General features: G+C 40.1%; 4 protein-coding genes and 2 long non-coding RNA genes across 10 annotated transcripts in view; 2 read left to right on the forward strand and 4 right to left on the reverse strand.

The window, feature by feature from the left end:
- The window catches only part of zc3h3 (zinc finger CCCH-type containing 3), a 77,638-nt gene extending 25,374 nt beyond the window's left edge, over window positions 1-52,264 (reverse strand). Inside the window, exons 1-4 of the mRNA XM_082509883.1 lie at window positions 52,166-52,264; window positions 48,273-49,641; window positions 47,298-47,467; window positions 5,848-5,998 (exon numbers count right to left, since the gene is read on the reverse strand). Coding sequence (XP_082366009.1) covers window positions 5,848-5,998; window positions 47,298-47,467; window positions 48,273-49,641; window positions 52,166-52,211 — 1,736 coding nt within the window. The 5' untranslated portion in view covers window positions 52,212-52,264. The remainder of the gene's footprint in view (window positions 1-5,847; window positions 5,999-47,297; window positions 47,468-48,272; window positions 49,642-52,165) is intronic.
- A 768-nt stretch (window positions 52,265-53,032) lies between these two features.
- Window positions 53,033-63,286, forward strand: cyldl (cylindromatosis (turban tumor syndrome), like). 2 transcript variants are annotated; one of them, XM_082511267.1, is made up of 15 exons: window positions 53,034-53,348; window positions 53,617-54,087; window positions 55,304-55,561; window positions 56,534-56,612; window positions 56,689-56,864; window positions 56,981-57,143; window positions 57,982-58,123; window positions 58,554-58,664; window positions 58,744-58,835; window positions 58,926-58,989; window positions 59,099-59,231; window positions 59,581-59,689; window positions 59,762-59,880; window positions 62,049-62,262; window positions 62,339-63,286. In XM_082511267.1, exons 2-15 carry the CDS (start codon window positions 53,650-53,652, stop codon window positions 62,521-62,523), a joined length of 2,283 nt encoding a protein of 760 aa, XP_082367393.1. In that variant the 5' UTR covers window positions 53,034-53,348; window positions 53,617-53,649; the 3' UTR covers window positions 62,524-63,286. The 2 variants fall into 2 exon arrangements, with proteins under 2 accessions (XP_082367392.1, XP_082367393.1); XM_082511266.1 differs by having other exon boundaries at window positions 53,033-53,348; window positions 58,744-58,989.
- Window positions 63,287-86,773: 23,487 nt separating this feature from the next.
- On the forward strand, window positions 86,774-160,494 carry ghrhrb (growth hormone releasing hormone receptor b). Of its 2 annotated transcripts, XM_082509900.1 has the most exons (13): window positions 86,774-87,240; window positions 101,214-101,322; window positions 128,755-128,865; window positions 137,865-137,965; window positions 141,019-141,116; window positions 141,242-141,374; window positions 148,048-148,201; window positions 148,334-148,394; window positions 149,908-149,977; window positions 155,061-155,152; window positions 155,268-155,397; window positions 155,500-155,541; window positions 157,254-160,494. In XM_082509900.1, exons 1-13 carry the CDS (start codon window positions 87,139-87,141, stop codon window positions 157,458-157,460), a joined length of 1,410 nt encoding a protein of 469 aa, XP_082366026.1. In that variant the 5' UTR covers window positions 86,774-87,138; the 3' UTR covers window positions 157,461-160,494. The 2 variants fall into 2 exon arrangements, with proteins under 2 accessions (XP_082366026.1, XP_082366027.1); XM_082509901.1 differs by lacking the exon at window positions 157,254-160,494 and having other exon boundaries at window positions 155,268-155,429.
- A 1,374-nt stretch (window positions 160,495-161,868) lies between these two features.
- adcyap1r1b (adenylate cyclase activating polypeptide 1b (pituitary) receptor type I) lies at window positions 161,869-199,982 on the reverse strand. Of its 3 annotated transcripts, XM_082509894.1 has the most exons (15): window positions 199,612-199,982; window positions 197,195-197,263; window positions 180,442-180,577; window positions 174,275-174,371; window positions 171,335-171,448; window positions 171,120-171,223; window positions 170,922-171,019; window positions 170,034-170,166; window positions 169,762-169,915; window positions 169,620-169,680; window positions 169,464-169,533; window positions 169,289-169,380; window positions 168,214-168,343; window positions 167,482-167,523; window positions 161,869-166,445 (listed from the first exon to the last, which is right to left on the reverse strand). In XM_082509894.1, exons 3-15 carry the CDS (start codon window positions 180,496-180,498, stop codon window positions 166,053-166,055), a joined length of 1,545 nt encoding a protein of 514 aa, XP_082366020.1. In that variant the 5' UTR covers window positions 180,499-180,577; window positions 197,195-197,263; window positions 199,612-199,982; the 3' UTR covers window positions 161,869-166,052. The 3 variants fall into 3 exon arrangements, with proteins under 3 accessions (XP_082366020.1, XP_082366019.1, XP_082366021.1); XM_082509893.1 differs by lacking the exon at window positions 197,195-197,263; XM_082509895.1 differs by lacking the exon at window positions 197,195-197,263 and having other exon boundaries at window positions 166,154-166,432.
- Window positions 199,983-221,415: 21,433 nt separating this feature from the next.
- LOC309692786 lies at window positions 221,416-225,790 on the reverse strand. The gene is made up of 3 exons (XR_014272454.1): window positions 225,641-225,790; window positions 223,192-223,286; window positions 221,416-223,054 (listed from the first exon to the last, which is right to left on the reverse strand). It is a non-coding gene; the product is annotated as an uncharacterized lncRNA (long non-coding RNA).
- A 22,300-nt stretch (window positions 225,791-248,090) lies between these two features.
- Window positions 248,091-251,851, reverse strand: LOC309691892. The gene is made up of 3 exons (XR_014272145.1): window positions 250,720-251,851; window positions 248,749-248,840; window positions 248,091-248,547 (listed from the first exon to the last, which is right to left on the reverse strand). It is a non-coding gene; the product is annotated as an uncharacterized lncRNA (long non-coding RNA).
- Window positions 251,852-254,306: the final 2,455 nt, after the last annotated feature.

The raw sequence follows: 254,306 nt of genomic DNA on the forward strand, positions 1-254,306 counted from the left end.
TTTTTCTGCAATTTATTTCAGCACTGCTTGGTCTGAAGTTGGGGTGAAGACACTGGGATGTCCACTCCTGGGAATATTGTGTCATTGTGTTAACACACACACCTGAATATTCTATATGAGAAAACTACAAAAACTCTTTCCTTTTTAGATAAAGGTGCCATATTTACTGATACTTAACACACATGCCGCCTTTGATAACACAGCATATGGCTGCTATTTATCCTCTTTTTTTTCTTCTTTCTTTTAATTCCTATGAAAGCAGTCAGGCTACGCATATAGAATAGTTGCTACTGTAATAAAGTGCTTTTTGAATTTGAATAGTTTTTTCACAGGAGTCCATTTAAAAAGATTCAATTAATCTACAACATTGGAGGAGGAAAATGTTGCTGGTGCTGAAGTTCTGAAAAAGCAATACCATTTTCTTGTGATGAAAATATTAACTAATGAGTTACTTTTAAGTAGGCAGCACTGTGATGTAACAGATTCATTTTTGATGAGCGTAATCTTGTGTGGGTTTTATAATTCATCTTTAAGGACACTTGGGGGTAATGTAGTCCATTCTCAAAGCTGAAGACTGGGCTGGTAAACCGTCTGGCAACACCAAGACAAAACATCTCAAAAGAACGTCTTTTCTTAGACAAAATGAGAGCAGCTCTGAACTGCATGCACACACGGAAGTGCACATAATGAGTCACACTGGTTCACACATGGCTTGTTTATACACAAATAACATAATAGTAAGTTCCAGAGAACACAAAAAATGAAGCCAGCATTTAACTGCAGTTCTTTAAATGGCCACTTGAGGCTCTCAAGGCTTTGTCACAGGGCTGTCACTGGGGATGTTGCCGGTCCAGCACAGGGCCTGCTAGGTCTCACCTCTGGTAATTTGTGTTTGTGCTGTTGGTGCTTCTTGGAGCATTTTAATGACATATTCTGACAAATAATATGACTTGCTATGGTAAGGTGATAAAAAGAAGTTATGCTTCAGTTTTGGTGAGTGAAATTGTTTCTATTGGTCCTTCCTTCATAATAATTAGCAGCTATCTCCATCTGTACAATGCACTTATACAGCCAATTGATGCAGCTCACAGATCCGATGACAGCTTACAAGGCGGCTCAGATACTGTGACAATGAAATAATCCATGCCGGTCTTTGTTCACTTCACCATGTGTCAGCAGCAGCGCCCCTTTGTTAGTGGGAGAGCTTAGATAGAGATAAAAATCTGTACTTTGCAGTTTTTTTCCTGCCTGCAATACCAACAAGTTTTTTCTGTGACTAGTAAAAATTATTTCAAACTGTGGTTTGAGTTTACATTTCTTTTTCATCTCTCTCTCTGCACAGAACTGCTAAAATCTCAAAATATCATTTTCCGGGGTGCGTAAAAATGTGATAATCAATTTCTCAAACCAACTGAAAATAAAATTTTCTTTAAATATCTTATAACTAGCAGAACAATAACAGTCAAAACCACAAACAAATTTAAATTACACAGACATAAGAGGAGCTCAAAGAGAATGGGGAGGCGTTTTTGCTTGATTAATTTATAGGACAATTAAATTTACTTTTAGATTGAAGTTCTACAAATTAACAAATTTGTTCAGCCCTGAAGCACAGTTTATGTAATCTTTACACTTTTAAGTGTGCTAGAAAGCATAAAATAAAGATTGGAGGTCACAGACAGTAAAAGATCTTAAACTCATCAAAAAAAACCTGTAAAAAATATGGTGTGAAAAAACAAGAGAACTAGAGGACAGGGCAAGGCTACAAAGAAACTCTCTTGAGACCATCCAGTATGTCTGACTCTGTATATGTGTATGCAGGTGTGTGTATGTGCGGTGCTCTGACCATGCAATGCACAGATAAAGGAGAGCGCGATTCAGCACTACCGGTGCCGTTGATGAATGATCCGACTTTTGTTTTAGTGACAAGGAAGAATTTGGAGGGTCGCGCAACTGCTCAGAATAATGCTGCCCTTGTCTTATTTGTCTGCAACCCCAGCATTAGTAAGCTCATATTGGGAAACAGTTACCCTTGAAACAGAGCACAGCAAAAACAGTTGTCTGGCTAATTCTAACCGAGAGCATTGCTTCTTCACACTTTTAAAGGAAACCAAAGTAGCCGAGTTACGCATCAGGATCCTTTCAAATCCAACGTAAGGGGAACTGACTGTAGTGTAGAAAGTAACAATAAAACATATTTATTGAGAACTCAGCATTAAAAAGCAGCAGAAGAGAATCTTAACACACAACTGTATGGTGGGAGGTGGATGACTAATGTGATAAGTAATGAGCAAAGGAATGAATTGCGGTATAAAGCGGAATGAATGGGGTGGTGAATGCAGGAAAAGAAGAGAGAAGTGAAGAAGAGGGAGCGCTGCTTCACTTTATTGCCCAGTCTCTTACATCCTGTACTGATCAATACTGAAGCACTAAAGGAGATGAGCGCCGGACCAGATGTGTGTGTGTACATATTATATATATATATATATATACATACATATATACACAAAAGTATGTATGTATGTATGTATGTATGTATGTATATGCATGAGGGCCTTAACATTTATGCCAGAAATAAAGAAGAGAAAGATGGAGGCATTTGCAAGACTGACATGAAATTTTATCAAACAGAAAGACATAAAACACAAGAAAGAACAGCAACAGAGCAAACATAGGGGGACAGAAAATTAAAGAGTGGTTCGCGGGGAGAAAAATAGCAAGGGAGATGAAAGGAGGGTTGGGCTGTAATTTATCCTCCAGAGTGCATGCTTTACAGCTTTCTTAATTCAACTCCTGATACTATTAATGGAGTTAATGTTGAGATTATATCTATTTTCTGGTGGTGGAGCCTGAAATACTGCAGCCGATTCCCCCGCCCCTTCAAACTGTCACCCAGCTCTAAATCACACACCATGCCTGTTATGGCTAAAACTAGGAGAGAGAACGGTATGTTGGGCAGAGGCAACCTCACTTCCTGTGGGCCTGGGAGCAAGACATCTGTGCAACTAAATGGACGAGAAGGACAAGTTTAAAAAAATAAAATCAGTTTTACCAGTCACATATTTACAGATAAACTGTTTTTTAAAACCAAAAACTAAGTAAAACTAGTTAAATTAAACTCCTTAAGCACCCCCCCCCCCTTCTCAATAGAGGCACCATCATCAGCCTCAAAAAATCCTTAGGGGATGCAAGATGCCCATGAAGCAGAATATTCTCAGTGTTGCAGGTGCATGTTTCAGCTTTAACACTCTTAGTACCCATTCTAAAATGTGTCACCAAGAACAATTTTCAAAAGTTTAAACAAGTCAATGCTAGGATGGGTGATTGGAACAGAGGCCAGTGGGAACAATAATAGTATCCAGGACATCCCTGTGCTTTTAATTAAGGCAACCAAAACATTGCTCACAAATCTCGGCCTGGAACTCAGTGACACTTTGACTCTCAACATATATGATACACAAAGTTCACCTTTATTTTATTTTTGTTGGACAAGATAAGAAATGTTTCTCAATGACTTTTACCAAACCACAGATAAATGCGCCTACAAGTGCATGCTATTTAGGCAAGCTTTATGTTCAGTCCTTGAAATCATTTTTGTTGAATGCAGACAGAACTTTAGGGGAAAATGTGTTTAGATTTTTTTCTTAAAAAACAAAAAAATATATATATATATTTTTTAATATATGCATATCAGTGAATTAAGTCTTAACAAGAATGTCAAAAATGAATTAAATGGTACCACATCACTTTTAAATATCTAATCAATGGCTTTTCTCTACAGGTTATCTGAACACATTGGGATCCTATGTATGGTATGTTTTCTAAGATGCAGCTGTGGCAGGCAGAGATAAGAGTTGAGAAGGTATGAAGCGAGACCAACGGGTCTGATAGGCCAAAGATGAAGAGGAGTACTCAGTAGTTAAGAGCAAAGAATATGAGCTCATGCTGCACTCAATAGCTTCAAATTGATAAAAGTGGTGGTGGTCTTTGGAGTTAAACAGATAGATAAAGCATAAAAAAGGAGCAGGTATGAGGGTGGGGTGGGGGTACGAGTCTCCTTGGGGACCCGATGGGTCCCCCTCCCTCCCTATCTCTTTCCTCACTTCTACACATGTGGTGATATTTCACAGGATGTCAGGGGGCTCAAATTGAAAATCCCTTGATGAATCAATATTTACTGCAGCAGCTAAATGAATAGTAATAAGTCACCAGACGCTGAGTCCAGCCACAGTCCAGGGTCTTCTGTTTCACCAAATCTGGATTGCACAAATTAACTCTGCTCATCATCAACACACAAAACAAATACACAAAATTATTTCATTACAAGTGGCTACGCGAACAAATTACAAGATCGCACAATCTAAATGACAAAGACAGCACTGTTGAACTTACCAACAGTGACAGCTGTAGACATATCGAACTCCTTTCTAGCACTACAGAGCAGCATGAAATCTGTTCACTAAGGTCTGTGACACACTATGTAATTCAGAGGCATAAAGTTGAACTTGATTCTTTCTAAACTTTGTTATGTTAAACTGAAACTTTTTGCATGGGCCAAACCTTTATTCTTTCTATGTGTACAAAACAAGTTAATCTCATATACTGCAACAAAGAAATGAAGCAGATATGTCATCTCGGTTTCAAACCACCCCTAATCTAACTCTTAGGAAACCAGAGAATTGAATTATGGTTTATATTTAAACTGTTCTTCCAAGTCTTGGCAAACAAAAAACATAGGACATAATCTTACACACATAAAAAAAATATATCACATTCTTTATTCTTTAGATCTTAGTGTTAGGCGTCTTAAACATGCATTCTTGAAACTGGCCAGCAGGGGGGAACCCACTAATTTTAAAACGAGGTCTGACTGTGAAGAAGTCTATGAGAAAATGTTTCTTGATTTTTTTCTGAACTGCTAGTTTCACTTGTTCTTTAACATAACATGTTAATTTTGTAAATCCCAGTCGCATTTAGAATAAAATACACAACCTCACCCAACCACCATCGCCCTGGGAACCAAGGCAACAACATAATTGTGGAAAACCTTGGAACAACCATGTTTTCAGGGATTTCAGTGTTTAAGCTAAGCTTACAAGTCTCGGTTATGAAAAGATTATTCAAGAGTGAATTTTTCTCAGTGACAAAACCTTGGATATCACATCACATAAAGAGGAGTTTGACCTCCTCTTAGCACCATATCAAAAAGACACAAAACAACCTCCATTCTCTTTGTTAGAGGGCTTAAAATATGGGTGCTGCAATGACTAGCTGATTAACTGACATAGCTTTCTGGCTCCAACTTTTCAAATGTGGTATACAATGAATCTATTTGAAAACACCAATAAAGAGATCTCTTTGTGAATCTGGAAATGAAACAGTTTGCATTTTTAATGACAATTTTGATGGACAAAAAAAGATGAATGATAAAACCAGTGAGTCCAATTAACATGCATTCACTGTGAACTCAGAAGTACTAAGACAAAGATGAAAGATTGATGAATGAAGATAAAGAAAAAGTGAGAGATGAGGGCTGCAATGACATTAAAAAATAAATAAATAAATAAAAACACCCAACCACCCAGCTCCCTCTCTCTCTCTGTATCCGTCTTGGATTTGATGTGTTCCCTGCTGGTATAAATTAATGTGAGGAGCACACTATTGTAAATGGTTTATTCTCTGGGTTATCTACTGTGTAAAAATGAACACCATAAATTTTCGACCCCTACCACTCATGCTACACATGACTGTAACATAAAAGACAGGGATTCACTCTGCACTGAAAGATATTAGAGACTGAATCACATTAAAGCCAGACCTGAGGAAGTATCTGATAACGTGGATTACCTGGCAGACTGGAGCCTCTTGGCACGCCAGGAAAGGGCTGGGTTGTAATAGCGGGTCTGCATGGCACTGGAGCCCAGATGGGTCACCATCTTGTAGCGTGTCCTGAACACCCTTTGGGAGGCGGGGTTACGATGGGAGGAAGAGTTGGCATCTATGGGCAGGGATGATTAAGAAACAGAAGCCAGAGTTAAGCATCCAGGTAGTGAGTGTGAACAAATGCACATTGACATCATTCTGAATGCATAATGTGTGCATACACACACATAAGTTTGTCTGAGAACTCTGGCAGGTGTGCTCTTTAATAAGCTTCACATATAAAAATGAGAGGGAATAACAAAGGCAGAATTTTTATGAGTCTAATAAATCATATGCTCTGTCTCCTTCCTCGCTGCCATCATTTCTCCTACCCAGCCTCCCTCCTTCCTTCTCATTTTAAGTCTCATTCGTTATATCATTTTACAAATCCATCAGAGAAGAGGCATAAGAGCAGTGAGATCGGAAAGGGGGTTGGGGGGCTCTAGTGTTGTTATTTATTTATTTATTTATCTTGACTGTTTATCCATCAAGTTATTTTATGATGGCCTAAGCTGGCTGACGCACAGAGAACAGAATTTGCATTGAGGATCGCTGGAGTCCCTGTTCACATCAACATCAGCCACTACAAAGGCCTGTGCACTGAAGGTAAATTGCAAAGACATTGTGAATACCTCTAAAAGGTTTTTTTTTGTTGATCACACTTCTGTATTCTGTAGTTACTGGCAGTCGTTACTAATATGTCAGATAAAGTTATTTATTTCATATTCTGTATAGTTTTTCATATTTATATCCTGTTCATAGCCTGTACATAGCTTGTACTCACTACAGCCTGTACATACTTATAGTTATAGAATATTCACAACATACTTCATACCGTGTACATTATAACATACCATAATAGACCCATTTCTGTAATATACTCATATATCTATATTATTGCTAATATATATTGTAATATATCTATATCACTAAAGCACTTCTGGATGGATGCAAACTGCATTTCGTTGCACTGTACCTGTGCATGTGCAATGACAATAAAGTTGAATTCTATTCTATTCTATTCTATAAAATGTATTTTTCTGAAAAACTACTTACTTTTTACTTTCCTTTTATTATGAAAACCCAATAATGAATAATAACAGCAGGGGTTAGTGTCAAAAATGTAGTAGTGTATTCTAATTCATGGTTGTGCTGTAGTTGGTTCTTCATTTTAGCCTCTGCCACTGAGAAGAGAGAAAATACAACATAAAGAACTTCTTTGCAGAAGCCTGAAGCTGTGTTAAAATAATGCCACCTGCAGACTAAAACCACTGTTTGGGTTACTCGTCTGTACATTACGAGTGAGTCTTTGACGTGGTCAACGTGCTGGTGTTCACATTCCTTTTCAAGCCAACTTTTCAACCAGTCAGCATTGTCAATGGTCTCATCACAGTCTGCAGTCTAACTCTAACCCTACCCCCCACCACCACCCCGAGATCTGGTATTCATGATGAGAGAGTTGGACTGCTGCATAATGTCTTCTGCAGCATATCTCAAAGATTCTCAATGCCGTTGAAGTCTGGAGTCAATTGTGGCCAAGGATTGAGTGAAAATGATGTTTTATGGTCCCTGAACCATTCTTTCACAATAAATTCTGTCATTGTCGTCCTGGAATATGCAAGGGAAGAAAAAAGAAAAAGTAATCCACTGATGGAAAAATCTGTTCATTCAGTACAATTAGCTACACTGAATATAGACCTGAATCACTCTGTAATAGAGTTAATCTAATCAAATCACACTGGTTCAATTCTAGCAAGAGACACAGATCCCCCTTTGGCAATACGTCAGGAAGGGATAAAAGTCTGCCAGTTCAGACATGCAGAGCTACCCTTTGTGGTATCCCCTTGTAACTGGGAACAGCTAAAAGTGGCTTTATGTATTTATATGTTATGCAATTGTTTTTATTCAGAAGAGTGAATTCAAACAAGTTTGGCTATAATCTGGCTTGCTTTTTATGTTTGTCACTGTGTTATTTGTTGATCTGTTTTGCTTGTTAATGCTTTGTTCTTAACCTTTCATTCTCTTTTTGGATGATTATGAAGCACTTTCGACAACACTGATGTTGTTTTTAAAATGTGCTATAGAAATAAATCTTGATTTGATTTGATTTGAGAAGAAAAATAGATTGAACCTGGCTTTTGTTGCTGAATTCAATTTTAGCATTCATGTGAAATCTACTTTTCAAAATAAGTTTTTTTGAAATTCAGTGTTCAAACTGGTTGGATGACAGTGGCTTAAATACTGACCAAAATCACTGTGATAGCAATAAGCAGCATGAAGAAACTTTGTTTGACCTTCATCAAAAGTTCTTTGAGCCCATCATCTATCAGGCTACAAAAACACTTTAGTCACTTTTATTTATGACCACATGTGGTCATAAATAAAACTCAGTCAAACTGGTAAAACTCAGTTACCTACACCCATTTTCTTTACGTTTTAATCACTGAGTGCAGCCATGACTGCCTGTAGAAAATGAGGATTTTCTAACTTTAATGTTTTTTTAATCTGTTTCTTCTTCACAAATTATGTCAAGTAATTTGACAGCAAGCATGGATTTAATGGTGCTAATGTTAATGATATTTGAAGAAAAAGCAACAATCTCCCACTACCACAGACAAGAAAAAAAAAAGGTTTAATGCAACATGAGTCAGTTGCTCAGTGTATTCAATCAAACTATTAAAGAAAAAAGAAGTCATTATCTGCACTCTCTTCCCCCTTCTACCAATCATTCAATGCAGTGGTCAGCGACAGCACTCAGTCTTCCTAATGAGTAAAGAAAAGAGTGAAGAGAGGTGTTAGAGGGGGGAATTAGGAACGAGTTTATGCACTCAGTGCAGAACTCATTTCCCATCACCTCTTTTACAAGTCTTTAACTGCCAGTTGTTAGGATTGTTGCTGTTTTAATTAGCGCCCAATAACAAACCGTGACTGTCACAAGGTCTGTGGTGAAGAATAATGAAATGATTCCATTTCCACTTCTACTCATTCAACCTTCCCTCTCTCCCTCTCGCCACACCTCCCCCTCATTCTTCGTCCTGTTCGGAGATGCTGGTTTCATTTGTCAGCCATGATGCAGCTCTGGATCAGCTGGAGAATTTATCTCAGACACACATTTACTGTTCAACAAATCACAGGAAGGGGGGAGGCAGGGGGCTGAAATACTGACAACAGGTTTACAACACGATCATAGACACAAGCACACACCCTACATTAGTACACCAAGCAGTTTAAGTTTGTTATTTATTTATTTTTTTAAAAGGTAGAATTTTTTCACCATCCCTTTCCTTGCTAGAGGGTGCAACAGGACATGACTGGTGTGTTAAAAAGAAAAGAAAAAAGGCTTTCACACTGTATCAACAATCAAATTGTATCAATAATACATGTAAAGAATAAAAAAAAAAAGGTGATTCTGTTCAACTGGATGCAGGGTTTTCAGTGGGAAAAATATTTCATTACCCACTCTGTGCCAGCTGACTGCAATGGAAAAAAGATTTATCACGATATGAATTATTTTATATCACGATAACGATATATATCACGATATACCACCTGACCTGTGGTCATCTGGAAAGTACGCAGTCTGTAAACAGCGACAATAGAGGGTGCAGTCTTTGTTAATGAAATGGATGGTTGCGCTCATGTAGGGCGTATCTCTGCTCGTCCATAAGTCAGTCATCAAGGCATAATGCACGACACTGCAAACATCCATCTCTACTTTGGCCCGGCATGCGTCATATAAGCAAGGCAACTTGACTTTACTGAAGTGCTTATGTACCTCGGATCAAGGACTTTGACGAGGTCACGGAAGCTGTTGGGGAATGGAGCACGATCTTACTTTAAAGCTCAGACTTAAATCTTTCCTTTTTGGTAATGCTTATGGGCTAGTTACGGATGGCTGCTGGCGGCTTCCCCTGATGTACTGGGTGTGATTTTTTTTCACCGTCTTAAACCAGTATCAGTAATTATTAAACTATGTCTCTAATATAGTCTGTATTTTGTCTCATCTCCCTTTGCTGTCTCTCCTCTTTTCGCTTTTCACTCCCAATCAGTTGCAGCAGATAGCTGCCCCAGTGTGAACATTGCTCTCCTGGGGCTTTCTTCCTGTCAACAGGGAGTTTTTCCTTCCCACTGTCACCAAGTGGTTGCTCATAGGCTTTTTTTCTCCCCAATATTGTAGGGTCTTTAGTCTTTCAATATAAAGTGTTATGGGTATTATTATACTGTTAGCAATGCAATAAAAATATTCTTTTAACAGGTTTTCGACCATAATACATATATTTTTTTATTAAATGATTCAAGATGTTCAATAATTAAACAACACAGACCAATCATTTCTGTGTGTGTAGTTACTTCTCAGAGATCCATTCTGATTAGTGATTGCCCTGTTGTAAACAGGAATTAAATTTACTTTTGTCATATCAAAAAACTAAAATATCATGACAAAACTGAAATAAATTAAGTCAATTTAAAATAAGAGAGAGCGAGAGCGAGAAAGACCTAGCTTAAAAATAAGACAGTACAAAAGGTAGCCCTAGAGGGGGAATATGGGTGGGGGTAGTCATTTGTACAGGATTAGTTGCCTGGCTTCTAGTCACTTTTTCTCCCACAATCCATCTGTACTCCAGTCTGAGCTATTTGGGCATCCTGGGAGATGACAAATAGGGCTTGTCAAAGGTGCTGCCACGATTCCCACCCTGCAACCTCATGCACCCACTTTCACCTACCTTCCCTCCCAACTAACACCTCAATGTGTCTCTAAGCACTCATTGCAAACATCATGACATCAACCGTGTCCAAGATGCTGTCGCACAGCTGTTCCACTCCTGCTGTTGTTTAATGACATCTATAGTGAGTTGTGCTGTTGGTGTTTTCGTTTGTGTGCATGTCAGCAGGGATGGATGGACGGTGTTGCTCTGATTGTAAACCACTGCAGGTTGTGTTGGTTGAGTGGCTCTTGGAGCAATGGGGTTTCAATCTTCCACTATAGGACCATGACCAATGAGCATGTGAACACATACACGCACACACAAACACACACTTACTCACATACATACACCTGGGGTCTCCATCTTCCCTTAATAGACCTCTGACAGTGGCCTGCCTTGCAAGTGGCGCCCTACACTGTGAAGCCACCATTTGCAGACGCATGCAGCTCGTATCCATCCATCCATCCATCTCTCACTGACTCGCTGCTGTGAATCTACAGATAATCTACTCTCGTCACCTCACGCTGCACTCATCGCTCCTTTTGCACGTGGTTTGCCTTCTAGTCAGAGCCACATTAACTATATAACATAGTTTTCCACTTATCCCTTAGGATACTCTTGTTTAGTGCTTCTGGCCCAGTACAGAGGTGAAAGTTTGTTTAATGACAGTATATGTCTACCTAGTATAATAACAATGCTACTTCTATCCCTATTAAGTAGACCGAGCATCAGGCATGACATGACCAATTACTGTATTTATTTATTTTCTGTCAATCAGTTAAAGCAACCAAGCAAACGGTATCACAAAGTCTGTGGTTTTCAAGCAGCTTTAGTTATGGTTTTTAGACCATTACACTGAATTTGCAATCAATTCAGTTGTTCAGGTGAAATTCAGTCATTTATTGTCGCTAAATATGTTAATAAGTTTACATGTGGTTTTGTGCATTTCAGACATTAAGGTATTTTACGACCCTTTGACAACACTGATAACTCATTTAGACACATCCCAAAACGGATAATTGAAATGCTCGTAGTTGAACTATATACCATATTGAAAAAACTAAGAGTAAAAGCAGCCATCAGAGAGGAGGGCTAGTATTCAATATTAGAATAACACCAAACCTTGCTAAACAGACTTACTTTTAATTTTAAAAGCTCTTGCTTAGGTGTTTTGTGTTTCTTGCTCTTTGGGCATTTGGCTCGTTGTTGCAACGCAGTCATGAGAGAAACGGGATAAATCTTAAATAGACCCATAACAATTTGCATATCTACGGCATTAAAATTTGAAAATTTGAGTGAACCAACACCTCAAACCAGAAATCAAGGTTTTTTTCCCCTTCACTTCGTCCCTCTGATTATAACAGTCCAGCAGACAAATTCACTTTTTTCATTTTAGATCCCACTTCATCAACATGAAGAGACAGATCACTTAAGTGGATCTGAAAGTGTTGAGCTCAAGTTCTATCCTTAAGATGACTGAGCCCCGTATCATAGACTAGACTTTAAGAAAACTTGTCTTCCATGCTCTTTTTTACACTCTATCCTAAGCTCAGCATCCCGACAGTGCACCACTCTGAACCTCCAATCCTGCATCCTCTTAGGGATCACCCAGCAGTCTGCCTCTCCATACCTGACGGCTAATTCCAGAGAACAGCAGTCTCCTTCTGCCCCCTCCCTGGAACTAACCGATGGATAATAAATCTTATTATTGACAGTGCCTGTTCCCCTTGCCATCACATGTTCCCGTCCCCTGGGGCTCATCCTCTGACTCCCACAGCTCCATCTCTCTGAAAGAAGACAGCAGTGCCATGCTAACATCAGACTTAACAAGCAAGTTACCACAATTTAATAACCCACTGGAAGTCAACACAGTTATGATAATATGATCTCTGCGTGTTTGACACCCAGCGACACTCTCTGACAGATGAGCCAGAGACGTCAGAGTTTGATGTCCCGCCCTACCAAGAGAACTGCATTCCATGGTCTTGGAATTACAGCATCTCGTAACTCCCAAGACAGCAGTATCATCCGCTCACAAAGTATGAGCAGAATGTGAGCCCTGTAGGTCATGTTGCATGTGAACAAGTTTAGCATCTTGTTTTAGGAAAATCAAGAAGGATGGGGAAATGTGCCAACAGATGATAAAAAGTTCACATTTTTCCATGTAACACTTAATACTTGAAGCATTCTCTGTCAGGACAGGCAGAGTTTATCTTTATCCGTTTTTAAACCAAAATTATAAACAGGGTCTATTATGTCCACTGTTTCAGGACATGTGATCCGTGTGCTTGCGTCTGTTTAATGCTTTATATGGATTGAGTAGGCACATTATTAAAACCACTTACTGCTGAAGCAAGTAACACTGATCACCTTGGAGCAGCAAACTGCTAAGAAACCTCTGTTTTTGGCATTTGTGTGGATGGACACCCCTTAGAGCAGGGGCCTTATAGTGCGGCTCCGCGTGGTTTGGGAAAATAAATTAGAAGTATTTGGGCAGATTTATTTAAACCTTGCTGACAGGAGCTATTTCACTCTCTGCTGTGGGGACATCACCTTAATCATTTACAGTCTTTTTTTTAACTAAATTCAAAGATCAAAAAATATTTTAAGAATTCACGAGGATATGTGTGTATTTTTAATTATGTAAATTTATTCTCTTTATAACCCGGGATTGATTCCCATAGATTAAAATTTTTTTTTTTTTAAATTGGCAAAAAAAAAAAAACTAGATGAAGAATTAGTTCTACAATAAATGTGATGACAGACAGATGGTGTTAACAAATTGCTCTTCAGTTCATGACCAAATTAACACTTGTATCCAAGTGGTACAATGTTTTATCTACCAAAGTATTTCTGTATGATGGACCTACAATCTTTTTAGATGAATACTCATTAGTGGTGAGTGCCATTAGCAGATGCTGTCAACCAGCGTGTTGGTGATGTCACCACAAAGAGGGGTGTTCAAGGAGGAGAATGTGGTTTGTGGAGTAGGGAGTGTGGTGAGGGAGAGAAAGGGGAAGGCTACTGGCTTGTGGCCTCGTCCGTCATCATAGTGGTGCTATCAGCTGTAACATATCCAGCTGACCTGGGAAACAGGCTGCCCAGAGGAATGGCAATCCTCCCATTCAGCCAAGTGCAAGCACAAATGCATGAGATGGTATAAAACAAGAACAGCTACATTACACTGTTTCTGATACTGTTTTTGAAAGTGCATGTAAAAGTTTCAGTTATCTAGTTCCAGCATTTCAGCCCAAACCCAACAGAAAGGTACGAAGTGATATTTTTACACTTCTGAAGGGTTGTGCCCCTTCGGGGGGGGGGGGGGGTTCTGGGGACTGGGTCGCGGTGATGCGGTTGCCTCTCCAGTGGTCCTCCTTGTACAGTCGGACCCTGGGGGGCCTGTGGATGTCCGGTCCTGAGTCTCCTCCATGTCTGCTTCATGCTCTGGGGGGCAGGGCTATAGCTCCCCACACCCTCTAGCAGATCGTTACATGGACAAACCTTTTGAACTGTTCGCTTGTTGTTCGTTTCCTTTTTTCTTCTTTTAACAGGTGATCCAATGGATTCTGTCAGTGTCTTCTCTTACTGTCCCCCGTTCCGCTCTGTTTTTTTTCTTCCTTTCTTTCCTTCTCTTTCTCCCTTTCTGTCTAATTGTCTGTCCAATTTGTAATAACTTAAAATTAAAAAAAAAAATAATAATAATAATATAGATCAATCAAGTGGACCAATATGGCGTTGCCATATGTTCTCCACTTGAAAAAATAAATCAGTTGGGCATCTTTCCTGGCCTTCAGACAACAATTCTGATTGCTAAAGTACCAAAGGGGACAGGCAAGAAAGACGGAAAAAAAGAGAAGAAGCAGCTGAAGAAAGAAGACTTCATTCAAAGAGTTCAAGAAGGAGTTGAGACAAGCTCTGGGTGGTAGGGTGGAGTTACCAAATGACTGGAAAACTACAGCTGTAGTTCTGAGGGAAAATCCAAAGAATTTGTTTGGCGTATCCTTTGGATAGAGGAAGAGGATAAGGAGACTTGGTTATTGAATGAGAAGGAACATGAAAATATTCAGTATTCAAAGGAAGAATTTAGCAAAGAAAAAAGGGGATAGTCAGGAAGTTTCTGGGAGACTAGGCATACAGCTACGGTGGCAAAGACAAAGGAAACAGCTTACAGTAAATTGTATGTGAGGCTGGGGAGTAAAGATGGAGAAAAGGACTAGGGGCTGATGAATGCATAAAATGAAAGAGAGCGAGAGATGAGGACAGAGGATAGTTAGAGAGAGGACAGTGGAATTTTTAACAAGATTGTTCAAGACAATCTTGAAGAGAGAGAAGGTTCCTGAGTAATGAAGAAGATATGTGAATGAAAGTCAGAATACATGTGTGTGAATGAAAGGGAGACAGGTGGAAAAGTAAAGATGTAAGAGCAGACATATTGAAAAGAGAGAGGAAGAGAGAGGGGTCGAAAATCTAAAGATAGAACTGCCATTCAGAAGGAAAAGAGGAAGAATTCAGAGGTTTATGGATGTAGTGAAAGATCGGAGGGTTGGTGTGAAAGAAGAGGATGCTAGGGACAGAGTGACATGGAGGCCGATGACCTGCTGTGGCCACCCTTCAAGAAGAAGAAAACACAGCACAATCCTTAAGTATTTTTTCAAATGCTGAATAATATTTAAGTAGGCTTGACAACATCCTTGATGAATAATTAAATGTTAATAGCACCTGTGTGTGTTTTTCCAGTGTACATGTATGCCCTTGTGGCCATAAAGAACATTAATAATGTAAATACAACATGGTGAAAACATACATTTCCTGTGAACTCAACCTTGACCCTGACCCCAAACCCGTAAGCTGCCAAAATCTTTAGTGGTGATTGGGACTTGGTCAGGTTCACTTCAAACGCTTCATACGTGTCCCAAGGTACACACACCATGTTACGTTTGGTCAAAGGGTCAAAGTCTGGCTGTCAGTCAACATATCCCATTAGACACATCAAGAAGAAGTGCCTGGGGCTTAGTCCACTTAAGGACTGCTATTATACCATATCTTATATGTGCATGTCTTTGTGAGTATAGAGTAGGTGTGTTTGTGTGGGTACTAAGAGTGAGGTTAAAATGTACTGTATCTTATAAAACCCTTTTTGAAGTGCAAACGGAACACCTCTCAAGGGCAACCTAAGATTCAATGAGGCATGTGAGCAACACACATCAACAGCTGAAAAAGCCCACGGCACAGGAAGAAGAAAAAAAAAGTGATTGAGTTAAAGAAAAGAATGAGAATGGGAAAGCGAATGGGCTTTTAATCAAATGCTCTTCTGTTTTGGATTTTTATATTGCAGCATTAACCAAGATGTAGCCATCTCCAGGTGTCTGGAAATGAAATATTTTATATCAGTAATACTGAGCTGTCAACATGGTGACAAGATTATATGGTAAGATAACCCCAGGTTCTTCCTGAAGTGTGAGGAGTCGGATCCTGGATGCACAGAGAGTGACCACCAGGACAAAACCACTGTTAAGGTCCTGAGTGGTGAACCAACCCATATGGAAAAGAAATAGTGAAAACTTATATGATTTACTCATGAAAGTGGCCACTTTTTCATTACTTTCATATATTGTTTTAGTAAGTATCCAAAACATACAAGTTTCATTACATAATTTTTCAAGGGATCTTATATCTGTTTTCACTCTTGTATGCTTTTCATACAAGTTTCACACAAGACAGATACAAACTTTATAAGATTTATATACATCTTTTCCATATGGGAAGGCACCTTGGCAGTGGACAGGGACCCTGCAAAACCTTCCATACAAATCGATGGAGAAGCTTCTATAATATTTGAATTTTCATTAGATTACTTTAAAACAGTTTACTGAACCGGACTGTTTCTCTGCATTTTATATTATTATGTTTTTCAATTTTTTTTGGTTTCTTTCTTTGTTCTTTTAAACCAGAGACTGGCAGTGTTTCTCAATCAATATCTAACAGCATTCTTGCTTTAAATCCTAGTCCCTAACATCAAGTCTATTAGCTCTTGAAGAAGACTACCAGGAGTGTATCCCTTAGGTCATGGGTGACACAAACTAATGGGTGTTTTTGACCATGAAGGTCATCTGGCACGGGCAGACACTCTTTCCTGCCAACCTCAGACTCCCTGAGAGGGGCTCTGCACCTCCCTGGTGTCTAAAAAGTCTGAAAGGTCTTGCTGTTGTGCCCACAAATATCTTGTGCTTCTTATGATATCGCATCTGGAGAAGGACCGGCACTTGAATTGTAAGAGACACGAGCTTGTGTGTGTTGGTTTGACTTAGTTGATTCGTCTTACTGAATGATGGGTTAAAGACACATGCAGGGTCTTGCAGTTTGTCAGTCACTGCACACACAAGAAGCAGAGGTGACTCACTGGTAGAGATTTAAAGCAGTACTGAGGTTCTGGTTGCAGATGCCAGCGTGACGCACATCCATCATGCTGCCGATTCTTTTGGGCCAGTGAGTGATGGAACCCAGTCAGCCGGTTGGACACCGGCCCTCAACTTATGTTTCAGCCACAGAATGAAAGACAAGGAGGTGATGTACAAGCCCACGGCGAGACACACAAGCATCATGAATGTGTTAGAGTTAAAAGAGAAGGGGAGAGAGCTAAGGCTGTGGAAAAAGGTGGTCAGGCTGTCGAAAGGGACCCGGATAGGACAGATAATGCCAGTGCAAAAATGGAGCATTTACAGTAGATGTGCTTTACACTTTTCGCACTCATTCAAAGTCAGCAAACATCAATGCGGGCAAGAGTTTGAAACTTACGAAAGAACTAAATGATGCCTTTCTGCATGTTCCATGTATGGCTAAAAGAAAAAAAGATAATTGTACAGACACTAAACTTTTACATTTTGGGCTCTTTCATTAACTGAAACTTTTGCAGTTTGTGATTATTCTGTGGATATTACATTTAGTCCTTAGCTAAACTTCAGATATTTGTAGTACAGTTTGATTTTGTAATTAATGTATAGGCATTTTCTTAGGATGCCAATTACATTAACATCTGTAAGCACTCCTATATTAAAATCTTCCTCCTTCTTTTAGGACTTCTTCTCCCTCTATAATAATCAAAGTTGTTAATTTATTTATTTTTACTAAGGATGCTACATACATGAACAGAAAGTGTCCTTGTGTTACTGTAAATTTTTAAGTATCCAGTAATATACAGACTATAGATTTACAGATGGCCCTGGGCAATGACAGTGATATTCAACCTCTGACTGTCAAAGTCATGAAGACTGCCTGCTGGGATAATACACAACTTGCATTTGATAGTACAGTCTGGCCCCATGCCATGATCAGCTCAGTAAAGTAAAGGCACTGCATTACCAGGGTGAAAACTAAGGGTTTGTGGGGGTGGGTGATGAGACACAGCCAAGTCTCTTATTGGCTTGCCAATTTGGTGAGGGGAAGAGCCTGAGAGGATTCCACTACCCCATCCTATAGAGAAAACAACCATGTGTTCTATGGAAGACACCCCCCCCCCCCCCCCCCCCCGAAAAAAACAAAAAAAAAAAAAAAAAAAAAAAATTGGCCCTCTTGAATGCTTTCCACCTGTAATCATCACCAATCATCACTAAAATTTCCTTTCCTTAGTTTTAATGGATCATTCCTCGCCATGTCTGCGTAGGTGTCCGCAGCTCTATCTGTCCTTTTTGTGTGCAGCATCCTAACCCACCCATAGCCCCTGCTTCATTCCATGGTGGCATTCTGGGTGCAGCTGCCAGAATCTAATTGGTCCCTCTGGGCCAAGGGAGAGCTGGCATCAGCCTGCTAAAATGCTGATCACAACCAGAAGAAGTTGGCATCTGGTAGAAGCAGAGATTGCCACCAAACCACTGGCATGGTCCACTCACAAATACACAACACAGCAGCAAAAACACTGCTAAAGGTCCTTCAAAGTCACAGATAAATGCTTCAATTCTTGCGTCATGTTAAAATTGCTTACTGAGCACAGCACCAGAGAGTATGATCAGGACCAGCTGAAAAATAAACTACTTTATCCATGAGACATGCTTCACACCAAAAAACATAAAAAATAAATACTGCAACCATCACTATTTAGCAGGTTGTATAGAAACAGATTCCAGTCACTTGATCAGATTTTTAAGTTGTCATTAAGTCAAGTATTAATAATATCAGTAAATCTCAAGACAAGCTCAGTCAGTTATGTCTTTAACTAAAAAAAAAGAGAAAAAAACTCAGAAAAAAACAAGACTAGAAAAGTTCTCTGCAAACAGCATGTGTTGTTACGGATGATGCCTGCAGCAATTAGGTTAACTGTCCTCATCAGAATGCTGTATAAGCATTCTGATGCTCACATTCGGTGTGCGAGGTAGCATCAGCAAAAGCACTGCCAAGACTTACATGACTGTCGATTATGTTGCACTACAGCATTGTCCTGAGTATTTGGGATCAGTATACCATATTATGTACTCTATATTCTACCATATACCTAAATACCAGTGTCAACAAAGTTACAACATTATCATACAAAAGTTACTGCTAGCTGGCTAACCGTTTCTATCTTCCTTTAATTTTGTCGATTACACAAAATGCAATTCAGTTTTATTTGTACAGCGCCAAATCACAACAACAGTCGCCTCAAGGCGCTTTATATTGTAAGGTAGACCCTACAATAATACATACAGAAAAAAAACCCAACGATCATATGACCCCCTATGAGTAAGCACTTTGACAGTGGGAAGGAAAAACTCCCTTTTAACAGGAAGAAACCTCCAGCAGAACCAGGCTCAGGGAGGGGCGGCCATCAGCTGCAACCAGTTGGGGTGAGAGAAGGAAGACAGGATAAAAGGCATGCTGTGGAAGAGAGCCAGAGATTAATAACAGGTGTGATTCAATGCAGAGAGGTCTATTAACACATGTTGAGTGAGAAATGTGACTGAAGAGGATATACTCAATGCATCATGGGAATCCCCCAGCAGCCTACACCTATTGCAGCATAACTAAGAGAGAATTCAGGGTCACGTGATCCAGCCCTAACTATATGCTTTAGCAAAAAAAAAAAAAAAGTTTTAAGCCTAATCTTAAAAGTAGAGGTAGTGTCCGTCTCCCAAATCCACACTGGAAGCTGGTTCCATAGAAGAGGGGCCTGAAAACTGAAGGCTCTCCCTCCCATTCTACCTTTAAATATTGCTTAGTTATCTACATTTATGTTGTACTGCTAATTTATTGTTGGCTAAAGTCAATGTTTGACATCACAATAATTAGGGTAAGTTTTGGCTTTAGCATTTTTTAACAATGGTTAAGCCAGCTATCTGTAACATAAGAGCATCCACACAGAAAGCAATTTGCTCACTGCACACCACTTTGTTGCAGACAGTTCGTTGCTAGAGGACATTCCAGGTTTCAGTGGCCTGAAGCCTTGTGTCATGAAGCTCCATGCTGTAATAGCAAATCAGCATTATAAAAAAAAAAAAAAACATGCAATTTTGGGAATTGTTTTTTGTGAACATCATTACTGAGGTAAATCAACACAGGTTATTCCAAACTCTTCACTATATATACACAAACACGTTAAAACAGGAATGCAATAAAAGACATATTCCAGTGTGAGACAGACAAATGGAGGAACAGCAGTAGAATAACTGTCTCTAAAATAGATGTGGGGTCGTGAAATTTAAGTATACAAGCCTAACTGTAGAAGAGCAGCTATGCTATTATGTATCACATGCACAGAAGCAGGTGATACATGCACAACACAACTGATGGTCCCAACCCCATTAAGAAAGCAAGAAATTCCAAAAATGAACCCTGACAGGGCACAACTGTGAAGTGAACACCATTTCAGGTGACTACATGAAACTCATTGAGAGAAGGCCAAGGATTTGCAGCACTGTCAACAAAGCAAAGGCTGGCTACTTTCAGGAATCTAAAATATAAGACATATTTAGAGTTATTTATCTTTTTTTTCTTTGCTGTAAAATTCCATATATCTTGCTTCATATATTTGATATCTTCAGTATGCATCTACAATGTCGATAGTAATAAAAATAAAGAAAAAACTTCAATGAGAAGGTGTGTCTAAACTTTTGACGGGTAGTGTGTATCTTCATTCTGTTGCTCTGGAACAAACATCTGCTTTCTCCCTCTGCCAACATCTTCTTTTCAAAAACTTTTTTATATATTCTCATTTCTCATTTCACTGTTATGCAGATGATTCTACTTTCCTCTTAAAAATAATTCTACAGCCTCTTTAAAAGTTTTGCCAGACTGCCTTGATGACATTAAATCATGGTTGGCATTAAAATGTTTCAATGTAAATGATAAAAAACAAAAAAAAAAAAACTGAGGTTATACTATTTGGACCCTCGTTCTTCTCTTTAGGGGCTGAGAAGAACTGGACTTCTGGAAAAGTCCAGAACTCCCTTCGTAACAAATCTGGGGGTGTTCTTTGATTTATTCAAAAGTGAAGGCACACTGAGCCAGCATGTCTACTACAGCATTCTGCAGCAACATGTCATCCCATCTGGTTTGTGTTTAGTTGGTCCATCATTTATTTTTCAACAGAACAATGACCCGAAACACACCTCCAGGCTGTGTAAGGGCTATTTGATAAAGAAGGAGAATGATGGAGTGCTGCACCAGATGGTCTGGCGTCCACAATCACCTGACCTAAACCCAGTCAAGATAGTTTGGGATGAGATGGACCGCAGAGTGAGGCAAAAGGGTCAACAAGTACTCAGGATCTCTGGGAACTCCTTCAAGACTGTTGGAAAACCATTTCAGGTGACTAAGGCCTAGAGAACATATGGTGACTGTGACAAAGTGGAGAAGCAGTTGTAATTCTCTCCATTTGTCCCATATGTGTTTACCTTTTTTTTGCACATTGTACACATTATTCTGTTTCTATGTATTTGCTATGATTTGCTATTTGTCAAGTAACATTGCTTCACTCACTATCCCGGGTTTGTTTGTGTAAGCGTTTTGTTGCCGGCAAATCAAACATTCTGCAAATTAAGACAAATACTAAGTTATGTTTCTTTATACTTTATTATGTTACAGATTAAGTCATTTGTTCATACTTACTCTGTTTGTCTTTTCAGTCATCATGAGTGTCAGGTGTGGGGAAACGCCCGCTTGGCATTTCCTCATTTTAAAGTCCTGATCATGTCACACATGACATCAAGCTGTATTTACTTTCCGTGGGAGTTATGAGTAAACTGCCATATCAGGTTGTGTTGGGCCGTGATCTTCCCATTTTGCGAGATCTGATAGCCAGGGGAGAGGAAATCAACCCAAGTGTTACAGCTGAGTCTATGGTAGCAGTCACCAGGTCAAAATATAAGCATCACGCGGAAGAAGGTTTAGGTTGGGGTGAATTTCCTTTCGCTAACAGTGATGTTCCTGATTTTGAAGGATTAAGTCAGGGTCGCATAAGAAAGAGCAGAGCCCAGAGACGACAGGCTAAGGAGGGGGACAAAGTTCACTGAACCAGTTCCAGTGCCACAATGTGATGAATTACTAGTCGTACCTGATGAAATAGCTCAGCTTCAAAGAGAGGATCCATCTCTAGCTCCCCTGTTTTTAAAGAGTGTCACAAACGCAACAGAGGTCACTGAGAGAGGCAGAGAGCTATTTTTCCTAAAGGGCGAGCTATTATATCGCCGTAGTAGGGTTGGAGACCAGTTGGTTGTGCCTAAGAGTTTAAGATCCACAGTACTGCAGTTAGCTCACTCAGTCCCTTGGGCAGGACACCTGGGTCAAGCCAAAACCTTCTCTCGTATGTCAACTAGATTTTACTGGCCACAGCAGTTTACGGACACTGTGCAGTTTTGCAAGTCTTGTCCCGAGTGTCAGTTAACAGCACCCGGAAGGAAAGGTGACAGGGCTCCCCTGATCCCTATGCCAGTCATAGACACCCCGTTCTCTCGTGTTGCGATGGACATCATAGGCCCATTAGAGAGGAGCAGTGCAGGGCACAGGTATATTTTGGTAGTGTGTGACTACGCTACAAGATATCCCGAGGCTTTCCCCTTAAAAAAGGTTAAAGCTCGTCAGATTGCCAACTGCTTAATACAAATGTTCTCGAGGGTAGGCATCCCAAAAGAAATCATTACTGATCAAGGGTCCAACTTTACATCTAACTTCATGAGAGAAGTCTATAGATTGCTGGGGATCAAAGGTATTAAGACAACTCCCTACCACCCACAAACAGATGGCCTTGTTGAACGTTTCAACAAAACCCTTAAAGCTATGTTGAGGAAGTTTGTGAAAGATACAGGAGCGGATTGGGACCAGTGGCTTCCTTTCTTGCTCTTTGCCTACAGAGAGGTACCTCAAGCTTCCACAGGGTTTTCTCCTTTCCAGCTCTTGTATGGCCACGCTGTCCGGGGTCCCCTTGATGTGTTGAAAGAAGCTTGGGAGGCTCCAAATCCCAGAAAACAATGCAATGTTCTTTCATATGTACTGAAAATGAGAGATAAGCTTGAGGAGCTCCAAGAGCTGGCCAATACTCATCTGGTTGGTGTCCAACAACGTCAGAAGCAGAGTTATGACAAAGCAGCTCGTAGGAGGATTTTTCAAGAGGGACAAAAGGTTTTGCTGCTTCTTCCATCATCTGAGAACAGTCTCCTTGCCAAGTGGCAGGGACCGTATGTGATCAGTAGGAAAGTGGGTCCAGTTACCTATGAACTGTACATGCCTGAGCGTCGCAAGAAGCATCAGATATTTCATGTCAATTTGTTGAAAGAATGGTGTGATCGGCCAGCATCTTCACTAGAGTGTTGGGCTCGTGCCGTGGTCGAAGAGGAGGAACCACGGGAGCTGTTCTTTCCTTCTCCAGCAGGTCAACAACTAGTTCCTGATGTGAGTCATCTTACTTCCAAACAACAGACAGAGGTGAAAGCAATTATGCCTGCTGATCTTTTTAGCACCAAACCAGGTTGCACCAATCTCATCCAACATGAGATACGTCTCCACTGTCCCAATCAAAAACCTATTAGGGACACCACCTCACGGGTTCCTGCGAAGCTGATGCCAGCATTAAAACAAGAGGTGGAAGACATGCTTGACATGGGGGTCATTGAGCCATCTAGAGGTGAGTGGTGTAGTCCAGTGGTTCTAGTGCCGAAGAAAAATGACCCTAAACAGAGATTTTGTGTGGATTTCTCTAAACTCAATGCTGTTTCTGCTTTTGATGCTTATCCGATGCCAAGAGTAGAGGAACTGATTGAGCGTTTGGGGAACGCTAAGTATCTTACGACATTAGACCTTTGCAAGGGCTACTGGCAAGTACCTTTGACTGAGTCTTCGAAAGATTTGACAACTTTTAGAGTTCCCAGTGGACTTTATCGCTTCAGAACAATGCCTTTTGGTCTGCACGGTGCACCAGCCACATTTCAGAGGTTGGTGGACGAGGTTTTGAGAGGTGCAGATGGGTATGCTGCAGCATACATTGATGACATTGTGGTGTTTAGCGAGACCTGGGAGGATCATGTTCAGCATCTTTCTGATGTCTTTCAACGGATTAAGAGAGCCGGGCTTGTCATAAATGCACACAAATGTCACATTGCTAAGTCTGAGGTGGAGTACTTGGGTTACGTCATCGGGGGTGGGGTCATCCGCCCTCAGGTGTCAAAGATTGAAGCCCTGAGTGTCTACCCACCTCCTACGACCAAACGGAAAGTGAAATCGTTTTTGGGTCTGGCGGGGTGGTATCGCCGCTTCATTCCCAACTTCTCTGCTAGAGCAGCAGTCCTTAGTGACCTTACTCGCAAATCTAGCCCCACAAAGGTTAAATGGACTGCCGAGTGTGATGCAGCTTTTGTTGATCTTAAAAACTGTTTGTGTAGTGAACCTGTTTTGCAGTGCCCGGATTTTACCCGGCCATTCACTTTGCAGACGGACGCTTCCGGAGAAGGACTTGGAGCAGTGTTGCTGCAAGGTGAGGGTGAGGATAAACGACCAGTGGTGTATATAAGCCGTAAGCTCTTTCCTAGGGAAATGAAATATTCCACTATTGAGAAAGAGGCACTGGCAATAAAATGGGCTCTGGATACATTGAAGTACTATCTAATGGGTGATGAGTTTGTTTTGGAAACTGACCATCGTGCATTACAATGGATGAACAGAATGAAAGACTCTAATGCCAGAATCACTAGATGGTATCTGTCCCTACAGCCATTTCGCTTCAGGATCCAGTATAGACCAGGGCACAAGAATGTGGTGGCCGATTTTCTGTCCCGTTCCATGGAGGAGTGAGTGCCTTAAGGGGGGGGGAGTGTGACAAAGTGGAGAAGCAGTTGTAATTCTCTCCATTTGTCCCATATGTGTTTACCTTTTTTTTGCACATTGTACACATTATTCTGTTTCTATGTATTTGCTATGATTTGCTATTTGTCAAGTAACATTGCTTCACTCACTATCCCGGGTTTGTTTGTGTAAGCGTTTTGCTGCCGGCAAATCAAACATTCTGCAAATTAAGACAAATACTAAGTTATGTTTCTTTATACTTTATTATGTTACAGATTAAGTCATTTGTTCATACTTACTCTGTTTGTCTTTTCAGTCATCATGAGTGTCAGGTGTGGGGAAACGCCCGCTTGGCATTTCCTCATTTTAAAGTCCTGATCATGTCACACATGACATCATCAGGTCAAACCATGTGAAGGGGTTTCTTTTTCCAGAGAGATGCTTCCTTTTGTTTGTGTTAATGTTTAAAGGGATTTGTTGAATGTTTTTCCTTTTGTTAATACTGCCATTTAGTTGTGTAAATGTGCATATTAGAAGTGTGTAGAGGTTTTGTGTTTTTAGATAACCTGAGTAGAGTTTTAGATCCCTCAGTTGAGTGAGTGGTACTGGCTGGGCAATTGGAGGGAAATTGATGGCCCTATTTAAAGCCAGTCTCTACCAGATGCAGGAGAGAGGAGAGGTGAGCTGTGTCACCAGAGCCATGTTATGTTGAGTTTTGTTAAATGAATTGATTTGGGGAAAGTTTTGTTAAGTTATACATTAAATTAAGTTAACTGCAAATAAATTGCTCACCTTGGAAACCCAAAATGTCTGCATAGTCTGCTTCCCTACCACCTTCCTTGACGTTCGAGTGTGACTACTTCACAGTGACCCCCTGGCAACCTGTGGTTGTTAGGGAAAATTGTCTATTTCCTGACCGATTGGCCAATAGAGATTGAAAATGTGACGTCACTCAGGGGTAAAACCGCAAAGAATTCTGGGAACTCGTGGCAAGAGGTACTAGCGCACGCTGGCTTTCAATTGAAATCAGTTACACAGCGATAAAAAGAAACACAAAAAATGTCAAGAAGCTGTTGTATTATTAACTGCAATAGCCGGTCGCATGACAGCCACGGGAAGCCGACGGGTAAAGAGATCGGTTGTTATCGGATTACGTCGTTGAAGAGAAATTGTTCGAGCCATGTTTCCGAAGTAACAAAGAGGCAACGGGTGGCCTGGATTGCAGCCATTCAAAGACAAAATATAACGTCCCAGAACACTCCAGCTCACAGGTTAGTCTGCCAAAGGTCAGTCTGCTGTTGTAGTTAATGCGTCATTTTTCATAACATAATTGGTGATATAGGTTACAAGCAAGTCTGGCGCTGAACAGAAATTGTCGCGCTATGCTCCTTTATTTATTGTGCATAAATAGTGAATTGTCCTGACACAATATTGTGTTTCGCTTCTGTTATTACCATGGTACACTGACAAAAACATATACTTTTATTCACAGGATAAAACAGTTGTTTTGTATCACTAATTGCCCAGTACGATTACAGCATACAATATTATTGTCACTGCTACATTTCTGTAACGCGTACCAGAAATTATTTCCACTACTAATTAATTACCATTGAGCTCAAAGGTTATATTAATAAACGGTTAACGAATGTGTATTTATGAAGACGATTTGTGAGACTGGTAAACTTATATGTAGGATGGTCTTTACTTTCTACACGGTGCATTTCAAGGTCCTGTACCCATCCGTCGGTAAACTGTACCTGGGCTTGTTGCAGTGACCTGAAGTTACTAAACTTCACAAGTGTATGCACTCACTCCAAGAACCGTATAATTATAAATATGAGCGTGGTGAAAGTTGGGCAGCACGCTAACGTATTTTGTCCCTCTGTGTGCTCGTAAGGGTCTGACCCTTTCACTGGTTTGATTTTTTTCCTCGTATCTTTTCTTTGACTTTTCATCAAGTCTGTCTTTGTACGGACCGGCACTGTTCTCCTTCGTTTTGTACATACCTTTTTGGGGGGCAAAGAAAAAGCATTGGAACCGAAGAATAATAATAATAATAATAATAATGGATTGGATTTATATAGCGCTTTTCAAGGCACCCAAAGCGCTTTACAATGCCACTATTCATTCATTCACGCATTCACACACTGGTGGAGGCAAGCTACGGTTGTAGCCACAGCTGCCCTGGGGCAGACTGACAGAAGCGAGGCTGCCATATCGCGCCATCGGCCCCTCTGGCCAACACCAGTAGGTGGTAGGGTAAAGTGTCTTGCCCAAGGACACAACGACCAGGACAGAGAGCCCAAGGATCGAACCGGTGACCTTCCGGTTACAGATGCGCTTCCCAAACCCCTGAGCCACAGTCGCACCCAAGAATGAATGTTTTGCGGTGCTGCAAATGCTTGCATTTGATGCAGGTACTTGGATTGTTTTGCCACGAGTTCACGGCATGCAATGCGCGAAAGTCACGTGGTCTGTCAATCTCTATGGCTGGATATTGCTGGGTGTTGTCAGGTTAACTGGTCACAGTAAGAATTTTGAACTGAAATCTCCGTGTGATTGTTTTGGTCACTAGCAGACTGAAAACAGTCGCCCATACCTGAATGAGTTTTACAACCCTTAGATAATAGTGCAAATATTTGCAGTTAAGTCCACATCTTCCTTGCAAACTATTCTGGACTGAACCTCCAGCAACCATTAGCCAACCAGTTGGGGAATTTCCCTAGCGACCTGTGGATGTCAGGGGCATTGACTCTGTCTCTGTGTCAGCTTGACTGCGGTTTTAGCAACTAATTTAACAGCAACTGCATTCAACAACCAACTGGTCAGGGTAAACAGATTTTCTCTTATCAACTGGTTGTTGCCAGCTGGTTGCTAGGTTAGATACCCAATACAGGTTTATGGTAGCAACTGGGAGTTCTGCACTGCAAGTCAGTTCTGCACTTTGTGATTTTAAGGACAGTCATCACAGAGATTAATCTTTCTTACAGACAATTTAGGAATAATTCTTTCTTTACTTGGGTCTTTCTTTACTTTCTGTGTTTATGTCGGGGTTTATACTATTAATGGAGGCCATTTGGCCAGGATTACTGTCATTGAACAAGATGATCAATGATATCTGTGTGTTCTTCCACAGAGACAGAGTGAGGTATTTAACACCTAAGCCACCCAAAGACTGGACACAAATTAACCACACACACACACGCGGTGAGAAGAAGCCCTCTGGACACAAGGTAAATTAACCACTTCCCCCAGAGCAATTCACAAGGGAGCAGGGGACAGTTAATGGTAAACGATCAATACTGCCTTCTTCAGGAGAACCCACGCAATATTACCCCCACATCTAGATACATATACCATGTATCTACACAAAGTTACGAGGACATAATCCATATTTTCTCTGTGTAAACACAACATTTTAAGACTCAAATGAGGACAGTTTGATTTGTCTGTGGCAACGCTGGTCTATGAGGTCATGATGCTTGTCTCTCTTTTAGTCAAGTGGCTTTCTACCCCCAACTCCCTTTTTCTTTTTTCCTTCTTCACTCCTCTTTAACTCTGAAGCTATAATGACAGGAGACAAACTAGCCATTTCCCCCAGAGCAACTCACCAGGGACAGCAGAAAATGAACTGCCCCAGATCAATACTGCACTCTTTCACACAGTCACGCTTCTCTCCACCACAGACACTCAGCAAAGTGTCCCACTGTGAAAAAGACACTGCTTTAATTTGATTTCAGAATTGAAAATAAAATGACTCTCTTTGACTCTCTTTGCACTGACTAGAATAAGCCTAAGACAATAAAAGAAAAGAAAAAAGAAAAGACTGCATGTCTTTTCTTTTGAGACTTTCACAACAAGTGAATTGCATTATCTAATAAAGCCAATGTACAAATGTTTCTCTGTGTTAACATTCATGATCCAGCCTGGTAATTTATCATGCTCTGGGTTAGTCAGCCTGCTTTCATGCAGCTTCAATACAATAAAACTCAATACCTGCTTTCATAAATAAAACTATTTACTTGGATCATAAGGCCTGCAAATGAAATATACCCACAGTAGTACAGACTTACTTGAAATAAAGCCATTTTTGACCCAACTGAATTTACAATGCATTATACTCCTGCACATTTTTTTCTTCACACAGATAATCCTTAATAGTTGATTTCATCTTACCTGACAACTTCTGTTTGTTCAGACTGAAATGATCAACAGTTTGACAAACTTTGGGTCTAATTACACATCGTGATGGCATAAAGGAAAATCATGTCTTAAAAATGTAACTCCACCAACTGCATCATTCTGAAAAATCCTAAAAAGTTTAAGAAGTAGAGACAAAGGGAGGAGGTAATGTGGATATGGGATGGATGTATCTCAGTGATGCTCTTTTGAAAACATGTTTCCTGAAACACACTTTAGTGTGGTAACTAGAGGATCATGATGGTCACAAGTTGCATTAATTCAAGCCATTAACTCGAGCCCTAGTAATATAGAATTCGACAATCTAGCAACACATGATCTAGTGTACTAACTTTGAGGGCAATGGACAATTCTTGGGCCTCTTTCAGAGTGGCCAGTAGATATCTGGACAAGACCTTTGCTGATAATTTAGTTTTCCAAAGACAGAGTTTACATGGACAGGTTTCCAGAGGATATTCTAGGAACTTATTTTAACATTCATTCATTGAAATCATTCTGGGAGAACAACTGCAATGAAATTAACTTATACAAACAATGCCTCTGCTCTCATTTAGTCTCTTCAATCAGCCAGCCACAGCTGGCTTACATGTCCTCTGTAGTGGACTGAGCCAGCAGACCTCCTCCTGCTGTGCAATGCAGAGCAACTCAAATCAGACACTGCATGAAAGAACAGTCGCAGGTTTGTGTGCCAGAGACTCACTTGAGAGGCAGCTGATCATATTGCTCAGTTATTACTCACAATGGACATGATAAGTCATGTTTGCAGAAGAAAAAGCAATAAGCAGCAAAGGCCCTTTACAGAGCTCAGAAACATTTGCACAAATACTTGCAAGCGATGCAAGTGCGATAAGTGATTGTAGATGTGTGGGAAATACCATCACTGTTCAAGTGTGTGCTTAAAATAAAAGGTAATAAAATGACATGTTAACTGGTTATCTTTGAGATTTTATTTCAGAAAAAAGCAATACCTCTTGTTCTCCAGGTGATTGTTTACCTGCTTTTAATTAAATTATGCTCAAATGTGATGACTCAATAGCACACGGTCCAAAATAATAAACCAGGAAGCTTTGAGTACCAAAGATTTTGTCCCACAACATTGAAAAAGACTTGATATGGAGGTAGGGCTGACACGATTAGTCAACTAGTCACGATTACGTCGACGACTGATTTAATAGGCGACGTGTTGTTTGAAGCTTTGTAAGATCACAAAAGACGCAGGAATAAGTAGTAGGATTTAAGAGTGTAATAACGGACTGAAACAGAAGATGGCAGCACTGCATGTACAAGGATGCCAGCTGCCGTTAAACCCAGAAGAAGAAGAAGAAGCTGTGTCCCAGAATTCATAGCTCAGCCGAGGTCAGTTTCCAACAATGGCGGCAGCTAGTTAGTTTTAATGTTACTCTTATTATTCTTTCTGTGTCACAAAATAAACGTTTAACATATTTTCAGGTGAGAATGTAGCTGTGTAAACTTCAAATATCTGCTCAGTTTATCAAGACACCACATATTTTCAAAAGCGCTCCGACGTTTTCGGCGAGGTCTGTTACCCACCAGCTCGATAGCTAGCCGGGGGCACGGCTCACTAGAGCCTGTGAGAACACCGGACTCCCGGCAAATAGTTTTCAAACCCACCAACGTCTTTCGCTACTCCGGTTAAACATGTAATATAAGTCACTTAGATAACTTAAGAATGTTGTTGTTTGGCTTTTTTTAGTATTTTATTTGTTCCTGAGTAAATCGGTTTGGCTGAGATTAAAGTTATAGTTTTTATACAGCTGAATAAACTTCAAGCAGACAACTGATCATCAGAAGTGTGAGATGCTCGAGAATATACTCCAGTGTCCTGTTATATTTTAGATAGCAAGGAGTTTATTAAACTTCACCAAAACAATCTGCAAATTTCATTAAAATTTAATAAACTATCATCTTGTCTTTATTTTTAGTTAGCACATACCTGAAACACTTAAAGCTGTCAGCTAATGATAGTTATATAAGAGCAGATGCATGCTGGTGCAATAAGCTGTACGCTGTACGTCCAATGGATGATGATCTGATTAGTCGACTAATCGCAAAAATAATCGGTGACTAGTCAACTATCAAAATAATCGTTTGTGGCAGTCCTATATTGAGGTCAGATCTTAGCCTTTTATACACTGGCTCTGTGTTAATTCCACACCGCTAAAGGGCTGTTCGATATAACAACATATACCGGATGACGATATAAAAACATCTATCGTTTCCTGTTACGCTATCGTTTGTTTCGTGATGTCGTAAAATAAACTGTTTGCAGCAATATGTTTTCATCTTTTTGATGGTCACTGTAGTGCCTATATTAATTTCCGTAAGTTCTCTGCTTGTTTGTTTTTCAGTTAACACTTTCACAATAAAGCTCAAGATCCTGTTGAGACTTTTCAAAATAAACTGAATCACGTCACGTGCTAAAAAACTAAACCTTAGACTCAAACTTTCAAAGAAAATGGTGGCCGTTACTACTTATGTCTAAAAATGTATAGTTTCATGCATCGGTTAAAATACTCGACTCCAGGTAAAGGACGCCCAGCTGAAAACACTTCACGCAAGTCGAGTTGCCCGAGATTCACAGAATTTACAGAAAATGTTACATTTTTGTGATTCATATCGTTGTCAGGACGATAAATATCTTATATTGGGATATGAGATTTTGGTCATATCGCACAACCCTACACCACTACTATATTTTCTACATCCTTCCACGACACCCTAATGTTTACTAGCTGCAGTCATCCCCCACCATTCGCATGGAAGAGAACAGAAAGAGACTACTCTCTGGATTCTCATCTGCCAGTGAGAAACAAATGAGAGTGAGATAAATCTGTGACTAAATCACAACTGCTGGAAGCTGAACCAGAAGTATTGCAAGAATGAGTTTTACGTGTTGGCAAAAAAGTTAGAAAATTATTAAGAAATAATACTTTGGTCATGATCTTCTAAAAATTAATAAAGTTGAGTGTCAAGTTGGATCCTTATAATGGTTGCCATGGTTGCCAGTGATTTTAGATGTCAAACCATAAGCACATTTGCTGTGTAGTTAGAGGTTGTAGGTTCAGCTTGAGTGAGGGACAAGTTCATCAGCTGCTTAACATGCTGAGGCAGCAGCACACATGTGCAGAGCCCCCTCTGCAGCTCATTGGCAGCAGTGCAGAAGGAGGACACTCTGGTGAGCGTATGGGTGGTGCATACGAGTGAATCCTCAATCTGGCTGTACACTCTGATCCACTCACAGGTGAGTATAAATAGTACTGACCCCAAATTCTGCAGGTCCCTACTAATTCTGTGCTGGCCCAAAAAGACATGACAGAATCCATGCCAGCTGCCTTCCACTGACCAGTCAAACCAGCATCACTGCCAGCAGACTACAGCTGATAACCCACCACCGGCCGGATTTCATATTTGGAGCAGACCAACTAATCATCAACAGGTCATCAAATTATTATATTTATAGAGAATTTTATTTTTGTTCTGCTATGCAACAGTGAAATTAATTTATCAAATTACAAGTGCAGCATCAGTAGCTGTGTAACAATTAACCCTTTAAAGCCGGTCGGAGTGGGCACGCTCTGTTTTGCGTAACTATTTTTAAATCCCGGTAGCTCTGCAACCACGTAAGCTAGCGCAATAGTTTTTTTTGCATATGAAACCGGAGGAGTTGTACTTACATCTTATGCCATCAGCTTGTCATAGGTCACAGTTTCCTTCCACATATAGCTTTGCAAAAACTGCATAAAAAGCACTTGCAGCAACAAAAACATAATATTCCAGAAACACGCTTTGCCGATCCGATCAGCTGTTCATAACACTTCCTACGTTGGAATAGACGTCAGCGCAAACTTTTGCATGTCTGCCATTACCTGCCCGAAACAGGAAGTGACATCATTTTCGCGGAAATGTAGTTTTTTTTTTTTAACCATCAGGGCCTCAGGGCCTATACTGGTGTTTTTAAAAGTTATCTTTGACTTTATGACTTTCTGTATCGTTTCTGGGATGCTTAGGACTCATATTGCACTGCTGGAAATAGTTTATTTTGATGCATATGCAAATTTGCAGTATAATATTTATTTTCGTTTTTTCTGCAATATATAAAAATTGGTGTATTTCAAAAATAAAACTATGAAGACACTCAAAATAAATTTCCTGTGGTAGGAAACTATTTTGTGCAACTTTTTTGTATTTACAGTTTTGAGGGATAAGCCTCTTAAATTTCTCTAACTAGAAATATATGTTAAAAAAGCAAAAACGATTTTAAATTTTTTTGTAGTTTATTGCACTTTTTTGCAATTTATGTAATTACTATGCACTTAATGAATACATATTATTAAAATCTGGGCTATAATTGTTGTATTGATGTATAGCAACTTGAAATGCTCCCAAAAATGGCACCACACCATGTAAAAATATAATATAAGCTCTGGCGGACTTGGTTCTATGGTAGGTCTTAAAGGGCTAAATAAAAGATTAAATTAAAGAAATGATTGAAAAAATCTTTCAAGTTGAAAATGTTACAAAGATAAAAATAATACTAGAAATTGTACTGTAAAAATGAATGAGGCATTTTGTAGCATTTACCCATGATAGTCCTGGGAACTAATTTGGTAACCAGTTTAACATGAGGAAAACACAAAATTAAAACCAAATGTCTGACTAGTTGACAAGTATGAAATTAGACTGTTAAACATCCTTAACCACAACCTTAAGCTAAACACCGTCTGTACACACACTGTGTTAATCACATTGTTCAGTGCCCAAAATAAAATACCACACGTGTTGGTGTGTTAGTGGCAGCACAATACCTTAAACAACATCCCCTTATAAAGGTGACAAGGAAGAAAACATGCATGGTGAATAATGAAACATTTAGCATTAGAATGCAGGGTCAGAGTGCTGTCATTACTACACTAATGATGATTGACAAATCTTTCATCATTGTTCTGGCGTGTAGTGCCGGTTATTAATATCACACTCGGAGCTCATAGTCTTTCCACCCATTACAGCTACCAGAGTTGCCATACCAGAGCAGTTGCACGTTTACTACCATGAATGCCAACACAATGAGAGTCAAACCAAAGCTGAACACATACTGGAAATCATCTGAGATGTTTCAACAAGCAGGACATGATAAGTTATATTTTATTGTGTCTTCAGTTTGTATAGGGCAAGAAAAACAAATAAAACCAAATACATTTTCACTCCAGCCACACATAGAGTTGAAGACTTAATTACATTGCATCTGTTCAGAGCAAATCTCCCTAATTAAAGAGTTTAAGCATTAATTATTCAAACACACAGAGAGTAGGGGACTCTTGATGAGTTACTGAAGAAGTGTGTGAAGGTGGTGATGAGGGGAATGCAGTGTCTTCTCAGGCTATAAAAACAATCAACCCAGGCATAGCTAATCAATACATGCCTAGCAGTTATCTTAAAGGACTTTAACAAGAGTGTAGCAACTGACAAACACAAAACAATCATCTATTATTAAATACCAAACCACATCCTAGACTGTGGGAGGAGGACGGGAACAGCAATGGGTACACAGAAATTGATAGTACTGGTACCACAGACCATTGATCCCTTCCCTACCCATCCTGACTGATTTTTCTCTAGTTTCGGTTTAGTCTGGTAACATGAGATGGTACTGCCCCTTCAGCTTGCACAGGTAGTCCAACTCCTCAAACCCCTCACATGTTTGCAGTTCCTTCCAGCACACTCGCAAGAGTAAGGAGGAGATACCAGGAAGCAGGCTGTTAAACAAGCAAGATGACAGAAGGACCTCAACCCAGCAGAAGGACCTGTGTCTGCTACTTTATGCAAGGAGGAAAAGGGGGAGCACTGCCAGGAATTCAGTAGACTACTTCTGACCAAACTGATAGACTCAGACTCCATGATGGTGGCACAGAACCCAACATCCTTCACTTGCACCAGTGCTCAAGACTCACCATCATGCATATTGATTGGCCCCTGCCAGAAAAAGAAAAAGGAACAAACCTGCCAGGTCCACCACTGGCACCCTATTCCATTGAGACAGCAGGTTCACACTGACCATACATGACAGATGTGAAAGAATGTTAGCTAACACTGCCCTGACTGTTGTTAAGTACATGGCCAATATCCTCAAACCCATTGTCAGAACATATGCTGGTGCACTGGACCCTGGGTGCTCCAGGTGCAGGAGGATAAGTATGTAAATTGTTCCAGGATGACAGGCATTGATGCAACTGAGTGGCCATCACTTTCTCCAGACTTGAAATGAATTCAGAACCTTTGAAACATTGTGTGTGAGTGCACAGCTAAGCAGTGTTTAAGCACCTTGAGGTAACTGTTGTGATTTGGTCCTATATATTATAAATAAAACTGAACTGAATTGCCTCAAGGCTAACACTGAGAAATAGCACCACAGGCTGCCTATGAGCTTATTGATGCCCTGATAGGAGATCTTCTGGGACACCATCTGCCATCTCATCAGGAGCATACCCAGGTAGGAATGCATGAGCCACATTATGATTCAAGTTGGATCAGCCTGTGAGTTTAATGGTAAATTTTGACTTGCAGTGTCACTTTGAATCTAGCCATCAAAAGGGTTAATGTTTTTGGTGTGTAATGGCCATTAAGTAATTTTATTCTCCACACAAAGTTTATCAACAGTTTCAACTTTTATGATTCATTCATTACTATCTGATGTGTGATTCAAATGTTCCTCTAATTGTTTGAGCAGGGTTAGGGTTACATTTGGCAGATTACATCATTAGAACTGAGTTTCAGTTCAGCCCCTCAATCTATCCATCAGACAAAGCAGCACTGGTGAAATTAAAAAGACACCAAAAACTGATCAAAAGGTAGGTGAAGAGAGAGAGAGTAATGTGGATATTTAAATGGACAGAAAAAAAGCATTAGGGACTGGTGGGCTAGACAGTAGACGGCCAGTGAATACCTCACTCAGACCAGAATAGAGTTGCAGGGGTTCAGATGTCCAGGCCAGTAGGTGGATGGAAATGGAAAGTTGGAAAGCTTGGATGAAGGAGAAAAAAAAAAAACATCTTCAAGATGAGGGGTCAGGTTTCTCCTCAGCTTGGACCCTGAACTTGAGAACCTGATGCTTAGCTTTGAGTCTTGTATGGAGACTCAGGTAGAGCAGACAGATTTGAGAAGGGCATATGGATGAAATTGTAGAAGAAGTAGAAGTAGAAGAAGTAGAAGTAGAAGTAGAAGAAGTAGAAGAAGAACTAAATCTCTACTTAGCTCTACCAGCCTACTAAGACATACAGTCAAGCCCCATCAATATGGGAAACAGCTTTATTCCACTGTAGGGTAGAGAGAAGTAGAGAAATAGAAATAAGTAGATAAATGGAGTAAAGATGTGGTTAACCTCTGCAGTGATAGTGCCTATAAGAATTTAGATGGTAGTTGCAGTAACAGGTTCAACAGAAAATTTCACTGTTACTGGTCCAACACCTCTCCTAATGTTAAATGCCTAAAATATTTTGTAATTATTATGTCTGAATAAAAAGTCTAAAACTAGTAGACTATAATGTAAAGAAATAAAATGATACCAGGTTTTAGTACATTTGATACCCAGAGCTAACAATCTACTATATATGACATCCATCTATCCATTTCTTATGCTTATCCCTCTGTGACAGCGGAAGCTTATCCCAGTTGGCACAGGTCGAGAGGGGGGACACATGCTGGACAGGTTGTTGGTTTGTCACAGGGTAAACACAGAGACAGATTCTGTGTCCCATTCACACTTAGATTCACAACTCGCAAATTAGCCTAACCTTCCTTTGGACTGTGGGAGGAAGACAGCCGTAGAGAACCACAGAGCTCATGCAAGCACAAGTAGAACATGCAAACTCCACACAGAAATACTCCAGCCTTGATTAGGATTACCTCAGTTTTCATGTGCAAGCCTTTATGAGCTGAGACTCGGATATAGTTCCATCAAAGATTTGTAACTTAGAATGATACTATTGCACAGTACAACATTGCTGATTCACACAGTGTGGGAATCATGCATCTAGTTGGTAGTGAAAAGACTGGGGGCCGAACCAGAGCTGGGTGAAACAACACACTAAGAACAAAGCTGGACTTTCCTCAGGCATTGAAACAATACTACCAATCAACCAACATTTGGCATGTACTACAAGGAAAAGTAATGCACTCAGCCATGTTTATTCAAGCATTAAGCATTCCTACACAGTTGCCCCCCCCCGTCTTGATACCTGTCCCTGCTTACACCTCCCTCAGCACAAAAACAAGGCTGATCTTCAAGATCTTGTATGGTCTTTACCTTACAATATAGAGCGCCTTGAGGCGACTGTTGCTGTCATCTGGCACTACACAAAAAAAAAAAAAAAAAAAAAAAAATTAAATTAATTAAATTGACTATTAAAACCTGGGCCGAGGGAGCTCTCGCGACACTAAAACACTGCTTTGCACCAAATAATTAGATTTATTTGTACATTGGGACTTAGAGGAAGTCACACATATAGCCTTGTGCTACATCTTGACCTGTGCTGGTAATTTCACTGTGAGTAAATGGATCTGAGTCTCTTCTAATAAGAAAACCTGGGTGGCGAAAGAAGTCCCTACAGTCCCCAGAACTTGTGCCCCTGCTTCAAATCAGGGGACAAGGCCCTAACTAGTTCCTTGGATTTCAAAGCATCTTTTCTGTTGTTTTTATCCAGTGGAAACCCCATTTTAAGCTATCTCGTGTGGTCTACATCCTGATTAAATGAAAAGTTCTGCAGAGTACAAGATAAAATATAACTGCCAAGTTTGATCCAGTAGAGAATATCATGATAAAACAATTCAGAAAGTCTAAAATTAGCAACATAATGTTTGTTTAACATTGGGGTTTTTTTTTTTCCTGTCTTGTGCGCTTACATCTGCTAATACTGTGTCTGAGTTGGTGGACATAACGTGCCAAGCACACTTCAGAATCTTTTCTCGTCCTCCCAAGCAAACCTCCTGCACTTACTGAGGCAATGTGTCAGTGTGTGCAGACATATGGAGGGGAGCGGGGCCGGATAATGTTACTGTCATAGGGTCAGGGTACAGCAGGGCGAGTGGCCGGCCAACTTTACCAACTAACAAAAGGTGAAGATTTATGGAGCAGCTCTTAACAGCCCCAGACTTTCCCCTCCCTGTTACGATGACAAATACATCTTTATGTAACACAACAGCACCCCTAACTGCACAGGAATAACTCGGACTGATTAATCAGTTGAAGTTAAAGAATGAATGGAGACCTAGTTACTTCTGTCAGTTTGTTTTATTTAGTATTTGTTATATGAGTCTGCAAACTTTGTTGCAGTATTTCAGTATTCTGATAATAAACGGATTTTTCTTGCCGGAGTTCTAGTTTCACCCTTTGTTTTTGTTTTTAAGAATGGCATGACAAATTCAGATATTTTAAAGTATTAAAGTGAGAAGTACATCCAAATACTGATTTGTAATGATAGCTGTGAAACAATTAGCAGCCAGAACACAAACCCCTGAATGGTGGAGGAAATAACATTGATCTTTTCAATGTAAAGTTCTCCTGGAAAGGGCTCAAGGATTCTGATGCAGCGTCCACGGGATGCACTGGAACAAGTCTGATCCAAAGAACCTCTAACCTGCACCCAGCAGGAGCCAAAGCATTTTACCCAACATCCATGTGGCAGACACTAAAAGATCCTCCCAGAGGTCCATGTCAGGATGGTCAAAACTATTTTGGCAGGATGGGAACCTACACAATATTTGGATGGTGGTTTAAAGTTGTGGTTGGCCAGTTTGCTGGTTGGGAAATAAAAACAGTTTTCCAGGCCATTAATTTGAACAAAATGCATCCATGTGGGCTAATCAGGCCTCTTAGGTTTGTAGCATACTGGCTGAAACCCTCAAGTAGTCCCTTGAAAATTTTAAATGGTAAATAATAAAGAAAAAAAAATACTGCCAGTTCCAATTTCTGAAGTTTCACCAGTGCTGAAATTTTCCCTCTAAACCATCCAAGAAGAATATCTAGATCAGTTTGTGATATTTTCTTGACAGCATCGAGATGTTATCTCCTTATTTTTCTCATTTGAGTGTCAAATGTATTTGTGAAAATATAATGACAAATGTCTGATTTTAATCCTTCCAAAAGTACATGGATCCCAATCTATACACCGGACAATTTCAAAAATCTGTTTCTATTTTGCACATCTGGTAAAGTTTTCCTGAAAATCTGTCCTTACATTTAAATATTCCTGCTAATGTATCGACTATTTAGTTACTGCCACCATTGTTATAATTACATCAATATTATTATCATTGTCACAATTACTATTACTAGTACACATTACTATTGGCAGGATTTTAAGTCTATACTGTCATAGCTAAATATGGCAACACCCATTGGTCCAGCCAACCCATTTACCAATAAGCGACACCCATATAGCCTGCCACGTGTTCTCAAATAATTAGCAGTGCGCTGTGTGCCTCCTGTTGGGTTTGTGATTTATTCAGACAGCCCAGCACATGGGCCACTCCTCTGGATACCAAGAAAACATTTACCTCCTTAACTGGAAAGGAGTCACAATCATCTCAGGATAAAGTTTCTGGACTTGGTAGCATTGATGACACTTTTCAACACCCGCTGCGCCCCCACCACCCCACCCGACAAAAAATAAGACACCCCTTCACAACACCACACAAATAATCTTAGAACTTGTTATAAAAAATATAAATAATAACAGAATATTGATTCAATGATTGGATTATCTGGAGCACGCCTTAAGCAATTTGAATCTGTTGTCATTTAGCAGGTTTAGCAAAGACCAAGTATTCTCAACCATGTCAGTGTCCTCAAGAAGGCCAGAGAGGCATGTTAAACTCAAATGAGTGAAAATTTTAATTATTGCCAGCTGACAGTTTGATGAGAGTCCAAGAGAGGGGAGAAGGAGAGGCCTTACAGCAAAGTTAGGGTGAAGTTACTCATGTGGGCATACCGTACGTTCAGGGATCAGACAGATCATTGGCATGTACAGCTCTCTGGGCACTGGGAGGTTAATCAAAATGCCAAATGTTACAGTGCACCATGGTACAGAGCTATACTAAGCCAGTAATGTGCAGGATGCAATCTTACATGAGAAACTGGACCATTCATGCAATTGAATAGCTATACTACTTATATATATATATATATATATATATATATATATATATATATATATATATATATATATATATATATATATATATATATATATATATATATATATATATATATATATATATATATATGCATGCAGACGCAGATGTCAATTCTGCCTTTTATGTGTATGCACAGAAAAGTGTGAAGATTACAAAAGTCCACAAAGAGGTCTCATGGCACTACTTCTGTTTAGCCAGACGTAAAAAGTGGAAGTTACACTGACATTCTTGTTGGTTTATTCTTCTTTTCTGTCTGCAACAACTGCATGAGCCTGTGTCTAAATCATTAAGGCAACATTACAGTTGTGGACATGTGTTTTGTTTGTGTGTGTGGGCGCACATGTCTTACAGAGAATGTGTGTGAGTGAGACAAATGGTGACAGGCATTGAGAGAGAGAGAGAGAGAGAGAAGGCCACAGACAGTTCAGCACAGACAGAAAGAGGACAGAGGTCCACCTGTTTGACACAGAGAGCCTGAGAAAGTGAAGAGGAATGAGCAGAATGAGCGTGTGTGTGTGTGTGTGTGTGTGTGTGTGTGTGTGTGTGTGTGTGTGTGTGTGTGTGTGTGTGTGTGCACACATTAGTTTAATGTCCATACTTTGGACCAACTGATAATACTACGGGAGCACAGGGAAATGGCATTTAGAGAACGGTATGTAGGCAGCTGTTTGGGGGGACCTACACAACAATGCACACACATAAACACACACAAACTATTAAAATCATTTAAAGAATAGAGTTCAGAGAAACATCAGTGTGCAAAACACATGTTACTTTACATGTTATATGGAGTGACAGTGAGCACACAGCTTTCAGTTCCAAACAAGCGGTGATCTCTTGCCCTCTATAAGCTGCTGCTGTGTGTGCAAATGCAGGAAAGTGAGTCAGTGTGAGAAGACCGCAGGACAAGTGGCCATGGTGTGAAGGAAAAGTGGGAGAAACTGGAGCACGTGTGAACCAGAGAGTGATGCAAATAAACAAGCAAAAATAAACAAGGCTTAAAAAAAAAAAAAAAAAAGACAGGCAGATAGCGTGTACATGTGTCAGGACCCAAAAAGGTTTCTATATTTGTGTGATTACTGTGCAGTTTTAATCCAAAAGAAGTGGAGTACTTCAGCAACAGAAGATGGAGGGCTTGGTGATCATTAAATTTATTCTCTGCATATATTTTATTTGCTAATTACTTTGCTAAGTACATGATAAATAACTAAGCAGTACAAGCAGTCCCCGTATTGAATCTCCCAACTTGCCCATGAACCACATCTCTATCTGGTTAGGGTGGCCTTCTAGCTTGTTTGTAGCACAGCAAGAAAAACACCACACCAATCAAGTCTGGTGTTTTCCTTGCAGACTAGCTAGTTTCAACTTCGTTGAAATACATCACACAAATGGAAGAACCAATATCGTGTATACACATAACAGACAATTCTAAAAACAGAAGGAACAGAAAATGTCAAAGATAACGTATTTGAATAGCTATAAAATAGGAATTTTGCACCACCAAGGTGAATTTCAAAGACATTAACTGAAACCCAAACAAGCAGAGGCCTAAAGAACTATCTACAACATATTAACAGTATCTGGAAGTCATGTCCTTACGAAGAGAGACAGCCCTTTAACTTAATCTTAAGAAAGGGAAACAGGGAAAAATGGCGGAGGTGTGCTAAATTACACAAGAACTATGCTAAAGCTCAGTGGCAACAGGTCTTATGGAGCAAGGAGTTCAGATTTGATATTGTTGGTTTAAATCATTGTCAGTATGACAGTATGTCTGTATGACATACAGAACAGGTCTGGGGAGAGGCACAACAGTGACCATCTACGGCAGGGGTGTCAAACTCAAATACACAGTGGGCCAAAATTCAAAACTAGAACAAAGTCGCAGGCTAACGTTAATATTTATTGAAATATATTTATTGAAATATATTTATTCCTCCAGATATAAGAATGAATCTTTTCTTATGGACTCAAACACGTTTTGCTGAAAAACTGAATATGGAGCAAGCAAAGCTTAATACTAAACAATATATATATTAGCTGTATAATACCAGTAGGCTAGCTCTGATAGTATTTTTGGTATGGCTTCGCGGGCCAAATGTAATTAGGCTGCGGGCCAAACTTGGCCCGCGGGCCAGAGTTTGACACCTATGATCTACGGCCACCTGAAAAACATGGTGGAGGCTCTGTCACGGTCTGGGACTGTATTTTAGCTAACTAACTGATGAGTTATGAATACAGATATGTAGCACCCGATTTTTTATCCACCATGCAATACCACTTGGAAAGCATTTCCCACCCACATTTCCCCAAACACACTGCCAATGAAAAGATTATACCTGGATAGAATGGATCAGTCATGCTCTACTCTTCAAGGGCTGAGCATCTCTTTGAGGAACTTTAATACTTTCTGTTTGCATGTGTCCACATAAAGTAAATGGAATGAGATGTATGCATAAAGTAGAAAAGGTCCAAGAAAGCAGGGTCTCAATGCAGAGCTGTGCATGTTATTTATGGACAAAACAAATGGCATCAGTGTTGGCACAGTGACTGGATCTCTGCAGGAGCAGGGGGTGTGAAAAGAGGATTCTTTTGCGGCGATAATGGCCTCTATGTTGTGTGAGAGAGCAAAAGAGGCATGTAAGAGAGACATTCCAATTACAACACACAAACAGGTCACCAATCTGACAGCATGGGTCTGGAAATACTTAAGATTTAGCTCAAAATTGCGCTAACCAAGAAGAAATCATATGTGAAGAGAAGTGTGGAATTCTGTGTGTATTGTGAAATAACAACTAACTTGTTCAACCACTTGAAAATGCACCACAAACTGCAGGAAAACCATGAAGGCTAAGAAGAACCTTGTAACGTGAATCATTAAAAAAAAAAAAAAAAAATCCAGCTTAGTCATCCATGAGATCGAGGCTGGACAGCATGGCTGTATATCCATCCAGCTCACAAAGACACACTGAAATCATTAACCCAATCACATTCTGTTTGGCCAACATGTCCAATAAATACAGTGAGTAGGGAATGCTTCAAGAAAATAGTTGAGCGTTTTAATAAGAAAGCAGCAAAACCCGCTCTGTACACAAAAGCACCCAATTGTTGCATACAACAAAAACATTTGTGTCACTAAATGCACAGAGGTTAAACGCACACCTTTTCACTGGATGTGGCAGATTGCAACATTTTGGGAAGCGTTCACAGTGATGTAGAAAATTGCTTATTTTCTCATTAGAACTGAAGCAGTTTCTACTTAGTTTGTAACAGGATGAACAACTAAAATGAACATTAATGAACCTGCCCAAAAGTTAATGACCCCGTTTTGGAACAAAAAAAAAAAAGAAAGTTAGATCACAATCAGGCAAACCTCCGTTCAAACCTTCCACAAGGACAATTACCATTGAACATTTTGTATTTATGAAAATTTCTTTATGTGTTTGCTTGAAGTGAATTGTGTGTGGACTGGGAGGAACAGTCATTTTGTTTTTTGTTTTGAAAAAGTACAAGTATAAATATTATGTCAAAAATAGTTTCTATGCCAAATTGTTGATCTATAAGTGTCGTTTTATTTTTAGAAAATTAAAGTTCAAAAGTTTCTTTTACTCAAGGCTTTATTGGACAGTTCAGACCTAAAACGCCTGTAGTCTGCAAAAATGCTCCACTGCGCTGGGATTTAAAAAAATAAAATAAAATCACAAGGTATTTTAAAAGAGCAGTGAAGACAGCCAAAACGAGGGGAACGACTGAGCAAGACTGGATGAGAGATGGTGAGAGAGGGAAGAAACTGGAGTGAGATAGAGACCTAAAGCGCTCCAGAAGCCTGTCACATGGGGCCTGAAGACGCACGCCTCAGCACTCTTCCTCTCTGTGTTCTGTCCGCTCCTGACATTTATCTGCTTTATTAGATTATCTGGGCTACATGGCTGTCTCTGACTGCATGCAAGCACACACACACACACACACCTCTCAATTCATTACAGTCCTAACTGCTTACTTAGGTTTATGCCCTCTTTAAATTAAACCTCAGATAACCACGCACCTCAGAAAACACGGTCCCCTGAACGTGGACAGGAAGCTGAAACTAGCATACCGAGCAGGAAATTAAGAAACATTGTTTGTGAGTATATTATCATGCATGTGTGAGTGGTCATGAGGTCGGTTTTAAACAGGCTCATCTATAGGGAATGTGCTTCCCATCATTAGTAATTCAATTTGCGCTTTATTAGCAGCTCTTATCAGAAGCACAGACGGCTAAGAGCAGCATTCCTCACTCCATCTTCTTCCACACTCATCCACATTCCACCTTTCCTCAGTCTCTAATGTCCATCTTTAATTAGAGATGCATGTGTTCCTGTTGTTGTATCACATGATATAAAAAACTGAGGGCAAAGATGAAGATAAGGAAAAGACAAAATGATTTAGGAGGTGTGGGAAAAAGAGCATAAAGTTGTGTTAAAGCATCAGAAAAAGAGGAACAGAATTTAAGATGCAGAGCCATGGGGACGAATAAAGCCTAATGTTAATAGTGATGGTTTTTCTAATGTCTTCTGACTCCATTGAGTATGGGAGATTACACGAAGATGGCCATGAGCCGTGTAGGGTACACACAAAATGACCGGAGGGTTCGAGGGGCAAGTGGAAGCAGGAAGGGGGGAATGGAGGGAGAGCGGGGTTGGGGCTGTAAAAACAATGATTGCTTTCCATCAGGTTAGGCCTATATTCTACAGTTCGTTAAAACAATCCAATTTGCAAAAGGATAATTATGCATTAGCTCCTTTTTATCTACTGGAAGGAGAGTGGTGCCAGGGCTTGATAGCAGTGGTGCTGCCTGCCTCCACCTCTGCAAATTACCCGCTATCGGCACTTGTTCGCCATCACCGCTGAATTGGGCAATCAATTAACCCCCCCCCCCCCCCTCTTATAGTCTGCCTGTACACCTCCCTGTGACAGCTTGCAACACAAAGCCCCTACAAGGATGACATGGATGGAAACTGCTGCCCTCTGCTGGACATGGCTTCAATTAACTAGCAGCTTTGTACCAGTTCTACATACATTACAAAGCCGACACTGGCTGGTAGAGTATGTATTGTGTTCACACTGGATCAATTAGAAGCATGTTGAACAAAAACTAAAACAGCAAGCAGAAAGAAGCTTGGTTTTGCCCATTATTTCTATTATCCTACATATCAACGATGCAAACATGATAAACTGATGTTTTCCTCTTACTGTTAGAACCTCTGGAGCACCTGCTCTGTGGTTAGCTACTGACAGGTTCTCAAAATGAACCATGAAAAGACTGGCTATTAACAATAACTGTGAGATACTATATACAATTTATAGATGTAGCCACCACCATGATGTTGTGTTTTCGGAGACAGCAGTTACAAAGTTTAGACAGGAACATGGATTGCCAAGGTGATGAACTAAGTCATGAAGTGCACTGGTGCGAGGCACAGACACCTACCTTGATTGACTGATTAATCAGCCAATCAGTGGTGCTGCCTGCCTCCACATCTGTAAATTACCGCTGCTATTACTGCTATCAAGCCCTGGCTGATTAGTCAGTCAATCAACATAGAGCCTTAACAAAATGCTCCTCCCTGCTTCACAGGGGGTCATTACACCAAGTGTCTCTGCATATTTGATTTAGCAGATTTTTGAACCGGACACCCTTCCTGGCTCAGGCACTACTACATTGTAGAGTCACAAAGAGGTGAGTTGTAATAAAAATAAATAATTAAATCACCCTCTGTCTAACAGAAGGGCAAATTAGCTGTAGAGACCACAAACTTTTTTTTCCATCTTTTTCTTTTTCCAGCAGCAGCAGGGTGTAAACATGCTAATTTCACCTCACATGCTGGCCTTCAAGCATGGATGTCTGGGGACTGTCTGCAGTTTTTGGCACTTCTATGTTGATCAATATGTTGATTTTGTATCTCTGTGTATCATTAATGGGTGGAAGGGTGGATGCGTGGATGGCTGGGCCTGGGTCTGGGACTTGCTGATCCTTGGCCTTGTAGGACATGGTCATAGAGGGAGGGGATCAGCTCCCCCTTCCTGGGATGAGGGTACTAGTTGGTTCCAGGATGCTTGACAGGATGTTCTGGTATGGACCCACTCTCTTGGTGGTCTGGGGTGGCTTGGACTTCTTCCCTGTCTGAGGGGAGGTCTGCCATGTCCTGGGTGAGAATTCTAGCGGGGTCGACTGCCCATCGCCTCTTGTCCTCTGGGACTCCCACCTCTTGGCCGTGGGCACCCCATCTAGGGGCAGCTTCCTTCGCTAGCTGGGATGTGTGGCCTTAGGTCTTCAGTACTCTCGAGGGGGCAAATAGCCCAGTTCTCCAGGATCCATCTCTGCCTGCCTCTGACTCCTGGGAGACGTTATTGCGGCTTCCCACCCTCATTTTCAAGTACATTTTGTGGCAAAGACACATACACATTTACACTCCACACTCTCTTTCTCTCTCTCTCTCACATTCACACACCCCACAAGAAGATTACACAAATATATAAATCAGCATTTTCAAATTTTTGTGTTCGAGGTCGTGTATGTTTGTTTTTCTTGCAGGTGTGGTAGACAGCAGTACATAATGCATTTCTATTTGGACTCTATCCTGTTATTATATCTTCATATAAATTACATCTTTCCCTATTTTTCCATGTTTTTCTAAAACTAAGCATATGCCTAACCATGACCAAAGTGCACACAAAACATAAGCATAATGAATAACTCCAGGAAGCAAAACAGGTATGCTTGCTTGATATGCAGCTGGTGACTTTGCGGCTTGGAGTTGTTACAGCACCACCAAATGGCTGTAGAATATTACTGCTCTCAACCAAATAATGGGTGAGGACACGCACGTGTTTAAAAGAAGATTTATCACCCACAGCTATAGGATTTTCTGCGTAAACATCCATGTATGGTTGACACGTCAGCAATTAGTCAAAGCAAACTTTACAGCAGAGCAAAATAACAACTTTCTACTTTGGTCTGTAGTGTGTGCTTCTTACTTGTCTTTGATGAGACAGGGGAAAGCCGCCTCAACTTGTGTCTACCAAACGACACAAGCTCCCTGGTGGGTGTCCTCCTAACTCCTGTGGGAGTCCTGGCCAAAGTATAGATTCTGCCCTGGGGAGAGTGCTTCACAGCTGGTGGGCTCACCTTCTCTGATCCACTGCCACTGTGGTCACAATACAGCAGGCAGACACACAGGACAGTCAGGAGGAGTAAAAAACTATTAAACATAAGAAATCCTAAACTTTGAGTTAATGAACTCTGAGATGGGAAATTGAATGTTTAGTTCCAAAAAAAGCTGTTCAAAGTTCCTTATATCAACTCCGAGTATGTTCACTCTGAGACATGCATGTGCCCATTTACTGGGAACAAGAAAAACATCAGTGGAATATACCATGCAGGTCTAGATTCATATATTTAAACAGTGATTACTACAGTAACACAAAGTTTATCACAGAACCACCTCTTCTTGGGGCACATCACCACGGTCATTTCTAACAGCACACAATCAATAAGAGTTTTATGCCCTGCAACCCTCGAGGCATAATGTGAGGTCTTTCTGCATCTGCATCTGATACCCACCTTCAAGTGACTACCAAGTAGGATTAGCCGGTGTTAAGGTAAGTGAAGCTATCCTAAAGATATCCTAGTAACCATGAATCTGATTGATAATAAGATGAATGTCAGTTACCCCAATAACTGAACCAGAGTTTAAATGAATGCTCTAGAACAGAAATCTCATGTTGGACTTAACAAATCCAGAGCTTTCACTAAACCCTCCTTCTCAAACAGAAACCAGAGGTTAGTATTAGGTAAATCATTTTCACCTTATCGGTGTAAACATCCTCCAAACATGAGCAAAGACACACTGAACGCTTGGCTGATCCCTACTGACAAGGATGCAGTATATATTAGGGGGTAGGGCAGTAAAAAGCCTTAACAAGAGCCATCATGTCATGTGCATTATTCACCTGATAGTAGACCTTCTAATAATCTTCATCCTGCTGCGGAGCTTGAACCCTCCAGGCGAGGAGGATGACAACATGGAGGTGCGCTGAGGTAAACTTAGGGGCACAGAAATCCCTCCTTTCAATCCTTTGTTACTTTTCTCAGCTGTCCAGTGGAAAGCAGATCTACGGCGGTTTGCTGTTGCTCCTGCTGTCCCTGCCACAGATGTACTCTGGCCCCCTGCTTTCCAGCGATAGCGGCTACTCTGTGAGGTGCCAGCAGAGGACACTGCAATACCTTTTTTCAATTTTACAGAAGGAGAAGAACCTGGTTTAAGTTTCCTTGTGGCCTCTCCTTTGTCCAGACTTCTCTGTGTGAGAGTCAAGGGTTTGGGAGATGGAGGCTTACGAGATGTCTTAGCTTGGGCTCCTGCAGAGGACACCCAGCGGTACTTTGAGGTCTTGGCAGCTACAGTGGGCTGGCTAAGCTTTCGAGGTAACTTCTTAGCAGTGGTTCTCTTAGCAACTACAAATGAAGGGGGGCTTTCAATGGCAACTCCAGATTTCAAGACAGATGTTGGGGCAACAACTGCTGACGGTGTTGAAACAGAGCTCAGTGGTTTGAGCTCTGCTCCTGCAGCACTCTGACCCTTTACCCAAGTGAACTTTGATTTATTTGAATATGAAGTATTGACCTGGGCTTTGCTGCTTTGTAAAGATGAGTTAGAGGAAGCTTGTTGTAATGCAGTAGAGAGACCAGCAGTGAGAGTTACCTGAGATGTTTTAGCAACAATCTGTTGAGTGTCTGTACTGGTTATGCTTTTCAGGGAAGGTCCAATCTTTACTTGGGAGCTGCTCTTCTGAATGGCTGAGGTACTGGCTGTGGCTGAAGAGGCCACTTCAAAAGAAACACCAATTTTCTTTCCCTGCAGGCCTGTGTTCCTGCTGTCAACCCTCTGCGTAAACTCTGCTGCTGACCCCATTTTTCCAAGAGCATCACTGTTTTTTCTCTCTGTTGCTACAACTCTACTCTCCGTTGTGCTGCTTATATGTTCTTTTTTCTTCAGCTGAGATATCCCTGATGATAAAGTGGCAGTCCTGCTTCCCGTGCTGAGGCTGGGCAGTGACATGCTATGAGAGTGATGGACAGTGGAGGAGGCAGAAGCTGAGGGATGTCCAGCAGAGGATTCAGGGTTCTTGTTTCTCAGAGAGTACGTTTTCCTCCAACTTCCACAGCTCTGAGGAGCATAGAGTCTTCCTCTGGAGCTGGGAGGGTAGATCATAGATGCACTTTGACCTCGGCCCCTGGCTGGCACTGAAGATTGTGTGTGGCTCTGCTCAGTTCCTGTAAATGGTGTATCGCCATGGGTACTTTTATGTTTGTTGATGAGATCTGGAAATTTGAAAACAGGCAAAAGTATTTTAAAAAGTCCAACAAAAATATGCAAACAAATAATCGTTAAAATTAGCTCTACAACACAATTTATGCCCCATTTCTCAATTCTAAGTTATGTTTTTAAGAATTTAATTTGAATTTGATTTGTAGTTTTCACCATTTACTGTATAGGGCTACCATCAGGCTGCTTAGCCTACAGTGGCCAACATCTGAAAATGTAACACCTAAAGAAAATCTCTATATAATAAAACACATTTTATGACCTCCATATTCTTGATTTCATTGTTAAATGTTTGACAACTTTGTAAGAACCTGCTGGAACCCAGGTGCATTTTATTTAACCTAATGTATTGTATTACTCATTCTTTTCAAACTAAATCAAAAAGAAAAGAAAAAAAGCTAAATATCCACAACTGACAAACTTAATCAGGCCAATACCAATCAACTGGATCAATAACAGCAGATACTGATAATCCACCAACACAGCAGCAGCTATGGAGCACCACAAGTGTCACAGACATCAAAACAAAGCATTTTGTGATTTAATAATTAATTGTACAATCAAACATGAATTAGCAAATCTTAAAAAAAACAACAACGTGAACTTCTATTATGTAATTAGACATTAATAAAGTTCATGATATTGTTAACTTAATAGAATAAAATAGAAGGAGGAATTATAAATTAGTATTTCTGAATTAATTATCAATCCATTGATGAACGCTTTAAACGGAAAAAAATAATTTTCAATAAAAATCTCACTAAAAACATTTTTGAATTCAAAACAAATGTAAAAAATGACTTTCAAATAAAGTAAATGGATTAAAAAAAGCAAATTAGGAATACAAATGTGTTTTTTCTGACATTTAAATAATGACTCTGCTCCTCAATTTCAATTTCCATTTCTTACTAGCTGCTTAATTAACTATTACATTAACTACTTGATTAGCTTCTTCAATTAGCATTTCCATAACTCTTTTGGTCTCTGGTGAAAAAGCAATGTAAGTAAGGAACGCAGTCTGGAGCTCTCTGACTGGTTAGAGAGATACAGGCACTGATAAGGAGAAAGTATTTTTTATTTGTTTTTATGCTTTTAAAAAAAAATTTCCTCACTTTATTATTGTTTAGAACAATCACATATTAGTGACACTGAAGAAAAATAATAATGGGTGAGAGGCGAGTTAATGTTCTGAAAAATACAATTGACAATGTTAAAGTTGTAAATTTCCAAAAAATGAAAAACAGCCAATTTGTCAATAAAAACAAAACGAAATGAAACGAATTTAAGAGAAAATAACTGGGAAAAATATATATCTTCTTTAGTCAATGACATCACTTCACTTTTCCAGGTTAAGCTGGCAGGATTTCCACACACTGAATTCTTACAATGTATGCCCTCCAATCTGGACTGACAACAACGTCTGTCAGTCTATCTGCGGTTGACTGTGTCCTGAGACCATCTATCACTCTTAATCATCTTTAACTCAAAATACAAATACAGAGGTGGTCAGATAGTAACCATAACACAAAGAAAGCATACAAAAGGAACAAGGAACATGATATTTTGAGTGCTATACCTAAAATATCATGAATCGAAACCAGTCAGAAATTTCTACAGTACCAGAGCCGGTGATATTAGTATAATTATTTTAAGGGAGAAGAAATCTTTTGGGCTTTTTTTTTTCCCAAAACGTAATTTAAGGATTTAAGGAAATATCATAACACTTTTTACTCATTTAAGCTAAATATGACTGATGACTGGAAACATGACTGGAAACATTCAGATTTTAGGTCCTGGTGACCGTTTACTTCCCCAGTTAATTGTAATATAACAGTGGAACACTATGCAAATCAGCGTCAGAGCATACTGACAACGGAACAGGCTCATAATACTCCATCCTTTACTCGCTGAGTTTACTCTACAGATCCCTATAGGAAATCCTGGAGACTGACCAGTGTCAGGAAGGAAAGAACATCTTTCAAATAACTCTCATTACTTCCTTCGAGTAAGAGACTTGAAAAATCTGTAGCAGTGAGTTTTTTATGCTTTTCTGGAAGATTATACACTTGTTTTCCGCTCTGTCGCTATGCTATCTAGCAAATTTTTAATACCGGTAACTATTTTAGTACTTTATGTAAATAAATGTACGACTATGCCTTAAAGTTAAGTAATTAAAACCAGGTTTGTTATGGCGCTGTGCTGTCATCACTAGTGCGGGGGACTATAAACAGGACTGAACCTTTATGCTGTTACAGGGAGCTGACACCGACATAAACAGCCATTTACTTGCTTCCAAAGGCAAACAGGAAGCATTCTTCAAAGGACACTAACGGCTCTGTTAAGACACGTGAATATCGTTAAAAAAGTATGTTACTGCGTAGAGGTGGCACAACGCTAACTGTTATCCTTCAACAAAACGCGTACGACCGACAAGCTTCAAGCAGCCGTGTTGTGCAAAACAGCCTTTGTTAACCCGCCTGTAACAACTACAATTGTCAACATTTACCGGGAGAGACTTACTTTGTAAAAGGTCAATTTGTCTCTTAAGTGCTTCTCTCTCCTCCATGTTTACGACCACAACCTTTCGTCATTAAATGGCGACGCCCTTAAGAATGACGTATTTCATGTTGGCCAATCACAGTCTGAAGAAAGTCATCGATGTTTATCCTCAGTATTGACTTACAGGCTTGACATTTAACTCAAAGTGGGCCGTAAGAATGAGTAGAATTTTCTTATTTATTTATTTATTTATTTATTTATTTATTTATTTAATTTACTGTTGTGGTGAGCAGAGTTAATTTTATTGGAGACTTAAAATGTTACTAAAACACAATAAACAAAGATAAATGTCTTCAGCTTTATCAAGGCTGTGGTTTCTCTTTGCATGTATATGTAGATGTGTAAGGCCATATGTCTAAATGACTTTGCCTGGTTAAGGCAATGCATGATGCGTGCTTTGAGCAAGAAGAACCAGCTGCCTCCTTTCCAGAAACTACTTTCCGTGCAAAGGACTCCCATTACTGTGCCTGGATTAACCAGGCTTATTCAGACACGTTAATTGTAAGACATTTTTAAATACAATACAACTAAGAGACCACTTTTCTGTATTGATTCTTGTATGGAAATCACAGTGAGAACAAACACAATGACTGAACAAACTATGAACCGACTTTCAGCTACAAAAACAAACAACAATAAAAGGAAGCTCCAAAGGCAGATCACACACCACAAGGTAATTAATTGCCCAGAATTTATCTGATATGCACACATGTATAAAAAAAACAAGCTTCAATTTTCATGTACTACATGCAGTCAGCATTCTTGAGGCTGGATTGTCAGATTCAACTGACAAAGCCGTTAGCTGTCTGTAAGACAGTACTAAGGGCTTCATTTCGTAACCTCGCTATCGTTGATGCGCAGCTGGCTGACAACCGATTTGAAAACATCATTTCGTCATTTCGGGAAGCGTCTCTGTATTTGCGTTTTATAAAGTTTAGAATTCCCTTCGGGGAAGTAGTTTTGGGCCAAAAGTTTGTTCGTCTGGTCCAAAAATGTTTCTATGAACTGTCATGAACAAAGTACCAGTGACGCTGCTGCGAAATGAAATGAAAGAGGAAGTGAAAGTTAAGGCAGCTGATTGGACGTAAAACGAACAGAGAAGACAGAAAGGAAAGCAATCTCTAAAGTTGCTGAATAATTGAAGGTAAAGCTAACGGAGGTTTCTTTATAAATAAATACTCGCTGGAGAGACTGATGCAGACGGTCTGAAGGTTTAGAATTATAAACAATGTTGACTCCGTTTTCAGTTTGAACTCTGCTTATTTGTAGAGTTGACATTGTAGCTCGTTAGCCAGCTAGCTTGAGTGCTGGTGTCAAAATTGATAATAGGTATATTGTTTTTTTGTTTTGTTTTCACACCTGTCTGAACAACACATTTGTGCTGTGTGTGTTTTCTGTGTGTCTCTGTACAGTAGGTACCCCTTTACATCTCCTGGCTCGGCAACATGGCATCAACAGAAAATGTGTACTTCATCTTAACAAAAAAGCCAGAAAGGATCAGTTTTGAAAAAGCTGGAAGTATTGTTTACATGCCTGAAAATAAGTACATCTCAGAAATGAAAAAATCCCCCCCTCCATTAAAGCTACGAATATGTTTAATGAACTACTCTAGAATAGACTATGACTTGGAGGCCAACGACATGGAGCAGCTGTGTGTAGAGGAAGTTGAGCTGCTGCAGGCACTGCCTGATGAAGCTGAGAGGCTGAGGTGTTTCAGAGAGCGACATGATCTACAAGCAGCAATGCAACTTGCTATAGGTACTGAAGTGACTGTGGAGGAAGCTGGGAAGAAGCTCAGAGGCATCATTCACTACATTGGACCAATAAAAAAGGCATCTATTTCTTGTCCCATACCAGGATCCTTTTTTGGAATCGAACTACAGGTTTGATGTTTTTTTTCTTACTCCTTCTGGCATATCCAGAAGATATACACATATTATAGGTTTCATTTTGGTTTGAGATTTCTGCCTCCAAGCAAAGACAAGTGGTAGTGTTTCAAACTGGGTTTGTTAATATACACACCATACTACTCTACAATTAAATGGCAAGAGCAGGTTTTTGAAGTGATTTGAACATTTATAAACATAAGTAAATAAGACTGAATCATTACCAGATTCATAAATATTTAGACCCATTGCTCAGGACTGGATTAAAGTTCCTTTGAAAGGAGTAAGTCTTTTGAGAATAATCTTACAAGCTTGGCACATTTTCCTCAACTCTCCCTTGTATTTTTCTTTCAAGCTCAGCCCAGTTCTTCAGAAAGCATGAATGCACAGTCATTTAAAAATATATATATATTTTCTGAGAACCTCGTTTGGATTCAGATCGGAGAAGTTTTCATGGCAATGTGCATCAAGATCCTGAGCACCTAATGGGTGTTAACTCAAACGTACTATGGGTCAAGGTCACGATTGTCATCTCATGGGCAATAACCTGATGAATTGTGATAGATCATGAGCTGGATGAGCTACCACATTATTGATGTCCCGGTTTAGCTTGGCTGGTCAAGCAGAGCTACAAAGATTTTGAAATGTATCCAGCTGTGAGTAAGGGTGGTTGCCATCTTTTTGGGCACTTAAATTGCCACAGAGATTGTCAGATACAATCCTGTCTCACAGACAAATTTAAGTTGTGGAAACTATCAAGGACAACTGACAGAGCCAGTATGAACCATAAAAATGTCTGTATTGTAAAAATGTCTCTAAAGATGATACTTCAACCATTTATTTTTGAATAAATCATTAAAATACCCTCAAATTTGTTTTGGGAGTATTTTAACTTGCTTTGTCATTGTGGAGTGGTGTATGGAGACAACACAAGCAATCCAAAGTTGAAAGGGTGCACTGCTTCATGCTTGAAAAAGCATCAATTTCTTTGTAAGGTCACTATTTTGAATAAGTTTCAAAATGTCTTGTAAAACAGTACACTAATTGAAATCGTATAAATGTAAAAACCTCACAAGCTGAAGCCAGGTGGAGCCATTCAACTCCACAACTGCACAGCATGATTGCAGTTTGCAAAGCAGAACAACTGGTAGAGAAATTTAACTGAGGTCTTGTGTGACATCAGTTTTAATCTGCTCTGCTTCTTTTTCTCCAGGGACCAGACAGAGGAAAGGGCTACTGTGATGGGACCTATAGGGGTGAAAGATATTTCAAGTGTGACAAAAACTGTGGCGTTTTTACCCCATTCAACAGAGTCAGCTCTTTATTACCCCCTGTCCATAAGCCATCCCTACAGTCAGAAAGGCTAGAGTTGGGAGACAGAGTTACTTGCTTCATCGATGATAAATTTCGCTATGGAATGGTGCTGGACTTACTGGAAATAGGTGGACAATGTTTCGTTCAGATTTCCACGGTAAGTAATATTCCATTTTTTTAATTCCAAAATCATATCAAATGTAATTTTGTGCCATAAATCCACAAAGCTTATTCTACAAAATCAGATTTTTATGTTTTCAAAGAAATAATAACAAATAATAGGGACTAAATAATTACCTGTTTAAATTGTAAGCAAACTCTTTGTTATGAAACACACCTGAGATTTACAGCATCATCATTTCATCTAGTAAAAGTAATCACTTAATTACATTTCTGTTGACAATTTAGAGGAGCTAAAGCATTTACCTTTCCATCCTGGCATCAGCAGCTGTGTGTCTGAACATAAACCAGCATGAGCTACATGTATATGACTTTACTGCTTCAGTTGTGCCATACAGTATGATGTACTACTGGATTGGTGGATTTTGTTTTGTTTACAGATCTCGCTGTAAAATGGGTCTAACTGGCTGAAACCCAGCTTCACATTCTGTGCAGGTCACTCGACTGACAGCTGCTCTGTGTGTGAAAATGACTTTTATAAAATAATGCCTTATTTTTATAATGATTAATAAAAAAAAAAATCACATTTAGGATATTCACTCTACAAAATACATCCATGTGGCAGAACACAAATACAAAGACCACAGTCTTAAGTTACATTCATCAGACTGACTAGTGTTTACTAAATGCTAATGCTAACATTGTCATAGCTAGATTCATAATAGCTTAATGTTTGATCGGAGATGGGGATTCAGAATTCACTGGAGTGAGTAATTTAAATCATGCTATTGTCTCAGAATGGTCCTGTAAAAGTCTGGATCTGAATCCAATTGAAAATAGCAGTGCACTGATAATTATCCTGTCTGATGATATTCTGTCATTTACGTGCTCCTGCTTTTCTTTGAGTTTACAGTTACAACCAAACTTTGTTAAGACTCTCTAAAACTGCTTCAGCAGTAGTAGTGGAGTATAGGACAGTAATATTTCCTTTGTCTGTTGGTGTTTTCAGGACAAAGATGAATCTGGGAAGACGGGGGGTGAAGTTAGAGTTCCATTAGAAGCGGTTATCAAAGGAGAGCTGATTGCAGGTTTGAGGTCTTTTTACATTTGTTTGTTTGTTTTACATTTGCATCATGCCTCAGCCAAACACATTTTTCATTGCAGAGGGAGAGAGCATGGATGTCGACACACCCCCAGAAGCTGATACAGATTATCTCTATATGGGTCTGAGTTTGAACTCTATGGTAGAAGTGACTCTGGGTGAAGGCAACACATATGGAATTATTCGCTGGATAGGCAAGCTGCCTGATCGAAGTGAAACTATGGTTGGCTTGGAACTGGTAAGTCTTTACTCATCATCATTTAAAACTGTTTTGCATATTTATGTTTTAGTTTGCGTTTAATGTTGGGTTAAATTTCAGACATTGGTATAATCAGTCTGTATTCTGATCTGCAGGATGAGAACAAAGGAGTGAGTGATGGTACTTTTAAAGGTCAGCGTTATTTCAAATGTCCTGTGAAGAGAGCCCTGTTTGTGAAGCTGAGCTCATGCCGGCCTGACTCACGCTTTCAGAGCACATCATCCAATCACAATGAGAAAATGCAGCCTGAGGACACTGGTTAGTACAGGATGGACAAACCTACACTCTATGGAAAAATGTATTAGGCCACACCTCTTAAGCTTAATCCTTTGAATTCAAGAGGCCACAGGTATATAAGACTCGAGCACCTAGCCACGCAGTCCGTTTTTCCAAACATTTGTGAAATAATTTGTTGGTCTAAAGCTCTCACTGAACTTGAGTGTAGTACTATAATAGGATGCCACCACTCCAGCAAGTTTGTGAACTTCTTCCTCTCTCAGATGTTCCATGATCTACTAGAAGTGTTATTGTTGCAAAGAGCATGTGTTTAGGAACCACAGCAATGAAGTGGCTCTGTTGTTTCAAAGTTCTTCTGGCATTAACATCAGCACAAAAACTGTGCCAGGAGCTCCACAGCTGAGCTCCTGTAGATGTAATTAGTGTCCCGGTGCTTTCTTCAGTGTAGTTTACATCCAACTGGCCGTGAGTGACCCCTTGTCCACAAAGGATTATTTTATACTGAAAACAGCAAAAAACAAAACAAAACAAACTACATTTTGGTTGAGTTTGAACTTTTCTGGCAGCAGAGGGAGAATTAATTTGCAAAAATTAAGCTTTGTTTCCTTTTACTTACTTGAAACATGCATTTCTATTTTGTCTTTCTCTATACTTGTCTTTTTTTAATATAAAGTATCAGTAGTGTTTACTGTTTGTATTTTTGAAGCATTTTTAGCAGCAGCATCAAATGCAGTGCTCCAGTTGCACATTTGTCCAACAGCTGACTGTAGCATACACTTTACAACAGCCATTTGGACATCTATATCTGTTATCTGTTTATATACATAACCACATATTTGCTGTTTATGTTTTGATTTAGTGGATCAAACAGACCACAGTACAGCTGAGTTGCAGACTGTTCCGCCTATGAGCACAGAGCAGGTTAAGCAGCTTCTGACTGGACGAATGAAGGGGATTCAAGGACACTGTAACTCTTGCTACATGGACGCTGCCCTCTTCAGGTCAGCATAATAAATTATTATCCTGTGGTTTTACAGTTTTAAATAATGCACAGCTTCCCCAACAAACGAATTTACCTGTAATGGCTTTTAGCTAACTAGCTAGCTAGCATTGACATCATCATCAGTGCAGATGCCTTGTCCTGCTTCTACTGGTTAGAAATTGTTTGATGGTGTCTCCATTTCTACTATATTGTTGGTATACCAGCTACTGCAATTGAATGCTGTACTGTACATTCAATGTGTGGGTACAGAGATGAAACCAGTTGTGCATTTAACATAGCAAATCTAATATGAAAGCAGTTTCTTTAACTGCATTTTCAAAGCATACTGAAAGGATTCCAGTCTGACTTTTTATTATATTTTTAAAAATCCATAATGTTAGGGAATGTACAGTTCTTTATGTTAACTTAGTTTCTTTCTTTGCTTTCAGTTTGTTTTCCTGCTCTTCCGTGTTGGACTCCATGTTGTTCAAATCAACAACACCTCAAGATGCCCCAATTCAGAGAACACTGCTCAATGACATAGTCAACCCCCTCCGCAGGTCTGTGTTTTGATCAAATCATCACATGGATTGCATTTTATTTTTGCTGTTATGAAAGTTCTGTGTGTGCCGTTTGCAGTAACGGCTTTGTGGAAGGAAGACACATCATGAAGCTACGACAGCAGCTGCAGAAACATGGCTACAGCCAATCATTCACCACAGATGAGAAGGGTCTGCTTATTTGGGAAAGCTTTTCTGGAAGGCATTTGTTTTGTCTTAAGTGGTTGAGTTTGAAGTATTCATGTTACTTTTGTCTTTCAGATCCAGAGGAGTTCCTCAGTGTCATCATGCACCACATCCTCGCCCTGGATCCTCTGCTAAAACTGTACACTTACTATAGCTAAATTACTGTCTCCTGCTGTACTGTATAGTATAATGCATTTTGAGACTCATACCTGGAATGCAGACTATTCTTGTGTGTTCTCCCATTTTAGATCAGCTGCAGGTAAAGTGCAGGAGAGTTACTGCTATCAGATTTTCCTGGACCAGAACCACAGACTAGTTCTGCCAACAGTGCAGCAGCTACTAGAACATTCCTTCCACAGTGCAGGTCTTAAGCTGGCAGAGGTGAGAGCACTTCATTGTTAGGCACAAACTTTAAAGTCCCACTTTCACTTTTGTTTTATTGCTTAACAAATTAAAAATATAACGATATTTATCAGAATAGAAGGACAATCCTGTATTATAATATTTCAGTTACCAAAAAAATGGAAACTGTTTTTTTCCCCCCACAGATTAATCCAAAAATGATTTAGCTGTTTTCTCACAGACATGTAATAGACAGACTTGTAATGGTTGGTTCTCCAGTAGATGGCTCTGTGGGGAAGCTTTCTGAGCAGACCACCTGGAATCTGATCACTTGAGCGTATTCAGTCTGTGTGGTCTTTCATCTTATTTCATCGTACCATCACTCCAGGTGCCGTCCTGCCTCATCCTCCAGATGCCTCGCTTTGGGAAGAAATTCAAGATGTTTGACAAAATCATCCCCTCTCTGGAGCTGGATGTCACTGACCTCCTCTCTGAAGGTCAGATTAAGAATACAAACTCACAGCGACTAAATTTAACACAGTGAATACAACGCACGGTGTGTTTTTCAGGTCCCCAGCAGTGCATGCTGTGTGGAACCCTGGCACAGGTTGAGTGCGTCGACTGTTTTAAAGATCCCCTTTTCAGCCCGACAGGATTCAAAGTCTTCTGCGAGAAGTGTTCAAAACAGGTTTGTCACATTGTTTTAACACCTGAATCATTTTGTTTGTCTTTGGCTTAATTTGTCACGGTAGAGGGAATGTATTGACGTCATTTCTCCATGTGAAACCTCCCACCTCACCACAGTTTCATCAGATTTAGCTGCTATTAGGAGGTAGGACTCAGATATAGAGAGGAAACAAATTAAATCACAATCAAGGCTGATCTGTACTGCAAACAAGTGGTCTGTCAGTGTTGAACATGCACTAAAACTAGAACTTTGACTTAATATAGGTCATCAAATTTTAGACCGAAATCCCAGTTGGTTTGAGAGATATTTGTTAGCTACCTGTTCAGATTTTTTTTATTATTACTGTATAATTATTGTGTATAATATTGTGTATTTATCTGGCTTTGCAACACATGGTGTTGTTTTGCTTGTCTATATATAAAAATCTATGCTTGGCTGCTTTCTGAATCAGTTTGTGCACTGAATTGAACAGCAGCTAATTAACTCTGCTCTTGGTGCATTACATCACCTGCTCACCGTCTGCTGTTTAACTGTTGGTCCTAGTAAGTACTGCTGAAACACTATATCAGTTCAGTGGCATACTATCAAGCCTCTAAATGAAACACTGTGCGAAAATTTGAATATTTTATGAAATATTTAAATTAATTTTTGTCAGACATCAACTAGTGTAGGCTAGTGTATGTGAAGTCTTCCTCCTTTCCTCTTATACATACAGATAGCAAATGAAGGACGTACACAGATAACTAGGTCATCCACTTAAGTAGTGCGTGACTAGAGCTGTGCCTTGTCATGTTGTTGAATACATACATTTTTACATGATATAAAAATGTCACATCACAATATCTGTGATATAGCAACACCATGACTACAATGACTGAAGCCCAAACATATCTAACAGTGAGAGCTGAGTGTGAGGCTCTGATGATGATTTAGTAAAAAGCACAATGCTCTGCAAAATGTGCAAGAAAGCTCTTCTGGAGCACCTGCTAGCACTCCATTCAGGAAGAGCAAACTGGATGGTGGTAAACGAATGCTGTAAGCAGCTGATCAAGGAAAAATATTTCTCAATTTCAATTTTATTATTGAATTTATTTGTTGTATTTTCAATTAGCTCTGTAACATCAAGTGGATGATATTTGGTAAATGAGTTTTTGTGACTTCAGCAACATCGGTGTCATAGTTTTTGCCAGAAAAACCTAAATACATCTAACAATACACTTTTAAGCAATAAATTGCAAACATGTTATTTGAATCAAATTTGATACAAATTAAAACTCATAAATAAAAAATTATATATATTTTTTATTTGTTAGAAGTTTCGCTAAACACACCATTTTCAAAAATTTTGAATTTTTCAGCATATATTAGAAGGTTCAGGCTTTGCAGTCTTTCTCTTAAAACACTGCTTCAGCTCATGTTTTATCCATTTTCGCCGTCTTCTTCTTCTTCCCAGATGGTCTAATTTGTCTCTGCCAATAAACCATCAACATATATTTTTATTGAGACCAATTTAGCCCTCATGCTACATTTTTGCACAGGGCTGATGTGCTTTGGGACCTGTAATGCGTTTTTTTTTTTCCCAGTTGTTGTTAGTGGCCTCTCCAGTGTTTCTCTTTTCTGTCTTCTCTTTCCCCTGATCCTCCAGCCTAGGAAAATGTCCCACTGGGTATTTCATTGGAATTGAAAGAATCTGAGGCTTTAAACTTTTAATGGTGCCCCAGTGCTTGTTTGGTTTTGGGAACTAAAGGAGCATTTGGACGCAGAGATAGCTAATAATGTCATACTTTAGCTAGGCTAAAGCTGTTTGGGGAGATGTGTTTTGTCCTGTTTCGTGTTGGTAGTCTCTCTGTGCTCCTCTTTTCTCTCTTCTCATTCCTTCCATCATTCACCCTGGTTCTGGTGGAGGTCTCTTCCTGTTTTAACAAAAAACTTTATTTCCCTCATGTTGTCACCAAATGCTTGCTCATCGGTGATTGATTGTAGGGATTGTGTCTATACTATTATAGGATCTTTATTTACAACATTATAGAGTTGTCTCAAATATCTCCTTTGGTTTAGGGATCATTTATAGACAATGAACTAAAGTTACTAATGTGAAATTTAACAGTGGCTACATAGATATAAAATAGTGACTATTTACAGGTCTAATAGTGTGTATGTGTTTTCAGGTGCACTCCCATCCTCAGCGTCGCAGCCATAAACCAGCATCCCTGGAAATCCCAAAGGGTTATGTTGGACGTAAAAACCCTCACACTATGATCAGAGACAAAATGGAGCTGTTCGCTGTGCTCTGCATCGAGACAAGCCACTATGTGTCCTTCGTCAAATATGGACCAAACACTGAGGACTGGATCTTCTTCGACAGCATGGCAGACAGACAGGGTAAGCGGGATATTTAATATGCATACACAAGTTAGCTCTGAGTGCATTTTGGCTCACTTGTGTGTATTGCGTTCAGGAGAGATGGATGGCTACAACATTCCAGAGGTGCAGCCCTGCCCCGAGGTTGGTGAATACCTGGAAATGTCCCCCTCCGAGCTGGCCAACCAGGCACCTCGAGATATGAAAGGTGTAGCAAAGCGTCTCTTCTGTGATGCCTACATGTACCTGTACCAAAGCACCACTATGTGCCTCTATCGCTGATGGAACTTGAGCACACTGGACGTTTTGCTATTTGTGTAATTTCTTTTTGCTGCATTGTTTTTTTTTTCTTTTGTTAACATGCAAATATCTTAAATGTGTGTGTGGTGCTTGGGTGCTGGAAAAAAATTATAGCGACAATAATTTTCTAATATGGCATGAAGTAGAGGATAAACTGACATTGCTTTCTAAGTAATTTGCACTATAATCTGAAGAAAATAATTACTGGCTTGCAGCATGTGTTGGACATAAATTACATATTGCACTGTAAAAATAGTTTTACAGTTTACTGCTGATGTTTGTAATTACTTTAAATTTTATTTACAACTTGTATAGTGAAAGTAAATGAGTTTTGCTGATGAAAAACCCTTCAAAGTAGACAGTAGTGATGATTCAGTACGGTTCATTAAGAATACCATCTAACCAGCTCTATTTTAAAAGCTTATGTTATATGCTGCTGTTATTTTGGCATCAGATTTGGATGTTGGCTGGATTTCTTTATATATTTAGATATATTTTTTTTATCTTCTGGTATTTAAATTTCACACCTGAAAATGAAACAATGATTTTATTCTTGACAAAGATGTTTCTGTGAGCAACCTAAGAGACGAAAAGATGTTGGGAATAATATCACAGTGGAAAACTGTGCTTGACTGGCTGCTTGGGAGTCCTGGTTGAACTTGTGACCTTTTTCTATTTTTTACTATTACTACTTCTGATATTCAGTAAAATAGATGTCATAAATAAATAAATGCAATCAATAAAACCTTTCATCATCTGTCTTTACTAAAAGAGTTGGACATACAGTGTGCTGATACACATACAGCTTCACAACTATGCAAACTCCACCAACCACGCATCAACCATTTTACCTGAGTGACCGGTGATTTCCAGGCATTTGCTGACTAGTGTCTAGGCCTGTTCAACTGACACCGTATTCAGGAATTTTAACATGTGAGTCCATGAGGACTGATTTCCTTTTGGAACCAGCCTCAACTATCCATTAGAGGAGATTCACTTTTTGGTACTTCATTTTAAGCTTCAGTTGTTGCCACTTCGTGTATTTTCTGTTGTCATGTTTTGGTTTTCAAGAGTGCAGGGAAGTGTGTTCTTCCTTGATGAACAAACTGCTATGCCTCAAGAGTTGGCGGTTCGTCTTGTAATCGGAAGGTTGCCAGTTCGAGCCCTGGCTCTGACAGTCTCGGTCGTTGTGTCCTTGGGCAAGACACTTCACCCGTTGCCTACTGGTGGTGGTCAGAGGGCCCGGTGGCGCCAGTGTCCAGCAGCCTCGCCTCTGTCAGTGCGCCCCAGGGCAGCTGTGGCTACAATGTAGCTTGCCATCACCAGTGTGTGAATGTGTGTGTGAATGAGTGGATGATTGAATGTCGTGTAAAGCACTTTGTGGTCCTTAGGGACTAAGTAAAGCGCTATACAAATACAGGCCATTTACCATTTAAAAACATTTCCACCTCTGTTTCTTTCTCCCAAGAGTAAGCTTGCATGCATAAGTCTTGACACATTTTTGTTTCTTTTCTTTTTTTCCACTTTGAGCCTGAACATAGTCTCACAGGATGTAAAATATTTTTTTTAATATCACACAGCATGTTCAAAAGATTAACTTGTGTTGTCTCTTTAAATTATTCCTTTCATATTGTTCTTTTCACACAATAAATAGCCATACTGTTATTCACGTTTCCTTCACTGTCAGTGCTCTCATTAACAATGCTTTTCTTTCTGACTTCATTGATGTTAGTGTTTCTTTTAGTGAATAAAAAAAATAGTGGAACGCAGAACGAGCAGGGAAATAACACCTCAGAGTCTTACAGTCAGATCCTAGCTGGAATCTAAAATGCCTGTTGTAACTACATGGACAACAAAATACTGCTATTGTTGACCTTGAGGTGTACTTGGCAGTCCAACAACCGCCGCTTCACTCAGTTCATCAGTCCAACTCTGCGCGTACTACTACTTGCTGTGATGTGAATACACGCAAGTTTTCTTCCATTAAAGTGCAAGCGTCTCCTCAGCTCTGACTCCTATCTCATCTTTCTTTCAGTCGGTGCCTAACTGGATATTTGTCTTCGTTCCGGATGCTTTTGATCCTGCTGCCTACCGTGCTTCCCCTTCATCTTGCTGTGATCAGCTCTCTGAATGACCTTTACATTAGTTAGGAGTGCTGCGCTGAGCTGTGCTTTGTGATGAGTCGGATTCTTTGGTATACTCGAGGGCACGGATGGCTGCAGCAGTTAGGGCAGCCTTGAGTCCTAATACATGGCCCTGCAACTCAACAGCACAGGCTCCTTATAGTCAAACATACTCAGCATATTCAAGCATATTTGCTATTATGCAAAAAAAGTATAGATTCTGCAAGTGTGTGTTTACATAAAGGAGACAGTTGTGCTTGTCTGAGCAGCATAGTTGAACTGTTCCTAGGCTTTTTGAAAGAAGCTATTGACTGCATAATAAAACACACAGAACCTAAAGCAGCAGACCTTTTTCCTATCAAAGCCAGCATAACATTTCTAGTCAGGCTATGCTGGAGAAAAACAATGATCAGACAATCTCGAGTTATGCGCTTGCTAGGGATGGTAATTGATAGGGGTTTAATGATACTAATGCCATTATCGAATATGCTTATTGATTCAATTCTTTTTTTTATCAATTGCCATATGGTTTCTTGACCAAGTTTTATATAAGGAAACGAGTAAACGCCAGCTACTGGTAGACAGAGCAGTCAGCTGAGACTGCAAGACTAGTCTAACTAACCTGTGCACTGCCTGGATTGATTACAAGAAGGCCTATGACTCTATTGCCCCATACCTGGATCCTGGAATGCCTAGAATTGTACAAGGACCCAACATCAACAGGACCCTAAGAGCCTTCTTCAGGAACTCAATGAGGATGTGGCAGACAACACTAGAGGCCAACTTCAAGCCCATAGCACAAGCCAGTGCAGGATCTGCCAAGGAGATGTGCTGTCCCACTGATGTTCTGCCTGAAGCCCCTCAGTGAGATCATTGGCAAGACTGACTATGTATCCCTACTACGGAACAGAGTAATTGTCCTGAGGTCTAAATGGGAGACGCCCCCTAGGGTGGTCGAGAATGACCAAGCTAAGATCCTGTGGGACTTCCAGATACAGGTGGACAAAATGGTGATGGCTAATTAACTGGACATAGTAGTGGTGGACAAGCAGAGGAAAAGGTCTGTAATGATAGATGTAGTAATACCGAATGACAGCAACATCAGGAAAAAGGAACAGGAGAAGCTGGAGAAGAACCAAGGGCTCAGAGAAGAGCTGGAGAAGTTGTGCAGGCTGAAGTTAACAGTGTTCCAAGTTGTAATTGGAGCACTTGGTGCAGTGACCCCCAAGCTAGGTGATTGGCTCCAGCAGATCTTGGGAAAGATACTGCGCAAGAACCCTCCCAGGCCTCTGGTAGAGGACCCGAGCTTGAAGGATAAAGTCCGCCTGCAGGGGCGAAAGGGGAATTTACAGTGGGGCAAAAAAGTATTTAGTCAGCCACCGATTGTGCAAGTTCCCCCACTTAAAATGATGACAGAGGTCAGTAATTTGCACCAGAGGTACACTTCAACTGTGAGAGACAGAATGTGAAAAAAAAATCCATGAATCCACATGGTAGGATTTGTAAAGAATTTATTCGTAAATTAGGGTGGAAAATAAGTATTTGGTCACCTCAAACAAGGAAAATCTCTGGCTCTCACAGACCTGTAACGTCTTCTGTAAGAAGCTTTTCTGTCCCCCACTCGTTACCTGTATGAATGGCACCTGTTTGAACTCATCATCTGTATAAAAGACACCTGTCCACAGCCTCAAACAGTCAGACTCCAAACTCCGCCATGGCCAAGACCAAAGAGCTTTCGAAGGACACCAGGAAAAGTATTGTAGACCTGCACCAGACTGGGAAGATTGAATCTACAATAGGCAAGCAGCTTGGTGTGAAAAAATCAACTGTGGGAGCAATCATCAGAAAATGGAAGACATACAAGACCACTGATAATCTCCCTCGATCTGGGGCTCCACGCAAGATCTCATCCCGTGGGGTCAAAATGATCATGAGAACGGTGAGCAAAGATCCCAGAACCACACGGGGGGACCTGGTGAATGACCTGCAGAGAGCTGGGACCAAAGTAACAAAGGTCACCATCAGTAACACACTACAACGGCAGGGAATCAAATCCCGCAGTGCCAGACGTGTTCCGCTGCTGAAGCCAGTGCATGTCCAGGCCCGTCTGAAGTTTGCCAGAGAGCACATGGATGATACAGCAGAGGATTGGGAGAATGTCATGTGGTCAGATGAAACCAAAGTAGAACTTTTTGGTATAAACTCAACTCGTCGTGTTTGGAGGAAGAAGAATACTGAGTTGCATCCCAAGAACACCATACCTACTGTGAAGCATGGGGGTGGAAACATCATGCTATGGGGCTGTTTTTCTGCCAAGGGGACAGGACGACTGAGCCGTGTTAAGGACAGAATGAATGGGGCCATGTATCGTGAGATTTTGAGCCAAAACCTCCTTCCATCAGTGAGAACTTTGAAGATGAAACGAGGCTGGGTCTTCCAACGTGACAATGATCCAAAACACACCGCCCGGGCAACAAAGGAGTGGCTCCGTAAGAAGCATTTGAAAGTCCTGGAGTGGCCTAGCCAGTCTCCAGACCTCAACCCCATAGAAAATCTGTGGCGGGAGTTGAAAGTCCGTGTTGCTCGGCGACAGCCCCAAAACATCACTGCTCTCGAGAAGATCTGCATGGAGGAATGGGCCAAAATACCAGCTACTGTGTGTGCAAACCTGGTAAAGACCTATAGTAAACGTTTGACCTCTGTTATTGCCAACAAAGGTTATGTTACAAAGTATTGAGTTGTATTTTTGTTATTGACCAAATACTTATTTTCCACCCTGATTTACGAATAAATTCTTTACAAATCCTACCATGTGGATTCATGGATTTTTTTTTTCACATTCTGTCTCTCACAGTTGAAGTGTACCTCTGGTGCAAATTACTGACCTCTGTCATCATTTTAGGTGGGGGAACTTGCACAATCGGTGGCTGACTAAATACTTTTTTGCCCCACTGTATATATAGGTGGTGTGAATTATTAAGGGGGAAAAATCCAAACCTACATGGCCCTGTGTGAAAAAACAACGACTCAGCAACGACTGACAGAAAAGTGGAACAGTGGTGAACCTTCCTAGGAGTGGACTGCAGGACTCACTTGCCTCAGTTAAGGTCAGTGTTCATGACTCCACCATAAGATTAGGCAAAAATGGCCTGTATGGCAGAGTGCCAGAAAACATTTTGCTGATCCCAAGGATGTTTGGGAAAATACTCTGTGGATTGATGACGTTTGGAAGGTGTGTGTCCCATAACATGTGGCTAAAAGTAACATAGCATTTCAGCAAGGGAACATACCAACAGTAAAATATGGTGGTGATAGTGTGATGGGCTAGGGCTATTTTGCCCTAACCCATCACACTAAACCACACCAAACCTTTTGCTGAATGTTTGCTGTGGTAAATGAACCATGAATTCTGCTGTCTACCAAAACATCCTGAAGGAGAATGTCCAGCGATCTGTTTGTGACCTCAAGCTGAAGCACACCTCAGGTCTGCAGCAGGACAATGATCCCAAATACACATCAGAACGTCCACCTTTGAATGGCTTAAGAGAAACAAAATGAAGACTTTGGAGGGGCCAAGTCAAAGTCCTGACCTGAATCCAATTGAGATGCTGTGACATAACCTTAAAAAGGTGGTTTATGCTCAGAAACACTCCAATGTGGTTGAATTATAACAAATCTGCAAAGATGAGTGGGCCAAAATTCTTTCACAGGGCTGTAAACGACTCTTGCCAGTTATTGCAAATGCTTGATTACAGTTGTTGCTGCAAAAGGTGGCCCAACCTGTTATTAGGTTTAGGGGTCAATTTTTCACACAGAGTCATGTTTGTTTGGATTTTCCCCCCCTTAATAATAAACACCTTCATTTAGAAATTGCATTTTTTGTTTATTCGTGCTATGTTTGTCTAATATTTAAATTTGTTTGATGATCTGAAAGTGTGACAAACATACAAAAACAGGAAATCAGGAAGGGGGCAAACACTTTATTCACATCACTGTATGGACAAACAAGGACTACTGAAATTGATGCGTCCTTTTTGTTTTATTTTAATAAATGGTTTAAATTTATCAGCTGGATGACATTCTCTTCTTTGCTGATACCTAGAAAAGACAGGGCCAGATCTCACCTCGCGCTACATTCAGTGGTGGTTAAATGAGATTCTTCTTCAGTATTTTATCTATTGTACATATTAACCGGCATCTGTGTGTGGACAGCAGAGAAAGAATTTCATTGTACAGAGAAATGCTTTTTCTTGGTACACATGACAATAAACGCTTTGAATCTTCAGTGGCTGCCATGCAAGCCTGAGTAGACAAACACTGTCCACCATTACTAATATAGCACTACACTCTGTAAAACATGGTGTTTACTGGTTATCCTTTTCCGATCTGAACACATTCATCTTCTCTGTGTTTAGTCAGGAAGCTTCCAACAGGAAGAACACCAAATATCCTTCTTAATTGACTGGAAATCGCTGTGATGTCTTTCTCCTGAGCCTCTTGACAGCAGGATATGACGAATCAGCGAGAGTCACATCATGAAGGACTTACTGTGTCATTTCAGCTTCATTCTGTCTTAATGTATTTTATTTTTTATTAAACTGTAATATTTTTTATTTTATTTTATACATTAGAGTTTTTCAAATTCTGATTATGCCAGTTTTTGGCCACTTTTCTTTAAATAAATCACTTACTTAACACCTGCATTAAAGGCTTTTACGTACATCAGCATTCGGCTGTGAGTCCCACATTTAATACAAAAAGTTCCTCTTCACCCATGAGAAAAAGGCTTTTATTGCTCCCTGTCTCCATAGCACGTCAGTTATGGCTTTCATACCCATATGCTCTTCCAATTACTTATCAGTATTAACATTCATAAATGTGTCATTAGAGCACACATGCTGGCCTAATACAGTGTTCTTTATGGGTTGGGAAGGTTTTGGCTGTCATCCCAGCCTGACATTCATCCGCAACAGTGGATGTGATGATCTTTAGATAATTTTTTTAATTTGTATGTCAGCTCCTGTGGGACTCTGATCTGCATCCATCTATAAACACTATTGGCTGGCGATGTTACATCTGCATAATTTAACGATGGAAAGGTTAACTCTAGCCCTGTAATTTGCAGCTTCAATTTTTCTTTCCCCTGAGTGGTTTATATGTCTCTGTTCGCCTTTAGTCTTCAGCAAACACCCATGACAGCTGAGATTTGTGAGGGGAGTGAACTGTGTGTGATGCAGAAGATTGAAAACAGGCTATAGAAAGTTGGTGCGTGAAATCTGATAAAGGAAGCATGTTGTGTGTATATCATACTCAGGGAGAACCTTCCCAGTGGGGCTGTAGCTGATTTATCCATCACAATAAACCCAGAGATGAGTTTAACCATAATGGGACCAAGGGATGTGGCTTTTAGTGAGACACCAAAGATCGATCCCCCACAGACTGCAGATCCTCGATGCAACTGGTGGCTTACTGGTAATTTCCTACTTAATGTGTCATGCGAATAACGCAGCCACTGATTTGCAACCTTAATATTGCTGCTTTGAGGGACATGCATTTAGTCAAAGGTGCATTCTTGTTTCAAAGGCAGAACCATGAAAATCTCTGTGAATTAGGTCTGGAATGAAAAAGACTCTCCTGACTGATCTGTTACATCTGCCAAATGAAGAAATAAAATTGAAGAAAACAATCAGAAAGCACTAACCTCTACCAACACTGTAGAATCATCTCAAAATGTTATTGTACTTGAGTACATTTTGGGAGGCTTTTAGTCATTCTAGTGACATTAGTTTGCCCGTGGTAATGTTAGCTGGTGCACCGTTGTGGTGCAGGTGTATACACGATCTTCTGCTTTGCATTAAGGATCACCACCTGGGGACATTTGACTCTTTCTCTTGTCCTTGTCCCTCCAAATGGCCACGGCCTTCCTATATGTTCACTTCTAATTCGGTCCAGGCTTGGCACTCACAACACTAATCTCGGCATCTTTAACCGAGATACTTCCAGCTCTCACCAAACATTCCTTTCACTAATAATATTTTTCTTTTTCTTTTGTTTTCAATTTCAATTTCATTTTATATTTCTAATAAAACATTGCCCAGACTTTTCCCTAAATCGGGATCAATTTGCTACAGCCTTTCTAAAGTACTTTGGGCAACTGTAAAGAATAAAGTGTATTATTGCTTTCTTAAAACCAACACATCAAGATACAGCAAAAGTAAATTAGCTCTCTGAGAGCTAAACCATCATAGGTGGTAACCCAAACCCTAGCCCCTATGCATTTTTTCTATTTGTTTCAGTTAGAATTATTACTTTCTATATTGCTAGGACTTAGAAAAACATACATCCTTCCAATTTCTTACGCTTATCCAATTTAGGGTCGAAGGGGGGTCAAAGCCAGTCCCAGTTTACATGGGGTGAGGGGCAGGGTGTGCCCTGGACTTGTCACCAGTCTGTTGCAGGAATAACGCAGAACAACAGACAACCATTTGCACTTACATTCATTATGGGCTATATAGAATCACCAATTAGCCTAACCTCACTAATCTCCTGTCTTCAGACTCTGGGAGGAAGCCTGGAGAGAACCCATACAAACATAGGGAGAACATGTCAACCCCACACTGTATGTTTTTCTAGAGTTTGGCGTGGGGTGGTCAGCAATGGCTTAGAACTCAGATAAGGTATATACAAGGCCGATGAGCAGGTCACATCTGAATCAAGTCACTGGCTGACTGAAAAGTGGATCTTTAATTGAAACGAATCCACATTCACATGCTCACCATTCCTGCTCCCTGCTCTCTCTACAGAGTAAAATGTCATCTGCAGTCATCATCCACAGAGACACTCGCCTGATCTTTTCAGTCAGCCTGCCTATCACCAATGCAAACAGAAAAAGGGAAAGTTTCCTGCCAACTTCCTAATGCGACACTACTCCTCATCTCTAAGTACTAAGGCTGGACAGTCATTCTGACATCAGTCACTGGATTCTGCAATGTGAAATGGATTAAAAAAAAACCTTAAAGAAGTCCAGTTGCTGCTACCATGACCTGAATGACTGAGAACCTACAAAGATATAAAGTTGTGGGATTTTGTTGTTGTTGTTGTTGTTGTTGTTGTTGTTGTTGTTGTTGTTGTTGTTTTTAACTACAAGGGGTCATATTTGGATGAAAGGGTAGATTGCAAGCAGCATCTACACATGCAGTAGTGTACAACAGTCTTGAAACATGTCCAAACATATATGACAATACAGTGTATAATTAAAAAAAAAAAAGTTTGTAGAACTTTAGTGTGCATGAAAGTCAATATTTACTATGATATTATTCTGAACTGTATTATCAAAAACTTTCTTGCCTAAGGAACAGTTCCTGCTTCAAGAGGAGTTCTTCGTGCTTCTTGCACAAATTGGACCAATATCTCAATGAAATGCTCCAAATGGTACCAACAGCACTAGCAGGGATGAGGGGTATAGTGCAGTGACTGGACTTAGCTGAGATGAAGCTGTAGTTTTCAGAGTCAGCCTAAAGTGGGCACACTTTTAGGAGACAAAGCTTTTGTAACTGTGGCCCCCAGATTGTGTGCTATATAAATACGATTTTACTACATACGAAACTGCAATCTTTACAAACATTGTATTGCTTATTTGTGGCCAGAATCCATACTCTGCTCACTAATCTTTACCTCTCTTCATAACTTTCTACAACTTCACTGTAGTTCATCAGCTTCATTGCTCTATTGTTAATGCTGATGCGGTGAGCTTGTATGCACATGACAGACAATTCCAGGTAATGCTGCACCTTAAAGCAGTGGTAATTAATGGCAGCCATTCTAATGGAATGAATGTGTTTATCTCCTTCAGCGATAATGATGATGAATGCATGGCTTTGAGTGTTCAATTAAGAGACACCATTAGAAAGGGAGGAAATGTGTATGGTTTGACTCATTCATTTGATTAAACCAAGACCTCTGAAACTCTATAGCAACAGTGACAAAACAGAAAGCTCAATTCTTTAGAGAAACAACATCTAAACAGAGGAGCTCAGTGCATCCTCTCTAAAAGGTATATGAGTCAGACTTTGGATGAGACCACAATTGGGAGCCAACCTGATATCCTCATTAAGCCCAAAGAGGAGATGTAATGAGGTTTCTGAACTGTAACACGGTAGTGCCAAAAGGTACAACACAGCAGAAAGGTTTATGTTTATGACATCAGTCAGTCTGTGTTTAGAAAATAAACTGGCTTAAAATAAACTTCCTTATGGACAGTAGTGAAGTTTTGGGAACTTTTTGTAAACCTACTTTCAGAAACTGAACCTGTCATTTGTTTTTAAAATAATATTATATTTTAAAATAGCTCTTTCAGAAAGATCACAACACACTTCATGCTTAGCTGAGCTGGAAATAAATCCAAAGTACACATAAGAACAGACCTAGTAAAAGGACAGTGAAGGGACTTCAAACTTCATCAAAATATCATGTGAAAATGCAAAAACAAACATACTCAATTACTCATTGTTTACTGTCAGCCAAATGACAGCAAGGTGTCCAGGTCCTGTGGCTGCAATACAAGGCAGAATCACCATAAAAACCTCATTTGTGCTGCCATGTTTCTTTCTTTCTTCCTTTCTTTCTTTTTTTTAAATTTATTTTTAATAGAAGAAGCTTTATCCTGGAAACCCATCTAAACAAGCAGGGGTGATAAATTAATTTTCCAGAGCTTGTCTTTGTTAGTTTACTTTGAGCACTGCACAGTGTGACCTTGGGGTGACTTTGCACAAATGTCCACTCCTGAGAAGATTGTGGCCTTGTGTTCACACACAGCTGAATGGTCCAGACCAGAAAACTGCCAGAATTTGTGTTTTTATAGAGGCAGTCACACTTGCTGACATCATTTAATCAAGTACATTTGATCAGCAACACCTGGCTGTGTCATTGTCGTCTGAGTCCTCCTGTGGTGGCACCTGCTTTCTCTCGCTATCTCTCTCGCTCTCCCTCTACTTTTTGCTACTCCATCCCTTTTCCCCGTCTGAGCAAGTGTGACCATGAATGGTCATTAACCAATTTCTTCCATCAGTGGGCATGGTCTTTGGAAACTCTTGGTAGGCCCGTCTGTCGTCCATCAACAATCAAGCTCAGTATTTGAACTCTGGCTTTACCACTGTACACTGCCAAATTGTTAACCTGCTCTTGTGGTAGTGTTGTTCAGGTTTTCTGTGTTCAGGTCCGTTTTCTGTGAATAACTCACTCACCTTTAAAGCCCCGTTCAGTTCTGTTCACAACACCTCTGGAGAACCCTCCTGGAGCCCATTAAATTACACTCTCCCGTTTCCTTGAGGGAAAAGCGAAGTCCTGTCACAGTAATCCTGCACATAGATAGGGAAGTAGGGAGAACTAGCTGAGTAAACCTGCTTTTTGCTCAGGAAGTGGACCTAAAGCCATAATGAGCCCAGATCAGAGATTGTGAACCTTTTCCACTAAGTCCCCTGCACGCACAAGAAGAACATGCAAACTCTACATATAATAACACACAGCAACATAGGGACAGATGGACTTCTTCATGTCTTTTATTTATGAAACACCCCAAACAATCAGTTAAAGAGCAGGACAGTGGACAATTGCCTTTGCTTTAACTTCTTTTATCACTAACAACTCATATCAGATGTTTCCTAGTTGTTTATAAGACAATGTAACAACAGGGTGGAATTTTGGCTGCTTTCATGTACAAATCTCTTTCAGATAAGTAATGCTTCTTGGATGTAAATTTGAAGAAATTTCCTCTATGAATTCCTGTAATACAGTCATGTGAAAAAGACTACGCACAGGACTACACAAAGTCCTGTGGAAAACAGTACACCCTATGATTTAATAGGTTGTAAAATCACCTTTAGCAGCAATAACTTAAAGTAATGGTTTTCTATAGACTTTATTAGTTTTTCACATTGTTATGTGGAAATCTTGTCCAACTCTTCTCTGCCACATTTCTTCAGCTCAATGAAGTTTTTTCATGTACAGCTTTCTTTAAGTCCCACCACAGCAGTTTACTTGGGTTGAGGTCTGGACTTTGATGGGGCCATTGCAGTACCAAGACTTTTTCCTTTTCACCTTTGATGCTAGAATACTTTGTATAAAGAGGAGTTCACGGTCAACTCAATGACTTCAAGGTGTCTAGGTCCTGTGGCTGCAAAACAAGGCAGAATCATCACACCTCTCTTTGTCCCCAAACATGATGCTGTGTATTATGGCCAAACACTCGGCTCTTGTCTCATATGTCTGGGTGTCAGTACCCTAAAACTCTTGTCATTTCTTCATATGCAACTTACAAACCTAAGCTGTGCTGCCATGTTTCTTTCTTCCTTTCTTTCTTTTTTTATTTTATTTATTTTTAATAGAAGAAGCTTTATCCTGGAAACCCATCTAAACAAGCAGGGGTGATAAATTAATTTTCCAGAGCTTGTCTTTGTTAGTTTACTTTGAGCACTGCACAGTGTGACCTTGGGGTGACTTTGCACAAATGTCCACTCCTGAGAAGATTGTGGCCTTGTGTTCACACACAGCTGAATGGTCCAGACCAGAAAACTGCCAGAATTTGTGTTTTTATAGAGGCAGTCACACTTGCTGACATCATTTAATCAAGTACATTTGATCAGCAACACCTGGCTGTGTCATTGTCGTATGAGTCCTCCTGTGGTGGCACCTGCTTTCTCTCGCTATCTCTCTCGCTCTCCCTCTACTTTTTGCTACTCCATCCCTTTTCCCCGTCTGAGCAAGTGTGACCATGAATGGTCATTAACCAATTTCTTCCATCAGTGGGCATGGTCTTTGGAAACCCTTGGTAGGCCTGTCTGTCGTCCATCAACAATCAAGCTCAGTATTTGAACTCTGGCTTTACCACTGTACACTGCCAGATTGTTAACCCGCTCTTGTGGTAGTGTTGTTCAGGTTTTCTGTGTTCAGGTTCAGGTTCAGTTTTCTGTGAATAACTCACTCACCTTTAAAGGCCTGTTCAGTTCTGTTCACAACACCTCTGGAGAACCCTCCTGGAGCCCATCAATTTACACTCTCCTGTTTTCTTGAGGGAAAATCCTCTGGCTTATGGAAGCCAAGTCCTGTCACAGTAATCCTGCACATAGATAGGAATGTAGGGAGAACTTTAGCTGAGTAAACCTGCTTTTTGCTCAGGAAGTGGACCTAAAGCCATAATGAGCCCAGATCAGAGATTGTGAACCTTTTCCACTAAGTCCCCTGCATGCACAAGAAGAACATGCAAACTCTACATATAACACACAGTAACATAGGGACAGATGGACTTCTTCATGTCTTTTATTTATGAAACACCCCAAACAATCAGTTAAAGAGCAGGACAGTGGACAACTTAACACTAACAACCCATATCAAATGTTTCCTATAGTTGTTTGTAGGACTGATGTATTTATTGTTATTAGATGTATTCATGTCAAAGTTTTTAAAGGTTCCCTTAATCCTATCCCTCATACCATGCAGCATCTGAACTAATTTAATGTCAAAACTCTGACATTCACAAAACTTATTTTTTGGCTATTAGTTTACTTGTGTGCTTGGGTGCAATTGCATTACTCATCTTAGTTTCAGATCAAGAGCAGCAGCCCCGATATTTCATTTCTAAAATTTCTTGATATAATTTTTAATTTGTAAATGCAAGGCTTCCATTCTATGCCTCCCCTGTCTACCACATGTGCATCCATGTGTGTTTTCCCCAGCTATCTTTCTCTCACCCGTCTGTGTCCCTGGCTCTCTCACCCTCCCTATCTCCTCAGTCTTTTTGTCCCCATGTCTGTTCTTACCCCAGTCCCAGTGTCAAGCCCATATGTCTTAGTCTGCATTTTTCCTGTGTTATTTTGGCAGTCTCTCCTCCTGTGTTTAGTTTTGCTTCACCTGTGTTATTATGTCAATTCATTCCAGCTGTGTTCTCCATGTGTTCCCACTTCCCTCGTCATCTCTCTGTATATATATTGTGTCAGTGTCCCTTTGTTTTTTGTCAGGTAGTCTGTTCACCATGCACCATGTTCCTGTTATCATGTTCTGTGTTCTCTGTGTTTAGTGTATAATTTGGTTTAGTTTAGCTTCTCCCAGTTTAGTTATAGTTTAGCTCCCTCCCATTTTTTTCTTTACTGTTCATTGCAGCCTAAGTAAAACACCATCCCTTTTGGTTTCACGCCTCGTTTTGTATCTGCATTTGGGTCCACACCCTGCACCAGCCTTCCAGCCCTGACAGACACTTAAGAAAAAAAGAAAAGTTTGAATTTCATTGTTTAAAATTATGTTTAAAAACAAACAAAATGTGCAAATCTTTTAAGACAGAACTCTCACTTGAGTGCCCTAAATTTTCACATTTCCATTCATATTTCTTAAGGCCAACAACCCTTGTCTTCAGTGTTAGTAAATGGATGGATTTTTACATATTTTCTCTTTTTTCATTTTTGTTCTGTCCTTTTTCTTCTCTTCTTTTTTTTTTTTTTTGTTTTACCTGCACTTCAGTTTTTGTGATTCATTGTGACTGCTGACCTCAGTCTAATGAAAAACAAGAAAACAGAGTTTTCATTCTGAAGGGTTACTCTCAGTCAGTGGGGACAGCTGCTGTTGTTGCTGTCGGTCCTTGTGAAAATAATGCTGATCATGTTTCTTTTTAATGATGTTTTTGTTGTGAGAGCAGTTCCAATGTGGTTAGGGTTAGGGCTTTGAGAAGAGGTACTGATACTGGAGAGTGCTGCAGTTCTTATCAGTGATACCCAAAAGTATTAAGCTTTTCATTGTTACTGAGACAAGTGATCCTGACCAAATCAAAATAATACGTTTTTTTCAGTTTGCTGTCTTAAACAGATTTGTAGCCAGTTAAAAAAATAGTGGGTATGTTACTACACCACATTAAGGGTCACAGCTGGTACCTTTTTAATCTGATGCTTGGATTGACTGTGAGATGTTGTGATTGAGACCACAGTGTGAGTCACTACACCCTCAGGTGTTGCTGCTCAGGCAGAAAAACGCTAAAACATTGATTTTATCTTCTCATTCACTGGCAGCTGCAGAAGCTGATTGAGACAGACTGTAGTGGTGATTATGACTGAGGCCAGGGGATCTCGCTGTACCAGTTAATGTGGCTAGAACACATTAGTTTAAAATGAAACTACATGCAGCAGCTGTGTGAGTGCACTGACGCTAATGTGTTGGCAGAGAGTTTTATTGGAGCTTTAATACTCATGAACTTCTGTGACATGTTGTTAATTCATCTGTAACATGATAGGTACACAACTCATATTAACACAGTGAGATTTGTTAATGCTAACACACACAACTTTAGCCAAGGAAATAGTTGTAATACAATATATCAGAAATACACTCACTGGCCACTTCATTAGGCAAAAGTTCAAGTGCTTGTTAACCATCTCTATGGTTTACATAGAATGATCTGAAAAAGATAAGTTATTCATTGAGCTGCAGTTCTCTGAGCAAAAATGGTTTGTTGCTGTTGCCATCTTATGCCAGAGGTCACAGGAGAATGATAAGTAAGTCAGTAACAAGCTAAGACGTGTGTGTGTGTGTGTGTGTGTGTGTGTGTGTGTGTGTGTGTGTGTGTGTGTGTGTGTGTGTGTGTACATACAAAAATTCAAGCATAAAAAGGCACTCAACTCAAGGCATGAACCAGTGTTGTGTCACATAAAACGTGAAAGGGAAAGGCATTGAATAGCCTGCCCAAGATTAGTGAAACAGAGCGGCATCATCTTGACAGAGAATGGAACAAAAAAGTAAGACAAGATCTTAAGGAGAGCTTTGGAATGTCCTTAAAGTAGTCTGGCGAACTATTCCTGACTACTTAAAGGAATTACAAGAAATCTTGCCTAAGAGAGTACCGACTGTGAAGAATAAAAGTGGTCCTGCTAAATAATGACTTTCAAGCAGTAATAAAGAAAATCAGTTTTTGCACTATATATTGTATTAACATGTATGCTTCTACATGTTTGAATAAATTGCTCCCCTCTTTTCCCATTTTCCTATCGAATTATAAAAATATGAAGGGCATCTCAAATCGTTTACACAGTGCTGTTTAAAGTAGCAGAAAATGGTCACTTTTTAGCCTTCAGTTCAATTTCTAGTGACAAACAGCACACAAAACTAATAGAGAATAATGTGATTTTCAGATAAACCATTGCATTATTATTCCTCTGGTGTAAATGTGTTGCACCTCTCTTCCTGCAAATCAGCCTTGCAACCACTTTACCCTCTTTAACATCTTTAAATGTGTTTCTAGCTGGACACCTGTCTCAGCAGTACAATTAAATCCAGCCTTCAAATAGCTCTGTGAAATCATTTGTAAAACACTCCACATATCAGCTGAACATCTAAACCCCAACTCAATTGAACACAAATTTGGAGTGAGCACACTCCTCCACATTGACGGTACCTTGCTATGTTTGGGGCGAGCCTTACTCACATGTGTGCACACTCACACACGCACAATTGTTTAATGTGGGGGAAATGTCAGTAAATGTCAGTAGCTGTCTTTATTTTTGTCAGTATCTGTTCATTTACAACATATTTTTATTTGATATTAATAACAGTGCTTCAGAAATCGTTGAAAGCACTTTTAACTGATTAGGAGGCATCAGTGGAGTAAAACAGTAAAACATGAAGACAGGAATTAAATATCGGGCAACATAAGGATGAAAAGGCAAAAATTAGAGCAGTGCCTTCCAGCAAAGCCTGTCTGGTCTAACAGCAATAATAAAATAAATACTTTGTCTCTGTTTCAACCCTTAAATCACCTTACTTATCTTCATAAAACCTTCCCCCGCATATGGGTCGACATCATCCTGAGGTTTTTATTTTGAACTTTAGGAGGAAGTAAGTGTCACATATGGGCGACAATGAAGTCCTGAGGTGATGAGCGGATACGTGACACATCTGAATGAGCTAGTCCCATCAGTTTCCGTTCAGGGTTCACAGCCTTGTAGTGTCTCTTTGAGCTGCATGCCCCCATGCAGCTGCAAACAGCATGTGTCTAGCAATGAAAACACACACTGTACACAGGAAGGTTGTTTGAAAGTCACCACCAGTACACAAAGGAACAAATCTGGACAAACAGAAAAGAGGTCAGCCCTAAGCTAAAGGTTAAAGAACATTTTTTTGTACACACCAAATGAACTGCTGAAATCTGGCAGTAATATAGGCACTAACCTTCTGGGTGGGATTCACACACAGTTCAGATCCTAGCTAACATTCATTAGTAATCCAAAATGTAATTATGGTAGTTTTTGTCACATGAATGTTGTTTTTCACATACTGTTGATATAGCTATTACTTTGTACAGTGCAAGCCAACTGGGATTCTACTCAACAGGCAGACTGAGAAAACAGAAAATGACTCATCTGTACTTCAGGATGAGTGCATTAGAAAGATGTGTGTGTGCACACGTGTGTATGTGTTTGAGCTTCATATATGTGCTTCTTATGTACACAGAGTCCCTGGTGGTTTAGTGTTAAAAAAATGAACTTTGTGTGTTTTACAGAGATGAACTGGGACATCATATGTAAAACATGACTGAAACTATATGTACAAGAACACCTTATTGATTTGCATTCATAATGACTCTGGGGGTCATCGAGGCTCCGTGCTCTGCTTGTCTCGGCATCTACAAGAGGACACATGTATAACCACAGGGAATTTCGTGAAATTTTAGAAATTTGGTGGCAGACACTTTTGGGTTGCGAAGAGAATAAAATGGGTTGTGGCTAATCTTTTTTGTGGCAAAATATAACAAATGGGAATGACATTGAAGACAGCCACAAGTACTTGGGAATGACAGCAACATCAGGAAGAGGGAACACGAGAAGCTGGAGAAATACCAAGGGCTCAGAGAAGAGCTCAAGAAGATGTGGAGGGTGAAGGCAACATTAGTCCCAGTGGTAATTGGAGCACTAGATGCAGTGACTCCCAAGCTAGGCGATTGGTTCCAGCAGATCCGAGGAACAACATCCCAGATCCCTGTTCAGAAGAGCGCAGTCCTAGGAACAGCAAAGATACTGCACAGGACCCTCAAGCTCCCAGGCCTCTGGTAGAGGACCCGAGCTTGAAGGATACACTGCCCATATGGGTGAGAGGGGAAGTTGTTTTGAGATATTACATATATAATATAATATAATATAATATAATATAATATTATAATAAATAGGATTGTATCAAATATATATATTAGTAAACTCTTCACAGTCTATGTATAAATATTGATGCTTGTGCATTAAAGAAAGATTTTTGGTCCCATGGCTTCCAAAAGTCTTGACTTTATCAGTAATTTTAGATCTGAAGATCCTCATTCCAAAATCAAGCCTACTTGATGTTCTCTTGTCAATGTTTCTGTAGCAGTTTGGGTTTTACGGTTTTATGTGTAGTTGCTAGCCCTATGTGCACCTGCGGCTCCTTTCTTATCAGGGCTTGGGATCACCCACGGCAGAGTTTTGTTCACAGATACCCAGGTATTTTTATTTTATTTTAAGATTAGTTCATTCATAAAGTCACATTTTCAGTAGCCAGAAGCTGCAGTGGTTATTATTGTACAAGTATTGTGTCTAATGAAGCTCCCCATAACAATGATTAAGGGTAAGTGATCTAATCATTAAAATAATGACAAAAGGTTGATGCCAGGTAGCATCATAACAAGGAGTCATTGTGTTTTTGCCTATGAGCACCAAAAGCTAGAGCTAGAGTGTAATTAGAGAGGTGGCGTCCAAAATGTTCATTTGAAGTACTTTTGATACAGTTAGAATGTCTGTTATGTTTCTTTGAAATTAACTGTTTTGCTAGTTGAAATTGCTTACTTGTGAGTTCTGGTCAGATTTTTGTCTTGACAATGCATCAAAGACATAGCACACATCTACTAAAAACAGTACAAAATCACATTACCTTGAGCTTTGTTCTGGCTCCATGATATAACTCATTGAATGTACACTTAACAATTGTTCTCCTACTGTACTGTAAACTCATATGTACAGCCTAATCCCTGTATAAGAACCCTCAGGCACTCTTCTCCTTGTCACAGGTGCCGCAGACAGCAGCACCTGTGAGAAGGTGGTCTGGTGACAAAGCCAAAAGCACCGTCTGTCACCCGCCGACCTATATGCAAGGTGCCTCCAACGCACACACTCGCGCACATACAAACACACAGACACGGCGCTGCTGTCAACCTGCACTGTTTAACTTTACTAGAATTGTTTATATAAAGTTTCCAGAGCAGCAAAACATTTTTGAAAAGGCACTCTTACTGTGCTCCTGGAACACAGCATGTATAGACACTGCCGGGAACGTCAAATCTATCATAAACCACTTCCTGTTATAAGTAAATGTACAGTGTACATGAGAAACAGATACTATCTGTTGTATTATATTATTTTTTCACAAGCATTTCATGTGACTGCTCAAAAGTAAACAAAAAGCACTGAATATAACCTGACAGTTAAAACAAGGCTTTTAGCTTTGCTAATCTGGTCTTTGCAGCAGCCTTAGGCTTATGGGTATGGCTGTAGTGGCACGGTACTGTGTATACCTACAGAGAAGACACAGAGAAGAGACATTTGTGGATTGATTTTTGTGTCAGGTGACCCTGAATCTTTTATTAGTTATGCTGCAATAATCCTAGCCTGCTAGGGGCTTCCCAGGATACCCGTGTTTCTTCTTCACTCACTTTTTTTCACTCATTATTTGGTCTTTTCCACTAGTCCCTACTCAGCTTGACTCAATGTGACTCAACTCTGTGAGTGTAGGGTCATTATAGCAGTCCCGAGGCTTCATTTGTATGTGACTTGAACACTACAACAATGGTGGACACCGAAACGATGGTGTAACTGCTGCATGGTGTTTTGCTTTTTGTCAGACTCTGGGATCATGGTGTCAGTTTTTATGTAGCCATTTCCCTTGTTGCTGGGTTTGACAGTGACAGTGATTGACAATGGTTTTTATTTTCGTCAAGCAGTCTGTCTCATGACTCATCAAGTAATGCCACTGATTAGCCAATCAGTAGAATGCAATCTGTTGTTGCCCAATTTTCAGATCACTTAGATCACTGGAACCCTGGCTGAGTAGGCACTAAAAAAGTAGCTGGTATCAGGTACTACCACCTAATTGAAAACCCGAAAAACAGAGACCCGCGTAGGTACTAGTGGAAAAGGGCTATGTGTGTTTATGCCACACTGCATTTAATCATATTGATTAAACTGCTTGAGCTTCCATTCAGTCATTGCTTTGAATACACAATGACGGTCCACATGAGAAGTCGACAAGTCCACATTAACATGCTGTGGGAGCAATATGCGCACTTATTTGCTTTCAAACTGTATTTTGAAAATTTGTCATGAAAATTCACTTTCAATTTTTCAGTTTTTAGCTTTGGAATTGCAAGAATATTCTGATAAAAATTAATAAGACAAGTTTATTTCTCCCATATTTCGTAACTGATTTTGTCAGGGTCCTGGTTGTTTGACACAGGGTTTTTAGTTTTGTTCTGGAGTTGTGTTATGCTACCAACTGGATTCATTGTGCAGTGATGAAGGACAACATAAGACTCAATTACAACATGTAGAAACCAAAATACAATTTAAAAATAAATATATAAAATACAAATAGTGTCTCAGTCAAGAGAGATTCAGTCCTCCTTGATTCTCTGAGTGTCCATCCCAGTGAGTTAAACACCATTCTTCCAATGATGTTGGAGACAACAATCTAACCAGTCCCTTTTATATTTTTGTTTTAGCTGTGAGATCTAGATTCTGAAGGCTACTATATATGATTTGCATTATGTTTGCACTTATCAAACCACTGAGTTGCCTCATGTGCTCTCCACATCAATGCAGACCAGTGCCTGTTCTTTTTACATCACTGAACTCTCAAATGTGCATTCATCTTTGCAAAGAAGGCTTTGTGCACTGGAACTCTGTTAAAATCTCCTTTCAGTTGACATTCTGAATCAACGAAGAACAAGTTGTTTTTCTCTTTTTCTTTCATTGACTTATTCACACATTTATCAAAAGCCATTTAGACTGTGGTAGTTCAATAAAAAGTCACTAAGAAACCTGCAGAAAAGGATCACATTACCCTGCTCCTTAAGACATCACCCAGTCTACTCACATCTCTCAGAATGAATTTTAGCACTCTTTGATTTGCATATAGAGTTTTAAACAACTTAAAACAAAACAAAACAGTGAGACTCTTATTTTTTGCTGCTGTCAGATCACTGAAGTCCTTCAGAGCTTTTGTTTTCTGTTTCTGTTCCACTGGAGTTCCAGGAAGGTGGGTTTCATTTTTAAGCCCTTAAACAATCGGAAAATAGGCCTTAAAGCAAAACAAAACAACACCCAAATTAAATAAAAGGCAACATTCATTTAGGTAATGACTGCAGGTAAATGACTGTAATCGGTCTGCGCTGCTGGTTAACTTGATTCCAAAAGAGGCCACACCTCTTATGGCTGTCATGGCTGACAAAAACTTTGGCCCAGTCATTTTTTCATTTAGTAATGCAGGTCTATATGACAGATATTATAATTTACTGTAAAAAGGTCTGCCTTGACTCTGTATATAACTCAGGAGTTGTGATGTATTCTGCGTGGGTGCCAACATGTTGTGATTTATGACAGTCAAAATAAAGATGGACATGCAAAAGGTAATCAGGAGGAAAACAACAAAAAATTAACAAAATTGTTGTTCCACATAAATGCTTCATATTTAAACATTTCAAGATCTGCAGTCACAGGGGGAAAGAAAGCAAAGTACTTCCATAGGAAGTGATCGGATGAAGAAGATGGAGATGGATAAGACAAGTCAAGAAACAAGGCAACAACATTACCAGACAAGTCCTAACATAGAACCTGAAAGAAAGGAGTAAAATAGAAAGGCCAAAGAATGCATGGTGAAGATGCCCCCAAAAGGGATACCGAGCAACTGTGATACACCTTGCATGAGACCGAATGGCTCAAGACAGAGGCTTTGGGAGGGCCCTTGTTTACAGCCGGTACCCCAGGAGGCATAAATAAATAAGCTTCTCACCATTTTCTCAAAAACCTGTTGAGCAATCAAACCTGAGTCTACTGCAGGAAAAAGTACCAGCACTATGGAAGACAAAGAAAGCCACCTCTTCTGGCCTTAATGACTTCAGACCAGTTGCTTTGAAGTCACATGTCATGAAGGTGCTGGGGAGACTGTTTATTGCTTGACCTAGCTCGCAAATGAAGTCTTCAGTTTGCCTGCCAGTCTCTTGTGGGGGTAGGTGATACTGTTATATACCTGTTGCAGCATGCTCACTCTTCACCTGGATGGTATTGGTGGCATTGTGAGAATCACATTCTTCTATTTCTTTTTCCAAGATCCTAAACAGATTTTTGTATTATACCTTAATGCAGGTGTTGTTATGTACTAGTAGACTGTACATTTTTTCTCTTTATCATGCTGCTGTACCACATTTTTGCTTGTGGGATCAATAAAGATTCTAGCTATCTAGCTATCTATGAATTATACAACTAACAATGCAAGCTGGACAGGAAGCCAGGACTAAGAAACTAGGAAACTACAGGGAAAAAAATCAGAAATTAGAAACAAAAAGGAAAAAAAAAACCTCAGGATATAGGAACACACAGTATATAGGTATGAAGGAAAACACATCAAAGGACAAAGGGAGACTGAGACACATACATACATACATACAGGTAACAAGGGAAGAGGAAACAGGTGGGAGCTCAGCTGACACTAACCGCAGGGGCGAGACAATGGTAGTTAAACTGAAAACAGTGCACACAGTATGAGGGACTATTAAAATAATACAGAAAACTGAGACAGAGACTGAGCCATACAAACTTGATATAGACAAAAAAGAAAACAGACATGACTGACAGAGGAAACAGAAAACACATGACTGAATGAGAAAGTATGGTGAACTTAACAGATGAGAACAGGAGGACTAGACAAGGGAAATGGGAGACAGACAAGTATGGATGAGATTAAGACATCAGGGAACACAGAAGAGAACAAATCAGGGAAGATGAGACAGAGGGACAAATGACTACAGAAAATAACAGAAGCCAGACCCATGGCTGAACTTGAGGGAAATAGAAACACAGACTAAACATCAAAAGGTAAACACACACAAGACTGACTACACACATGAGACTACAGGACAAAACAGATGAGACAAGGACAGATACGGAAACATAAGGGAAGCAAGAATACAAGGGGACATAAGGAATAAACTGAAACCAGGAACAGACTGAATAAGAAACTAGATCTCTGCAAAATAATGAAACAAATCGATAAATTAAAAAAAAAGACGAAAAAAACTATCCAAACACTGATACATGCAAACATTTTTTGCATCTCATACTCTGCAAAGACACTTTGTATATATTCTGTTTTACTTAATATTTAATATTGTACTGTAATTTTTTGTCTTCAGGTCTGTATTTCAGATGGAATCCAGACATGATCACCGTTCCATTTCACAAGCTAAAGCAAAAAACCAAAACACAAACAAAATAAAAGCAGTGAGATTTTGGCAGTCTGTAACAGTTTGATATGCACAGAAGCACTTTTGCAGGCAGACTGGAGCATCCAGGGCTGGAACCCCCATCAGTCCAGTTAGAAAACAACCTGCTGTACTTCTAGAGGCACGGTTGTATACAGTGCTTCCCCGTTTGATTGAAATATGTTAGAACATTCTATGTTCTATCATGGATAAAATATGGGTTTGAGATTTACAGATCATTGTATTGCGTTTTTATTTACATTCCACACAGCCTGAACTACCTTTTTGGAATGGGGATTGTAAAGTGATACGCACAATACTCAAAAAGCAACTATGATTCAGTAATATTATGGATATGATTCTGTAGAACTTTTATTTTGGGTATTTGGAGTACAATTTGATGCAAAACCTTTGTACTATTTGGGTATTTAAACAGAACCATAATTTAAATCTTAACAACTCTAAATACATGTTTATCCCTTCCTAAAACAGGTATTCAGTGCAAAATGAGGTTTAAACTTTTGTGCATACATTTTTCAGGAGCTACATCTGCATGGCAGTACGGAGCCTGAAAGTTATCCTGTGTTATCCGTTTATGCAATTAGAGTACAAACCTCGAACCTATAAACACACCGTTTTCCCTGCTCGTGAAGACTCCACTCGCTGTTTTCCCTCTTGTCAGCGCGCATCTGCGTCTGTGTGTTCTGCTCCATTTCAGGGAGGAGCGCAAACTGTTTGGCTCTGTCCAGCACCGGCTCCTCTCTGCGTGTAAATGCGCACTGTCTCACTCACCGGACACTGGAGAGAGACCGGGCGGCATTAATACCGGCGAACTGTCAGCCGGCTGCTCAGTTCATTGGGTGTTGACAGTCGTGGAAATTTAAGGAGGAAATAGTTTGTTGTAATCTGTTTTTTCTACTTTTCTACATGCACTTTGCAAAGCGAGCATAGATGTCATCGCAGAGCATGCTTATCACTGGAAGCTCACGATTGAAATGGACGGACGCATTTCTTTACTTGGGTCTGTTCATGCAGTCGGCGGTTTGGGAAACGGTGAGTCCAAACGCACAGCTTAACCTCATCTGTCTTATCACAAGGAGAGTTGGAACATGAAGTAATGTGTCTGTGTGGGTGATTTTAACACGATTTCAGTCACATTGTTTTTATACTGACATGACTTAAAAGATTTGAAAATTATTTTTCAATCAAATAAGATCAATTCTTTTACTTTTTTTTTTTTATTAACTTTTACTTTTATTCACTTTGTACATTTATGAATTATTTCATTGTAGTAGTGGGACTGTACATTGGGTTTATCATGAGTGTAGCCTTTGTTTGAGCATTGAGGAAAGGGAATTAGGGATCTTTGCCCCTTTAAATTAGAAGTTACAGACTAACAGACATTTTGTGTGTGTAAAGCTTAGAATACAAATACAATATGAACAATAAAAAACCCCAAAAACGATAGTAACTGTACAATCTATATTTGTGACATTTTAAGATTCTCTTGTTCAGCTTCAGTCTGGGAGTTTAAAAGAAACATAACACATTTTAGTCTTATTATTATAGGCAGGCAGGATTGATAAGGTTTGCTGCCTAATGGTTTTTATTATTAGCAATTAGCCATTAGTCACTACCTCAATGAAAACAGATGGCTGATATATCTATTGAGTAAGTGCTAATAGTTAAATAGTTAAATGCTGTTGAAATGGGAGCTTTACTTGCTACACCATCATATACGTTACTCTCCCCAAATGTTACCTGAGCAGATTCCTCCATATTTTGTTGTAAACAAATTCATTTTACATTAGATGGACTTTTGTGCAAATGGTGAGTTATACATGACGCTGGCATTTTTGTAAAGAGCTAAACTAAACATCTAAATTGTAAAATATATATATTTTTTTAAATCAAACTGCACTGTATACATTTGCATCAATATTCTAACATCAAACATTTATTTTGTCATAAATAGAAAAGCATGTTTTAAACAATTTTATAAATTAAAGTGTTATAATAATTTTCTGCTTCCAACGTAATCATGATCTTATGTGAAAATCACTAATATTTGCATGAGTATTTCTAAAAATTTAAGGTGGAAACATCGCATCCATCATAATCACAGAATGTGTAGATTAGGAGTTGTTTTCTGATATTGACCTGCTGCGTTCATGTTTGTCTGGCACATCTGATTCGAACTAGGATGATAATTACTTGCTAGATGACTAATTTGTCTCCAGTGGTGACAAATCGCCACGGATCATGTGACTTAAGAACCAATACATGCATGCATTGCATGTCTGTCTGACTTTTGTTTTTCTGCTTTGATTTTTCTTTCCTTTATAACGAAAAAGTAGAATTTGAGATGTACCTCAGCCATCAAGAGGAGGACTGGATTTCAAAGAACAAACTCGTATAGCTCAAATAAATATTGAATAAATAGTATCTCCTGTGACTCCATTAACCCTCATTGCTCACTTGAGTCTTCTCTGCTTTTGGCTTCAAAAATTTTTTTCAGTAATGAGAACGTAGAAATATTTTCTCCCTTTTCCCCCATTTCTACTATGCATGTGGGGTTTGAAATTCAAATGGCGTAAACAATTTAGTGTGAAGCACATTTCTTTTGCATTTTGTCCTTATATGAATTTTGATTCAAAACCATTGTGGAGTTTCTTCTTTTGGTGCTATGGAGTGATTTGTGTCTTTTCCCTGATCCCGAATGCTCATAATAATCCTGTGTTGCCTCTTCATTTATTAGCTCTTTGCTCCAGATGAAAAGATCAGATTGTCATGGACTCAAGATGCCTTTAACCCCTTTTTCCTTATAGATGGCAGCAGATCAGTATCTTTTGTGAGTTACTGATCAGCTGGAAAACTTTATTCAACAGAAAATGACTGCCTTTTATTACTTTATTGCTGATGTTTTCAGTGTAAGGTACAGTAACAGTCTTTACTTAAAACCCTGGGTTTTTCATATTTCTCTTTCAAAATCACTGCCATCCATATCTGACTCAAAGGCTTTTGTCGAAAAACATTTGACCACATGGAAACACTTGATCTTGATTTAGTCTGCAAACATGAGATGGCGCCTGCATCCGATTGAGATTATATAGCTAGTCGAGCGCCTTCCAGACCTGCACATTCGTAAGTGCAGTCACAAGAATGTATTCTGTGTCTCCCAGTACAATCTCAAGTGTGTGGAGGAAATATCGGAAAACTGGTCATAACACTAGGGGAGCTGGACAGGGCTGTAGAAGGGCATCAGTCAAGCAGCAGAATTGTACCAGGAAAAACAGGAGGAGCATTGCCACTTGCACTGACCTACAAAAACTCCAGTAGGCTACGTGTGCATGTTTCTGACCAGACAGAAACAGTCTCAGAGAGGTTGCCATGAGGTCCTGAGGAGGCATGTCTTTGAAGGACATAAACCTCCATAGGCTAGCCAATAAATACTCTAAATGCTGTTAGGTATGGAGATATAATGCTCAGACCCATTGTCAGAACTTGTACTGTTGCAGCTGTTCCTGGATTCCAAACACTGTCTATACACATTACTGAGCCATATGATGCAATTAAAAAATGAAAAGAAAAATTAATAACATAAAATCCAGAGAAAATTGTAACTTGTACATTAGCAAGTTGAGTGCACTCAAGCACAAGTCTAAATGGTTTTAGCATCATGCAAGGTGTTACCATGAACCATAACCAGTACATATGCACCAGGCAATAGCTTTTAGGTGAAGATGTGTTCTGGTGTAAGCCCAATATTGATTCTTCTGTCATCCAGCAAGTCTGTCTCTATAACAGATGAAAATTTTAGCCAGAGATTTTTATGAGAATGCTGACTGAACCAAAATGGGAATAATGTGGACTAAAAAGTAAATCATAAAGATATCCCAGTGCAGAATAAGGTAATTGTTCCTAGTTTGTTTGATAATAGGAGGCACACATACAGTACAGTACAGTGTAGTACAGCTTTGAAATGTTAGTTTTTGATCTCCATGAAGTTGTTTTTCAGTACTACATTCCCATTTTGAGTGCATGTGCACACCAGTGAGGCCACAGACATCCCTACTAATGGCTTTACACGGTTCCTCTGATCTACAAGCACTACATAACAAGGAAGGGAGTTATACAACTACAGCTGTCTTCTTCTTCCCTGTTGTGGGTGAAAACATGAACGTAAATAATGAAGGTTTAAAATTACCAAGAAAATTCAACACTGCATTTAACTGATGGAGAAGAAAGCTGCTATATTAGAATGATATGTATCAGCCAAGTTCATAAAGGTGGGTTCAATAAATTCTTAGGTTATTTAATATAAAAAGTAGTGCTGTCAGCGTTAATCTAGTTAAAATGACATTAACGCCATAACCGCATTAACGCGGAAAATCTCCGTTAACGAGTTAGCATGGATCGCCCCGTGCTTGGGGCTGCACGGCGTTAACGAGCTAACTGCACTAACGCATTGATGCTGTGCAGCCCCATGCATGGGCCAATCTGCACTAACTCGCTAACAGAGATTTGCCGCATTAATGCGGTTATGGCGTTAATGTCATTTTAATGAGATTAACACTGACAACACAAAAAAAAGTATGTGTTCATAAATATGCATAGATTACTGTGTAATTATGTCTGTTATATCAAGAAATTGATGCACTCTGACAAACTTATTGTCAATCCATTGAAAAAACATAGGAGCAGGTTTTTGGTTTGTGGAAGCCTCCATATTTAATATTTACAGTGGTCAGGAAGGACATTTTTCTTCAGATGAATTCTGCATTTTTTGGGTGTGGCTAGAGACAGGCCACATACAAACACTAAAGACCAAGGAGGGGAGAAGTGGTGTTTGCATGCCATGGAGGGAGATTTCAATTCATTTTTTTTCTATTTGAAAAATACAAATAGAACTACCTTTAATATCCTAATAGCAGGTCTTGAGTAACAAGTTATAGATTGTAACGTTCCTATCGCCTGCAGAAGCCTCTCCCATTAGACATCAAATAACCTGTTACCCTCTGTCTGCAGCCCAAGGCAAGCTCTACCTTAAAAAACAAGCTGTAAAATGCTAAAATCAATTCTAAAGGCCACATGTAACCAGTGCAGAGAAGCCAACATGAGGAAATGTGCCATCATCCTGTTAGTGCCCTTCTGATGGCTGCGTTTTTTTTTTTTGAAACCGAAGGCAGTCAATTGATTTTTGGGGGCAAATAATGAGTGACATTAACTCAGTTGCTGAAAAGACAGGAATGACTTTTGTGCCTTGAAATGAAAAGATTGACTTCACAGTTGATTTTCAGCATACAGATGGTTCACTCTTTTATATCTTATAAGAAAGTCTGATTTTAGAGAAAGTATATAAATAAAGTATATAACGCCAGCAATTTAGATAATTTAAAAATGTAAAAAGTATAAAAATATTTTTTTAAATTTGATTTAATCCTTGCACTCCTCTGGAACCTACAGTAAGATAAACATGTGTCCTTTTCAAGTTTTTTTATTTGACCTTAACAACGGAGTAAAATATAACTCACATTAATCAAAATACCATCACAGAGGTAAGGAAGCACCTCGACTTTCTTTCATCAACTACAAGTGCATGGATAGAGCTGGAGTTCTTTAAGTATTTCCCAAAGCCTTAGATCACAATTTTAGCAAAAGGTTTCTATCAAAATATTACAGATCTTAAACAAACTACAAAGTGTTAAAGTGAAAATGACAAGGGCTGGTCTCTGGATCTATGGGTTAGCTTTAGATGAAGCTGGGTTTGCTGTTTCATTTACAGTCTTTGTGCTAACATGAGCAAATTAACTGCTGTACAGACATGAATATGAACCCTTAGTAATAAGGCAAACATGCATGTTTACCAACATGTGAGACATTTAACAAAGAGGACAGACAGACAGACTCAGGGACCAGTGTATTTTAAAAAAAAAGGAATGCTAACAAGTGGAACTGACTAAAAATTGGCTGGAGGTGCCTGCAATAACGACCTGTTTTAGATAGTGATTGGATTTAAATGACACCACAGCCGCATAAACTGCTGCCAGATAGGATGGAGAGTTACAATAATTAAAGTGCTGCTCAAATGGCACTCACGCTCTTCTCTCTGAGTGAGTCTATTATTCGGCATCTGTTAAAGGAGAGAAACCATCAGCAAGCTTGTGTTGCTCATATGAGCTATTCCAGGTTCACTGCGCATCACTACATTCGAAAGTGACACCCCGTGCTGCTCCATTAGACAGTATGTCATGTTACGATCTTGCTTGTATAAAAGAGGCTTGTTCTATAAGCCTACAGGGTAGATAAGAAAGCACTGTCTTGTGTCACAGTGAGGCTGTGCTGCCAGATCAAGTCTTCAGCCACGCGCACTCACGTGTTACTCCCGGACATTTGAACTATTAATGATGTAGGAGTTAACAGGCCACCCAGATGGAAAACGTTACGGGAATATTTAATATTTTCACTGTAAATTCTCCTCCCTCGTGTACAGTAATATGTTTAAAGGGCTGATAGAAACAGTACTTAAAATAGAAAATAGCTGGTGGAAAGATGGCCTTCTATGTTTATTAATGACGGAATATAACAAGAAGGTTTTTATACAAGGATTGTAGTCTGACATCTAAGGGAGCTCACGCCAGAGCACCAGTTTACTTTCAAGCATGTGTCCTGACACACGTTACCTTCAACCTGCACAATCGAGCAATTCTTATATACACAATCGTGTAAGCTTCTGTTGTTGACTGGTTTGTACTGTATATTTGTAAATGTGTAAACTGGTGCCATCAAAGGAATATGTCCCGTTGTAAATCATTAACTCACCAGTCATCATGCATTAGCTGAATTCTAGCAATTTCTGGGTAAAATAAAACTTTTTTTATGGCAAAAACAACAATTTATATAGCGCTTTTCAAGAACCTCAAAGCGCTGTACAATTCCACTATTCATTCACTCTCACATTCACACTGGTGGAGGCAAGCTACAGTTGTAGCCACAGCTGCCCTGGGGCAGACTGACAGAAGCGAGGCTGCCATATCGCGCCATCGGCCCCTCTGGCCATCACCAGTAGGCGGTAGGTGAAGTGTCTTGCCCAAGGACACAACGACCAAGACTGTCCGAGCCGGGGCTCGAACCATTTACTTGTATTCATCGAGAACTATCATGTAACCAACCCAACCTATTGCCATCTGGTGGCCTTAAAATGTAGATTTTTAAACACTTGTAAAATAATAAGTAGGCTGGTTCTTCTTATAGTGCTTTTCTCTTTACACACTTGAAACACTTTATATAGCATATCTCATTCACACAAGTACTTTCCCCCCTACATCTTAGTATTTTCTATATGGTAAATGGACTAGTTCTTATATAGCATTGTTTTACTCCAACCCCTCGAAGCACTTACAGAACTATAAAGCATTTTCTATGCTTGGTTTCTCCTCTACATAAGTGCTTTTTATCAAACAATCATACTCTGATGGATGCATTCGAGAGCAGCTTGGCGTTAGTATCTTGCCCAAGGATTTTTGCTATGCAAACTAGAGAAAAAAAAGGAAAAAATTTAGGTCACTGGGTTGCTGTGAGAGCACTAGGTTAAATGTCACACTCCCCTGCAGTGTCACCATCTGATCTACAGGCAGGTGTTCCACTAGAGCTTCTTCACACAGTTTGAATCAAACACATCCGAAGAAATCAATTGCATGCCAAAAATAACAAACAAAACACACAAACACTCACACACACACACACACACACACACATTCAAAAAACAAACAAACAAACAAAAAAAAATTATTCACTTGATAGCAAAGTATGACACAAATTTAACCACAGGTTCCAGATGCTGTTGGAATCTACATTTTTGGCACATGTTACTATAATCTCAGATTTTTTTTAGATCTAAGCTTCTGACGTCCTCCTGTTCACATTCCTGAGAAGGCGTGAATATAAGTAAAAATAGAGAACGCTTTGAGAGGACGTCAAACACCCACATTTTTTGCTGTCATGGGTGCTCATTACAGTTCATCCCAGGGGTTCATTTCAAGACTCCAACCTCTGAATGCCTCATCCAAAATAAAAAAGGACTTCCGGCTCGTGGCGCTTCCACGAGCAGGCAGCGGCTGATAGCGCTTTGGCAAATTCAGTGTTTTTTTTAATGGTGTATTCTTTTTTGACCCCTCACACCCCTGACAGGACTTTTGTCCCTCTTCCCATCTGGCAGATGCTATCACAGCATCAGGGCCCGATAATCCAGACTGCGAGATAGCTTTTTCCCAAAAGCCATCAGAGTCCTGAACTCACTACCGGCTCAGCCACTCCCCCCCACCACACATACCCACACAAACCATTAACGGACTCTATTGCACTCCACATACCACTGCCTTTGTAAATACAGATGCTGCTCTATGGACAATCCTACACTTAGGAATATTGTTCATGTTGGTCACTTTATTTCACTCAAGGTCACTTTAAATCACTCATACTGTAAACTGTAACGCTGCCACGTTGGTCACTTTAAACCACTTCAAGGCTAGTGTAAATTTACAATTGTAAATTGTAAAGTTAGACTGTTATTGATCCTTTTTAGCTTAAAGTGTATATTTACTCCCCTTACCTTAGTCTTAAAGTGTATATTTATTTCTTACTCTTCCTATGGAACTGGAGCCTAGTCGTCTCGTCTCTCTATATCCTGTACTGTATATAGCAGCGATGACAATAAAGTTTCACTTTGACTTTGACTTTGAATAGTAGATTCTCTAAGCCGTCACAGGGAGAATGAAGTAAATATGTGCACTGGGAAGAAGAATGTTGAAACCATGTCAAAAGATAAATTGACACTTCATTTTGTCACCAAAATCTCAAAAAACAAAATCTGACTAAATCTGCTGGTGAGATATTCATTAAATCTTCTAGCTTGACCTCAGGGCTGGACTAGAGACCGGCCCACCAGGTATTCTAGGAAAAGCCATAAAGCCTTTGAATGAAAACAAACACTGTTGTGACAGTGGTGTACACCGTCTTGTTGGTATATGTATGATTTCTATACATTTTAGGTCATAATAAAAATTTGGTTGTAAGATTCAGATAATTATTTAATAACAGCTAGACATTTTAAATGAGAATAAGAAAGAAAAGTATTTCCTTGTGCCCACCTCTCCTTGTTAATGCCCTACCTGGCCCCATGGCAAAACTTTGCTAGACCCGCCCCCACACAGTTACCAGCTGTTAGCTACATAGAAAATGATATTGGTGTTATTTATCTCTCAGAAACAGTTCATAACTTCAACTCATTCATGTCACCTAAAAGGTAAACGTGTTTCTCCATCACCTGTTCAGCTCTGATGATTCAGTAAGGACATCTCCTGGTTTCATCTTCATGTTTCCCTCTCACCACATATCCAAACTGACATCATGACCAGCAGCTTTTACAGCTGTGGCTCCAGCAAACATCAGCTGATACTAGAAATTAATATTAAATAAATTCTAACAACAGCTGATCAAGCTTAAACGTGCTGCTGTTGTTTAGCATCCGCTGGTTTCCAATTTTTGGCGCAAAGTGGGTGATAAACAAACAAGAGAGACAGGACTTGCGTCAGAAAAGCCGATCAGCTGATCATTGATCAGTTTCATGATTGAAGTAGAAACAGGAGAGGGAGGGGGAGAGAATGAGAGAAGAAGAGGCATCTGACAGCATAACGACAGAATAAATCCAGCTTTGTGTCTTTTTCCATCCTAGCTGTGTTCCTTCTCAGCTCAATATTAAACGCACAATATTTTCTCTGAATACCAGATGATTCCATTTTGTACGGGACGGTTGGCAACTCTACTAACTAACCTTATGACTAAAATAAAGTTCACTATCAGTAACATCATAGCACCCACCCAGCTGTATAGAAACTCCATCATGCTAGCTAGTACGCAGTGCGAGTTATTGTAACTGACTGTAAAAAGTCAGCACAACGAAAAAAAAACTACACCTAAACTTGGTTTATATCTGACCCAGATAGACTGCAGGTCACAACTTCTTACCTGAAGTTCAGTTCACCTGACACTCGGACCGGCGGCTGCCTCGAGTCTCTCCTCCACCTGCCTCCCCTTTCCCTCATCCACCTGCTGGCCTCTGTGGAAGCTCCGCCATAGCCACCACCAAACAACTGAGTTATTTTTACACATCGGCCAGCATCTGGCCAATCCACCACCCTTCATTGTTTATACGTTTACAAAAAAAAAAAATCATCGGCCCATAAAAACGAAAAATCAAAGCCAGCCCAGTTATGTTTGACCTCATGAAAAAGTCACACAATCAAGTATCAGTAGTTTTCCCTTAGGAACCTTGCCTCATCCAAAATAAAAAACATACAAATTAAAATGTATAAAAGTGAAAGCAATCCCTTCCTTCTCTTTCTATAATTTTTTTTGCCTTTTTTCCACCCATCCTTTGTGTCCCCTACATCATAGTTCCATTCTTTGGGGAAGAGATGATGAGAGAAGTAGGCACAAAGATGAAGCTTACCTTCATACTGTTGGACAGCTGCCACTCCCGAGTCCAAAGCCTCCACTTTTACAATAAACTGGTTAGAGACAGGTGAAGACAGGATAGGAGGTGAGGCAAAGCATTGCTCAACGTTACTGAAAATGGTTTGAGCAGCCTAGTCCCACTGAAAAGCACCTTAGAAGAATTTAGGTGTGTGAGAGGTGAAGCGATCTGGCTAAAGTTTCGGATGAAACAACAGTAGAAACTAATGAAGCCCAGAAAACACTGGAGCTGTTTCCAGTCAGAGGGTTCTGGCCAGTCCACCACCGCTTGGACCATGTCTGGGCCAGGTTTGAGGTTGCCCTGCTTAATGATACAGCCCAGGATAGACACTGTTGTCACATGCAATTCACATTTCTCCGTCTTGACAAATAATCTGTTACCATTCTCTCTCAGACCTATTTAAGGTATAAAGCTGCTATAAAGGATTCCTCAAAAAACTATGGTTTGCCATAAAACTGTACAACAGTTCTTTTTGTGACAAATACATACAATAATCACTATATAAGATGTTATAAACATTTCCGCATCAAACTGAATCCTTTGCATTATAATGCGCTATTTTTGATCAACTACTTTTGCTATTTTATTACTGTGCTATGTTTATTTAACAATGTTGTTTTTATATTGTATCATCAAGATGTTTTCTGGCAAAACAGAGACGAGCCTTTGTGTTCATTTTGCTTGGCAGTGGTTTTTGTCTTGTAACTGTGCGATGCAGGCCCTTCTAAACATTGACCTTAATTGAGGCATGTGAGGATGTGTTGTTCTGGGGTCTTTTGTGACCTCTTGGATGAGTCGTTGCTGCGCTCATGGGCTAATTTTGGTTGGCTGGGAAAGTTCACAATTGTTCCACGTTTTTGCCATCTGTGGATAATGGCTCTCACTGTTGTTTCCTGGAGTCCCACAGCTTTAGAAACAGCTTTATAACCTGAGAAATCTCAGTTACTTTGTTCCTCATTTGTTCCTAAATTTCCTTGGATTGCTGCATGATATCTGGCTTTTGTGAATCTTACTCCACTTTGTCCGGCAGGTCCTATTCAAGTGGTTTCTTGAGAGCAGGTGTGGCAGTGATCCATCACATGGTGCTGTTACAGTGAGGAGAGACCTTGTCTTCTTCTTCCAGATTCCATCTGGACCAAAGGCCAACTATGTACCAAAGAGTCAAAGGAGCTTGCAAAGAAAAGCGCCTGGAGTTCTTTAAGTTGCTTGAAGACGTTTCACCTCTCATCCGAGAAGCTTCTTCAGTTCTAAGGTCAAATGGTGTACCAAAGAGACTGGGCATGGTATACTTGGCTCCTTTTAATGTTGAGAAGCAGAGGCTCTACTCTGAGCCACTCTCAGATGGCTGAACTTCTCACCCTATCTCTGAGGGAGATGTCAGCCACCCTTCGGAGGAAGGTCATTTCTGCCGCTTGTATCGTGATCATGTTTTTTTGATCCACAGTTCGTGACCATAGCTGAGGATAGCGACATAGATCGACCGGTAAATTGAGAATGTCACTTTTACACTCAGCTCTCTCTTGACCACAATGGACTGGAACAGCGTCCGCTTGACTGCTGCTGTGGCACCAATCCATCTGTCGATCTCCCGCTCCCTTCTGCTGTCACTTGCGAACAAGACAACTCTTCTACTGGGGACAGGAACTCATCCCTGACCTGGTATGAACACTCCTCCTGCTGAGGACCATGGCCTCAAATTTGGAGGTGATGATTCTCATTCCCACCACTTCATCCTCGGCTGCAAACCATTTCAGTGCGAGCTGGAAGCCATCACACAATGAAGCCAACAGAACCACATCATCTGCGAAAGGCAGAGCTGAGATTCTGAGACCAACCAAGTGAAAGCTTTCCACCACTTAGCTATGCCTAGAAATTTTGTCTTTTTACAAACAGAATTGGTGACAAACAACAACCCTGGCGAAGTTCATCACCCACTTGAAACGAGTCTGACTTATTGTTGACTATGCGGACCAAGTTCTTTCAATGGTTGTATAAGGATCAAATGGCCTGTAGCAATAGGCCAGACACCCCATAATCCCCAAGGACCTCCCACAGGACATTCAGAGGGACATGGTCAAATGCCTTCTCCAAGTCCACAAAACACATGTAGACTGGTTGGGCAAACTCCCATGCACCCTTAAGTATCCTCGAGCGAGTAAAGAGCTGGTCCAGTGTTCCATGACACAATGAAAACCGCGTTGTTCCTCCTGTATCAGAGGTTTGACTACCGGACCAACTCTCCTTTGCAGCAGCCTGTCATAGACTTTCCTGGGAAGGCTGAGAAGTATGATGCCCCTTCTTAAAGATGGGAACCACCACCCTGGTATGCCAATCCACAGGTACCGCCCCTGATATACACGCAACTTGTAGAGCAGTGTCAACCAATGTTCCCTCTAATTTTTCATGTGTCTGAGCGAACACACAAACTCCCTGAGCGGTCCCTTGGACCACTGTGAGCGACATCAGACGTGTGCACTGTGGTCACGCCAGCATTGAATCCATCCAAGTTACATGGTTTATTAAAATAAGCAAATTACAGCATTTACATTTATGTTAGACTACTTTTAATTAACTGCTTTGGCACACTTACAATGAAAATTAAAAAAAAAATCTTGTTCATGATCTGTGTAGTATGTTAACACTATTGGAAGTAAAAAATAACTTGAACTCCAATTTTGAAAACACAACTTTCTTTTTTTTCTTTTTTTATATAAAGCTCTGACTTGTATTATGAGTCTGTGGTCTGGGAGAGAGTCTGTAACTCTTTGTCTGCAAAATACAGTATATAATGACCAATGTTGGGCAATTAATTATATAGTTACTTCTTCAAAAAAGTAACTGAGTTATGCAAACAATGAAGTTTTTTGCAGCTGTTTACCTAAAAATGCAGCCAATGCAGTTTTTTAAATAAACATTTCAACAATCAGCTGTTCTGCATCAAATTTGATGCCACACAAATTATTTGTGCCACTCCAAAAAATAATTTCTGTCCACTATGAGATAAAGGAGAACAACAGCCTGATACCTGCAGGCCTGACAACAGGAGATGTATCACTCCTGTAACACCTGTAATATTCAGCAGTTGCCTCATTGTTCTGACACACACAACAAAACTATTGACTACACTACACACTAACTACACAAGATTTGCGCAAATCTCTCACATCTCAAAACACCGCCGTCACTCCTAAAACGTCCCCCTTTCTAAACAACTAAATGCCATGTTGCCATATCATTTTTTGACTGGTCGACATGGTACATTGTTCCACCAATAGGAAAGGGTGGGGGTTTTTTTGTTTTTGTTTTTGACCACAGGCGTTTTCGAGCGTTTTCCTTATAAAATGTATTTACTGTTTCTTCCCGCAGTAAATATAAACAACGATAGTATTCAGAAAGAAAACCAAACATTGCAGATAATTTTATCATAAGTCTGGGTTTACGTGGCTTATCAACACAATAAAAACTAATAAAAACATTATTATTGGCTGGACTATGGGATAAGGTGGCATTGTTCTAATCCCATATGGGAGCAGCCAGTCACTTACTGACTAACAGTGCAAAACAGAATTGTTAAAGTATTAGTTTTAATTTCAATTCAGGTTAGATTTCTTTTTTGCGCGCAACACAGATTTTCTGTGCGCAGAGACCGTGCCAGCAGGGTTAGGGAACATTGGTGTCAACCAAGACAGCCCTGCAACTCAGGGTGAACCTCATCCACCCCAGGGGCCCTGCCACCAAGGAGTTGTTTAACTGCCTCAGTGACCTCACCCCCAGAGATAGACAGGTTGTCCCCCTCCTCCGAAGACCCTGAAGAAAACTGAAGAAAACCATGAATCATCATATGAACATTACCTGATTGAAGCAGTGCAAAGTTACAGAGGTTTTATTTGAGTCACAGCTAAGAGTTTTGCAATTTGTCATAATTTTAAAAAGTTTACATTTCTTCGGTACTGAGGCTTTCTTGTCTGTACGCAATGGTAGACTGGTGTGTAAAAAGCAAGTGAATAATGTAGAAAACAGAGATTTTTAAATGGGAAACTGTTCTTGAAGTACATTGAGAGGGGAAGAGAGCTGTGCAGGAAGTGCGATTTTGTGTTTGGTGGTTGTTGAAATAATTTGTGAGGTTTAAGCTGAGATTCTAGCGTTTCTGGCAAAATACAAATAATATATATATATATATATATATATATATATATATCTCAAAGAATTGTTCTATGTGGTGAATATTACATTACAATGTGTCTTATTAAAGCCTTTAATAAAAATAAGTAATACTTTTGGGAGAGGCCAACAACAGGTTCCATATGATATTTCTTTAATATATGGTCAATAGTATAACAAAGTCCAAAACACAACCACTACTGAACTACTGATTAATAACATTATCTTTGCCATTATCATGTCATGTAAAAGAAAATTATGGTATTTCTGCACTTCTGTGTGTCTTTCTGTGTTACTGGACTGTGATGAAAGCTTTTTTTCTCGCCTTCAGACAGAGGCCATCCACCCAGATTGCGCTCTGGTTGTTCAGCACATGAAGGCTGAGGAAGAATGTTATCAGATCCTCAAGCAGGAGGAGAACAACCACTCTGCTAAGACAGGTCAGCCCGTGTTTTAATCTCACAATGGGAACAGATATTTTCATGGTAGAAAGCATTTCACACTGGGGACAAATATACAGTCTCAACGAGGTCTAACACTTACTATAGTGTTACATTAGAATGGTATTCTTTAGATTTCATATAAGGCAGATAAGCCATATGTTGTGATGCTTCCAAACTTTTCAGAAGAATAACCAAAACACCTTTTTAGTTATATTTTATAATACTGCTACATTTTCAAAATTTCACACGACACAGTATGCTCTAATGTTTTATAGAGTTACACCTAAACCATGAGCTGTTCCACACCTTCACATTTTTTTCTAGCCATTATTCTGGTATAGGTTGCGCTTGATTTCATCTGTCCAAAGAATGTTTTTTCTGAATTTTGGTGGATTTTTTTTGTTGTTGTTAGCATCCATAATTTCTATTCATGAGGCTTGTCACTTGCATCTTGCAGTGAACCCTCTGCATTTACTTTCATGCTGTCTTCTCTCTATGGTAGACTTGGATATGGATGCCGACTTCCTTCAGAGTGGTCACTTGGTTGGCTGTTGTTAAGGGGTTTCTCTTCACCATGCAAATACTGTTGTCTTCTGTGGACTTCCAGGTCTTTCTTCATTGCTGAGTTGCTTTCTTTCATTCTCACAATTGACCAAATCAACTCCTTCTCTCCAAAACCAATGCCTTTTATCTGCTTAGTTGATTAAGATATAACAAAAGAACTGCCCACATCCACGCATAAAATTGCCTTTGAGTCAATCGTTCAATCACTTTTGGTTGACTTTTGGTTTTTAAAGAGGGTGTAACATGCACAGGTTAAGGAGCTGAAACTCCTAAACTTGTCACAGCTGGGGCAGCAGTCGTGTAGTGTATTGAGAAAAGGATCCAAAATGCAGGTACTGGCTGGGGTGCGAGTGAGTGTTTATTTACAGAAGTGACAAAGTGGCAAAAACAGGAAGAGCAGAGCGGGGAGCTAACAAACCTAAACTGGGGAAAACTAAAGAACTAACCTGAAACCAAACACTCACGGGAGGAGGAGCAAAATGCACAGAGAAAGATGGCAGAGAGCCGCAGAATGAACACCGGGTTACACAGAGTAATGCAGACTGACACGGAGTAACACAGACGACGCGACAGAGAGCACAGGAAAACACAGGGCTTCTATACACAGGGCGGTAATCAGGGAATGGGAAACAGGAGGGAGCCACAGCTGGGAGAAACTAGGCTAACGAGGGGAAAAGTAAAACTGAACACATTGACATCAGGCATGAACATGAACCTTCAAAGTAAAACAAGAAAAACGACTTTACTAAGACACGGACTAGACAGAGTGAGACAGACTTGACACGGAACTAAACCTGCAATAATAATAACCATAATCAAAACAGTATCACTAAATAATCAGAACATAAATCATAATCAGAAAAACACCAACACATAAGAAACAGAAAAAGCTGGGTCAAAATGACCCAGAACCATGACAAAACTTCCCTCAAATGAAAGTTGAGACACATTATGTCCATATATAACTATAACTGTACAACTATAATTGGATGTTTCAGTAAACAGGTAAAAAACACAAAAACAAAGCTTGTGTCAGTGACCAAATATATATGTGGCTAACTGTATGTAAACCATTTACAACAACAGCACTCTGAGCGCTCGACAGCCCCCCCACAATGTTTTTATTACCGTTTGCTGACGTCAGCCTGCTTTTATAACAACATGCTGATGTCTGACTTTTGACCAATGACTGTGAAGCATTACATACTAAAATGGTATTTTGTTATCTTTACCCACATGATTAAAGCAGAACTGGCTAAAATAATTGGCCAAAATCATTACATGAGAATTTTGAGCTTTTAAGCATTCACGCAGTGTGTATTTTTGTGATCATTCTAATGTCATAGAATTTTGTACTGAAAAAAATAAAAAGTGTGTTGTAGAGCTCTCTCCATGCCCTTTCATATGATACATTACTAAATATGGGTTCTTGGAGATTTTTTTCCAAGGTCAGCTTTGATCTTGGTAACCTACGATGAAGGTCAAGGTCAAATGCTTAGCCAACCTAGGTACTCATGTCCCCCAACACCTAGCATATTGTTGTAAAGTTTAAAGAAGACCCATAAAAAATTGTGGATAAGCTAAGGTTTTTGGTTTGACCTGATTGACCTTGAGCTGTTATTGGTATCTACCATTACACAAAATCTGAGCATGATATCTTAAAAACTGTGGACATTAAACTGCCAAAAAACAGGCAGCCAGACAAACAAACAAACTGAAAGGATTACATAGTCTTTCTTTTGGGGGGGAGAACATACCGTCTCACCTCAAAACAAAAAAAAAAAAAAATCATTGCCGTTTCCACCCCCTAAATAAAACAAGTGTAAACACAAAACAAGCATTACACTTGACAGTCCCTTTTCCTTGGTAGCACCTACATTTGGGGCCATCAGAAGCTAAATGGGCTCAAGTCATGTCACATAAAATTATAGCCATCCTGGGAACAATTTGAAATGTTCCATGATGTCACTGTTAAACATACATACTGATTTTACCGTACAGTAAAAATCCAAAGATGACAGAGATGTTGTTTTTTTAATCAAGCAATATTTAAAACATTGGTTCCTTTTAATGTTTATTTGATATCTAGGCCAACGTATATACTGTGCAGGACTGCATGTCCAGGAAAAACAAACAAACACACAAACAAAAACAACAACAACAACAACAAAACAGTCTAAAACATAACATATTTCAAGTGATTGTCCAGGCTTCAGAGATTGAAGCCTCCTTTCCAGGAGATGGCCAGCGGTGTGGGCAGCTGTAGCAGGTAGACAAAGGTGAAAAGTTTTGATGACAAAATCCTTCATCTTTATCAACTGATGTAGCAAATCCAATAACCAAGGAAGGCCAGAAACCAGTCTTTGTAGACTGTGATTAGCTGCCCCCTGGTATTCCTTACTGGGGCTTTTCAACCAATCATTGCACAACTTCTGCACTGTATAAATCCTGTCATAAATCATGAGGGGCTGAGAGCTGCTGGGTCCATAGTCGTCACGTTATTCTGTCATGCCGGCTGTGTAGCAGGAATCCAAGAACATTACATTACTCAAAAACAGCTGGAACTTTACAAAATAAACCAAAGCCTCGAACGAAAAAACTGACACAATGAATCTTATGTGGAAATATCAGTAGTGATGTCATCAGACAGACGGAAACTAATTAAGTAATAATGTTATTTAATACTGAAGAACAACAGAAAAATAAGAGGGATCAAAAATTCATTAAATGGTAGAACTTCAGGTAGCTCCATGCCCTCCTGGGTTTTAATTGCACCTTAGAACACATATGCATCAACACTACAATGAGCGGGTGGAGGGAGGTTTGGAGTCTTCTCCCACCCCCATTCTCTGCGGCCTGCTGGAGCGGGAGGGCTAGTAGGAGGAGTTGGCCGTCCGACTGCGGTCTGGGGTGTGGGGCCTCCCTGCTGCTGCGGAGTCGGGGTGGTCTGCCTCTCCCCACCGCAGGGAAAAGGGTAACACCACCTGGGTCTGGGTGCAATTCCCCCCTCCAGGGGCAAGGGTACCTAGACCCGGTTTGTAGAGTACGCTTGGGGAGTGTGATTGTGTGTACAGCGTCTCTTTATGTCTGTCTCCACGTTGGTTGAGTGTGGAGTGAGTGCATATGAGAGCATGAGGGTGGGAATGGATGTTTGTGTCTGTGTGTGCCTATATGTCTGTGTCTATATGTCAGGTTGGGTATCAGACGCCACCTCTCTGGGGACACCTCAGGCCCTCCAAGGTTTGGAGGCCTATCTCCACCCACCACCACTTCCCCTGCCGGTGGCGGACTCCCTCAGGTGTCGGTGTGTTGGTGGTTCTTTGTGTCTGGGGGTGGGCGTCCGGGTACACACCGGCTCACTCCTTGGCGGCCGCTTGTCGGGGCCTGGGGCCTGGGGCTCGCTCGGGCCCCTTTGGAGGTGGGGTGCCCCCGGCCTCTCGGCCTAGGGCTCGGTCACTCAGGCGCAGCTGGGGGCCGGCGGAGCTCACGGGCGCGTCACTGCAACTCCCCCTGACTTCTGCTCCGCGGCTGCTGGGCGAGCCCTCATCTGGGACTCTCCTCAGCTCTTACTGGGACAGTGGCGCGGCTGCCCCTCTGTTGGTCTTCCATGGTCTCTTGTGTTCTGGGGGCCTCTGGATGTCTGGAGTTTTGATCTCCTCCATACCCGCTTCACACCCTGGAGGACGGGGCTGTGGCCCCCCCACACTCCCTAGCAGATCATTACATGGAGAAACCTTTGGAATGCAAGCATGCTGATCCACACAGGTATGCACACATGGGTATTCACAGACGCGGACTAAAGCTTTCTTGGCTGCTGCCTCAAAGCACACTGTGCGCTGTCTATCTTGCGTGCTGCACAATATCGTTTATTACTTAGTAAATACTGATATCTATGACTAGCTAGTTTATTGTGATGGTGCTTTGTTTTCTCTATTATTATGTTGCTCTTTGTTGTTTGCTGTCTCCTCTGTTTGTTTGTTTGTTTGTTTGTTTGTTTGTTTGTTTTTTTTCTCCATACAGGTGACCCAGGAGTTTTTTTTTTTTTTTTTTGTCTCTCTTCCCCCCCCTTCTCACCGTCTCTTCTCCCCTTTGGTTTTCTTTCTTTCTCTCCCCCTCTCTCTCTCATTCATTCCCCCTGTCCTATTTATTAAAAAAAAAAAAAAAAAAAATGACAAAGGATGAACTGAAGCTCTGCCATCACGTAATGTCGCATACTGCTGTTTCTGATGTCATTTAAAAAAAAAAAAAAGAACTTCAGGTAATTAAGGCTAAAGGAGTGTTTTGTAGTTCACTTTTTAAATTGTAAATGTAAACTTACTTTAAGTTGGTATTATTATTATTATTAAAATATTACATTTTTTAAAATAATTATATGTTTATACATCAATCCAACAGAGCAAGAGAAGATTAATGGATTCATATCTGTGAGGGACACTGGTTTTATGACTGTTAAATAGATAAAACAGATCCGGCCTGTGTGTTAAATATCTAACTATTATTTATGATATGCTATTAAAAAAAAACCCTTAGCATTACCTTAAAAGCGTTGCTCTGTCAAAGCTGTTTTGAAATCTATAATTATATTTAAGGAATTATTTTTAAGCAATTATTTCAACTAAGCAAACACTTGCACACAAAGTTTTAGCACTGTACTATCAGTGGGAAAAAATTCAAAACAAGAAAATCGCACTTTCCTCAGCCTTGTCTTAATTTAATACAGTAAGAGATTACAAGTTCCTAATTTAATTTGAAGTCCTGTTATGAAGTATGTACGTCATTTTCATTTAATCTGATAACATCTACCAATAACAATCAATTATTTTCAAGTTAAGGAATTTTGTGTTAAAATCAAAACAAGAAAATTACTGCTATGCAGTGTGTATTTCGAAAAGAATAGTATAGGATACCAGTGGTCTGTGGTGTTATGGACTGAATACTGTGATATTTCCTATGTAAATTAAGAGAGAGAGAGAGAGAGAGATCTTATAGAGCATAGGCATCTACTTCTCAAGCATGTGGCTGAGCAGCTGTGGGATGAAAGTCTTGTCAAAATAAATCTGAAAGAACTTGGAAAAAAATGTAAATGATCATTTCTGATGTTGGTCTTTTCTGTGGAGCCTTTCCCACCCTAGGACTTTAGAAAATGCTGGAATTTCTTTCCGTTTAGGAAATGAGTACTGTTGATTTACGTAGTCCATGTTTGTCTTATAATGTCATGAAGCAACACACAGTGATTTGAGGTTAGTGGTTGTCTTCTGGTTTTTCTGGATTGCTGTTTCCTTATAGTGAGACAGATAGTTTCAAAGACAGTTGACATCTGGAAGGTCAAAGAGGGTGTCATCCTCAGTCATCCTCTGGCAGAGCATGTGTTCCAAATCAATCCTCCATGTGATGCTCGCAATGCTGAGTCAGAGATGGCTGTGTTGTTTCAAAGAGTTCAGAGTTACATGTTCTGCTTCCAATTGGGAAATTATAAGGATGATTTTGTAATGTCCTTAGAACTGTTTTCGCAGTCAAGTACTTTCCATATAGATACTAATTATAAAATATGGGCTTAAGTTACGTGAAATAAACTATCGTTTGCAATTACACAATTCACACTTTTAAGCACCAACTCTAGCATTTCGCCATAAAGCATAAAACATGGACATACTTTCTCAGTCAGAAAAATGAAGCCAATCCGAAAGTACCTTGTCTCTTTGCTGGTGATGTTATGGGGTCAGTCTCTTGTTTGGGGTCATACTAAATAAATAGTTCAGTTTGTTTTGTAAATCTTTTCAAAATGATGGATTGATTGTGGTATGAAACACTCGTTGGCCAACAATTTGTCAGCACAAGTTGTTAGCCAATGACCTGTGGCATCATGGTTGGAGCTGACACGCCTTGTTTTTTTTGCACCTAAGTTTGCAAAGGGCAGGGAAATCTCATCTCAAAGCTTCAAAATTAACATTCTGTGCCACCAACATGTTGTTTTTTATAATCCCACAAGTGACCAGACCTGTCAGTCTAAGCAGCCACAATTCTAATAGTAATAATCAAATACTGCAAAAGGGTGATTTAAAAATAAATAAATAAAAGTCACCAGCTTTACTATTGTTTGGAAGGATGATACCATTTGTTAAATTTTGTTTAGCTGAGCGTCCTTACCTAGAGCAAAAAGTTTAGATAGACCAAAAGGGTTGTATATTAATTGAAGCCCCATGCATACACAATATATTATTAGCATTATTATTATTGTTATAGGGAGGAATGACCAGGTGATGGAGAACAGCCGTGTGGGCTAGCTTTCCCTGACACCACACCCTGAACCCATTGCTCCACCCCTCCCCTGTAGCTGAGCCACAAACCACACCCAGCCACATTAATAATAATAATAATAATAATAATAATGCTTACAAGACAAAATGAAAAGAGAACAATTAAGAAAAAACAGTGAGACAGAGTCAAAGTTAAATATCAGAGGAGCTTCTATCCCCAAGCCATCATTCAGTAATGGCAGAGCTGAATGAAATGAGCAAGTGAATAAGGAGATTTGCTCTTTCATTTGAACCTTCACACACAGCTGGTCTAGCTGTCCAGTACAAACTGAGAACATGCTGCGGAGATAAAACAAGTGTAGCTTGTTTCACATTTGTTTTTCCTATATTAAATGTAATTACTAAAGACATGGTTTATACAATTTAACATATAAATAAGCTTACGGCCATACCACCCTGAGCACGCCTGACCTCGTCTGATCTCGGAAGCTAAGCAGGGCTGGGCTTGGTTAGTACTTGGATGGGAGACTGCCTGGGAATACCTGGTGCTGTAAGCCTCTCCTCCTTGAATCGCTACCTTATTGTGGTGGAGGGGTTTGTGTGTCCCAGGGATCCCAGGGGCTATGTTGTCTGGGGGCTTTTGCCCCCTGGTAGGGTCTCCCATGGCAAACTGGCCCTGGGTGAGGGACCAGACAAAGAGCGATTCATAAGACCCTTATGAAAAGGACACAGAGGGAACAGTTTACCCTGCCCGGGATAGGGTTACCGGGGCCCCGCCCTGGAGCCAGGCCCGGGGAGGGTGCCCGAGGGCGAGCGTCCGGTGGCCGGGCCTTAGTCCATGGGGCCCGGCCGGACACAGCCCGAAGAGGAGACATGGGCCCATCCTCCCGCAGGAGGCGCCATAGGGGTCGGGTGCATTGTGTGCTGGGTGGCGGCCAGGAGCGGAGGCCCTGGCGGACTGACCCCCGCCTGCCAAGACTGGCAATAGGGACATGGAATGTCACCTCTCTGGTGGGGAAGGAGCCTGAGTTAGTGCGTGAGGTTGAGAGGTACCGGCTAGATATAGTCGGGCTCACCTCTACGCATGGCTTGGGCTCTGGAACCAGTCTCCTGGAGAGGGGCTGGACTCTGTCTCAGTCTGGAGTAGCCCCTGGTGAGAGGCGGTGGGCTGGGGTGGGTATTCTAATATCCCCTCGGCTTGCTGCCGGTACGTTGGGGTTTTTCCTGGTGGACGAGAGGGTTTGTTCCCTGCGCCTTAGGGTCGGGGAACGGGTCCTGACTGTCATCTGCGCTTATGCGCCGAGTGGCAGTTCAGAGTACCCAGCCTTCTTAGAGTCCATGGGGGGGTGCTGGAGGGTGCTCCACCTGGAGACTCTGTTGTCCTGCTGGGTGACTTCAATGCTCACGTGGGTAACGACAGCGAGACCTGGAGGGGCGTGATTGGGAGGAACGGCCTCCCTGATCTGAACCCGAGCGGTGCTTTGTTATTGGACTTCTGTGCTAATCACAGTTTGGCCATAACGAACACCCTGTTCGAACATAAGAGTGTCCATAAGTGCACGTGGCACCAGGACGCTCTAGGCCGTAGGTCGATGATCGATTTTGTAATCGTATCAGCAGACCTGCGACCATATGTTCTGGACACTCGGGTAAAGAGAGGGGCTGAGCTGTCAACTGATCACCACCTGGTGGTGAGTTGGATCAGGTGGCGGGGGAGGACGCTGGACAGACTTGGTGCACCTAAACGCGTAGTGAGGGTGTGCTGGGAACGTCTAGCAGAGGCCCCAGTCCGCGAGATCTTCAACGCACACCTCCGGCAGAGCTTCAACAGCATTCCGAGGGAGACTGGGGACATTGAGTCCGAATGGACCATGTTCAGCGTCTCCATTGCCGAAGCTGCTGCATTGAGCTGTGGCCGCAAGGTGGTTGGTGCCTGCCGTGGTGGTAATCCCCGAACCAAATGGTGGACACCAGAGGTGAAGGGAGCCACCAGGCTGAAGAAGGAGTCCTATCGGGCTTGGTTAGCCTGTGGGACTCCGGAGGCAGCCGACAGGTATCGACAGGCCAAGCAGAATGCGGCTCGGGCAGTGGCTGAAGCAAAAACTCGGGTGTGGGAGGAGTTCAGAGAGGCCATGGAAAAAGACTTTCGGACTGCCTCGAAGAGATTCTGGCAAACCGTCAGACGTCTCAGGAGGGGAAAGCGGTGCTCTACCTGCACTGTGTATAGTGCTGGCGGAGCGCTGCTGACGTCGACTGAGAAAATTGTCAGGCGGTGGAAGGAATACTTCGAGGACCTCCTCAATCTGACACGTCTTCCGAGGAGGAAGCAGAGTCTGGGGATGAGGGGAATGACCCGCCAATTTCCGGGGGCGAGGTCACTGAGGCAGTTAAACAACTCCTTGGTGGCAGAGCCCCTGGTGTTGATGAGGTCCGCCCCAAGTTCCTGAAGGCTCTGGACGTTGTAGGGCTGTCCTGGTTGACACGCCTCTGCAATGTTGCGTGGAGATCAGGGGCAGTACCTGTGGACTGGCAGACCGGGGTGGTGGTCCCCATCTTTAAGAAGGGGGACCGGAGGGTGTGTTCCAACTACAGGGGGATCACACTCCTCAGCCTTCCTGGGAAAGTCTATGCCAGGGTGCTGGAAAGGAGAGTTCGTCCGTTAGTCGAACCTCGGATACAGGCGGAACAATGCGGTTTTCGTCCTGGTCGCGGAACACTGGACCAGCTCTTTATCCTCTCCAGGATACTTGAGGGTGCATGGGAGTTTGCCCAACCAGTCTACATGTGTTTTGTGGACTTGGAGAAGGCATTCCACCGTGTCCCTCGGGGTGTCCTGTGGGAGGTGTTGCGGGAGTATGGGGTGTCTGGCCCATTGCTACCGGCCATTCGATCCCTATACAACCGTTGCAAGAGCTTGGTTCGCATTGCCGGCAATAAGTCGGACTCGTTCCCGGTAGGTGATGGGCTCCGCCAGGGCTGCCCTTTGTCTCCGGTTCTGTTCATAATTTTTATGGACAGGATTTCTAGGCGCAGCCAAGTGGCGGAGGGCTTTCGGTTTGGTGGCCTCAGAATCTCATCTCTGATTTTTGCAGATGATGTGGTTCTGTTGGCTTCATCGGGTGGGGGCCTCCAGCTCGCACTGGAATGGTTCGCAGCCGAGTGTGAAGCAGCGGGAATGAGGATCAGCACCTCCAAATCTGAGGCCATGGTTCTCAGCCGGAAAAGGGTGGAGTGCCCACTCCGGGTCGGGGATGAGTTCCGTCGTGGTGAAGAGGGAGCTGAGTGTAAAAGCGAAGCTCTCAATTTACCGGTCGATCTACGTCCCTACCCTCACCTATGGCCACGAGCTGTGGGTAGTGACTGAAAGAACGAGATCGCGGATACAAGCGGCAGAAATGAGCTTCCTCCAAAGGGTGGCTGGCCTCTCCCTTAGAGATAGGGTGAGAAGTTCGGCCATCCGGGAGGGGCTCAGAGTAGAGCAGCTGCTGCTCCACATCGAAAGGAGCCAGCTGAGGTGGTTCAGGCATCTGACAAGGATGCCCCCTGGGCGCCTCCTGGGTGAGGTGTTCCAGGCATGTCCCACCGGGAGGAGGCCCCGGGGCAGACCCAGGACACGCTGGAGAGATTATATCTCTCGGCTGGCCTGGGAACGCCTTGGTATTCCCCCGGATAAGGTGGAGGAGGTGGCTGGGGAGAGGGAGGTCTGGGCCTCTTTGCTTAGGCTGCTGCCCCCGCGACCCGGCCCCGGATAAAGCGGATGAAGATGGATGGATGGATGGAACATATAAATAAATACAGCAATTTACAGGATTCTTGTACAAGCCAGCACATGTGTTTAGATGACATCTAATCAGGTTATTAAGTGTCACCAGGCACTTCTTTCTGTGCTTCTCGTCCACAGGAAATGCATCATGAATGAACTGAAGTACATTATTGCCATTTTTATTATTTATATTACACTGGTTACATGTCAAATTTGCTCTGGACACGGTTTACTTTTATTTTTGTCTCACCAAAAGACAAGAATGTGATGATAAAAAAGCAATGTCCATAACTAAGCTCCTTAAAATTTATAGACCACTCCACCATTTCCTTCCCATCATATGAACTGTTATCAGATGATTATAGCGCATTAGGAGGTAGACCAAATTTTAAAAGGAGGCCGGGCTTGATAACAAATACTGAATCATCAATAGTGGGAGGTGAAGCTTACTTGTCACACTGTAGGCATGACTATGTTTACTGCGGCTGTTGAGCAGGGGAGAATGTGCTGGCGGGTGCACAGGTGGAACAGCGGAGTCCAGGTAAGTGAGATCAGAAGCAGGTGAGCAAGTGTTTGGCAGTGGCTCAATTCTTCTGGAGGGTGAAATGTAACTCTCAGGAATACTGGAGACCAACAAGGAAACTTAGATTTGTCAATCTAAGAAATGCATTATCTGAAGTCACTAGGAACAGGTCACGTTACCACAATAGCAGAGACAATGATCTAGCAAAGAACTGTTGCCACAGCTGATTCTGAAATATGGTGGCTCGATGAGAGAACCCAGAAGTCTGACAGAAATCAGAAATCTTGGAGAGGGAGAAAAAAACAAACCCCAGCATGTCCAAATCCTAACAAACATAAGAATAACAAATGATATTAGGAAAGAAACAAAACTGGAACATAAATCATTCTCGAAAACGAAAAGGCAGTGTCTAGACAAAGTGGAAAGAATCCCAAGAGTAGTGAGTCTGTAAGGAAGATATAAAATGTGAGGTATTAGCTGTTCTCATTCTGCACTTTGTTGTAAGGAGTTGGATCATCTTGAAGAAAGGATTATACCCAATTTGCAGATGAAATATAATTTGTAGAGTGCAGGAGAATTAAACATATTCAAAGAGCTGTGGATGGAATAGTTTAAATCTCTTCTTCTCTGCTAGGATTGCCATGTTGAAATGTAAACCTTAGGGCAGGGCTCTAGACTAACTTTTTGCCATGGGCGTACCGGTACGCCTAACTTTAAAAAGTTTGGCGTACCGGCACAAAAGTTAGGCGCACACAAATTTTATAATAATTTATATAATATAATGTGTTTTTCTGGATACACTGTGCTTTTTCAGCATTCAAAGATTGATGACACCGTGTCAGAGCACTGGCTATGAATTTCAGAAGGATCAGGCCTTAACATAACAGAAAAGTTAGCAATAGTTCTTTTCCTATTACAGCTACATCCACTTCTGTCGTGCCTAGGCTGCTCACTAGGGCTGTGTATCATCACTGATTTCTATAATCCATTCGATTCCGGTTTTCAAAGTCCCGATTCGATTCAACTTAGCCTCAGACAGTCAGAAATATTATAATTCTGATCATTTATCAGTACTGACTTCATCAGAATTGTGAACATCACGGCAGATGCCTTTGTGCGAAAGTAACTGAGAATAAAACACAGAAAAACATGAAGGAGATTTTCCTGGTCTGGCTTTTTATAGCAGATAACCTTAAAAATATTCTACAATGTTCTGCATATAAAGTTCAAATTTCTTCAGTATTGAACAACAGAAAAAATAGGCTTTCTTGTCCGAGGTCATTCAAGTGAAAAAAAGAAAAGAAAAAGACAGCAGCCGACAGCGCTGTAAACAACGGTAGACTGGTGGGTAATAAGCGAATGAATAATACAGAAAACGGAGATTGGAGACGGGAAACTGTTCTTGAAGTACAGAGAGAGATAGAGAGAGAGCTAGCTGTGCATGGAGTGTGATTTTAATAGTCGTGGAAGCAAAACAGCAAAACAGTTGGTCGCACAGGTGCAACCAAATATTTTTTTTTAGTCGCACCACTGAAAAATTTGGTCGCACTCTACAGCCCTGCCTTAGGGGCACTTTGGACAGAGTCGGTACTTCCACATCTGGTTTTCTTTCTACATGGTCAGAAAAGGGAGTTGGTTGTTTTTTTAGGCGAGATCACTCACAATACTAATTCACTTCAAAGCCTAAATGGAGAATATTAACTTTTCGAATTAGTTTATTGTCATTATACAGTTTTAATCATTCTCACAGGTTAGTCTAGCCCCAAAATGAATAGCTCTTTGGAGGCTATTGTTAAAGCCACTGAAGTAAATGTCTTAGTGATTTACCAAGTGCTCAGATCATTTAGTGGAGTGCTGTTGTTAATGTGTGTAGCCAGTGACTGTACTTAATGGTTAGTGTTACTCTCTGAGTATGCAATTCTGGCATTTATATATTTTCACTTAAACTTAATTTTATTTTATTTTTAATGGGGACCAGTGTACCACTATAACTCTGTATCAAGATGGTACCTTATACATTGTTGCAGAAAGACTTGCAGTGTTAAGCCTTTATTATACACAGTTGCAGACACAGATATGGACACCAAAAGACGTGACCACTAAGTAGTCATTTCTATTATATCTCACACAAACAGAACATGTATTATGAAGGCATTATAGAATATGTGAAAACAGCCTTCAGACTTGATCACTTTCCTGAGTTTATGGGCTCAGTCACTCATTTTGGATCATAATGAGTAAAAAACGGAGTCTGATTGACCCTAGATTATCCAAGCCACATTGGCTAATGACTTGATTGACAAGCCAGTATGCATGTGGGTTTCACTATCAGACCCACTATCAGATCACACCTGACTTTAAAACACTAAGATGGTAATATCAAAGCCTCATAATGTTACTTCACAAAGCAGCTGTCGTAGCTACATCCATTGTCTAGATCAGAATCCACCCTTTAAAGTAAAACTTAAATAAACTAAAAGACGAACCGAGACTGAACTCTTACAAACAATGTGGCAGAGAGGCGAACACAGGAGGCACATGAAAAAGAAAAGCTCTTGGCAAAGCAACATAGGACAACAATAGAAATCATGGATCAATATTCAACAACCCAAAGGAAGAAGATTTAAGTTATAACATGTAGCGAGTTAATCTGACAGTAGAAAATATACACTGTGATGCTACATTAAACGTTTGATGTACAAATTTGGTTTAAATCAGGTGGGGAGTGCAAATAGCCAGCACATTGCAATATGAGTCATGAATTAGAGATTTAGAAACAATGCACTGTGTTACATTGTTACAGAAGCCCAGAACATAAGGCAGGGGCTCCTAAATGAATAAATAAAGGATTTGTAATCATTAGAGTGACAATTTGGCCGTCAAGGTTAAAACAGGACATGTAAAGCACACCAAAACCATTTTCTGTTTCTTTCAGCTGTCCATTGGCAGAGAGATTTGGCAGCTGAAATTTTAAACTTTGTTTTGTTACCCCCCCCCCCAAAAAAAAAAAAAAAAATGTTTTCCTCTAAAACTTCAGCTTAGGCTTGGTGTACAGTTTAAATTTGCTATATACTATTCATAAAATCTATATTAATACTACAGCAGTTAGCCTAAAGGGAGAAAAATCTACATGATCTGGTTCCTGATGTCTGTCTGCATAGCTTGATGTTTGGGCTATTCCTGCTTCTCTGTTCTGTCACTTCCACCTTTGCACAATCCTCTCATTCTCAATTTTCTTATAGCCAGTTATTACACTATTCAAACCGTTTTCTGTGGAACTCTCAGTTTTACATCTCTTCCTGGAGGTACAGAGCCTTACTCAAAGTCTCTGTGAGCCATCTGTTAAGTGTAATCATAACCACCAGTATTTAGACTCTGGAGCCCTGTCCTATTTCTTACCTTGATACACTTACACCATGCTGCTCAGTTGCTTCAGACTGTAAACAGCCAAAATACTTCTATTGCATAAACTCTTGTACAATCACTAATGTTCCTTACTTTCACAGAGTTCTCCAAATAATTCTTTTTTTTTTTTAATTTTCCAGAAAATTTGAGTAGCTAAATCTAAAATACATTCATATGTCTTAGTAATAGTAGTATCCCCGATTGTCAGATTGACATTATTCATTGACATTTTAGTAAATTCATTATTAAATTATTAACAGTCAAAATAATCTGATTGTGTTAATATTGACACAAGGAAGCTACTGTTGGTTTACTGATGCGGAAAACTGTGGGTTTGCCAAGTGTAAAAATTATGAATTATAGTAGCTAAATTGTTTTTCATGCAATGAACCGCTATTGCAAATGAAAATGCTAGTGAAAACTGTTGGGAAATATAGGTACTTTCTTTACACATTAAATTTATGCAAACTCATTACATGAAGGTTTTATGCCTTAATCTGCATCACAATGCAATGATAATAAAGGGCAGATATTGTGGTACATGTATCAAAGGTCCCTTTTTTGTAATATCAGTAGTACTGTCACAGCAGCAGCAATGTACATGCTTTTTGTTGAACCATGAAACACTGGACAGTTATAGCAGGGGGTAGTTGTAGCCAGATAGGAATAATCTCGAGATATTGTAAAGACAGTGTAAGGGGTATACAGGAAATATGTTTTAACTGACACTAAGTTAGTGTAATTTTCCTTCAGCTGTCGTCAGAAATGATGAAACCTTCGTCAGGCTAATCCAGACAGTTATTGTTTACTTGTATATGCTTTTTGAATTCTCATTGATCTTTTTTACCCTTATGTTTTGAGCCATAAGTGCCCATGAGAGCTTAAAGTGCATATTTATCAGTTAATTGTAGCAAACTTGGTTAGTAGGCTGTATCTATGAACTGTAAAACTGCAAAACACATAGTTCCACATCTGCTAATTAGTAACAGACTAAATAAAAGTTAGAAATTCACTCATAAAAATTGTAGGACAACCTTCTTGGATGGCCGATGCCAAATAGTAGGCCTTAATAATCACCACATACTTTCCTTAGAAATGCTCCAAAAGGCACAGACAGCCCAAACATAGTCAAGTGGTCAAGTTGAGTGACTTGAATTAGCAGAGGTGAAGCCTATCAGCTTCCCGCTGCAGCTTACTTTAGCCCTGGAGGGTGCCGCTTTACAAAAATCCCAATCCACAAATCTAAGAAAACACAGCAACAAAATTAAAATCTTTACCTCACCACCTTACTGTGTGTGTGTGTGTGTGTGTGTGTGTGTGTGTGTGTGTGTGTGTGTGTGTGTGTGTGTGTGTTTAACTAATCTCTGCAAATATTCAACAAAATATTACGCTAAGGCTGTGGGTAACTTGTTAATCATGTGCACATCTCTTAGGATCTGTCTTTGTTTGTTTTGTTTTGTTTTATTATGTCAGCCCTGTATGAATGCATTATTATGATGAAGAAAAATCACATTGTTTGACAATGAAAAAAAACTGTGACACAAACCTAGAAACCAGAGACTTTGTTTGCCTTGTTGCCATAGGGCCTATTATGCTGAAATGTGCAAAGGTGTGCATCAATAAGATGTTCATGCATGGTGAGCATAATGATGCTCTTTACATCAATCTGTCACACAGACCATTGATCCTACTAGAATTATGGAGTCTCTGATGGAAGTAATTACTGACAGCATGAAAAAACAAAGGTCTTTCTGCTATGGATACTTTCTGCTAATAGAACACAAATCGCAACTAATAATACTGAGTAAGAAGAACCAGCCATTCATCTGTTGTGTCATCCTGTAATGCTTTTATTGCTACATATGAAGGGTTCCATCCTGCCTATGGAGTGCAGTTACACACGCCAAGTTGAATAAAAGCACTGCATTCATTAGTACCAACCAGTCCTTAGTCTCTTTGTGGCAGTTCATTACTTGGAGGGTCATTAACGAATTTAGATTAACAACATGCTGTTTTCTTTCAAAATAGCATATGCTTAGTCTAAGTTAATGTGTTCATGGACAATAGTTGTGATGCAGAAGCCGGTGGGTGTGGTGGGGGTTATGGGGGTCCGATGTTTGCTTCATCACTGCTTTGGCAGCCAATCTTCCAGCACTAGCCAAGAGCTGTGTTTTATTATGAATGAGTGGCGGGGTGTCTTTTTGCATAGCTCTTTTAATTGACACAGGAGCAAGGAGCTTTGATGTATGAGACGTGGTGGTGGAGAGACTGAATCCTCATTACTGCTCTCTTTTAAACTCTGCCACCGTCTCCATGCCTCCCTCGCTTGGAGCAATGCAGACTGCAGGGAGAGCTCATCAGGCAAGTGAGGGGAACAGCAGAGACAGAGTGTGGGTAGAGAGGAGGGCTGAGGACGACACCAAATGAAATGCCTTTTCACTTTCCCATGGTGGGGAAATCCTGAATCCTGTAGTACCTGCAGAATCTCAATGTTCTAATGAAGGAACTTCTAAAACAAAGCTACAGGAGTAACAACAGGACATACAATATTTTACTGTATGGAATGGCACAAACGTGACACATAGGAACATTCATGTTACATACATTTTTTTTGTATGAGTATGCCTCATGATTCAATAGCTTACAGAGCCAACTTTAGCAGCAGTAACTTGAAGTCAAAGGAGTTTGCAAAGAAAAGCGTCTGGACTTCTTTAAGTTGCTTGAAGACGTTTCACCTCTTATCCGAGAAGTAACCTAGTTACTCCCACTAGGTTCTCATCCGAGAACCTAGTGGGAGTAACCCCCCACAGAGGGACAAAAGGACCCCCTGATGATCCTCTAATCGCCTGAGCCAAGGTGTGAAACTGGGTGTGGGTCCCAATCAGCCAGAGTTTCGGGTGTGTTCATTGTGAAACCTGGCCCCACCTTATCATGCGAATTCCTGAGGTCAGATGGCCCAGGATGTGAGTGGGCGTTAAGGCGTCTGGGAAGGGATCTCAAAACTGGATTATAGATGGCAGAGAGTTGGTGTCGTAAACCCCCGCCTCTGTTCAAAGATGGTCGCTCACAGTGGACATAGATGGCTTCTTTCACTCCTCTTTCAAACCATCTGTCCTCTCTGTCCAAAATGTGAACATTGGCATCCTCGAAAGAGTGTCCTTTATCCTTAAGATGCAGATGGACTGCTGAGTCTTGTCCTGTGGAGGTGGCTCTTCTGTGTTGTGCCATGCGCTTGTGAAGTGGCTGTTTGGTCTCTCCAATGTAGAGATCTGGGCATTCCTCGCTGCACTGTACAGCATACACCACATTGTTAAGTCTGTGTTTTGGCGTTTTGTCTTTCGGGTGAACCAGTTTTTGTCTGAGCGTGTTGCTGGGTCTGAAATACACTGGGATGTCGTGCTTGGAGAAAACTCTCCTGAGTTTTTCTGATACACCGGCTACATAGGGGATGACAATGTTGTTGCGTCTGTCCTTCTTATCCTCCCTCGCTGGTGTCTGGTCTTCTTTTCTGTGCCTCTTTGCTGACTTTAAGAACGCCCATTTAGGATAGCCGCACGTTTTGAGTGCTTCCTTTACATGTGTGTGTTCCTTCTTTTTCCCTTCAGGCTTAGAGGGAACATGTGTAAAAGCCTTCGTTGTATTTGAAATATGTAGTGGTGAGGCAGAGGTCTAACAGTGTGCAAATCTGATCGGGTGTGAAGTTGGTCCTGTCCTCCAAGGAGCTGTCTTCTTGTAGTCGTTTTCTGACAGTCTCCAGAAAACGGAGGCCGTGGAGACTGTCAGAAAACAGCTCCTTGGAGGATCGGGTGTGACCAACTTCACACCTTGAAATGCACCGTGTAGAACGAAAGACCATCGTACCTATCATAAGTTTACCAGTCTCACAAATCGTCTTCATAAATACACATTAGTTAACCGTTTATTAATAGGACCTTTGAGCTCAACGGTAATTAATTAGCAGTGGAAATAATTTCTGGTACGCGTTACAGAAATGTAGCAGTGACAATAATACTGTATGCTGTAATGGTACTGGGCAATTAGTGATACAAAAAACCTGTTTTATCCTGTGAATAAAAGTATATGTTTTTGTCAATGTACCATAATAACAGAAGCGAAACGCAATATTGTGTCAGGACAATTCACTATTTATGCACAATAAACAAAGGAGCGACAATTTCTGTTCAGCGCCAGACTTGCTTGTAACCTATATCACCAATTATGTTATGAAAATGATGTGTTAACTACAACAGCAGACTGACCTTTGTGGAAATGCTTGGAGCAGACTAACCTGTGAGCTGGAGTGTTCTGGGACGTTATATTTGGTCTTTGAATGGCTGCAATCCAGGCCATCCGTCGCCTCTTTGTTACTTCGGAAACATGGCTCGAACAATTTCTCTTCAACGACGTAATCCGATAACAACCGATCTCTTTACCCGTCGGCTTCCCGTGGCTGTCATGTGACCGGCTATTGCAGTTAATAATACAACGGCTTCTTGACATTTTTGTGTTTCTTTTTATCGCTGTGTGACTGATTTCAATTAAAAGCCTAGTACCTCTTGCCACGAGTTCCCAGAATCCTTTGTGGTTCTACCCCTGAATGACATTTTCAATCTCTATATAATATGCATGTTAAATTTTATATTTGGGGTGAAATATCAAGTCTTTTCAAGTAAACCGGTTCAAGTCCAATTCAAGTCCCAGGTCATTGGTGTAAAAGTCCAAGTCAAGTCACAAGTCTTACAACATTTTTTCAAGTCAAGTCTAAAGTCATAAAATTAATGACTCGAGTCTGACTCGAGTCCAAGTCATGTGACTCGAGTCCACACCTCTGCGGACCAGTACCTCCTCTTTGACTCCCATCACCCTTTGGAACACAAACTTGGAGTAATTAGGACCCTACACCACCGGGCAGAACATGTTCCCTCTAAGCCTGAAGGGAAAAAGAAGGAACACACACATGTAAAGGAAGCACTCAAAACGTGCGGCTATCCTAAATGGGCGTTCTTAAAGTCAGCAAAGAGGCACAGAAAAGAAGACCAGACACCAGCGAGGGAGGATAAGAAGGACAGACGCAACAACATTGTCATCCCCTATGTAGCCGGTGTATCAGAAAAACTCAGGAGAGTTTTCTCCAAGCACGACATCCCAGTGTATTTCAGACCCAGCAACATGCTCAGACAAAAACTGGTTCACCCGAAAGACAAAACGCCAAAACACAGACTTAACAATGTGGTGTACAGTGCAGCGAGGAATGCCCAGATCTCTACATTGGAGAGACCAAACAGCCACTTCACAAGCGCATGGCACAACACAGAAGAGCCACCTCCACAGGACAAGACTCAGCAGTCCATCTGCATCTTAAGGATAAAGGACACTCTTTCGAGGATGCCAATGTTCACATTTTGGACAGAGAGGACAGATGGTTTGAAAGAGGAGTGAAAGAAGCCATCTATGTCCACTGTGAGCGACCATCTTTGAACAGAGGCGGGGGTTTACGACACCAACTCTCTGCCATCTATAATCCAGTTTTGAGATCCCTTCCCAGACGCCTTAACGCCCACTCACATCCTGGGCCATCTGACCTCAGGAATTCGCATGATAAGGTGGGGCCAGGTTTCACAATGAACACACCCGAAACTCTGGCTGATTGGGACCCACACCCAGTTTCACACCTTGGCTCAGGCGATTAGAGGATCATCAGGGGGTCCTTTTGTCCCTCTGTGGGGGGTTTCTCCCACTAGGTTTATATCTGGGACTCTCCACCATTTGACCTTAGAACTGAAGAAGTTTCTCGGATGAGAGGTGAAATGTCTTCAAGCAACTTAAAGAAGTCCAGACGCTTTTCTTTGCAAGCTCCTTTGACTACGATGACCTGGATGACTGAGAACCTTCACAGACAGTAACTTGAAGTCATTTCTCTATGACTTTATGACCCCATCACATCATTTTTGGCGAATTTTGGCCCATTCTTCTTCAAAATGTTGCTTCATTGAGCATTTGTTTATACATAGTTGTATCTGGAGTTGACAGGTGCGCCGGTGTGTCCAAAGCAAATGACTCTTTTAAGATGATGTAACAGCAAGATGCAGCCTGTTTCACTGGGTCTCCATTTCTGTAAAGAAATTTAAATAATTGTACAAAAAACATCCGAGGTATTGGCTGCATTGTTATATAAATAGTTGTATGTAACTTTGTTGTGTTCAAAATTTGTGCATAAATTTAAAAAAATTAAAATATATATTTGCATTTCAAGTTTTGAAAATGATTTGTTAGACATGTTGGTTGGTTCGTCAGAGTAAAAGAAAAAAAAATCTAACCTTTTCATACTTTTATGGTTTTTGTGTGATTTCAGGTTAATTGTATTAACAAAGTATATCAAAATGTAAAAAACTAACTGTAAATTCTAGCCAAGTTTTAGCTGTCGGGTAGACAACCTCACACTCCATTATAGAATCATTTTCATACAGAGTTCACGGTTGATGACTTAAATGTGTCCAGGTCCTGTGGCTGCAAAACAAACCCAAAATTACATCTCCTCAACCAACATGTTTGCCAGTTTCTATGAGATGTTTGTGCAGATATGCTGTGTTTGGTTTTCACCAAATATGGCACTCTGCATAATGGTCAAACATGTCCACTTTGGTCTTGTCTTACCAACAAGCCGTACTTGATTAATCTTTTTCTAATTGTCCTCTCGTGAACTTAAATATTTAACATACTAACTGAGACCCGTAGAGTTTGAGCTGAAGCCACATTAGCAACTTTTATAAAGGTCATCACACTTGCTGTTGAGCAGTTACTCATGTGCGTTTAATTATCAGCACCTGGCTGCTGTTTTACACTCCTAACTCCTCTTGGAGCAATAACGGTGTGCTTAGTGTTTCCACGCACTGGTTCTGTACGTTGTGTTGTCTTCTGCTAAATAAATAATGACAGAGTGAAATGTGTCATGCTTTATTGTTCAGCTGAGATTGCATTTATCTCATTTTAAGACCTGGTAAGTATCACATTACTCTTTAAGATGCCCTGAAAAACAAAACCTTCACTGTAACACTTTAGGTTAGTCAAAGACTAATGTTCTCATGTTTAAAAAAATTGAATAATATGTGTAAAGTGAAATCATGAAGGCGTCCCAACTTAGATAAGCAGAAGAGAACGAATGGCTGGATGGGTTTAGGAATTATAGGCTTTTTATAAATGTTTATACTTATACATTTTCAGAGGCTCAAAATTATTGGAACACACACATGATTTGAAATATCATATTAAAAGATAAAATCGTTTTTAATAATTGGATAAAAATCCAAATTCAGTGACTGACTACATGAAACCTAGAACACATGGACATTACTAAATGCTGCATTTCCTCCTGTGAGATGTCTATCAAACCTTTATTTTCCCTTAAGTTGCTGCTTGTTTGTGGGTATCTCTGCATTCAATTTTATATTTAATAACTACTTTTAATAAAAGCATGCTGGGCTAGGCTGAAGGAGGACTGACATTGCCATTGAAGAGTATGCTGTTATTTTGCTGTAGGGAATTTGCACCTTGTTGCAAACCTGTTTTTACATTCAGGATGGTGTCTCTTGATTTTACACTTTGAAAGTGAAACACCTGCCTCCTCAAGAACATTCTTGATTTACCTTTTGACCCTACTGGGAACATTTGCAGTGTTGTGGTGACCAGAGACTATGGATAGTGAATGACATTTGGCAGCTACAGGTGACACAAATTGGTGATAAAGTTTTCTCAACTTCCTGGCAAACAGCTTAAGCGATTACCAATGTCAGCATGGATTGAGATATTACTTGGTAGTAAATACGTTTTTGCCAAGGGCTACCAAGGCAACCAGGGCCCGGAAAGTCAACAAACAACCAGCTTTCAGTTTCAAACTAATGAAGATCAAGTGAATTACTTCCAGTTGTGAATGCAACTGTATGACTCGCAGGCTTTTTCTTTACTATGTAAATACATCTATCATCATGCACTTTTTTGATGCTGTTGGCATTTATTCTTTTTAAGAACACATCAGTTTTTGAGTTGACCAATCCAAATGTTTTCTCTTTCATGGATTTATGGTTCATGTTTTTCCTAATCTAATGATGGCTCCTCTCACTTGCACAGGCATCTCTTTTGAACTCGTATTTAAAATTACTAATGATGATGATGATGATGATGATGATAATAATAATAATAATAATAATAATAATAATAATAATAATAATAATACATTTTATTTGAGGGCGCCTTTCTAAAACCCAAGGTCACCTTACAAAGAGAAAACAACATCAATAAAACAGTAGATTAAAATAGATTCTAATAAATTAAAATACAGAAACCAGCAAAATACAACTACAAACAACAAATTTAAAAAAACAAACAAAAAAACCCCCACGATTTGACAGCAAGTTTTAAAGCGAGTAAGCCAGGTTAAACAAGTAGGTTTTGAGTTGTGACTTAAGTAAGGGAAGAGAATCCATTTCTTAAGGCTGAAGGAAGTGAGTTCCAGAGCCGAGGAGCAGAGCGACTGAAAGCTTACCATAGTGGTAAGGCAAGCAGAAGGAACAACAAGATGAGTGGCAGATGAAGATCTGAGAGAGCGGGAAACTGTGGTGATACGAAGCAGATCACAGAGATAAGGAGGGGCAAGGTTATGAATACACTTAAACATGAGAACTAAGATTTTATCTTAGTTTATCCTGGCTTTTATGGGCAACCAGTGAGGCTGTTGAAGAATTGGGGTAATATGGTCTCTTAAGAGAGTACGAGTTATGACCCGAGCTGCAGAATTCTGAAGAAGTTGAAGTTTATGGAGGGACTTATTAGGGAGACCAAATAACATACTTGCCAACCTTGAGACCTCAGAATTAGGGAGACATTCAAAAGGGCTGTTGGGGGGGAGTGGTATACATATACGTATATACACAATAAACTTGAATTTTGCAATGTTTACTTATCGGGTAAATAGGTTAAATGTCACCGTTATTATTGTCCGGCTGGAAACAGCAGAGGTGTCCAAATTCACAGGCTGTGTCCACCTGAGGACCCAGCCTTCGTGGTCTAAGTGGGCCGGGTCCTCCGAAGGCCGAGTAGGCCGGAAGTGAGCGACTGTGAAATTGGACGGTCTAGCCTTCAGAATTATGTCATGAGCTCTCTTGATGGAGTGAAACTCTGCTGTCTGCTCCTTGCGATCTAAAGTATAACCTGACGCTGGCGTAAATTCTCAACCATCTTGGACTTCTGTTTAATCAGTTCTCTGTTTGACGTTTACTCAGCTGTGTGAAAACCCTGGAGCAACCCTCCCGAGGGATTAATAAAGTTTTATTTAATCTAATTTAATCTAATAACTTTAATCTCAGCCAAACTGATTTAGTCATGAACACATAAAACAATAACATGTTTAAGTTATTTAAGTGACTTATATATCATGTTTAACCTGAGTAGCGAAAGACCGCGGGGGTTTGAAAACGATGTGCCGGGAGTTTGCTGTTCTCCCCGGCTCAGATATTTGAAGTTTACACAGCTACATTCTCGCCTGAAAATATGTTAAAAGTTTATTTTGTGACCCACAAAGAGTAATAAGAGTAATATTAAAACTAAGTAGCTGCACCAGTAGTAGCCATTGTTGGAAACTGGAATTGCCTGAGCCAATCTGGGATATGGTTTTTCAATTTTGTTGTCCGAGTGGAAAATCGGGAGAAATTCGGGAGAATGGTGGCTCCAGGAGATTTTCGGGAGGGGCACTGAAATTGTTCGTAGAGATTATGGTCGTTGAGGTATGAGTGAAGCTGGAAGGCAAAAACTTTCTCAAGGATTTTCGAAATAAAGGCGAGGTTTGATATAGGGTGGAGATTATCAAAGTTATTGGGATCTGAACCAGGCTTTTTGAGAATTGGCGCGACAGAAGCAGTTTTCAGGGGTGGAGGAATAATTCCAGTGTTAAGGGAAGCGTGGATAATACTATGAGAGGAGCCAATGAGGGAAGACAAGCTTTAACTAATACAGTGGGAAGAGGGTCGAGCTGACAAGTGGATGATTTTGATTTTTGAATAAGATTTTAATACATCAGCTATGGAGGGAAGAGTAAAACTTGAAAATAACTGGGAGGAAGACAGTGAGGAAAACAAAGTCTACTTCACAGTTTGTTTTCGCTGCTCTTGCGGTGACCAGCAGGTTGTCTCTGTCTGTCAGTGTCAGTGTTTTAACTTATTTAATTTCATTCTTGAGTTATGTTTTTATTTTTTTGAGCATGAGGAAATCCTACAGCATCCGCTTGTGCTTTGTGGAACTTCTTTTAACGAAGATGGGGTTTTTATTTCGCATGTTTTTATTGGCAATCCTGACTGTTGTTTGGAGTCATTGCTACTGACAAACAGTTACATACTCACGGGAGTTTCTTCTGGATCTTCGGTGGAAAGGCCCGTCTCTGGACTCTTTTCACCCTCCAGTGTTTTCCAGCTCTGGATTATCTGGTAACCACAGGGGCACTCTTGTTTTTAACAGAGTCAAAGCAAGGAAGCGGGGTAAGAAGGGAGGCCTACGTCAGCGATTGAGGAAGAAAATACGATACACTTTACTCCTCACTGAGGAGTAAATTGGATGAACTGCATTTGAATGTCGCACATTTACGGGACTACAGAGATACATGTCTAATGGCATTCACAGGGATTCTGACCTTGATTCTTCTCTGGAATTAAAGGGTTTCGGGTTTCCCATACATCTGGATCGAGACCCCGGAGCCACCCAGAAATCTCAAGGAGGAGGGGTGTGTTTGTATATAAATCAGAAATGGTGTAAAAACGTTACTGTTCGTAAACAAGTGTGTCTGCCTGACATTGAGTTCCTCTCTGTGTCTTTGAGGCCGTTTTATCTGCCGAGGGAATTCCCACAGATTAACGTCACCGTCGTTTACATCCATTCTAAAGCGAATCCTAAGAATGCGACTGGCACCATCTCCAACGTCATCGACTCACTACAATCTCTCTCCTGAGGCCCCTAATATTGTTCTTGGGGACTTTAATCGCTGCGATGTGAAGAAAACACTGAGCAGTTTTTATCAGTATGTGAACTGTCCCACGCGCTTCAATAAGACTCTGGATCTATGTTACAGTTCCATAAAAGGTGCGACCAGAGTGGTCGGTGTTTACAGAATCATGTAGAGACATTAATGAACTCACTGACGTTGTCTGCAGCTATATCTCCTTTTGCAGAGACATGATTATCCCTTCAAAGGTTTTGCATTTTTCCCTAATAACAAACCATGGTCTTCAAAAGCCCTTATGAGGCTGATTCATGAAAGGAAAAAAGCTTTTATTGAAGGGAATATCTTGAAAGTAAGAGAAATTAGGAAGGAGATCAGATCAGAAATTAAAAAAGCCAAAATAAAATACAAGGGTAAGGTAGAGGCGGAGATGGGTAGCAATAACTTAAGGGTTGCCTGGGCAGGTATGAAACACATGACTGGTCACTGTTACAGTGACTGTAATAAGATAAGTCTCCCTGGTTTTAGTTCAGACTCTCAGTTAGCCAATGAGCTGAATAGATTTTATTTGAGATTCATTGATAATTATAATTTTAGGAATACACTTGATTTCTTAATAGAGAGCACCAGAGCCCCCCTCCCCCCGCTTTGTTCTTTGATGAAAGAAGGGTGGAAAATCTTTTTAAAATGAGTAAGACTAATAAAAGTCCAGGTCCTTAAGTATATGTGACCAGGTTCTTGGAACATGCACTGAGCAATTATGCAGTATTTTTTTTATTACATCTTTCTTTTATCACTTCAGCAGCAGAAGGTTCCAGAGGTATGGGAAAAATCAATTATTTCTCCAGTTGCTAAGACCACAAAACCTACATCATTAAATGATTTTAGGCCTCCTAAAGTCCTTTGAAAAACTTGTCAGGAAGGAGATCCTGCAGCAAGTAGAAAATCTTATAGACCCACTACAATTTGCATACAGGCCTCGTAGAGGTGTTGATGATGCAGTGGTCACTCTGTTGAATTTCCTTTATTGCCATCTCGATGGTGCTAAAGCTCATACTCGGCTTTTATTTATCGATTTTTCTTCAGCTTTTAATACTATCCAGCCACATCTTTTAGTTGATAAACTTCTTAACCAGTTTAAACTTGATTTAAACTGGTTGGTTGGATTTTAGACTTTTTAACTGACAGATCTCAGTGTGTGAACCGCTGTTTTTCCAAACAATTGAACTCTTCTACTGGCTCACCACAAGGTTGTTGTCTCTCTCCTCTACTGTATATTTTGTACACTAAAGACTGTCGCAGTACACAGGCCAACAGGCATTTCATTAAATATGCAGATGACACAGTCATTGTAAGCCTCCTTCATGGTGAAGAGGATTCCCATGGGCCTGTTGTGGATGAGTTTGTTTCGTGGTGTGATCAGTCCTTCTTAATGATCAACACCTTGAAAACCAAGGACATGGTTATTGACTTCAGGAAGACATGTTAATATTACTAATTAAAGTGAAATAAAAATTCAACAATCTGATCAACTTTATATGTTATATCTACTTATGTCTGCTCATAGATCAGGTCTTCCCTGCCCATGAAACTGCATATTAGTCAATGGTCTAATAATTTTTGAGCACTTGAACACAGCTCGAAAATCTGTCATTTCTAATCTGTAACCTGTAATTCTTAAGCTTTTAATGCAAAGTTTTGGAATTAATGCTAAAAATCTGCACTTCAGTCACATTGCAATTGTTTGACTTGAAGCATTTGATGGTGTGCAGAGGCAGAACTACAAGAACTGTGTCTTTGTCCAGCAAGTATATTTTTGTTTTGATGATGGTCTGACCATATGTAATATTTCTGTTTACTCACCTGTGCTGTGAAAGTATTAGTGCTGCTAACTGAGACTCTATAATGTTTGGTAATTACTGTCTTTCCTTGTTAGGCTGTCCAACAGTTTGGGACAACCTTCAGTGCTGGTATCATGCTGAGGTGGGACAGGTGGTCAATATCTCGTGCGCCTCTGGCATCTGGCAGCTGTTGCCTAATAACCAAGGTAAGTCCATTTCACCTCAAATTGAATGATTAGTTTTCTTTGGTTTAATTGGCTAATTTAAATAATTGCTACTGTACCAAAATTTGACATTTTGAAGATGCTTGGCTGTGTTTTTTTAATGCTCTAAAAACAATGTTCTTATGTTAGGGATCCTAACTTGATATAAACTGCAAGGAACTGCAGCAGAACCATCAGCGTTGGTTGAGGCAGGGCAACAAAGTGATTAATAATGCTGCCAACAGTCATGGCGATCTTTTTATCCTCCTGCTTCTGTCTGTATAGTGTTTTCCTCCTTGATGTTATCTGTGTGTGTGTGTGTGTGTGTGTGTGTGTGTGTGTGAGCCAACTCAACAAAAGAATGTTGTTGTTTTTTTTAGATGCCACTAAAAGGAAGATTTGAACCTAAAAACCATTTGCATTTGTCCATTTTCACTTCAGAGCTCAGCAACTGACTGTGGTATATTTAGAGATCTTTGAGCACCAATGTTTTGTTTTCACTGAGTGGTTTACAAAAACTACATTTTTCTAGACTGCACACTGTAGAGACTAGTGCTGTCCTGACTGTTTACACGACCCTCACCTTTTCCAGAACTCTGACTCATCCAGCTGGCTGGTTTAAAGAAAACATAATAGACTCTCTCCAGTCTCTCATAACAACAAATCACTGACAGATAGATACAGACACAACTAAGAATAAAAAAAAAACCATGCATTTCTGGATATCTGAAAGATAAACAATGACAAAGAAGATATCAGTATTTAGACATGAGATATAAAAATAAGCCACTGAAACAAAATGTAATGTCTTTACTAAATGTCTTTTACAACCCTTGCCTAGACCTAGACACAACATAGGTGTGACTCCCCACTCCTGCTACTCCCAAGAAAATGGGACTGGACTCTCACACACATCACATCACCACACGCACTCTGGTTTTTCTTCATGCACACTTCCTATAATTAATATCTCTTTCTGCTATTTGCACATTTTTTTACTGTAAATTTCTAAGTTAAATCTGTAAATTTTGTATAACCTATAAATTGCAAATAAAACCACTGTCATTTAATGGTCGGGCATTGCATTGCACAGCTACAAGCATTTCACCTCATGTCATACTGTGTATGGTTGTGTGTGTGACAAATAAAATTTGAATTTGAATTTGAAGCAACACACACTCAAAGCTGGTAAACAGCTGGCTCTTTACTGGGTACAGAGGAGAAAAGGGGAGTGGTGAGGTGAGTTGGAGGTTAAGAGGCCATCCGATAATCCCTGGAACTTCTCCAGTCTCCACCTGTCTCAACAGCTACCGCACACCACACACACACCTAGGAGGGAAACCTGCACACACCCACACACACTCTTATGGCAGGAACCATGGAAACAGACATGGGACATGATCATGGATCGTAACAATGTATAAACTTGCAGTTTACTTTGAAAACAGTGTACATTAGATAAGCAACTTTTCTAATGCACTCCCAGAAGCTTCTCCACATTGCTGTAAAATTCTTACAGAAGTGCAAAAGGAAGAAATCTTACAAGCAAGAGCAACTAAATTTGAATCACATTTTTTGTTATTTTACCTGTTTTCTTTTTTTCTTTTTTAGCAGAAGAATCTACTGTCTTCTGTGGAACCAGTTCCCAGTTTAGATTTAGGGGACAGAAATTTACAGGATTAGGTTTAAAATATGGTGACCCTGAACCCCCCGTAGTTACACTGCAACTGACCTAAACAACTGGGGATTTCCATGATGTACTGAATGTGTCTTCTTCCCTCTCTGTGTTTATACACCACTTGGAATTTAATCATTATTAATAATCCTCTGGCTCTCTCCAATGTGTGTTGTCTCACTTCCTTCACCCACCAAGTGGTCACGGCAGATTCCTCCCTCCCTGAGACTGGTTCTGCTGAAGGTTTCTTCCTATTAAAAGGAGATTTTTCCTTTTCACTGTTACCAAGTGCTTGCTCACACGGGGTCGTCTGATTGCTGGAGCTTTCGCTCTGTTGTTGTAGGGTGTCCATACTATAAGAGTTGAGTTGTGCCTATATTGAATGTAATTAAAGGTATGAAACTTTCATATGAACTGATCAAATAGCTCTAAGATCACTGGCTGACTGAGTGCCTGCCCTTTTGTTGTGTCAGCTATTTTGCTAAATTGTTGCTAAACAGAATAAGTAGTTGCAGCAGAGAACATGCACAGTAAGTGAGAGGCTGTGTGTAGAAAAGATTTACTTGACTAATTTCCAGTCTTGAATAAAACACTGCTTAAATGAAAAAAAGAAAAAGGAAAAAATGCAGAGTGAAAGTGTATACTTTGCGTGGAGGGATCAGGAGGCGGAGGTAGCTGCTGATGACCTCATAACTCAGTGTTAGTGGGTTCTCGGACCCCACTGGATTTCCTCCTCCACAGACAGTACCGATAAGTCCAGCTCTGTAACTGTGCAGGTGATCCAGGCTTTTCAGTGGGAGAATATAATGAATTGGAAAATCAAAGAGTTCACTGTATAAGCCTTCCTTCAGGAATGAGTTGGTGCTGCTCGATAGGAATAGCATTGTGAGCTCTAATGCCCTCCCTGGAGCCTTGGCCTTCAACCTCCATTCACATCCTGCCATTTGCCGCGGCTGCAGGCCTGCAGGCTCTACATGCCACTTTATACTGAGGCTAATACAGCTGGATAACGCTAAATCCACCCACGACTCAAACCCACACTCTCCTCGCTTAAGCGTCGGACAGGCATTTTCAAATAGTGAAACAGATTTTTTTTTTTTAAGTGTAAACTTTGTATCCTCCTCTCACAAACACAAACTTGCACCATATACCTGGTGACCTTGTGTGCATCATTTATTCCATAAGGGTCACTGTGGCTGAGCTCCACTATTCTAACTCCAGGCAATGGTGGGAGAACATTGCTTTGAATTCAGCTAATTCAAATCCAGCATTTGCACCCTTCACCTGCATCATCTCCATTAATACTTACAGTTATCTAATAAAAACGTTTCTAATATTATGTTTTTGTTGTAACCTTGGATTCACAGGCAGCAAGTGACAGTTTATAGAAATCAACTAAAATGTTGCTCGCTGTGCAGACTTATGGAATGGGCTATTTTTATGCCCTAAAATGACAAAATCATTAAAATACAGCTTACAAGTACAATTTTATGTTTAAAGCTTGTGTAAAGTGTAAACAAAGCAGCCAAAGTAGCCTAGGCCCATTGCAATGTATTGAAGGGAGGATTTAGGGTCACTTTAGGGCCACTTCCAACCCTAACTATATGCTTATCAAAAGCATATAGTTAGGGTTGGAAGCAATGTGCCCTCTAAGCTCTGCACACAGAAAATCTGTGTTGTGCACAAAGAAATCTAACCTGAACTGAAATTAAAATAAATACGTTAACAATTCTGTTTTGCAGTGTTATTCAGTGAGTGACTGGCTGCTCCTGTATGGGATTAGAACGATGCCACCTTATCCCATAGTCCAGCCAATGATGCGATTCACATTCTTATATACGCACCTAATCAATGTCGTTGACAGGTTATGACAGCGTCCTTATGTGCCGGTACCACTGTAATTTGATTATTTTAATAAACCATGTAACTTGGATGGATTCGATGCTGGCGTGACCACAGTGCACACGTCTGCTGTTGCTCACAGTGGTTCAAGGGACCGCTCAGGGAGTTTGTGTGTTCGCTCAGACACATGAAAAATTAGAGGGAACATTGGTTGGAAGTGGAAGTAATCTTGAAAGTAGTCTCACTAATCCAAACTGGGAGCTGGTTCCACAGAAGAGGTGAAAGCTGATGGCTCTGCTCCCATTCTACTTTAAATATCCTAGGAACCACAAGTAAGCCTGCAGTCTGAGGACGAAGTGCTCTATTGGAGTGATATCAGGCCATTTCCTATGGCCTGATCTAAGCGCTGTATTAAATTATTACAATCAACAGTATCAAACACAACACTGAGATGACAATCACAGAGATGACTCCACTGTTGGGGCCGTAAGATCATTTGTAACCTTCACTAATGCTTTTTTTTGTGCTGTGATGAGCTCTGAAACCTGAGTAAAACTCTTCAAATCAACCATTTTTCTGTAATTGATCAGTTAGCTGCTTTATAACTTCTCTTTAAAGAATTTTTGCGATAAAAGGTAGGTTTGAGATTGTCCAATAATTAGCTAAGACAGATGGATGGAGTGATACCTTTTTAAGGAATGGTTTTATCATTGCCTTTAGTACTTATACCATTATTAGCTTAAATGTCTTTGGCAAGTAACCCAATAATAGAGACAGGAATGCTTGGCTCAGCAGAGTTTTGACTTTGTGTCAGCCTGGCTACAGTGAAGAAGTAGCCATCGATCATATTTAATCTCTGTATAGTTAATATTTCTTTTTACATGCACTTTGTAGACCCTTTTTTAAAATCCATGGACAGTCAGTATATATATGTTTTTTTTACTATACTGCTTTATTGGCAATTTATATTAAACAATAAGGCAAATAATCCACCATATTTTCTGGACTACAAAGCGCACCTGAATATTAGCCGCACAAGCTAAAATCAAGAGAAAATCCTGTTTTGTACATACATTAGCCGCACCTGACTAAAAGCCGCAGGTGTTTCAATGTTGACTTATCATATGTAAGAGAATATGCAAAAGGAATATGCAAGGGAATTGTCAGGAAAGAGATGGGTGTTTGGAGACACATCCCTTTTATTAATATTTTGAAAAACAAGTTATGGGTACATATTTGCATAACTTTTTAGGTATACGTACAAGTACCGGTAATTACAAGTACGAAACATGTACTGTGCTTCATAAACGAGTAACAAATGTAGTATATAACAATAACCTACAGCACACCAGAAGAATAGATTCGGACTACCTTTTGGGCTCAGGTGCAGTGACACGGCTTTAACAAGAAGAAAAGTCAGTCATTCACCATTATCTTTCTCTTCTTCGTGCGCACTAAAACCACTAAAGTCCTCTTCTCCAGTGTCGGAAACGAACAGGCTCAGGGTGGCTTCGTCATCCACTCTTAGCTCCTTTCCTTTGTTGTCACTTTCAAAACCAAACAAATCCTCGTTGTCAGTGTCAGAGTCGAACACCCTCTGAAGGGCCGTGGCGGTGTCCTCCTCTCCACCATGCAACAGTCCAGCCCTTCAAAATCCGTTGGTGATCATGGATGTTTTCACACTTTTCCACGCTGTCAGAATTCACTGGTGGAGTTGGGCATAAGTTGCTTTTCGCAAGTTTATCGCCGTTCGTCATCCACGCCTCCCGCTGAACACGTAGCACTACTTTGAAGTTTGTTTTTCGCGCTACTTCGTACGGCACTACGTTGCCTGGCGGACGGACATGTGACCAACATACCACTCTTGAACCCCGATACTGTGTATCTGATCACATTCCCTTCCGCCAGGCAACGTAGTGCCGTACAACAGCGGAACAAACAAAACAAATCCTCTTATGATATCACAAAAATCATGGACAATCCTTAGAAAAGCCGCACCTGACTAAAAGCCGCAGGGTTCAAAGCTTGTGCAAAAAGTAGCGGCTTATAGCCCGACAATTACGGTAATCAATCTGTCATATACATAATTAATATCCTGGTTCTCATATTTAACCTCAGTTCTGTTAAAAAGCAGTTAAAGGAAATTACTGAGGACTCATCTGTATTCTTCATTTTCTTTTCATTTACTTATGCTTTTAGTTCCTATCATAAACTGCAAAAACTGGACAATGGTCACTGATATTATTTATTAATAATCAACCTATTTACATTATTTTCAGTATCATTTGAAAATATATTGTCTATAAGAATGCCATAATATGATGTGATTCTAGAACTTCTAATGATTTCAGGTTACAGGCTCTTATATATTATAGGCTCTGTCATTTTATGTTTATTTGGGTTTAACATTTAAATTTTTAAAATTTACACAAATTAAATTTTTTGGCATTTTCCTGTGAACTTTTCCTGCATCCAGTCTTTACAGTCTTTGTAGATTTCAACTGTTATGCATTCCAGCACATTATTAGTCAGTGTCATCACCAGAGGTTACTGTAATCCAATTACTTTTTTCAAGTAATGAGTAAAGGATTACTATTGCAAAAAAGGTAATTAGATTACTGTTACTTTCCCGTAAGCATGCTGCGTTACTGTGTTACTAAAACCGTGATTAATTGCGAGAGTGTCTCATGACAATGAGGTAAGCGAGTGTGACATTCGTGGCAACAGCTGTGTGCAGATCAACAATGGATAATATATTGAGTGCGGAAGAGCATATGATCATGCAGCGTTTAAAGCGTGGAAGTACTGACCTTACTTTGAGTTTGATTCCGTAAAAAGTGACAACATTAGCGTCCGCTGCTCACTGCGTGGGAAGAAAACTTCTTTTTACAGCGAAAAAAAACCCTTAACTTCTGAGCAAGCACCAAGTACGCTACCAGGGAATGGGAAACTCACAGACAAACCCGCAGATTCTTCCACTGACCACTGCGGCACACCTGCACCAGGGTAAACCTCCGCCTACCCAACTTCTGATTTACAGGTGAAAATAGAACAACAGGACCGCTAGTCTTTGATTTTATTTATTTTCTGCTGTGTTTTACTTGCATTTATTTGAAAGACTGAGTGTAAACACCAAAAACCTATTTTATTTTATGTGCAGAAAATAGGTTTAAATGTTAAACAAATTTCTTCCAGTCAGTGAATGTTGCATATAATTGAATTTTTGCTTGATGCATAAAGTTAAAAGATTAAAACTAATAAAACAAGTTTTAAAACGAGACTTTTCCATTTGATTACATTTTGTATGATGGATTATGCAGAAAAAGTAGAATTGGGCTGAAAGATCTATCGCTTTATTACCTATTCAGGTTGTAAATCGTGTTTTTTAAAAATAACTAAGTAACTAAACTTATTTGCTTTGAAAATAAGTAATCAGTAAAGTAATGGGATTACTTTTTTGGGGAAGTAATAAGTAATTAGTTATCAATTACTTTTTTCAAGTAACTTGACCAACACTGGTCATCACATTATCCAGTCCCTTAAACTTTAAATATTTGTCCACACAAGGCCACTCCTCAGCCACCAAAGAAGCAGCATCACACTTTGATCCAGTAGCAGTCCTTGTGAAAGAAGTCACATACTGTTTAAATTCTATTCATGTGTACACATGGTTACAAAGAAAAAACAAAACATAAATACCTGACTCTATCCACAGAATCCCAAAAGACTGAAGGCGCTACACAAAAGGCTGATTCTGCTCCAAAATGACTGCAAGCATAATAGGCAGTTTCTCACATGGATCAACGTGTGACATAGAATGTTATGTATGAATCCTGAATAGCTGACTTTGATTGTCAGTAGAGAAACATTGAACTGGAATTGCATGATTTAGAACTGACTTACTGTGGCAAGTGACCAGGGAATCAGCTTCAAATACATATATATCTAATTCAGCAGCCTGATGTTCACAGCTCTAGAAATGTAAGTGACATATCATAACCCATAATATTTGTGGTATGGTGTTCTGCTGGGTAGAATTATATTGTGTAAACTGGTGAATCAATAAAAGCTTGGTAAATGGCAAGACAGCAGTGCAATGGTTAGCACTCTCACCTCACCTTACAGCAAGAAGATCCTGAGTTTGAATCTTCTGACTAGTTAGGTAGATGCTTTCTATATGGAATTTGTAATTCCGCTTTAGCTGTGAAACACACAGCTGTTTAAATGTATTGACATTTTAAATTTCAGTTAAGGTAAAGTTGCAAAACTAGTTGCATATGCTGTCAGTTATAAATTTTAGAAAGAAAATATGAAGTGGTACAACAACTGAAATGGAAGACAAAAAAATTTCAAATGGTGAACGTGTAATTTTTAGTAGCAGCAGTAGTTATGTACTGTATCTGTGGTAATATTATCAGCGTTTACACGTGGTTGTCATGTGCCTGCTGTATTTTCACACTATTAACAGGAAGATGGAGTAATCCACTGAATCTTAAGAGCTGTGGTGCAGTATCTCTTCTGATAAACTCTCAGAATATTTGTGCTCATGTGCATTCCTGTGTTTATAAGGAGGTGCTGGTGTATAAGAGTGATGGATGAATGTTTTCTTATTGTGCATCTGTGTCCCAGTTTTTAAAATGCACGTGCCGATGCACACAGCAAAGGATATAACCCTAATCCCGGTCCATTTACACTTTTTTCCATTTGCTTTTTGGTTGGCAAATGGAAGAAAGGGGGTTGGTTGCTGGTAATTTGCACAGCAGCACTGTGCAAAAGTCTTGAGTCAAAGAACACCCCCATCCAGCTATATTGGAATTTTTTTTCCAGTTTATCAATCTAAAGTGAATTCACTGTTTGAGTTTTGCTCTTCAACTCCCAAGAATAACACCTGGCACAATAACCTTTTTGCCTTTTTGTTCACATGGACTTTTTGTGTACATGGACAATTGTTTAAATAAATAAACAAATAAAAAGAAATTTTAAATGAATTTCCTAATGCATATTTTATTGCACAATTCATTATTGAAGCACAACATTCTTCATTTGCATGCATGTGGCACTTCTGGTCCTCCATACTGGACACAGGAATGCAGACTTGAAACAGAGAACACAGAAGGGCACGGAAAAAAAACCTTGGGGAATAAGTGATAAGTTGAACTTCAAAAAGAAAACATAATCTGGATATAACATCACAGAAAACTAAAAAAATAGAAACTATAGCTAGAATATGTAAATAAAGAACAGACTATGCAGAAAATATAACAATGAGCAAAACTAAAATACTAAACTCAGTCATTTTTTCATTTGTTACGCCACTTAGGACTGACATGTGAATGACTGAAAAAATAAGAAAAGACCCTACTTAAAAGGGCTGAATGAGACTTCTGTCTGTACATAACAAGCAAATTTGAAACACCACAGTTTGGTGGTATTTCCCTTGGCAGAAACCGCTGAGTTTCATGTATTTTTGTTGTTGTTGTTTTAGGTTATATCTATAGGAACTGCACTGAGAAAGGATGGTCGGACTTCTACCCATCCTATGAAGAGGCCTGTAAGATTCCAGAGGATGAAGAAATCGAACCAGAGGTAAACATTGCTCATTCTCACTTAGAGATCCAAGACTATTTGCTGGATTTTTTTTTCTACTGATATTAAAAGAATTCATTGTGATAAAAATATTAAAGTTTTTTTTAATGATCTCAGCACCCTGCACATTTTTCAGCTACAGCCTTGCAGAAGACCATCTGGGTCGGTATATATTGTGATTTATTTACTATGTTTTGTTTGTTTTCATTTTATTTTAGTTTGCTATGTTGATTCCAGAGGTGGCAAAAGTGCAGATATTCTTTACTTGTGTACAGATACTATAAAAATACTATGGTAAACGTTTAAGTACCGAATCAACTTTTTTTACTCAAGTGAGAATGAAGTGGTGCAAGCTCTGAAATGTACTCAGAGAAATAAAGTTAAAAGTAGCTCCTTGAAAAATAATTCTACCAGATATTTTTGTACAAAGGGTAACTGAACTAAATGCTAATTCTAAAGAATGTGGTCAGATTGAATCTGTTATATAAGACACAAGCAGTAAAAAAGAATAAAAAAGAAATATTTTCTGTTGCCTACATTGTAAAGGGTGACTTTGCTTCCACATATAAACAGAAAAATACAGTAAGGAGTTCAAGTGGGATTCAGCAGCTGGGTGAACCCTAAGACTACTTGTAGTAGCTCAGTGTGGGGACACGAATCACAACTCACAATATTTTCTAATGTGAGCTTCAGTAAATTGTCTTTGTGTACAGGTTGTGATCAGGTGACCTGCTGTGCTTTTTGGATTTACAAAGCCTAATTTAACAAGATATCAGCAGATGTTTCTAGCTAACCTGTTTACCCTGCACAAAACTACTGATAATTTTCATTTAGCATTTGAGTAACACAAATTTAATATACTTAGTTTGTTTTGCTGGACATTTCACAATATGAAACAATCCAAACACATATGTATATCTAATATGTAATTAAAAATGATGGCACTACATGTCAAATCTGCAGTTTATCAAGTATAATTGAGCGGTCCTTATCTATAAAAAAAATAAATAAGGGAGTCTCCAGAATTTTTTCATAGGGGTCGCCATCTTGGGGCAGCTAAAAAATATTGAGGTGGCATAACCAAAAACATAATTTTCATTTTTATTATGCTATTGTCAAATATAGTTTACTTGAAAAGTTTGGCAAAAAGGAGAAAGATAAAATAATAATTTGTCTAGTTAATTTCCTGCTATTAAAGGTGATACCACTGAAAATATGTACATATGAAAACCAGGTACTTGATTTTGAAATCCATAATACGTTTTAACTGACTGATCAATTGACTAGAAGTCCCAACCAACACTTTAATATTTCTCAGCAGAGCTGAGCAGAAGCAGCCTGAAGCGTCACGGTCAGCGGGAGCTGACTGTGTGCGGAGTAAGTAAACATCATTACAAAATAAAGCAAGGCGAATAGGGGCAAGTAAACTAAACTAAACTGTGAAGGACTGACTATAACAAACATGACATGAAAATAATTCTGAACATTATAAAGCAAAATAATTATACATGCAAGGAACTATGACGAGAAAACATGAACTGAGGAGAATCATGAAAATGCGTTAACCTGATGTGAGCTGGAGAGAAGGAAAACAGACGACCTGACACTGAACAAAGGAAGACAGGACTTAAATACACACAGGAGGTGATTGTGGAAGTGGAAACACATGGGGAAACAGCTGACTCAAATGAACATAATGACACCACAGGGGAAGAGTAAAACTAAACACATGGAACAAAGAAACATAAGACTTTTAAAATAAATCAGGAAACATTGAAGGATGTAAACATGACAACACAAGCTTGACAATATGGAACACACAGACATAAAACACATGACACAAAAACCAAGGACACAGATGATAGTAATTGCTGAACTGAAACTCAACTAGACCCTAAATAAGAATAACACAAGAACTTATAATCACAAACTTAACATAAGAACTCAAAAATACAGAGCGAACTGAAAATGTTGGGTCACAGACCCAGCCCCTGACATAAAGCTTCACTCTCCCAGAATGAAGTTAACTTGTTCAGGAAAGACAAATCAGTCCAAATCAAATTAGATCATGTAAGAGTGTGAAGTGTTTCCGGTCTCTATTTTGGGGGCTGGCCAGTGCAAACAATCTGGGTGATAACTGTGTGGAATCCTGTGAAACATGCTTTTTACGTTTTCTTCACAGGACTGCAAGAACAAGCATGTTTTGAATGTGATTCCTAATTAATCAAGTAGCCATGGATAACTGGAGAGGTGAAATATATTAATGCAGTTGCTGGTATTCTGGTCATCAGTGTTAATAATGAAACTGCTCCACCTATTTCTAAACAGATTTCTCCAGGGTTGGATTACAGTAAATTTGGTTCAGGTCGCATCAAATATAGTAGCTGCATTATTCAATGAACAACTCATAAAGACAAACATAATAAAACAGCAGATGGGTCATTATCTCGTCACATTATTGAACACTTGAAGGTTGTGAATGAGCGTTAGGTTAATACTTGCTGGTGTCTGTTTAGGATAATAGTTTGCCATTTCTGGACTGTGCTGTGCACACTGGGGAGAATGGAAAAGTCAGCATTTAAGTTTACCCCAAGCCCACACACACAGACCAGTATCTACTCTTTGACTCCCACCACCCTCTGGAGCACAGACATGGAGTAATCAGCACACTACAACACTGGGCAGAAAGCATTCCCACTAAGCCAGAAGGGAAATAAAAAGAACACATACATGTAAAGAAAGCTCTCAAAACACGTGGTTATCCCAAATGGGCTTTCATCAAGTCAGCAAAGATGGGTAGGAAAGAAGGTAAGGCACAAATTAGGGAGAAACAGGATGAAAAACGGAAAAGGTCACTCTTTCGAGGACGCCAATGTTCACATTTTGGACAGAGAAGGCAGATGATTTGAAAGAGGAGTGAAATAAGCCATCTATGTCCACTGTGAACAACTTGTTGAACAAATGCGGTGGCTTACAACACCAGCTGTCTGCCACCTACAGTGCAGTTTTGAGATCCCTTCCCTTAACCCCCACTCACTTCTCTTTTTTTTCAGACAACGTATTTCTCCAACTTCAAACAGGTGTACACTGCTGGCTACGCTACCTCCCTCATCTCTCTTATATCAGCTATTTTTGTCTTCACTGTCTTCAGGTAATGCTGGAGGTCTCATTGAAAAATATTAGACTCTTTTAGACTAAATGACTCTGAAATAAAATAGTATATGAACATTTATCCAAACAGATTAATTGAAGGTTCTTTTTTCTTCTACTCTTTAGGAAATTTCACTGCACCAGGAACTACATCCACATGAACTTGTTCTTCTCATTCATCCTGAGAGCGAGTGCTGTCTTTATCAAAGACGCTATCCTTTTTTCTGATGAAAACATGGACCACTGCTTTATGTCTACAGTGAGTATGTCATCTTCCATGCCCATCAAAGGCACTATATTTACTTAAGAAAACTGGCAGTAGGATTAAGGATAGTATGGTTATCTAAAAATAAACTAAAATTCAGCGTGACAAAACTATTTTACTTAAGTGAAAAACACATTAAAAACTAGGTTACAGAAAAAAACCCTCACTGAAATTATATTATGTGGTTACAAAATGAGCTAAAGTGGGAGATTGACTTAGTTTTTAGGGTTTGGAGGCATTGATGCATGTTGTTAATGATATAGATATTCCATTCTCATTAAACATATAGCTCATAGACTCCAGTTCCCCCACGACAGAGATAGATGGGGGGATATGTGGATGTGTCTATGTGTCAGTGTGTCAGCTGTTTTCAAAAGGTCTCATTTGTATTGAAGCATCAATACAGAACATTGTAAGATTGACCATTTAAAATACTTATTTTAAATATTTTAAATAGTAAAACTAATACAGAAACTTAAAAACTAAAAAAAAATGTTTACATTTTTTTAATTATAAACTAGCTGAAACATAGCTTAACTAAAAGTAAAACCTGAAGATTGGGGTCATTACTCAAAACAAGTAATGCACTACAGCTTACACTTCACTTTTTAAAAGATTTTGTTTCTTTTGCTTATCTAGTGAAGGGTTACAAGAGTGCTCTCAAACTATGACTCTGTCCTGTCATAGTTTGAGAGGGAGGTACAACAGGCAGGTATGCAGACATCCATTCTGGGTTACATTCACCAGTCACCAGTTAGATGAGAAAACTGCAGTCCCCAGAGAGAATCCACAGAGGCACAAGGAGAAATATGCAGTCTCCACATAAAAGCGCACCACCTTGCTGGCCTTCACAGGGAAGGTTACTCCTTGTGGAAAATAATAAATTACACAACTTATTATATTTTTTATTTTGTTACTTGGCAACAGTGCCTGTGTAAATAGCAAACTAACAATAAAAATATGATATGTACACATATCATCCACTATTTCGGGACTGACCTCACTGACTGCTCTTTATGGTCCCCCTCTGATCCACTCTTGCAATAAGGAAGAACTAATGAGCATAATATCACTCCTCAGTTTTTAGAGTGCTTGGTCCCTTTTGTACTTCTGCAGCATGAATTAAACTCAATAAAAAATATAGCTTGGAACATTTTTTTCTATCCACCCAAGATGCAGATAATTAAATGATACTTAATTGTCAGTGTGGTACTTCAATTCAATTCAATTCAATTTTATATATATAGCACCAAATTACAACAACAGTCACCTCAAGGTGCTTTATATTATAAGGTATACCCTGCAGCAATACATAGAGAGAAACCCAACAATCATATGACCCCCTATGAGCAAGAGGGGCAGCTATCTGCTGCGACCAGTTGGTGTCAGAGAAGGAAGACAGAATAACAGACATGCTGTGGAAGAGAGCCAGAGATTAATAGTAAGTATGATTCAATGCAGAGAGGTCTATTAACACATAGTGAGTGAGAAAGGTGACTGAAGAAGAAATACTCAATGCATCACAGGAGTCCCCCAGCAGCCTAGAACTATTGCAGCATAACTAAGGGAGGATTCAGGGTCACCTGATCCAGCCCTAACTATGTGCATAATCAAAAAGGAAAGTTTTAAACCTGATCTTAAAAGCAGAGATTGTGTCTGTCTCCCGAATCCAACCTGGAAGCTGGTTCCACAGAAGAGGGGCCTGAAAACTGAAGGCTCTCCCTCCCATTCTACCTTTAAATACTCTAGGAAATTCTGGGTTTCTTGGACAAGTGCTCCAATTTCTACTTAAGAATATAGTTGGGGGGGAAAGGCAGTGGTCCTTTCAAAATAGCCCTTTATTTTGCCAGCACCACAATTACAATGACTTCCAAAATGTGCAACACAAGAAGTATCCATGTTTTAAAGCTATAATCAGAACTTGTCAAGTAATCTTGGAAAAAGTAACTAAACTTGGTCAATTATTTCTTCAGACTTTACATGTCAAACCTTCTCAGAAGAAACAAGACATGTTGGCAATTTAACAATGTATTAAACAAACAGGGGTCTCAGTAGCATGTGGAAGAACAATACACAGAATCAGCCTGGCACCACATCTTCATGCTGGCCACAATCTGGACACACTAAAGCAGTGGGATGGTATCGCATTCTTCAATCAGCACTTGTCACAGGTCAGCCAAATAAACAGGCTTTCCAGTGGTATGAGATTTATACCCGTTGCAACAATAAAGAAATAATAAACCAAATGCAAATTTCCTTACTTTGCATGCTGCTAATAATCCTAATTTAATAGTTTTTTAATTTAATCTAACTGCACAGGTTAGATTATTGTTTCTATCCAGCCATATTCTTTTTACAATTACTAGGTAAATCTGTTGCAGGAAAAAAGGGAGATAAAATATCCATGTTTCAACTGCAAGGTTTCTTTAAACTGTAGCAATGAGTTTGGTTAGCTGTGTTTGGTTTTCTTGATATCGTCTCTGATGAGGTTAATAACTTAATATAAGAGCAGCAAGGAGCAAGACTGAAATGCTGGGAATGGCTGAGCAAAGAGCCGGTGAGAGCATAAATGTGTTTCCCTTTGTGTTTTTCTCCTGATGAGGCTGTCTGGAGTGCTGGTAAGTGTGCCTCTTGTGTCGGTATGAGGGACCAGCACCAGAACATCAGCATGACTCGTAGAAAGGCTTTGAGGCACAATGAATAGGTAATATGAAGGGAAAAAAAGCCTACTCATGACATCAACAAAAACACGGTTTAAAGAAAAATACAGTGGGCAAGGCTAGATATGGATAAGAAGATGGTTCTAGAACAGGATTCACAGTGAAATCTATCAATCAGTAATACATTATGTATTAATTACGAACTGTCCAGATGTATCAAATATCATGTACAAAAGGTTAGCAGCTAACTAGTGAAGAAAATAGAAGAAAATTACAGAAACAGGCAATGGAGAGCAAAACTAGAGCTAAAACACCTTGAATAGTTGGCATCCCTTCTGGTGGGAACTATCTAACTGAGGGTTACTCTTCAAAAACGTACAGGGAATTAGGCAACAGATTGCTAACAAGTCTAATTTAATATGCTATATGCATATAACATGCTTTTTAGCTTTCATAGTGTGAAGTAGGAAGTGGGCTCACCCAAGTATCCCAAAATTTTGTCCAACACCCGAAAGGTGACAATGACAGAGTAGTGAAAACTACAAGTAATGTTTGAAATACAGTGGGGCAAAAAAGTATTTAGTCAGCCACCGATTGTGCAAGTTCCCCCACTTAAAATGATGACAGAGGTCAGTAATTTGCACCAGAGGTACACTTCAACTGTGAGAGACAGAATGTGAAAAAAAAATCCATGAATTCACATGGTAGGATTTGTAAAGAATTTATTCATAAATTAGGGTGGAAAATAAGTATTTGGTCACCTCAAACAAGGAAAATCTCTGGCTCTCACAGACCTGTAACGTCTTCTGTAAGAAGCTTTTCTGTCCCCCACTCGTTACCTGTATGAATGGCACCTGTTTGAACTCATCATCTGTATAAAAGACACCTGTCCACAGCCTCAAATAGTCAGACTCCAAACTCCGCCATGGCCAAGACCAAAGAGCTTTCGAAGGACACCAGGAAAAGTATTGTAGACCTGCACCAGACTGGGAAGAGTGAATCTACAATAGGCAAGCAGCTTGGTGTGAAAAAAATCAACTGTGGGAGCAATCATCAGAAAATGGAAGACATACAAGACCACTGATAATCTGCCTCGATCTGGGGCTCCACGCAAGATCTCATCCCGTGGGGTCAAAATGATCATGAGAACGGTGAGCAAAGATCCCAGAACCACACGGGGGGACCTGGTGAATGACCTGCAGAGACCTGGGACCAAAGTAACAAAGGTCACCATCAGTAACACACTACAACGGCAGGGAATCAAATCCCGCAGTGCCAGACGTGTTCCGCTGCTGAAGCCAGTGCATGTCCAGGCCCGTCTGAAGTTTGCCAGAGAGCACATGGATGATACAGCAGAGGATTGGGAGAATGTCAAGTGGTCAGATGAAACCAAAGTAGAACTTTTTGGTATAAACTCAACTCGTCGTGTTTGGAGGAAGAAGAATACTGAGTTGCATCCCAAGAACACCATACCTACTGTGAAGCATGGGGGTGGAAACATCATGCTATGGGGCTGTTTTTCTACCAAGGGGACAGGACGACTGATCCGTGTTAAGGACAGAATGAATGGGGCCATGTATCGTGAGATTTTGAGCCAAAACCTCCTTCCATCAGTGAGAACTTTGAAGATGAAACGAGGCTGGGTCTTCCAACATGACAATGATCCAAAACACACCGCCCGGGCAACAAAGGAGTGGCTCCGTAAGAAGCATTTGAAAGTCCTGGAGTGGCCTAGCCAGTCTCCAGACCTCAACCCCATAGAAAATCTGTGGCGGGAGTTGAAAGTCCGTGTTGCTCGGCGACAGCCCCAAAACATCACTGCTCTCGAGAAGATCTGCATGGAGGAATGGGCCAAAATACCAGCTACTGTGTGTGCAAACCTGGTAAAGACCTATAGTAAACGTTTGACCTCTGTTATTGCCAACAAAGGTTATGTTACAAAGTATTGAGTTGTATTTTTGTTATTGACCAAATACTTATTTTCCACCCTGATTTACGAATAAATTCTTTACAAATCCTACCATGTGAATTCATGGATTTTTTTTTCACATTCTGTCTCTCACGGTTGAAGTGTACCTCTGGTGCAAATTACTGACCTCTGTCATCATTTTAGGTGGGGGAACTTGCACAATCGGTGGCTGACTAAATACTTTTTTGCCCCACTGTATTACTGTTTCTGTTGCACAAATTAATCTTTTAAGATGTTTATAGGCAAGAAGGTAGATGTGTAAACTTCAAATATCTGTTCGATTTATCAAGACATGGTGTAAAAGTGCTCCAGTGTTTTCAGATAAGTCCCTTCCTGCTGGTCTAACAGCTAACTTGCTCCACCAGCTGTCAACTGACCAGAAGGTCAAGGCTCACTATACCCAACGAGAACGCTTATTTCAGGGACATCGTTTTAAGAACCCTCTGTGGCTTTCACCAATCAGTGGAAGTGAAAAGAAAGAAAGAATTCACAAAGCTTCATAACCAGATTATTTAACAAATTTTAAGGATTACATAAGCACATAGGCTTTATGGAGTGTGATTTCTGCAACACTCAAAAGCCAACAACTCTGTGATGCATTGAGTGTTTCATCCCAGATGCCATGCTCCCCAAACACCATTTTGGCTGCCAGCTGTTTCAGAGTTCTGACATTTAGCGCACAGCAACAGAAAAAGACAAGAATATCAAAATTATTCTGAGATATAGACAGTGTACCAGTTTTGCTGGAGTTAAGGGAATCTAAATCCAATAACGTTTAGTTAAACAGTAACAGGCTTGAATATTATTTACAAGCAAAATAAATATCCCAAAGTCCTCATCTTAAGACTCAAGTATAAAATAAAGTTAATTTAATAAGTCCCTTAAGACAAAGGCAATTTATTGGTAATATAATTTATAAACTTCAATTAGCCATTAAAAGCCCGTTTCCATTTTGGAATAGCAAAAGAGCATTTACAAGAGAGTGACACGATGAATGAATTAAAATCTGTGGGAGAATTCGTCAACACCAAAAATGATGGTAGAAGTAGAACTTCGAGGTCAAAGTCAGCATGCTTTTTAAGTCGGTTCTTTTAGATTTGACAAAAGATTTTATGCATGCAGTGTGTTTTAGTGACCATTCAAATTCAATCAGATATACCATCTTAAAATGAGCAACATGACAATACATAATGTAGATGCTGCAGGTGGATTCAGATTCAGGTGAATAGTCTTTTGTGATTAGTTAATGAAACTGAAATCCCAGCTACATATGGGGGTCCCCGCTATGATGTCACTCACTTGTTGCTAAAGTCCTGTTGTTTATATATTAATGACAGTTGATGATTTATCCTTCTTTTTGATTCAAGTGGTAGCTCTGGAATGCAGCTCCATTGCTATCTCCTCTTCGTTGTAAACAACCTGCAGATTTATACAATACTCTGGCATTGCTCCCCTTCCTCAATCAGGAGGTCTAATCCCTGTTGCTCATTCATCTGCTTGTTAATAAGGAAGTTAAACCGGTCTACTACTTGAGTCCTCTCACTCTTTTAATGGCACATGTTATACTTAGTAGGACTCAGAAATTAGTGACTGACACCATAAAGCCACCAGGAAAGTGTTTACTGAAGAAGCTAAAGGCCATTATCTTCTATACATCTTGACTTCTTTTTGCAACCGCCACCTACTGTTTATTAAAGAGGTGCAGGTTTAAGGTGAAATATGACCGTCTTGTTTGACTACCATTATAATAAACTATATTTGAACCATTCCAGAAATATTATAGTGTTAGTAAGAGGAGGATGAGACTGATCATTAATTATAATGAGTATAAATAAATACAATGCAAAACCCATGACTTCAAGCACATGTGAAGGGAAATGGATGTTTCCCTGTAACACTAAAGTCTTATGTTTTTTATAATTCTGAACATCACTGTGGCTCATAAATTGATGTTTTTTATTGTTGCTGTCCCTGTAGATAAATGAGCCCTTCAGATGAATCTGATGTTCACGAATCTTTTTGTTTTTTTGTCCCACAGACATCCTGTAAATCAGCCGTGGCCTTCTTCCAGTTCAGTATCCTGGCTAACTACTTCTGGCTCCTGGTGGAGGGCATGTACCTGCAGACACTGCTCACTCTCACATTTGTCTTCCAGAAGAAATACTTCTGGTGGTACATACTTATTGGCTGGGGTGGGTACCTCACTTGTCATCATCCCTGTCTATCATATGTCCCTGTTTCCTTTCATTTGATTTCCTGTTTTTCCTCTTGCTCCACTTTAGTTCTTTTCCTAATGATCAGGTCACTCTGTTTGTGCCTCCCAGGTCTCCCGACAGTAATCATAACAGCTTGGATTCTAACTCGAAACTTCTACGACAACAGGGGGTGAGCAACGGCTGCAGGAAATCAAGACAATGTCAAATTAGAGAAAATTTAAATAACAAAAATGATAGTAACACATACTCACTCAAATAACTTTAGACTAAGCATAAAATGTTAACAAAAATAACATATTTTGTGATCTAGTCTTTGTGGCAAAAAAAGGCTTTTTGATAATATATTCATTTGTACAGTAATTCACACCCACAGTGCTGTACAAAACTCTCGAGGATGACTCATTTCTTTATTTTTTGCAATGAAAGCAGGAAATAGTTGGAGAAAGTTATTGGAACATGTTTGAATACAAGTGAAAACACAGTATACAAGGAAAAATTAACAAGTTTGTACAATTCTAATGAACTTGAAAGTGAATATTTGCTATGACTTTGTTCTTTAGCATTGAAACCTCTTTGGCAAGTGTTCTTGTAATTTTTTTTGACTTCAGGATTAGTTTTCCGGGCTTCTTTGAGAACACTCCAAAGTTCTTCTTCGGAAATTGACTGCTTTTGCATTCTCTGTCACCTAAATTAGAGCGTCCACCATGTTTTACAAATGACTGTAGATACTCCCCTGACCTCCTCTTTATGGAAATATGATGATTCATCACTACACTAATATTGACAGTTTCAGTGCAGTCCTTGTGCCATTGTGCATACCTGTCTTTTCTACTGGTTCTGTTCCTTAAGAATGGCTACCAACATTCAACTGAGACCATTTCTGGTGAATCTTCAGTTAACAGCAGATGGCTCAACTGAAGGGGCTGATGCTTTTCTCACATCCTGTGTCAGGCTAGTAACAAATTATCTAAAGGGGAAGCTTATCTAAGGTTTAATTCAATTCAGTTTTATTTATATAGCACCAAGTCACAACACCAGTTGACTAAATGTACTTTATATTGCAAGGTAAAAACCCTACAACGATACAGAGAAAACCCAACAATCAGATGACACAAGCAAACACTTTGTGACAGTAGGAAGGAAAAACTCCCTCCTAACATTATTGAATCTCTGCTAAAACCAGGCTCAGGGAGGGAGAGCCATCTGCAGCAATAGGTTGGGTTGAGGAGGTTAAAACGGGACAAAAGACACACTGTGGATAGTGTAAAAAAGCAAATAGGGTGTCTGTCTCTCCATTTGTAATATAACATTGATTTTTGCAAAGTTGTCTGTTATATGTAAACACAACACTAGTTCTTCCCATAAATTATGTGTATTTTTATACCTGTATGATTCATGTTAGTAGGAAGTGGCTTAACAAACAAACAAAAAATATTTTGAAGATGGCCAGGACTGCAGTCAATACCACCTTCACAAATGACATTATTATAAGAAAATCTGGTTCCTTGGAAGCAAACTATGAAGAAATGTGGAGTGGCTCAAGATATTTGCACAGTACTAAAAATGTATTAGCTTATTACTATTGGTTTTAAGCTTAATATATATTGTTGATTGTTCAAAGATACTATAAACAGCCTTGTAAGCCAGTGGTAACACACATTTCTGCCTGTTGTGTGTCTCAGGTGCTGGGATGACACAGATGTGGCCTTTATCTGGTGGATCATAAAAGCTCCAATAACGGCATCACTACTGGTGAGTACAGTAAAAGTGGGAGCCATTGCTGGATTATCAGAGTCCTCAATCTTGGCACAGTCCTGCATTTTGACTCTGTGGCTGCTATTGCAGACACTTATCTTGTCTTCACACTAGGAGCGACAATAACAAGTCAGGGAGAGTTGAGTCATATTCTACCTGGTCAATGCACAGAAGGTCAACAGAAATGACTAAATCAGAATCTCTCTGGTTTTCCTGCTATTGTGTTATGTTTGTTTCATTAAGACTATTATTACAGCTCTCATATCCCTCCTGACTCTAGAATTTATTATATTATATGTTCATATTATAACTTTTTCTCTCTGCAGTGTTATAAAGTGCCTTTACACTGTGGTACTTGTTTCAGTTTATTGCATCATATGTTGGTGTGTGTATATGTGTGTTTACAGTGGGGGTACAAATTCTCAATTCTTACTCATATAATTTGCCCTTGACTTGCCACTGAAGGGAATCACGTCTAGATTCCAAACCTCTCCTTGCACATGCGCAGTCACTAAAATCTTACTTGATTATTTTTCGACTTCTTTAAGGGCATCTGCTCGTGCAGTGGCTTTTTTGGTCTCTCTTTTACCGTTTCCAGCATTGCTATTTTTAGATCGCTCCATGAAAGTCAAATTCAAACCACTCATACATGTATTTTGCAATTTTACCAATGACCTTAAACTCAGTAAGTGTCAACTTCCTCACAAAAATGGATTTTGGCCATCATAATTGGTGATAAACAGTAAATCTTGATCCAGAAACCAAACAGTTGTCAATGAAAGACTCTACAGCAGGGGTCCCCAATTCCAGTCCACGAGGGCCGGTATCCTTGCAGGTTTTAGGTGTGTCCTTGATCCATCACAGCTGATTTAAATGGCTAAATGACCTCCTCAACATGTCTTGAAGTTCTCCAGAGGCCTGGTAATGAACTAATCATGTGATTCAGGTGTGTTGACCCAGGGTTAGATCTAAAACCTGCAGGGACACCGGTCCTCGTGGACTGGGATTGGGGACCCCTGCTCTACAGTGTCCAAAGGTGGTGCATCTGGGATATTCAGCAGAAATGTTTCATTATTTGGTTGCTCTTGTGTGAATGGGAAACAGCTGGAGCTGAGACTGGTGAGTGGCAGCTTGGTGTCTGCAGTGGGGCTGGCTGTCTGGAGCAGCAGTTGAGGGTATGTAAGGGATGAGACTGAATTGAACTCTGGTGAATAAGGCCGGATGGGATTAATTGACTACAATTGTCTTTCCATCTGGGTCATGGAGATACACATGCTTGAAACTGTTCGAGACTGCAGCATTTTAGGACAGCTGGAAATGATTCCTACTAGCTGACAAACCCACTGAGAGAGGCTGGTCCATAGATTTTTAAACTGGGGAGGAAATCCTAAAGATCCTCATATCTCCCCAGAGATCTTCTGGGTCCATGTTTAGTGCCAATGTTTTGTCATAAATTTCAACGTTTTTGACTAAAATGCAGACATATGAAGACAGGCAAACAAGCCTTTACTTTAGCTGAGAAGCAAAAAATTCACTGGGAGAATAAACAAAATCCAGAACTGGCAAGAAATATGCAGGAGAGAATAACAGACACTGACAGAAAGGACCAATAAGAAGACAGCGCTATGTATACACAGAAGGACAATCAGGGAAAGGGGATACAGCTGGGAAAAACAGGTGCAGACAATCAAGACAACCAGACAGCAGGGAATGTAACAGTAAATGCAAACCACTACAGACAAGTACAGCTACCAAAATAAAACAGGAAGAGAGAATGATAGCTAAATGAGGAAATCCTGACACATGAATGAACTAAATCTAGGGGCATTTATATGAGTGTAAAACAGAATAACTTGAACTAAACACTTAAAACAGAAAATACTAAGGAATAATACATCCATGTAGAGACGGGTGGATGAAGCGCTGTGAAACTTTGAGGCTTCTTCCTGATTGTACTGAAAAAACAGGCAAAGCTTCAAAGTCTCAAAGGCAGATACTACTAGTATCTGTCTACATCTAGTGCTCATGTGCAATTATAACAGCCACAAATTTCCAAATGATTCACACAATTCAGTGATTCCAGTTCCAAAACAAAAGAGATAAATTAAATCTTAAGAATCAGAATACTTTATTAATCCATAGGGAAATTGTGTGGGTTACAGTTGCTCCAAGACAGTAACAGTAACAGACTAAACTATTTAAACAATACAATATGTTACAGATTTTGCAAATTTAAGAAATAGCACCAATATATAAAAATCACTCAATTATAAATATCAAGGATTAACAGGGGTGGTTATAAATAGATATCAAGAATATTGACAAGAATATTACAGAGTAGAAAAGAGCATATGCAAAAAGGGTGTAACTATTGCTGTGTTTACAGTGTATTCGATGGAGGAGTTCTGCAGGGAGACGGCCAGGAATGATTTCCTGCGTCGTTCAGCAGCGTCTTCCTTCTAAGAATTATTGACCACACATGAAAGTGCTACAACATTTTGAAATGTCAAGTTGCTAATAAAATGTTTAACACTGGAACCACGATGGAGTCATTTGAACCCGTAGGAATTAATGCAACACCACTTTTCCAGGATGCTGGGTTGACTAGCAAAACTTACTGTTCAGAGACATTTTGACATAAAGACTCACAAGATTTTTTTTTTAAATATATATATATATAAGAGGTTGTAATTAGATAAAAGATTAATAATTAGGCTACTGCAGGCCTGAATGGGTAGTACAAAAACATGATTTCCTGCATTTAACTGTTGTAAATTACTTATTTATTACTTATCAAACCCGTCAAACATCCTCTCATGAATGATATCGAGTCATTTTGAGGTGAAAGAGCATTCCTCTCACAGGGTAGAAGCTGCAATCAATTTAGGCAAAGTCAGTTTTTTAATATTCTTTGTTTATCCAGGTATAATTCAATTAAATTCAATAAAACTTTATTGATCCTGAAGGTTGACCCCGAAGGAAATTGGGTTAAGGCTGCCAACCTTTGCCAGCGCCGACTTACCCTTCTGACCATACATACATTACACAAACATCACATGGGGAAGACAGGTCAGAGAGGTATAACAATGGAAAATGCACCACATGAGGAAAGATAAGCAGAAAAAAAAATAACTCCCCTCAGACTGAGCTCCAACAGGGAGATCAGTTTGAGAACAGAAAAAAACACCTCTGCACATAGCACATGAAAAAAACTCTAAATACGCCAAAGAAACACATGACAAGCAACAGGGGTGGGTAAAAGGTGAAAGACAGCCGACTTAGACAGTACATCCGGGCCTGCACCCTTTGCGCTGGTCTCCATGATCCACCATCAGCATCGGAAGGGAATAAGCGTCGAAGGCGTTTGGAAAGGGAGGGGGGATGAGTGTGTGCATATCAGTGTATATGTATGTGTGTGTGTGTCCAGAGTTCAGCTGAGACAGTGTCCTTCGCCCTGCCAGGCTAAGTAAACAGTCTTTCAGCCAACCCAGGTGGCCTTGCATGGAATGGGAAGGAACAGTCTAAACACAGTCGTTATCAGGGTGTTTTTTGTTCGGCTCCAGCCTTGCAACTGCAGCTGGCGCAGAGAGGGTATCCACATGAAGTGATGGTGCTTTTTACTTTAGTGCGAACAACTCATATGAATTTCAAAGCTGTTCTAACAGTCCAACACTGGTCTCTCAATCTCCTGTTGGAGAGCCTTGAGCTTTCTATGATGTTATCCAAACTTACGTTCCGTGATGTTGTCATTCTTTTTGCTCAAAGAGCAGGTTCTGAGAACTCACGACCGCAGTGCACTTCCCCAAGATGTGATCGAATTTGCGCTCAAAGGTGTTATTCGAGCTAGTCCCTCAAGATGTAATCCAGTAAATGCTTAATGGAATTAAAAATGTCTTTTTCAAAAGAAATCTGTCCTCAAAGGCAGCAGAAATTACAATAATTATGCCACTGTGAAGTGGCTTAAAGGGACTAGATTGATTATAATGTAGCTCGCACAATAGGTAAAAGGCAGAGTTATGAAGATGCTGGTAAAACAGGTATTTTTTTTACAGGCTAACCCCTTGATAACTTCTGCTGGCTACAGGCATAATAAACATATCAAAGTTTTTAGACATAACAAAGTAAGTATGAGTTGTTAAAACCAATAATCAATCAATAATTGATCTTTTTTAAAATTCAAAAAGAAATTAGATGGAAATAGTCAGGATGATCCCACCTGGCAAATCTAGTGTTTAATGTGTCGTCCTGTTATCAGGCTACTTAAAACATCATTTAACCCTTGTGTGGTGTTCGTATTTTTGTTACTCAGCCAGTGTTCATGGGTCTGGTGGACCCGCTAGAGTTTTGGCTTTCCAAATTAACACTATCAAACAATTTTATGTTAAATTACTCAACAGATGTTTACTTCATCCCAATTACAAGACATATGAACAGCAAACATGGTTAATTTTTTCCCTTTACCTTTGTTAGATCACATTTATGAATTAATGTGCTTCTCGTTTTTCTTTTATATAAAATGTTATAAATAAATCAGTTATAATCAAGTGGAGTGAGTGGAAAGACACAACACATTTACACGTGAAAAAATAATTAATTGTTTAATTTTTCTTTTGAAAAAACTGAACACGGGTCTCACAGACCCAAACACCATACAAGGGTTAAATTGTTATGACAGGTTTGTACTGTGAAGTAAGATGATAAGTATTTCAACATCAGTGTTTTGGAGGTATGATTGAAGGTTTTTGGCAACTTTTAATGCCACAAAAGATCTGTTGCAACACTACAAAGCAGGGAAGGTACACCAAACATTTTGCATTTCCCTAAAACAAATGAAACAATGTTAAAGAGTTGAACCCATCACCTCACTTCCAGTGTTCCACTGTGACGTATGAAGCCTCAAGCATTATCTGTCATATGGTCACAGAGGTTTGATTCAAGCCTCAACACAGTGTTTTGGACCAGTCTGCTTCAACAGAGTGAAACAAGCTTCAGCCTAAGAGCCAAATGTTCCATCTCTAGTTAAATGTTAACAATATTCTGACAGATTACTAATTTGGTGCTTCCCACTTGTTTCATGTAGGTGAACTTCATGATCTTCATCAACGTAATCCGTATTCTGGTCCAGAAGCTTAGGTCTCCTGGTGTTGGTGGCAATGATACCAGTCACTTCAAGTGAGACAGAATAAATGCTGCTGCGTGTGAATGCATAAACAACAAATATAAAGTCACAAGGGATTGTGAATCTGCATGTGTAGAATGTGTCTGTGTTTTGCATGTGTGTATGCAGGAGGCTGGCGAAGTCCACGCTGCTGCTCATCCCACTGTTCGGGATGCATTACATGGTGTTTGCCTTCCTGCCAGAAAACACAGGGACAGAGGCACGCATCTTCATAGAGCTCGGTGTGGGTTCCTTCCAGGTAGAACCGAAAATACACATCAACATATAAAGGTAAAAAAGAATAAATATGTGTCATGAAAGCATAAGTAATACTTTTGAATACTATTTCTCTACTCTCAAGGGCTTTGTGGTGGCACTGCTCTACTGTTTCTTGAATGGTGAGGTAAGTAAAGTAAATACTAAACAACATTAGGAGATGTAATGCCTCGACTATTTCATAGTCATATATAGTCTGACTGTAGATTTTTCTTTCATTTAAAAGGTTCATAAAACTGCACAGATGTTGCAAATCAAAGATAAAATACACAAAACAGTGCTGCAGTACGGCAACCTTAATTAAATGTAATAATAATAATAATGGATTGGATTTATATAGCGCTTTTCTAGGCACCCAAAATATCACTATTCATTCACTCTCACATTCATACACTGGTGGAGGCAGCTACAGTTGTAGCCACAGCTGCCCTGGGGCAGACTGACAGAAGCGAGGCTGCCATATCGTGCCATCGGCCCCTCTGGCCAACACCAGTAGGCAAGTAGGGTAAAGTGTCTTGCCCAAGGACACAACGACCAGGACAGAGAGCCCAGGGATCGAACCGGCGACCTTCCGGTTACAGATGCGATTCCCAACCCCCTGTGCCACGGTCGTAGAAAGTTTATTAAAGATTCAGTATTCTGAAGTAGGGTTGGTGGAATCAATATCAAGTCAATCCTGAAGGAATCTAGCTTTTAGTGGAATTACCGGCACAATCTCTCTATGTGCTCCATTTTTTGCTTCTTTTTGCCCTTCCCCCCGACAGCCTGTCGCAGTCAATAACTACCACCCCCCAAACCTAGTTCTGCCAGAGTTCAATAAACAAAGATCACTTGGATCACTTGGAAGAATTGAACATTATCATGTTCAATTCTTCCAATCCTATTGAGATAAAGAGATGAATGTATTTGGCCAACAGACTCCGGTGGCCCATCATGGCAGTGACAGGATTTAGGACAGGACCCCTGGGAATCTAGACGCTGGTGGTGGTGAAAATGAAGGTTGATCCTTTAAACTATGCAACATGGAGGCTGATTGGTCCAAAGAAGGCAGGCAAGAAGATGATTGGAGTAGAGTAATGATAACAGTACTGAGTTTGAGTTAGTTAAATTTACCCTTTTAAATTTTTCATATTTATTCCCTATCTTATTCATAGCCTTTTCCTTTTTTTTTTCTTTAGGTCACGAGCAGTTGTCTAAGCATTTCACTGCATATCGTACTGTGTATGACTGTGTACGTGACAAATAAAATTTGAATTTGAATTTGAATTTGACAGTGTAGAAAAGCAGGGATGTAAAGAACAGAAAAGCAGCCTTACATCAGCGAAAGCAGGAGGAAGACTGATTACAGATTGTTGAATGCACAAGCTTAATTTCTTCCTTTCCAAGTGCCACTCAAGGGATTCTCTGCTGTATTACATAAAATGTCACTATATTACAATTACTGTAAATGTTGTGTTGTATAAATAAAACTGAAGGGAATTGAATAAACTAATAAGATGTCAGGAACCTCACAATCTATAGGCACCTGAACAATGAGAACTATTTAGAGATGCCATTTAATCATCGTGCTTAGAAAAGCACTAATCAGATTAAAGCACCTGAGTAGCAACAAGAAAGACTTGTAGTGTTTTGAAATAATTACTTTTTGTTTTACTATCTCTTACTAGATGAGGCATATTTAACAAAATGTGCATACTGGAAAGGCTAAAATTGGTTTAGTTTAGTTCTCTTTTATATGATAGAGAAAAAAACACTTGGAAAGCTTCATGCAGGTACATTGTGTATTTCCTGCTTCTAAAAACAGTTATTTGGAATGTATGTTTTCCATCTTGATTTCAGGTGCAGGCTGAGCTCAAGAAGAGGTTTTGGAAGTGGCAGACTCAGAGTTACCTGAGCTACAGTAAACGACGGCGCACCCTGTTCACTGAAAGCAGCACAATCACTCAGATATCTGTCCTGGACAAATCTAGCCCAAAAGATAAGCCAGGCTCTGAGACACACGCCCTCACCAATACCGTCACACACAGCAACGTCTCGGCTGTGTGAAAAACAGCCGACAGCACGTAGTTGTCCTTTTCTACACCTGCCTGGTTAGCAGAGACTAAATCACAGAGCCTGATTGTTGAACGTTTAAGGTACCTCCTAATTTGTATGCTACATTTTTTTTTAGAAGTGTGGGACTTGTAGGCTTACCGTACACTAAGTCTAATTTGAGTTCAGCTCATTAATTCATAACATCCTATACATCATTTCACATTAAACCTTTCTCCATGATGAGACTAGATATCATGTTGGCAGAACAAGAGGTCATTTGTTTTTTGTTTTTTTCAGATTTTGTTTTTATGCTCCGGGGCCCCTCCTCCACATCTTACTCACAACCACCAAATTTTTTTCTTGCCTTGTTTATCACAAAACCATGTCTTGAACTGCTCAGTTTTGTGGGTGACTGTTTTAGTATTTAGCTTTCATTCTCATTATTTTCTTCCAACCTGCTCTTAAAAGGAAATGGGCAAAAATAAATAAATACATATGTATTCATTGTTGTCTCAAGCAGGCACCAGACAGACAGTTTTAAATGTATAATTACAGGCGAATCAATTTTAAACCTTTCTAAAATTCTGAAAATTGTATCACTCCTTTTTGCTTAGTTGTTAGTGGTTGTCCAGTATTGATAAATCTATTTATTGATTAGAAAACATGAATTAAACTGATCCTGTTACGCTCATTTCTAGCTCCATAATTTTATATTTGGAGAATACTAGAATAGCTTTGCATGACAGTTCAAAACAATCCTTATTGTTTTATACTGGGCTTTAGTGCTGTCCATCCACTGTTTGAAACAAGCTCCTTCCTCCTTTTATCTGATTGGTTCTCCCCTAACAGCAGATGATCATATTTGGGAGATCTCCTCTCACTTATGTTGTAGATTACTTCTGCAGCCAGTGACCTCGTTGTGACCATTCAACACTGTAACAGTTTAGTATATGAAAAAAAGGAAAAGCAGAATAAAATAAAATAAAATAAAACAGATATACAGAGCATACGTAGTTTTTAAAACAGGTTAGTGAGAGACAGAAAAGAAGATGAAAACAGGGTAAGGATGAAACGACCATGTACTTTTTACTAAATATTCTTCTGTTTGCTAATTCTAAGGTGAGCACAGCTCATGAATGAGTTTTCTTTCTCAGTCTCCAGACTTTACCAAAGCCCTGTACATACAATAGTTAGTTTTTAAATCACTGCTGAAGTAAACAATAACACATGTTAATTAGACTAGATAGTTATAAACTATATATAAATGCTGGACATAGCTTTGGGGTATAAAAGTGATGCCTTACATTTGGGATTTTTCACGGCCAGTAGGGGGCAACTCCTCTGGTTGCAAAAAGTCTTGAGAGAATGACGCTTAATTCAATTCAATTCAATTCAGTTTTATTTATCACCTAAGGTGGTTAATATATTTTAATGTAGACTTTACAATAATAAATAAATTAGCTCCCTCTTGGGGCACTTTATGCACTGACTCGGTAGTTTCAGCTCACAATGATTAAAATAGAAAGTTAATTTTGTTCAAGTTTGTCATTGTCAGCGTCAGAAAAAAGACTTATTCTGGAAGCGGCTTGTCAGTCACTGGTATCCTTGATTTCATTTCTGAGCTAAGTCGTCAGTGAAACATCAAGATGGCAACAGTAAAATTGCTCAACTTGAAGCTTAATAGGACTTCAGTAACCAGTGGGTGTTGTTGTGGTGGCTGTGTACATGTCTTATATACAGTCTCTGGTGATGACAGATTAAGTAAGAGACACAAAGGATTTCTGTATTGAAGTACAGCCTGAAATTATTTTAAAAAGTGATTTTATTTATTATGTTTAAATACAATAAGCCAGCATGCAACTACCGAACACTGCTGTTCCCCAATGTTCCCTAATGTTCCCATCACAATCGTACAAGGATACATAAATTCAAATTTTATTAAGACTTAAAACACTGGCCACTTTCTCAGAAGACATTAGGCAGCTGTTCAGATTTTTCATTTTGATTTAAACTATCCAACAATAATCATCACATTGAAATTTAGATGCAACTTAGTAACCAGACTAGCAAGCTAACACTGATAGTAGCTGATTACAGAGCTCTGGCTAATGTTAGAGTCTTTTTTCTTGGCAGTAAAAAACACTTGCTCCCTCAGCAGCTTCACGTTCCCAATTTAGTCATAGCCAGTTATATTTGCTGTTACACATGACATGCGGTGCTGCTTGTAAAAATGAAAACTCTGGGGAAATCTTCACAAAAGACACTACTCTAGTTGCAGACACTTTTGACACCTCTAGACCTGAGGCTAGTTTTTCATGTACTAAATACAAATAAAGAGTTCCTTGCCCACAGATCAGAAGAGGACCTAAACATGTGTTCCCTAAAAATTCATGGAAGCAGATTTTGTAGGGGTACAATTTCTCAGTCTCAAAATTATTAAAAAAAAATAATTTTTTGAATATAAAATAGATCCTCAATCAGATGATTTTTTGTTGTTTTTTGGTTTTTTTGGTACCTTCAACTTAAATTATGTCTGTGATTAAACGGGATGTAAAAGAAAAGTCTAAAAGGTCCCACATACATGTTCACTGTGGCATTTAAGAGCTCTAGTGAACAGTGATTAATGGCATGTTGAATGTTGGGTATTGTATTGTAATCAAGTTTCAGAGAGACAGGCCGATACACATTACACATTGCACAGTGCACTTGTGCACATCTGGAGCACTACACTGTAAAATCTATTTATTGTGAAATTATTGTTTTAATGTCTCTGTGTGAATGTAAATAGACTTCAAATAGAGTTTACATATATTTTATGATCTTGCAGTTCGACTTACAGATTTGTACAACCACCACATTAAATGACCTTCTTATCATAGTAAATAAAAGATAGTTAAAATGTTTAAAATTCCCAAGTTGATGTTTATTCAGTTATATTCAGTTTTGTTTATACAGCACCAAAGCACAACCGACGCCTCAAGGCGCTTTATATTGTAAGGTAGACCCTACAATTATACATACAGTGTACATTCAGCATTTTTTGTATCATACTGTACATACATGTAACTTACTTTTATTCTTATATACTGTAATATTACAAAATGTTGAAAATGAAAAAGAAGTGTTTGTGTACATGTTCCTATTTATTAGCATAGGTTCAGATAAGTCTAGTTACTAATTACTAAGCTAATGCTAATGCCAACACTGATCCAGAACCTCTTTCCTCTAATAAAGAATTTTGATTGATAGGCTGCTTTTACCATGTTAACTGAGTACTGATGTGGTATCACTCTGTCTTTTGACACAATAGGAATTACGCATGTATGTAGACTGCATACTGCATACACAGATATGTACATGTGTATACATTTCAAGTGTTGTCCATGAAAGACATATAACCTTAATCAGCTACTTACCAGGATAGTGCCTTTTCTCATGCGGTATAGCTCGATGTTTCCCAGCAGTTCAGCTGGACTGTAGGTTTGCATCCAAACTCTGTGTAATCCAGTAAGACTGTGATACTGTACCACATGCTTTTGGCTTCTGCTGAGCTATGTGATAAATGTGTTGCTCTGTTGAAAATTGTATAATTAGGAAGTTAATTTTTATTGTAATGAGGGAAAAAAAGCTATGTATGTTGTGTGGACCTTGCAGTTTAGATTGTTTTCATTTACATTGTAGGAATTGGACAATGCCCCCCCCATTTTACTTATAAGTGTGATGTGAATGTTTCTCATGCAGGTTCCAGTTTACTACATGTGTGCAAGTTTCTGCTTTGGTCTTTGCTTCTACAGGGAGGAGATACATAAGCATACGGCTGGCTTTTAATCAAGCATAGCATTAGTTCACAAAGTGAAGCTCTGCCGCAGGCCCAGTAGATCAGCTGGACTGAGTGTCAGCTCACATCAGCTGATGGCTCAGCTGATATTCGTTTACACGTCCAACTGATAATGAAGAGCAAATTATTTCAACTGTACTTCATTTCATTTTTTTTGTTTTTTAAATAGCACCTATTAACCACAATACTCATCTCAGGGGACTATTGTAGTATATCTTATACTTGCTTGCTGCTTAATGTCGTGTAACAAACAGAGTCATACTACTAAATATAAACATGTAGTAAATGTGCAGAAAGAAATATTATTCTTTTGATGACAATGGACCTCCCTGAAATATTATTAAGTATAATTTTGGTGGTGTCTTTGGCCCTAAATACTAATCCTACAGGAAATGTTGGGTAATGTATAAAAAACTCCATAAAAGAGGGCTGGTGCCACCCTCTGACCCCTCTGGATGTTGCCCTGATTAAATCCTAGAGTGCTCAGTTGTTATATGAACAGCAGTCTTTTAAAAAATAATAATAGTATTTCAAAGATTTACATCTTTGAAATACAAAACAGCATTAACAAACAACATTGAAACAACAAGTTAAAAACATTTATTGTTGATATTTACATGATGTACAAAAAAACCCTTCTAATGTGCACCCCCCCCCCCCCAAAAAAAAAAAGAGAGATCAAATAAAAAGGAGCTGATGAGCAGACAGGAGCAGACTCATAGCAGAGATCTTGAAGTTAATTTTACATTCAGCAATCTGAATCTATGATGAGCCCCATAGCAATCAGTACAATAAAACAATTGAAGAGACAGCATATGTCAAAAAAGAAATTCATTAGAAATCAACTTTGTTGTCATGCTATACAAAAAAAACAACCCAGCAGTTTTTATGGCACTGTACCTTTCCTCATGTTTGTGAACATTAACATTCAAAGGAAAAGTATTTAATGGGTCATGATGGGACTTAAACTACAATCTGATAAAGCATTCACAGTTGAAACCCAATATCTGTGTTCTAGCTTATTAATTGCTTCACCCACTCGTCGGAGGGATTTAAAACAAGGACACAGCTCAGATTCCCTTAATGGCATGGAAGCACGACCCTCCCCTGTGATTACGTCTGCTGGTCAAATGAGATCAAAACGTTTTAAAGCGCATGCATCAGCCGATTAGAGTACAGAGGCATTACAGGAGGCTTTATACTTTTAGCAAACACAATCACCATTTACTAAAAGTAAAAATATGAAAACAATCACAGCGCAGTTTTTGAATGACAGCTATTTACTTTGAACCACAAAAACTTTTTGCAAGGTACACTAGCAGCTTGTTTCTGTCTTGCACATTTACACTGCAGTTTATTTAGTCACAAAGGTTGATTACACACCTTTCAAACACTTTAACTAACTACTTCATTGTCAAAAACAACAGGTTCCTATAGTAACAGCAACATCTTTGTTTGACATCAACATAGTACTGGCAATATAAGGCTCTAACTTTAATTTTAACATTAAAGGAAATCATAAATATATGGTTTAAAACTGGACTGGTGAGATTGTCAAAATGTTTGTGATGAGCTCAACTGAAGACCCCAAGTGAACCAGAGCAGAGGTGGTGATTGACCAGCCCTTTCCCTGTATGACCCCCCTATGGCTGCTGTTGCATCTGCACTGGTATTGTTTTAGCTCAGACTAAATGCATACATAGCAGATTAGCAGGACAACACAGTTTCTGGTCAGCCCTTCTTTTCTCTCTTTGCTTTTGACTCATCTGAACTCCCAGAAAATGTGAATATTTGCAGGTCCAAAGACGCCTTAAGTTTAGGGGGGAAAATGACACTCTTACAGTTACAAATAGTATCTATGTGAATTTATTGGCTACATTTTAATATCATGTAGAGAATTTCTATGTTTATTAAGAGAACCACTGCCTGTAGTTGTAACCTCTTAACATTAACAAGACTACGCATGAATATATATAACCTAGATGTCTACTTTTTTTTAGTCATACTTTCAAATGAGCCAAAGCATTTAACCTAAACATACATTTGTTTAGGACAATGTTATCTTTACTTTAAAATATCTGTTTAAGTGATTTTAGTCCAAGTCCAAGTTATTATTATTTTTAACTTTTGGGGTTTAATATAAGGCATCTTCTTACCTGTAAATCACCAGAATGATATTTATGGTGTAAATTCAAACAGCCGATATGGAAAACAGCTCAAACTATGATAACATGCTGAACTGAGGAGATGTGGTTTTCTTTTGTTATCGGTCATAAATAATGTGTGACATACTTAGCAAAAATGCATTATGCTAATCAAAGAATTTAATCAGTTTTTGAGTTTTAAAGGTCGTGTCTGTCTTTCATATTTAATAGATAAGAGTTTATCTCCTGTAATGAAGAAAACTGTCTTATTTTTTGCAAATCCCCCAACAACAAATCAAAAAGAAAAATCATTAACCCCTTTCTTTACTGGCTCATGAGAACTTTTTCTCATATTTCTGCCATTAAGCAAAAAAAAAAAAAAAAAACAGAAAAAAAAACAACAACCCCAAAACGGCCCACTAAATTAACCATTTATTAGTGTGTAGACGTGATGTTGTGCTGCACTGTACAATGGCCGCTATATTTAGAAGCCATTATACTGTAGCACTGCTTTACTGACAACACTAACTGGTCATGTTCTCTGTGTCTCCTTAAACATGCTTTAAGGACTTTGAAGGCCTCCGGGGTTAAAATTAGTGTGAAGCATTGTAAAAGCACTTTGTAAAACCCTTTACTTTGCAGTTTAGTTTTTCAAAAAGAAAAGACAAATCTCCTTTTATTTGAACTCATCAACAGAAGTCAAAATACTTATTTTGTGCTTAAAGGCACTTTAGGAGACACAAAGTAGAGTCAAACATGGGGTTTTAGAGGATAGCTGAGTCAGACCAAAAGGAAAAATCTGCAGTGACATCAGTTGCAATGCAAACTTGAGCATCGCAAACAGATACGGCTGTGCAAATACTCACTGAAGAGCCGATTCATTTGTCTTTGGAATGAGAAAATTACCATCTTGGTATAAGTAACATCCATCTCAGCGTACTTGTCTTTAAGCAGAATGAGCACATACAGCATCAGTAACAAAGAGCTGTTCCAAGCGAGGAGAAAACCTCATTAATCAAAATAATTCAAACAGATTTTTCAAATGGTCCTCTGTAAGGAGAAAAATACAAAGGTTTTAGCCCGAAAAAGAAGTGCTGTGATGTTTCTCATTTAGACCATTATAGTTTTATACAGTTTCCTCGTGCAATAGGCTGTGGAGGAGATACATGTAGTACATTAGCTCCACAGCAGCCTGATAAACACTAATAACCCTAAGAAAAAGAAAAAACAACATCCAAAAAACACTGAATTCTCACAAACAACCCACGTGGACAATAAATGCAGTTTCATGCAAGCAACTGAACTCATGACATTTCAGTCGTGTGCTCATTTTCATTGACATTTTCTGTACTATCGGCTGTTAAAACTACAGACCTGCTGACTACATCAGTGTCCTCTTCTTAGACTTTCTAGAGATTAAAAAAAAGGCCTGTTTGTGGTCGCATTTGCAAACCTTAGCACTGTGGACACATCTGAAGATCAACATGATACATATTTTTAACTTTAATGGCATATTACACAGAAATATGTCCATATAATAATCTAGTAAATACTGATTGGTGAAAATTTTCTGTGACAGAAGTTGTCTTCAACTACCTTTATATTGTTTTAAATCTGTCACAGCTGAGGCTGCGAATGATAATACTAAGCTTACACACAGTCACTGTTTGTGCATCGCGGGTGCTGCAGTCATTGATAGAAAAAAAGAGGATGGCTTTTTCAGTGTTTTATATGCACCGAAACTGAGGAGACAAAGAGGGATTGTTTTGAATGCGAGTATGATGCCAATGAAACTGGCCAGGTTTGCTTTAGAGTCCCTGATTCAGTCATTAACACTGATAAAGAGGCTGAAAAAGAGAAACTTTCCTCCATGTTCAGGGTATTAAATATACAGCTTCTTTTAAAAGATTACTCCTGGTGTTTAGGGTTAGGGACCCACACCAGAATAAACTGGAGTAGCAGCAGCACTTATCCTTAATTTACATGCTCAGATTGGGGCAGGCTTCACTTCCATGTGACACAAATTATTATTAATATTTATTTATTTTATTATTTTTTCAACCTCATCTTTCACACATCTCCACAGTGTGTAACACAATCGTTTTGTTAAAAAATCCAAAGTCCCAGTTGAGATAAGCGTCGGACACGGAGGACAACAGTTTGTACAAGCTAATAGGAAACTAATCTTCATATTTAAATCCAGCGGCGTGTCCCAGTAAAATATTTACATCAGAGTCACCAGTGTTTACTTTCTTCAGTTAAATCACTTTCCATGGCACAGGCGCTAGGAGATTAATTAAGGAATTAAGTGTAAAGTCATCTAAAATGTATCTTGAGAAAAGTGTGAAACCTGAAGACCAAAGTGTCCTCAGACAGACTGGAATGATCAGTGTGATGGGATACATACTGTATTGTAGAGCTATTTGGTCCCTCTGTGTTGCAAAGCAAATACTGCAACACCAGACAATTCTGAACACCAATACAATATATACAGAGAGAGCCGGCACACATGCCTTTTTAGTGGGGTTCCAGAACGGGAGAGTGAACCTACAGGCTGCACCTGAATGTGTCATTCAATTCACCTGTCATGACCTGTTTGGTCATATTTCATTGGATGTGGACTCAGACAAGTGGCTGTTCTGGGTCGCTGGAGGTGAGTTGGGTTTCCATCATGATTTCATCGGGGTACGGGTTGGGGTAGGGATTGAGGAACGGGTTGGTGAGGCTGGTCATTGGGAGGATTGTAGGTTTGGTGGCATCAGGTCCGGAGGCGGCAGTGTCGTCATCAGACTTGGCGTCCCCGAGAGCGCTGCTCAGGTGGCTGGAGTCTCGGCCTGCAGGCTGGACATGCGGATCTGCGAGCTGCTCTTGCTGAGGATGGACAGCTGCGTCCCCCCGTTCACCCCACTGCTCGCCAACGAAGGATGCCGGTGCTTCAGGTCCACAGCAAAGTACCTGTTCACCGTCCAGCTGCGCCATTTCCTCTTGATCTCCGATTGCACCTTGAGGGATATACTTCACAAGGTCATTATTAATGGACCTCGCTGGAAAGAGACAAGCTCAGTGCCTTCAGGCTCTACATTTCTGAGTGGACTGTAAACAGTCATTTTCTTGTACCAGAAAATGCAGTCTCATGGTTTTACATCTACACACAGTTAAATTAGTCATGCATTCTATTCTAAGAAAGTGCTGAGCTCCAAAAAAAAGTTTCTACTAAAGGGATGAAAATGCGAATGTGCCAGACTCCCTTTACCCCTCGTATTTTTTACAACCTGTTAAACTGAAGAAAGTGTATGTAAAACACACAACATCTTTAAAATTACAAGGGCACGCTGAGACAATGTTTTCTGCTGAGGTCAGTGCTCACTTTCACAATTCATAGCTAGGGAAAAGTCTCTTCATGAACTAATTAATAATGATAAAGTTACAATTAAAAAATATTGTTCAGTACAACATTTTTCTACACTGGGTCATAGTGTTGCTGCCACATTAGCTGTTACACTGTGTTGCTACATTATGTTGTAGACTTCATCTATTTATTCTCCTCTAACACACAGTGTTTACCTGCTGTTGGTTTACCATTATGTCATGTCATTTATTTATCAAACTTTATTATTACTGTCCTTTTTTATTTAATACTTTTTAAAATTTATATGTTCCTTTTTTTTATCCTTTATTTATGTAGTTTTCAGAACTGCAAAGTGTTTGTGTAAGAGCATTTTGATTGGCATCAAACTCTAGACAGACCATGGTGTGCTGCAGAAAGGTGACATAATTCATTTAAAAAAATAAGAATATTAATAGTAAAAATGTTTTGACTGTAAATGATATTTTTTTTCACTTCAAATTGAATTCTTTAAATATTGACTTAATTAGGAAATATCTGGTGGAGACCCCAAAAATAAAGTGCATTTCTGTTCAATGCAGAGATTCATAACTCAAACCTCAGATCTCATGTATAAATATTTGGATTGAGAGATTATGTGCTGTTATAAAGTACTTTAATAACACCAATGTGTTGTGGTGATAGCTTGCTATAAAAAAGACTTACCTCTCCATTCAGGAAGCAGTAGAGGACGGCCACCACAAAGCCCTGAAGAAACACAGAAAGTCAGAGCATGAGACAAAGAGACTAACTCATCTAAAGTGAACACGATGCAGTCAAGAATCCTTCTGCTTGACTTTAACCATTAATGTGGCAGTTTCAGCTCAGGATGGATGGCTGAATATGCAGGGTGAATAAGTCACGCTGCAAGATGCTGCCTTCTAGTGGAGGTTTATAAATGTTGCTAGCAAAATGTTCTAAATTTTGACTTTGGATTTGAAAATAAATGTAAAAAAATGTTTAGACCTACTTTGCTCATTTCCAGCTCCAGATTTAAATTCTTTGACACTACTAGATCAGAATTTTGTAACTTAAGACTTCAAATTATTAATTATTATTAATTATCTTACTGGGCCTTGAAGCATCCCCTCAGTTCACCCTCTGTGTGAAACAAGTTGTTTTAGCTTCCTTCTCACTTTCTTTAAGTCACATTTATTCTGACTGGCTGCCACCCATAAAGAAAAAGTTTGAATAGGGGGTGGGCAGAGGTTCTGTGCTAATATTAAGGATGTTGTCTCCCTATAAATACAGATCATAAACAACAACAACAACAGCTATAAAAACAGATCAAAGAGTAGAAAGAAACTGATGCACTGCCACAATATAGACTGAAAGTTTTTTTCTGAAAATGTAGGCATTATCCTTGCCTACATTAGGCTATGCAGGAGAAATAATTACCTGGAAGGATCCGAGCCCAAGCTCAAATACCAGACGTTCCCTCTTGCTGACATTCTCAGGAGAGAAGGCGAACACAGTGTAGTGGATCCCGAACAGAGGAATCAGCAGCAGAGTGGAGCGTGCCAACCTCCTGTAAAGCAAACGCATGAAACACACTCATCATCATCACCATCACAATGAGAGAGCTGTTCTACCAATGTGTCAGTCCTCATACACAGAAGACTAAATTTACAGTAGGGCATATATGCATGAGGATAAATATGCCATTTCAAGGTTTCAAGGTTTTAAATTCAGTCAGTAACATATCTGTAACTTATATATCTATAACTAAACACTTTCCCCCACAATCAGATCAGCGTGAGCTCTGAAAAAGCTGGCAAATCAGAACTTTAACTTGGAGAATAAATAATAGGGTTCCAGGAATCATGGAGCTTAACCCAAGCTCCCACAAGGCTCCAGCTTCCTCCCACAGTGCAAAGGCATGCATGTTACATTGACTGTAGGCATGAATGTGAGTGTGAATGGTGATAGCCCTGTGATAGACTGCTCAAAGCTCCAGTGCCCCTGAAATGTAAGGATGGACAGCTGGACTACATAGTCATCCATATGTATTCAGATCTATCCACAAATGGGTCTGTGACACTGGGGTTACTATTGTATATAGTGAGGTGACTAAATGTAGTCAAGTAAAAAGTGAAATATGTTCTACAAAAATGGAAAGACAAAGTTAAAGTTTTAAGATGCAGAAATACTGAATTTGTCTCCAAAATACCTCAATTTTTTAAAAGTAAATGCTAATAATAATGTGCTAATAATGTGTTTTCATTAACAGTGAAGCAAACTGCATGACAATTCCAAAACTTATAGATAGGGAGAAACGCTCTCCTTATTGGGTAAAAAGTACTTGTTGTTAATTAATTACACAATGAAACACTTGTTATGTTTTAGCACTGATCACAAAATGGTATAAAATTATGTTAAATACACAAATAAGATATTAAACACATTCAAAACAAAATGCATTTACATCTTAACTCATCTAATAAGAAACTTTATGTTAATGTCAAGTACTTACAGGTAAATACTGGATTCATTTCCACCAATATCTGGAGATTGTAACTTCTGAACCAGGATGATGATGATGCCAATGAACAGCACAAAGTTAACCTGTAGAATAAACCAGTTGTATAAAAGTAATACAAATATACTTGACAAAAGAAAGACTGTGTTTTTGCATCCTGGCTTCTCACCATAATTGAAGCCAGCACGGGTCCTTTTATCACCCACCAGATGGCAGCATGGTCATTCATGTCCCAGCAGCTAAGAGTGCATATGATAAAATGAAATGTTCAGCACATATGCAACAAAAACATGAGACTCTACTTACAGTGTTATTCATAACTCACCCTATATCATCAAAGTGCAGCCTCAGCACTGCCCAGATGGTCACACACACCGTCGGGGTCCCTGAAACCAACATCACCAAGTAAACAACATGACATTTGGAAATATGAATACAACGATAGCATGGCATGTAAGACATCTCACCCCAGCCTATTATGATGTACCAATAGAAGTATCTTTTCTCAGGGAAGAAGGTCTCCACTAGTAACGTGAAGAGATACAGACCCTCGATGAAGAGCCAGAAGTAGTTAGAAAGAACACAGTAGTGGAAGAATATCATCACCGCTCGACACTCCAGCTTCAAGAAAAGACAGATAAAAGCAACGTGCAAGAGAGTGTCAGCAAAGGTGCCACAAACCATCACCAGCATGAGTACAGCCTGCTTTACTGGCACATGTGCAGCTTGTTTTACTCACAGTGTGTATGAAGCAGTGCTCGCTGTCCTCTTTTGCATACAACACGCCGTCTTTGATGAAGACAGAAATAGCTCTTAAGATGAATGACACAAAGAGGTTCATGTGGATGAAGTTCCTGGTACAGTGCAGCTTCCTGTGTGAAGGAATAAATGTGAACACTCTGGATAAAAATTGATTATTTTGTAACTAATATTTTCTTTTCCCTGATAAACACACACAAGTGCTGTTCTGCAAAACACTGATTCACTGTTAACACATAGACAGGATACCAGTGTTAGAAGCATAAGTACTACTACTTCTGCCACATTAATTAGTGTCCATAGCCACTTGAGGCTGGCTCCAAAAGCATATCAGTCTCCAGAGACTTCCATAGGAAAATGTCCAAAAGGTAATACCAGTAATATGACCAATTTGGGTTTTTCTAAATCTGAAGTTAGGGGCGTGGCCATTTTGACTGTGAACCACTGAACTGGACCTCTCTGCTGTATTTGGAAACATTTTAATAATAATTAATATGGACTGCTAAGCAGAACAGACTACTCAAATAGTTTGTGCTTCAGTGTTGGTGAGTGAAATTTCAGTGTTTATTGTAGTGCGATAATAAAGACCTATTGGCAGGTATCTGCGTGTTTAACCTGTGGAGTTTATGGATGCCGTATCTTTTATATACAGTCAAGTCTGTCAGATCCTCACACTAACAATTTGTACCAACTTCATAAACTGAGCATCCACAGGCTGACTCATAAATGGCACAGAAAGATTCCATTACAAAGACGAGGTCCTTAGTACTCTTTACTTCACCTGTCAGTGGTTTTGATCTTGTAGCAGATGCATTTCATCTGGTTTAAAGTCAGTCTTATCTCCTATAAGACGTACAGTATTTCTCACCTGAACCTGCACAGGATGACCATGGCTGTGGTTAGAGAGACCAGAGAGGTGCTGTAGCCCACAGTGTACAGAGCTTTCACTGACACGTAATACATGTCCTACAATGGTGATAGAGACACAGAGCATTTCATGTAGAAAATGTCAAATACAACTGTGCATTAGACACAGTTGCAGATGCTGAGGTGCTGTTTAACTCACAGGGTGGGTGCTGTTTCCTTCCTCGTACAGGCAGGCATCAAGATAGTGGGGAAAGGGCTCCGACCAACCAAACTGAGTGCAATTGCGGCTAACCTTTCCCAATTCTGCAGACACAGAGCCCTTTATTTACTTACAGTAAACACGCCAAACACACCAATGTAATTCTACAGCAGTAGAGCTGTCTGAAATATAAAGATAAATGTATAGAAACAGACCGTAGTCTTCTTCACTCATAAACTGAGAGAAGAGTTCAGGACAGTTGACCTCAACCACCTCCCCGAGCCTGGCAGGCTGCCAACATGTCAGATTGTCCCAAAACCACGGGCAATCTGGGGACACGACGGGGAGAAAAGCTCAGTGCTCAAGTCCAAAAAGCCATATGTTCATTTCATATCACTGCTACTATATCAAATTACATTTTGACCAGGTACCTTTTCTTTGTTTCCATCTAATTGGTCTTTGGACTAAATAAATCAATTATCAGACTACTACATGATGATAGTAGTAAAAAATAGTCTTTGCTGTTGCATCTTTTTCTACAACACTTTTATACAGGGATCGGTTTGCATCAGAAATCAAGGAGCAAGTCTCATAGATTTGTAACCTTTTAATTTGTTATTCTGTTTGAGTGTATTTACATGTCACTCTAAATTAGACACAGTTTTAAAGGATAACTGGAAAACAACTGGATATTTTAGCTTTAACTATAACTAATAATTTGTTGTGTAGTTACATTGGTGAGGTATGCCCTAATTTGATGATGTGGTGTGTTTGATGTCAAACATTCCAACGAAAAACACTAAAAAGCTGTGTTGAAAAGCTACCAAATAATTTGTCCCTTTTTTTTCTTCTGTGTCATAAAATATGATAGTGACAAGCCATCTTTTAGATTTATTGTGGGATTCTGCTGCCATTTTGTCCAGCATATATACATATATATATATATATATATATATATATATATATATATATATATATATATATATATATACTGTTCCATGATTTGTCCCATTGCAATTAGGGAAGTTCTACAAAAACAGACTTATTTCAATTAAACTCTCGATTTAAACCCCGCAAAATGTGCTTTTTAAAAAAGGTATTCACAAACTAATGAAGCTCAGTGAGTAAATGTTAAGTAATTGGTCCCCATGTGTTCCACTGCCCCCTCAAAGTGAACAGTGGGCAGTGAACCAACATAAAGAACGGTTCTTTAAACAGAGCAACTGCACAACAACACCCTGGCTTGAATTATAATCAATCAATCAACTCAGCCATTCAACTTCTGCTCCAGATGCTCTCCTTTTAGTGTTAATTTAGTGTTGCATTTTGAATGTCTAAAGCTCACTTAAAACAGACCTTGAGTTAGAAATGGAGAGATGCCTGCAGAAAGCATGTAAAGTGGTACATCAGGTTTAAATTCTGTTTTTAGGACATTGTTGTTAGTGGTTGTTGTGACTGTTTTTTGCAAATAGTACAATGGGCTCTATATTCCATGCTTATATTATCATTAAAGTTTTAATATTAGCACTGGTCTGAAGTTCTGTGGTACTGGTTACATAGTTTGCTTTTGTGTTTTGAAGCCAATTTCATGATGACAACAGCTTCTAGCTCATCTCAGTTCAGTGCAATTGCCATTTCTTTGTGTGTTTCAATTGCCCGAGTGATTTTCTTCTGTGCTGCCCCTCCCTTAGGCCAGTTCTGCCAGAGGTTTCTTCTTCATGGGTGTAACATGTTCCAAAGTAATCTGTTATTTTAATCAGTGAAATACTTGAAATACTGAATTATTTCTATGATTTCTAGTGCCATCACATGCAGCTAATGAAATGAAACATCATCTGGGTAGTGTAGGAAGGGTTGAAAAAATTTATATGGACTAAGTCTACCTAAAGACCAGTTGAATTAACATTTGCTAGAAGGCAGTAGGTTAACAGTCCAGGAATGTCAAAAACATCTTCCTGCCCTAGATTTAACAATACATTCTGCAGACTAGTAGACAGACAGCACAGACCATTAGGAAATGGGGGGTGAATCAGGATCTAACAACGTAGTCTAAGCACTGCTTTAATCAGTGAGCTTTCCTGTCAGAGATTATTAAACCTGCAGTTGTAAAAAATTGGTGCACATATACGTTAATGATATGGTTATATATGTGTGTCTGTTAAACCGACTCTTTGTATTTGACAGTGAATTTGTCCCAAAAAGTGAACATGTTTTGTTTCTCAAATTCAACTACTGCTGAAATGTTTGTAATATGCCAAGAAACCATGATATTACAATTTAAAATCTATACACGCAAACACCAAAAACAACTGCTAGACTCCCACAACCCACATGAAAAAGATATATATAAATCTTATAAAGTTTGTCTTGTGTGAAACTTGTATGAAAAGCATACAAGAGTGAAAACAGATACAAGAACCCTTGAAAAATTATATAAATTAAACTTGTATGTTTTGGATACTTACTAAAACAACATATGAAAGTAATGAGAAAGTGGCCACTTTAATGAGTGAATCATATAAGTTTTTACTATTTCTTTTCCATATGGGAATGGTTGCACAATAGTTGGAAAGTATTTAAGTAGCTAATGTTAGTTTACTCTGTAAGATTATCTAAATTCTAGCACCACAAAAAAGTTTTTAACAACACATAACAAATGTTTTTTTATTAAAGGTCTGTGGAGACAAAATAAAAGGCAAGGCTGGATATATATGACAAAGGGTTGTTGAATATGGAACAGTTCGCCGTTAGTTTCTGACAGTGAGAGTTAAGTCAGAAACTAAGGTCACAAAGGAGAACTGACACAAGTTGCCCATAGTTTTAATATTCCCTTCATTCATCATCTAATCAGCCAGAGAGACAGCTGTCACTCACCGATCAACTTTCATTTTCAGAATCATCATCACAAGACACTAACAACTAAAGCACGTGCCCTTGCTCCAAAAATACAGTCTTCCTGTGGCCTCATTAGTTATCCGATGCTTCAAATCAAGCACAGAGGCTATGAACTGTGAGGTTCGTTTTTTAAAAAACATTTTCCAAGGATCAGGTGAGTCATCTACAGTTTGTGGAGTTATCACCAGCTCATTAGCACGAAGAATCCAAAGATGCTTCTGTTTTAATACAAGTTTATCATGAAGGCAACAAAGACTCACCAAATTCTTGATTGTTGGAATCCAAGGCCATCATTTCCATGCATTTCTCCTGCTCCATCTTGATCACACAGTTAGAGGGGACCTGTTGGCTTGAAATCTAGAAGACAATACACACCCACACAGGGACACACACACATACAGAGAGTGTGTGTGTGAGTGAGAGAGAGAGAGTCAAGCAGCTAAAGAGCACATAGAAAAGATTCAAAGGCAAAGTGCTTGGTTGCTTCATTAGCCACTCATGTGCTTCAATCTACTGTGGGAGAGGTCTAAGTCCTGGGATCTGTCTGAAATCCCAACCAATTAAACTAATCATTTCAGAGCTGCTGGCTCTCTCTCCATTCTAACTGACCCACAGGACGACATTATTCCAATGAAAACAAGTCAGGAAAGATGAGCCTTTTTCACACCACACGTTGCCAAGCTTTAGTCCCATCTGTTCTGAACCACAGACATGAAGTTTATAATTGTGCTCTCCAGACATCCAGACACGGATGACTGCATGGCTACGACTGCAGACATGGAGGTTATGACCAGGGGCACATCATTTACAGCCCCTATGGTGAGGATCAAGGTATGAACATGTCTCTGTGCTGGCGTCAGTCCAGGAGACTCCACGTGTTAGCTTCAAGAGGAATATTAATCTGCTGAATAACATGGATAAGCTTCAAACATCTGGCATACACTGAGTGCAGTTTGTTAATAAATATTTATTATTTGATGTAATGATTTAACATAAATATTATTTTAAAAAATGTTGTAGCTTAATTTACCAGGTAGCATAATTGGTTTGAAATAATTTTCAGTTTCATGTATCTTAAACCTTTCCTTTATACAGCTTGTCCATTGTTTGATTGCATCCTTTTCAGGCCATCATGTCTATAGAGCAAAGCTGAAGCTGGTGTTCTTTAATCAGAAGGAACAAACTGTCACTTGTCAGTAGGACGATTCTGAAAACAAACTGTAAGCCTATTAAAAATACAATTCTTTGACCTTGACTGAAAATGAAGATGGGGATTTCTCAGATATATACACAGGTGTACATGGATGTAATAATTAGAGCTAACTTGCATTTGAATGTTCATGAGTCACTGGTTTGCAGGTATTCAGAAACAGGACAGAGGCAAGTAAACACTGTTTAAGCTTTCAAATGGTAAATGATGACTTGAAAGAAGAGTGTTGGTGATTTGCAGTATGTGAATATTAATGAAACCAAGTTAAATAAGGAGAGATCACTTGGAAGAACCCAACATGATTTATTGAGATAGAGATAGATAGAAATGAATTTATTTGGCAATTAGACTCCGATGACCCATCATGGCAGTATGGAATCCCAGCAGTGATAGGATTTAGGACAGTACTCTGTGGAGTCTAGAGATTGGTGGTGAAGATGAAGACTGAGGTTTGGATGGAGCTCTGACTGAGGTGTCTGTGAGGTGGAGATGGGAAGGAGGTGGGTTGCACGAATGACAGCCTGAAAGGGAGAACGACGGAGAGCACAAATTTAAACCATGTAAAGTGGAGGCTGACAGGCTCGAAGAAGGCTTGCAAGAAGATGACTGGACTAGAGTAATGACGTCAGTGTTGAGACTGACAGTGTGGGAAAGCAGTAGACATGTACACAGAAAAGCAGGGACAGAAGGCAGATGAGTGATTAAAGATCTTCCTCATTGAACTTAAGCATATGCTTCATTTTTGATGATGTAAGTACTAATAGTGCACTGCATGTACACCCACAAAATTTTCAGACCTTATCTTGTAATTATGAGATGATGTACAATGGACTAATGAGCCAATAAATATAATTATCCCAGTAATTTGGATAATCAGGCTTTGTGATTTATAGATTCGGTCAAAAATCATTTACTATATAGATAGATTTGCAAACTAAAGTACATTTCAAGTAAAGTAAATTGAAACCACTTGGTTAAAATGTCAAGAACATCCACTCATGTGTTTCAATTAGTGTCTGTTTAACTCAGATTAAAGTTGCTGAAAATTACATCCATTAATCAAAAGAAGAGATCTATTCTAGTAAAACAAATGGAAACACTTGTATTGGGCATTTTGGCTACAGATACATTTCAGCTGTTGCTAAATATAGCAAACCTTTGTGTATTGATAAATCACACAATTGGATAACAATTGTTGATTCTCTGTGTTTTAGATTTAGCATCTAACTAAAATATGTTTTTATTTTCATTCATGTAGACATTAAAGTCCACGATCAGTTCCTCGGCAAAGACCAAGGAACTGATCGTGGACTTCAGGAAGACCAGGAAACACTTGACCCCTGTTTCAATCCAGGGGGTCAGTGTTGACATTGTGGAGGACTATAAATACCTTGGAGTACACATTGACAATAAACTGGACTGGGCTAAAAACACCACAGCACTTTACAGGAAGGGCCAGAGTCGTCTCTATTTTTTGAGGTGACTGAGGTCCTTCAACATCTGCCAGAAAATGCTGAGGATTTTCTATGAGTCTGTGGTGGCCAGTGCGATCCTCTATGCTGTTGCATGCTGGGGGAGCAGGCTGAGGGTCGCAGATGCCAACAGACTTAATAAACTGATCCGTAAGGCCAGCAATGTTGTGGGGATGGAGCTGGACTCCCTCAAGGTGGTGTCGGAGAGGCGGATGCTGTCCAAGATAAAGACAATGTTGGATAACACCTCCCACCCACTCCATGACATGTTGGTCAGTCACAGGAGCTCGTTCAGTGAGAGACTGAGATTACCGAAAAGCACCACTGAACGACACAGGAAATCATTCCTGCCTGTGGCCATCTCCCTGTACAACGCATCCACTTAACACACTGTTTGCTGCTACAGCTACACATGTTTCTTTTCCAAATATTTATCTATAAGTGACTTATGTATGTATGTATGTATATATATGTATATATTGTACTATTCTTAGTTAGCGTATTGTCTGTCTTGTCTTAATGTTGGTTTAAAATGGAGCACTGTAACAAAAAATAATTTCCCCCAGGGATCAATAAAGTATTCTGATTCTGATTCTGATTCTGAAACTGACTGCATTGGCTTGCAGTAGGGACGTGATTGAAATGTGGGCTGTGAATTTTATTAAACTCTGAGGTGTAGAAAAACATCCACCCTGCCGAGTTCCACATTCTGCTTTTAGATTTTAGATTTTAGACTTTGGGACTGCTCTCTAAGTGCATATGAGACTAAGTCATAGGAAGCAGAGGTATTAAAATGATAAGTGGCTTGAGAGGCAAAGAAATACAGTGTATTCGGCTTCCTCTGTTTATGTCTCTGCTCTGTAACCTCCTGTGGTTATATCATATCTGTCTGCCCTTGGTCACACTGCATCAGATCAGCATCAAATATTAGTATGTTGCTTGTCTGACTAAACTTGATCGTGGGTTTTTATTCTTATTTCAGTAGATTGTTATGTGAATCTTACAACAGCTCAGAATGAAGTTGAACTAGTTTACAGGTTTTTCCCATCAAAAAACTAAATAATTGGGGGGGAGGGATAAATAGGGATTTGTTTTAAATCCCTATTTTACAGATTACTTATTTTAATTATTTTAAATTAACCAAAGAGATTTTTATTCTTTATTAAATAATTATTAAATATTATTTATTTATTAAACACACCTAAATACCTCCCTCACATTTTCTCAGTTTAGACATTTTTCATACGTTTTCTGTGTGCTATTGTGAATAAAATATGGGTTTATAAGTTTTGCAAATTCATTTTATTCAGTTTTTATTTTCACTTTACACGGAATTGCAACTTTTTGGGAATTGGGGTTGTCATCCAGGGAGTGTCTCCATTCTTTTACCAGCTCCAGCAGAAAAACACGTTGACAAGGAGAGATTTCTTTGAAGGTCAGACACTTTCTAAAGACTCATCTTAATAATTCTGAAACAAGAGCTAGCTTATAATTTAAACCTGTGTTTGAGAGACTGCATTTTAAAAAGGCATGTAATATTATTAATGATGTTAATAATGATAATAATTTATTAATGATGCATTAAGAACAGAGACAATTAAACATGAATTGTCTCAGGAAGGATTGTGAATGAATTGTGAGTTGGGAATGGATTTGTATTGTGTTAATGCTAGGCGCTGTCTGTATTCTTCTCTGGCGGAAAAAGGACATGTCAACCTTTAAATCCTGTATTTGTATTCCATATGTCCTTAGTGCCAGATGAAGGGTTTTGAACAGACTTGGCAACCATTGCTCTGTCTTCTGTTATACAGAACAAGATGCTAAATAAATTTCCTCGTTTTTGGTTAGCACTGGTTTGTGTGGGTATATGCAGCATCGTTCACTGACTGACTTGTACAACTGAAGCACTATATTCAATCTAAAAGTTTTCACTTGCATTGTACATGTTTCTTAATAAAATATTTGAAACAGACTGATATTAAACTGAGCTTAGCAGTAGCTATCATTACAAAACATACACACTAGCAAAACAATCAAGTCATAAGACAACGGTTACTGAAGATTGCAAATGTATGATTTAGAATTAAAGGAAAGGGGACCATAAATAAAGTTGGTATATCTGGCAAGAGAGTTATTACAGTTATGATAGTTTTAACAGACAAATTGAAATATATATTATTTAAAAGCATATATATGTTAGCAAAACAACATTGGCCAGTACATTATTATATAATTCTAACAGTACCAATAACATAACACTGGTTTATGTTTACAAAGTTGCAAAGTTTAGTTTGAAAGAACTTCAAATAACTTTAAACACATACTTGGTAATTTTGTAACAATTGTAAATTATTTTGGATATCCACACAAGGTAGTAGCTTTATCATGATACAGGATACAAGGCCTGTTGAGTCTGTGTTTTGTCCCATCATCCTCCCCTCACCACCAACTAGTTCTGGCAAATGACTGGCCCTCCATGACCCCGGTCCTGTTAAAAGTGTGTTTTTCCTTCCCACTGTTGCCAAGTGCTCACATATACCCAGTGCTGGGAAGGTTACTTTTAAAATGTATTCCAGTACAGATTACAGAATACATGCCCCAAAATGTATTTTGTAACGTGTTGTCAATGAGAGTAACGTATTCTGAATACTTTGGATTACTTAATATATTACCATGCTTTTTACAACTACATGAATGTACTATTGCTGTGTGATTTATTGCTTTTACTGAAGGTTATTCGTCATAGCAATGCCAACTAGATTTTTAAATCTTAATATAAAATGAGTAACAGGGTGGACATTAGGTGAGGCTGCACTTTTTTCAGTGATCTCGTATAGAAAACTATTCCGCTCCTATATAAAACAGGTCCGCAGCTCCGAACCGTAAAGGTGTAAAACCGTAAAGGGACCTCTGGCTAATACGTCAGGTTCTGTGTCGGGCTCGTAGCCAAAAACTAGCTTTACTTTGTTGTCTGGGTCAACTTTGCTAGTGAGAGACAGAGAGAGGCGTTGAAAGGCTCCAACGGAACTTATTGTTTCAGAGGAAAACACGAACACAGTGTACAGTTGAGTCTTAAAAGCTTTCTTACAGCTGGGCTCGTCAGGCACTGTTTTTGGCTGCAGTGGTTATTATTATATTTACATGCTTCCAGCTCCCGTTTCTGCCCCGTGACAGCTTGTACTTTTCCACTCTCCTTTTTCTCCCTCCTTCGCTCACAGACACATAACAGGTATAGCAGTCCATTCTCCCTGCAGCACGGACTACTAGCACGACTAAAGACTGTAAGCTCTCCATTTATTTCCCTTCCTTCAAGCACCTTTGAATTCAAACACCATTCATTTTGTGTGTATGTGGGTATGAGTGATTACATACATAGTGACGATTTGTAAATATTAACTACTGTCTTCTGTGTCCCTTGACAGGAGAGGCCATTCTTTCCTCACACAGTTAACAGGCTGGAATAATGCTGAACAATCCATGAATAAATGATGAGGATACATCTTTATCCATTATTCCTGTCACATGCTGATCAATGAATTATTGATGCAGATACTCCATATGGTTATTCTAAGTAAATTAGTGTACAAGTGTGTGAAAATCAATCTAATATGCAAACACTGCTGAAGTGAATCTCCACCTGCTGCAAACAGAATGTTTCAGAAGCACTTTGACATGAACAGTTATCCTTGCTGCACACGTTTTCATAAACCCATTTATAAGACATGAGTAAAGAAATAACACTTACCGAGGGCATAAGGAAGAGTAGGGTGAGGGTCAGTGAATTGATCTTTGCACCAGACATTTTTTTTACTTCTTAGGAGTTTCCTCTACAAAAAAAGATCCAGCACTAAACGTGATGGGATGTCACCTCACCTTGGGATCTGAAAATCACAAGTGTGGAAAAGTATGAAACAGCATGTCTACATTACATCTCATTAGTAGTTATAGACAGACACTTAGCATAGTTTTATATGATTGCTTTCAATAGAACATTGCTTTGATGAGTGGTAGAAAGACCTTTCTAAAACCTCTGAATAAAACTGAGATCTGCTAACTGTAAAGACCACACCCTAAGACATCATTTTCACCGACATGAAAAAAGCCACTGACCTCATGCCTCGAGGCACTGTCCACTGGTAGAGAGAATTAGCATGAGAACAGAAAAAAACTGACAAATGGACCTAATCCATAGCAGCAAAAGACCCCACACAAAGTAAAAGACCCAAAGGATACCCTTAATGCAGGAGTCAAGGGTTTAGGTTTTTACTTTAAAATAAATCCTCGATATCTGGACTTGTTTTAGTGTTAAGGTCCATTATGGCCTGTATTTGTATAGCGCTTTACTAGTCCCTAAGGACCCCAAAGCGCTTTACACAACCAGTCATCCACCCATTCACACACACACTGGTGATGGCAAGCTACATTGTAGCCACAGCCACCCTGGGGCGCACTGACAGAGGCGAGGCTGCCGAACACTGGCGCCACCGGGCCCTCTGACCCTCTGACCATTATGTTTTACAACCATTATGTTTTTACAAAGGCAGTATTGCATGTGCACAATGCACTGTGAGTCGAGGAACTAAAGTGATTTCACTTCACTGCACATTTCTAATGTGTATGCCAAGAATAAAGGAAATATAGAGTTTATGGCTGTGATTTTTTGTTTGTTGAAAGGAAACAAGACAAGTGATAGTAAGGTGTTCCCCATTTCACTAATTTGTGCCTCCTCATATCCTCTATCCTCTGATGAATTTATCCCTGGATTGAATGGTAATTTGAATTGAAGACGGCTTGTCAGATAATGCATGTATGAAGGATTACAGTGAATCCAGAAAGTATTCACAGTAGTTCACTTGTTCAGCGTCCATGTAACCTGAGCCCTATTTCAATGTGGATTAAATTAATTTTTCATCTCAAAGTTCTACACACAAATTGAGATTCTTGCAAATTTCTTGGAAGAATTTCTTGCAAATTTAGCAAAACAAAACAAAAAATTCCCTTCCCGGGCAGTCAATCCTTCAAGCTCGGGTCCTCTACCAGAGGCCTGGGAGCTTGAGGGTCCTGCGCAGTATCTTAGCTGTTCCTAGGACTGCGCTCTTCTGGACAGAGATCTCCGATGTTGTTCCCGGGATCTGCTGGAGCCACTCGCCTAGCTTGGGAGTCACCGCACCTAGTGCTCCGATTACCACGGGGACCACTGTTACCTTCACCCTCCACATCTTCTCCAGCTCTTCGCTCAGCCCTTGGTATTTCTCAAGTTCCTTGTGTTCTTTCTTCCTGATGTTGCTGTCATTCGGAACCGCTAGATCTATCGCTACAGCCGTCCTCGTCTGTTTGTCTACCACCACTATGTCCAGTTGGTTAGCCACCACCATTTTGTCCGTCTGTATCTGGAAGTCCCACAGGATCTTAGCTCGGTCATTCTCCCATTTTGACCTCAGGATTTCCAGGCCATACTTGGCACAGATGTTTCAGTACACTATGCCGGCCACTTGGTTATGGTGTTCCATGTATGCCCTGCTAGCATCTTGCACCCTGCTGTTATGTGCTGGATGGTCTCAGGAGCATCTTTACACAGCCTGCACCTGGCGTCTTGCCTGGTGTGATAGACCCCAGCCTCTATGGATCTTGTGCTCAGAGCTTGTTCCTGTGCTGCCATGATGAGTGCCTCTGTGCTGTCTTTCAGTCCAGCTGTCCATCCACTGATAGGATTTCTGGATATCAGCCACCTCCTCTATCTGCCGGTCGTACATACCATGCAGGGGCCTGTCCATCCATGATGGTGCCTCTTCTAGCTCCTCTTTCTTGGGTTTCTGCTGCCTGAGGTATTCACTGAGTCCGTTAGGGCCATCTTCCTGATTTATTCATGGATGTTCGCTACCTCATCCTGGACCGTGGTGCTGACGGCCACCAGTCCCCGGCCTCCTTCCTTCCACTTAGCATGCAGCCTCAGAGAGCTGGACTTGGGGTGAAACCCTCCATGCATGGTCAGGAGCTTTCTTGTATTGATGTCAGCAGCTTCTATCTCCTCCTTTGGCCAGCCTATTACCCCAGCAGGGTACCTGATAATGGGCAGGGCCAAAGTGTTTATAGCCCAGATCTTGTTCTTGCCATTCAGCTGACTCCTCAGGACTTGCCTGGTACTTGGTGGTTGCACCTTTCCTACCTGCCTCTTCATTGTTCCCATTTGCCTGTGGGATCCCATGGTACTTGTAACCAATGTTCCCTCTAATTTTTCATGTGTCTGAGCGAAAACACAAACTCCCTGAGCGGTCTCTTGAACCACTGTGAGCAACAGCAGACGTGTGCACACCAGCATCGAATCTATCCAAGTTACATGGTTTATTAAAATAAGCAAATTACAGCATTTACATTTATGTTAGACTACTTTTAATTAACTGCTTTAGCACACTTACAATGAAAATTAAAAACAAATCTTGTTCAGGACCTGTGTAGTATGTTAACACTATTGGAAGTAAAAAATAACTTGAACTGCAATTTTGAAAACACAACTTTCTTGTTTGTTTGTTTTTTTCTTTTATAGAGTTCTGACTTGTATTATGAGTCTGTGGTCTGGCAGAGAGTCCTGTAACTCTTTGTCTGCAAAATACAGTATATAATGACCAATGTTGGGTAATTAATTATATAGTCACTTCTTCAATAAAGTAAGTGAGTTTTGCAAACAACAACGTTTTTTTCAGCTATTTACCTAAAAATGCAGCCAAGGCGGTTTTTTAAATAAACATTTCAAACTATTTACAGAACATTCAGCTGCTCTGCATCATCTGATGCCACACAAATTATTTGTGCCACTCCAAAAAAAAATTTCTGTCCACTATGAGATAAAGAAGAACAACAGCCTGATACCTGCAGACCTGACAACAGGAGATGTATCACTCCTGTAACACCTGTAACATTCAGCAGTCGCCTCATTGTTCTGACACACACAACAAAACTATTGACTACACTACACACTAACTACACAAGATTTGCGCTAAACATCGCAAATCTCTCACATCTCAAAACACCGCCGTCACTCCTAAAACTTCCCTCTTTCCTAAACAACTAAATGCCATGTTGCCATATCATTTTTTGATTGGTCCACATGGTACATTTTTCCACCAATAGGAAAGGCTGGGGGAGTTGGGAGGGGGGCTGTTTTTGCTCACAGGCGGAGAGTGCTTTTGAACGTTTTCCTTATAAAACGCCGTTTTTACTGTTTCTTCCCACAGTAAATATAAACAATGATAGGAAAAAAACCAAGCATTGCATATATTTTTTTTATCATAACTCCAGTTTTACGTGGCCTATTAAAAACTGGTATAAAGTCCACACTCTCTTTATTTAGGCCTCCAACTTTCCCTCATCCAACGCCTGCAACTAGTCCAGAATGCCGCAGCACGCCTTTTAAGCGGCACCAGAAGACATGACCATATCACACCCACCCTCGCCAACCTTCATTGGCTCCCCGTATGTTTTTTAAAATCCTTTTATACACTTTTACAATTTTAAATAACCAGGCACCCAGCTACTTAATCGACCTCCTTGACCTATACATCCCCACGAGAGCACTCAGATCTTCTAACCAGGGGCTCTTAATGCAACCAATGTCTTGACGGAAGAGTAGGGGGATCGTGCTTTTGCTTTTACCGCACCAAAACTCTGGAACAGCTTGCCGATTGATGTCCGTGCGTCGGAATCCATCCAATCCTTTAAATCACGTTTTAAAACCCACCTGTTTAAGCTTGCCTTCCTAACAACTTAGTTTTTAACTTTTCCCCGGTCCATGCTTGTTTCCACGTCACCATCTTAAAACTGTATTTTCTTTTGCTGATAACTGTATTTTCCTGCTCCTTTACTGCTGTAACCCCACAAATGTGCCTTGTCTGTGAAGCACTTTGATGTACCTGGGTCTTTTAAATGTGCTATAGAAATAAAATTGAAACTGAAACTGAAACTTTTTTCATCAACTGTCCTGCTCACATCTCCAATGGTTGTACACATTGTCATTAATGTGGCTTCACTCCACATCAGCCACGCCACTTTGCTAGCTAAAACACCGGTGCCGGCACATAAGAACGCTGTCATAACCTGTCAACGACGTTGATTAGGTGCGTATATAAGAATGTGAATCGCATCACTGAGGCGGTTAAGGCCTATGCAGAACAGCAGTGGGGTCAGAGCATCTCCTTGGTAGATTCCACACTTGATGGTGATTTGTGCTATGGGCTTGAAGTTGGCCTCTAGTGTTTTATGGCACATCCCCATTGAGTTCCTGATTAAGGCTCTTAGGGTCCTGTTGATCTTGTATAGTTCTAGGCATTCCAGGATCCAGGTGTGGGGCATTGAGTCATAGGCCTTCTTGTAATCAATCCAGGGATTGCACAGGTTGGTCAGCCTAGTCTTGCAATCTCATTAGTTACTTATGATGATAAAAATCTTTTGCCCAACACAGTTTGTGTGTGTGTGCAATATTAAAAAGGTAAATCTTGTAACATTACACCATGTTCTGAATTTGTAAAAAGTAATGTCACTTATATTTGAGCAGCAGTAGTTGGGGAAGGAATTATTATTGCAGTCGTGCCACATGTCGTATTAAACCGGCATTTTAAAATGAGACTGCAAGGCGAGGGTGCTTCACATAGTTCCTATTGCCTGGACTCCTCCCTACTCATGTCTCTTGAGAGTAAGATATAAGTCAGAAAGATGAGAACTGAAGATGTGGGGAATGAGAAAGGGGGTATGTTTTTACAGCTTTATTGTTGTTAAGAATGCCCAAAAGACCCATGGCTGTGTCACTGCGTTCTCAGACAAAGCTCTCAGATAAATTCTCTCAGTTGGTGAAGAGTCGTTTTCATCAAACAGACCATTTCTTCTCTTAGAAAAAATAAAGTATCATTCAGTAAATTTTCTTCCTTACCTTACACTGAGGATCAATTTGAAAATGTTGAACATAACACACTTATCTTGCTGTAGGGACAAAACCTGCTTGAACCACATGATATCTTTAGTCTCACTGCATTGCAACACAAAGAGCAATAGCGCTCTAAATATTTTGATATATATATATATTTTTTCAATTTGAAAATAATTATCTCTACAGTACGTCAAATGTTGTTAATGTGGGATTTAAATTGCCGACTCAGGTTTTCACTCATCCATATTCAGCACAGTTTTGTCAGTCAGTTCTATTTTCAGATTTATTATCATAGAGAAGAACTCTTGTATCGTGAATGCTGTGCAGAAGAGACTCAGTCTGCCAGCACAGCTTAAGTGATGGACGTTTTCATTCCAAGTACTGGAGACCAAGCAAGAGACATTACAGTGGACTGTACGGTAGGCCTTCATTAAAGACATAGTTTAAAAATCTTGAATCTGCAACTCACAAGCAGAACATTAATTATTAACACAAATAACGCAATGTTTTGAGAAAAAAACACAGAACATCCTTTCATCTGTGCTGAAGGAGAGAACATAAATATGTTCAGAATATTTGTTTTGAGTTCATAGGGAAATGCAGTTTGAAAACCAAGAAAAGAATATTATTTCCCCTACAGCATCAGTTGTGAACCATTACAAAGTCACTATCTTGCTATCAAATGACTGAGTATTCAAACTGTACATGAACCAGCAGGTCAGGTTGTGTCCGTGTAAAGAGCTCTTGTGTATGCATGTGTGAGCCCTCATGGATGCACCGTGACGCAGCAGGCTTAGAGGGCTTGCATGAACAAAGCCAAGTATCAGGACTGGGCCTGGGGCATCATCCCACAGGGAGAACTTGGCAGCTTGGCATTCCTACTCTACCAAAGCCCTGCCAGCACAAGCTCCTCCTTCTGCTGTTGTCAAGAGCAACCGCTGAGAGAGCTGCTGAGTTTGGATCTAAAGTGGACCACGTGGCCCTGGGACCTCTTTCTGCTCCTTCTTGAGCTCCACTGTAAATAGTGCCCCTTAAGTTTTCTAATGTGCTTCTATTTATCTCTTAGACAATAAACACCAAAAAACGTAGTAGAAACAGCAGAATCATTAAAGCCTAAAATCAGTCGGTTTTCAAGTCCTGCTGTTAGACCACAGCCACACAAACACTACCTTCACTTGCAGTTTAAAGTAAGAAGGACACACACACATCAGACAAGACTCAACATGAATGGGAGTTGCTTCATTGCCAAAGCCACCTCAATCACTTCTAATGCTCTTCCTTAGAAAAGCTTTCTTGGTAAGTGCTAAAGCACAATCTCCCATGAATTCATTTATTTTACACAACACCATGCATCACAGCATTGATGATATATTACCAAGGTGTAGAGAAAAAAACAAAAAAAAACAAAAACAAAAACCTAACACTTCAGTTTCATTTCCATGACACTGGATTGTTTAGGAAAGCACCTACAATCTTTCTTTTTTTAAAGAACGCTTTCCTTTACGGTCCCATCAGTTTAGAAAAACTTAGATAAAGTAACTCAAGCTCAGCTGAAATTCATTATACTAGAGACTTGATAGGTCTGTCTCTCAGACTGCATACAGTCTGAACACACCTTGTGAACATATTGTATGCCCCGCCAATGCAGTCCATGAAACCAGAAACTAAAACTCAGTGGGAAAAAGCCAACATTTACAGCATCTCAAATATCCTCCTATCTCCATGTGTGTGGCTATTTAGGGAGATTTTGTAAACAGCAAACGCACTGCACATTAAAAATGTTTGTGATTTGATACATAACATTGAACCTAAATCATGCTTCAGTTTCAGTGAATGAGAGATAGAGTAAATATTTAGATTGCTGCCAGTGTAACCATACTCCAGTACTCCAACTAGGCACCCGGAACTGTCAACACCTCCCACTCTGAACTGCCTGAGGCCAGCTCCATCGAGTGCAGTTGATACGCTCGTCTTGGTCTTTCTTTTCAGTTGATTTGAAATTAAACACCAGGAAAGCAGTGTTTTATCACGTCTGCTGATTTATTAGTTGCGGTTTCATGGATGAGTTTTTGCTTTATTCATGTACGGATGGAAATTGTCTAAGTGTGGCAACAACAGGTCCCACTCTGTGCAGCAAAGGTTTTCCTCCACAATCAGGAGTATAGACATGAGCGCTGGTACACCATCAGCATGTTGTGTTTCCGACGCTGCTTCGAACCTCTGACATCATAAACCGTAGTTTAAGAAATGAAACTGATTATTATTATTATTATCATTATTATTATTATTGAGATATGCAGGAAATTCTGGTGCCATCTTGACTTACAAGACTCCAGATATGACCTACATTTCACCTCAGTACTGGAACAACGGTGGGCGTGTTCCCTATTAAAGCCTTCTGTCAGCAGCATCTCTGGTCTATATTTTTTGTTTATTTGTTTTAAGTCAGACTGTCCTATCAATCACAAAGGACATCAAACACACTCAGGAACTTGCTTCCACACTTGCTACTCCAACGTTTCTTACACTTGGACTTGTATTAAGTCACATCCTAGTACAGGGAGTGCAGAATTATTAGGCAAATGAGTATTTTGTCCACATCATCCTCTTCATGCATGTTGTCTTACTCCAAGCTGTATAGGCTCGAAAGCCTACTACCAATTAAGCATATTAGGTGATGTGCATCTCTGTAATGAGAAGGGGTGTGGTCTAATGACATCAACACCCTATATCAGGTGTGCATAATTATTAGGCAACGTCCTTTCCTTTGGCAAAATGGGTCAAAAGAAGGACTTGACAGGCTCAGAAAAGTCAAAAATAGTGAGATATCTTGTAGAGGGATGCAGCAGTCTCAAAATTGCAAAGCTTCTGAAGCGTGATCATCGAACAATCAAGCATTTCATTCAAAATAGTCAACAGGGTCGCAAGAAGCGTGTGGAAAAACCAAGGCGCAAAATAACTGCCCATGAACTGAGAAAAGTCAAGCGTGCAGCTGCCAAGATGCCACTTGCCACCAGTTTGGCCATATTTCAGAGCTGCAACATCACTGGAGTGCCCAAAAGCACAAGGTGTGCAATACTCAGAGACATGGCCAAGGTAAGAAAGGCTGAAAGACGACCACCACTGAACAAGACACACAAGCTGAAACGTCAAGACTGGGCCAAGAAATATCTCAAGACTGGTTTTTCTAAGGTTTTATGGACTGATGAAATGAGAGTGAGTCTTGATGGGCCAGATGGATGGGCCCGTGGCTGGATTGGTAAAGGGCAGAGAGCTCCAGTCCGACTCAGACGCCAGCAAGGTGGAGGTGGAGTACTGGTTTGGGCTGGTATCATCAAAGATGAGCTTGTGGGGCCTTTTTGGGTTGAGGATGGAGTCAAGCTCAACTCCCAGTCCTAATGCCAGTTTCTGGAAGACACCTTCTTCAAGCAGTGGTACAGGAAGAAGTCTGCATCCTTCAAGAAAAACATGATTTCCATGCAGGACAATGCTCCATCACACACGTCCAAGTACTCCACAGCGTGGCTGGCAAGAAAGGGTATAAAAGAAGAAAAACTAATGACATGGCCACCTTGTTCACCTGATCTGAACCCCATTGAGAACCTGTGGTCCATCATCAAATGTGAGATTTACAAGGAGGGCAAACAGTACACCTCTCTGAACAGTGTCTGGGAGGCTGTGGTTGCTGCTGCACGCAATGTTGATGGTGAACAGATCAAAACACTGACAGAATCCATGGATGGCAGGCTTTTGAGTGTCCTTGCAAAGAAAGGTGGCTATATTGGTCGCTGATTTGTTTTTGTTTTGTTTTTGAATGTCAGAAATGTATATTTGTGAATGTGGAGATGTTATATTGGTTTCACTGGTAAAAATAAATAATTGAAATGGGTATATATTTGTTTTTTGTTAAGTTGCCTAATAATTATGCACAGTAATAGTCACCTGCACACACAGATATCCCCCTAAAATAGCTAAAACTAAAAACAAACTAAAAACTACTTCCAAAAACATTCAGCTTTGATATTAATGAGTTTTTTGGGTTCATTGAGAACATGGTTGTTGTTCAATAATAAAATTATTCCTCAAAAAAACAACTTGCCTAATAATTCTGCACTCCCTGTATAATTGTAGATATGTTGATTTATTTGTGGCTTGCATAAATGAGCTCAACAGTATAAAAACATAAATACAAATATAAAAATAGCAAAAATGATTTCTGCATATTGAGTTCCTCATTTATTCCTTTATGAATGGTTAAAATCCTATTTAAGCACAGAGTTGTTGCAGCACCTCCTTGCCTCATACAGCAACAACTCCATTCATTTAGATAACCCCCACCCCCTCTTTCCCACAAATAGAGTGACCCATAGAGGAACAGACCTACAGTTTCTCAGTACAAACATGATCATGCGTGGGAGGAAGGAGTGTTTTTGCTTCTTCCCATCAGAGAGCAATGACTGTACTGTTGAACAGAATCAACCCGTAGTTCAAAAATGGTTAATGGCAACATTTCTGCTTGAATATGTCTAAAATAAATGCTGACAAGTTAGTCTGTAATAATGGTGTTAATAATGGAGACACAAATTTCACAAATCTCCAGGCCAGAAAAGAATAGCCAGACTTCTTCAAAATGATAGAAAGGCAACATTTGACACAGATGGGCTACAGCAATAGAAGTCCATACCGGGTTTCCCCTTCCATTACCTAAAAGCAAAATACATGGGTTGACTAAAACTGGACAATAAAAGATTGGAAACATCTTCCCTTGCATAAAATACATGAAATCATGGATCCATCCTGCCTAATAATGTGGGGTATTTTTTCTAGGGACGTTTTGGGCTCCTTAGTACAAACTGAGTACTACCCAAGTACTGTTGATGACTATTTCCATCCCTTTATGACCACAGTGTACTCATCTCCTGGTCAGTACACTGCCATAGTCATATACTGTAGTTACATATGTACTGTGTTTGTATATATGTAACTGTGAGTATATATGATCAATCAACATGGCTGTGGCCAACCACACATTTCCAATCTACAAAAACACCTAAAGACCATCTGGAACCATTTTCAATGGTGTGGTCAATAATCACAAATACATAAGTAGCGTAGTTGGAAAGGACAGCTATAAGTTCATGACAGAATGTTTATAATGTTTCACCTAAAAGTTACAAAGTGATTCACAGAAACAAAATAAATTAAAAACTTTGAATAAGAGCAAAGGAAAACAGAAATCTGAAAAGCAGTGGAAGCAGACAGCATTAATATTCATTCTTGAACTCTTGGATCTAAATGTTTGCAAGATGATTACTGGAAAACATTTTAACTGTGTGATTAACGATCAAATTAATTTGATTTACAATATTTCCACACAGTGCAACTGTGGTAGCAACTGAAGCAGAAAGCCAGGGGCAAAGGAGCAAAGGAGCAATAGCTGCGATTAATGAAGGGAGACATACTGCTGTCCAATACCCAACAGAAGAAACAAGAATTGAAAGCAGTAATTCATTGTGAAGTTATCTATAGAAACTCTCCTGATAGAAATTTGTGCACATTCTTCCTGTGCATCCAAACATCACATGAAAGATAACACTGGGGAACTCAGGAAATTGTGGGCAGTGGCCAGCAGGGAGTCTAGAGAGGGCACAATCTCACACGATCACATAGCCAATTGACTATATCTATTAGCACTATCAATCTCTATATAGCACCAAACTGTGATCAACTCACAAACATTTGTTTAAATAATAACCAAACTGGTCCTACTTAAAAACAAACATATTGTTACCCATGAACACACATAAAATGAGAATGCATGAGTGTGTGTGGGTGTTTGCCTGTAAGCTCAGCAGCTGCTCAGAATTCTCCTCCCCAAGCTGTAATCAGTGTCCTAATGAGTCTCAGCGGCTTTCATGTTGAACAGTGTCAGCCTGGATGTGTGTAATGTTTGATGCTTCGTTTAAAGAGCACATACCTAATTAAAAAAAGCACACACTTATGCACACAGAGGCACAGTCACTCTCTAAACTAAACATACACACAATGTGGAGACTGCGGTCTGTACTTTGAATAAACATTCGTGTAAAGTTTCACCCAAGAGACTGAGAATAAGCAAAGAAGGGATGGAGAAAGTAAGAGGGGAGCAGGCTGGCGAAAAAGAGCTGCATTATGAATATGTGGGTGCTGAGAAAAACTATTCACTCGGGAGAAGAGGAATTGGTTCGCTCCGGCATAAGGAAAAGGAGAAGCAAGGATATCCTAATGATCACTCACCTGTAACACTGCTGCGGTGCCGAGAGACACTTTCTCAGTGATGAGATGTATCATTAGAAGGAAAAGAGACAGGGAGGAAAAAGCAGGATTGCAAAAAGCGTGAGCCTCCTTTGATTTTAGTTAGAGCAGTCTAGCCCCCCAGGATGTGTTCTGGTCAAGCTTGACAGCTGTTGTAGCCGGGAGAAGAGGCATGCACTGGCTTATCCCCCTCTACTCACTGAGAGAACCTCAAACCAAAACTATTCTTCTCTTTCTATCTCTAATCAAGGAGGTGCTTACTCCTCTTTTCAGAAAAATGAAATGTTCTTTTTGTGCTTCAAGATTAATTATCTCATGTGTTAATCCACCACCGGACTGTCTAATTCCCACTGAATATCTCACTAAGTCACTCAAGTCTCTGGCTCTATATTTAGCCCAAGGAATTATGGGAGGAATTAATATACACAGACATGACTTAGTCTTCATTATTTTGGAGATAGAGAGAGAGGTTCACGCATTACAGAGAGAGGGATGGAGAGTGGGAGACAAAGAAGAAAAGACAGTATGAAAACTGGCCTGGTTTCTCGCTCCTATTATGTCCCATTTTTCCCACAATTCTGTTGGGAATTATGCAGTCACAAGGCCTCGGCAATGGCTTTTTAAAGCGCAAAAGAAAGTAACAGTTTAAATAACATTAAAACATCCTCAAAATGCACCACAGCTAAGAGTCATTAAACAGCCAGATTCTCTGTGAGTGTCACAGACTGTATTGCCAATTTTCATGGCTACAAAAACCTGGCTGTAGGCAGGTGTGTTTTAGGAGCCAGTACATTACATTACTTTCAAATTACAATATTGTGAACACAATGAGACAGAGAGAAAGCTATTTACCTTGCATTTGATTGGTTCCTGTGTGGCATAATTCATAACAGGCATAATATTATGACAGAATGCCTAATATTGAAGTTGATTTCTGCCAAAACAACCCTGAAGGAGAGCTGTGGTTATCTGGCATCAAGATGTTAGCAACACATCCTTTAAACCTTGTAATTTGCAAGATGGGGCCTCTATGAATTGGACTTGTTTGTCCAGCACATCCCACAGATGCTTGGTTGGATTGAGATCGACTGGATTGAAGATCAGGTCAATAAATCCAACAATTTGTTCCTCAAATCACTCATGAATGATTTTTGCTATGGTAGGAGCATTATCCTGTTGAAAGAGGCCACAGCCATCAGGGAATACTGTTTCCATGAAAGGCCGTAATGGTCTACAGCTATGCTGAGGTAGGTGGTGCATGTCAAAGTAACATCCACAAGGTATATACAAGGTTTTTCAGGAGAAAACCTTGGTTCGCAGCAGATGGCCGTCCCTCCTGAGCCTGGTTCTGCTGGTCATTTCTTGTTGTTAAAAGGAAGTTTTTGTCACAGCATTTTCTGTTTCTTATGTTTTGGTGTTTTTCTGTATTATGATTTATGTCTGATTCTTTAGCTATCCTGTTTTGATGAGTATTATAAATCAATGTTTCAGTTTGGTTCTGGTCATGAGTTTAGTTTGATGTTAATTCTTCTTTAAGTCTCTGTCGTCCCTGGGTTCCATGTGTTATATTCTTTCAGACTGCCTCTCAGCAGTAGCGGTTTTTGATACGGGCGACACAGGCGGTTGCCTGGGGCGGCATCGTGGTGGGAGGCGACATCACGGGCATTGGCTAAAAATAAATAAATAAAAAAATAGCTCATTCTCATGCTGCCCCGACGTCATGCCAGCGCATAGTAGGAATGTCATAGGCACCGATCGGTTTTCTATCGCCCATTTGCTGGGAGTAGGGGCGCCCTCCGTTTGCGAGGTGCGCCTGCTGCTTGCGGCACAGGGAGGAGAGGGCGGGGCGACGGGGGATTCTCTGGCTGGCTAGAGCGGCATCTAATAACCAACTTGCAAAAGAAAAGAAAAAAGAAAAAGAAAAATCATGCAGACTTATAATTTGCACCGATGTTTTTTCGAAATTCTATATGCGAAAAGTGAGCGCGAGAGCCCTCGGTGCGCCTGCTCGCTGCTGGAGTCAAAGTAAACTTTATTGTCATCTCCGCTACATACAGTCCAGAGAGACGAGACACAAGGCTCCAGTTACAGCAGTGCAAGTAAACAAACAATAAATATAAGAAGAGTAAGAAAATAAATATACACTTTAGGACTCGGGGTAAAGGGATCAATTTAAAATTTATAATTTACAGTTTGATGATTTAAAGTCTCACACACAGTCTGCCCCCCCTCCACTTTCGTGGAGGGGGGCCGGCTGCTTCCAAATAGAGCACATTTCATTCATAATGATGTAAATCCAAGCCCATTATGTATTCATGATTTGAATCCTGGGTTGTGTGAAATCCCAGAAATAAACCCTACACAAAGTGAATCTGTGAGCTAAGGTGTAGGTCTATTAGGTTATGTAAAACGAGCAAAAGATGCAGGTAAGCAGATGTGTCATTGGATAATGGCAGGTCATCCTGAAACAATCAGAATCAGAATAATTTATTAATCCCTAAGGAAGTTATGCGGGTTACAGTTGCTCCAAGGAGAAATGGTAAAAATAGTAACAGTAACAGACTAAACTCCAAACAATACATTATGTTACAGATTTTAATATTAATTAGTCAATTGTTGATTTGTCCTGTTCTCATTGTATGACGAATTATGATGGCTGTTTGGTAGCCGTTTGCATACAATGCACACTCTCTCTCTCTTCATATGTGTGTGTGTGGTGGGGGGGAGTGTTCGCCCAGGGCGCCAAACAGGCTAGGACCGCCACTGCCTCTCAGTGTCAAGTCTGCGTCTTTGTGATTTGTTTTGTGTTTTGTGTTTTATTTTGATAGTCCCAGTCTGATGTCAGTGTGTTCTGTTTTACTTCTCCCCTGTCTGGTTAGTCTAATTTCTCCCAGCTGTGTCTCCCTCCTGTTTCCCATTCCCTGGTTACTCCCCAGTGTATATAAGCCCTGTGTTTTCCTTTGCTCTCTGTCGTGTCGTTAATGTCTGCTCACCCTCAGGTTTTGCTGTGTGTTCCAGTACCTGTTTTGCCTGCCTGTTAGTTTATTTTCCCTCAGTATAGTTAGTCTTCTGTTCAGTCTGCAACCCGCAATAAAGCTGTTTATTTTGAGTTCAACTTTTCCTCAGTGAGTCATGCATTCTGGGTCCTTCCTCCCTGCCTGCCTGCACACAGCCATGACAGTTTTTCCTTCCCACTGTCGCCAAAGTCCTTGTAGGGCTATATGATTGTTGGGGTTCTCTCTGTTCTCTTTTATTATTTTAGGGTCTTTTCCTCTTAAATTCTCAAAGCACCTTGGAGCAACTGTTGTGGATATTTGGCACTATATTAAAAAAACTGAATTGAATTGAACTGAAGCATCACACTGCCTCCACTGGCCATAGTGCATCCTAGTGCCAGGTTTTCAACAGAAGAACAACCTCTCTGCCATCACAAAGATGGCAGAGAGGGTGTGTGCTGCCTAGTGGCGCAGGTCACTTTCTTCCATTGCTCCGTGGAACAGTTCTGACAGTCAGGCCCATTGTTGGTGCTTTTGGCAGTGGACAAGGGTCACCATGGGCTCCTTTACTGGTCTGCAGCCATGCAGCCCCACACGTAACAAACTGGTAAGTACTGTATATTCTGACAGCTTTCTATCAGAACCAGCATTAATTTTTTAAGCAATTTGAGCTACAGTAGCTCGTCTGTTGAATCAGACCACATGGCCCTGCCTTCATTACCCATGTGGATCAATGAGCCTTGGCCACCCACGAGCCTGATGCTGGTCAAAGACTGTTCACCAGTCAAAAGATCGTAGTGATATTTGCACCTCTAGCAACTTGCATTTCCTGGTATGGGTCTGTTCACTGTACACACCGCCTCACGATTCCACATCCATACTGGGAATGCTGGAGACATGGAGTGGAGCAGCAAAAGCCCAGCTCAGAGTAAACAGTGACACCAGATACAATATTTAGCCCTTTAAAGCCAAGTGTATCATATTTAATACATGTGTGTTGTGAGTTTTTGAGACTTCTACATCATCAGTGTGACTTTTTTTACCCTCAAAAATGATATAAATTGCATGACACATTGTAATGACTAAATTGCAAACACAGAAAAATTTAAAATCATATATGTAGATTAAAATTTATATATCTACATTGTCTAAAGGTTCAACAAACACTGTATTATCAAAAAAATTAAAGATTTCTGGCAGTTATTTCATTGGTTCCGGTTTTAAAAGGTTAGGCACAGAAAGAGAGATGGGGTGGTGAGTTGCAGATTTGCAGCAACTGGGGACATACAGCTAACGCCTTATGTGAAACAGACAATTGGATGTGTAAAACAAAATCAGCTGATCTCCTGTAATAGTGGCTGAGCTTTGCGGCCTGCCTGGAATAATGCTATGCTCAACATATTGTATTGAAATAGTAACATTACTTCAGTGTCATTTACAGTTACAGGTTCCTGGAGCATTAACAAACTTGAATTGAATTGAACTGCAAAGCACATGTGTCGTTTTGGGGAGCTGGAAAGATCACCTCCCAATATTTAGAGCAACCCCTGCATACCAAAAATAAAAACACAAAAGAATCTCATTGAATACAGCCACTACATTTTTTGTGATGACTGTAACTGCAGTTATATAACCATGGATGAGCCAGAAGGAAGTGGGATAAGGACAAATGTCTAAATACCAACTAAGCAGTGAATGTACACGTGAAAACACACCGCATATGCAAACACTGGAGGCTGTACATATCTCAATGTACAATACTCAATACCTGCTGTTATTAACACACAACCACTGCACTATAAAACATTTTTTCTGCTGCTGTAACAATGTGAATTTCCCAACTTTTGGACTAATAAAGTTTATTTTATCTTGGAAAGTTGTAGATTTCTGTTTTTGGAGTTTATAGCCCAAGTGTTGTGGCTAGAGATGTACATGAGTCCTAAGAATGATCAAAAAAATCCCCCAAAATAGTAACCACAGTCAAAACTGAGAGGTTTATAAGTTAATTGATTAAGACATTCAGGCACATTCAGGCAGGTCACTTCCCCAAACAAATCAGCCTGATATTAGACAGAAGTGCCAATTTGTTACGCTCATGTCTAAAACCAGGCAAACACAATAGAGGACAGAAAGGTAAATCAGGCTTTTATGTATCTGTATTCTGCAGGGAGAACATCCAATGAGGGAAATTAACAATTAATATTTAAAAGTGATCAAGAATGCCAGGAAACCTCACTGTATAATATTTTTCTTCCTGTGATTAATTATTTTGATAGAGTGTATATACATACCACTGTCTTTACTGAGTCTAGTGTCAGTTGTGCCCTTGCATTCCTTATGATTTGGTGGGTTGGCCATCACTGACAACACATAGAAAACAAAAAGACGATAGTGGATAAACTTTCAGTGTGCCTTTCTCTGTCACAGTTCCAGTTATCAGCTACACTCCTTTAAACAGTTACACCAAGGGTTTTGACAGGTCTAGGTAAAACACTATTTTCTTACTTTGCACCTTGGACTTGAAATAACTTGCAAAACTTTTAATATGATGTTTCTAACAACTGGTGAATTTAGCATATAGGCATAAATAAAATGATAAGGACCCCAGTGAAGGAGACTTACATGTTTTTTAAAGGCAGTTTTTTTTTAGTGGTGGACATTCGTATACATCATGATCTAGATCTTGAAATTTACATTACATTTTAAAATATTTTGTGTATGTATGGCTGCTACCATAACCAGGTCTTCATTGTGAAAGGCCTTTAATTTCAACAGCATATCCTGGTTACATTTTTTTTTTAAATTATTTTCTTTTAGATAAATTAAACCACAATGCAGAAAAGATAAGTCTCCAATACTCGAAATTTATTGGGGAGAATTGCCAGAACCCTTACTCAATGTGTCCCCTAAATGCAGACCCCCAAGCCTCCCCCATTCTTCATAATCTGTTTAAAGTGACATCAACAATTACCGTCCAGAATGATATGTACTAATATGAAGAACTCTGCTGGCAGCTCCATATTTGGTCAAATTTATAAAGTTCAAATGTAAAATTTTGTGGATTTTGTGTGCATTAAATGATGCACATCACATCCAGAAAACTCCTATTTGATCGGATGGTGTAGCCATTAAAATGTGCTCTCTTTGCCATTCAGTTCAACCATCGTATACCATTAATTGCAGACATGGATGTGGCAAGTATTTCAAAACTAACATTACTTTTTATTCTGTTCACCCTTTTGCATGGGACCTGGATCGCCTCAATACAACTATAAATGACACTCGCTCATGCATGACACTGGGTGTGTTACAAGGCTGCCTTGCTGAGACTGGGCCTGATGCCTAATATCTTCTCCTTCTCCGGCCTGACTTTTTCTTCTCTTTCCTCTGCTGATCAGGCCAGTCAACACAACAAGGCTAATTGGGTCATTTAAATGTCAGCATCACTGAGATCTAAAGGACAGAAAAGCTCTCTGGTCCTACTTGTGCTGTTACACTCTAAATGTCTCCTCACTTTCCTGCACGAGGTATTATGGGAATGTTTGTTACTCTTAGGTCAAGCAAATCTAAACAGGATTCTGTGGTTTCTCTGATATGCTGAGCTGTATGTGACCTGTAAATTTAAACAAATTAGAACTGCATACACACTTTTTCTTTGGGATGAACCAACTCAGATATTTAAACAGTTCTCACGCATGTTCAGATAGAAAAACAGAGCATTACTTATCGCATTTGTGGCGAGTCTTATGAATGATGCTGCAGCTGAGCATTCCGAGATGTAAATAAATAACTCAACAGCATTTTATAATGTCATCGGAACAGAGGGACGCAGACTTGCATGCACACATATTTCCCCCCATCATTAAGAAACACAAGTTCTGAGAGAAAACACATCTTCTGCCATCATTCAGACACAACAGACGTGTAGATGTAGGCGGCTGGGACTGAATAGCTTTTTCAGTGTAGCTTTAACCCTCCCAAACCAGCCAGGCAAAGAAAGAAGAGAAGCCGCAATTGTTATTCAGCGACAGCAGGCTGCATTACAAGGTCACACACAGCATTTACCCAAAGGCCTGGATTTCAGACAGACAGAAACACACACACATGTGCATATGCATGTGTGTATATATATATATATATATATATATATATATATATATATATATATATATATATATATATATATATATATATATATATATATATATATATATTTGTATGTGTGTGTGCCAAATTATGGAATAGATGATAATATTAATCTTATCTTTGAGTAATTGAACTGAATACTCTAATAACAGAGGAAGGACTGGATAACTCTTTTATCCATAAAAGAGCTCATGCATATTATTCTGATTTTAAATATATATAAATATATTCTGATTTTAAGAATTACTTAATCAGAATATATTAAAGACTCCTCATGTTCACAGACGAATATATAGACAATGCGCTATTTTGTACATAGGTGCTTTTCTGCTCCAATATCCTGTCTTTCTGTTTTCTCATATTCATTGCTTAGTGATGGTCCTTCTCCTTTGCAGTGTGCAAACTGCGCGCTGCCGGCATCCACTGATAGGAAGCAACCTCCTCACTGAGATCATCCGACACATGCCGCAAGATCCCGGCACGCTCACTTCCATTCTCCTCCCTTTACATGCAGGTTTAACCACTTAAAATGTGATTCGTGAATTCCCCCCGCAAATCTTACCATTTTATCAATTTGCTCCAAATAGAACTCCTGCGCCGCGGCCCCTTCGCGCACACCACAGGAGACAAATCAAGCCTGGCGGAGCTGTAAAGATACAAGATTCCCCGGTGGCTCCAGGCGATGCAACTTCCAGCCGGTATGCAGTTTGGGTTTGTTGCAGAATTACCGCTTGGAAGAATGCGGTAATTTTGCTTTTGCGGCAGAGATTAAGGAATGAAACGAGGTTTCCCGTGCCGTGCGTGGAGATTGTTCGGTTGTTAAGTGCTGATATGTCGCTTGGCCCAAGGACTGCTGCCTGCTCGTCTCGTCTTCCACATAAGAATGTGCCGCGCATTTCAACTAGTCCACTCGCTATCAACCCCCCCTTCCCTCTCTCTCTCACTCTCTCTCTCTCTCTCCCTCTCTCTTATCCATGCACAAACACTCTCACACATGCGCGCAAGGAAGCTGAAATCCAATTCTACATGATGGATGTGAATAAACGGGGTGTGTTAAATTATCTAGTCTCATCTGATTCTACACAGAGACACAGAGATGTGGTGGAACATGAAGAAAGTGTGTGTGTGTGTGTGTGTGTGTGTGTGTGTGTGTGTGTGTGTGTGTGTGTGTGTGTGTGTGTGTGTGTGTGTGTGTGTGTGTGTTATTCCTGAGGCATCAGAACGGATCAAAGAGCTCAAACAAAAGAGATCAGAACCCCGGACAGCGACCGTGACCATTTCAATATAAATGTATCAAAGTGTGATGCAGGTGAGCAGCTGTGCTAATAAAGTCCATTTACAAATCTGCACGTTATAAAATGTCTGCAGGAAATTATCTTGGAAAGTCTATCCTCTTAATTTTTTGAGAAATCGTCATAAAATCTGTAAGATGATTTTAGACACTGTGTGTTAGTACACTATGTGTTTAAAGCTGCTCAAGACTGGCTGCCTTTCCTGCAACAGGCTAATTATGCCTCCCATTCCAAGATTATAAGGTGTGTTTACTGGGAGGAGGTGGTGTGGCATTACGATAGTCATTTGATGAACACTGGCAAAGACAATGGCAGTAGCTTTTAATGGCTTCTCCCATTTTTTGTGTGTTTCTCAGTTTGCCTTATCAGCTTTTTCTTGGCACCTCTTTCAGTTTGATTCCTGTTTTAATTGAAGACCTGTTCTTCATATAATTTTCTCTGTTTTTATTTCCCTCTTTTGTTCTTTTCCCACCCTCGTCAGTGTCTGACTGGCATTCTCTGTGCCTTATTACCCTGTTAATCCTCTCTGATACTGATTGTGCACTGCACACTCTGTGAAGGTGATTTACCTGTTTTGCATTTTATTTAGATACAACTCCACACATATAGATGAGTATGCTGTGGTTATTTCGGAAGGACCACCTCAATTATAAACAGAATAAACATGTCTTTTTTGTATGTTTGTTGACCTTTCCCACATTAGGTTATGTATTGGCTGTGTGAGCTGGTAATTCTGAACCCAAAAGGACAGAAGGCAGGAGTCGAACTCAAAATGAGCATTTAATGCTGATAGTCCAAAATGTTACAGCAAACATGGAACTGAGTAAGTGAATCAAAAACACAAAGAAAAGCCACGAGATACAGATTTGTTGGGGACGTCAGAGTGGGAAGATATAAGGCTGGGGTTCACAAAGACATAAAGGACGAAGGAAAAATAAACAGAGAGAGACAGACTATATACACTCTCATTATAACAAGGAGAGATAGGCTCGAAAAATGAGACATAATGAGACGGAGGAAGCAAATTCCACACAAGACACACACCTCTGAGGCCTCAGTGTCTAAAGAATGGTTGCTGCAACAGATGATGATTGCAAAACCTCCTCTCTTAAGCCAAAATTTAAAGAGGATCTTTCTGTTTTGTTTTGTTTTTTAATTTATTGGTTGCAGGGTGTGGTTTTGCCTCAGCTAAAGGGGAGGGGTGGAACAGAGGAACAGGGGGCATTGCTAGGAGACAAAGGAAGGCACAGCTTCCAGCTATTGTCTAATTACTTCTATTCATGTAGTAGTGCACCAGAACTGAGGTGTGCAACATCCACTTGGACTGGCAGCCAGGGAAGCTGCAACAACGGATAACACTGAGTGAACTGTGCATTGTCTAAAAAAATCATTAAAGATAGTGTGTAATGTAATAAATAAAAGTATAACAAAAGTGTTGTGTCTGACTGTCTGTGTTAGGGAACCCACAGTGACACAGAAATACTGCACTGGTGCCCAACACTACCAAACAGCAGAAAAAAATATTGGACTCACAGCCTATAACAGCCATTGCAAGCACTGACACAGATGGTGGCAGAGCTGTCCACAATGCACCAGAAACAGATGACTGGAAGCAGCTGGAGGCACGGTACTGCAGGCCTAGGTCAAGCAGCACATCCAGGAAGTGGAAAACCTTGGACCTTGGTATACGCCCACCACTCTGCTTCACCTTGTTACCTTAATCAAGAAGCTGGAGATAGGTGATATACATTCTTGGAGAATGGCAAGGCATGGCTGGCCATCTCTGCTCTAATCCATCTCAAAGTTGTTCTGTTGGCTTGAGGTCAGGACTCTGTGCAGGCCAGTCAAGTTCTTCCACACCAAACTCACTTACCCAGGTCTTTATGGGCCTTGCTTTGTCCACTGGTGGGCAGTCATGTTGGAAAAGGAAGACCCCTCCCCAAACTTTTCACATACAGTTGGAAGCATGAAATCGTCCAAAATGTTTTGGTACAGTGAAAAATTACATTTCTTTTACTGAAACTAAGAAACTACGATCTAAATGTTGGAGAGCTGTGAGCTTCTACGAGATGTTATCAATTTTGCGTTCAAAGAGCATAGTCTGAGTACTCACGACTGCTGTGAGCTTCTCCAAGATGTTATCTGTGCTGCATTAGATGAGCACATTTTGAGTATGCACTGTTCTTTTGCTAATCTCAAGGCTACAGGAAGTTTGGAGGTATCTGGCAATGAACTCTGCAGAAAGTTCTTGACCTCTGTGTACTATGCACCTGAGCATTGCTGACCCTGCTCTGTGATTATAGGTGGCCTACCACTTCATGGCTGCTTTTCTGTCGTTCCCAATTGCTTCCACTTTGTTACTGTAACACAATTGTGTTACAGACATAATACAACACACACACACACACACACACACACACACACACACACACACACACACACACACACACACACACACACACAAGCAGAGCCGGTGTTTGCAGGGAAGTGATGGATTATTTTCAGTGTGATTACACAACAAAAATTGTTCTCCTCCATCTCAGCTCTTCCTCTGTCCCCAGTCCTGGCGTAACTGAAATAGGCAGAGCATGATTAGGGAATTGGTCCCAGCTGCTCTGCCAGACACTGCCCTCTGAACTTATTTCACCACCCCTCCCTCTGTAGCGGACCCACAGACCGCACTCCTCCACAGATATAATAACACTAACAGTTGACTGTGGAATATTTTGTAGTGAGGAAATTTCACGACTGTACTTGCTGCACAGATGGCACATTTTCTTTTTCTTCAACCAGTCTTTGACACTTATGTTTGAATGGGTGAGCAAATCCATAGAATTGAGGCTGTGATTAGCTCCTGCCTTGCACACCCTTTAAGGCAGGCCTTTGCAATATTCAACATCAAAAGAGACATTTTCTGACAAACACATTGGTATTCTCTTTCTGGCCAGACACACGGGAGCTTCTGCAATAATTTTGTTCGTATTTAACAAAATAAAAATGCAGACATAAGTGTACACATTAGTTTTTGACTGCTAGTGAAAACTAACAAAAAAAGTATATATGTATGGTTAACTCTAATTCTAACCTGTGGCTCGTAAGCTGCATGCAGCAAAAGAACCAGATGAGCCTTGTAAGCAGTAGGTTGCCTTTGCTATAAGGGATGGACTGACCTCAGTTTAATAAGTTTGTGGAACAGTGTGGGGATCAGTCTCATGATCACACTCTATGCTTTGCTTTTAACCATGTGACGGTCAAATGTTGTACCTTGCCACAGCACAAACATTCCTCTATTTGGCAATGATTAGAGACAGACTTAATTATTGAAAAAAATCAAAAAGCTAGAAGCCTGACGCTGACTACATTTGCACATCACAATCAATATCCAATCCATTTTGCAAAACACAGTTATGTATGCCTTTGGGAATCCAGTTTCCTTACTAATGACATTTGGAGGTAGAAGGGGGAGTGTGAAATGAATAGACCCTACGTAGCCTCTGGTGACAGTTTTGTGGTGTTTATTGCCACAATATTTTTTCCTTTTTCCTGACATTAGGAATTCTTTTCAGCTGCTTCTCCAGTCCACACTCAGCTCCTCTCTCAAGCCCCAGCATCACTGAAAAGGGAGAGTCTGATTACTGAGTGGCAGCAGCTGCCCTGCCAGCCACCCTGGCACTGCCCCTCAAGCCCACTTCACCACCCCTCCACTGTAGCAGAGCCAGAGACCCCACCTCCACCACAGTGAGCCTTTAGAAGAGTGTCTCTAAAAGTATATTTGTTCAAGTTTACTGGCTTGCCCAGTGCAGTTGTTGTAAAACTCTGCTCATCTGCCAAAAAATGGAAAAACAAGCAGAAATGTCAGTCCACTGGAAAAAGAAAGAGTCCAAACCCAAATCCAGTTCAAGAGAGAAATAAAAAATATATGTATAACCTGGAATCACGCACTGTTAGCATGGCTTATTGGTTTCACTGGTGCAATGAACTCACCAAAGATCTCCTCAGTATTCTCTGTTCTTGTGTTGGAAAGAAAAAGGTGCGAGAGCTGCTGCAGAGTTATAAAATTATGATGGGAGTTATTTTATCAATTTGTACTATCAGAAAAATGGCAGAGCAAGGTCTCTAGTTGACGTGGAGCACATTTTTGTGCTACTTTTTCCTTGAGGAGAAATGTGATACTTGCACCTGACATGTTGCTTCCTACTTCGTTCCATGTCTCGTTTTCATCTAACCCTCATGCTGATAATCAGTGGATTTCATTCTGCTCCTGTTCTCCATTCTGCTGCCATCCAGGCCTCCCACACAGTGTGTAGTGGTGGTGACTCAGGCACCCCAAGTCTGCCTTCATCTTCCAGCCTGAGCTGCAAGGAGAAGAATCTAACCTTGCTTTTTATTTTTTATTTTTTTAACCGTTATTTACACTTAAATTACTATGTACCATTAAAACCCCTCTCTCTCTCACACACACACAGGCTGGGACTGGCTGCTCTCAGGCAATCGAAATCGGGATTTGAGTGTTTCTCTTGACGCAATGACATCATCACTAATTGATCCTCTTTTGAGTTCTGAAAGGGGAATAATATGCTGGTGTATGGGGTTGCCATGGAAACTGGGCCACTTCATTGCAAGGGGATGTGGAGTGCTGCTGGATGTTGGGGGTAAGTCAGGATGCTGGGGTGGGAAAAATTTGGTAGCGGCTATTTCAATATGTGTAAACAGAAAGGTGGTTGTGAGTTTCCAAAGAGGAATGAAATAGTTTAGAGCAAGAGGAATGCAGCATTGTACAGTATAAAGAACTGATAAAACTCCATCACTGCAGTGTGATGTAATATAAAGAGGAGAAGGGAAGAGCTGGTTTGCTCAGAGAAACAAATCTACTTATACTCATGCTGGTGATAAAATTATGGAGACAGAGCTAGTGAGATTTGGATCAATCACAAGGCTTCCTTCAGCTGGAAGCTACTGAATTGACCTCATACCTTTCTGCAAACCCAAAGGTCACACACATCCACAAGAAGAACAAACACCCCATGTACCCATTTATTGACCTCTCTAAATTAAAAGAGCCACTATTACATCAGTAAATCAGTGCACAGTGTCACGGATCAGCCTTTTCCTTTACTTTTGGGGATGGTTGTCTCAGTGGTCAGAATGGTTTGTTTTGAGCCATAAACCAACAGCCAGCCCAAGGAAGTATGGCTTCCATGTGTCTTCTAACAAACTTATCTTGCAAAGATCATACCCCTGGCAATCCAGGCGTATGCATTTGTCATAAGTGACTTGTAAGTGAGGTACAGGGTTTCTAGATCAAGATTAGAAACTTGAAAATGGAGACCTCAGAAACTTTCCATAACTGTATTATCGAGCAAGCATCAAGACTTAAAACAGAGACCAAGTCAGAGTAATGTTGATAATATTGTATTCTTTAAGCATCGTATGGTTTCTCTGATCTGAAAAAAAGAAATAGTTGTTGTTGTTTTTTTATTACATTTTTCTTTGTGAAACCTCATTGATAACTACAGGGCCAACCTACCCCACACCTTGTGACAATGAGGGGTTGGCTGAAACAAAGGGCCAGAGTGTCTTGATGGCTAATTACCTTTTGTTACAAGTGTGACAAGTGGCAAATTCCCTTATTCTATGTATTGATCACATATTTTAATAATATCACTTTAGTAATAGTAAAATCACTTTCTCACGTAGTTATGTGCATGTAGAATAGCATCACAAATTTTGTCCTTATCTTGGGAAGGGGGTATTTGGGACATAATTCTTGACTGGTGTGTAGGGATGGGAATCAAGAACCAGTTCTTGTAGAAAACAGTTCCCACTAGTTCAATTCTTTGGTTTTGTTAGTCTGCTTGCTTATCGGTTCCACTTATTAATTCCACTTGCACTAGCACCACAATCAGCAGATTTCAGTTCAGATGTCAGAGGAGGAAAATAGTGGCACAGTCTATAGAGTGGATATGGAAATTACTTCTTTTTATTACACAAAAGGATGAGAGCAGAATGGCAAGAAGCAAACTGTATCCAGGACAGAAACAACTGCATTGTGTTGCTAACACAACAACAGTCAACTTTGTAGAATCTTGGGTGGAATTTTGTACCTTTTCATGTTTCTAAAGCAGAATCGTTGAGGTGAACACTTTGAAGCCTCTTTTGGCTGGTTGTCAACTTTGCTTTGTATTGATAAGTAAAGCCTAAAATAAAGCTATTATTTTTTGATATGTGGTATTATGAGACAATGCATTTCCGGTCAAAGTATGTAACAAGTAGGGATGGGTACCGGTGTCCGGTGCCATGATGGCACCGGTTCTGACATAAACGGTAGTAACCAGACCGAAAAGCAGCGCACATTTCGGTGCTTTATTTCGGTGCTTGTTTTTCCTGAGCTGTGATACACTTCTAGCCAATCATTTTACGTTTCCGAGGATAGTAGGCGGGTCCAGGTACGTACGTTCTTTTATGCAGAGCTACAGATTAAAAATGCCCAAGGCGAAGCGGTCAGAAGTCTGGCTGTACTTCACAGCAAAATATGCAAACTCAGCAGCAACAAGTGCTTTAAGCTGATACTGTGATACTGTCAAAGGAAGTAACACCTCGAATCCGATGAAACACCTGGCGACGCATAGCGGGTTTTTTTTTTTAAAGCTGAGAAATGCGCCGTATTGGATGGCAGCAGCAGCCGTTCTTCTCTGCGTGAGTAGCTTAATGTTGTTCGTGTGTAATTTACGTTGAGTAGGCTAACCACGTTATTACATTAATGCATGTAAGGTGAACTAGCAAACATCAAGCATGTAGCTATGACAAACATCATCATAGCTACATGCGGCTGCCTTATTGTTTGATGGCAGATGCTCCCTTCACCCTGGCCAAAAAGGCTAAAATGACCAAAGAAAAAGTGGAAAACAGCTAAACATGAGAGGTTTTTGGACAAAGTTTGTATTTTTTCCATTGTTTAAGCACTGCTTCCAGCTAAGAGTGATACCATATATGCCCCATAGCTGTCATGGTCCTGGGCCGTGTGGGCCCAGTATTCTTAGTTTTCATGTATTTTTGTATTTTGTTCTTTATTTAGGCCATGCTTCCTGGGTTGATCTGTTACGTTGTTCCTTATGTGTTTTCCCGTTGTGACTCTCACCCCCTGTGTGCCCCTCTGTGTATCTGAGCCCTCGTCTCTCCTTATGTTTTATTCCATGTTTCCCCAGCCTGTTATGTCTGTGTTTTCCCCGTGCTCTCTCTCCTCCTGTCTGAACCTCTGTGCACTTCCTGTTTACTTTGTGACTCTCACGCCTGTACATGTCATGTTCAGTTCACCCCGCCCTGTCTCGTTATGATTATCAGCGTCACCTGTGTTCCCCGTGTGTTCAAACTTTCCTCGTTTACCCTCTGTGTATTTCTGTCTGCGTCTCCCTCTGTTCGGCGTCGCGTTCTCCCTCATGCCGTGTGTGGTTCTCCCCGTGTCTTCCGGTATATGTTACTTTAGCTTTTCCCAGTTTAGTGTAGTTTTGCATTGCTTTTGTATCATCGTTATTGTTTATCACCTGTCAGCAATAAAGCTGCATTTTGAGTTTATCCCCCGTGTCTGTGAGTTTGCAATTTGGGTCCTCATCCTGCCTGCCACACGGCCGAATCATGACAGAAGAACGCGACCACGATATGGACCCAGCAATTCACAACCCCTCCGCTGACCTCCGGGAGGATCTGATTTATACAGTGGAGTATCACTGTCAGGAGTGGGTGGTGCTGCCCAAGGGTGAGTACCGGGAGACCGTAGCCGTCCGCCTACAGCGGATGGTGTCCGGACTCCCGTGGCTATTCGGCGCGCTCCACCCCCACATCCAGGACTTCCTCGTCTCCACTGTAGGCGTCCTCCCGGAGCGGTCGCTCCTGTACGAAGAGCCGGAGGATGTTCAGCCCGGCCCGCTGACGGATTCGCGGCCCGGCTCGTCTCCTCCCCCTTCCCAGAGAAAACGGCGTTCACGTCGTCGCCGTTCCCGAGCAGCGGAGCAGTTTTCACCCCTGGGAGAGAGTGACCGTGTGTCACACTCTCAGCCCGAGCCTTCGGATCCCGGACTTCTTAACCCGTGCACAACTGTGAGTGGCTCTGTTTTTTTAACACCGGACTCGGATAATTCTGTCCCCTTTTGTTTGGACTCCGGAGACACTGTACAGCGACGCACCACCCCACAGCCGGACACTCGGACTTCCAATTCACCTGCTGTGGTGAGTGAGGACTCTGTGTCTTTTCCAGACATAGTGACTGTTCGCTCAGGGGCTGTGTTTTGTGTGGCGGATGTCGACGCGAGCTGCTTATCGCCGGTGCAGCCACCAGCAGCCCAGTTAGCCGCCCCGCAGACACACTCAGCTCAGTTAGCTCCCCCGCAGCTACTCCCGGCTCAGTTAGCTCCCTCGCAGCCACCCTCAGTTCAGTTAGCTCCCTCGCAGCCACCCTCAGCTCAGTCTCCAGTGTCCCCCTCAGCTCAGTCTCCAGTGTCCCCCTCAGCTCAGTCTCCAGTGCCGCCTGTAGCGCAGGCCCCAGTAGCTCCAGTGCCGCCTGTAGCGCAGGCCCCAGTAGCTCCAGTGCCGCCTGTAGCGCAGGCCCCAGTAGCTCCAGTGCCGCCTGTAGCGCAGGCCCCAGTAGCTCCTGTAGCCCAGTCCCCGATAGCAGTATGGTCCGCTGGTCAGCTTAACATTCAGCCAGGGGTCCCAAATCTCCCTGGCTCTGCATCAGCTCCTGCTGGGAGCCCGGATGAGCTCATCCAGGACTCCGCGGCTCCCACGCCGCCATCTACCTCATCCGCTGGAGGGTCCGAGGGGCCCGTTCAGCCTCCTGTCTCCGCTGGAGGGTCCGAGGGGCCCGTTCAGCCTCCTGTCTCCGCTGGAGGGTCCGAGGGGCCCGTTCAGCCTCCTGTCTCCGCTGGAGGGTCCGAGGGGCCCGTTCAGCCACCAGCTGCTCCACCGGCAGCCTCGTCCACGTTCGCTGCAGCTCTAGCGTCTTCATCTTCGCCTGGCCCGGCTTCATCTTCGCCTGGCCCGGCTTCATCTTCGCCTGGCCCGGCTTCAGCCTCGTCTGGTCCGGCCTCATCAGAGTCTTCAGCCTCGTCTGGTCCGGCCTCATCAGAGTCTTCAGCCTCGTCTGGTCCTGTGTCCACCGGGCCTCAGCCAGTGCGCCTGACACTGATGCGCCGCCGCTGCCTTCCGCGCGACCGGCCCCCTGAACTGCTCCGTCGTCTCCTTCGTCGCCGCCGCTGCCTTCCGCGCGGCCGGCCCCTTGAACTGCTCCGTCGTCTCCTTCGTCGCCGCCGCTGCCTTCCGCACGGCCGGCCCCCTGAACTGCTCCGTCGTCTCCTTCGTCGCCGCCGCCATTGCCTTCCGCACGGCCGGCCTCCGGACCAGCTCTGCCACCTGTGCCACCCGCCTGGTCGGCCCCCCGACCGTGTGACCCGTGAACTCTTGTGCCTGTGGGCTCTGGGTCGGCCCCCTGAACCTTATTTGGACTACGGTCATGTGCTCCTGTGTTTTCTGTTGTTTGTTTTGTTTCCCGTTCTGGTCCCTCCGTCCTGGTCCCCCGCCTCCCGCCCTGGGTGGGTTGTTTTCTGTTTTAGTTTTGTTTCTTGGGTTTGGGCTGTCGGGAGCCAGCCCTTTAGGGGGGGGTGATGTCATGGTCCTGGGCCATGTGGGCCCAGTATTCTTAGTTTTCATGTATTTTTGTATTTTGTTCTTTATTTAGGCCATGCTTCCTGGGTTGATCTGTTACGTTGTTCCTTATGTGTTTTCCCGTTGTGACTCTCACCCCCTGTGTGCCCCTCTGTGTATCTGAGCCCTCGTCTCTCCTTATGTTTTATTCCATGTTTCCCCAGCCCGTTATGTCTGTGTTTTCCCCGTGCTCTCTCTCCTCCTGTCTGAACCTCTGTGCACTTCCTGTTTACTTTGTGACTCTCACGCCTGTACATGTCATGTTCAGTTCACCCCACCCTGTCTCGTTATGATTATCAGCGTCACCTGTGTTCCCCGTGTGTTCAAACTTTCCTCGTTTACCCTCTGTGTATTTCTGTCTGCGTCTCCCTGTGTTCGGCGTCGCGTTCTCCCTCATGCCGTGTGTGGTTCTCCCCGTGTCTTCCAGTATATGTTACTTTAGCTTTTCCCAGTTTAGTGTAGTTTTGCATTGCTTTTGTATCATCGTTATTGTTTATCACCTGTCAGCAATAAAGCTGCATTTTGAGTTTATCCCCCGTGTCTGTGAGTTTGCAATTTGGGTCCTCATCCTGCCTGCCACACGGCCGAATCATGACAATAGCTGCAGAAAAGGCTAACATTGTTATCTTTTTACAAAAAACCAGCTGAATATGAGAGGTTTTTGGACCAATTTTGTGTTCTCCATTCTTTAAGCACCGGTCCGAGCACCGTTTGAGCACCGGCACCGTTTCAAAAGTACCGATTTGGCACCGGTATCGGATAAAACCTAAACGATACCCATCCCTAGTAACAAGTAATGTAGCAAATTACTTTCTCTGGTGAATAATTAAGTAGCTTACTGTATTTTAAGAAAAGTAACGAGTAATGTGTAATTTCTTTTTTTGAGTAATTCACCAACCCCAACAGTGGTTGCCACAGTTTGTTGCAGGGCCAGTGTTTTATGAATTCATGTCTTAGAGAATAGGTTAATATTCTTTTTACCTATTCATTTCTACATCCTGCAGTGTTGATGTCTGATCTGGAATGTTGCAATTATAGAGAGAGCAGAAGAATAAATGCTGGCTGAGACATCTGCTTGTAAATGCTCGAGAATATAAATATATTGCATCTCCCGCTCCACCAGCATATCCCCCTCATCATGCTGTAGCAATAACAGCGATTGAAATCACCATAGCAACAGAGTTTCTGCCTGAAAGGGAGTCTGACGAGAAGCTCTAAGAAGAAGGAGAGAGAAATGGAACAAAAATAGAGCGTTATAATCCACCGTTATTTATGAAGGTCTGGGAAGAAATATCTCCAACATGTCCGTTTCCCACGCTGAAAAGATCAGAGGCATTTAAGGCCAGGCAGCTTTCAGCAAAATTCCTTCAGTGTCCTCGCCTGTCTCTCTGTCTCTGTTTGCTATGCTTTCATTCTCACGCTAATAAATGTATAAAATAATTATTTGACCAAGATCCTAAAGTTACTATAATATGATCCTGTGAAGAAAGGTATTTTATTACATTGGGTATATTCATTCTAGACATAATGCTTTCTTGATATCCAATCCTTTAAATAACAATGTGAATAAAAGACCTACATAAGTGAGTGCCTCTGGAGAGAGTCATTCCAGAGCAGTGTTTCCAAAACTGTTTTCTGTTGTGCCCTGTTTTTGGAAAATGGCCAGGAACCGACATTCTTACATATTTTTTTAACTAAACAATTTAGATTTCCGACCAAAAGATAACTTATCCTCTTAAGTAAAACTGGTAATCTCTGCGTACTTCATACATTTCTCCGATTGCCTCTGTTGTTTGTCTATAACTATTATTATTATTATTAGTAGTAGTAGTAGTATGTGTTCATTTTATGGCCTTCTCCCAAAAGAATTGATGCATCTCTTTAATTGTTTCCATATGGGCCATGAGAAAGCAAAATATTTGATCATTCTTCCACGTACTTCCACTTAAACTCTTAAATAGAAATGGATACAAGTGTAGGAAACAGTTAATGTAACATTGGCTTGCTATATAAAAAAGAAAACTTATACCATTAATGATGCATCATTATCATTATCACTTTTTTTTTCAAATTCTTTAGTATATTAGTAGGCCAATTATCATTAACATCATCGCTCACATGCAATATTTTCTAAAGGCATGATGCACATACTGCTATTTGTTTAGTGTGATGTATGCTTAGTTTGACTTGTGATTACAAGAGCACGCATTGTTGATGCTAATACTGAGAAAAGCTTTAACTGCATCCATGCAGTTCTCTCACTGTTCTGAACCACTGATGACTTGTGATTGTTTAAGATGTCTTAAACTTTAAAGTCAATTTTATAGCCTCACAGCCACACTATTTTGCAACATGCAGAAACGTGACCCAAAATAAACTTTCCACAATTTCAGTTACAGTGGTCCCTCGTTAATCAAGGGAGTTATGTTCTAAAAATAACTCACGATAGGTAAAAGCGAAGTAGCCAGCTTTATTTTTTACAATTATTATAGATGTTTTAAGGCTGTAAAACCCCTCACTACACACTTTATACACTTTTCTCAGACAGGTATGAACATTTTCACACCTTTATCTCTTGTTTAAATACCCTCAAGCCTTCATAGAAAAAAATAAGTCCAGTATTATAGAATGAAACCAAAGATCAAACCCTGTTTTCAGGTCCAGAACATGAGAATAGAGCAGCTGCCAGAGAATTAAACATTAATGGATCAATGGTATGGAAGTAGAAGAAGCAAGAAGAATGAGTTGAGTAAAGTTTGACATATCTGACTGTTTTGTTTCACTTAATGAGCCTTGTAATCTGAAAAATACAGTAACTTCTACTTTCCTTTAGCATGTCCAGAAGTCCAACTTTTTGTGCAATGTTTAGCATCTTCCTCTGCCTTTTTGTTGCTACTGCAGGTGTCTTTGACGGTGCAAAACGTTTTGTCGACCTTGTTGTGTTTGTTGGGGAGAAAACTTACAAACATACAGTACAGCACTGCAGAGTCACACTGCTAGCGATCGAAGATTTATGTAAATTTGACAAAATGAACGCATTCTGTGCTGGACAGGAGATACGACAAGGAGGAGATTGATTGACAATGGTCTACAGCCAACCAGGATGCAGAACACAATGCGCTGTAAAAAACAAACAAACAAACAAAAAGCATGCAAAATTGCACAAAAAAAAATCCACGAAACAGCGAGGCAACGAAAGGTGAACCATGTTATAGCGAAGGATCACTGTATTACCAATGAGAGTGGTAAAGGTAGGGTTATCAAGACAACCAGAAACTTTCAACAACACATCGGTCAGCTAGTTAGTCTGGACACATGATATTTGGTTCCGAAGTTTAACCACTGCACAGGGTGATGTTGTTCATTAGTCATTTTTGGACAGTTGAAGAGTGATCAGCAGACATCTCCAAGATGGAGCAGGCTTCTAGTTTGGATATCGTATAGATGTCCAGAATTGGTGCTGGACCAACAGATAAATATAGACATGATCTATCCAAGGTCCAGTGTTTAGTTGGGAGAAACCTTAAAAAATAAATAAATAAATAATACATTTTATTTAAAAGTGCACAAGATAAAATGAACAATACGATCACAGTGAATATGCAGACTTAAATGTTTTGAGTTGAGATTTAAACTGGGTGAGCCAGTGAAAGCCAGTGAAATTCCTGAAGGAGCGGGGTGATGTGCTGGTGGAGGGGTTACTGATAATAATGCGAGCAGCAGAGTTTTGAACCAGTTGAAGCTTACGGAGGTCATTTTTGGAGGTCATTTTTGAGGGAGACCATGCAAGAGAGAAGCACAATAGTCAATGTGAGCGGTACCGAGCCTACGAACAAGAATTGATGCAGACTGGGTGGAAAAAGAAGGATGTTGTTGCATAGATGGAAATAGGCAGAATGGGTGAGATCATTGATGTGAGATTTATAGAACAGTAAGCTGTCTAGGATGACACCAAGGCTAACAGACAGGTATTTTTAAAGGAAAAATGATATGCAGTATTGCTACAACATTGGACAGAAGTGAAAATAAAAATAAATTAATAGATGAATTCCTACCACATTTTGGTGGGATAGTGAAGTTGAACTACCTCATAGCTTCCTGTAGAAGTGTAGTTAAGCAAATATAAATACATTAGCACATGGAAAATGGGAGTTGAATTGTTCAGAATAAAAACACATAGGGTCGATGATTAGCAGAGATAAATGCTATCATGTGTCAGAAAGAAGACACCAAAAATGGAAACCAAAACCTGAGCCAAGAGAAGGTTTGAGATGACAATTTTCAACAAAATTTTCAGTTCAAATCTATTTTGTTTATGTAGCACCAAATCACACACACAGTTGTCTCAAATCACTTTATATTTTAAGCTAAAGACCCTACAATAACACTGAGAAAATCCCAACAATCAGATAAGCTCCTATGAGCAAGCACTTGGCAACAGTGGGAAGGAAAAACACTCTTTTAACTGGAAGACACATCCAGTAGAACCAGGCTCAGGGAGGGGCGGCCATCTACTGCATTGGATTTTGGGTGAGGGGAGGGAGACAGGACAAAAGACACACTGTGGAAGAGAGTCAGAGATTAATAATAGCTCATGATTGAATGAAGAGTGAAAAGAGGGAGTAGAGAAAAGACAGTGCATCATGGGAAGCTCCCAGCATCCAGTGCACATTGTATCAAGGGATGGTTTGGTTTCACCTGAAGTACAATGATTTCTTCAAAATATGACGGGGACTCATTATTCAAGACCATGAATATGATGAGAAGGATTTAAAATTCAATAACAAGAAGATGTAGAGGCTGAGACAGACAAGTGAATAGTTTTGGGAGGCTTGTGTCTATTCATGAAGCCTTACATCTTGTGATTTGATAGTCAAGTCCCTGTTAAAAATATAGCTGCTAATGATACTTTTTGTCTTTATGCATATAAACTTGTGTATGGATGGCACAAGAACACTGACCCAGTGTGTTAATAAAATGGCCCTTCGGTCTCATTAGCAGGCTCTTTCACAGTCAGGTCTTCAGTTACAAAGCTGTGATTTGAAGTGTGAATTTGAGAAAGTCATGGCTCTGTTTTCTTTAAAGAATGTTCTCCGGGCTGTGCTTATAATCTCTCACCACTCTGTGGTCTTGTTTTCTTTTTTGAGCGAGTGAGTGAATCATCCTCTCCAGCTAGTCTCGTCCAGATCAATGGAGATCTCCGCATGGGTCCTCACAAGCCTCCCCACTCTTCCTCCTCACTCCCCCAATTGCCATGGAGACTCTAATGAGCAGTCTTGCTGCATGGTGGTACTTGTCAGAAACATGCAATCCTTCCCAGTGAACAAGCATACACAGTGATTCAAAATGAAAATTAACAAATCAAATACTTTCCCCCCATTATTATTTAGTCCTTTACCCATAATTCCTTGCCTGTATCTCTTGTGTTTTGGGCTCATTGAAAAAAGTCCTAAACTTTAGTTGGCTTTCATTTTCCTCAGTGTGTGGTGGGTAACTGGCTTTGGACAAGTTTGCACAGTGCAAAGGAGGGGAAAAACAGGGTGACTGTGCCCAGCTAAACAGGAGGGGTACTGTACAATAATTATCAAACCTGACAAGACAAACTTTTTTTGTCCCCAAATGTAATAAAATACAGCCAGCAACAGGTGAACCCAACAAATATCTCCAGATTGCTCCAGTAGGCCAGTTTTAACATACAAGGTTCATCATTTTTGTAGTGGTTATACAAGACAAAAGATTATATGCACTGTTAAAAAAAACATCCTAAAACAACGGTAATATTCTGGCAGCTGGGGCGCCAAAATACGACCGTGAAATAACAGAAAATAACTGTCCCATAAAAATACGGTTATTTCCAGTAATGAAAATAGAGTTTGTTGCACTAATTTGACATGGGATTCTGCCTTTTCCAAGTGCTTTTAGACATTAAATTAGGAACATTTTTACGCGATCAAACAATGAAATTACCTATAAACAAGGTCACTGAATGTGGAAATATGAATCATAATACGTAAATGTACAGAAATATACAGTTAACAGTTGGTTTAAATAATAATTGATTGCATGCCCTAGGACAGAGGCAAGGCTGCCATATCGCACCATCGGCCCCTTTGGCCATCACTAGTAGGTGAAGAGTCTTGACCACGGACACAACGACGGAGAGTGTCCGAGCCGGGGCGCGAACCGGCAATCTTCTGATCACAAGGCGAACTGCCAACTCTTGAGCCACGATCGCCCTAACTAGCAACGATAATAATACTTATGTGATGTAACACAAGCTTATAGGGATCATGTTATATACTTTTCCATAGCATTACATTTGAATTCAACAGTTCAATCTTTCAAATAACGGACAGATATTTGTGAAATCATGATACATTTGTGAATGTATTTTAACAATCTAAATATGCATATGTACAGACAGATACATTTAATAATCATGACAATTATGTTGTATTACATTACAGTGATTAAACGTTAATTTACATTCAAAATGTGAAGTCAAAGTCTATTTACATAACTTTAATGATATTCTAGAAGAACAGAACATTACTGTAAAATGCACAGTAAAATACCTTCATATTAGGGGTTTTTTTTACGGTTGCAGCGTTACCCGCGACCTTGTTGTTAGTTCACATTCATTGGCCGATGCTTAGCATCATGTTATTTATATTAATTGCAATTCCTACCTCTACATTTCTTTTTCAAAATATATAATTAGCACAGCGTGTCCGTGCAATGTTTTACATTGTGGCATGCAGAGAAATCTTAACAAAGAAGCTCACAGAGAGGTATTGAGCTTGTTATTTAACCCCAAGCTGGTAGGGGGAGTTCCTTATTAAAACACTTGCTGTGCTACAATGTGCCTCAAGGTTCAACAACAGCACAACAGAAGTCACTCTTGGTACAGCACTCTCTCTACAAAACAACAACTGTCAGTGACGCTGCACCACGGCGTAAACACAACATTCAAGATAACAGTTAAAAGTAACATAACCATAAACAATAAAACAAGAACATCTAAACAGCAGCACATGTCCCAAGGCATGATGGGAGCCATTTCTGGATGTATTTTTACGATCTAAATATGCATATGTACAACAAAATATATTTAACAAACAAGTAAATTGTGTTTTATTACATTTACAGTGATGCTATGTTATTTTACATTTGACGTGTCAGATCACAGTCTACTTATGTAATGATATTTTAGAAAAACAGTACACAACTGTAAACTACACAGTAAAATCATTTGACATTACTATTTTTTGGAACAGTGTGCAACACATTCACAAATTTAAACCAACTAGATTGAACTCCTGATTATACCAGTCACTCAGATTAAACACAACAGCAATTTATTTATGGTAGATAGAAAGAAAATATCCTGAGAATGGCATCCGTAGTAAGAAGACACTTCCCATTTTTCATCTTCATTGTTTCATCTTTATATACTTGTTGTAAAACTCAGACTTTGCAAAGAGTTTAAAATCTTTTGAAGTTAAAATAAGATATTAACAGAATTTAAAGAAATAAGTATTGTTTCTAACACTTATTTGAATCTCTATGCACTGTGGTGAAGATATGTCAACTGAAGCTGAAGAAGGGCTGCACTATATTATTGTGTAAAACCACTTTGTAAGCACCCAAATGGTGCTTAAAGTCTTACCCCCCAAAAAATATAACAAAAAACACAAAAACCACTCTGTTGGGCAGTTTATGGAACAAGTATTGGTTGAAAGGGACAAGCTGTATAATGTATGCTTAATTCTGTTTGAATCAACCCATTGACTTCAGATGGGCAGTCTGAGATAACCTAATAGTTTGATACGGTCTGGGTATTACAATGCCCAATGTATAGGATAAGCATAGCCACTGTAAAATGAGTCACAAGATTTGGACTCAATTTTTTGAAATTTGTAGCAATTGACTCCGCAGAAAGTTAGCAACGCTGAGGTGCATTGTGCACAGAGGTTATTGAGGATGGAGTGAACTACAAATGCTACTTCAAAAACTTATCACTCACCATCAACTCAAGTTGCTAGTACATGACGATATATCCCATATGGAAAAGAAATAGTATAAACTTATATGTGATTACTCATGAAAGTGGCCACTTTCATGAGTAAATCATATAAGGCTTACATGATTTACTCATGAAAGTGGCCACTTTCTCATTACTTTCATATATTGTTTTAGTAAGTATCCAAAACATACAAGTTTCATTATATAATTTTTCGAGGGATCTTATATCTGTTTTCACTCTTATATGCTTTTCATACAAGTTTCACACAAGACAGATACAAACTTTATAAAATGTATATATATCTTTTCCATATGGGATACCTTTACTGCAACACTTTCGTGATATGTAACACAGTCAGCATTTCCATGAACGCATGATCTCACATTCACCTTCACTCAAGGATTAGAGTCTACAGGGAGTGCAGAATTATTAGGCAAGTTGTATTTTTGAGGAATATATTTTTATTATTGAACAACAACCATGTTCTCAATGAACCCAAAAAACTCATTAATATCAAAGCTGAATGTTTTTGGAAGTAGTTTTTAGTTTGTTTTTAGTTTTAGCTATTTTAGGGGGATATCTGTGTGTGCAGGTGACTATTACTGTGCATAATTATTAGGCAACTTAACAAAAAACAAATATATACCCATTTCAATTATTTATTTTTACCAGTGAAACCAATATAACATCTCCACATTCACAAATATACATTTCTGACATTCAAAAACAAAACAAAAACAAATCAGCGACCAATATAGCCACCTTTCTTTGCAAGGACACTCAAAAGCCTGCCATCCATGGATTCTGTCAGTGTTTGGATCTGTTCACCATCAACATTGCGTGCAGCAGCAACCACAGCCTCCCAGACACTGTTCAGAGAGGTGTACTGTTTGCCCTCCTTGTAAATCTCACATTTGATGATGGACAACAGGTTCTCAATGGGGTCCAGATCAGGTGAACGAGGAGGCCATGTCATTAGTTTTTCTTCTTTTATACCCTTTTTTGCCAGCCACGCTGTCACGGTCTGCCTCGGAAATGTGTGTGGTGGACCCAGGAGCGAACACAAGCAAGGATGCAGGAGTGGAGTAAAACAAAAGCGAGCCTTTTATTCTGGCTGATGAAAGGAACAAAACAGAGTGAGGGCAGCATAAGAGTAATAGTTCAAACAGAAACCTAAACTGGACATAAACTAAGGAAAAGCTATGGCTGGAGATCCGGAACACAGGGGGTGGTAACACAGACGACGCGACACAGACTACATGAAACACAGAGACTAAATACACAAGAGGGATGATCAGGGGAAGTGGCCACACATGGGAACACAGCTGACACAGATGAACATAACAAGACATGGCAGGAGTAAACAACACTGACGGGAGACTGTCAAAGTAAAACAGGAAGTACAGAGGTTCAAACAGGAGGAGAGAGAGCACGGGGAGAACACAGACATAACGGGCTGGGAAAACATAGAAATAAACACAAGGAGAGACGAGGGCTCACAGATACACAGGGGCACACAGGAGGTAATCAAATAAGGACCATCTTAACTAAATAATCCAAGGCATGACTAGGGAATGAAATACAAAACACACAAAACTGCGAATACTGGGCCCACATGGCCCAGGACCATGACACACGCTGTGGAATACTTGGACGCATGTGATGGAGCATTGTCCTGCATGAAAATCATGTTTTTCTTGAAGGATGCAGACTTCTTCCTGTACCGCTGCTTGAAGAAGGTGTCTTCCAGAAACTGGCAGTAGGACTGGGAGTTGAGTTTGACTCCATCCTCAACCCGAAAAGGCCCCACAAGCTCATCTTTGATGATACCAGCCCAAACCAGTACTCCACCTCCACCTTGCTGGCATCTGAGTCGGACTGGAGCTCTCTGCCCTTTACCAATCCAGCCACGGGCCCATCCATCTGGCCCATCAAGACTCACTCTCATTTCATCAGTCCATAAAACCTTAGAAAAATCAGTCTTGAGATATTTCTTGGCCCAGTCTTGACGTTTCAGCTTGTGTGTCTTGTTCAGTGGTGGTCGTCTTTCAGCCTTTCTTACCTTGGCCATGTCTCTGAGTATTGCACACCTTGTGCTTTTGGGCACTCCAGTGATGTTGCAGCTCTGAAATATGGCCAAACTGGTGGCAAGTGGCATCTTGGCAGCTGCACGCTTGACTTTTCTCAGTTCATGGGCAGTTATTTTGCGCCTTGGTTTTTCCACACGCTTCTTGCGACCCTGTTGACTATTTTGAATAAAACGCTTGATTGTTCGATGATCACGCTTCAGAAGCTTTGCAATTTTGAGACTGCTGCATCCCTCTGCAAGATATCTCACTATTTTTGACTTTTCTGAGCCTGTCAAGTCCTTCTTTTGACCCATTTTGCCAGAGGAAAGGACGTTGCCTAATAATTATGCACACCTGATATAGGGTGTTGATGTCATTAGACCACACCCCTTCTCATTACAGAGATGCACATCACCTAATATGCTTAATTGGTAGTAGGCTTTCGAGCCTATACAGCTTGGAGTAAGACAACATGCATGAAGAGGATGATGTGGACAAAATACTCATTTCCCTAATAATTCTGCACTCCCTGTACTGGTCAAAGTCTGCCTCACTGGTATGGCCATAACTCTTAATTGCTTAGGGTGTAGATCTGGTGCATCTTCATGTTGTGACTTGAAGAAAGCCAATACACCATAATAATGGGAAACAAGCTAAAACACTGGATTAAAAGAAAAGAGAAAACCTTTCATAGACATTGTCAGAGCAAAGCGGAGTGAAGAGTTAGACATTAACAGTCCAAACAAAGAGAAGAGCATTTGGCACTTAAATAAAACAGTCAACATTTCCATTAAGAGCTGATCTCCCAGCTTGACAGGCCAGAGTGAGAAATGAGAAACGCGTGGCACCAGAGTTAATTTGTCAGTGTGTGTGTGTGTGTTTGTTTTCTCAGCTATTTAATCCCTGTGTAATTTACTATTCTTATAAACTCTAGCTTTTAAAATATGTCCATATGCAATTTGCAATGCACAGACAAATGTGTCAGCCATCACTCAGGATATATGAGACCAGAATATCATGATCTCTGTAAAAAAAAAAAAAAAAAAAAAAGAAGAGGGGGGGAATAAGCAAAGCAAATGAGAAGCTGGGAAATTCATTTCAGCACATGTAGCTGTAATGGTAACAGTCCACCACAGATTCTTTAAAAAACAATTACTTTTACTTATATGAAAGGATGTTTCTTCTTGTTACAATTTCATCAATCTTATTGTGATAAACCACTGCAAAAAATGTAAATAGAAATCAACATTTTTGGTTGTTTCTTGTTGGTCCTGTCAAGTTTTTCATCAGAACCATCAGAGAGATGTGAAGAAAAATACAAAAAATAGTTTAAATATGTTGTGTATGTATATGAAATAACTGATAAATAAAGCACTATATCAGTGCTCAGCAACTGCCGGAGCTCTAAAGGTAAAAAACCTCATAAATCCTTCAGCAGCTGTCATGTATTCTTGTACACAGCAAACATGGACAAGGAGAAGCAGCTATCACTGTGTTTCCCCATTTTTACTGAAAAGGGTAAAAGGCTTCAGTTTGGCTGAGATCCTTACATGAGAGGAGTGTGAAGCCTACAAGCAGAATTGTGTGAACTTTGACTGATTCCACACTCTGTGTCTCTGTGCTGAGACGTACCTTTAGATCAAGGCATCTGATGATTTTGAAACATGCTCTCTGCTCCGACACACAAAGCAGCCCTTGCCCACTGCAATGAAATTACTGCCTTTATCAGAATGTAATCACTGTTATTGTGTGTCTCCTTTGCACTGTCACACAGCAAGAGGAAATGTCGGCAAGTCAATTTTTAGGCTGCCTACAGATGGCAGCTTACAGGTTAGAACTCTCTGTTTGAATAGTCTAAACTGATCCTCAGAAACAGACAAATGAAACTATTTCACCGGCAAAATGTTGATCATTGGCTCTCTGAGGATTACATTCCCATGTTCTTAGTTAAGGATTTAGATCATTACATTCTAGAGGATAAAGCATTGTCAGATCTGCATTCCTCATGCTAGCACTGGCGTCACATCTTTTCTTTTCTGTCCTGTATGTTACGAATCAAGCCATTTTAAAGAAAAACAAGGATTTTCTTAGTTTCTCAGCATTGTCTCTTCCAGCCTTTGTCCTGCCATTGGCAAAGATCACTGTCTTCACTTTGGAGGCCGAACGCTGAAGGATAAGTTCATTTTCGGAGGCAAAGGTTCTTCTGCGAGGGACGTGGGCGGCAGTTTTATTTGAAATGTAGATTCGGAACCGTGACTGTTGCACTTCCACCCTGTCCATGAAAAATGCATGCTGTGATCTCATTATCTCGCTCTCCTCTTGGAACGCTACATAAAATCAATCCAGAGCAGATGAGAGATGAGAACACTACAGATTCTTAAACTCTTTGTATCGGATCAGAACGATCCCACCTTGAAATGAAACCAAAAAAAAATATTGTAACTGAAATAAATGTACTGAAAAATCTTGTATTGAAACTGAAAAAAAAATGATAGTGAAAAACAATTAATTGAAATTAATTTTGTTTTTAAGGTTGTTACTTGTATTTGAACTAAAAACTTGTGATCTGGAATTCTTTCACTGTTTTTTGACAATAGTGTGTTATTTATCATAAAGTAATTCAGAGTCATTCATACCAGAGTAACCAGAGAGCACAACATATATTTAACTTTCTACAGGACTTAAAGCTATTATATTATGTAAAAGTCCAGACCCTCTGAGGATTATCTGAGTACTTCTAACATTACACAAAGCAAAGGTCTCCATCAGTGTTCATGAAATGCTGGGTTTATCCTTCTTGTGAGGGAGCGGCTGGTGAAGATCACGAGCCCTGCTTGATCCCGGCGATGAGTTTCAGTCTTCCTGGTGTTTCTGAAATGATGCCTCTCACTGTGGGTCAACAGAACATCTGGCACAGGACAGCTGTAATGAAAGAAATTGAAGAAGTTTTGAAAAAAAATCTTGGAAATGTCCTATATGTGAGAAAAAGATTTTGTATTTACTTTTCTTTTGCCAATCAAGATACCTAAAAGTATAATTTTCACCATACAATTAGTAACCTTGTCATCTCCTGCACTGTCTGTTTTGGGCTCTGGGCTCGTCCTTCCCAGCGCTCATGAGACTGCTTTGATGCACTGTGGTATGAGGTGCTAACCTGTTGACAGTGTTGGGAAGGTTACTTTTAAAATGTATTCCACCAAAGATTATAGAAGAAATGTATTCTGAATACTTTACAACTGCTGTGTGATTTATTACTATTACTGAAGGCTACTCGCCATACCAATACCAACTAGATGTTTAAATCTTAATATAAATGAGTAACAGTAGGTGGACATTAAGTAAAGCTGCACTTTTTGCAGCGATCTCGTATAGAAAACTATTCCATGCGTATATAAAACAGGTCCGCGGCTCCGAACCATAGTAAAGGGACCTCTGGCTAATACGTCGGGTCCGTGTTGGGCTGAAAACTAGCTTTACTTTGTTGTCTGGGTCAGCTTTGCTAGAGAGAGACAGAGAGAGGCGTTGAAAGGAACTTACTGTTTCGGAATAACACAGTGTACAGTCGAGTCTTAACAGCTTACTTACAGCTGGGCTCGTCAGGCACTCTTTTTGGCTGCAGTGGTTATTATTATATTTACATGCTTCCAGCTCCCCGTTTCTGCCCCGTGACAGCTCCTACTTTTCCTTTCTCTCCCTCCCTCGCTCACAGACACATAACGGGTATGGCAGTCCATTCTCCCTGCAGCATGGACTACACTGCCCATCAGGCTACATTGTTTAGGGTGATGCATGTAACACTCTGCTATTGCCTTCATATTAAATCATTTTTGTATAATAATTTTTAGAGCCTCTTATTGCGTGCATTGTTTGGGTTTCCACCGGTGTGGAATTACCAAAAATAGAGAGACCATAGCCTAACACAGTGGTTCCCAAACTTTTTTTGCTGGGCCCCCCTTTGTTTTACAAGAAAAATATTTGCCCCCCCTCCCTCGCACGTGCACACACACACGCACACATCCTCCAACCACACACACCCATATTTTGCTCCATTGCAGTTTATTTCCCACCTCAAACATTTAGTAAACAATTAAGCAAATAAAAGTAATCTGCAGGTAGTAAGAAAATAAACTACTAACTCTTTTACGCTGCGTCTGCACGTACACGGTGATTTTGAAAACGCAGCTGTTTCGTCCACACGTAAACGTCGTATGGAATCACCGAAAACGGAGATCTTTTAAAACTCATTTTTTGCCTTTATGTGTGGACAAGGAATATGGAGTTTGTCACGCAACGTCAACGATAGGTGCCTTTTTTCACGTCACGCTGTGCGCCACGTTATTGTTTACATGAGATGAATTGCAGAATGGCAGATAGTCAGATTAACAGTAACAGTGTCTCTATCTTCAGGTTTTACACGCTTACATTTACACACGCAGTTACTGTCCCTCCATTTAGAAAGGCAGAGGCGTCACAGTGTGATTATTTTACATGTAGTTGTTTTTTTTCCTGTGTAATAATATTCAACATCAATACATTGATATCAATACATTTTTCAAAAAATGCCTCTCTGTGCAAAATGGGTTTAAAAACTTAAACAACTGTGGGATACTGTTTGTCCGTGATTTGAACCGAGGGAACAAATCGTGGCAGGATCAGCCTGCTGTATTTGTATCCCGCTGTAACTTTACTGTATAACAAGCTAACATCTCCAAAATGTCAGGAGTAGTTAGTCATTACAACAAGTATTTGTGAACTAAAAATCAAGAATGTGGGATACTGTTTGTCCGTGATTTGGAGAGCCCAGCGCTGCTCCCGACGAAGGGACAACCAATTCTGCAGGGGAGACCTACCTCGGCACTTGTGCAGGTGAAACCAAAGGGCAGACATGCTTCACTATATTTTCTACTCTTTGGCTTAGAATGAAGTTGGTTTGGAAACATATTCAGCGATGCTTCATCTCCTGCTTTGCGTTTGTGTGGGCGCCCCGTGCTAGCAGTGTACAAGCTTTGTTTTTTGGTTTTTTTCCCTTTTCATGCCGGGCCCCCCCTGCAATGGATCTGCGCCCCCCCCCCCCCCCCCCCAGGGGGCGGGCCCCACACTTTGGGTAGGTCTGGCCTTGCATATGAAACAGGAAGATACCGCCATGTAATCCATTTATTTCAACAAAGTAACTGTATTCTCAATATCATCTATTGAACGGTAACTGTAACGGATACATTTACTCATATTTTGTATTTTAAATACGTAATGCCGGTGCATGTATTACGTTACTCCCCAACACTGCCTGTTGATGAGATCTTGTGCCTCTCCTAAAACAACGGCCTCCAACTCCTAAAGAGACACGGGTATCCCTAAATTTAGCAAATATTAGCTTTAGGCTAGCTTGCTACGACGAATAGGCTAATACCAGCATTTTACCACAACTTCACCAGATGTAGCTAAAAAAAACTAAACTAATGTCCAGTCCAGAGCGACAGCAAGGAAAGATGACAAAAAATGATTACTTACCTGCGGTTTAGAGGGTCAAGCTGAAATTGAAGCAGCCATTGAAAGACGGGATGAGAGAAAGATGGCAGCTTGGTCAGCACTAGTGGCCTCTATAATGTATGCAAATACATGCGGGTCGGAATCCCAGTGCGAGCCTCTTATTGCGTGTTTTGTCCCACAATATATCCCACAATTAATTTTTTTCAGTTTCATTTCAAGGTGGCATCGTTCTGATCCCATACTTCTCACAATGGGTGAGAAGCCCTACAAGTGGGAGGAAAAGTGTGAAGTAGTGAGTGTGTGTATGCACTAAACTGATTGTTTACTTTAGTTAAATGCATGCAGAAATGTTCTGCTTTGATTTTTTTCTTAAGTGCAAAAGCTATATTGACTGTGTAGGTTTGTAGTCTTGGTCTGTTGGCTAATGTTTTGATTTTCAAAGGAGCATATCAAACTTTCTATGTTTTTTTCTCTCTTTCCTATAATGTCAGAAGCCTATGTTGTTTGTGGTAGAAGCACTAAAATATTAAGTAAACATAAAGAGGAATGTTTTACTTTTTTAATGATTCCTGTATTATGTATGGTCTCCTTCAGTCGTGTTTTTAAATTGTTATTATCTTTCATGTTCTCCTGTGTCAGCATCGTATATGTAACATAATAGTAATTAATAGCTTAAAATACACATTGACAGTTATTCAAAAATTATAATTGTATATAATTACACAATTATACAATAGTCTATATTTATAATACACTGTTGTTAATTTGTTGAGAACAAAAGAAAAAAAACAAAGGAACAGTGTTAACTAAAATCATCCACTCTTTGAGGGCTGTACTCAAAATCACACCAGAAACTCAAAGTTAAAAATGTTTAAGTTGTTCCTTTAACTTTTTAGTCGTATTTTGGGGTTATACTGGAGCACATTTTTCTAGTGCACACGCTGTCAAAGTTTATCATTCTAGGAGGTGGAACATAAACATATGCTTCTACCACTTACACTTTTATTTAAAATGCTGGGGGTTTTTTTAATCCATCAGATGTTCTTTTTAAATTGGCAGCAGGTGGAGAGCAATACTTGTATGTGTAGCCACAATTTAACCAATTACAGTAATGATGGGTGATGCCTGTGTCTCATTCCCCACTGTAATGGGCTAAAGTGAGCACACCTCACCAAACCAAACACACTGCATACCAATGGCACACCTGGAATTCCACTCAGTGTCTACATGAGTCTAGGTCTAGGTTGTGTGTTGAATTCCTGTTTATTTCAGTTATTGTTGTCATGCGAACCATCTGACAAAGGTTAAAGAATGCTATGACCTTGGTCCCCTGACATTTAATGGCCTGGTGTTTTTGATTGATGTCCCCGTAATGGTCACAACAATATAGGATAGGTACAGCTGTATTTACCATCTTCATTTAGATTGATGTGGCCTTACATCCTGAGTATCACCTCCAGCAATCTGGAATATATGCATCAGGACCTGTATGACAGAAACTCTTCAATGAAGACATTTTTTATCAGTAATATAATGTATATAAAAATGGACTTTGTCCATTGGTTATTTAAGTTTTACCTTTGAAGTCTTGAGCAGAGCAGTTTTGTCACCATCTTAGGTTCTGATTGAGAAACCAAGGAACAGGCAGTAATAAACTTATATAAAGCTGGACGTCTTTGTAACTATAGTAGTTATACCGCTGCTGGCTAATAAGACACAGGTTTAAGGTATTTCTGTGTTGCGTAGTAGTGATGGGAAGTTGACATTCAGCTTGGATGGGCTGATGCAGGTTCTGCTCTTAGCCAGATGCTGCTTCGTTTACAGGTGTCAGTCATATTTATGCGTTTTTGTGACACTCTCAAACTCTCCTCTTCACCACTGTCTACCATCTCACTCACTGACTGAGGGGTAGTGATGTGCAGAGCGATCCTGAAATATCGATGCCTCCAATACAAAATTTCATGTTGCAGGATCAATTCCCATATGAAAAGCAATCAATATTCAACTTGATTAATCTTTTTTTATTTATTTTTTTATTTTTAATCGTAAATATGATATACAGACAAAAGTAAACTCAGCAATTAGTGGGATAGCCAGCAATGCCCAGTTAATAGGAACTACAATCGCCTTCCGCCTCTCATTCATGTGCGTGCTATGGCTGCATAAGAGTGTGAGCCAATGAGAAACCCAAGGCACAAAACAGTCCTGCACTGCTAACAACAAAGGATCTAACCATTTGCCCTAAGAAGCTCATCCTCAGGTGATGCACCAGTTCTCTAAACTCTAGTCCAAACAGACTTAAGGCCAAGTAATCTTTAGAATGTCTGGATCAGTTAGTATCTCATTCAGGAAATAATGGTGCATGATGTCTAATATTCAAATATGTATGTAATTTTTAAAAAAAAACACAGCACATCACAGCTATCTATAGATAATGCCACAGTCACACTAGGGAAAACACCAAAAATCATTTTAACTGTGTGCAATGAACATGCGTTCTTGTTGCTTTTGAGATGCTCATTTTACAGATGGAGAAGTGTACAACCACGTGCAGTTAGTTGCCATCTTCAAAGCCTCTTTGGCATCAAGACATTCATAAAACAGCAATGAGATGTTAGTGTGCTGTTAGACTACGCGAGAAGGCAATTACATGCAATATGTTTGTGTTAATATTCCAATTAATTATGATTAATTGTGATTGTGAAAGTCACAAATCAGTTGCCGTCTGTCTGAAACCACATTAAACAGAAATTCACAGGATGATAACTAAATTGCAAAATGACATTGGTGCTCAGCAATTTTATTTTATATATATCCATATTACAAGTTGAGTCCCCTGCTCCAAAAAGATACATCAAAAATGCTTCACACTCATCAGCACAGACAGTAGAAGACAGATTGCCTCCCATCATGTGATCTGTGCACTCCCCTTGCAATAGAATGTGGCAAAATAAAGTAAAAAAAAAAAAACTGTTGCTCACCACATCTACTTGCAATAATTTGCAAATTGCAAAACAAACATTTGTACACTCCCCAGACAATAACAGATTTTTCCTATTTATGCTTTAGTGTGACTGATCCATTAATGCAAACTTAAACTTCCTGGTACATTTCCTTCAAATCACATGCATCACATTATGAAACACATAATCTGTCAGTCTGCTTGGTTGCAGAGGCTGCCTGCGCTGTCTTGTTTTGACTTTGTCTTTGTTCTGATCTCATTGGAATAATGGACTGTGCAGAATGCTTTCAGTCTTTCTGTCTTGTAAGTCAGTTAGGAGAGATTTGTGACCATTATCGTTATAAAATACTATCAATGAGATTAAATGTGCAAAAGCTGTAACAGGATAAACTAATACAACAAGACACTGAGCCGTGTTTAAGTAGAAACTCTTTAATGACAGGATAGAAATTGATCTCTAACACACAAAAGGTTTCTCAAGAGTCATGCTTGGTCAGAGAAAATGGATGAGCTCTCTCGCTGTGAACACTATGGCTGTAAATCCACAGCCTTTCCTTGGTCATCAAAGGCCACTTTACATGAAAGATGACACTGCTGTAACCTCCTCTCCACATGCTCTGAACCGGCCACTGGAAATGTCAGGTAGTGCATGTTGACTCGCTGGCATTTCAATAAACAACAGGTTTGAGGAGGATTGTGGCTTGTCGTGTTCCACGTCCTCAAAATAGTGTCTACAGCATGTGCCACACTTACAATATGTAAGAATTGAATCTTAAAGTGCAAAGAAATGTCTCTTTGACATGACTAATAATTATATTTAATAGTACAATAATGAGTGCGAAGCATATGTTGAAACAAAGGGTGCAATTTCTAAAATATCTACCAAAGGCTTATGATTAACTGAATGATTCATAATTACAAAGAGTCTAATTTAGAGTTTTATACGAAAAGAAATGGTCATTTTGTCTGAGTTGAGTCGGTTGTACTCAATTTATGTTTCGATACCGTCTCCTCTCACTCAGGTACCTCTGGGCTGGGGTCATTTTCTCGTGGATTGTTTGATTAATGAAATTGGCTGTGCTGTCCGTCGGCAGGGACAGACCAAGCTCAAAGCCCTGTGGCTGAGAACATGAATTTCAGACATGACACTTAAATGTAAAGTGCCTTCAGTGAACATAGACTAGAGCGGCAAAAGAAAGCTGAGAGGTCAGGGACGAGTGCAAATTTAATTAAGGAGATGCTGCAGTGACGAGTCATTCTGGTGAAACAGAATAAAGTGGGAGAGAGATTGGTGACGTGAAAGGAATCTAACTATAAACAAAGTTGCAAATGAACAGAGAGAAAATTTCAAACTAACATAATTATAATATACATTATTAATATTTAAGAATCCCAGGTGGAGAGAGAGAAGTTTTAAAAAAGCGACAGGCTAAACACATAGGTCAGGATAAAGAGTCTGATCATGTGACAGTAGCATCCAGATAATGTTTAATACACTTGTCAGGGAGGCTATCATGCAGAGTGTTTTTATTTTTTCTGCATACATATGTTCTGTTTTCTGTATGAAGAGTGACTAAAATAAAATGATCCAGTGAATTACTAAAGGGCACTCACTACTCGCTGAAATTCTTCTCGCTTAAACAGAAGAATCAACATACACTCAACAAAAATATAAACGCAACACCTTTGTTACTGCTCCCATTCCCCATGGGATGGACGTAGAGACCTAAAATTCATTTCAGATACACAATATAACCATCCCTCCCAAACAGTGGTCACAAATCAGTCTAAATGTGTGGTAGTGGGCACATCTGCTATATTGAGATAATCCATCCCACCTCACAGGTGTGCCACATCAGGATGCTGATCTGACATCATGAGTAGTGCACAGGTGTACCTCAGACTGCCCACAACAAAAGGCCACCCTAGAATGTGCAGTTTTGTCTCACAGCAAAATGCCACAGATGCCACAAGCAATGAGGGAGCGTGCAATTGGCATGCTGACAGCAGGAATGTCAACCAGATCTGTCGCCCGTGCATTGAATGTTCATTTCTCAACCATAAGCCGTCTCCACAGGCGTTTCAGAGAATATGGCAGCAAATCCAACCGGCCTCACAACCGCAGACCTCGTGTAACCACACCAGCCCAGGACCTCCACATCCAGCAGGTTCACCTCCAAGATCGTCTGAGACCAGCCACCCAGACAGCTGCTGGAACAATTGGTTTGTACAACCAAACAATTTCTGGACAAACTGTCAGAAACCGTCTCAGGGACGCTCAACTGCATGCCCGTCGTCCTCATCGGGGTCTTGACCTGACTCCAGCTCGTCGCCGTAACAGACTTGTGTGGGCAAATGCTCACATTCGATGGCGTCTGGCACGTTGGAGAGGTGTGCGCTTCACGGATTAATCATGGTTCACATTGTTCAGGGCAGATGGCAGCTGAGAATGTCCCAGTTCTTGCATGGCCAGCATACTCACCGGACATGTCACCCATTGAGCATGTTCGGGATGTGCTTGACCGGCGTATACGACAGCGTGTACCAGTTCCCACGAATATCCAACAACCTCGCACAGCCATTGAAGTGGAGTGGACCAACATTCCACAGGCCACAATTGACAATCTGATAGACTCCATGCGACGATGTGTTGCACTGCATGAGGCAAATGGTGGTCACACCAGATACTGACCGGTTCTGGGTCCCCAGACCCCCAATAGCGCAAAAAACTGCACATTCCAGGGTGGCCTTTTGTTGTGGGCAGTCTGAGGTACACCTGTGCACTACTCATGATGTCAGATCAGCATCCTGATGTGGCACACCTGTGAGGTGGGATGGATTATCTCAATATAGCAGATGTGCCCACTACCACACATTTGGACTGATTTGTGACCACTGTTTGGGAGGGATGGTTATATTGTGTATCTGGAATGAATTTTAGGTCTCTACGTCCATCCCATGGGGAATGGGAGCAGTAACAAAGGTGTTGCGTTTATATTTTTGTTGAGTGTAGCTTTGATTTCACACCCCAGTGACGATGCTGTTCCATATGATGATGTGCCTTTCAAGCCCTGAGCTCCAGTCTAGTTGATTGCTTTACTGCTACTGTACCTACTCTCTGTGGGGCTTGTTGAAGCTGCATGGTAGACTGAAACAGCATAGACAAAGAGGCCCCACTGACACGCATTTCAATTAGAACAGAGAGAATGTTTGCTTTTCTCACTGCTACACGTTTAAAATCTGCAATACTGTGTGGTCCACATATCCCACACACAAAACCCAGTAAAATATCTAACATTGGCTAGCTATGACCATCTTCTTGAATTAATATTAATAACTGATGGTGATCAGAATATATCACAGTTTTGATTAGTCCTGATGTGGTTATTATTTTTCCTCTATAGGAAACATGACTCTTGAGACTTTTTAAATTAAGTATAATTTACAAAATCTGCATGAGCACAAGAACATGGATAGATGGATGAGTCTTGATGTCCATACGTTGGGTTTTCTATAAAAAACACATTTGTCAGAGTGTGGTTAATAGAGCCAAAGGACTTGTTGTTTTATGTCTGACGGCATTTTCCACATTTTATGACAAGAAACTTAGGTGATTAATTTTTTGGTAATACTCTGTTGGTAAAAACCAAGTTGTATCATCAATAAATGGGTCTTAGCTTCATTTTAGCAAGACTTCAGAAATTTTGAACCTTTCAAAACTCTTTTTAAAACCACTTTCAGGAAGCAGTGGACAGAGGAGGCAGGAAGTCTTTTACTCAGAACTGTGGGAAGTCCATCAATTTAGACCTGTCAAGGAGGTGAAGGAGGGCTAATTGTCTGGTGCTGGATTATGAAGTTCACTTCCACTGGTCAGCTTGGAATCATAGTCTCTTCCAAGAGAGTGCAGAACCATCTGGCTTGTTAGATATCTCACCTCCGTCAAAGTTCTGGGTATGCTGAAGTCAAATGGTGAAATGTTTGCAGGAAATTTAGTGGGGGGTGCAAACAACACTTACTGTTTAAGAAATACAGGACATTAAAACATGTGGCCGGGACAATCACGAAATGACAACTAATTTCAACTAATTTCAGTGTTATTCAAACACACCAAAGACACAGACAGAGAGAGAGAGAGAGAGAGAGAGAGAAACAAGAGCATATTTAATGTGAGCAGTTAGATGTGAGGAATATAGCATACAGTGAAAGTCTTATCAAGATGGTCAAATAGGCAGAGATCTAGATCAGGTCTGAGGGACTTTGGAATCTATTTATAAATTCAGTTTAATATTTTATCATTTGCTCTTTCACTTGACTAATGTAGGTATACTTGCCACTGTAAATACATTGAGGCAAGAATTGTGTGAATGCTCCTGTCAGCAGTGCACTCTGGTTCCTAAACACAGAGGACAATAAGGCAGAACTGAGGGCCTCTGAAAAGTATAGAACAACCACAAGTGAATAATGATGTGGTGCGCTCCATCTGAAAATGATGGAATAGGAAAATGTACAACACCTGCAGGTATGTTACAGTTTGCTTTAAGAAATGTTCTCATTTTTGTATTGCTCAACTCCAAATATGCATTTTGAAATTCATAAATGAGGCAAACACCCAGATACTTACCTCCTTAACGCTTTCCTTCTTAATCCATGCAAGTTTTTTTTTTTTAATCAAAAGTGCATGGAATCCCTTGATCAATTATGTGTTCTAATTTTAAACAGTCGTTTTGTATATATAAATACACCAGCGTAATTTCAAAATAATCATATATTTTAATCCTAACTGCATCCATAACAGCCTCAAAATGACCTTACATGAACTTAACCACAATTGTAGTCTCTCGCTGCACGTCATCACCATGTATTCTTTCCATGTTACGAATTGCCAGCAAAGAAAAACTGTATTATGAATTTTACTGCAATCAGTTCACAATCTCCCAACCTATTCAGCCAGGAATCATTGAAAATATTTGTACAATACACATAGCACAGCATTTGAAAGGTTTTCTTTTTCCATTTCTAAATTGCATCTGTCATTAAGAAAAACTGAGGATTAAATTTACTAAATTGTGAACTAGTCTGTGGTTATTTATGTCAAAAGAATTTAAATGAGCTTCTTTTTTATCCTATTTTTAAGTTATATTGTGTTATTTACTACCCAGGAGCAATAATAACATATTGGCATGTTTGCTTTAAATACCTCTTAAGGTGAAATGACTGTGATAAGACCAGGTAAGAGCAGAGATAAATTAACAGCAAGCATTCAAGGTTTCATAAGCCTGGAAACCAAAAACAATTCAGACTAAGCTTTTGTTCCCATGACAGCAGCAGCAGGAGGAGGACTCGGTCTGCAGTGAAAATCTACTGATGAGTTTGATATGTACTATGTGTGCCACACAGTGCATTACATAATCTTAAGGGAGCGTGTGTATGTCGCAGTTGCAAGGACAGAATTAACTCTGTTTTTACAGCAAGCGTGTCTTGCGCAATGCATTGTTGTGATTAGAAATCCATTGACTGATGTTATCGCATTGTTTGATTTCAGGGGAGGAGTCAAGGGGAGAGAAAACAAGAAATCTTGTTCGAAGACAGACACTGATGTTGAAATTCAGATCACACACACGCCTGCAAACCATGTTGCTCACTGGGGGGGTGGGGGGTGGGGGGCAGGAATGTGACAGGGTAGACTATGAGTCTAAATGACAGAGGAAAAGCGATATACATTTAAATCACTTGCATGTAATTAGATGACTTTCAGCAAAGTCACAGGACTGAGGAGCTGTCATCGAAAGAAAAATCCATCACATAAAGTCTGTAGCATATAATCATATATTATCAGTGATTGAACTTAGATATTGCTTGTTTGTAAATATGAGGAAAAAACAAACAAGCAAAGCCTTATAGCCTCATTATTGCACAGCTATACCTAAAACCATACAATATTTACAAAAAAAACCCCCGACTGTTGACCTGGGTCAGCTTAAGTTCAGATCAACAGGATAGCAGATAATGTTGGCTCATCAATGTTATCTCGCCAGATAAAAGTAGGCTGTGGTTCACCAGAACAGTTTTGTCTGGTCAGTCTGTCTGTGGTGTGGTAAAATCTACAACACAGATAAGCCAATGTTGATGTTGTTTCCTTACAGACAGTCTCTCACAAAGGAACAAATACTGATCATATCGTTCCAGTAAAGTAAGCCAATGAGACATTTGCTTTTGACACAACAGCTTTGATTTGATAGATAATTATGTTATGAAATTGTTTGTTTATTTGTATTAACATGTTAAAATGCATTGGACTTATATACAGTAAATCATGTTCCTGTCTCATTGTGTTTAGGGAACTTAGTTGTCCATTTTGTTGACGCTATCTTACACCTTATTTTTCAAGACATTTTTATCAGATAGCAGAGTCGAGAGGAAACAGGGTTAACTGCGCAACCATTTTAGCAACATGTATCTTGACAACAGCCTATCCTGAATTCTTTAATTGATTAATGTGCTTAAGATTCAACACAAATTTGAATGCCAAAGAGTGGTCTTAATGTTATCAGATATAGGTCATTGCACAGTCAACATTCCTGGGTCTAATGAACATGTTAGACATGAAGGATTTTCAACTCGAACTATATTGATATTAAACTTTGACTGAAATTCTCTTTTTTCTTATTTTGTTTTGTTGTTGTTGTTGTTGTTGTTGTTTTTCCCTTGTGAGTTTATGTTCTTGTTGTTTTATATTGTTGACTTTTACATAAAGCAAAATCAGTATTATTATTAATATTAGAGTCAGATTCAATTGAATCTGTTTTGCTACCGATTCATAATAACACATGTCAGAATTTCATGTCAGCAATACCTGACACAAACAATTTAGTGCTCATAACTCTCTCTTCTTTGATCCTTCGTCATCACAAAACTGTCCAGCAGCAACTGTGTCAGCAATGTTTATTGTTGTCAGTTTGTGAATTTCAGTTTCAAATCTGTGAGGTTCTGGGTGGATACTGGAGTAGTTAATTGCATTTTCTGTTTCATGTGCATTTCTGTGTATGTAGATGGAAACGGATCTTGATGAACTAAAGTCACTTTGAGGACAACATGTGACTGCAATTGGTTGCAGACCTGGTCCCCATCTTCAAAGCAACCACTTCAAAAGGCATCAAGATCACTGCAAACAGTTGCAATACTTTTGGCGTGCTATGCTCTCTAATAACTGTTTTTCCCAGTGTGACTATAGCGTTAATGGTGATCTCATAGAGTGGCTCACAGAGTGATGATCAAACAATAGTAATCATCCAATTCTATAACTTTGATTTAAAACTAATTTTTAGCCAAGATTACATGTTGACACTGGGCTTTTCACCGAACAGTAGCACAGTACAAATCAGGTGTATTAGCTACGTTAATCTGCCTAAGAAGATAGGAAATAAGCACCCTGTACAACTTGCTTCTGAATTCCCCGTATCTGGTGATTATATCTAAAGTTTTTTAAAAGGTTCATTTTAAGGCTAATTCCAATAATATGGCTGTAACAGTGACCAGGCAGCCAAGCACATATTATACACCCCAACAGACAAAATAATCTCAAAAACACACAATCACAGAAATAAGCTATTTTAAGAAATAAGTAGGCCAATAAGTGCTTTTCTGGTGCCAGCAGCTTTGCCTCAAGAAACTTCTACTGCTGGATCCTGGTTTGTCTCAGTTTTATTGGGACAGTTGTCTGTCTTTATAAAGACTCTCTTTACTTTGTAGTATCCCTGAAACAGCACTACACCACTTCACTTATCTGTGTCACGTTTGAATAATGTGGTATGGTGACAAATGTGTACACAGAATGAAGGTGGGTGCATGCAGATAGAGCCAGGTGAGAGAAAGAGAGGCAGACAGCAAGCCAGATGAAGAGCCTCGTGATTCTGTAACTGCTACTCTCACTTGTTTGCACACTAAAACAGATGGATCAGTGAATTACAAACACACATATGCACAGAGAGAGAGTTATTCATCACAACATAGCACAGCAGATTACAGACCTAGTGCCTGTGCTTTTCTGCCAGCTCAAATATTTAAGGGTGGAAATGTTCCCATATTGAACAGTATTGCAGTGCAGTTTTAGATTCATTCATTCAATAAATTATTACTAAACCATGACTTCCTCTGACTATCCAGAAAGCTTTGAGTTAAACTGTTCATAATGGATATCCTCACAAAATTCAACGAGTTGCTTGTATGATTTTTGTTTGGATTTTAGTTTTGAATTCAAGGCAAAGTAAAATGTATATATTTCTGTTGTTATAATGTGCTTTTTATTGTGCAGACTTTTTATATTGTGCTATATTTGACCTTTTCCTTCCCTCCTCCCCATCTAGATGATTCCACACATTAAGAGAGATGAAAAGGTGTCTTCACGCTGTGAAGAAAGGCTAAAGAGAAAGAAAATTTTTGAAGGTGTGTGCTGTAGCAGGCAGGACTCGTACACGGAATGAAAACTTAAAGTGGCAACCTTTATTGATGGATGACTTTCCATAGAAAATAAACTCTCAAAACACAAACCAAAACCTAGAACATGAAAACTAGAGACTAAACTGGAAACTAGAAAATAAGAAACCCAAACAAGGAAAACAAACCAGGGACTGAACACAAGAATTTCATCAGGAACATGAAGGGGGGAAAACACAGCACAGAGAGGGTATGACGGGACACAGGGCTTTAATGCACAAGCAAGACAACGAGGCACTGGGAACAGGTGGGAACACAGCTGGAACAAATCAGACATAACAAGACAAAGGAAGCATAGCAGAATACATTGACAAAGGACACCGACTGTCAAAGTAAAAGAGGAAGCATAACTCAGAGACACGGACTTGACACAGACATAAAAACATGACACACTGTGGAACAGTTGGAACATGAAGCACAGAGACAAAAGTAACAAGACGTGGGACACAGGGAAGACATAGAGATAGAAAACTAAGACTAGGCATATAACACACAGAGAGCAGAAACAGAACAGAAAGCTAGAAACCAGGAACTGTAAATACAGTACAAAACAAAAAAACACATAATTCAAAGAGTATAACTGAACCCCCAAAACACAAGCACTGGGTCATCAGACCCAGTGGCGTGACAAAAATCCTGTTGCCTAGTTGGGATTGTTGTTTTGCCCACTGTCCAACTTCTTTGTTTCAACCAGTCCTCCCTGCTGCTGTCAGAATGTTTGAGCGTGTTTATTCTGGGTCAGAGGAGGTCAATGAACTGGGGTCGTTTCTCTGAACCAAGCTCAATGCCCTCCATTGATCAGGAAATGAGGGAGTGAGGCACTGAAACACTTTTAGCTCCTTTTGTTGTTTGTTTGTTGTTTACTGTCCTGAAATATTTGACTTGCGTGTGTGTTTGGGTCATGCATCGTTGCAGGGGCCCAGAAGAAAAACGATTTGCTATATAAACAGTTGATGGAGACAGATGGGGCAAGAGCACTAACACGTTTAGGGGGGGAAAGCAGAATAGAAGAAAGGGAAATCGTTTGTGCCATCAGTTTTGGTTGGAGAATATTTGTAATAAAAAGTGAGAGATTTGATGATTACAAGCTGAGAGGGTAATATTTGTCCTACATGTCTGGCTCTCAGTTTTCCATCAGTATTTTGATATAAATTCTAGGGTGAATTGTTCCATGTGTACTATCTAAAAAGGAATCAAGTGCAGAGAGCAGCAGATACAGATCAGTGCTGAATATCAAATTCAGAGATGTTTTCACTGCATTGGAGGTAAATGGAGCCTTTGCCACTTACCAGATGGTACCACATTCAAAATCTGATGTTATTTTACTACATTCGTAATTTAATCAAAATCTCCAACGTCAGTTCAGTTTAATTCCCAATATAGTGTTCAGCTGCTGTAGATGGTTCTTGCGGCTTGGCAGTTCTATTTTGACCTCTACTTGTTAAGTTTCCTCAACTTTTTTAAGGACACACTCCACACCATAACAAATTATACCACATCTGGGGGTTAACAGCTGCTTTGATATCATGGTTGGGAAAAAATAGTGCTTTATTCTTGTCAAACTGTGTTGTTTTTTGGGCATTTTTCCTAAATTCAACCAACGAAATGGGAAGAATGAATTTGTTTTTGTGTTAGGTTGCTAACATGCCTAAATAGTCAGTTTATAAATATTTTTGTTTGTTTTTGTTACACTAATACAAAACAAGTAGAAGAACAAGTGAAAGGTTTGGTGCCAGCAGACCACCACTATAAAGATACCCTGTTAGAATCATCCTTGCAGCAGAGGTGGAGGAAGAACTCAGGGAGTGCAGAATTATTAGGCAAGTTGTATTTTTGAGGAATAATTTTATTATTGAACAACAACCATGTTCTCAATGAACCCAAAAAACTCATTAATATCAAAGCTGAATGTTTTTGGAAGTAGTTTTTAGTTTGTTTTTAGTTTTAGCTATTTTAGGGGGATATCTGTGTGTGCAGGTGACTATTACTGTGCATAATTATTAGGCAACTTAACAAAAAACAAATATATACCCATTTCAATTATTTATTTTTACCAGTGAAACCAATATAACATCTCCACATTCACAAATATACATTTCTGACATTCAAAAACAAAACAAAAACAAATCAGCGACCAATATAGCCACCTTTCTTTGCAAGGACACTCAAAAGCCTGCCATCCATGGATTCTGTCAGTGTTTTGATCTGTTCACCATCAACATTGCGTGCAGCAGCAACCACAGCCTCCCAGACACTGTTCAGAGAGGTGTACTGTTTGCCCTCCTTGTAAATCTCACATTTGATGATGGACCACAGGTTCTCAATGGGGTTCAGATCAGGTGAACAAGGTGGCCATGTCATTAGTTTTTCTTCTTTTATACCCTTTCTTGCCAGCCACGCTGTGGAGTACTTGGACGCGTGTGATGGAGCATTGTCCTGCATGGAAATCATGTTTTTCTTGAAGGATGCAGACTTCTTCCTGTACCACTGCTTGAAGAAGGTGTCTTCCAGAAACTGGCAGTAGGACTGGGAGTTGAGCTTGACTCCATCCTCAACCCGAAAAGGCCCCACAAGCTCATCTTTGATGATACCAGCCCAAACCAGTACTCCACCTCCACCTTGCTGACGTCTGAGTCGGACTGGAGCTCTCTGCCCTTTATCAATCCAGCCACGGGCCCATCCATCTGGCCCATCAAGACTCACTCTCATTTCATCAGTCCATAAAACCTTAGAAAAATCGTTCTTGAGATATTTCTTGGCCCAGTCTTGACGTTTCAGCTTGTGTGTCTTGTTCAGTGGTGGTCGTCTTTCAGCCTTTCTTACCTTGGCCATGTCTCTGAGTATTGCACACCTTGTGCTTTTGGGCACTCCAGTGATGTTGCAGCTCTGAAATATGGCCAAACTGGTGGCAAGTGGTATCTAGGCAGCTGCACGCTTGACTTTCGTCGGTTCGTGGGCAGTTATTTTGCTCCTTGGTTTTTCCACACGCTTCTTGCGACCCTGTTGACTATTTTGAATGAAACGCTTGATTGTTCGATGATCACGCTTCAGAAGCTTTGCAATTTTGAGACTGCTGCATCCCTCTGCAAGATATCTCACTATTTTTGACTTTTCTGAGCCTGTCAAGTCCTTCTTTTGACCCATTTTGCCAAAGGAAAGGACGTTGCCTAATAATTATGCACACCTGATATAGGGTGTTGATGTCATTAGACCACACCCGTTCTCATTACAGAGATGCACATCACCTAACATGCTTAATTGGTAGTAGGCTTTCGAGCCTATACAGCTTGGAGTAAGACAACATGCATGAAGAGGATGATGTGGACAAAATACTCATTTGCCTAATAATTCTGCACTCCCTGTATTGTCTTGTGTCTGGAAGATAAGTGGATGATGGGGTGGGTGCAGTTTTCTCTGTGGTGGGGTCGGGTGGCGCTGCTGAACTGGAACCCGGTCAGGATGGGCCTGGGCCCCCTTTCCCTGGTGGGTTGCAGAGTGTGGGGGTGCCTACTGGGGTCAGCGGGGGAGCTGGCCCAAGGGAGGGGCCACTTGCCACTTGCCACGCTACACGTCATCCAGAAATCCATCAGGGTGTACAACCTCACCCCTGGCGTCGTTGCCCACCTCTCAATTTTAAATACACGTAGACATGGGATGAAGGGGGCGATCGTGGCTCAAGAGTTGGGAGTTCGCCTTGTAATCGGAAGGTTGCCGGTTCGAGCCCCGGCTTGGACAGTCTCGGTCGTTGTGTCCTTGGGCAAGACACTTCACTCGTTGCCTACTGGTGGTGGTCAGAGGGCCCGGTGGCGCCAGTGTCCGGCAGCCTCGCCTCTGTCAGTGGTGGCTGTGGCTACAATGTAGCTTACCATCACCAGTGTGTGAATGTGTGTGTGAATGGGTGGATGACTGGATATGTAAAGCGCTTTGGGGTCCTTAGGGACTAGTAAAGCGCTATATAAATACAGGCCATTTACCATTTACATTGAGGGCAAACAGGAGGGGCTATGGGCTTACCTGCTGCTCTCTGGCAGGTAGCTCCATGCCCCCCTGGGTTTTCACACATGCATCAACACTACATATGAGCGGGTGGACGGAGGTTTGGAGTCTTCACACACATCCCTGTTCTCTGCTGCCTGTTGGGGCGGGGGGGCTGGGAGGAGGAGTTGGCCATCCGACTGGGGTCTGGAGTGTGGGGCCTCCCTGCTGCTGCAGAGTCGGGGCGGTCTGCTTCTCTCCACCCCAGGGAAAAGGGTAACACTACCTGGGTCTGGATGCGGTTTCCCCCTCCGGGGGCAAGGGTACCTAGACCTGGAGTATAGAGTACGCTTGGGGAGTGTGATCGTGTGTACAGTGTCTCTCTATGTCTGTCTCCACGTTGGGTGAGTGCTGAGTAATTGCATATGAGAGCATGAGGGTGGGAATGGATGTTTGTATCTGTGTGTGCCTGTTTTTCTTTGTGTCTATATGTCAGGTCGGGTATCAGACGGCACCTCTCTGGGGACATCTCAGGCCCTCCAAGGTATGGAGGCCTATCTCCCCCTACCACCACTTCCCCTGCCAGTGGCAGACGGCCTCAGACATCGGTGCATTGGTGGTTCTTTGTGTCCGGGGATGGGCGTCCAGGTACACACCAGCTCACTCCTGGTGGCTGCTTGTCGGGGCCTGGAGCCTGGGGTTCGATCGGGCTCCTTTGGGGGTGGGGTGCCCTCGGCCTCTCGGCCTGGGTCACTCTGGCACAGCTGGCTGCCGGCGGAGCTCACGGGTACGTCACTGCAACCCCCCGGCTTCTGCTCCGCGGCTGCTGAGCGACCCCTCATTTGGGGCTCTCCTCAGCTCTTTCTGGGATAGTGGTGCAGCTGCCCCTCCGTTGGTCTTCCTTGGTCTCCTTTGCTCTTGGGGCCTCTGGATGTCTGGAGTTTTGATCTCCTCCATACCTGCTTTATGCCCTGGAGGACGGGGCTGTGGCCCCCACACCCTCTAGCAGATCATTACATGAAGGAACCTTTTAAATACAAGCGCGCTCATGCTCACAGATGTACACACGGGTGCTCACACAAACAAACTACACCCTTTTTGGCTGTTACCTCAAAGCACACTGTGCGCTGTCGATCTTACGTGCTGCACAATAATATTTAATATTTACTGTTATATTCACATAGATCATCACGATGATGTTGTTTATTATATTGCTCTCTTTTTCTTTGCTTGTTTTCTCTTTTTTCTTTCTCAACAGGTGATCCAGGTGATTGATATATGTATTTTTAGTCTGTTTGTTTTGTTGCTTTAGCCCCGTCCCTCTTCCCCGCTCTTTTTCTTTCCTTCTTTCTTTCTCCCTTTTCTTTTCCCCAGTCAAGTCTGTCCCGTGTTCAGCAAATGAAAATTAAATAAACAATAAAAGCAAAGGTGAATCAAATAGATCTATACAGCAAGGCTGGGATGGTCCATTTGGTAAAGTAAATCCGTTGGGCATCTTTCTTTGCCTTTAGACAACAATTCTGATGGCAAAAGAACCAAACGGGACAGGCAAAAAAAAGAAAAAAAAAAAAAAAGAATCATGCTTGCATATTGTGCAGTCAATATTTTATGATTTATGAATGTATACTTTGAAAAGGCTATATAATTTTCCAAACACAGGAATCCATTGAATAACACCAGTACCGATTTAATCAGGTCAACCTCTGAACATTGTTCTACTGTCCTGTTCTATGTAAATAGCACAGGACATATATAATGTAATCATATATAATTTTGCCATTTGTTTTTGATGGCAAAATTATATATGATTACATACAAAATATGAGTTTTCCAAAAGATTTTCCAGGAGATGTGTTTACAAGAAATGGCTTGTTAAAAACTAAATTTAAAAAAATCAATAGTTTATGTCCACTGAAATGTTCATGGGCTTGAAATAGACACAGAATTCATTTTTAATAGTTATGACAGTTAATGCACTTAATATACAGTTATAGAGTCAGGTCCATCATGGCTGTTGGCTAACCCATTACATTCCTAAGGTCAGATTTTGTGTCAAGTGAAGTGTCACTCTGCTCCCCTGCCTTTTTCTCATATTTAAAAGATCATGGCTCAATCAGGAAGAAATGACGGAATGAGCCTAAACTTATTCTCTAGGCTAGAATTCAGCTCTGGATCAAAACAAAAGCTGACGACATTGTTTTGCACAGTATATCAAGACTCATTGATTAAAACTGTGACTGTTGTGTACAATATCTTTATTCATTTATTTTTTAACTATCATTATACAGGATTTGATACTGAGGGCCAGTATAAATTGTTACCATGTGGTAGATTAGTCATTACTAAAATGTAGATAGTAAGCACCTAGACAAACCTACTGCTATAGGTATTTACACGCATACATCCATTATATACCCGCTCATCCAATTCAAGTTTGTGGGAGACTGGAGCCTATCCCAGCTGCCAGAGCAAGAGTTGGGGTAGGCCATGTACAGGTCACCAGTCTGTCACTGGGCTAACAGAGACAGACTGCCACTAACTGCTATTTAGCATCACCAATAAAGTTAACCCCACTAACTCTATTTGTTAGTGTTGTGGTAGGAAGCTAGAGTATTTGGAGAGAACCCATGTAGAAATGGGAGGAACAGCCAAACTCCACAGAAAGGTGTCAGATTGTTACATAAGGCTGATATGAAAAAAAGGTTCTCTGAATGCACAGCACAAACAGTACTGTTAAATCCGACAGATCATTTTTAACTTCTGCACTCAAGACAGACAATATCTAGTATCTGGTCAATACCTGCAGAAAGCTATTGCCTCACCCATGAGCTGAACACAGTCTTAGCTCTCATGACAAGTGGAGAAAACACATTTTGACAACATGAATTTATTTAAAAAAAAAAAATCCAGATGACAGCATTGCTATTGCTTAGTAGAGCTGTCATGAGGATTTTTTTTAGCTTAAAACTGAGGACAAATGTTTTAATAAACAATCACTTAGATGCTCTATGTTCAACTTTATATACAAAACTAGATTAAAACTACAGATTAAAAATGTAATGTTTGCTACTTTCTTGGACAGACACACACAGTGTCCTCTGTAGCACCTACAGATAACTAATCACCATGGCAACCAAATAGAGCCTCATTTCCTTCTCAGCTTGACCTCATTTAAGAATAACAATCATGCTACAGCATCACTTTGTGCCCCCATGTAGTGCCATACCTAGCAGTTGATCACATATTCTGGTATTTGTCTTGCTGTGATCTGCTCTGTCTGCTATCCAGCAAGGTGTAACTGCTTACAGAGGTAATTAATGGCAACAAGCAGGACGCTTTATGACGTGCAAAGTTGCTTTTGATAGCATGCATAAATAAGCAGTAAACTGCTGCTCACCACTGAGTCTGTTTAAAACAATTAATGAATGAGCCAATGGAGGAGATTAAAAACGGCTGCAGTCTGCACTCGAACATCCGCCTAATCATTGTTCATTGATTCCTGTCCAAGACTAAAGGAGGACAATAAATGATGTGTAAAATTGTAACATTAAATGACTGTTAATGTTACAATTTTGCTGGTAGCTCTTTTGCTGCTCTGGTTCGGTCTCCACCTATTCACAAGGAAAAATATTTGAGTCTGGGTCTGGTGATGGACAGTGACACTTAAAGGGACCCGTCAAATGACGTAAATAAATTCACAGTTATTTTCAGCTGTGTTACATAAAAATCTGACTGTTTTTACCACAAAGGCATCTCTTAACATAAGGTTTAAAGTTCCAGCGTTTTCTCATCTCAGATAGTAATAGAAGACCATTTTGTCATGTTACAGGCAAGGTGTTGTTTGCACAGGGACCCTGAGTACAAAATTAACCACCAAGAGAGAACATTCAGATTTTAGAGGACTTCAAAACCCACATGAGAAAGCTAGAAGCTATTTCCGTTTTCGTTTTCCTATTTCCATTATGTTTTGCAGCGTTTTTCTTATTGCTGGTGTTTTCTTAAGTTGCAGTCCGTTTGGCCTCTCAGGGCCACCGTAAGATAGACTGAGTACTGATTTGATTTGCTAATTTACCTAAAAACAACCTTGATCACTAGTTGATTCAACAGCTTGACATTTTGTGTTCATAAAGACAAATGTTGCTTCCAGTAATACAGTAGCTATCAGTAATGTTATTTGACATTATCCATGTCTGAAAAATAAAGGTTTTTAGACTGTATTCTTTCATTCAGTATTAGATAACAAAAAGCAACAGTGCTGCAAATTGCTCAGCTTTATTGCCCTCAGTGTATATAACTAATTTAATACAAGGAGGAATGATGGCTGTATGTCCTCCCAGTGTCTGGTCCCCTGTGAAGGATGACGACTTGATGATTCAGCCACTGTCCAGAGCATGCGAGGGAGATGGTGTGGGCGTACACAGTGTTTACTTCCGTTAATTTGGACTTTAGGCAGGTAGGCAGACAACCAGAATCACATCAGTCTGCTTAATCGGACTGAATGAAGTCCTGGTTTCTGTTTTAAGCATTTGTAACAACCACTTTCTAAGCTGTGTATATTCTACAGATCATTTCCAGTATCACATAATGTCACTATGACGCACTAAACACAACAGAAACTGAGCCCTGAGGAGGATAATTTTTCAACCACAACAGCCACAGTCTCACCCACCCACCCCCAGTCTTTTATTCACACACACACAGACACACGCATCACAGCAGCAGCAACAATAGCCTGTCTCCAGTCTCCAGGCTGGCAAAGTAAAGGAATGGAAATGTATCAAGCCTAAAACATCTCCAGGGAGACATTGTGTGAAAGAGACACTACTTCACTTAGAAGAAATGCCACACAAGCTGATGACAAACGCAGAGTGGCTACTTATAGTAATAGAAAGCTGGGTGCTGCAGACCTCTGAGGCTCTTTGCTAATTATGCAAGTCAAAGCATTAGATCAATGACTTCAGGTAGCTTCAAATTATTATGTACCTTTATTAAAGGTGTTAACAGGGGAGAAAGTACACTGGTAGTAAATGTAAATGAAAGAAAGGAACTTTGCAGTCCACATCAAGGAAAAATGATAAAATAGCATATAATAACATATATAACATAAGGAGGCTTCAAAGACGATCATAACACAATTAGAAATTTAACTGATCTGTTCTTGTTGCATAGGTTTTAAAATTACCATTTTGAATTTTGATCTTAAAAGTCACTAAAAAAAGAAAATTTTAGTGTCATTTAAGGTCAAAGATGACATTCATATTAGAGGTCACTATCTTTTTATAATCTGAATTACCAACTGAACCACCAGCACAACTCCTGAAGAATTAAAACACCAACGATTTTTAAAAAAACACTCCTCTTCAGTGTGTCTGCCTCTGCATCACTGTCCTCACCATCATCTGCAGATTCCCTAAATAAACCCATTCTCTTAGCATACATTGTAGCTATAGTCAAAAAATTGTATTAACTAAGTATCAGGTCATTTGAGTTCTGGTGTGGGGAGGCTGACCCACCAGAAAAGTTCCAGCCCCTCAGAAAGAATTTTAGTTCTCTGCATTGCCCCATCTCCACATCCCTTTCTTTGTTCTGACAGGATTAAGTATACCTGCAGGAAATATGAACAACATGCTAACTGTCTAACCCCTGACCCCGTCCTGCTTATTCAGTGTCACTCATCCCCATATATCTTGTACCTGCCAAATCCCCCTGGAGTCTCACCAGCTGGTATCTCTTACTCTTCTAGTAAATACCTTACATCGCCTGCTGGTATTCACCAGCTTCGGCTAAAACATTAAAAGAAGATAGAGCCAGGAAATGTAGATTCTCTATTTTGCACATTACATTTTTGATGACAGGCAAATATACATACAAATAGACATTTGTAGAGTAATAAAACATGTGCCCTAAATAAAAGCATTATGTGTAATAATGTATGCAAAAAGACATGGACCAGAGCCCTCAAAGAAGGCATCCATGGCAACACTGTGTCAAGCATCGCTTCTCAGAAGCTGTGAGATGTGAACATCCATAATCTCAACATGAGCTGAAACACTTTCAAACATCTTACTGCCTTGAATAGGTGGAATTAGCTCATCACATACAGAAACAGATTTAGTGAAGATTACAAATGCTCTTCTTCTGATAGTGGACTCTTATCTGTGCTTCTCCTACTAGACCTCAGTGCAGCGTTGAGTACTGCTGACCATATTTTAATTACAGAGAATGGAGCATGTGGTAGGTAAGTAAGGTAAAGCGCTGCAGTGGTTTGAATCATATCTATGGAAAAGACTCCAATTTGTCCACATAAATTGAGAGTCCTCTTCACACAGAGGAGTTACAAAAGGAAATTTTCCTTTTCCTGAAAGGGTGTTGTTTGATTGTTTGGGTTTCCTCTCTATTTTTCTATGGTCTTTACATTATAAAATGCCTTATAATATAAAGTGCCTTGAGACAACTGTTGTTGTGATTTGGCGCTATAAAAAAACTGAACTGAAATATCACTGTGTTATCTTAAATGATGTTTAAGGGGGAAACTATATTTCATGACCCAGTGACGCGCCCACAGAAACCACAACAGAAACATATGATAATTTAAATTCATTACTAAATAAAAAGTCATTAACAGATTTTTTCCCCCCTAACATTAGTGCAGCCTGATACTCCTGTTGATGTTTCCCGGTAATTATCTTCTTGATATTAAACCTGGTGGTATTGTACAGTGTTACACAATGGCGAGCTATAAAGAGTTAATCAGTGCAGCAGCTACTGCAGAATGGTCATGAAATGATTTTGCATAGATTGTACCATCTTTCCAACAATCTTACTGCAAGAGCTGAGTTATAGGGTCATAGAAATAAATTACATCCAAAAAGGCCAATAAAAAGTGAGTCACACAGCATCAGTACTGCTATGAAAATCTATTCCAACACAGGCTGTGAAAATAAAAATAAACACATTATCTTAACCAGTAAAGACATATATTTTATTGATAAGTATATACAGAATATGCAGTGTTGACTATCAATGTTAAGTGGACATTTTTGTGAGAAGATGTTAAAATAATGTCAGCATTCTTTTTAAAGTATGTGATTTTAAAAAAGTTTGGTTTTAAAAAAAAAATTATCTTATATCTTATGAATGTTGCCAATCAACATGCCTGTGACTGTGTTCACACACACACATGATAAGACCACCATGCAAACCAAACACGTGCATTACATTATGTTTGGTGTTTCACATCCTCGACCCACTCATTACATGTTCACACGTTCAGGAAAATAAACAAAGGAGGGCTTTCAAGAGGTCACTTTTGTGTGTTCTCAATGCATGTGTGTGAAATGTGTCTGCTCTGTCTATTAAAGCTGGCGCCAGCGTTCACATCCGCCTCTGTAATGATGGATGATACAGGCACTAGTGATCATGAGTCTCTGAAGACTGTAGACTTGTTATCATTATCCACATTGGACTTTTCTCTCCAATAAGCCATGTGTAACTTATTCTGCAAAATATAAAAATAAACTGAGTGTGTTGAGAAAGTGCAAGGAGTACTTTAAAGAGCTAAGGAATGAAGAAAATGAAAGAGCAAGGAGGACAGACGAAGGACAGTTATTAATTCAGGAAGTGCAGAGGATCTGTAAGGAAGTGAGGGCAGATATGAAGAGGATGAAGAGAGGAAAGGCTGTTGGTCCAGATAACATACCTGTGTACAGTAGGTGTGGAGCTGTCAAGGAGAGAGGGCAGTGGACTTTTGAACCAGATTGTTTAACACAGTCTTGGAGAGTGAGAGGGTGCCTGTGGAATGAAGAAGTTTACTGGTATCAATATTCAAGAACGTGGGTGATGTGCAGAGCTGAAGTAACTACAAAGGGATAAAGCTGATGAACCATAACATGAAGCCATGGGAAGGAGATGTTGAAGCTTTCTTAAGAAGAGAGGTGATGATCAGCGAGCAGCAGAACAGCTCGAAGCAGAGAAAGAGCACTACAGATGTGATGTTTGTTTTAAGAGCATTTTGCTAAATACTGATTGTTTCTTATATAGCACTTTCTGCTCTACCTGAACATTCAAAGTCTTTTATACAACTGGCCTTATTCACACAACCACCTTTTACTATGACAAATGAGAGCAACTTGGGGTTGGAGTAGCCAGGGTTTACAAACCTTCCAATTAGTTAGATTAGAAGGCAGTCTTCATTTTAAGGACAAACCCTTCTTTAGAGCATCATACATGCACTTACCATTTTACTGTATATATTGAAGATTTAAAATATTGGGGGATATATCTATCTATCTTCATCATTATTTTTTTAATTAGCTATCATTAGTTATTATCATAATAATAGTAATCTGTACTGTCAAACAGAGTTCAAAGAAAAGAAAAACAAATACATGTGAGACTGGAGAAATGAGGAGAATGAAAGCAAGCAGTTCATCTCATCAGATCTGTTTTGCAATCATCACAACAGCTTGTGAGCTCCTGCTGTAACTCCTTGCGGAACGAACACACCTCCACTTCGAGCAGATTTAGTTTGGGCCTGCATGCTCACTCTTGTCACCTTCTGTTATTATATTGCGTTTACAGTCAGGTGCATCAGATGTGCTGCACTGTATGTGTGTTACTAGTATCATGTCTGCAGTGGAAATGCAGGCAGGCAGGCTGAACAGGCGGCAGATGGCCAAACAAACAGACAATTGGTGGTGGAGATTGGATTAATACAAGGATCTAATTACATTTGAGAAACCAGAGAAAACACGTAAGGAAAAATTAAAAGTGGCATCCAAATGATGCCTGGGTTTCATAGCAACCTTGGCACAAACACAAGAAGTCTGAAGTTTACAACAAAAGCTCTTTGGTGGTTGTCACAGTAATTAGGGCTTAAACAAAAAAGACTATTTTTAGTAATCGTCTGTCAATAAAATCTCTGGAATCTCTCATAAACCAAAGGGTCTGAAGTGGCCCTCCAGGCCAACAATATTGATCTCTTTATAAAAGATTCAGTTAAGTGTAGACATGTATTAATTAAAAAGCATTCATTAGGTAATAAATTCAGTTATTGATTCTGTGGTGCTACAGATATATCTTCTTTCCTGTTGTGAAAGTGTCAAAAAAATATATACATCTCAATAAAAAAAATAGATTTTCTCTATACAGTTAATTGTTTATCTTCAGTTGACTTTTGGTTTTTTGCATCTAAAAAGAACAGTTGTTCTAAACACTTGTATGTAATTACATGTTGAGTGTAAGCCAGGATCTTAGTATGTGGAGACTTACGCTCTGTTATATTTTCAGCCATATTGGAGGAACAGTTCGCAAACTGTAATATTTATGTTTCAGTTTGCATGCATAAGGCAAGAGGTGTATTTCTGTGTGAACTGTACATATGAGTTGTATTGGTCTTGATATTCTTCAACTCTGATCAAGAAAGACAATTAGCTTAATTCCCTAGCTCTTTTTACATGTCCACAGTTGCCACTAGTCTACAAAGCACCACACTAAGGTGAGAAACTATTTGATTAATCATTCAATTTTGGGTAAAAATGGCTTGCAGTGTATTCAGTGTAATACCATTATAAAATAGAAAACAAATGTACACTAATATCCTTCTTTTGGTTTTTAATTGTGAGATCTATGTGTGAATAGAACTAAACATGATGAATGTTTAATTTCTCACCTTGTTTTTTCTTTCCAGTAAAGCTGAAGACTGAATTTCTGTGAAGCCTCTCTGTGGTTTCCCTGGGTGATGGAGGCTAGATGGAGGCAGCAGGATTTTAGGAGGGCTGTGGGGCTTTACTTTTGAGGAATAAGCCCTCTCTCTTCTCTCCCCTGAGCAACTGGAGTGGAATAATTACATAGCATGTGCAAAACTGAACCGGGACAATAAATGGTCCTTGTGAAAGAATAGACTGGGTGGTAAGGAGAGACATGAAGCAGAGAAAAAAGAAAGATGGCTGCCAGATCATTTGGGTAACTGTGGAGACCTGCACAGCAGTCATCACATTATTTACAACTGAGAATTTAATGCATCGTTCAGTAATGAGCAGCCAGCCAATGGCCTGTGATCTGAAGCTCAGTTATTCACTCACTGGGCTGAACTCCAGGCAGAAAAAAGCTGGAGGAGTCCCTCCGGATGGAAACAAAGCCAGCTCCCATTGCTATTTTTCACTTTATTCTTTTGCAGTCAAGTGTAATTCATTATGTGTGTCTGTAAAATGCATGTGACATCAGTATTTCTCATATACTGCCCTAAGTGTGTGTGTGTGTGTGTGTGTGTGTGTGTGTGTGTGTGTGTGTGTGTACACACATATATATCTATACATCTCTCTCTATATATAGAGAGAGATATCTCTCTCTATATATATATATATATATATATATATATATAAAAAACACCCAGCACGCCCCTGCGGGCAGTTTATCCTTCAAGCTCGGGTCCTCTACCAGAGGCCTGGGAGCTTGAGGGTCCTGCGCAGTATCTTAGCTGTTCCCAGGACTGCGCTCTTCTGGACAGAGATCTCCGATGTTATTCCCGGGATCTGCTGGAGCCACTCGCCTAGCTTGGGAGTCACCGCACCTAGTGCTCCGATTACCACGGGGACCACCGTTACCTTCACCCTCCACATCCTCTCGAGCTCTTCTCTGAGCCCTTGGTATTTCTCCAGCTTCTCGTGTTCGTAGTGATCGATGTAGCGGTTCCGAATGACAGCAATATCAAGCACGTTCATCACAGTTTAAACCTCTTGTTTTACACAACGGAATACGGCCTCCCGTCTGCAGCTAAACACCTTTAGCTTTAGCCCGGTCGGATTGGGCAGCAAAAGGCTGCTTAAATGCCGCAAACTCATTTATTTATTTATATATATATATATATATATATATATATATATATAGATCTATGGATCTATAGATAGATGATGGAAGGTGTTGGAAGTAGTTTTAACAGTTTATGGCTCGGGTGACTGGAGTGTTTGATGATCCTCCCAGCTTTCCTCGGGCACCGCTTCCTGTAGATGTCCTGGAGGGAGGGAAGTTCACTTCCAATTATCCTTTCGGCACACCAGACCACTCTCTGGAGAGCTTTGCGGTTGTAAGCGGTGCTGTTGCTACAGTGGGGCAAAAAAGTATTTAGTCAGCCACCGATTGTGCAAGTTCCCCCACTTAAAATGATGACAGAGGTCAGTAATTTGCACCAGAGGTACACTTCAACTGTGAGAGGCAGAATGTGAAAAAAAATCCCATGGATCCACATAGTAGGATTTGTAAAGAATTTATTCGTAAATCAGGGTGGAAAATAAGTATTTGGTCAATAACAAAAATACAACTCAATACTTTGTAACATAACCTTTGTTGGCAATAACAGAGGTCAAACGTTTACTATAGGTCTTTACCAGGTTTGCACACACAGTAGCTGGTATTTTGGCCCATTCCTCCATGCAGATCTTCTCGAGAGCACTGATGTTTTGGGGCTGTCGCCGAGCAACACAGACTTTCAACTCCCGCCACAGATTTCCTATGGGGTTGAGGTCTGGAGACTGGCTAGGCCACTCCAGGACTTTCAAATGCTTCTTACGGAGCCACTCCTTTGTTGCCCGGGCGGTGTGTTTTGGATCATTGTCATGTTGGAAGACCCAGCCTCGTTTCATCTTCAAGGTTCTCACTGATGGAAGGAGGTTTTGGCTCAAAATCTCACGATACATGGCCCCATTCATTCTGTCCTTAACACGGATCAGTCGTCCTGTCCCCTTGGCAGAAAAACAGCCCCATAGCATGATGTTTCCACCCCCATGCTTCACAGTAGGTATGGTGTTCTTGGGATGCAACTCAGTATTCTTCTTCCTCCAAACACGACGAGTTGAGTTTATACCAAAAAGTTCTACTTTGGTTTCATCTGACCACATGACATTCTCCCAATCCTCTGCTGTATCATCCATGTGCTCTCTGGCAAACTTCAGACGGGCCTGGACATGCACTGGCTTCAGCAGCGGAACACGTCTGGCACTGCGGGATTTGATTCCCTGCCGTTGTAGTGTGTTACTGATGGTGACCTTTGTTACTTTGGTCCCAGCTCTCTGCAGGTCATTCACCAGGTCCCCCCGTGTGGTTCTGGGATCTTTGCTCACCGTTCTCATGATCATTTTGACCCCACGGGATGAGATCTTGCGTGGAGCCCCAGATCGTGGGAGATTATCAGTGGTCTTGTATGTCTTCCATTTTCTGATGATTGCTCCCACAGTTGATTTTTTCACACCAAGCTGCTTGCCTATTGTAGATTCACTCTTCCCAGTCTGGTGCAGGTCTACAATACTTTTCCTGGTGTCCTTCGAAAGCTCTTTGGTCTTGGCCATGGCGGAGTTTGGAGTCTGACTGTTTGAGGCTGTGGACAGGTGTCTTTTATACAAATGATGAGTTCAAACAGGTGCCATTCATACAGGTAACGAGTGGGGGACAGAAAAGCTTCTTACAGAAGACGTTACAGGTCTGTGAGAGCCAGAGATTTTCCTTGTTTGAGGTGACCAAATACTTATTTTCCACCCTAATTTACGAATAAATTCTTTACAAATCCTACCATGTGAATTCATGGATTTTTTTTTCACATTCTGTCTCTCACAGTTGAAGTGTACCTCTGGTGCAAATTACTGACCTCTGTCATCATTTTAAGTGGGGGAACTTGCACAATTGGTGGCTGACTAAATACTTTTTTGCCCCACTGTACATGTCTCTGTTCTCCAGGTGCGAGAGGGCAGTATGTAGTGGCAGGGCTATGGTGTCATCAGTGGACCTGTTGTGGCAGTAAGCAAATTGTAGAGGGTCCAGTGAGTCGGGTAGTGCAGAGCAGATGAAGTGAATGTGAATGGCCAAAATGCAATGGTAGGTGTGTGTGGCTGGAGTTCTTTCTCTCTACCATCACCAAGAGATTGTTAATATGATAAAAGAGATCAGAAATTGTTCAGTAAATTACATTTTTTTGGCATGGCTTTAAGAATATTTGTAGACTGATACCCTGAAAACAATCACTGAAAATTATATTCAGTCCTTAAGTCGAAAGCTTGTTACACTGTGGGATTTTGGCCTGTCTAAAAACCAAAGTTGTATCCCAGGGAAAAATTTAGAATCCCTGCAAATTTCAAACACTGACTTTGTAGATCAATGAGATCATTGCATTACTGCATCTAGGGAGCTGGAGCAAGATGGATGTACTGTATGAACAATCTGACAAAACAGGATGAAAACACATTGAAGAATTATAGTATCTTTGGTCAC

Source organism: Aulonocara stuartgranti (genome assembly GCF_965226115.1).
Source record: "Aulonocara stuartgranti genome assembly, chromosome: 17".
NCBI lineage: Eukaryota > Metazoa > Chordata > Actinopteri > Cichliformes > Cichlidae > Aulonocara > Aulonocara stuartgranti.

Coding starts and splice junctions, on each gene's coding strand:
- adcyap1r1b (XM_082509893.1), bottom strand. CDS start 180,498: ATGTCTGGTGCAAAGATCAATTCACTGACCCTCACCCTACTCTTCCTT. Junction 169,916..170,033: donor AGCACTGCTTCATACACACT/GTGAGTAAAACA, acceptor CTTTTCTTGAAG/CTGGAGTGTCGAGCGGTGAT. Junction 169,534..169,619: donor CTGCACTTTGATGATATAGG/GTGAGTTATGAA, acceptor ATGCACTCTTAG/CTGCTGGGACATGAATGACC.
- ghrhrb (XM_082509900.1), top strand. CDS start 87,139: ATGTCATCGCAGAGCATGCTTATCACTGGAAGCTCACGATTGAAATGG. Junction 87,241..101,213: donor AGTCGGCGGTTTGGGAAACG/GTGAGTCCAAAC, acceptor TCTCGCCTTCAG/ACAGAGGCCATCCACCCAGA. Junction 155,542..157,253: donor ACTGTTTCTTGAATGGTGAG/GTAAGTAAAGTA, acceptor TCTTGATTTCAG/GTGCAGGCTGAGCTCAAGAA.
- cyldl (XM_082511266.1), top strand. CDS start 53,650: ATGGCATCAACAGAAAATGTGTACTTCATCTTAACAAAAAAGCCAGAA. Junction 58,124..58,553: donor ATGGACGCTGCCCTCTTCAG/GTCAGCATAATA, acceptor CTTTGCTTTCAG/TTTGTTTTCCTGCTCTTCCG. Junction 62,263..62,338: donor CAGCATGGCAGACAGACAGG/GTAAGCGGGATA, acceptor TATTGCGTTCAG/GAGAGATGGATGGCTACAAC.